This window comes from Cervus canadensis, chromosome 6 (genome assembly GCF_019320065.1).
Source record: "Cervus canadensis isolate Bull #8, Minnesota chromosome 6, ASM1932006v1, whole genome shotgun sequence".
Lineage (NCBI taxonomy): Eukaryota > Metazoa > Chordata > Mammalia > Artiodactyla > Cervidae > Cervus > Cervus canadensis.
In genome coordinates this window covers 20,488,791-20,722,047 of record NC_057391.1, presented here as the reverse complement: position 1 = coordinate 20,722,047, position 233,257 = coordinate 20,488,791, and the positions used below count along the sequence as shown (strand labels likewise).

Here is a 233,257-nt window from a genome sequence, read left to right as displayed (position 1 = left end):
ATTAAAACATGCCTCAAAAGAAACCCAGGGGAGGAGGAGCCAAGATGGCGGAGGAGTAGGACGGGGAGACCACTTTCTCTCCTACAAATTCATCAAAAGAATAACTGAATGCAGAGCAAACCTCACAAAACAACTTCTGATCGCTAGCTGAGGTCATCAGGCGCCCAGAAAAGCAGACCATTGTCTTCGAAAGGAGGTAGGACAAAATATAAAGGATAAAAAGTGAGACAAAAGAGCTAAGGACGGAGACCCGTCCTGGGAAGGGAGTCTTAGGCAGCCTTGCTTGGGCTAGGGTCCGGGCCTGAGTGCCCTGAGGACAATCGGAGGGAGCTTCTGTGAGGTGCCAGCTTGAACTGTGGGAGACCAAGGGGGAGAGAGTTGACCGGCCGGAACACACTGCCGGCCGTTCGCAGAACAAAGGGACGGAGAAAGTCCCAAGAAGAGGTCGCAGGCTGCGGACCCGCCCAGCCCCGCCGGAGGCAGGAGGCAGGGGGGAGGGGAAGGTCGCGGCGAGACACAGGGCGCAGGCACCCGACCGGCGCGGGCGGGGACTGGGGCTGGGGACGCGGAGGGCGGAAGGCGCGCGCACCGACTGGCGCCAGCGGAAACTGAGACTGGGTCCGCGGAAGGGAGTGAGTGCGCCACACCTGGGGATAGTGCGCCCATCAAGCCCCTCGCTGCCTGGACCGCTCTGACGGGGAAGGCACAGAGAGCAGGCGCAGCTTTTCCTTCCGCGCTTTTGTGTAACACCCGAGGGCTGGAACCTAGCGCAGCGCGGGGCGCGCTCCATATAGAACAGCCGGGAGCCTGAGCAGCGGCAGACGGAGAAAGCAGCGTCAGCCCCTCCCGGCAGCGCCAGCCCGCCCCCGCAGGGCCAGCCCCTCCCCGCAGCGTCAGCCCCGCCCCGCAGCGCCAGCCCCTCCCCGCAGCGTCAGCCCCTCCCAGCAGCGCAACGGAACTAGCTGACTGAATAAGAGTCCACCTCCGCCCGCCTGTGTCAGGGCGGAAATGAGGCTCTGAAGAGACCGGCAAACAGAAGCCAAATAAACAAAGGGAACCGCTTCAGAAGGGACTGGTGCAACAGATTAAAATCCCTCTAGAAAACACCGACTTCACTGGAAGGGCCCTGTAGATATCGAGAAGTGTAAGCTGGAACGAGGAGCTATCTGAAACTGAGCCGAACCCACACTGACCGCAGCAGCTCCAGAGAAACTCCTAGATATATTTTTACTTTTTTTTTCTAAGTAAGGAAAAAAAAAAAAATTTTTTTTTTCTTTTTATATTTTTTCTTTTTTATTTTTTCTCTTTTATTTTCCTTTAAAATTCCCTATTACTCCCCCATTACTCCTTAACTTTCATTTACATAGATTTTTACGATTTTTTTAATTAGGGGAAAAAAAAATTTTTTTTTTCTTTCTTTCTTTTTTTTTTTTTTTTTTTTTTTTTTTTTTTTTTTTTTTTTTTTTTTTTTTTTTTCTTTTTTCTTCTTTTTTTTCTTTCCGTTTTCTCTTTTATTTTCTATTTTTCTTTTTCTCTTATTTCTTTTAAAGTCCTCTAGTACTCCTCTACTACTCTTCATTTTCATTTTCACTACACTATAACCTTACCAAAAAAAAAAGAGAAGCCCTATCTTTAAACCGAAGATTATTCTCTCCCAATCTTGACTCTCTGTTTTCTACCTCAGAACACCTCTATTTCCTCCTTTCCCCTTCTCTTCCCAATCCAATTCTGTGAATCCTTGTAGGTGTCTGAGATACGGAGAACACTCTGGGAACAGACAGCTGCGTAGATCTGTCTCTCTCCTCTTGAGTCCCCCTTTTTCTCCTCCTGCTCATCTCTATCTCCCTCCTCCCTTTTCTCCTGTTCATGTAACTCTGTGAACCTCTCTGGGTGTCCCTAACAGGGGAGAATCTTTTCGCCATTAACCTAGAAGTTTTATTATCAGTGCTGTATAGTTGGAGAAGTCCTGAGACTACAGGAAGAATAAAACTGAAATCCAGAGGCAGGAAACTTAAGCCCAAAACCTGAGAACACCAGAAAACTCCTGACTACATGGAACTTTAAGCAATAAGTGACCGTCCAAAAGCCTCCATACCTACACTGAAACCAACCACCACCCAAGAGCCAGTAAGTTTTAGAGCAAGACATACCACGCAAATTCTCCAGCAACACAGGAACATAGCCCCGAATGTCAACATACAGGCTGCCCAAGGTGACACCTAACACATAGACCCATCTCAAAACTCATTACTGGGCACTCCATTGCTCTCCAAAAAGAAGAAATCAAGTTCCACGCACCAGTACACTGACGCAAGCTTCCCTAACCGGGAAACCTTGACAAGCCAATCGTCTAACCCCACCCACTGGGTAAATCCTCCACAATAAAAAGGAACCACAGACCTCCAGAATACAGAAAGTCCACTCCAGACACAGCAATCTAAACAAGATGAAAAGGCAAAGAAATACCCAACAGGTAAAGGAACATGAAAAATGCCCACCAAGTCAAACAAAAGAGGAGGAGATAGGGAATCTACCTGAAAAAGAATTTAGAATAATGATAATAAAAATGATCCAAAATCTTGAAAACAAAATGGAGTTACAGATAAATAGCCTGGAGACAAAGATTGAAAAGATACAAGAATTGTTTAATAAAGACCTAGAAGAAATAAAAAAGAGTCAATTAAAAATGAACAATGCAATGAATGAGATCAAAAACACTTTGGAGGGAACCAAGAGTAGAATAACGGAGGCAGAAGATAGGATAAGTGAGGTAGAAGATAAAATGGTGGAAATAAATGAAGCAGAGAGGAAAAAAGAAAAAAGGATCAAAAGAAATGAGGACAACCTCAGGGACCTCTGGGACACTGTGAAACGCCCCAACATTCGAATCATAGGAGTTCCAGAAGAAGAAGACAAAAAGAAAGGCCATGAGAAAATACTCGAGGAGATAATAGCTGAAAACTTCCCTAAAATGGGGAAGGAAATAGCCACTCAAGTCCAAGAAACCCAGAGAGTCCCAAACAGGATAAACCCAAGGCGAAACACCCCAAGACACATATTAATCAAACTAACAAAGATCAAACACAAAGAACAAATATTAAAAGCAGCAAGGGAAAAACAACAAATAACACACAAAGGGATTCCCATAAGGATAACAGCTGACCTATCAATAGAAACCCTCCAGGCCAGAAGGGAATGGCAGGACGTCCTGAAAGTAATGAAAGAGAATAACCTACAACCTAGATTACTGTATCCAGCAAGGATCTCATTCAGATATGAAGGAGAACTCAAAAGCTTTACAGATAAGCAAAAGCTGAGAGAATTCAGCACCACCAAACCAGCTCTTCAACAAATGCTAAAGGATCTTCTCTAGACAGGAAATGCAGAAAGGTTGTATAAACGTGAACCCAAAACAACAAAGTAAATGGCAACGGGACCACACCTATCAATAATTACCTTAAATGTAAATGGGTTGAATGCCCCAACCAAAAGACAAAGATTGGCTGAATGGATACAAAAACAAGACCCCCATATATGCTGTCTACAAGAGACCCACCTCAAAACAAGAGACACATACAGACTAAAAGTGAAGGGCTGGAAAAAAATATTTCATGCAAATGGAGACCAAAAGAAAGCAGGAGTCGCAATACTCATATCAGATAAAATAGACTTTCAAATAAAAGCTGTGAAAAGAGACAAAGAAGGACACTACATAATGATCAAAGGATCAATCCAAGAAGAAGATATAACAATTATAAATATATATGCACCCAACATAGGAGCACCGCAATATGTACGGCAAACACTAACGAGTATGAAAGAGGAAATTAATAGTAACACAATAATAGTGGGAGACTTTAATACCCCACTCACAACTATGGATAGATCAACTAAACAGAAAATTAACAAGGAAACACAAACCTTAAATGACACAATGGACCAGCTAGACCTAATTGATATCTATAGGACATTTCACCCCAAAACAAGCAACTTCACCTTTTTCTCAAGTGCACACGGAACCTTCTCCAGAATAGATCACATCCTGGGCCATAAATCTGGTCTTGGAAAATTCAAAAAAATTGAAATCATTCCAGTCATCTTTTCTGACCACAGTGCAGTAAGATTAGATCTCAATTACAGGAAAAAAATTGTTAAAAATTCAAACATATGGAGGCTAAATAACACGCTTCTGAATAACCAACAAATCATAGAAGAAATCAAAAAAGAAATCAAAATATGTATAGAAATGAATGAAAATGAAAACACAACAACCCAAAACCTATGGGACACTGTAAAAGCAGTGCTAAGGGGAAGGTTCATAGCATTACAGGCTTACATCAAGAAACAAGAAAAAAGCCAAATAAATAACCTAACTCTACACCTAAAGCAATTAGAGAAGGAAGAAATGAAGAACCCCAGGGTTAGCAGAAGGAAAGAAATCCTAAAAATCAGGGCAGAAATAAATGCAATAGAAACTAAAGAGACCATAGCAAAAATCAACAAAGCTAAAAGCTGGTTTTTTGAAAAAATAAACAAAATTGACAAACCATTAGCAAGACTCATTAAGAAACAAAGAGAGAAGAACCAAATTAACAAAATTAGAAATGAAAATGGAGAGATCACAACAGACAACACTGAAATACAAAGGATCATAAGAGACTACTACCAGCAGCTCTATGCCAATAAAATGGACAACTTGGATGAAATGGACAAATTCTTAGAAAAGTATAACTTTCCAAAACTGAACCAGGAAGAAATAGAAGATCTTAACAGACCCATCACAGGCAAGGAAATCGAAACTGTAATCAAAAATCTTCCAGCAAACAAAAGCCCAGGACCAGATGGCTTCACAGCTGAATTCTACCAAAAATTTAGAGAAGAGCTAACACCTATCTTACTCAAACTCTTCCAGAAAATTGCAGAAGAAGGTAAACTTCCAAACTCATTCTATGAGGCCACCATCACCCTAATTCCAAAACCAGACAAAGATGCCACAAAAAAAGAAAACTACAGGCCAATATCACTGATGAACATAGATGCAAAAATCCTTAACAAAATTCTAGCAAACAGAATCCAACAACATATTAAAAAAATCATACACCACGACCAAGTGGGCTTTATCCCAGGAATGCAAGGATTCTTCAATATCCGCAAATCAATCAATGTAATACACCACATTAACAAATTGAAAGATAAAAACCATATGATTATCTCAATAGATGCAGAGAAAGCCTTTGACAAAATTCAACACTCATTTATGATTAAAACTCTCCAAAAAGCAGGAATAGAAGGAACATACCTCAACATAATAAAAGCTATATATGACAAACCCACAGCAAGCATCACCCTCAATGGTGAAAAATTGAAAGCATTTCCCCTGAAATCAGGAACAAGACAAGGGTGCCCACTCTCACCACTACTGTTCAACATAGTGTTGGAAGTTTTGGCCACAGCAATCAGAGCAGAAAAAGAAGTAAAAGGAATCCAGATAGGAAAAGAAGAAGTGAAACTCTCACTGTTTGCAGATGACATGATCCTCTATATAGAAAACCCTAAAGACTCTACCAGAAAATTACTAGAACTAATCAATGAATATAGTAAAGTTGCAGGATATAAAATTAACACACAGAAATCCCTTGCATTCCTATATACTAACAATGAAAAAACAGAAAGAGAAATTAAGGAAACAATACCATTCACCATTGCAACAAAAAGAATAAAATACTTAGGAGTATATCTACCTAAAGAAACAAAAGACCTATACATAGAAAACTATAAAACACTGATGAAAGAAATCAAAGAGGACACAAACAGATGGAGAAACATACCGTGTTCATGGATTGGAAGAATCAATATTGTCAAAATGGCTATTCTACCCAAAGCAATCTATAGATTCAATGCAATCCCTATCAAGCTACCAACGGTATTTTTCACAGAACTAGACCAAAGAATTTCACAATTTGTATGGAAATACAAAAAACCTCGAATAGCCAAAGTAATCTTGAAAAAGAAGAATGGAACTGGAGGAATCAACCTGCCTGACTTCAGACTCTACTACAAAGCCACAGTCATCAAGACAGTGTGGTACTGGCACAAAGACAGAAATATAGACCAATGGAACAGAATAGAAAGCCCAGAGATAAATCCACGAACCTATGGACACCTTATCTTTGACAAAGGAGGCAAGGATATACAATGGAAAAAAGACAACCTCTTTAACAAGTGGTGCTGGGAAAACTGGTCAACCACTTGTAAAAGAATGAAACTAGAACACTTTCTAACACCATACACAAAAATAAACTCAAAATGGATTAAAGATCTAAATGTAAGACCAGAAACTATAAAACTCCTAGAGGAGAACATAGGCAAAACACTCTCCGACATAAATCACAGCAAGATCCTCTATGACCCACCTCCCAGAATATTGGAAATAAAAGCAAAACTAAACAAATGGGACCTAATGAAACTTAAAAGCTTTTGCACTACAAAGGAAACTATAAGTAAGGTGAAAAGACAGCCCTCAGATTGGGAGAAAATAATAGCAAATGAAGAAACAGACAAAGGATTAATCTCAAAAATATACAAGCAACTCCTGCAGCTCAATTCCAGAAAAATAAATGACCCAATCAAAAAATGGGCCAAAGAACTAAACAGACATTTCTCCAAAGAAGACATACAGATGGCTAACAAACACATGAAAAGATGCTCAACATCACTCATTATCAGAGAAATGCAAATCAAAACCACAATGAGGTACCATTACACGCCAGTCAGGATGGCTGCTATCCAAAAGTCTACAAGCAATAAATGCTGGAGAGGGTGTGGAGAAAAGGGAACCCTCTTACACTGTTGGTGGGAATGCAAACTAGTACAGCCACTATGGAGAACAGTGTGGAGATTCCTTAAAAAACTGGAAATAGAACTGCCATATGACCCAGCAATCCCACTTCTGGGCATACACACTGAGGAAACCAGATCTGAAAGAGACACGTGCACCCCAATGTTCATCGCAGCACTGTTTATAATAGCCAGGACATGGAAGCAACCTAGATGCCCATCAGCAGATGAATGGATAAGGAAGCTGTGGTACATATACACCATGGAATTTTACTCAGCCGTCAAAAAGAATTCATTTGAACCAGTCCTAATGAGATGGATGAAACTGGAGCCCCTTATACAGAGTGAAGTAAGCCAGAAAGATAAAGAACATTACAGCATACTAACACATATATATGGAATTTAGAAAGATGGTAACGATAACCCTATATGCAAAACAGAAAAAGAGACACAGAAATACAGAACAGACTTTTGAACTCTGTGGGAGAAGGTGAGGGTGGGATGTTTCAAAAGAACAGCATGTATACTATCTATGGTGAAACAGATCACCAGCCCAGGTGGGATGCATGAGACAAGTGCTCCGGCCTGGTGCACTGGGAAGACCCAGAGGAATGGGGTGGAGAGGGAGGTGGGAGGGGGGATCGGGATGGGGAATACGTGTAAATCTATGGCTGATTCATATCAATGTATGACAAAACCCACTGAAATGTTGTGAAGTAATTAGCCTCCAACTAATAAAAAAATTAAAAAAAAAAAAAAAGAAGAAGTTGTGGTACATATACATGATGGAATATTACTCAGCCATAAAAAAGGAACACATTTGCATCAGTTCTAATGAGGTGGATGAACGTAGAACCTATTATACAGAATGAAGTCAGAAACAGAAAGATAAATATCATATTCTTACACATATATACGAAATCCAAAAACATGATACTGAAGAACTTATTTACAGGGCAACAATGGAGAAACTGGGATTTTGGAGAAATTGGGATTCATTCCAATCCCACAGAAAGGCAATGCCGAAGAATGCTCAAACTACTGCACAATTGCACTCATCTCACATGCTAGTAGAGTAATGCTCAAAATTCTCAAAGCCAGGATTCAGCAATACGTGAACCATGAACTTCCAGATGTTCAAGCTGGTTTTAGAAAAGGCAGAGGAACCAGAGATCAAATTTCCAACATCTGCTGGATCATCAAAAAAGCAAGAGAGTTCCAGAAAAAAACATCTATTTCTGCTTTACTGACTAGGCCAAAGCCTTTGACTGTGTGGATCACAATAAACTGTGGAAAATTCTAAAAGAGGTGGGAATACCAGACCACCTGACCTGCCTCTTGAGAAACCTGTATGCAGGTCAGGAAGAAACAGTTAGAACTGGACACAGAACAACAGACTGGTTCCAAATAGGAAAAGGAGTATGTCAAGACTGTATATTGTCACCCTGTTTATTTAACTTATATGCAGAGTACATCATGAGAAATGCTGGGCTGGAGGAAGCACAAGCTGGAATCAAGATTGCCAGGAGAAATATCAATAACCTCAGATATGCAGATGACACCACCCTTATGGCAGAGAGTGAAGAGGAACTAAGAAACCTCTTGATGAAAGTGAAAGAGGAGAGTGAAAAAGTCGGCTTAGAGCTCAACATTCAGAAAACTAAGATTGTGGTATCCGGTCCCATCACCTCATGGCAAATAGATGAGGAAACAGTGGAAAGAGTGGCTGACTTTATTTTTTTGGCTCCAAAATCACTGCAGATGGTGATTGAAGCCATGAAATTAAAAGATGCTTCCTCCTTGGATGGAAAGTTATGACCAACCTAGACAGCATATTAAAAAGCAAAGACATTACTTTGCCAACAAAAGTCCATCTGGTCAAGGCTATGGTTTTTCCAGTAGTCATGTATGGATGTGAGAGCTGGACTATAAAGAAAGCTGAGCACCAAAGAATTGGTACTTTTGAACTGTGGTGTTGGAGAAGACTACATTACCATATGTAAAATAGATAGCCAATGGGAATTTGCTGTATGGCTCAGGAAACTCAATCAGGGTCTCTGTATCAACCTAGAGAGGTGGGATGGGGAGGGAGATGGGAGGGAGTTTCAAAAGGGAGGGAATATATGTATACCTATGGCTGATTCATGTTGAGGTTTGACAGAAAACAGCAAAATTCTGTAAAGCAATTATCCTTCAATAAAAAATAAATAAAATTTTTAAAAAATGATAAATTTTATATGATTATGTATTTTACCATAAGAAAAGCACTTATTGCTCCAGATCAAAAGCAAAACTACATTACCTTTGACTCTCTCTCTTTCTTTCATTTCCCAAAGTCAATACATTAGCAAATTCTGTGGATTATACATTCAAAATAGGTATCAAATTTACCACTTCTTACCACCACACTAACATCTTTGTCCATACCACCTTCCCCTTCCTCTAACATATCTATCCACTACATGCCAACTCAATCCCATCCCATATCCCTGGAGGAGGACAAAGTTAGCACACACAGATAAAGGGGAGGTCTGCTTGCATAGTGAACACGGAGGATGCCAAAACCACACACCCTTTCTCTCTGAGGTTCACCTGCCTGAAATAGGCTTCATGTGAAAAAAGGAATATATTTTCACTTTAAGTGACATTCAAAATTTAACAATTATATGGGTTCAGACAATTCAGTAATTCCATTCTTTGAACAAAGGGTAAAAGAAGGACTTCTAAAACTATATGTATGCCCAGAAAATTTCCATAACTGTCCTGAATTCTATCCAAGGTCAAGGAAGAAACAACTACATGAACAAGTTTAAAAGGGCATTCAAGAAGGAGGTAGATGGAAGAATGTAAATACATATAAAAGACTATTTTCTATAATAAACAAAGACTAACAACCCAAGAGATAAATGAGATAAGTATATACATAGACACCTGACAGAAAAGTAAACCCAAAGGGCCCATATACAAGTGAAAAGATGTTCAACTTACTAACGGTCATTGTTGTTTAGTCAGTAACTTGTGTCCAACCCTTTTGTGACCCCCATGGAATGGAGCCTGCCAAACTCCTCTTGTCCATGGGATTTCCCAGGCAAGAATACTAAAGTAGGTTGCCATTTCTTTCTCCAGGGGATCTTCCTAACTCAGGGATCCAACTTATGTCTCTGCATTGCCAGGATGATGCTTTACTATTGAACCACCACGGAAAAGTGAAGTCGCTCAGTTGTGTCCAACTCTTTGAGACCCCATGGACTGTAGCTCACCATGCTCTGCTGTCCATGGAATTTTCTAGGCGAGAGTACTGGAGTGGGTTGCCATTTCCTTCTCTGGGGGATCTTCCTGATTATATTAATGGTCAGGATAACTCAAATTAAAATGAGTTTTATTTTAATTTTTAAATAAAATAAGTTTTATTTTAAAGAAATTCAATCCTTTGATGCTAAAGAATTTAGACATCTAATCCAATCCCAAAGAAGTGCAATGTCAAAGAATGTTCAAACTATAGCATACTATACTCATTTCATATGCTAGCAAGGTAATGTGCAAATCCTACAAGCTAGGCTTCAACAGTACGTGAACCAAGAACTTCCATAAGTACAAGCTGGATTTAGAAAGGGCAGAAGAACCAGAAACCAAATTGCCAACATATGTAGGATCATAGAAAAAGCAAGAGAATTACAGGAAAACATCTATTTCTGCTTCATTGACTACGCTAAAGACTGTTGGATCACAACACTCTGCAGAAAATTCTTAAAGAGATGGGAATACTGGCTCACCTTACCAGCCTCCTGTGAAATCTGTATGGAGGTCAAAAAAAAAAAAAAAAACCAAAAAACAGGACCTAATACAGAGCAATGGACTGGCTTAAAACTGGGAAAGGAGTATGTCAAGGCTATATATTGTCACCCTGCTTGTTTAACTCCTATGCAGAGTACATCATGTGAAATGCTAGTCTGAATAAAGCACAAGCTGTAATCAAGATTGCTAGGAGAAATATCAATAACCTCAGACATGCAGATGACACCACCCTAATCGCAGAAAATGAAGAACTAAAGAGCAGCTTGATGAAGGTGAAAGAGGAGAGTGAGAAAGCTGGCTTAAAACTCAACATTCAAAAAACGAAGATCATGGGATCTGGTCTCATCACATCATGGCAAATACATCGGGGAAAAATGAAAACAATGACAGACTTTATTTTCTTGGGCTCCAAAATCACTGCAAATGGTGACTGCAGCCATGAGATTATAAGATACTTTCTCCTTGGAAGAAAAGCTATGACAAATCTAAACAGCATATTAAAAAGCAGAGACATCACTTTGTGCACAAAAGTCCATATATTCACAGCTATGGTTTTTCCAGTAGTCAAGTATGGATGTGAGATCTGGACCATAAAGAAGACTGAGTGCAGAAGAATTGATGCTTTTGAACTGTGGTGCTAGAGAAGACTCTTGAGAGTACTTGGACAGCAAGGAGATCAAGCCAGCCAATCCTAAAGGAAATAAACCTTGAATATTCAGTGGAAGGACTGATGCTGAAACTGCAGCTCCAATACTCTGGCCACCTGATGCAAAGAGACAATTCATTGGAAGTGACCTGATGCTAGGAAAGATTGAAGACATGGGGAGAAGTGGATGACACAGGATGAGATGGCTGGATGGCATCATCAACTCAATGGATATGAGTATGAACAAACTCCAGGGCAGGGAATCCTGGCATGCTGCAGTCCATGGGGTCACAAGAGTTGGACATCTCTAAGTGACTGAAAAACAACTTTATGTAACTTCATCAGGAATATCTTTCCTCATACCTCAGTCTGGTTCAGGATCTCCGATGTGGTCTTCTTCAGACACTAGTCTCAATAGTGTCTTATTATTTAATGGCTGTCTTCCCCACAAGACATTGCCTATATCTGGCATCTGGAGTCATACTTACCACACAAAAAGCACACCACAAAACTTATTGAATGTTTTAATAACTATGTTTCTTTGTTACAGTTAAAATTCATTAGAGGTTTCTCAGCTTCTTGGTCAAAATAAAGTAAACTTTAATTCCAAAGTTGAAGAAAGTAAGAGGTTAGGGACTTTCTTAGGTCTTATTACCACTGATGGTAATGAATCTCCAGGGAAGCATAGCTCCAACCAGTAAGAGAATAACATGAATCTCTAGATTGATTAAGTTTGAGCTCTGCACCTTCTGTATCTCTGAGTTTCCATGGAGACCAAACAGAACCCCAAGCAGTCCAAGCCTGTTGCCAGCTCCACAGAGGCAAACAGTCTGCCATGACTATTTCACCCAGAACTCTCTATGGAAACCATACTCCTGGAAGGGCCAGAAATCTCTTAAGCCCAACTGAAAAGGAGTTAAACTAATCAGCATCTATTGATGTCTGTCTCTGCCTTACTATATGAGGGATGGAAGAATAATTAAATAGGTCTTCATGTCCTTTTCCCCAGGAAATTGGCCCAGTGGTAACAGTGATGGATCAGGAGAAACTGGTGAAGTTCTGGGGAATGTCCAGAGATTGTTCATTATTGAGGACAACTGATTATATGTGGATGGTGAGAGTCAGAGAATATTTCTTAAGAGAGATTGGTTGTTGGAAAATATGAATACCTGCAGACACTGTGTACAAGAGAACAGGACCTGTCTGTGTCCATGACCTGCAGACCATGTTACAGCTCTGGCACGTCCTTCACTTCACATCTCTGGTAAGCCCCCAAGAAGTGTACTCCTCGGGCAACCCTGCAGAGTTGGGAGTTTCCTGTGAAAACCAGGAGTCTCCCCTCATCAGAACTGCCTTGAAGACAACTGAGCATCTCACCTAGTATCTAGTGAGGTAATCTACGTTGGTGCAATTTTTGGAGTCCGGAAGGGGAACCTGATTCCTCTGGATTCTCTGGCTGGAAGCCTGCATCTGTTTCCAGGTGTCCACTGGCGGGCTGTGGCACAGCTCGCTTCTTTGATTTTTTGCATCATTCTCAGTATCCTGACTGAGGAACAGCTGATGGCTCACAGAATCATTAAGACTTTTTTCACTCTATGCATGGGCAGCCATTTATTTCCCATTTGTCTCAAAATGTTTTACCCAACCATTAGTCCAAATGGGCTCATTGTGCAAGTTTCCTTTGTGACTTTGAATTTAAGTTAGTTTACAATCAATAATAAAATAATAAAGAGACAGAACAAAAATCACCCGCCATCCTCCCATCCTATTGTGGCAATTATGCTCATTTTTCTGTGTTCTCATCCAATTCTCTTCCATATAAATACATATTTTACACAGCTATCCTGCACTGTGTTACCATTTCTCTGAGGCAGGCTTATCACATTAATTCCTGCTCCTGTCTCAGATAGAGTCAACTCTTCTCCACAGAAGCTTGCCTTTACCTGTCATTTCTATAAAGGACAACCGATGGCAAGAATGCCTACTGCTTTATCCAGAACCAGAAAGACACCGTTGAACAATGTAAAAACTAGAAAAAAAAAATCTTTTAGAAAAGACCGAGAAAACAAAGACATATTCTCTAAAATTGAACTAAAAAAATTCTAAATATGAGAATTTATCATTATTGTTAATATTACTTAGGAATGTATCCCAAAGAAATAACCATCATGCCTAATCTACAAATGCATGTTCTCTCCTCCAATACAACAATCTTATAGCACACAAATCCCTCAAATAATATCAGCCAATAATATCTAAGAAAGGATTTGTAATAGTATAACAATAATTCATTGTATTGATATGTGGGAAGCAAGGATGTTGAAAATAATAATCTGTGTGCATGACCATTCAAATCCATACACTGGAAATAATAGAAAAGTACAATAGAAGTAAATCAATATATTAATAGCAGTTGTCTCTGTAGGACTACAGGTGATTCTTTTCATTTTCTGTATATCTTAAAGTGTCCATGATGACCTGATAATATTTTTATATTTTAAAACTTTTTGTTTAAGTACACATTGCTCTAAATCCAGTATGTTTTCTCCAATTTTATTTTTACTTACCCTTAATCATCCTGCAAGAATATCAGTCAGAAAGAGAGAAATAAAAATCACTAGCATTATGTGACTGCATGGTCAGTGGTCAACCTTGCGTGAGGTGTTGAGTATACATTACTAATTTAAATTCTGCAGAACTTTTCCCTTGTGAACTGTTTTATTCCTATTGAAGAAGCAGAGTTTCATGAGGTTAGACAACTGGCCCCAGACCAGTTAGTAAATGTTGAAACTCAGGTGCACACACGGAGTCTCTCTAACTGAAATGTCTGTGTAACAAGTTCTAGAGTAAATTTTCCATCGGTGTTTTTGATAAAGGTCTGTGATCAATGGATACAGGATTTGCAGAGGAAGTATTTTACTTTATTTGAGAGACCCCTTAAAACATTTGGACAAATAAGGGGAAAGACATCATCTGATCAAGAAGAAATAAAAGGACACACACTTCCTAACATAAATAAGAAAAAGAGAAAAAGAATTGGTAAAGGCAAAAATTTGCCCAAAGAATACCAGACAATTAAATCAAAGTATGTAACTTGATGCTAACTCAGTGAGGGATCTGGACAATCAGCCCAAGGAGGGAGGAAAAGGGATTTGCAGGTTGAAGAAATAAAGGATTCCTTCAGCTCAAAACCCCTCTTTCCTTTCAGTTCCAAGTGTCCTCAGAACCCCAGAACATCACGACTCCTGAAGCCGCACACCTCTGAGTGGTCATTCCCAGCAGAGGCCAGAGGAGCCACGGGGAACCACACCGCTGTCACCGAGTTCATCCTGCTGGGGCTCTCAGACGCCTGTGAGCTGCAGATGCTCCTCTTCCTGGGGCTCCTCCTGACCTACCTGCTCACTCTACTGGGGAACCTCCTCATCATGGTCCTCACCCTCACGGACAGGCGCCTCCACACCCCCATGTACTACTTCCTCCGCAACTTTGCTGTCCTAGAGATCTGGTTCACCTCGGTCATCTTCCCCAAGATGCTGACCAACATCCTGACTGGAGACAAAACAATTTCCCTGGCAGGCTGTTTCCTACAAAGTTTTCTCTATTTCTTCCTGGGCACCACTGAGTTCTTCCTACTGGCAGTGATGTCCTTTGACAGGTATGTGGCCATATGTAACCCCCTGCATTATGTCACCATCATGAGCAAAAGGGTCTGTGTCCAGCTAGTTCTTTCTTCATGGATCACAGGGTTCCTTCTCAACATCATTCCAGGTTTCCTCACATTTCAGCAGCCATTCTGTGGTCCCAATATCATTGATCATTTCTTCTGTGACAGCTTTCCACTCCTGGAACTCGTATGTGCAGACACAAGTCTGATCGAGTTTCTGGGTTTTATCCTGGCCAACGTCAGCCTACTGGGCACTCTGTCCGTGACGGCCACCTGCTATGGCCACATCCTCCACACCATCCTTTACATCCCCTCAGCCAAGGAGAGGCAGAAAGCCTTCTCAACCTGCTCCTCCCACATCATCGTCGTCTCTCTCTTCTATGGCAGCTGCATCTTCATGTATGTCCGGTCGGGCAAGGGCGGCCAGGGGGAGGACAGGAACAAGGTGGTGGCCTTGCTCAACACCGTGGTGACCCCAGTGCTCAATCCCTTCATCTACACCCTGAGGAACAAACAGGTGAAGCAGGTGTTTAGGGAGCAAGTGAACAAGCTCTTCTAATAAACCTGTGGATCCAAGAGGTTGCACATAAGATCCCCAGTCAAGCTAAGGGAATGTCACGACTCTGCAACAAATGCAGGCTGTCTCATCTAGAAAAAGCTTGATGACATGTTTCTGGGGTGCCAGTCACTGTGCACCTCAGCATCAACTCATAAACTCTGTGGCCCCTCAAGGCATTTTTAGTAATCATCATATTTGTGTATTTCTCTTCATTCCATCTATATGCTTCACTTCCCAGCAGAATACAAGCTTTTTGATGAGAGGTACTGGCTCTGTAATTCGCCATAAGCCTCAAAAACCAATTGTTATGATAGACCATATAAATACTCAGAAACTGCTTTCAGACTGATTTTGTGTTTCTGTTTCTCCAACAACCTCAAGGGAGAGGAGAACACTGTTAACACTGTCCTCATCTTGTCACAGTAATATATCCCTAAGAATTCAAAAAATAAGGTTAGTTGCTTATTATCCTGCATATAAGCTAATACTAAACTCTTTGTTTAGTATTAAAATTCATAGGTGTTCATCATTCCTATTTAGAAAGACTCTTCCTCCTGGTTGGTTACTTCCCTGAGCCCTAGTTTTCTCATCTGTAAAATGGGGATCCGTTCCAAAGGATTATGATAAAAGTCAAATGAGATACTCTATGCAAGAATCTTAAATAGTGACTGGCACATAATAAGTCTCACTAAATGTTAGTTTCTTTCATTTGTACCTCATCCTGCCTTCCCTCTCTTCCTTTTAAATTTCACACCCGTTGTTAACAAAACTTTTCTGTTTGGAATACTATAAATTTTATATTCAGAATATCCTATTTATCTTATACAAAGTTAAATACAGTATTAAACCTATTGAAATTTGTTACTAAGATGTTCATTATTTTCATGAAAATGAAAATTAGGTCATATTGGTAAACTATCAAATATTAACTAAATAATGAGATCAATTCACATGGTAACTTATTCCAAAATAATTATTACACGAATGCCATGTTCAAGGAAATGCACATTTCAGTGCATAACACTTAATTTATGCCTTCAAAGAATTTGAAATCTAATAAGGAAGATAGAAAGGACACAAATAACAACATTTTAGGGTACAAAATGATCTTTGTAAGAAAATACCACAGGTAGCTCTTCAACAACAAAAAGGAAAACCTGGAGAAAAGTGATGACTCCCTAGAGGGTGAGAATTTTCTGTTCTCTCACTTGTACTTTTCTGAAGAAAATATATGTATTATACAGGTAACAGTTTGAAAATGGAAAGAGATTTACCCCAACACTGATATCAGTGTGGAGATATTTTTTCCTCTAATGTGTCTCAAGAAAGATTTCAAGAAAAGATTATACAGCTACTATAAATTAAAGAGTATGTTTTTAACAACAAAAACAACTCTTCTACAAATGGCTAATAAGTACATGAAAAGTTGGGCAGCATCACCAATCATTAGGGAAATGCAAATTAAAATCAAAAATGAAATATTATTTTATAGCTATAAAGATGGATATTATTTAAAAATTTTTCTTGAACAGATTATACCAAGTGTTGGCAAGAATATGGATAGATTAGAATTCTGGTGCATTGCTGATGAGAGTAAAAAATGATGCAGCCACTGTGGAAAACAGCATGGCAGTTCCTAAATAAAGTAAACAGAGACTTACCATATCATCCAGCAATCTCACTTCTAGACATAAACCCAAAACAATTGAAAGAAAGGACTTGAACAGATATTTTTACATCTGTGTTCACAGCAGCATTATTCACAACAGCCAAAGAGGTAGAAACAACTCAAATGTGCATGGATGAATGAATGGATAAACAAAATGTGGTAGGTACATGCATTGGAATATTATTCAGCCTTAAAAAGAAATGGAATTCTGATAAATTAAATGCTACAACATGGAGGAAACTTGAAGACACTATGCTAAGTGAAATAAGCAAGACATAAAAGGACAAATATAGTCAGATTCCACAATATGAGGTATAGAGTGATCAAAAAAAAATCATAGAGACAGAATGTAGAATGGTGGTTACCAGGAAGTGTGGGTAGGAATGCAGAGCTATTATTTGATGGATATAAAATTTCAGTTTGGGATGATGAAAAAGTTATGGACATGGATAATGGTGATGATCTCACAACAATGTGAATGTACTTGACACCACCAAACAGTACACTTTAACATGGTTAAAATGATCAATTTTATATTATTATGTATTTTACCCAATAAGAAAACTACAGATTCCAGGTCAGAAACAAAACTGCATTACCTTTGACTTCCTTCCTTTCTCTTATTTCTCAGTCAATCCATCAGCAAACTCTGTGGATTATACATTCAAAATATGTACTAAATCTACCATTTCTTACCACCACCACTGCCATCTTTGTTCATATAACCTTCTCCATCCTCTAGGAAATCCATCCCTACTTGCCACACCAATCCCATGCCCATATCTCTGGAGGAGGACAAGGTTAGCAAACTCAGGTGAGGGGGAGGTGGACTTGCATAGTTAACACAGAGGAAGCCGAAACCACACACCATTTCTCTCTGAGATTTCCTGCCTGAAACAGGCCTTATGCATCAATAGAAATACAATTTACTTTAAATGAAGTTCAAACCTTTAACAATTATATAGGACCAGACAATTTAATAATCCCATTCTTTGAACAAATGGTGAATGACGGACTTCTAAAATTATACATATGCCCAGAAAATTTGCATTACTGTCCTGAATTTCATTCAAGGTCAAGGAAGAAATAACTGCATGAAGAGGTTTAAATGAACTTTCAGGAAGGAGGTAGACAGAAGAATGTAAATTACAAATAAACGATTATTTTCTATAATATACAAAGGTAAATAACCCAACAGATAATTGAGATAAGTATATACATAGACACTGACAGTAAAGTAAACTCAAAGGACCAATATAATTGAAAAGATGTTCAACTATATTAATGGTCATTGTTGTTGTTTAGTCCCTAAGTCTTGTCCAGCTGTTTTGTGACCCCAAGTACCCTAGCCCACCAGGCTCCTCCTCTCCATGGGATTTCAAAGTCAAGAATACTGGAGTGGGTTGACATTTTCTTCTCCCAGGAATCTTCCAGATTAAGGGATTGATCTCACATCTCCTGAATTGTCAAGAGGATTTCTTACCCCTGAGCCACCATCTAGTCAAAGCTATGGTTTTTCCAGTGGTCATGTATGGATGTGAGAGTTGGACTATAAAGAAAGCTGAGCGAAGAAGAATTGATGCTTTTGAATTGTGGTATTGGATAAGACTCTTGAGAGTCCCTTGGACTTGCAAGGAGATCCAACCAGTTCATCCTAAAGGAGATCAGTCCTGGGTGTTCATTGGAAGGACTGATGCTGAAGCTGCAACTCCAATACTTTGACCACCTCATGCGAAGAGCTGACTCATTGGAGAAGACCCTGATGCTGGGAGGGACTGGGGGCAGGAGGAGAAGGGGACGACAGAGGATGAGATGGCTGGATGGCATCACAGACTTGATGGATATGAGTGTGAGTAAACTCCGGGAGTTGGTGATGGACAGGGAGGCCTGGCGTGCTGCGATTCATGGGGTTGCAAAGAGTCGGACATGACTGAGTGACTGAACTGAACTGACCTCTGCATATAAACTAAATAAGCATGGTGACAATATACAGCCTTGATGTATTTGACATGGAACAACCAGGGAAGCAAAGTAAGTTGTATTCCTTGGAGAGATTGGTACTGCTATACTTGACATGCATTTGAATCTTATTTGATGATACTTTTTTGGGCTTTCCTGGTGGCTCAGATAGTAAAGAATCTTCCTGCAACACAGGAGATCTGGGTTCAGTTCCTAGGTTGGGAAGATCCCTTGGAGAAGGGAACAGCTGCCCACTCCAGTATTCTGGCCTGGAGAATTCCATGGACTGTAAAGTCCATGAGGTTGCAAATAGTCGGACACAAAGAGCAACTTTCACACCTCATATACAAAGTATCATCCATGCACAGTACATCATGTGAAATGCAAGGCTGGATGAATCAAATTGGAATAAAGATTGCCAGGAGAAATATCAACAACTTCAGATATGCAGATGACACCACCCTTATGGCAGAAAGAAAAGAGGATTTAAAGAATTTCTTGAAGAAGATGAAAGAGAAGAGCAAAAATGTTGGCTTAAAACTCAACATTTGGGCTTCCCTAGTGGCTCAGTGGTAAAGAATCTGCCTGTCAATGCAGGAGACATGGGTTCAATCCCTGGTCCAGGAAGATCCCACATGCTACAGAGCCACTAGGCCCATGTCCCACAGCTACTGAAGCCCAAGAGACCAAGAGTGCATATTCCCCAACAAGAGAAGCCACTGCAGTGAGAAGCCTGTGTACCACAACCCCTGCTTGCTGCAAATAGAAAAAAGCCCAAACAGTAACAAAGACCCAGCACAGCCAAAAATAAATAAATAAATAATTAATTTTAAAAAAAAGACTCAACTATCAAAAAGCAAGATCATGGCATTTGGTCCCATTACTTAATGGCAAATGTATGGGGGAAAACAGAAACAGTGACTGCAGCCATGAAATTAAAAGACACTTACTCCTTGGAAGAAAAGCTATGACAAATCTAAACAACATACTAAAAAGTAGAGACATCACTTTGCCCACAAAGATCCATAGAGTCAAAGCTATGGTTTTTGCAATAGTCACATACAGATGTGAGAGTTGGATCGTAAAGAAGGCTGAGTGCCGAAGAACTGATGCTTTCAAACTGTTGTGCTGGAGAAAACTCTTCAGAGTCTCTTGGACAGCAAGATCAAACCAGTCAATCCTAAAGGAAATCAGTTGTGAATATTCATTGGAAGGACTGATTCTGAAGCTAAAACCAATACTTGGGTCACCTGATGCAAAGAGCTGAGTCATTGGAAAAGACCTTGATGCTAGGAAAGATTGAGGACATGAGGAGAAGTGAACGACAGAGGATGAGATGGTTAGATGGCATCATCAACTCAATGGACATGAGTTTGAGCAAACTCTGGGAGATAATGTGGGACAGGGAAGCCTGGGTGCTGTAGTCCATGGATCACAAAGGGTCAGACACGACTGGCGAATGAACAACAAAAATGCATTGAGCGCTCCATCAGGACACCTACGGAATAAAGACCAGAATCTCAATGAGAACTGTATTAGCCTCTGGCTCCAGATATCTCATAAGGCTGCAACCAAGGTACAGGCTGCAACAGTAGTCATCTCAATGCTTGTCTAAGAGAGGATCTGCTCCCATGCTCACTACGGTGGCTGTTCGTTGTCATTAAGTCCTTGCTGGTGTTGGCTGGAGACATGAGTCCCTTGCCATGTGGGCTTCTCTACTGGACAGCTAATAATATGGCTTCCTTCAGAGCAAGCAAGAGAGCAAAAAGGACATGCAAGATGGAACCACAGTCTCTTTGTAACATTCTCAAAAATGACATCTCATCCCTTTCACTGTATTCCATTCATTAGAAGGCCATCACTAGGCACAGCCACACACAAGGGGAGGGGATAACACGTGGGCATGGATATCAGGAGATGGGTCATCGGGGCCACCTTAGAGGCTATCACAGGCACTATGTCAAATCAACCTGTGACACCAAGCACGTAGGCTGTATCATGTCTAACTGAAAATTATGAAAGTTCTGGTCAACCAGAGGAGGTATACAATTTCTATAACCACATCTCAGCAGATGCAACCAGTGTGTGCCATGTACGCTTCTTAACCTCAGCTATCCAGTCATATGAGCCTACTTCTTATAAGTTATTGATGTAGTCATGACTCTTTACCAGGAATAAGGTGACTATACACGCAGTTTATATGAGATGACCAGGTGTTTAGAAAGTGAGTTGGTAACCTTCTGACTACATTAAGGATAACCAGACTATCAGGAAAGATAACCCCAGTCAGATTAACCCACTAATGCACTTAGAGAACTGAAAGCCCGTCATTCATTTGCCTTTTCAAATGTATCATTGGCTCCTAATCATACCATTTCTGACAGTCACGTTACCTCAGCCAGTTTTCTCCAGTGCACAGAATAGTTTGGTGACCAAAGAAAGTGGGATTACAAAGTACTTATAGCTTGAATGGCCCAAGGACCAAGACGAACACAATTTCAACATCCTTTTACAAAGATTCACATAATAGAGAGGATGCTCAACAGGGACTGGACACCATCTCTGTTTTGTTCACTACTCACAGTCATCTTCAGTACACAGTATAGAGTCTAGCACACAGTAGGTACAGTAGGTACTCAATAAACATTTATTGAATGAATGATTAATTACTTAATTAAAGGTCCTTCACCTCCACACACACTCCAATTTATTCTTCACATCTCAAATTTATAGAGATGGAAATACCAGAATACCTTACATACCTCCTGAGAAACCTGTATGTAAGTCAAGAAGCAACAGTTAGAACTGGACATGGAACAATGGATTGGTTAATAATTGGGAAAGAAGTACATGAAGGCTGTATATTGTCACCCTGCTTATTTAACTTTTATGCACAGCATATCATGAGAAATGCCAGGCTGATGAAGCAAAAGCTAGAATCAAGATTGCCAGGAGAAATATCAACAATCACAGATGTGCAGGTGACACCACCCTTATGGCAGAAAGCGAAGAGGAACTTCAGAGCCTCTTGATGAAGGTAAATAGGAGAGTGAAAAGTCTGGCTTAAAATGCAACATTCAAAAAAACAAAGATGATCGCATCCAGTCTCATCACTTCATGGCAAATAGACGGGGGAACAAAGGAAACAGTGACAGACTATTTTCTTGGGCTAAAAATATCACTGTGGATGGTGAATGCAGCCATGAAATTAAAAGACACTTGCTGCTTAGAAGAAAAGCTATGACAAAACTAGACAACGTATTAAAAAGCAGAGACATCACTTTGCCCACAAAGATTCATAGAGTCAAGGCTATGGTTTTTGCAGTAGTCATGTACAGATGTGAGTTGGATCATAAAGAAGGCTGCGCACCAAAGAATTGATGCTTTCAAACTGTAGTGCTGGAGAAAACTCTTGAGAGTCCCTTGGACAGCAAGGAGATCAAACCAGTCAATCCTAAAGGAAATCAACCCTGAATATTCTTTGGAAGGACTGATGCTGAAGCCGAAGCTCCAATACTTTGGCCACCTGATGCAAAGAGTTGACTCATTGGAAAAGACCTTGGTGCTAGGAAAGACTGAAGGCAGGAGGAGAAGGGGATGACAAAGGATGAAATGGTCGGATGGCATCGTCGACTCAATGGACTTGAGTTTGAGCAAGCTGGGGCAGAGGGGTTGGTGAAGGACAGGGAAGCCTGGGTGCTGCAGTCCATGGATCACAAAGAGTCAGACACAACTGGCAACTGAACAGCAACAACTTTATGTAACTCTACCAGGAATACCTTTCATCATACTTCAGTCTGGTTCAGGATATCCTCTGAGCTCTTCTTCAGACACTAATCACAATAGTCATTAATATTTATCTGATTACTTAATGTCTGTCTTCCCCACAAGATACTGCCTGTCTGTGGCATCTACAGCCATACTTATCACACAAAAGCACATCACAAAACTTTTTGAATGTTTTATTAACTGTGTTTCTTTGTTACAGTTAAAATTCATTAGAGGTTTCTCAGCTTCTCAGTCAAAACAAAGTAAACTTTAAATCCCAAAATTGAAGAAAGTAAGAGGTAAGGGACCTTCTTAGGTCCTATTACCACTGACGATAATGAATCTCCAGGGAAGCATAGCTCCTTCCAGTAAGAGAATATCATGAATCTCTAGATTGGTTAAGTTTGAGCTCTGCACCTTTTGTATCTCTGAGCATCCAAGGAGATCAAAAATTCCAAGCAGTCCAAAACAAAGAGTCTGCCACGATTATTTCACCCCAGAAATCTCTATGGACACCATACTCCTAGAAGGACCAGAAACTTCTTAAGCCCAACTGAAGATGAGTTAAACTAATCAGCATCTATTGATGTCTGTCTCTACCTTACTATACGAGGGATGGAAGAATAATTAAACAGGTTTTCATATCCATTTCCCCACAAAAGTGGTCCATGACATGGTGATGGATCAGAAAAATAGAAGCTTCCTGAGAAACTGCTGAAGTTCTGGGGAATATCCAGAGACTGTTCATTTTTAAGGATATCTGAGGATGTGTGGATGGCAAGAGAGTCAGAGAATATTTCTTAAGAGAGATTGATTGTTGGAAAATATGGATATTTGCAGACACCTGCGTGTACTGTGTACAAGAGAATAGGACCTACTTGCGTCCATGATCTGCAGAACACATTATAGCTCTGGCGCGTCCTTCATTTTGCATCTCTGGTGAGCCCCCAAGAAGCATACTCCTCAGGCAACCCTGCAGAGTTGGGAGTTTCCTGTGAAAACCAGGAGTCTCCCCATCATGAGACAACTGAGTATCTCATCTAGTATCTCGTGAGGTAATCTACGTTGCTGCAATTTTTGGAGTCCGGAAGGGGAACCTGATTCCTCTGGATGCTCTGGCTGGAAGCCTGCCATCTGTTTCCAGGTGCCCACTGGCGGGCTATGGCGCAGCTCGCTTCTTTGATTTTTTGCATCATTCTCAGTGTCCTGACTCAGGAACAGCTGATGGCTCACAGAATCATTATGGCTTTCCTTCCCTCTATTCACGGACAGCCATTTATTTCCCCTTTGTCTCTCTAAATTGTTTTCTCCAACTCTTAGACCAAATGGGCTCATTGTGCTGGCTTCTTTTCTGATTTTGAATTTAAGTTACTTTATAAGCAATAATAAAATAATAAAGAGACAGAAGAAAAATCACCCGCCATCCTCCCATCCTATTATGGCAATTATGCTCATTTTCCTGTGTTTTCATCCAATTCTTCTCCATATAAATACATATTTTACACAGCTATACTGCACTGTGTTACCATTTCTCTGAGGCAGGCTTATCACATTAGTTTCTGCTCCTGTCTCAGAGAGAGTCAGCTCTTCTTCACAGAAGCTTGCCTTTACCTGTTATTTCCATAAAGGACAACAGATGGCAAGAATGCCTACCTCTTTATCCAGATCTCTAAGTGAGTGAAGTCGCTCAGTCATGTCCGACTCTTTGCGACCCCACAGACGGTAGCCTACTAGGTTTCTCTGTCCGCGGGATTTTTGAGGCAAGAATGCTGGAGTGAGTTGTTGTTTCCTTCCCCAGGGGATCTTCCCAACCCAGGGATCGAACCCAGGTCTCCTGTGTTGTAGGCAGACACTTCACCGTCTGAGCCACCAGGGAAGTTGGTAAGACACTGTTAAATAATGTAAGAACTAGAAAAAGATTATTCAAGACAAAGACATATTCTTTAAAATTGAAATTGAACCAATGAACAATTCTAAATATGAGCATTTATCATTATTATTCTTCATTACGATTACTTAGGAATTTATCCCAAAGAAGTAACCATGATGCCTAATCTACAAATACATGTTTTATTCCCACTGAAGAAGCAGAGTTTGGTGAAGTTAGAGAACTGGCCCCAGACAAGTTAGAAAATGATGGAGCTCAGGTACAAACACGAAGTCTCTAACTCAAATGCCTCTGTAACAAGTTCTAGAGTAAATTTTCCACTAGTGTTTTTGATAAAGGCCTGTGACCAATGGATGCAGGATTTGCAGAGGAAATATTTTACTTTATTTGAGAGACCCCTTAAAACATTTGCACAAATATGGGGAAAAAACATCATCTGATCAAGATTTAAAGGGACAAACACTTCCTAACAGAAACAAGAAAAATGGAAAAAGAATTGGTTAAGGCAAAACTTTCCCCAAAGAATACCAGACAATTGAATCAAAGTATGTAACTTGATGCTAACTCAGTGAGGGACCTGGACAACTGGCCTGACAAGGGAGGGAAAGGGATTTGCAGGTTGAAGAAATAAAGGATTCCTTCAGCTCAAAATCCCTCTTTCCTTTCAGATCCAAGTGTCCTCAGATCCCCAGAACATCACGACTCCTGAAGCCGCACACCTCTGAGTGGTCATTCCCAGCAGAGGCCAGAGGAGCCACGGGGAACCACACCGCTGTCACCGAGTTCATCCTGCTGGGGCTCTCAGACGCCTGTGAGCTGCAGATGCTCCTCTTCCTGGGGCTCCTCCTGACCTACCTGCTCACTCTACTGGGGAACCTCCTCATCGTGGTCCTCACCCTCACGGACAGGCGCCTCCACACCCCCATGTACTACTTCCTCCGCAGCTTTGCTGTCCTAGAGATCTGGTTCACCTCGGTCATCTTCCCCAAGACACTGACCAACATCCTGACTGGACACAGGACCATCTCCCTGGCAGGCTGTTTCCTACAAAGTTTTCTCTATTTCTTCCTGGGCACCACTGAGTTCTTCCTACTGGCAGTGATGTCCTTTGACAGGTATGTGGCCATATGTAACCCCTTGCATTATGTCACCATCATGAGCAAAAGAGTCCGTGTCCAGCTAGTTCTTTCTTCTTGGGTCACAGGATTCTTTATCATCATTGTTCCAACTTTCTTCACAATTCAGCAGGCATTCTGTGGTCCCAATATCATTGATCATTTCTTCTGTGACAGCTTTCCACTCCTGGAACTCGTATGTGCAGACACAAGTCTGATCGAGCTTCTGGGTTTTATCCTGGCCAACGTCAGCCTACTGGGCACTCTGTCCGTGACGGCCACCTGCTATGGCCACATCCTCCACACCATCCTTCACATCCCCTCAGCCAAGGAGAGGCGGAAAGCCTTCTCAACCTGCTCCTCCCACATCATTGTCGTCTCTCTCTTCTATGGCAGCTGCATCTTCATGTATGTCCGGTCGGGCAAGGGCGGCCAGGGGGAGGACAGGAACAAGGTGGTGGCCTTGCTCAACACCGTGGTGACCCCAGTGCTCAATCCCTTCATCTACACCCTGAGGAACAAACAGGTGAGGCAGGTGTTTAGGGAGCAGGTGAACAAGCTCATCTAATAAACCTGTAGTTCCAAGGGGCTGCACATAAGATCCCAGTCAAGCTGAACGAACATCAGGCCTCTGTAACAGATGAAGGCTGTCTCATCTAGAAAAAGCTTGATGACATGTTTCTGGGGTGCCAGTCACTGTGCACCTCAGCATCAACTCATAAGCTCTGTGGAGCCTCAAGGCATTTTTAGTAATTATCAGATTTAAATATTTTTCTTCATTCCATCAATGTCTGCTTGGCTTCCCAGAATAATATAAGTTATTTGATGGAAGGTACTAGCTCTATTGGAAAAGGGCATGGCAACCCACTCCAGTATTCCTCCCTGGAGAATCCCATGGACCAAGGAGGCTGGTGGTCTACAGTCCATGGAGTCACAAAGAGTCGGACACGGATGAAGTGACTTAGCATGTACTAGCTCTATAATTCTGGAGAAGGAAATGGCAACCCACTCCAGTATTCTTGCCTGAAGAATCCCATGGATGGAGGAGCCTGGTGGGCTACAGTCCACAGGGTCGCAAAGTGTCGGACACGACTGAGCGACTTAACCAACTAACTAACTAGCTCTATAATTCACCATAAGACTCAACAACAATCCATTATCATAGACCATATAAACAGTCTGTAAGTACTTTCAGTCTGATTGATTGCTTTGTGTCTGTTTCTGCAGCACCCTCAGAGGGGAGGAGTACAGTCCTCTGGTAGCACTGTCCTCATTTCACTCTTACAGCCCTGTCACAAAAAGACATCAGAAAGAACTCAAAAATAAGAAGAGTTACTTAGTATTCTACATAGAAGTTACTTATGCTTCTTTAGCATCAAAACTCATAGAAATTCCTCATTCCTACTGAAAAAGATGCTTCTACCTACTAGCTGGTTACTTCCCTGAGTCCCGGTTTTCTGATCTGTAAAAGAAGATGACAATATCCATTCCAAAGGACTGTGATGAAACATCAGAGATATTCTATGTAAAGTGCCTCTAGTGACTAGAGGATAATAAATCCTCACTAAATGTTAGTTCCTTTCATCTGTTTCTCACTCACCTTCCCTATTTTCCTTTGATTTCCCACCAGTTACTAACAAATGTTTTTTTGTTCAGAATGCCTTAAATGTCTAAAAATGCTACAAATTGTATATTCAAAATGTTATATTAAATCATATATAAAGTTACATATAGTATTTCACTTTGAAATTTGTTACTAAGTTGTTTAATATTTTATGAAGTTGAAATTAAGTCATATTGGTAAATAATCAAAGATTAAATAAAGAAATTAACATATTCGTAACCAAAAATTATTACATGAATAACATGTTCAAGGAAATATTCTATGTCATCTAAGAGATAATAATTTATGCCCTTGAAGAATCTGAAGTCTGATAAGGAAGATAGAAAGTACACAAATAGCTTTAGTCTAGGGTTAAACTGATTTTTTAAAGAAAATACCATATGTAGCTCTTCAATGATAAATTTGAAAAACAAGAGGAAATTAATGATTCCCTAGAGAAAGAGAATTTTCAAAAACCAAAAAAGAAATAGAAAACTTAACTAGGCAAATTACCATAGAAAGATTTCAAAAGGGATTATGTATCTACTATAAACTAAAATACAATGTTCTCAACAACAAAAACAAACAGTTCTACAAATGGCCAATAAGGGCATGAAAAGATGTGCAACATCACTAATCACTTAGGGAAATGCAAATCAAAATCACAATGAGATACTACTTAACACCCATTAAGATGGCTATTATTTTTTTCAATATTTTTATACAGAAAATAGCAAGTATGGGCAAGAATGTGGAGAAACTAGAACTCGTGTGCATTGCTGATGGGACTGTCTAATAATGCAGCCATTGTGGAAAGCAGTATGGCAGTTCCTAAAAAAAAAAGTAAACAGATTTACCATATCATCCAGCAATCTCACTTCTGGGTATATAGCCGAAAGAACAAAAAGAGAGACTCAGAGAGATATCTTTATGTCCGTGGACTCAAAGAGCTATGTTTATATCCTTGTTCATAGCAGCATTATTCATAATAACCAAAAAGGCAGAAACAACACAAATGTCCACAGATAAATGAATGGATAGCCAAAATGTGGTATGTACATTCAATGGAAGATTATTCAGCTTCAAAAAGGAATAGAATTTTGGGGTTTCTCTGGTGGCTCAATGGTAAAGAATCAACCTGCCAATGCAGAAGATGCAGGTTCAGTCCGTGGCCCAAGAAGATCCCACATGCAGCAGAGCAACTAGGCTCATGTACCCCAACTACTGAGCCTGTGCTCTAAAGCCTAGGAACCACAACTACTGAGCTAGCACACCTCAGCTACTGAAACCCATGCACCCTGGAGCCCGTGCTCTGCAACAAGAAAAGTTACCAAAATGAGAAGCCTACACACCACAAGAGAGTAGCCCCTGCTTCCTGCAGCAAGAGAAAAGCCCAGGCAGCAATGAAGACCCAGCACAGTCAAAATAAATAAATGAATGATTTTTTTTAAAAAGGAATGGAATCCTGACAAATCCTACAACTTGGAGGAACCTTGGAGACATTACGCTAACTGAACTAAGTACAACATAAATGGGAATGCGTTGTATGAGTCTACTCACTTGAAGTATGGTGGTGATAGTTTAGTCACTAAGTTATGTCCTACTCTTCCAACCCCATGGACTGTAGCCCACCAGGCTCCTCTGTCCGTGGAATTTGCCAGGCAAGAATACTGGAGTGGGTTGCCATTTCTGTCTCCAGGGGATCTTCCTGACCCAGGGATTGAACCCGTTCTGCACTGTAGGCAGATTCTTTACCCCTGAGCCACCAGGAAAGCCATTATATGAGGTATAGAGTAATCAAAATCATGGAGACAGAAAGTAGAACGGTGGTTACCAGGGGCTGGAGGTGGGGGTAGGAATGGAGAGTTATTATTTAATGGATACGGAATTTCGGTTTGGGACAATGAACAAGCTCAGGAGATGGATGACTGCACAACAATGTGAATAGACTTGATGCCAACAAACTGTACATTTTAAAGTGGTTAAAATGGTAAAGTTTGTGTTATTATGTATTTTACCACAATAAGAAAAGTACAGATTCAGATCAAAAACAAAACTACCTTAACTTTGACTCCTCTTTCTCTTATATTCCACAACCAATCCATCTATTAATTCTGTGGATTATACATCCAAAATATGTATCAAATTCACCACTACTTACCACCACCACTACCATCTTTGTCCATATCATCTTCCCCTTCCTAGAGGATATCCATCCACTTCTTACCACCCCAATCCTATCCCCATATTCCTAGAGGAGGGTAGGGTTAGCAAACTCAGGTAAGGGAGAAGTGGACTTACAGACTTAACAGATGACGCCAACAACACACACCCTTTCTCTTTGAAGATTTTCTGATTGAAACAGGCCTTATATGGAGGAAGAAATACATTTTAACCTTAAATGAAGTTCAAATTTTAACAATTATATGGGATCAGACAATTTGATAATCCCATTCTTTGAACAAATGGTGAATGAAGGACTTCTAAAATTATATGTGTGGCCAGAAAATTTGCATAACTGTCCTGAATTTCATCAAAGGTCAAGGAAGAAATAACTACATGAACAGGTTTAAATGGACTTTCAGGAAGGGGGTAGACAATGCAAACTACAAATAAAGGATTATTTTCCATAATATACAAAGATAAACAACTCAATAGATAAATGAGCTAAAAAAGGATATACATAGATATTTCACAGAGAAACAGACCCAGAGAGCCAATAAATAAATGAAAACATGTTCAGCCATACTAATAATTAGTACAACTCAAAATAACAACCCTTTTTATGATAAAGTATTTTTAATTTTCTAAAGTAATAATGACATTATGTTTTTATTTTAAAGAGTAATAGTGTTTTAATACTGAAATATTTACAGATGAAATGATATAATGTCTTGGATTTATTTTATCATAATATGGAAAGCAGATGGTGGTCTATTGAAATAAGAATAAGAAGCCATGACTTGGTTTTCGTTGAATCTAGGTGATGACTACATGGAAATTCGTTATACAATTTGTCCATTTTTGTATGTGCTTGAAATTTCCATATTAAAAAAGTAACATAAAAAGATAATGGAAAACTTAAAGTAAGAGGTCATGTGTATATGACCTTGGGTAGTATTTATGACATAGCAGCAAGAAAGTATGTAAGATGTTGCACATGCAGAATCTGGTAGGGGTTGGGTACTGAAGAGATAAAATGTTTGGAGAGAAAAAATAAAACATAAACAAAGGAGATCCCCAGGTACTGAATCCAAGTAATTAAAATGATGTTATCACAGAAATAGAACAGTAAGGCAGAAAAGCTGGCTGAGGAGGAAATAATAGTTGGCTTAGACACTTCTATTGTGGGCACTGAAAACCTGAGGCATTGCCTATTGACTGGGAAAAGGAACTCTTCACAACAGTTTCCAATGGCATTGGAATTGTCCAAATATTTGTCTCTCATTCTCATTGTTTAGTTTATAGCAAAGAAAGCTGTCCTGAAATTGGAGTGTCATAAAACCGAGAAGAAAATTGTTAATATTTATAAGCTTGTCACTAACCACTTGTACACTTATGTCTCTATATTCAAACCCAGGCTTCCCTGGTGGCTTAAGAATCCACCTGCAGTGAAGGAGATATGGGTTCGATCCCTGGGTTGAGAAGATCCCCCGGAGAAGCAAATGGCAACCCACTCCAGTAATCTTGCCTGGAGAATTTCATGGGTAGATGAGCCTGGCCAGCTGTAGTCCATGGAGTCGCAAGAGCTGGACATGACTTAGTGACTAAACCACCACCATTCAAACCCAGGAAGTTACAAATACTACTCTCTATACGTTTATATAAGAATCATAAATGACATCAACTAAGTTAAGGGCTTATAGTATAAGAGCATTCAAAACAGTTTTGTCAGCAGAATGTAAAAGACCAAAAGTTATAGGAGGTATGATATCTATAAGCGGTCCATTGTGCATTGAGTTCCCCATCATGACACCTCAAGAATAAAGCCTAAAAAGGCTAGAAGAGAACTATATTAGTTATCTATTGATGAGTAACACATTATCCCAAAATTTAGCTCCATAAAACAACAAGCATTTATTAGTTCACAGTTTCTGAGTTAGGAATCTGAACAAGGATTGACTATGTGCTTCTGGCTCAAGATATCTCCCAAGGCTGTAACCCAGATATAGGCTGGGGCAGCAGTCATCTCAACGCTTTTCTGGAAGAGAATCTGCTCCCACGTTCACTCCTGTGGCTGCTCATTGGCCTCAAGCACTCACTGGTTACTGGCTACAGATAGCAATTTAAAGACACGTGGGCTTCCCCATAGGAGAGCTCACAATACGGCAGTTGGCCTCCCTCAGAGCAAGAGACGCATGTAAGATGGAAACCACCATCTCCTTGTTACATTCTCAAAAATGACACCTCATCCCTTTATTCTATTTATTAGAAGGCAGTCACTAGGTGCAGCAGCACAGAAGGGATTACACAAGGACATGAATACCAGGAGGTGGGGAGGTCATGTCTCTGCTTAAAACCTTCCAATAGCTTCCACTTGCATTTGGAATGAAATCTATCCTCCTTACCAGGTATGGTCTACAAAGCTCTACAAATTTTGAACACAACCAAATCTCAAATCACTGTCACCCTCTTTCTGATTTACTGGCCTTCTCACTTTAACTCAAAAATACCACCTCTTTGCCATAACATGGCCTTAACATACCTTCTCTTTGCCTGGGACTCAACCAACCAGCCATCTGATCAAGCCCTGCTCTGCATTCAAGTCTGAGCTGCAATCACAATTCCTCATGCGTGCCTTTTCTGGCTATCCATCTAAGGCAGAGGCAAGTCTCACTTATTTTCTCTCCTAAACTACCCAGTTCTATGCCTTCATAGCCCTCACAGTGCCTTGTTATTACATATTTGCTCTCATGTGTTTCTCTCTCTGAATTCTAGTATGACAAAAACACTAATTTTTTTCTCTGTTCACAGCTTGAGACCTGCAGGGCTCAGAAAGCAGTGTGCTTTCTCATATGACCAGAGGAAGAATACAATCTCTATAAGCTGATCCCAGGAGATACAACCAGTGTACGCCATGTACACTCCTTAAATTCAGCTGTCCAGTTATCTAGCCTCCTTCTTATAGGTTCGTGGTGTAGCCATGACTCTTACCAGGAGTAAGATGACTACGCGAGCAGTTCATAAGAAGGGATCAGGTGTTTAGGGAGTGGGTTGCTGGCTCTTCACTCTCGGGGAAGAATACTCCCCCAAGTTATTCTTCCCTAGTCAGAATAACTCACTAATCCATTTAAAACAGAAAACTGAAAGCCAGTCATTCATTTGCCTCTTCAAAGACATCACTGGCTCCTAAAATAATACCACTTCCTGCAGTCAAGTTACATCAGCCAGTTTTATCCAGTCTGGGAAATAGTGTGGTGACTAAAGAGAGAAAGTGGGATTCCAAAGTAGTTTTAACTTGAATGGCCCAAGAATGAAGACGAAGACAATTTCGAAACCCTTTTACCAAGATTCCCCCAATGGAGAGTAGACTCGAGGGGGACCTGGGATCATCTGTTTCATTCACCACTCATAGTCATCCTCAGTACATAGTATATAACCTAGCACATAGTAGGTGCTCAATAAACATTTATTGAATGACTGATTAATTAAAGTTCTTCACCCCCCCCCCCTACACTCCAGCTTCTCCTTCAGATTTCAACTTTATATAACTTCATCAGGAATATATTCCCTTATCCTTCAGTCTGATTCAGGATCTCCTATGAGCTGTTCTTCAAAACACTTGTCACAATAATAATTAATACTTGTGTGTTTAATGTCTGTCTTCCCCACAAGACTCTGCCTGTCTCTGGCATTTAAACTAATCATGCAGTAACTCAACTAAAATTCACCGAATGTTTTAATAACTATATTTCTTTGTTACAAATAAACGTCATTAGAAGTTTCTGAGCTTCTCTGTCAGAACAAAGCAAACTTTAAATCCCAAAATTGAAGAAAGTAAGAGGTAAGAGAACTTTCAAGTCCCAGTTAACACTGATGATAATGAATCTCCAGGGAAACACAGCTCCATCCTGCAAAAGAAGCATGTGAACCTCTAGACTGATTAACTTTGAGCTGTGTAACTGCTGTATTTCTGAGTTTCCATGGAAACCAAACAGAACCCCAAGCAGTCAAAGCTTGATGCCAGTTCCACAGAGACAAGAAGTCTGCCATGATTAATTTACCCCAGAATCCTCTATGGACAGTATACTCCTAGAAGGACCAGAAACCTCTTAAGCCCAAATGAAGATGAGTCATACGAGCCTACATCAATTGATGTCTGTTTCTGCCTTAGTATAGGAAGGATGGAAGAACAATTAATTAGGAAGTGTTCTGGCCATGACATGTGAGGAGCACTAGGAGCTTCCTCAGAAACCGGTGATATTCTTGGGACTATCTAGGGATAGTTCGTTTCTGAGGATATCTGAGGATACACTGATGGCAAGAGTCAGAGAATATTTAAGAGAAATTGGTTGCTGGAAAATATGGATATTTGCTGACATTTGCATGTACTGTCTACAAGAAAACAGGACCTGCTTGTTCCATGACCTGCAGACCATGTTACAGCTCTGGGACATCCTTCACTTCGCATCTCTGGTGAGCCCCCAAGAAGCATACGCCTCAGGCAACACTGCAGAGTCAGGAGTTTCCTGTGAAAATCAGGAGTCTCCCTTCATCAGAACTGCCTTGGAGACAACTAAGCACTTCACCTAGTATCTACTGAGGTAATCTTTCATTGGTGCAATATTTGGGGTGGGGGAAGGGGAAGATGATTTCCTCTGGATGCTCTGGCTGGAAGCCTGCCATCTGTTTTCAGGTGTCCACTGGTGGGCTGTGGCACAGTTCACTTTTTTGATTTTTTGCATTATTCTCAGTGTCCTGACTCAGGAATAGCTGATGGCTCACAGAATCATTAAGACCTTTTTTTCACTGTTTTCATGGACAGCTATTTATTCCCCCTTTGTCTCTCTCAAACTCTTCTACCCAACTCTTAGTCTAAATGGGCTCACTGTGCTGGTTTCTTTTATGACTTTGAATTTAGGTTATTTTACAAGCTTTAATAAAAGTAATAAAGAAACAGAAGAAAAATCACCCACCATCCCCCCATCCTATTGTGGCAATTGTGCTCATCTTTCTGCATTCTTATCCAATTCTTTTCCATATAGATACATATGTTACATAGCTACAATGTACTGTGTTACCATTTCTCTGAGTCAGGCTTATCACATTAGTTTCTGCTCTTGCCTCAGATAGGGTCAGCTCTTCTCCACAGAGGCTTGCCTTTACCTGTCATTTCTATAAAGGACAATCGATGGCAAGAAAGCCTAGTTCTTTAACCAGATCTCTAAAGACAGTGTTACTCTCCGACATAAATCACAGCAAGATCCTCTATGACCCACCTCCCAGAATATTGGAAATAAAAGCAAAAATAAACAAATGGGACCTAATGAAACTTAAAAGCTTTTGCACAACAAAGGAAACTCTAAGCAAGATGAAAAGACAGCCTTCAGAATGGGAGAAAATAATAGCAAAAGAAGAAACAGACAAAGGATTAATTTTTTTTATTTTTTTTAATTTTTTTAAAGGATTAATTTTAAAAATATACAAGCAACTCCTGCAGCTCAATTCCAGAAAAATAAATGACCCAATCAAAAAATGGGCCAAAGATCTAAATAGATATTTCTCCAAAGAAGACATACAGATGGCTAACAAACACATGAAAAGATGCTCAACATCACTCATTGTCAGAGAAATGCAAATCAAAACCTCAATGAGGTACCATTACACGCCAGTCAGAATGGCTGTTATCCAAAAGCCTACAAGCAATAAATGCTGGAGAGGGTATGGAGAAAAGGGAACCCTCTTACACTGTTGGTGGGAATGCAAACTAGTACAGCCACAATGGAGAACAGTGTGGAGATTCCTTAAAAAATTGGAAATAGAACTGCCATATGACCCAGCTATCCCACTCCTGGACATACACACCGAGGAAACCAGATCTGAAAGAGATACGTGTACCCCAATGTTCATCGCAGCACTGTTTATAATAGCCAGGACATGGAAGCAACCTAGATGCCCATCAGCAGACGAATGGATAAGAAAGCTGTGATATATATACACAATGAAATATTACTCAGCCATTAAAAAGAATACATTTGAATCAGTTCTAATGAGATGGATAAAACTGGAGCCCATTATACAGAGTGAAGTAAGCCAGAAAGATAAAGACCATTACAGTATACTAACGCATATATATGGAATTTAGAAAGATGGTAACGATAACCCTATATGCAAGACAGAAAAAGAGACACAGATGTATAGAACAGACTTTTGGACTCTATGGGAGAAGGTGAGGGTGGCATGATCTGAGAGAACAGCATCAAAACATGTATATTATCTATAGTGAAACAGATCACCAGTCCAGGTTGGATGCATGAGACAAGTGCTCGGGGCTGGTGCACTGGGATGACCCAGAGGGATGGGGTGGGGAGGGAGGTGGGAGGGGGGTTCAGGATGGGGATCACATGTAAATCCATGGCTGATTCATGTCAATGTATGGCAAAAACCACTATGATATTGTAAAGTAATTAGCCTCCAACTAATAAAAATAAATGGAAAAAATAAATAAATAAAGACAGTGTTAAACAATGCAAAAATTAGAAATAAAAATCCTTTAAAATGAAGACATATTCTCTAAAACTGAAATTGAATCAATGAAGAATTCTGAAAATCAGCATTTATCATTATTATTTAGAATTATTATTTCTTAGGAATTTATCCCAAAGTAATAACCTCAATGACGTCTAGTCTACAAATGCATGTTCCCCCCAACATGTAACAATTTCATAGTACATGGATCTCTCAAAAAATATCAACCAAATAATATAGTAACAAAAATTTGTAATAACATATAACAAAAAATTGTTATAATAATATGTGTGAAGGAAAAAAGTGCAAAATTATCTATGAGCTTGGCTATATAAAGCAATAAACACTGAATAAGAATAGAAAAAATATAAAAGAAATTAATCAAAATATTAATAATAGTTGTCTCTGTGGGGCAACAGACAATTCTTTTTATTTCATTTTTTTTTTATTTCCTAAACTTTCCACAATGAGCTGATACTACTTCTCTATTTTAGCCACAAAGGGAAAAATAAAAATAGCTAACATTATGTGACTGCTTGCTCTATGGCTAACTTTGTGCTAGGTGTTGGATATACATTATTCACTTAAGTTCTGAGAGAACATTTTACATATATATTGTTACTGTTCCCTTTGAAGAAACAGAGTTTTGGTGAGATTAGAGAACTGATCCCAGACAAGTTAGTAAATGATGGAGCTCAGGTGCAACCACAGTTTCTCTAACACAAATGCCTCTGCAACAAGTTCTAGAGTACATATTCCATTAGTGCTTTCAATAAATGGTCATGATCCACAGGATGCAGAATTTGCAGAGGAAAATATTTTAATGTATTGAGAGCCTTTACAATATTTGGACAAATATGGGGAAATATGTCATCTGATCTAAAAAAATAAGAAAGGATTTAATATAGTTTCCTTACAAACAAACAAAAAAAGTGGAAAAGAAATGGCAAAGGCAAAATTTTTCCCAAAAACTACCAGATAAATGGGTCAAAGTATGTGACTTAATGCTAACTCAATGAAGGGTCTGGACAACCAGCCTGAGGAAAGAGAAAAGGGGACCTGTAGGTCAAAGAAATAAAGGATTCCTTCAGCTCAAAATCCCTCTTTCCTTTCAGATCCGAGTGTCCTCAGATCCCCAGAACATCACGACTCCTGAAGCCGCACACCTCTGAGTGGTCATTCCCAGCAGAGGCCAGAGGAGCCACGGGGAACCACACCGCTGTCACCGAGTTCATCCTGCTGGGGCTCTCAGACGCCTGTGAGCTGCAGATGCTCCTCTTCCTGGGGCTCCTCCTGACCTACCTGCTCACTCTACTGGGGAACCTCCTCATCGTGGTCCTCACCCTCATGGACAGGCGCCTCCACACCCCCATGTACTACTTCCTCCGCAGCTTTGCTGTCCTAGAGATCTGGTTCACCTCGGTCATTTTCCCCAAGATGCTGACCAACATCCTGACTGGAGACAAAACAATTTCCCTGGCAGGCTGTTTCCTACAAAGTTTTCTCTATTTCTTCCTGGGCACCACTGAGTTCTTCCTACTGGCAGTGATGTCCTTTGACAGGTATGTGGCCATATGTAATCCCTTGCATTATGTCACCATCATGAGCAAAAGAGTCTGTGTCCAGCTAGTTCTTTCTTCTTGGGTCACAGGATTCTTTATCATCATTGTTCCAACTTTCTTCACAATTCAGCAGCCATTCTGTGGTCCCAATATCATTGATCATTTCTTCTGTGACAGCTTTCCACTCCTGGAACTAGTATGTGCAGACACAAGTCTGATCGAGTTTCTGGGTTTTATCCTGGCCAACATCAGCCTACTGGGCACTCTGTCCGTGACGGCCACCTGCTATGGCCACATCCTCCACACCATCCTGCACCTCCCCTCAGCCAAGGAGAGGCGGAAAGCCTTCTCAACCTGCTCCTCCCACATCATTGTTGTCTCTCTCATCTATGGCAGCTGCATCTTCATGTATGTCCGGTCGGGCAAGGGTGGCCAGGGGGAGGACAGGAACAAGGTGGTGGCCTTGCTCAACACCGTGGTGACCCCAGTGCTCAATCCCTTCATCTACACCCTGAGGAACAAACAGGTGAAGCAGGTGTTTAACAAGCAAATTAGCAAGCTCCTCTCATAAATAGGAGCTGAGCTGAGAGGGTAGAGAAAGTTGGCTCCTTTCCTGAACCTCTCCAAATACTGCTGCTTCCCGATCTCCATGAACTATTTCCTCTCAGACGGTTTCTTAGCAAATGCTATAATCTACAGTGGTTTCTTACATTTATCATTACTGGCTCATGCAATCTTGTCAGAGAGTATAAAAAACTCAGTGTACCACAACTGTGTCTGGTATGCCTTTCTGATCCTAGAATGTATCTGAGTGTTTTTTGGGTTTTTTGTTGTCAGGTTTTTGTTTTGGTTTTGGTTGCACTAGGTCTTTGTTGCGGCACACAGGCTTTCTCTAGTGGCACCGAGCAGGGGGTACTCTAGCTGTGGTGGTCAGACTTATGGTGGTTTCCCTTATTGCAGAGCTCTAAGGTGTCTGGGCAGAGAAGGCAATGGCAACACACTCCAGTTCTCTTGCCTGGAAAATCCCATGGATGGAGGAGCCTGGTAGGCTGCAGTCCATGGGGTCTCGAAGAGTCGGACATGACTGAGTGACTTCACTTTCACTTTTCACTTTCATGCACTGGAGAAGGAAATGGCAACCCACTCCAGTGTTCCTGCCTGGAGAATCCCAGGGACAGCGGAGCCTGGTGGGCTGCCGTCTATGGGGTCGCACAGAGTCGGACACGACTGAAGCGACTTAGCAGCAGCAGCAGCAGCAAGGTGTCTGGGCTCAGTAGTTAAAGTTCACAGGCTTAGTTGCCTGGTGGCATGTGAAATCTTCCCAGATCAGGGATAGAATCCATATTTCCTGCATTGGCAGGCAGATTCTTAACCACTGGACTACAAGGGAAGTCCTGTTGTCATTTTTGTTTGTGTGTTTTGTTTTGTTTGCCACATGGCTTGTGGAACCTTACCTAGCTCCTTGACTACAGATTGAAAGCGGGCCCTCAACAGTGAAAGAGCAGAGTCCTTAACTGGACCACCCTGAGTCTTAATCTGGCCTCATTTTAAATTATAATTTAACATACCTTCTTCACTAAAACCTTTAAAAAGCAATGAAAATATTCTCAATGAGAATATATTTATGATAGACTTCAGAATTATTATGTGTCCAGAAAAATTAATGAGGTGGAATAACCAACAAACATTGAACAAAAAAAGTGTCAGGTATTAAAACACTAACTTAAGAACAAACAAATAGAACAGTGGAATTGGATAGTCTAGAAAAATGATGCAGATTAGACATAAAGATCTAATAGATGATTAGGGTAGACTTTCTAGGAAATTCCCTGGTGGTCCACTGGTTAGGACTCCACGCTTCCATTGCAGAAGGCATGGATTTGATCCCTGGGTAGGAAAGAAAACTAAAATCCAGCAAGCCACATGGTGAGGCCAAGAAAATAATAACAATAAAACAAAGTAGACTTTCTAATCTGTAAAGAAGAGACAGTCCAGTGGATAAATAATGCCAAGACTATTGGCTAACCACAATAGAAGACTGCTGTCTTTAAAAAAAGATTGGGGTCTAGTACATTATTGGGAAAAGGTTAGAGCAGATCAATTTAAAAGTGATACATGGTTTAAATATTTATTTGAAATTAAAAGCTAGAAATATGTATTCACTAACCTATAAATATTCTTTTCTTTGAGTATTAATATGGTGATTGTTGTAGTCTTTCTTGCTTAAATCACATTTGCAATATGAAATTTCAGGATTTGCTTCAGTGGTACAAAAATTGTAAAGATGCCAGAGAAACCATCTATGAACAGAATTCTAGAATTTTCGCATTTTGTCTGTTGCCAGTCTTCACAGTCCTTGCCCACACCTCAATCAATGATTTTTTCTTTTTTTTTTAATTTATTTTTCCCCCTGAATTTATTTTATTATTTTTCCCAATTATTTTTATTAGTTGGAGGCTAATTACTTTATAATATTGTAATGGTTTTTGCCATACATTGCCATGAACCAGCCATGGACTTACATGTGTTCCCCATTCTGAACCCCCCTCCCACCTCCCTCCCCATCCCATCCCTCTGGGTCATCCCAATGCACCAGCCCCAAGCACTTGTCTCATGCATCCAACCTGGACTGGTGATCTGTTTCACACTTGATAATATACATGTTTCAATGCTGTTCTCTCAGATCATGCCACCCTCGCCTTCTCCCATAGAGTCCAAAAGTCTGGACTATATATCTGTGTCTCTTTTTCTGTCTTGCATATAGGGTTATCGTTACCATCTTTCTATGGAATCTATTGCAAGGACTCAATTTTGTTTTCGCAGTAACAGCTTTATTTTTATACTCATATTTCTTTGGTTTATCTTTATTTAGTTAAAAATGTCACTATAGTAACAAGTCCAATTATCAAATCAAGGTTTGGAAACAACTGATACTTGGTACAAGCTAACTGGTGGGAACAAAAATATGCATGCGTACAGCAGACACGTTCTAGCTGCAAAGGCATGCTGTGAACATCAATAACTTGGGGAGGTAATATAGCACAGAGGCTGAGAACAGCTACTAGAAGTCTACCACCTAGGTTTAGATTCCCAGCTATTAGCCATTTGAGCTTAAATAAGCAAGACTTCTTGCATCATATATATTGAAGGCAGAAGGAGAAGAGGGCAACAGAGGATGAGATGGTTGAATGCCATCACGAGTTCAATGGACATGAACTTGGGCAAGCTCTGGGAGATGGTGGGGGATAGGGAGGACTGGCAAGCTGCAGTCCATGGGGTCATGAAGAGTCAGACACAATTTGGCAACTGAACAACAATATATATATATGGAGATAATAATATATCTACCTCACAGAATCCTTATAAATATTATTAATATATGTCAGAATGTTTAGCTCAGGGCCTGATAAAGTTAAGTGCTATGTTAAGTGTTGGGTACTCTATTTTACTGAAGGAATAAGCTGTATAAATGAAGATAAATGAAGAGATTACCTAGAACCTTGGAGAAAAAGTTGTTAGATTCTCATCTCATATCTTAAACTGAAATAAATTCAGGATAATTAAGTAAATAGATATAAACCACAAAAAAGAAAATTTGGATAAAAATTATCTCATTAAAGATACATAGGGGACTTCCCTGGTGGGCCAGTGGTTAAGATACTGTCTGCCCGAATGGATAAGGAAGCTGTGATACATATACACAATGGAATATTACTCAGCCATTAAAAAGAATTCATTTGAATCAGTTCTAATGAGATGGATGAAACTGGAGCCCATTATACAGAGTGAAGTAAGCCAGAAAGATAAAGAACATTACAGCATACTAATACATATATATGGAATTTAGAAAGATGGTAATGATAACCCTATATGCAAAACAGAAAAAGAGACACAGATGTACAGAACAGACTTTTGGACTCCATGGGAGAAGGCGAGGGTGGGATGTTTCGAGAGAACAGCATGTATATTATCTATAGTGAAACAGATCACCAGCCCAGGTTGGATGCATGAGAGAAGTGCTCGGGGCTGGTGCACTGGGAAGACCCAGAGGAATCGGGTGGAGAGGGAGGTGGGAGGGGGGATCGGGATGGGGAATACATGTAAATCCATGGCTGATTCATGTCAATGTATGACAAAACCCACTGCAATATTGTGAAGTAATTAGCCTCCAACTAATAAAAATAAATGAAAAAAAATAAAAATAAAAAAAGATACTGTCTGCCAATGCAGGGAACATGGGTTTGATCCGTGGCCTGGTAAGATGTCACATGCCATAAGGCAACTAGACCCTGCACACCACAACTACTGAGCCCAAGTGGCCTACAGCCTGTGCTTAGCAATAAGAGAAGACACCACAATGAGAAGCCTGGGCACAGCAACAAAGAGAGTAGCCTCTGCTCACCTAAACCAGAGAAAGCCTGCACACAGCAACAAAGACCCAGCACAGCCAAAAATTTTAAAAAAGAGAGGGCCAAAAAATAAATAAATAAATAAAAATAAAAATAAAAAAAGAGAGGGCATACCGCAACTAAAGATCCTGCAAGTTGCAATGAAGATGAAAGATCCCGAGTGCCACAGCTAAGATCCAGCATGCCAAATAAATACATATATTAAAAAAAAAAAAAAGATGTGTAGGGAGTTTTTTCAATATAACTATAAATTTATAAACTTGGCTATATAAATTTTTAGACTTCTTCATGTTAGAGAAAAAAAAAAAAGTAGTCATGCATGGATGTGAGAGTTGGACCATAAAGAAAGCTGAGCACAGAAGAATTGATGCTTTTGAACTGTGGTGTTGGAGAAGACTCTTGAGATATCCCTTGGACAGCAAGGAGATCCAACCAGTCCATCCTAAAGGAAATCAGTCCTGAATGTTCATTGGAAGGACTGAAGTTGAAGCTGAAACTCCAATACTTTGGCCACCTGATGCGAAGAACTGACTCATTGGAAAAGACCCTAATGCTGGGAAGATTGAAGGCAGGAAGAGAAGGGGCTGACAGAGGATGAGATGGTTGGATGGCATCACCGACTCAATGGACATGTGTTTGAGTAGGCTCCAGGTGTTGGTGATGGACAGGGAGGCCTGGTGTGCTGCGGTTCATGGGGTTGCAAAGAGTTGGACATTACTGAGCAACTGAACTGAACTAGACTGAACTATCTGCCTGAAATCCATTTCCCATTCTTAAAGTAGCAGGTCCCTGATCTTAATAAAGCCCCTCTCCCCTCTCAGTTCATGTAACTGACATGGCATGACATCATCCCCAATCAGTTAAAGCATGACCATGGCTATTGGCTCAGGAATGGCCATATCACTAAAATCAGACCAGTGACGTCAAGCAAATCTCAATTCTGAGATACGGGACCTTGTGGAAGAAGAGTCGCTCATCTGGACTTGAGGTTGAGAGGATGTTGGGGGAAAGGACATAAGACACAAATTACCAATAAGGGGAACAAGTAAGTAGACACTACTATGGATTCCTTAGGCATTAAAAAGTAATAATGGAACATGAACAACTTATGGTAATGTTTTTGACAACTTAGATCAAATTGATAAATTTCTCGAAAGACAAACTACCAAAACTTGGGAGCTTCCCTGGTGGTCCAGGGGCAAAAACTTGATTCCAGTAGAGGGGACCCAGGTTCAATCCCTGGTTCACATGCCACAACTAAAGATTCCACATGCCTGATAAGGGGTTAATATTCAAAATATACAAAGAACTCATAAATCAATAGCAAAAAAGATAAACAATCCAGTTTAAATGGGCAAAGGGCCTGAATAGACATTTTTCCAAAGAAGACACACAAATGGCCAACAGGCACATGAAAAGGTGATTCACATTATTAATTATCAAGGAAATGCAAATCAAAACCACAATGAGGTATCACTTCACATTAGAATGCCTCTCACTATAAACAAAAGCGATAACAAATGCTCTCAAAGATGTGAAGAAGAGAGAACTCTTGTGTACTGTTGGTGGAAATGTAAACTGGTACTATCACACAGAAAACAGTACAGTGATTCCTCAAGAAATAGAACTAGTATATGATTCTGCAATCCCACTTCCAGATACACACCAAAGGAAACAAAAGTCATTGTTTCAAAAAGGTATCTGTACTCCCATGCTCACTGCAGCATACTCACAATAGCCAAGGTATGGAAACGACCTAAGTGTCTACTAACAGATGAATGAATAAAGAAAATGTGGTATATATAAACAATAGGCTATTATTTAGCCTTTATCCCGACATTTTTGACAACATGGATGAACCTGGAGGCCATTATGTCAAGTAAAATAAGCCAGAAAAAGACAAACATTACATTGTATCACTTATATGTGGAATCTTTAAAAAAAAAAAAAGGTTGAACTAGTAGATAGTAGAAAAGTGGTTGCCAAGGGCTGAGGTGGAGAAAATAGGGAGAGGTTGCTAAAAGGCTATGAACTTTCAATTATAAGATGAATAAAGTATATATCTAATATAACGGGGTGAATATAATTGATAACACTGTATTGTGTAATTGAAAGTTGCTAAGAGTGTAGAACTTGTATGTTTTCATCAAATAAAAAGGTAAATATTTAAGGTGATGAATATGTTAATTAACTCGGGGGGGGGGGGAAATCCTTTAACAGTATATACATCTATCAAATCATCACCTCTGAACACTTTAAATACCTTGCAATTTTGTCAATTATATCTCAATAAAAAGGGAAAAAACTACACGAGGGAGGGAGAGTTGAGAGAAAGTTAAATGGTCTCTGTTTGCAAATGACATAATCATCTACGTAGAAAATCCTAAGGAATCTACCCAAAAATGTTCCTAGAATTAATGAATCAGTGTGGTAAGGTTGTAGAATACCAGATTCTTGTGGAGAAACATGTGGTCGTGGTGGTTTTGTCACTGAGTCCCATCTGACTCTCAGGACCTCACTGAATCTTCCCCAGTCAGGAATCTAACCCACGTCTCCTGCATTGCAGGCAGATTCTTTACCACTGAGCCACCTGGGAAGCCCTTATAGAGAAGCCTATGATACTACCTTATATGCTAGCAATAAACAATTAGAAATTGAATTAAAAAAAAAACAAGCCATTTACGACAATACCAAAACATATGAAATACTTTAAGGGGTAAATTTAATAAAAGATTTTTAAGACTTGAATATACAAGTCTGAAAATGATAAAACTACTGAGAAAAAATTAAAGGTTTTAATAATAAAAGGAGAAATACACTCATGAATTGCAAAACATATTATTATTATTAAGATGTCACCTCTCATAAATTGCCGTGAGGTTATAAACTGGTACAATTTCAGCCTTGTTGAAGCCAAGACAACAACATGGATCACCAGCACCTCTACTGGAACCATCTGAGAAAATTTGGCCAGGGGTCTCGCTCTTGCCAGGTCTGCTAAAACTGGCACGGTCTGATCCAGAAACAGGCCTCAATATGTGTCCCTAGAGTTTCCGCCAGTAAGCTAAAGACACCAGCTTCATTAAGTTGGACTAACTGAACTTTAAATGGATCATCCAGCACAGCTACCTTATGCAGAAACAATACCAGCGCTTTGTATATAAAATAAAAGTTTTAAAAACTTCAAAAATAAATAAATTGATACAATTTCATATTAGCTAATGAAGTTGAAGATCTGCATAACCCACAACCTACTAAAACCACCAAATCCAGCAGGTACCCTGGAGAAATTCTTACATGTGTGTCCAAGAGACTTGTCCAAAAACACTCACAACCACACTTCTAGAAATTGGGGGGAAGAAACTGAAAACAGTCCAAATGTCTCTCCACAAAGTAAACAATAAAGCAATGTTACATAATAGAACAGTATACAGCCATGAAAATGAATGAATGATAGTCACACGTTTTAACATGGATGACTGTCAGGAATGTAATATTGCAGTCAGAAAAGAATATACACAATTTGATGCCATTTATATAAAGTTCAAAAATGTACAAAGATAAAAATATACTCTTTAGGATCAATACTTCCCACCCCTCTGCCCACTTGGTTCCAGCATTCTCAGCCTCTGGGTTCCTCCCTACCTGTCCCTTTATGATGCCACCACCATCTTTCTTAAAAAGGGAATTTAGTTCTTTTCCAGCTTCTCCAGGCTTTAATTCCCACATGCTGCTCAACAAACATTCTTAGGCTATTCCCTTTTTATAGAGCAATAGGGATTATAAATGGTAAATTAACGTTCCTTCCCACTTTATTATTACACCACACTGCAGACTTCTATCTCAATGCCCAACTCACTTCCTGAAGTGTATATCCTTTAGCTTTCTCTAACATTCCATTAGGTACTTGTAAGTCACACTATTTTAGAAATCTCAGAAACTTCACATTGCTCATGTAAAGGGTTTAAGGCCTTCAGTACTAGAAAGTTAATTACAGACATAAGGTGTATATAGTATCTAGCTTTGGTCACACCACAAATCAACTAACCCAAATTCCCTTGGTATGACATAAATTCATTCATTCATTCAGCCAGTCAATCAGCCATCTATGTATTTGTAACCGATATCAACTGCTCCACCAACCCATGGAGATACGTGGCTACATGTGCTCATATTTTTTTTATTTTTTCAGTTAATTATGTAAGTGTCCATTTTCTGTATTGACATCAGTTCTAGTGTCTGTTATTGGGCCTACCTGTTTCTCCCCTAAAGGGTCCCTGAATTCCAGTCCTTACACAGAAAGAAGGTTGGACAAGAGCCCATTCTCAGACCCTGGATGGGGCCCCCTCCCTACAATAATATTACAGAGTTTTAACAGTTAAGTGAAATCATTATTTGCTTGTTCCTTGGAAAAGAGTTGACTTATCATTATATTTTAGAGAAGGAAATGGCAACCCACTCCAGTATTCTTGCCTGGAGAGTCCCATGGACAGAGGAGCCTGGTGGGTTGTTGTCCATAGGATCACACAGAGTTGGACAAGACTGAAGCGACTTAGCATGCAAGCATGCACTGGAGAAGAAAACGGCAACCCACTCCAGTCTTCTTGCCTGGAGAATCCCAGGGACAGAGGAGCCTGGTGGGCTGCTGTCTATGGGGTTGCGCAGAGTCGGACACGACTGAAGCGACTTAGCAGCAGCAGCAGCAGCATTATATTACACCTCAACAACCTGGAGAGAAAAAACCTGAGCAAAGATCCAGCTAGCTCTTCAGTCTGGAAGGCTCTTTCCCTGTCAGAAGGCTCCTCCTTAAGAGGATGGAGGTCGGAGCTCAAGGAGTGGCTCTCCTTCCTCCCTGTGCTGATCACAGTAGCTGCCTTGGAGTAACCCTGGAGAGAGGGGAAACGAGAATTGGTCATAGAGAAAACACACTAAGACGCTAATTCAAGTTCTCTCCGTAAACACAGTCCTGAATCTCGACTCTGTGGATGATATCTAGGCGAAACCTTCCCTCTGGGTGAAGTGTGCCTCCCTCCAGCGGAAGAAAGGAGCCTCACTTCACTCTGCCATCCTTAGAAATAAGCACTGTGCTCAGTGGCTTTACGTGTAAACAAGACCTTGCAATCATTCATTATTTGTCCCACATTTTTAATGTACTCACTTAATGTAATATAATTCCCAACCTGTGGAGCTGAATACAATTCATAAGCAAGATATATTTTAAAATATTTCCCAATTGTCTGTTTATCCTTCCTAATCCTCCCTATCTTCTCTTTTAGGTCATCTACCCCTTTGCTGTCCAACTCACTGGGAGGAGAGAAAAGGAGTCAGTGCCGGAAGAAGACGTGAGGGTAGGTAGTTTCTAACTAAACTTCTGCAGACAGTACAAACCAGCATTAAAATGGTGATGCTGCCAATGAAGTTATGTAGCATTTCCTAAAAAGGCCTCTTATCAATCAACTAACAATTATTTATCAAGTCCCTGCCATATGCCTCACATTCAATCACTCATTTCTTCAACAGAATTTTGCACTGCCAGGAGCTGTGTTAAGGACTGAAATGCAAAAATGAGTAAGATATGGTATCTACTCTCCAATAGTTCTTTTCTGAAAGAAATAAATAACCATAAGACCACCAATTCATACAACTGAAGGATAATCTGAATTAAATTATGTGCGCTAGAAATGCATGTCCATAGACAGTAGAGCTCAGTGGACTGAAATTGTAAAGATGCAAAAAAAAACAAAAACCTTCTTAAAGGAGGAAGTGCCTGAAAAGAGCTTTGAAAGAGAAGTAAATAATAGATAAGTAAAAGAAAGGAGGGAAGGCACCCCAGGCTGTGGGAACAGCTTTGGCAAAAGCCAGAGGCTGAAATAGGCTTGAGATGCTTTGAGAGCAGCAAGGAAATGGAAAAGACAAAGTAGGCTCTTCATTAGCTCCACAAACCAGTTTAAACCTCTTTCCAAAGGAATGGTGAAATTTTGATAAGATATTGTATGTGGGTTAAGAGTCTTTTAACTGTGGCAGCTTATAATTAAACCATTGTCTCTAGTCATTGTTAGACAGCTACTGAGAAAAGCCAGCTACCCCATGCTAATGTATAACTTCTTTGTTTTATGCAAAATAGTCAGCTCCAGTCTAAAAAAGAGTTGTGTGCTTCTATTCAAGTAGAAATGAATACCTCCTTCTGCTTGGATAATAAAAACCCAGGGCTTTCAAGCTCACAGGGCCTTTCCTGGACACACACAGTCAGAGCATCATGTAATTTTCTCTCTTTTCCTTCTAAACATGTGAAAAAAGAAGCAAAAACGCTCTGCATGCAGGAAAGTCAAGAATAAGCCAACACCTGGCTGTCCCCACGTAAGGAATCATGCAGGCAGATGCAGCCACCCATCCCAAAGGCAAAGAACGATGGCGAGATACACTCCTGAGGAAAAGAAAGGAGAAAAAGGACTTCCAAAAAATCAAAATGAAAGGAAATATAAGGGAAGGGAAATATAAATCACCAGGAAATGTGTCTGTCTATAAAATTAAAGTTCAGAGAGAACATGTAAAGACTGCGTGCTAAGTCACTTCGGTCATGTCCAACTCTTTGCAACCCTATGGACTGTAGCCTGCCAGGCTCCTCTGTCCCTGTTTTCTCCAGGCAAGAGTACTGGAGTGAACTGCCATGCCCTCTTCCAAGGGATCTTCCCCAGATAAAGACTATCCAATCCCAATCCTCTTTATCTCTGACTGTTACTCACACGCCTGAATTTTCTTCAAGAGTGATGAGAAAAACTGAAGAATGAATAGGAGAGGCCCAGAAATGAATTTTGCTTTTTTTAATATCGAAAATAAAAATCCTTGACACTAATAATTAGTTAGCTAGCCAAAGTTTTTAATGTTGGTCACCCTAATGAAGAAAGTGAAAAGGGACTTCCCTGTTGGTCCAGTGGCTAAGACTTTGCACTCCCAATGCAGGGGGCTGGTTCGATCCCACATGCTGCACCTAAGACCTGGTACAGCCAAACGAATATTTTTAAAAAGAGGATAAAGAAAATTCAGGAGTGATGAGTAACAGAGAAAAAGAGGATTGGGATTGGATAGTCTTTATTTCTAAATATGAGAGCTTCTTAATGGTGCCATCCATTATGCTAACCATTACTGTGAGTAACTGAAACACCCTACAAAACCTTTTCTGAGCTTTCACAGTAAAAAGGATCCTCTCAAAAATGACCTATTATGGTAGGAAAAGTAGAGTATATGTATGTGAAGGATCCTTAAAGAGTCTGGAGCTTTTATGTTGCCAGTAGGAATGTTCGACAGTCTTTAATAAAGATAAATATACACTTACCACATTATCTAGCAATCCCACCTTTAGATGTTTACCCAGAGGAAATTAAAAAAGTATGTCTACTCAAAGACTTGTATGCAAGTGTTCATAGAAATTTACTCAAAAATAGCCCTAACGTGGAAACAACCCAAATGTCAACCGCTGAAAAGATAAATAAATCAATGGGATACCCATACCGTCAGGGAAGAACACTGACTGAAACACCCCACCCTGGCCAAGCACCACAGTAACCATTTGCGTGAGTTCTTTTATGACGGGAAACCCTGGTAAGGAAGACAGAACTAACAAGCTACCACTAACCAGAAGTATTCAGGAAAGGTTAAAAGGAGATGCTATGTGTCCTACCAAACAGAATCCTCGCTGGAATCCTTTTTGGTGGAGCAATGCATGCGCCACCAGGAAGGACCTTGAGTCAGTATGACTGGCCAGAGACAACCCAGAAACTAATCCCATTACCATAAAACGCGAGACCGCAAGCCACGTGGCAGAGTCCTCCTGGGTTCCCTCACCCTCCTGCTCTCCCCCCAGGCACCCTTTCCCAGTAAAGTCTCTTGCTTTGTCAGCATGTGTGTCTTCTCAGACAATTCACTTTGAAGGGTTAGAGCCTGGTCTCGGGCCTGGAAGCGGTCTCCCTTCCTCCAACAATCCACGGAACGCTGTGCTGGCATGCACGTTCAGTTGCTTCCGTCGTGTCTGACTCTTTGCAACCTATGAACTGTAGCCACCAGGCTCTTCTGTCCATGGGGTTCTCCATGCAAGAATACTGGAGTGGGTTGCCATGCCCTCCTCCAGGGCGTCATCCGGACCTAGGGATCAAACCCATGTCTGCCTGCGTCTGCCGCAGCGCAGGCGGATTCTTTACCCACTTAACCACCTGGGAAGCCCCATGGAATGCTACTCAGCAATAAAAAGTTACAACTAATGATACAGGAAGAAATATAGACTCATCTCAAAAGCAATTGCTAAGTGGAATAAGCCAGACACTAAACACTATATACTGCATGATTCCATTGATGAGACAGTCTGGAGGAGGCAAACAGTACAGAGATCAGATTGATGGTTACCAGGGGCTGAGGATAGGAAAAGGGAATGGGTTCCAAAGAGGAGGGAAAATTGGGGGGAGTTATGGAACTCTTCTATATCTTAATTTTGTGTGTGTGTTATATTTTGAGAACCTTCCTCTGCCATGTGGAAGGTACACATATTTTGTACATTTGACAGCCAACTGAATAGACCGGGACTCTGAGCAGTCTTTTTTCTGACTGTGCCAGCTCTCAGGGACTTTTTATCATTGCATCAGCTATACAGTGAAATCCTTCCCTTTCTTAGACTATCCTGGGGAATAAATTTTCTGGATCTTGTATCAGTGGCATCCTTTGTGATCTCTTGCGGGGACACCTCTTTTATCTTATTGGTTTGATTCACTGTTAAGATATATTTCATCAATGGCAAGAGGATGGATCATTTAAACTGGAGAAACTTCTAAACTGGTAAATTTTTAAAGAGCTCTCATCATAAACAGCTGTTTTATTGGTGGGAAAAAAACAAGTTAGATAGTGGGAAAATATATATATAGTGGTTAACCTAAGAACTCCTTTAATTTGGAAAAAATGGTTTAAGAATCTTTATTTGTGGTCTGTTCTTCTGCTCAAGGAGTCTTATCAATGCTAATAAAAAAATTAGGATAATTAATATTAACTAGGTTTATTAGCAGGGAAGTAAGAAAAAACTTAAGTCTAGAGACTTTTTCCCAACAAGGTGGAAATTTTAAAAGAACTCATCACAAAAGTATAAAAATTTTTAGATGATAATTAAGAAATGGAATAAGGGGTGCTTCACTGACAGCAATGGCAGCCACGGCATTGGCGGCACGTACCCGGCAAGCCGTCTGGAGCATCTGGACAATGCAAGGCCGAAGCCTCGGAACCAGCAGATAATGTTAGGTCCAGTGCAGGCGCGGTCCGGGACACCAGTGGGGCCTTCGGAAAAAGAGAGCAGGCCGAAGAGGAATGATACTTCAGAGCTCGTGCTAAAGAACAGCTGGCTGCCTTGAAGAAACACCATGAAAATGAGATCTCTCATCATGCAAAGGAGATTGAGCGTCTGCAGAAAGAAAGTGAGCGGCACAAGCAGTCGGTCAAGAAACTAAAACAGAGTGAGGATGATGACTAAGTGCACAAGTTCTCCATAGAATGGCTACCTATTATTGCCCACTTCTATGTAGACATAGTTCTGGTTTAACCAAAATCAACCTGTGTGCTTCCAACAAATTATAATAAATTATCATTAGTGGAAAAAAAAAAAGATGGAATAAGTAAAATAGATGTTAATAGGATTAAAAACAAAAAGTTTTGATATAATGCTACCTAAGTTCGAATGGGTCAAAGGGATCCTCTATTGGTCCTTCACTGTGTGGTCAGTCCATTCAAGATGGCTGTGCCTCCCCTGATTGACCGGTGCCTCCCCTGATTGACCTCCCCTGATTTTGTGCCTCCCCTGATTTTGCTCTCTGTGCCTCCCTTGATTGACCAGTCTGCTTTACCTGTACCCTACTCACACGAACCTCCTTACCCCTTAGACCAGAAAGGCTCCACCTGCTAGGAAGGAAAACATCTGCCTTCCTAATGGTTGTTAACCTGAGGGACTATGAGGGATGTGCCCCATTTGCTGGTTTCCCTGGTAACTGATAAGCCAATCCAATATCAATTCCACCTATAAATGGTAGCCTCCTTCCACCCCCAGTAGCAAAGATTGCTGTTGTGGCCTGCCTGCCACACACAGTGGGATGTCACTTCAGGAACTTATTTCAGGTATGTAAGATCTCCTGTCTATTAAATCATTGATGTCTCTTGTCACTATCTTGAGGCTCTTTCTTCGGTCTCTTGAGGCGGGCAACTACAAGGCTTGCAGGCACATGGAACACAACCCAATGCCAACTTTAAAAGACCCCAAACAAATCTACTCTATTCACCCCAGTTTAAATATATATTTATATTTAAAAGACTGAAAGAAAATTATGAGATACCTGGCCAATAATTTCTTGGGCCAATTAATCAAGTAAAAAAATTAAGAAAAAATTTTTTAAAATTAAGTGGAAAAAATTAACTCTTTGGTTAACCAAAGAGTTGGTTAACCTCTCACTGGGGACCCCAGAGCCTTATTATGCAAAATGGATAAAATGGTCAAGATAAAAAGGATGGTTTCTGGACTCCTTGTAAGAGTAAAACTTGTTGATGGGATCTTAATGGAGAATAAGGTTAAAAGTATAAAAGCTGATAGAATTGAGATAAAAGCTTATGAATATTGGTATATTTAAATGGGCTTTATATAAGATGGTTACATCTCTTTGCCTAATTATATTGTGCAATAGACATTACATCTTATTGGAGAGAGTTTTTCTGCCTCTATAACACAGGGCATATGAATCTGATCCTCAGGAAAATATAATTAAACACACTAAAGGAAATCAATAGGTGGTAGTGGTTTAGTCACTTAAGTCATGTCCAACTCTTTGTGACCCCATGGACACCTAGGCCTGCACAATATAAAGTAAAGACTGGGAGCAATATTCGGGCCAATAAAGATGATCACAGAGATTTGCTCTGGATTTAGCCAGTGAATTCAGAAAGAGGACCTTTGTTAAGTGCCTTATGCAAGCTTTTGAATGCATGATAAATTAAACCCTAAAATTCTAGAACATAGAACTTTGAATTTCAGTTTAGTTGGAAATCCCATTGATACTAAAAAAGCAAATAAAAGAAAATATGGTGGGGCAAATCAATCTTTTAATATCATTTAGGCAGCAAACCAGTTCTTTGGAGAATTAAAATATAACAGATAGGGAGAAAATATTTGCAAATGATGTGACTGACAAGGGCTTAATTTCTAAAACATACAAACAGCTCATATGGCTCAATATCAAAAAACAAATGATCCAATCAAAAAATGGGCAGAAGACTTAAATAGACATTTATCCAAAGATACAGATAATCAATAGGCACATGAAAAGATGTTTAACATCCCTACTAGAGAAATGCAAATCAAAACTACAATGAGGTATCACTTTACACCAGTCAGAATGGCCATCATCAAAAAGTCTATGAATAATAAATGCTGGAGAGAGTGTGGAGAAAAGGGAACCCTCAAAAGCTGTTGGTGGGAATATAAATTGGTGCAGCCACTATGGAGGACAATATGGAGGTTCCTTTAAAAAACTAAAAGTTACCATATGAAGCAGCAATTCCCTCCTGAGCATATATCCAGAGAAAACTCTAATTCAAAAAGATACATGCACCCCAATGTTCCCAGCAGCCGTATTTACAATAGCCAAAACGGGGAAGCAATTTAAATGTCCATTGACAGATGAATGTATAAAGAAGATGTGATATATATATATACAAAGGAATATTAGTCATAAAAAATTAAATACTGCCATTTGCAGCAGCATGGATAGACTTAGAGATTATCATACTAAGAAAGAAAAAGACAAATATTACTTACTTACAGGTATTACTTATATGTGGACTCTAAAATACAAGTGAACTTATTTATAAAATAGAAATAGACTCACAGACATAGAAAAAAAAACTTATGGGGACTTCCCTGGTGATCCAGTGTTGAAGAGACTGCCTGCTGCTGCAGGGGACACAGATTCGATCCCTGGTCTGAGAGAATCCCACACGCCAAGGGGCAGCTGAACCTTTGAACCACAATTACTGGGCCCATGTGCCACTGGGCTCATGGGTGCCCAGAGCCTAGGCTCCACAACAACAGAAGCCATCACAATGGGAAGCCCATGAACCACAATAAAGAGAAGCCCCCGGGAAGTTGCTTTCTGAGAGAGTGTGGAGTAGTGTGGTGCTTGTGAGTGTCCAGCATGGCGTACCGGGGCCAGGGCCAGAAGGTGCAGAAGAATCTCATCTTCAGATACTTGCAAAATAGATCGCGGATTCAGGTGTGGCTTTATGAGCAAGTGAATATGCGGATAGAAGGCTGTATCATTGGTTTCGATGAGTATATGAACCTCGTATTAGATGATGCAGAAGAGATTCATTCTAAAACAAAGTCAAGAAAACAACTGGGTCGGATCATGCTAAAAGGAGATAACATTACTCTGCTCCAAAGTGTCTCCAACTAGAAGTGATAGATGAAGTGAGAAATTGTTTGGCAATACCGTTGGGTTTTTTAGGTGTCTTTTGTTAGAGATGTAGTTCTAAAACTTGTATTCATATTGTTCTGCTCACCCTTATGTTATTACCAGATGACAATAAATGCTGTGGGACTGTTTTTATCAAAAAAAAAAAAAGAGAAGCCCCCACTTGCCACAACTAGAGAAAGCCCACACACAGCAAGGAAGACCCAGCACAGCTATAAATAAATAAGAAAAGCAAACAAACTTATGGTTACCAAAGGGGAAAGAGGAGAGGGGGCTGGGGATTCACATACTTCTATATATGAAATAGACAAACAAGGTCCTATTTCATAACATGTGCTTGTGCGCTCAGTTACCATGGACTGTAGCCTGTAAGGCTTCTCTGTCCATGGAACTTTCCAGGCAAAATACTAAAGCAGGCTGCTATTTCTTCCTCCAAGGGATCTTCCTGACCCAGGGATCAAACCCACATCTCCCGCATTAGCAGGCATATTCTTTACCACTCTGTACCTGGGAAGCCCTACTATATAGCTAGCATAGGGAGCTATATTCAGTATCTTGTATTAACCTGTAGTGGAAAAGAATCTGAAAGAATATATATGCATAACTGAATTACTTTGCTGTATATCAGAAACAATGTGGTAGACCCACTATACTTCCAATTTAATAAAAGCTTCCCTGAAACCCATTGGAGAGTTTGGATCTTTTTAGCCTCCCCATTCTCCTTGCTTGGCCTTGCAATAAACCTTCCTCCACTCCAAATTCTGACAAACTCTTCTCCACTCCAAACTCTTAGTTTGGCCTCTCGGAGAGTCCATAAAACATAATTCTCTGCTCTTAGCTGTGCATCTGTTCATTCAACACACTTTAAGGCAGTTATCCTAAGGATAAAACTATGGTTTTTCCAGTAGTCATGTATGGATGTGAGAGTTGAACTCTAAAAAAGAAAGCTGAGTGCAGAAGAATTGATGCTTTTGAACTGTGGTGTTGGAGAAGACTCTTGAGAGTCCCTTGCACTGTAATGAGATCCAACCAGTATATCCTAAAGGAAACCAGTCCTGAATATTCATTGGAAGGATTAATGCTGAAGCTGAAACTCCAATACTTTGGCCACCTGATGCAAAGAACTGATTCATTTGAAAAGACCTTGATGCTGGGAAAGATTGAAGGCAGGAGGAGAAAGGGCCAACAGAGGATGAGATGGTTGGAGGGCATCACTGACTCGACGGATATGAGTTTGAGTAAGCTCCGGGAGATGACGATGGACAGATAAGCCTGGCGTGCTGCAGTCCACAGGGTCGCAAAGAGTCAGACACGACTGAGCGACTGAACTGAACTGATCCTAAGGACATAATTGAAGACAATGTGTACAGACTTAACTAAAAGGATAACATTTTATACAAAAGTAAAAAACTGGAGTCAGCTAAATGCTAGCAAAAAATGACTGGTTTATACTATAATTTACTTAACAGATAATGGGATGTTATACAGCCATTAATAATCATGCACAGGGGAATAGTTAATGACATGAAAATATGTTCACAATGCCCTAAGTAAAAAAAACCAAGCTTAAAAACAAGCTAAAGTATATAATAAGCCATTTTTTAATTTAGAAATAAATAGACATAGAAAGGGGCTTCCCTGGTAGCTTAGCTGGTAAAAAATCCGCCTGCAATGCAAGAGACCCTAGTTCGATCCCTGGGTCAGGAAGATCCCCTGGAGGAGGGCATGGCAACCCTCTCCAGGATTCTTGCCTGGAGAATCCCCATTGCCGGGAGCCGGCACACAAGATCCCACCCATGACAAGGTCATGAGGAGAAAACCTGACAGACAAGGCGGATCAGGTTTTCAGGGATTCCGAAAAGCTGCCCCCGGCGCTCACCATAAAGATGATATCTGTCTTTCTGATGCTTGCTTCAATAGACTACTCCCTAATTTCTGTGACACAGGCAGAAGGCCTTCCCCGATCTCTTTCCAAATAAGAATCAATTTAGAACTTTAATCAATAAGTTTCCCGGGTGGTGGTATCTTATGAGATTATCCAGGATGAAAGGAGGGTTTTAATTTAAACTCCTTTGCTGGTAGTTTGTTAGCCAAATGCATTTATGCCCTTGGTACTAATATGCATGATTGCTTATATTATTCTAATCATAAAATAGCATAAAGAACCTGATTATATAAAAGCCCTAATAGACATAGAGCCTTTTTGAGGGGTGGAGGAGTCCTATTAGAAAACATAAGAAAAATTATTCTAAAGGTGGTTATTGGGTTGACGTTTGCTTGCTGTGTTTTGCTTGCTGTGTTTTTCTTGCTGTGTTTTTGCTTTTAATGTGCTAAGGTTGTGTTATAGAAACCATTGTTAATATAGTTAAAGATCTAGAGAAATAAGAACTTGGCCCTAGTGTGGTAACAATGAGATGGTTGTTAATTGTCAGCCAGGAGTGCTAGGCAGAAGCTGCCTCACCAAAGTCGCAGAGTCGGTGTGGGGTAAACTTCTTAGATAAATGTAACTGACAACTTCTGCAGAAGGATTAATTTTTGTGTTAACAAGGTTATACTTCTACTCTGTACTGTTGCCCTATGAGACTGCTACCTTTCAGTCACCACAGAAACAGAAAATAGGTTTACATTCACCTGACCTGCATAAAATGTTAATAGGCCCCAAGGCCAGAAGATAATGTACAAGACCCTCATAAACAAAGAAGTATGCAGAAAACACCCTGGTTTCGTGAAGGACAAGCTGACGTAATGTTAAACTATCTTCCCCTTAGAAATGTACTAACTTAGGGTATAAAAGCTATGGTAAAAAATAAAGGATGGCCAGACTCTGCCAGATCCTGCAAACACCCCCATCTGGTCATTTTCTCTCTCTCTCTCTTTCTCTCTCTCTCTCCCTCGCAGACTTGGCCCTATCAAGGCTGGTCTCACGTCTCTCTCTCTCTCGCTGACACCGTTCATCCTGAGGGTATCCCCTGGATCCTGCCGAGGCTGGACCCCGGCACCCCATGGACAGAGAAGCCTGGTGGGTTATAGTCCTTGGGGTCGCAAAGAGTTGGACATGACTGACAGACTCAGCACAGCATAGCACAGGCATAGAAAAGCTCTGAGAGGCCATCATCAAGATGTTAACAAAGATGGCTTTGAGTGATTTCTATTCTTTTCCTCTGTGACCTATATATTTTCATTTTCCATAATAGATATATAGCTTTTCCAAGCAAACTTCCATTTTTATTAATAGTATATACTTTTCTAACACTTTTTAGGAGGCGCTAGTGGTAGAGAACACGCCTGCCAATGCAGGAGACATAAGAAATGAGGGTTTTTGGGTTAGACCTACAGGGGTTCTGGCTGGTGTTAACAGAAGGGAGGGCAGAGCTGGTGCAGCTGGCCATGGAGAAAGCTGACTTGGCTGGTGTGGTACAGAGAAGCCAGCTTGTTTACATGCTTATTCCATGACTGCTTGCCCTAAGCAGAAAGTGCCTTTCAGGATCTATTTTTGGAGGTTTATTACGTATGTCTGGTTCTCAATTCCAACAGTTTAATGAAGATCTAAATAAAATGCTAGGTTCTACCTTAAAAAAAAAAAAAAAAAAGAAATGAGGGTTTGATCCCTGGGTTGGGAAGATCCCCTGGAGAAGGAAATGGAAACCCACTCCAGTATTCTTTTTTTTTTTTTTTTTTTGTGGTTGTCAAGTATCATGACATCTGAATTTTTTTTTTTTTGTGGTTCCAGTATTCTTGCCTAGAGAATTCCATGAAAAGAGGAGCCTGGCAGGCTATAGTCCATAGAGTTGCAAAGAGTCAGACACAACTGAAGCAACTTCACACACACAGTCCACTTTTCTCACAGGGCTGCTGAGGATACAAAAGGATAATGGACCTGAGAAGCACTTTTAGTATTGTAAAGCACTATACAAACTATTGGGCTTCCCAGGTGGCTCAGCAGTAAAGAATCTGCCTGCAATGCAGAAGCCTCAGGAGGAGCAAGTTCAATACCCGGTTCTGGAAGATCCCCTGGAGCAGGGCATGGCAACCCACTCCAGTATTCTTACCTGGAGAATCCCATGTACAGAGGAGCTTGGTGGGCTACAGTCCATGAAGTCACAAAAAGTGGGACACCACTGAAGCAACTTAGCACAGATGCACACAAATATTTTTTTTTCCATTTATTTTTATTAGTTGGAGGCTAATTACTTTACAATATTGTAGTGGTTTTTGCCATACATTGACATGAATCAGCCATGCATTTACATGTATTCCCCATCCCGATCCCCCCTCCCACCTCCCTCTCCACCGATCCCTCTGGGTCTTCCTAGTGCACCAGCCCCGAGCACTTCTCTCATGCATCCAACCTGGGCTGGTGATCTGTTTCACCCTTGATAATATACATGTTTCAATGCTGTTCTCTCAAAACATCCCACCCTCGCCTTCTCCCACAGAGTCCAAAAGTCTGTTCTGTACATCTGTGTCTCTTTTTCTGTTTTGCATATAGGGTTATCGTTACCATCTTTCTAAATTCCATATATATGCGTTAGTATACTGTATTGGTCTTTATCTTTCTGGCTTACTTCACTCTGTATAATGTGCTCCAGTTTCATCCATCTCATTAGAACTGGTTCAAATGAATTCTTTTTAATGGCTGAGTAATATTCCATGGTGTATATGTACCACAGCTTCCTTATCCATTCGTCTGCTGATGGACATCTAGGTTGCTTCCATGTCCTGGCTATCATAAACAGTGCTGCGATGAACATTGGGGTGGGATGCACACAAATATTACACCCTACTCTACCTAAATCAGGGCTTCCCTCATAGCTCAGTTAGTAAAGAATCTGCATGCAGTGCAGGAGGAGACCTGGGTTCGATTCCTGGGTTGGGAAGATCCTCTGGAGAAGGAAATGGCAATCCATTCCAGTATTCTTGCCTGGAAAATCCCATGGACAGAGGAGCCTGGCAGGCTACAGTCCATGGGGTTGCAAAAGTCGGACACGACTTAGTGACTAAACCACCACAACCTAAATCTTTCCCACCATTCACATATAGAATCTGTCTTCCTGTTTGAAATCTCCTTTCTTACATTCTCTAGGTCATCTCCATATCAGCTGACCACCAGACAATTCATTCTTCCCACAGATTCATTTCTTCAGCCATCTTACCTTTGGCCATTTTTTTTTTTTTTTGGCTGTGCAGTTCAGCTTGCAGGATCTTAGTTCTCCAACCAGGGATTGGACCTGGCCGGCTCTCAGCAGTGAAAGCACTGAGTCTGAACCACTGGACCGCCAGGAAATTCCTAGGCCTTTATTCTTTAACAGACTCTCACATAGTTAGCAAACCATGGTGCTTTATCTTTTTTCATATATACTAGATAATTAAAAACCCAATGACATTATTCTAGTGAAGGGTCACATTTCCATTTATCCTTTTCCCAACCCTTTCCATTATTACTCTGCTTTGTCTCTTCATATCCTAGCCTCGCCACCATGTTCACCACCCCCATTCCATTTATAATCTGCCTAAGCCTGTAACTTCTCCTTTTCTTTCATTCATTCCTTCATCTATTCATACAAAAAATATTGATTGGTTACTTGATATGCAACAATCAATTACTAGTTGCTGGGCCATAAAGATGAATAAAATACAAAGGAGGTGGGAAGGAAGACAGCATGGGTAACAGATGAGTAAAGACTCAGAGGTGGAAAAGAGCCTGTCATTCCAGAAACCTAGTTTTATTAGAGAGTGAGCACTGAATGAGGAACTGCCCTTCCCAGAACTGCTGCTTCTAGGAATCTGCTAGAAGCTACTACTCATACAGACCTCACAGCCGAGAATCAGTTGGGGAGCACCACTGCCAGTGTGAAAACTCACGTCCAGGAAGCTCATACATCCACTTACCAATGCTGCCAAAAGAGAAGGGGGTAAATGCCTTGGGCTTCTCTTCTGCTTTCCACTCTTGCCAAGTGCTGTCATTGGCAGAACATAAACTGCAGCTAGAACCATGAGAGCAAGGGCATTTGGTGAATATAGTTCCCGGGTTTCTAGACTTATTGATACAAAAAAAAAAAAAAGGGGGGGGAAGAGTCACTGACTGCCCAGGGCACCCTTCCCTCAAGCCCTTATTTCAGTTTCGTTCTTTCCTCCAGAGTACTTCAGGATGCTGGATTCTGCATGTATTTCATTCAGCCTCCTATCACAGCTGCTTTGTTATTCCAACTAGGTTGTAAGACTATGAGAAGAAAGTCCTCTTGTTTGAATCCTTTCTTTGAATCCCCTCAATGCTTGGCAGGCATATTGCTTCACGTTCAGAAAGACACACAATACATATTTGCAAGTAGCTGCAGAGTTGAAACTTGAATTTTGACCTTCTGGCTCCCAATTCAGAGTTCCACCCAACATCACTCACTCTTTCTTCAATAACAAGAGGATTTTTTTTAATGGGTGTTAAGTACAAGTTTGAAATTGCTTGGTTCAGTTTTGCTTGGCAGAGAAATTCCTCTAGAGTAAAAAGAACTGAATAGACCACAATGATTGAAAAGCTGTCAGCAGACACTGGTTCAGATTAGTGGAACATTGGTACCTATGAAAGCAGCTCCAGCTTCCTGGGGAGGTAATGATGAAAACATAAATGGAACTGAAGAAAACTGCAGCTGAACCCAACCAGCTATTTTTCTAAAATAGACTAACTCAATCTCATCTATTTCAAACTAATGGAGAAGCAAATAGAGGTGATCTCTCTACATTTTTAATAGTAAATAATAAGCTCATGATGTTGATAGGAGAATCAAGACTAATGCTGATTAGATTTGTTATGGAATTTTTTTAGTTAAGAATGAATCTGCAGCTTAAAATGATAATAACAATCACAACTGCAAACTGATCTTTACTGGGTGCTTCTCATATGCAGGAACCAACCTAAGAATTGTGTGTTGAGGACTTTCCTGGGGGTCCAGTGGCTAAGACTCCGTGCTCCCAATGCAGGGGGCCCAGATTCTGTTCCTGGTCAAGGAACTAAATCTGACAAGCTGCACCTAAAGAACCTGCACGCCGTGACGAAGACTGCAGATCCCGTGTGCAGCTACTAAGACCCAGCACAGCCAAATAAATCATTTTTCTTATGAAATAAAATAAAAACCTCATGAGAGCTCCAGGTAGTACGTCTACAGATGAGGGAACTAAAGCACAGAAAAGGTAACTGACATGCCTAAAGACACACATCTAGTAAGCAGTGTTATCAGGATACACACCCAGGCAATTCGAGATGCTTCTCAAGCCTAGCCACTGTTCTACGCAGCCAGAAATGTGGATCCTGGCCAGTTATCTCCCACTGTTAGAAATTCAAACTACATCTTTCAGACTGTCAGTAATGACTATAACAAATAAATCATTGTACTTAACATTGCTCTGATTCATGAACTTGTTAATTACTATCACCTGTTTACACATATGAACCAAAGCATCTCATGTATATAACTTTATAACATTATATAAACGTCACTTAACTTGTCTGAGTTTGATCCCAGGCCATCCAACTCTTATTCTTTCTAGTTTATTAGACAAAAATGTGAAAGAGAGTCTGCCAAGGAGTTCTGTAAGTTTGCTAATAAACAAACGAGGCAATGAAAGTAGTTAGACCAGGTTTAAGTTAAGGAGGATCACACAGTGCTCCTCTGCCCTCCAGAGGCCATTCTGACTCCAGCCTGGCTCAGGGGCCTGGGAATTTCAAGCTGCTTGCAAGTTCTAGCCTGACCACAAGGCATCTGGGAAGACCAAGTTGATTCCAAAATCATCCTAAAATGTGCATTCCACTTCAGGATAGACCTGAAAACCTATCTTCCATCCCCACTCCAACCAAACCCAGCCTTCCTATGACAAGTTCACACTCTGGTTCCTACCAGTGCTCCTGCCCCATTCTCGCTATAAAACTGACTTGAGCTCTAAGGCCCAACAGGAGTGGTGATTGTTTATCCTTCAGCACATTTTCTTCCCTACCTGCTGCTGCTTTCCCCTATTCTCAGCAAACAATGCTTAATCCTGCAACTGTTCAGTTCAGTTCAGCTAGTCACTTTAAATCCTTAAATAACCCAGTACCCTGGGATTCTTAAGGAGCCAAACCCACTGGGTATAAGTTCCTAAAGAAAGTTGAATTCTCATTAAGGAGCCATATCAATAAAATGTTGGCCTAAGAGTTAAAATACAGGATGGCTCTTCCTCTCCCTTCTTCCCTGCCCTCCCTTGTTGATCCTTTCGAAGGTGGCAGTGTAGCTGCCAAAACAGCCACAGGGGAAAGCACAAACCAAAGCAGACGCTGGCCAAGGAGATGGCATCAGGGCTGGGACTGAGAAGCTGGCAGGACCAAGAAGAAGGTCGGCCAAGAAGGCAGTCTTTGTGGTTGGGAGACTGGTTATGAACAATGAGAAATAAGCAAATATATGATGATGAGAGCCCGGTTTACAGAGCCTGAGGAGGAATTTACACATTTGGAATGGAGGAACACTAGAAAAAAACTAGAGGTATTGGACTGGAATTGGAGATGTTGGTGTGAACTCACACTAGATACAATAAATAGATGAAAGAAGACTGGATGGATAGATAGATAGAAATAATCAGTGGATGCTTGTGATACATAGTTATAAGCATACTAAACACCAAGATCTTGGTTTCTAAATACCATTCTCCACTAAAAGAAACCAGGGCAGGGGAGGGATAAATTAAAAGATTGGGGCTGACATGTAAACACTACTAGATGTAAAACAGATATCTAATAAGAACTTACTGTATAACACAGGGAACTCTACTCAGCACTCTGTAATGACCTATATGAGAACAGAATCTAAGAAAGAGTGGAGATATATATATATATATATACATATATATATATATATAAAATGATTCACCTTACAGCATAAACTAACATTGTAAATCAACTACATTCCCAACAAAAATTAATTTTAAAATAATAAAAAATAAATAAAAGGAACCAGGGCTCCTCGAAGAAATAACTGATTTCAGGACTAGGGCATAAATGAGTCTGGAATATTCTATTGTATCAGAAAATAAGGAAGTGCTCAAAGAACACTTTGATATGTGCAAAGGACATGGGAGTCAGCTTGAGTGGGTTCTCACTAGCCAAAACTGGAACAATCTGATCATTATGATAATGACAGTACCAGATCCTAATGCATTGACTAACATAGGACATCCATGATCCATTGATTCACTCCATACTGATATAAATAAATGAATGAATCAATGAGTGAATAAGAAAGACGGGAAAGAGCTTTCTGACAATTGAATGTTCTCTAATCATGTAGAAAGAATGATGGACTTTTAAAAATCAACATGTGGCAACCATGATATTGGTGGCTGATTTAGGCAGGAATCATCAATGGATACTAAGATTGGCAACCATGATATTGGTGGCTGATTTAGGCAAGAATCATCAATGGATACTAAGATTGATGAGGAACAGGATATTGGAATAGTCTTGGGACTCTCTCCCCAGAAAACACTATTAAATTGCAAATAGGAAAATGATGACTTCACACTAGAGAAATTTAATAGTACTGTAGCAACTTAGTCAGGTGATTATGGTTAACCTCATTAGCAATGGGACAGGTTGACATCACATGTTTCCTGATGTGATTCACTGAGATGAGCGCGGCACCAGTTCAGAGGTTCCTCCTGCCAAGAGCGCATGGCGAGTCTAGACATGAGAAGAGTCAGACAAGCCCCAGTCAATAGTGCTAACAGAATGAAACGTGTACAGACTTTAAAACTGTCAAGGTCATAAAAACCAGCGAAACATTAAGGAACTATTCTAGGTTGCAAGAGCCTAAACAGACATGACAAATAAATGCAACATTATACTGGATTGGACTCTAGACCAGAAAAAAAGAGGGAGAGAATGGGATAACCGTCAAAATTTTAACAGGGTCTATGGACCCTGTATCAGTGTTGATTTTCTGACTCTGGTTGGTTATAATTATATCAGAAAGTGCTCTTATTTGCGGGAAATACACTGTGGTATTTAAGGGATGGGTCATTGTTCTCCAACTTGTTCTCAGAAAAAGAATCATCATATACATTAGAGACAGAGAGAAATGTGGTAAAACGTTAAAAATTAGGAACTCTAGGAAAAGAGAAAATGGAAGTTTTATATACTGCTCTTGCACCTTTTCTCTCAATTTGAAATTATCTCAAAATATTTTCAAATGAGATGCCATAATGACTAAATTAAAAAGACTGATAATGCCTAGTGCTGCCGAGACTGTAGAAGAACATATATTATTGATAGAGGTATATACTGAGACAACTGCTGTGGAAAACTATAAGGCAGTATCTACTAAAGTTGTCATAATATACCCTGCGTGTGCATGCTCAGTCGCGTGTGACTCTGATGAGACCCCATGAACTTGCAGCCCGCCAGGCTCCTCTGCTCATGGAATTTTCCAGGTAAGAATACTGGAGTGAGTTGCTGTTTTCTACTCCAGGGGATCTTTCCAACCAAGGGATTGAACCCCATGTCCCCTACATTGGCAGGTGGATTCTACATCACTGAGCCACCTAGGAAGCCCCTCATGACCCAGTAATTCTATTCCTAGATATATTCCCCAAAAGAGATGACCACATAAGTACATTACACATATAAGAAGATTCAGCCAGCACTATTTGTGATAACCAAAAACTAGAAAAAAAAAAATCTCTGTCAAATATCAATTACTGCCCAAAAAAATTACCCCAAAAGTTAGAAGCTAATTAACACAGCAATAATATCTCATTTACCTAACTGTAACCCTTCAGCTACGACAAACCTAGGCAGTGTATTAAAAAGCAGAGTCATTACTTCGCCAACAAAGGTCCATCTAGTCAAAGCTATGGTTTTTCCAGTAGTCATATGCGGATGTGAGAGCTAGGTATTGAAGACGGCTGAGCATCAAAGAACTGATGCTTTTGAATTGTGGTTCTGGAGAAGACTCTTAAGAGTTCCTTTGAGTGCAAGGAGATCAAACCAGTCAATCCTAAAGGAAATCAGTCCTGAATCAGCAACTTATTGGAAAAGACTCGGTACTGGGAAAGATTGAAGGCTAAAGAAGAAGAAAGGGACGGCAGAGGATAAGATGGTTAGATAGTATCACTGACTCAATGGACATGAATTTGAGCAAACTCCAGGAGACAGTGGAGGACAGAGGAGCCTGGCGTGCTGCAGTCCATAGGGTTGCAAAGAGTCAGACTCAGCTTAGCGACTGAACAACATCATAGACATTAATATCTTGCAGATTCCATAACTCAGGAATCCAGTATGGCTTCTTAGCTCAGTCTGTCATGAATTTGCAGTCAATTTGTCAACCAGGGCTGAAGTCATCTCAAGGTCTGCCTGGGGCTGAAGAATCTACTTCCAAACTCACTCATATCTTATCTCTTGGACTTCTGCAAAGAGCTACCTCAAGTCATGGCACTAATTTCCCCCAGGTAAGCAGCCAGACATCCTGGAATGTGAAATCAAGTGGGCCTTAGGAAGCATCACTACAAACAAAGCTAGTGGAGGTGATGGAATTCCAGTTGAGCTATTTCAAATCCTAAAAGATGATGCTGTGAAAGTGCTGCGCTCAATATGCCAGCAAATTTGGAAAACTCAGCAGTGGCCACTGGACTAGAAAAGGTCAGTTTTCATTCCAGTCGCAAAGAAAGGCAACGCCAAAGAATGTTCAAACTACCGCACAATTGCACACATCTCACACACTAGTAAAGTAATGCTCAAAATTCTCCAAGCCAGGCTTCAACAGTACATGAACCATGAACTTCCAAATGTTCAAGCTGGTTTTCAAAAAGGCAGAGGAACCAGAGATCAAATTGCCAACATCTGCTGGATCACCAAAAAAGCAAGAGAATTCCAGAAAAACATCTACTTCTGCTTTATTGCTTATGCCAAAGTCTTTGACTGTGTGGATCACAATAAACTATGGAAAATTCTGAAAGAGATGGGAATACCAGACCACCTGACCTGCCTCTTGAGAAATCTGTATGCAGGTCAAGAAGCAACAGTTAGAACCGGACATGGAACAACAGACGGGTTCCAAATAGGAAAAGGAGTACGTCAAGGCTGTGTATTGTCACCCTGCTCATTTAACTTATATGCAGAGTACATCATGAGAAACGCTGGGCTGGAGGAAGCACAAGCTGGAATCATGATTGCCGGGAGAAATATCAATAACCTCAGATATGCAGATGACACCATCCTGATGGCAGAAAGTGAAGAAGAAATACAGAGCCTCTTGATGAAAGTGAAAGAAGAGAGTGAAAAAGTTGGCTTAAAGCTCAACATTCAGAAAAGTAAGATCATGGCATCCGGTCCCATCACTTCAGGCAAATAGATGGGGAAACAGTGGAAATAGTGGCAGACTTCATTTTTTGGGGGTTCCAAAATCACTGCAGATAGTGACTGCAGCCATGAAATTAAAAGCTGCTTACTCCTTGGAAGGAAAGTTATGACCAACCTAGACAGCATATTAAAAAGCAGAGACATTATTTTGTCAACAAAGGTCCATCTAGTCAAGGCTATGGTTTTTCCAGTAGTCATGTATGGATGTGAGAGTTGGACTATAAAGAAAGCTGAGTGCTGAAGAATTGGTACTTTTGAACTGTGGTGCTGAAGAAGACTCTTGAAAGTCCCTTGAACTGCAAGGAGATCCAACCAGTCCATCCTAAAGGAGATCAGTCCTGAATATTCATTGGAAGGACTGATGCTGAAGCTGAAACTCCAATACTTTGGCCACCTGATGTGAAGAACTGACTCTGGAAAAGACCCTGATGCTGGGAAAGATTGAAGGCAGGAGGAGAAGGGGATGATAGAGGATGAAATGGTTGCATAGCATCACTGACTCAATGGACATGAATTTGAGTAAACTCTAGGAATTGGTGATGGACAGGGAAGCCCGGCGTGCTGCAGTCCATGGGGTAACAAAGAGTCAGACACAACTGAGCGACTGAACTGAACTGAAGCAGACTGAGAGAGAACCCATGATGGAAGCCAAGTCTTTTTACAACTTAATCTTAGAAGTGAAATTTCATCACTTTTTTCCAATTCACTAGAAGCCAGTCACTGGATCTAGCTCACACTCAGGGAGAGAGGATTACACAAGGTGATAAATAAGGAGGTAAAGATTACTAGCAGCCATCTTAGGGATTGCCTACCACACAACTCAAGTGGTAGGTCCAACAGTGGTATAACAGGTAAATAAATTATGGTCTATTGAAATACAGTGAAATATTAAAGAAAACTAATTACAGCTACGTGCATCAAGAAATGACTCACAGACAAAATGTTGGGAAAAAAATAAGCACACACAAAAAATAATCATATGGTGTGATTCTATATACATATAACATGGAAACATATATAACATGTTATATAACATGGAAAAAGAGGCAAAAATAATCTGTGACAATAGAAATTGTATAAAAGTTGCCTTTGCAGAGGAAGGGCTTCCCTGATATCTCATTTGGTAAAGAATCCACCTGCAATGCAGGGGACCCTGGTTTGATTCCTGGGTCAGGAAGATCCCCTGGAGAAGGGAAAGGCTACCCACTCCAGTATTCTTGGGCTTCCCTTATGGCTCAGCTGGTAAAGAATCCGCCTGCAATGTGAGACACCTGGGTTTGATCCCTGGGTTGGGAAGATACCCTGGAGAAGGGAAAGACTACCTACTCCGGTTTTATGACTGGGAGAATTCCATGGATTGTATAGTCCACAGGGTCACAAAGAGTCGGACACAACTGAGCGACTTTCACTCACTCATTCACTTGCAGAGGAAGGATGGCCTAATGACTAGAAGAGTTGCTTCTAGAATGTCAGTAGTTTTAGATCCTGACCTGGATCATGACTACATGGGTGGGAGGGTTTCACTTCATAAAACTGAAGAATCTGCCTATATATTTTTGGTGTCTGCACTCTTCTGTATGATTACTATACTTCATTTAAAGGTTTTACTTTAAAAAATTAACCCCTCAAAATTCAGAATTGTATTTATTTGGTAACTTTTTATTTTGATATAATTTTAAGTTTGCAGGAAATTTGCAAGACTCATACAAAGCACTCCAATATTCACCAAGATCCACCAAGTGTTTACATTTTGCCCCATTTGCTTTATTATTCTTTCTTTTAAATATTTACTCTCCATTACATACATGTAGGGGACTTCCCGGTGGTAAGACATGGTAAAGAGTTATGGTGGTTCAATGATAAAGAATCCATCTACAATGCAGGAAATGCAGGAGACTCAGTTTTGATCTCTAGGTCGAAAAGATCCACTGGAGGCGGGCATGGCAACCCACACCAGTATTCTTGCTGGGAAAATCCTTACTTTTATATATTTATTCATTAACTTGTATACATCAGTATGCATCCACAGATTCTTATTCTAGTTAGTGGATTATTGTGTTACTATCATTAATTCTGACATTCTAATTGTTCTCCATTTGGCTATTCAGAGATCTAAGCTAAATTCTTGACCTGATTTACTTATTACCAGCCAAGTGACCTTATATTCTGAAATTCCCTCATAATGTAATAAAAGTAGATTGTGAGTTTGGACTTCACAATGTGCCCAAGTACAACAAATGTATAGGGGAAAGGCAGTACAAAATAAGAAAAGAAAGAGGGAAAATTAGAGAAAGGCTATGAACCATAAGTTGAGAAATCTCCCTAGTTTTTAGTCTTTAAGTTTCAGTAATAAATGGTTAACTCAAAGTAAACGACAATAACAGGGATGGATTTTTAAGGCTCTGTTAAAATATGCCATTTTTTAAATCAGGAATAAACAGTAGTTAAAGTTCACAGAGAATAACTTCAGGCTTCTCTTTTCTTTGTTGTAAAAGCTCCCTTTTCCATTTTCATTTGTTGGACACAACTGAGTGACTAACACACAAGGCTTCATGATAAGTATCAACTAACAATAGTAAGAACTAGAAGTTCACCTATAATTCAGCACAATACAAAAAGAAATTGTTTATAAGACCAGGTTGTTTTTTCTCAGTAGGATGTTTTTAAGTAATCGCTCTTTATTTATGGAGAGACAATTCTTCTCAGACAATGAGCTCTATTTTCTGCCTCTTGAACAACAAACAAAATCTCTAAGAAGCATTTTACCTTTCAAAATCTAGATTATGTTAAATAACTCCTACATTTACAGATAAAAGCCTGTCAAAGAAAGTGGGGCTTTTTTCTCACATTGAACATTGGGAGTTGGCAGCAAACACCTCCAGCACTCTAAAAACCCAACAGGTAAAATCAACACACACCATTAGGAAATGAAAAGCAAAAATCAGAAGAGAGAGTTTGACCATTGCCCCAGCAATGGAATTAATCTATCAGAGAGATTAGAAATTGAAGGACTGCAACAGAGAATTATAGAATTGGAAAGGTAAGCTCTGTTTAGGGAAAACACTACATAGGGAGCATTAATCTCTTATAGGATTGGTTACTTTAACCAGCCTTGGCACAATCAAATACCTATACTCCCAAATGAGGAAGCTTTGACATCGCTGCACATCATCCTACAAAGCCTAATGAACCGCAACTGGCTTCTGGTAACACCCACAACCACTTCATGACCCCTTCAAACTGCAAAATGGAAATGGAAATTAGGCTCAACGACATTTAGTCATCCAAACTGTTTTGAAAAGTTTAGAGCAAAAAGATGAGAAGAAAATCATATGTTGTGCTATGAAAATCAAGAGAAGAGAGTTTTAGAAAAAAGGGAGATCAACAGTGTCAAATACCACAGAGAAGCTAAAACAGGGAGGACTGGAAAAAAACACTTTTGCCTTGTGATTAAGAAGCCAGGACTGCTATTCAATGAGCAATTTGAATCACAGGGACAGAAGCTGAAGGAGCAGGAGGAGTCAAGAGAGCAGAACTAGGAGCAACTGTGCATTTAGAAAATGGAGTTTCATTCTTAAACGAGCAACAATAAAAGGATTAGAAAAGAGGTGAAGAGTTCCATCAAAGTCAAACAAAGTTTTTTGGTGTGTGTGTGTGTATGTTCCAATACAGGGAAGAAAGATTATGTATACAAGCAGAGGAGAGAAGAGGAAATTAAAAGTTCTCAAGTTAGGACTTCCCTGGTGGTCCAGTGGTTAAGAATCCTCCTGCCGATACAGGGGGTATAGTTTCAATCCCGGGTCCAGGAAGATTCCACATACCTTGGGGCAACCAAGTCCATGCCACAACTACTGAAGCCTTAGTGCAGAGCATGTGCTCCCAAACAAGAGAAGCCATCAGTGAGAAGCCCTCAAACCACAGTGAAGAGAAAGCCCATAAGCAGCAACAAAGAACCAGCACCGCCAAAAAATAAATTAATAAACAATACAGAGAATTATTTTTAGTAAATAAACGAGATGAAAGGCAACTTTAAAATTTTTTAAAAGCAGGCGCAAAAGGCTTTTTCACAAAGGGTGTGCCACCAGGAACATGTGTCATAAAAACCATCCCTAAATCTAAGCCAAAATGGGAAAGGAAAAGACTCATATCCACATTGCTGTCATTGGACAGGTAGATTCAGGCAAGTCTACCACTACTGGCCATCTGATCTACAAATGTGGTGGAATTGACAAAGAACCATCAAAAAGTTTGAGAGAGAGGCTGCTGAGATGGGAGAGGTCTCCTTCAAGTATGTCTGGGTCTTGGATAAACTGAAAGCTGAATGTGAGATATCACCATTAACATCTCCCCAAGGAAATTCGAAGCCAGCACGTGCTATGTGACCAACATTGATGCCCCAAAACACAAAGACTTATCAACACCATGATTGCAGACATATCTCAGTCTGACTGTGCTGTCCCAATTGTTGTTGCTGGTGTTGATGAATTTGAAGCAGTCATTTCCAAGAATGGGCAGACCTGTGAGCATGCCCTTCTGGCCTATATTCTGAATGTTAAACAACTAATCATTAGTGTTAACAAAATGGATTCTACTGAGCCACCCTAGAGCCAGAAGAGATACTACAAGGAAACCATTAAGGAAGCCAGCACCTACATTAAGAAAATTGGCTACGACCCTGACATAGTAGCATTTGTGCCAATTTCTGGTTGGAATGGTGACAACATGCTGGAGCCAAGTGCTAACACACCTTGGTTCAAGAACTGGAAATTCACCTGTAAAGATGGCAAAGACAGTGGAACCATGCTGCTTGAAGCTCTGGACTGCCTCCTGCCACCAATTTTTCCAACTGACCAGCCCTTGCATCTGCTCCTCTAAGACATCTATAAGATTGGTGGCACTGGTACTGTCCCTATATGTCCAATGCAGACTGGTGCTCTCCAGTTAATGTTACAACTGAAGTAAAGTCTATTGAAATGCATCATGAACCTCTGAGTGACTCCCTTCCTGGGGACAAGGTGGATTTTGATGTCAAAATATTCATTGTGGCAATGCAGCTGGGGACAGCAAAAATGACCCACCAATGGGAGTAGCTGGCTTCACAGCTCAAGGTGATTATCTTGAACCAATCGGGCTGAATCAGTGCTGGATACACACCTGTGCTGGACTGTCACACAGCTCACACCACTTGCAAGTTTACTAAGCTGAAGATTGATGGTCATTCTGAGGAAAAGCTGGAAGTGGCCCCTAATTCTTGAAGCAGGTGATGCTGCCATCATTGATATGGTTTCTGGTAAGCCCATGTGTGTTGAGAGCTTCTCTGATTATCCTCCTCTGGGTCATTTTTTACTGTTCATGATATGAGATAGATGGTTGTGAGTGTCATCAAAACAGTGGACAAGAACACAGCTGGAGCTGGCAAGATCACCAAGTCTTCCCAGAAAGCTCAGAAGACTAAATGAATATTATCCCCAATACCTGCCACCCCAGTCTTAATGAGTGGTGGAAGAATAGTCTCAGAACTGTTTGTCTCAATTGGCCATTTACATTCAATAATAAAAGATAGATAAAGATAAATAGAGATAAATAAAAGATAGATTCAATAATAATAAAAGGTTAATGATAAAACTGCATCACAAAACCTTCAAAAGGAAAGGAGAATGTTTTGTGGACCATTTGTTTTGTATGGGCAGTTTTAAAGCTATTAGTTTTTAAAATCAGCAATTTTTTATTTGAACATTTTTAAATTTTTATTTTATATTTGAGTATAGTTGATTAACAATGCTGTGTTAGTTTCAGGTGTATAGCAAAGTGATTCAGTTATTCTTACACACGTATCTATTCTTTTTCAAATTCCTTTTCCCATTTAGATAACTACAGAATATTGAGCAGCATTCCCTGTGCTATACAGTAGGTGCTTGTTGTTTATCTATTTAAATATAGCAGCATGTATGAAAATCAGCACTTTTTAATGGAAACAACTTGACCAAAAGTCTGTCACAGAATTTTGAGTTCCATTAAAACAAACCTTTTATTTAATTTTGGTCATGCTAGGTCTTCATTGCAGCTCAAGGAAGAGTTTTCTCTAGTCAAATGGGCTTCTCTAGTTTCAGAGAATGGGTTCTAGAAGATGCGGACTCTAGTTGTAGTGTATAGGCTTTGCACATGGAATCTCAGTTCCCCGATCAGGGATTGAACCTGAGTCCCCTGCATTGGAAGGCAGATTCTTAGCCACTGGACCACCAGAGAAGTCCTAAAACAAAGCTTGATGAGAGGGAAAAAGTGCAAAAGATAGGAGGCTTGCTCCCTGCCTCTAGAATTGTATAATCTAGAGGGGGGGAAACAGGGCTAATTTTCATGAAAAGGCAATAAAAGCACACAGAAAAAAAGTCAGAAATAAGTGCAAACTAATATAAGCAGACCTCAGTTAGCTTTAGTGGTAATGAAATGTTTTCTCAAGTACAAAAACCTATTCACATAACATTTTAATTCATTTCAGTTATCTACTGCCACACAACAAAGTACTCTAAAACTTAGTGGCTAAAATGACAATCATTGTATTTGCTTGTATTCTGCAACTTGGGTAGAGCTGGACAGCCTATCTCTGCCCCACATAGAGTCATCCAAAGTATCAACAGCTACAGTAGAGGCTGAAGAAGCCACTTCCAAAATTACCTTCTTCACATGGCTGGAGAGTTGGTTGTGACTGTTGGCTGGGAGCTCAGTGGGTGCTGTTAGCCAAGCCCTCAGCCAGCATTCCTCCATGTGGTTAGGTTGGGCTTTACACTTTACATAGCATGGAAGTCCAATGCCACCTCCCCCTGAATGCAAAAGTAGAAGCTATTACGTTTTCTTAAGGCATACGGTTGGTAAAGAATCTGACTGCAATACGGGAGACCCAAGTTTGATCCCTGGGTGGAGACGGTCCCTGGAGAAGGGAATGGCAACCCACTCCAGTATTCTTGCCTGGAGAATTCCATGGACAGAGGAGCCTAGCCAACCACAGTCCATGGGGTCACAAAGAGTAAGACACGACAGAGCGACACACACACACACACACACACACACACACACAAACAGCATAGGCCTAGGATGAATTCTAAGGACCAAACCAAGTGGTAGGCCAGCTCAGATTCAAGAGAAGGGAACTATCAATGGTGCAAAATTGAGAGGCAAGATTCATTTGGGGCTACCAAAATGCATCACTAAAAACAAAGCTAGTGGGGGTGATGGAATTCCAGTTGAGCTATTTCAAATCCTAAAAGATGATGCTGTGAAAGTGCTGTGCTCAATATGCCAGCAAATTGGGAAAAACTCAGCAGTGGCCATAGGACTGGAAAAGGTCAGTTTTCATTCCAATCGCAAAGAAAGGCAACGCCAAAGAATGTTCAAACTACCGCACAATTGTACTCATCTCACACGTTAGTAAAGTAATGCTCAAAATTCTCCAGTCAGGCTTCAACAATATGTGAACGATGAACTTCCAAATGTTCAAGCCGATTTTAGAAAAGGCAGAGGAACCAGAGATCAAATTGCCAACATCTGCTGGATCACTGAAAAAGCAAGAGAGTTACAGAAAAACATCTATTTCGGCTTTACTGACTATGCCAAAGCTTTTGACTGTGTGGATCACAATAAATTATGGAAAATTCTTAAACAGATGGGAATACCAGACCATCTGACCTGCCTCTTGAGAAATCTGTATGCAGGTCAAGAAGCAACATTTAACTGGACATGGAACAACAGACTGGTTCCAAATAGGAAAAGGAGAACGTCAAGGCTGTATATTGTCACCCTGCTTATTTAACTTACATACAGAGTACATCATGAGAAACGCTGGGCTGGATGAAGCCCAAGCTGGAGAAATACCAATAACCTCAGATATGCAGATGACACCACCCTGATGGCAGAAAGTGAAGAAGAACTAAAGAACCTCTTGATGAAGTGAAAAAGGAGAGCGAAAAAGTTGGCTTAAAGCTCAACATTCAGAAAACTAAGATCATGGCATCTGGTCCCATTACTTCAGGCAAACAGATGGGGAAACAGTGGAAATAGTGGCAGATTTTACTTTTTTGGGCTCCAAAATCACTGCAGATGGTAACTGCAGCCATGAAATTAAAAGATGCTTGCTCCCTGGAAGGAAAGTTATGACCAACCTAGACAGCATATTAAAAAGCAGAGACACAATGTTGTGAAGTAATTAGCCTCCAACTAATAAAAATAAATGGAAAAAAAAAAATAAGACATCAAAAAAATAAATAAATAAATAAAAAGCAGAGACATTACTTTGCCAACAAAGGTCCATCTCATCAAGTCTATGGTTTTTCCAGTAGTCATGTATGGATGTGAGAGTTGGACTATAAAGAAAGCTGAGCACCAAAGAATTGATGCTTTTGAACTGTGGTGGTGGAGAATCTTCAGAGTCCCTTGGACTGCAAGGAGATCCAGTCCATCCTAAAGGAAATCAGTCCTGAATATTCATTGGAAGGACTGACGCTGAAGCTGAAACTCCAATACCTTAGCCACCTGATGCGAAGAACTGACTCATTGGAAAAGACCCTGATGCTGGAAAAGATTGAAGGCAGGAGGAGAAGGGGAAGACAGAGAATGAGATGGTTGGATAGCATCACTGACTGGATGGACATGAGTTTGAGTAAGCTCCCAGAGTTGATGATGGACAGGGAGGTCTGGGGTGCTGCAGTCCATGGGGTCGCAAAGAGTCAGACATGACTGAGCGACTGAACTGACTGACCAAAGTAACAGTCTACCACAGGTGGTTTGTTTTGTGGTTTTCTGGTTTTTTATTTTTTGCCAAGTGTTCTATAGCTGTATATTTGTCATTACCTCTGTATTAATTTTTCAAAGCAACTTTTAAAAGCTTGTTTACGATGACATCCAACATATGTCATTAATGTCATAAAGGTTTCAATAATAAAGACCATTAGTTATCTTACCCAACAAAATCTAGAGACAGGTGGATCTAACTCTGCTGCAGTAACAGCTCAATGACATCATCAAGTATTCAGGAGATTTTCCAGGGGATTTTCTATCTTTCCATACAACCATCTTCAGCATGTTCACTTCTCATCTTTAAAGATTTGTCCCCTAGGGGACTTCGCTGGTGGTCCAATGGCTAAGACTCCTTGCTCCCAAGACAGAAGGCCAAGGTTCATCCCTGATCAGGGAGCTAGATCCCACATGTCCTGACTAAGAGTTCACATGCTGCAACTAAACAAATATTTTTTAAAAAGATTTGTCCCCTCAATGTCACAAGAGGCTCCTCAATCAATCCCCAAGGACAGCGCAAGATAGAGCCTCCTCTTGAAGCTTTCTCTGGAAGGAAAGTATTTCCTAGAAGCTGCCTTCCTTCAATTTCTAATTCCAGACCATTCTCAAATTTCACTGGATCAGTTATTACAGGGGCTTCCTAGCTGGCGCCAGTGGTAAAGAACTTGCCTGCCAATGCAGGAGACACAAGAGACGCCGGTTCGATCCCTGAATTGGGAAGATGCCCTGGAGGAGGAAATAACAACCCACACCAATATTCTCGCCTGAAGAATCCCATGGAGAGAGTAACCAGGTGGGCTACAGTCCATGGGGTCGCAAAGAGTCGGACACGATTAAAGTAACTTAGCACGCACTGTAATTACAATATTTGTTGTAGTTCGGTTGCGTCCGACTCTGCGACCCCACGGACTGCCTGCAGCACGCCAGCCTTCCCTGTATATTACAACATTACCTAGCAACAAAAGTCAAACATCACTGGGTACAGAAAACCCACACCGAGGAGAGCCAAGACCCCCTAGAGAGTATTTTTTAGAGAACAGCGGGTTTAAAGGATAGAGGAAAAACTACTCAAGATTTACAGCCACAAACAAAAGCCGGTTATAAGGCTCTGAGCTTCCATCTCCTGAAAACAGTATCAGCGCGATATCGTTAATTTCCCTTTGCGGCTTCTTACCCACTTCAAATATGGCCGCCAAGCTCCAGTCTCCATTACCTCCTGAGCGTGGTAAAACTCTGACTTCACGCCCATTTCCAAAAGGGCTTCCTCCCGCGAGGCTGCGGTTCTCAGTGCGCAGACGCGAACGTACGTCCTCTTCCCGGCAAGATGGCGCTGGCGTTGGTGTGCGGACGCCGGGAGCTTCTGCGCTTACTGCGGCCCCAGCGTCAGGTAAGGATACCCCGGGGCCGAGCGCCAGGATGCCTCACTGTCCCTGTGAGCCGAGCCGGGAGTGGCTTGTGCAGACGGGCAAGAGCAGACGCTGACCTGCTCACCCGGACCGCCCTCTCGTGGCCTCGGGTCATAGGAGGACGCGGGAGGGTTACGTCCCAGACACCGCCGGGTCAGCAGCCTCGTATTTTAGTCTGTTCCTGGGACAAGCGTCGCCTCTTCTAGAGAAACCTCAGCCCCAGCTTCTGGACCCCGGGCTGGGTTTGCGGCTGCTGAGATGCAGGGCTCAGAGCTGGCATGCTTTCAGGCTCGCAGTCTGAGCGCGGGGAGTAGAAAAGTCCTCACCTGTGGAAATTGGCTGCCTCTCTCTTGAGGGGAGGGGTGAGCATAATAAGCGATTTTATCTGATAAAAGGACTCCATCTCCCTTTTACCCACTCAGTTCCACAGCGTCGCAGGGCCTTGCCAGTGGCCCCGGAAACCGCTGACAGCTGGGCTCGGGTTCCCAGCCGACCGGTGTCGCGGGCACCCGCGCTATGTCCTGCTCATGGCCCCAGGCCCCCGCGGCCTCAGTACCTCTGTCGTCTCTTTTGCAGAAGCCCAGGTAAGAGACATTTCGTCCCTGAAATGTTAGGAATGGTGCTTCTTGCAGATTTTATTTTTATTTTGCTTTGACTGGAAGCAGGGAAATATGGAGCTGTGTTCTTATCCACACACCACCCAACTCCCCAAATGATAGTATCTCTGCTTGGGATATATTTTCACATCAGTGGTAAAATTATTGAGAGCACAGGAGGAAAAGTTTATGTTGTAAACAAGGTGGTGTTTGCCAGAATGGTGGCAAGCCACTGATGGTGAAATAAGATGCAATTCTGTTTGTATATTGGAAAAAATTATAATTTGCATGTCAATGTGGATAAAGAATGTCACCTGCCATATCAGTAAACAAAAGTTCTTGAGGCCAGCAGTCCCAGTGGCCACCCCCAACAGGTGCACCCTGAGGGAATTGAGGATGGAGAAACAGAATACTAACTGTAGCCAGGTAGGGTACATATCAAAGGAATGATTTCAATAAGCCCAAACTCGCATCTTTCCATACGTAGGAAAACACTAAATTCATTAACTTAAGACTTCTGGGTGTTATTAGCAGTAATTTTTTTGGTGTTGTAATTAACCTGGTTGGGCTGGGGTTGGGGGGTGTTGTTTGGAAAAACTCCTGTATATCCTGGCTCCTCCCTTACCTCTTCTGAACAGTCCCTCAGAGCTGAGAGACTGTGTCCTAGGCTTAAGACCTGAATAATAATAATAAGTGTTAGTCACTCAGTTATGTCCAACTTTTTGCAACTCCATGAACTGTAGCCCTCCAGACTCCTCTGTGCATGGAATTCTCCAAGCAAGAATACCGGAGTGGGTAGCCATTCCTTTCTCCAGGGGATCTTCCCCACCCAAGGATAAAACCCTGGTCTCCTGCATTGCAGGGTGATTCTTTACCATCTGAGCCACCAGGGAAGCCCCTCAGTAATACCCCCAAATAAAACACAATTCTCAACTTTTAGGTCTTGTTTTTTTTTTTCCAGTGGGCAGTTTGGGCTACCAGCCAAGGGGCCCAGAGTAGTTTTCCCCTTCCCCTGAACTGGATCCTTGGTACAAGCAGGAACCTCTTGTGCCTATCTGCCTCCTCAGAGAGTCCAGACAAATGTGGGTGAGTCTCTCCTGGTTCTCGGATCTCCCAATTATTGGTTGATAATCCTTGTATTTGGCAATGTCCAACAGGTACCTGGCTCCCCATTTGAAATATACTAGGATTTGCTCAGTTGAGAGACTCTGAGCCATCTGGACTGGGTGATTAGATGAAAAGCTGGTCTAACATTTTTTCAAGAAGCCAGCTGGATTTCTATACTTACACTTACAAGTATGTACTTAATTGGAAATTGAAGGAAATCTTGCCCTGAAAATGGCCAGTATGGGGTTTTTTATTTTGTATGCAGTAAGAGAAAGCCAGCTTGATAAAACATCTTTTCAGAATTGTAACCTTACAAAGAAGCAAAACCCCTTCTAGAGGGAACTTGCATTTTCTGTGTCTTTGAGATGTAAATGTCCTACCTGATCTTAGGCGCCTCGATGTGTGTGTGTTTTGAGAAGTTGGTTTCTGCTATCCAGAAAGTACATGTATGGTGTACATTTGGCAGCCAATCAAATAGACTGAGATTCTGGGCAGTCTTTTGTCTCACCATGCCAATTATCAGGGACTTCAGTCATCTTAATCTTAGTTGCATCAGCCTATACGACAACGACCTTTACTTTCTTATACTGTTTTAAGGAGTAAACTTTATAGATCTTCTGAAGGCTACATCCTTTGCATTTTCTTGTAGGGGTATCTCTCTTGTCTTACTGATTTGAGTTATAATTAAAATACCATTATAATTAAATAACCATTGATCTTTTAAATTGGGAAAATGTCTTAATAGATACATTTTTACAGAGCTCTCATTATATACAGCTGTTTTATTGGTACCTATGGGAAAAGAAAACCAGAAGGTGACTACACACACACTCACAGTAGTTAACCTAAGAATTCTTTTAGGTTGGTTTTTTTTTTTTAAAGGTTTGGGAAACCTTATTTGTGGTTTCTGTTTCCCTTCAGTGAGTGGGTCTTACAGATGCTAATAAAAACATGAAGATAATTAATGTTGATTAGGCTGATTACGGAGGTTTAAGAAATAAAGAGAAAGTCTAGAAACTTCTTCCCACTGAAGTGAAAATGTTAAAGGAACTCGTGTCCTAGATGGATAAAGAAATCTTCAAGTGGTTATATTAAGAAATAAGATACATAAAACAGATGCTAATAGGATTAAAACAAAAGGTTTCAACACATTACCTTAGGTTGGATGGACCAGCATTACTGGTCCCCAGTATTAGATTTTCTGCCCCCTAAAGGCTAGAAGAAACTTACACAGAAATATCTGACTAACAATTGCTTGGGACAATAGTTAGGCCAATTGATTAAGTTAAAAAATTGACAGAAGAGCCTGAGTCCCTTGGCTCAGCCTCTCACTGGGAACCCAGAGCCTTTTATACAAAAATAGAGCAAATGATTCAATTAAAAAGGAAGTTTCTGGACTCCTTCTGAGACCAAGACTTGATGTGATCTTGAGGGAGACTAAAGTTAAAGTTATAAAAGTTGATAGAAATGAGATAAAAATTTATCAAAACTGTATATTTAAAGGGGCTTTATTTAAGATGATTATATCTCTTTTGCCTTATTGTAGGATAGACATCATGTCTTACTCCCCTGCCTGTTGTTGTTATAAGACAGGGCATATAAATCTGCCCCTCAGAAGCATACTAAAGGAAACCAGTACGTTACTAGAGCACACACAACATAAAGTAAAAACTGGGAGCTGATGTTCCAGGGCTAACAAAAATAGCAATAGAGATTTGCTCTGGTCTAACTGGTGCACTCAGAAAGAGGGCCTTTGTTGAATGCCTTATAAAAACTTTTGAAGACATAGTAAATTGAACCCTAAAGTTCTATAATGTAGAACTCTTGATTTTCAGTTTAGTTGGAAGTCAGTGATTAAAAAAAAACAAAGAAAATTTAGTTGGGCAAATCAATCTTTTAGTATCATTTAGGCAATTGACCAGCTCTTTGGGAAATTAAAAGCAACTATTTTTGTCTTGAAAATCTCTACAAATCAGAAATGTAAATATAGCCCCTAAATTAGTAAGTTTATTAATACTTGATTCATAACTTAAGTTTGGTTTTTTTTTTTTGGTTGCTAAGTTGTGTCCAACTCTCTGTGACCCCATGGACTGTAGTCCCCCCAGGCTTCTCTGTCCATTGAATTTCTCAGGCAAGAATACTGGAGTGGGTTGCCATTTCCTTCTCCACATAACTCTTTTAATGAAACTATGAGATCTCTAGTTTTGTCTGTTTGTATGTCTGTATATACATTACACATACAAGATGTCACTACCTCTGGGTATACTTTCAAAATTAAATTTATAAAATGCCTCTATTTAATTTACTTTAAAGTAAGTGCTTAACAAATTAACTATTTCTAAATATAAAGGAAACTGGCCAGAATGAATTTCAGGTTCATGTGATCTAGGAAATATAAATTAATACCTGGTGTTAAAGCTAGCTTAAGCATGCTGGCTTAATCAGTTAGACATATCCTTTATTCTACCTAGGTTTAGTAAAAGTCAGTAAGTTCATATTCTTTGGCAGAGTTTTCAGCAAGAAAAAATAATAACTTGGTGATGTTTTCATAAGTTATAAAATCCACAAGGCACATGGTACAGTGGAAAAAAATAAAGGTAAATGACATGAGTTGTCAACTGGGGGGAAAAAAAGCACATTAAGGTTGAGAGTTTTGTCTTATTTGGGGCATTCTGTTGAGTTCAGTCGCTCAGTCGTGTATGACTCTTTGCAACCCCAATGGACTGCAGCACGCCAGGCTTCCCTGTCCATCATCAACTCTGGGAGCTTACTCAAACTCATATCCATCGAGTCAGTGATGCTATCCAACCATCTCATCCACAGTCGGCCCCTTCTCCTCCTGCCTTCAATCTTTCCCAGCATCAGGGTCTTTTCCAATGAGTCAGTTCTTCAAATAGGTGGCCAAAGTATTGGAGTTTCAGCTTCAGCATCAGTCCTTCCAGTGAATATTCAGGACTGATTTCTTTTAGGATGGACTGATTGGATCTCCTTGCAGTCCAAGGGACTCTGAAGAGTCTTCTGCAACACCACAGTTCAAAAGCATCAATTCTTTGGCGCTCAGCTTTCTTTATAGTCCAACTCTCACATCCATATGTGACTACTGGAAAAATCATAGCTTTGACTAGACAGACCTGTGTTTGCAAAGTAACATCTCTGCTTTTTAATATGCTGTCTAGGTTGGAGCATTTCTTCCAGGGAGCAAGCATCTTTTAATTTCATGGCTGTAGTCACCATCTGCAGTGATTTCACAGCCCCAAAAAATAAAGTCTCTCACTGTTTCCATTGTTTCCCATATATTTGCCTGAAGTGATGGGACCGGATGCCATGATCTTAGTTTTCTGAATGTTGAGCTTTAAGCCAACTTTTTCACTCTCCTCTTTCATTTTCATCAAGAGGTTCCTTAGTTCTTCTTTGCTTTCTGCCATAAGGTTGGTGTCATCTGCATATCTGAGGGTATTGATATTTCTCCTGGCAATCTTGATTCCAGTTTGTGCTTCATCCAGCCCAGCATTTTGCATGATGTCCTCTGCATATGAGTTAAATAAGCAGGGTGACAATATACCGCCTTGACATACTCCTTTCCCAATTTGGAACCAGTCTGTTGTTCCATGTCCAATTCTAACTGTTGTTTCTTGACCTGCATACAGATTTCTCATTAGGCAGATAAGGGTGTCTGGTATTCCCATCTCTAAGAATTTTCCAGTTTATTGTGATCCACACAGTCAAAGACTTGGTGTAGTCAATAAAGCAGAAGTAGATGTTTTTCTGGAACTCTCTTGCTTTTTCGATGACCCAGTGGAAATTGGCAATTTGATCTCTGGTTCCTCTGCCTTTTCTAAATCCAGCTTGAACATCTGGAAGTTCATCATTCACATATTGTTGAAGCCTGGCTTGGAGAATTTGGGGCATTACTGAGGATTTAACTAGGATGCAGGCTCTTAGTTCTGAGGGATTGTTCCAAAGAGGTGAGGGAGGAGCCAAGGTATAAAGGAGTTTTGCAAAACAAACAAACAAAAAAGTAGTTGAAACATCAAAGGATTACTGTTAAAGAAAAACCAAGTGTCTCAGGTTAATGAGTTTAGCACTTTTCTGTGTAGGGAAAGATACAGGAGTCTTTTGTTCAGTTGCTCAGTGGTGTCCGCCTCTTTGTGACCCCATGAACTGCACCACGCCAGGCTTCCCTGTCCTTCACCATCTCCTGGAGTTTGCTCAAACTCATATCCATTGAGTCGATGATGCCATCCAACCATCTGATCATTTGTCACCCCCTTTTCCTCTTGCCCTCAGTCTTTCCCAGCATCAGGGTCTTTTCCAGTGAGTTGACTCTTCACATCAGGTGGCCAAAGTATCGAAACTTCAGCATCAATGCTTCCAATGAATATTCAGTGTTGATGTCCTTTAGGATTGATTACTTTGATCTCCTTGCTGTCCAAGGGACTTTCAGCGTCTTCTCTAGCACCATAGTTCAAAAGCATCAATTCTTCGGCATTCAGCCTTCTTTATGATCCAGCTCTCACATCTGTACATGACTACTGCAAAAACCGTAGCTTTGGCTATATGGACCTTTGTGGGCAAAGTGATGTCTCTGCTTTTTAATACATTGTCTAGATTTGTCATAGTTTTTCTTCCAAGGAGGAAGCATCTTTTAATTTAATGGCTGCCACCACTGTCCACAGTGATTTTGGAGCCCAAGAAAATAAAGTCTGTCACTGTTTCCATTGTTTCCCCATCTGTTTGCTATGAAGTAATGGAACCGGATGCCATGATCTTAGTTTTTTTGATGTTGTTTTGAGCCAGCTTTTTCACTCTCCTCTTTGACCTGCATCAAGAGCCTCTTTAGTTCCTCTTCACTTTCTGCCATTAGGGTGGAGTCATCTGCATATCTGAGGTTATTGAGATTTCTCCCTGCAGTCTTGATTCCAGCTTGAGCTTCATCCAGTTTGGCATTCCACATGATGTACTCTGCATAGAAGTTAAATAAGCAGGGTGACAATATCCAGCCTTGACGTACTCCTTTACCAGTTTTTAACCAGTCTGTTGTTCCATGTCCCATTCTAACTATTGCTTCTTGACTTGCATACAGGTTTCTCAGGAGGCAGGTAAGATGTTCTGGTATTCCTATCTCTTTAAGAATTTTCTGCAGTTTATTGTGACCCACGTAGTCAAAGGCTTTAACGTAGTCAATGAAGCAGAAGTAGATGTTTCTCTGGAATTCCCTTGCTTTTTCTGTGATTCAGCATATGTTGGCAATCTGACCTCTGGTTTCTCTGCCTTTTCTAAATCCAGCTTGTACAACTGGAAGTTCTCAGTTCATGTACTGTTGAAGCCTCGCTTGGAGGATGTTGAACATTGCCTTGCTAGCATGTGAAATATGTGCAGTTGTACAGTTTGAACATTCTTTGGCATTGCCCTTCTTTGGGATTGGAATAAAAACTGACCTTTTCCAGTCCTGTGGCCACTGCTGAGTTTTTCCAAATTTGCTGCCATGTTGAGTGCAGCACTTTCATAGCATCATCTTTTAGGATTTGAAATAACTCAAATGGAATTCCATCACTTCCACTAGCTTTGTTTGTAGTAACGCTTCTTAAGGCCCACTTGACTTCACACTGCAGGATGCCTGGCTCTACATGAGTGATCACACCATTGTGGTTATCCAAGTTGGTCAAACTTAACTGCAAATGCAGTAAAAGAGCCCCGTATTGGCCATTTGCAGGGCAAGATTTCCTTTAATTCCCAATTAAGTGAGCACTTGTAAGTATAAGTTTTGCACATACATAGATTTGGCTACAGTGTTAGTTGGAGGCAAAGATGTTAGGCCACCCTCTCATCTAATACCCAGTTTAGACTGCTCAGTGTCTCTACTTAGCAACTGCCTATCTTTCATCTGGGCTCCCCTAGTATCTTTCAGCTGGGGAGCCAGGTACCAGTTCAGTCAGTTCAGTTCAGTCGCTCAGTCTTGTCTGACTCTTTGCAACCCCATGAATCGCAGCACACCAGGCCTCCCAGTCCATCACCAACTCCCAGAGTTTACTCAAACTCATGCCCATCGAGTTGGTGATGCCATCCAGCCATCTCATCCTCTGTCGTCCCCTTCTCCTCCTGCCCCCAATCCCTCCCAACATCAGGGTCTTTTCCAATGAGTCAGCTCTTTGCATGAGGTGGCCAAAGTATTGGAGTTTCAGCTTCAGCATCAGTCCTTCTAATGAACACCCAGGACTGATCTCCTTTAGGATGGACTGGTTGGATTTCCTTGCAGTCCAAGGGACTCTCAAGAGTCTTCTCCAACACCACAATTCAAAAGCATCAATTTTTCGGCGCTCAGCTTTCCTCGCAGTCCAACTCTCACATCCATACATGACCACTGGAAAAACCATAGCCTTGACCAGACAAACCTTTGTTGGCAAAGTAATGTCTTTCCTTTTTAATATGCTGTCTAGGTTGGTCACAACTTTCCTTCCAAGGAGTAAGTGTCTTTTAATTTCATGGCTGCAGTCACCATCTGCAGTGATTTTGGACCACAAAAAAATAAAGTCTGACACTGTTTCCAGTGTCTCCCCATCTATTTCCCATGAAGTGATGGGACCAGATGCCATGATCTTAGTTTTCTGAATGTTGAGCTTTAAGCCAACTTTTTCAGTCTCCTCTTTCACTTTCATCAAGAGGCTTTTTAGTTCATCTTCACTTTCTGCCATAAGGGTGGTGTCATCTGCCAAATAAAACTCAGAATCATCAGCCAATAGTCAGGAGATCCAAGAATCCTCCTAATTGTCTGGACTCTCCAAGGAGGCAGACAGTCCCAAGAGGCCTCTGCTAGTATGAGGCCCTAGGTCCTCATAGAGTTCAGGTGAAGGAGAGGGGTATATTCTGGATCCTTTTGTAGTCACCAAAATTGTTAACTGTAAAAAAATGTACAACCTAAAAGTTGAAGATTATGTTTTATTCAGTGAACTTGCTAAGGACTTAAGCCTGGAAGACTGCCTCTCAGATAACCTCTGAGGGACTGTTCTGAAGAGGTAAAGGAGGAGCCAGGATGTATGGAAGTTTGGGGAGGTGGCGGAGGACAGGTAGTCAGAACATCGAAAGATTAAAAAAAAAAAAAAAGATTAGTATTAAAGAAAAACTCAATATCGCAAGTTGCTAAGTTTAGCACTTTTCTGTGTATAGACTGATATAAGAGTCTGGGCTTGTTGAAATCATCCCTTTGATAAGCACCTTAACTATATAGCACCAATATTCTGTTTTTCTCCATCCTGAATCCCGTCAGGGTATACAGTTGAGGGTGGCTGATGACTGCTGCATCCTTTGTTTACTTATATGGCAGGCAACATTTTTCTTCCACATAGCGGTCTTCCACAGGCAGTCTAGAGAATTTTAGATTATCAACAGGGCCTGATCCAAAACTAGCACTTTGAGTGGCCTATCAGCAGAATCTTTGCCAGATCTACACATCAGCCTTCCTAGTGCCATGGGACAAAACTAGTCATAATGCCTCCCGACTTCTGGTCAAATTTATGACCTGAAAAGAGAAAAAAACTGTGACCTGACAAAGAATGTCACCTTCCACGTCAGCAAACAAAGTATATTGGGGCCATCAGCCACTGCAGCCACCCCTGTAGTGCATCCTGAGGGGATTCAGGATGGAAAAGGAGAATACTGGCCCTAGAAAGTTAAGGTATATATCAAAGGAATGATTTCAATAAGCCCAGATTCTTGTAGCTTTCCATACATAGAAAAGCACTAAATTCATTACTTGAGACACCTGGTTTTTCTTTAATTAGCAGTAATCTTTTGGTGTTTGACTACCTGGTTTTTTGGGGTTGTTTGTTTTGCAGAAACTCTTGCATATCCCGGCTCCTTCTCAGAGCTGAGAGGCTGTGTCTTGGGCTTAAGTCCTCAGTAATGTCCCAAATAAAATACAATTCTCAACTTTGAGGTTGTACATTTTTTCAATTTACACAATTACAACTTGCGTGTCCCTGCTTTCATTGACATTAATATTTCTCAACACCAAGTAGATATCATCTTAAAAACTGAGTTGTTTAAACAAAAATTATAATAGTTTCAGTGTACGCAAAATCGTGTCAGTGATACTCATGCAACTGAAGTTTGGAAAATACTAATATAAGAAATAACTTCCTCACATGAAGGAGAGTGATTAAGTCTTATTCTGAGTAACTTATCTTCCTGCTTAGAGGGGAAAATAAAATATCCTTTTTTAAAAATCATGAACAGGAATATGTATTTAAAATAAGTAACCTTTACAAAGTAATATTTTTTGAAAAACTGACAAATACCATAAGCATCATAAAACCCAGAAAAATAATAAACTTTTTAATTGACTTCCTGACATTAAATGTCCTTTTTAAGCTTTGGATTCTTTGGAGAGTATAGGCTACCATGGGAGAACAAGAAATAGGGAGTCCAGAGAGTACCCCAATGTTGGTTATTGTAAGAGGGACCTCGTTTTCTATGTGTCTGCCCTCTGCTGAATATAATGTGCTTAGTAGCTTAGCCATATCCAACTCTGTGTGACCCTTTGGACAGTAGCCTGCCAGGCTCCTCTGTCCATGGGACTTTTCAGACAAGAATACTAGTGTGGTTTGCCATTTCCTCCTCTAGGGACGGAATATAATACATGACTTTCTCCCCCCACAGGTTCCAGCCCCTCCAGTCATTCCTGCAACTCCCCCACCCACAGCAGTACCTGAAGTGGCTTCTGGAGAGGCCGCAGATGTCATCCAAGCTGTTGCAGAGCAGAGCTTTGCTGAACTTGGGCTGGGGTCCTACACCCCAGTGGGACTGATCCAGAACTTGCTTGAATTTATGCATGTTAACCTAGGCCTACCATGGTGGGGAGCCATTGCTACATGTAAGGGGAACATATCTGTACACGGGTAGAGGAAATGGGGTTTGGGGGTATAACTTTAAAGATAGCAGCTCTATGTGTGAATAGAGGAAATAGTTGCAGAAGTTTATAGCTGAGAAAAGCCGATGATGCAAATGAGTGATAGAGATTCATAACACTTAGATGCACTCCACTGTATTTCTTGAGGGGCATTTTAAAACCACTAGATCATCTAGGGTATAAGAAGTGTAAGTTTTTGAATGTGGAGGTAGGGTTTAAGTATGGGGACCTCCGCAACAGTGATGAAGCCTGATTCAAGAGAGCAGAAGTTCAGGTCAGATGGGAAGACACTCACATCGCTCCTCTTATAAGGTTAAAACTGCTTTAAATTATGTTTCTCCCCATACGTTGCTCCAGTGATCCTCCTCCTCTGTCCCATGTCTTCAGCTTCTCCATCTTTATTGCCTACTCTGAACATATAGGCGTGTGCAAGCATGCCGTGTGTTTCTTGGTAAATTCCTTCCCCTCATCATTAATTCACTTTTAACTACTACCCTTTCTCCTTCTCTTCATAGCTATCATTTAAAAGAGTATTCTGCCCCCAGTAGGCTTTTCTCTCTGTTCTGTGACCCTCAGCCGGCTGACTTACACCACCTCATTCTAACTGCCAGTGATATCATTTCTTAGTCCACTTTTCATACTTGCCCTTTCTACATTAGACACGGTAGAGTGAGGAATCTGCCCCTTGGCTTTTGCAACTTTCTGTCCATATCCTCCCTCTCCATTGCTCAGTACTCTACCTGCCCCTAGTGCTAGTATTCCCGATTCTGTCCTTAACTCCCTTCTCTGTCCACTTCACACCATTTATCATTATGGTGATAAAGCCTAAATGTGTATCTCCCCGTCTCTTCTCAGCCCAGGCCACTTGCTTATCACAGATACCATCAACTAAATAAATACTTGTTGAAATGATCAAGAAATGTGAAATGTAAAAAAAAGAAATAGGAAAGAGTTAAAGCAGTAGGCCACCTGATTACGTCCTATTCCAGACATTTCTAGGACAGCATTTTTCAGACTTCATTCCTGGGAGCCCCCGAGTTCTGTGAAAGTGCTTCTGAGCAAAGCAAATTCCAGAGATTGAACAATCTTAACAGTCAGACAGCCTCCTCACCCTGGGCAGCTTGAATTTATTTGTTATGTATATTGTGGTTACACTTAGAATTGAGGACAAAAGGAGTCCATTAATCATAGAAAAGTTTGGAAACCATTGACCTATAAAAGTAGCTTCTGTCACCTTTTTGAGGAAATAAGATTCCTGGTCATTTGTTTGGAGAAGTTAATGCCAGACTTTTGATGTCAAAGCAGAGGACCGAGCCTCGAAGGAACTAAGTCACACCATGCCCTTTGTTTTGGGGCCCTGTGGGCGTGAGTCGCAGAGTGGGAAAGTCTGGGTAAGAGACCCTCTCAGGCAGGACGTAGAAACTCTTAGCCATCTAGCTACAGAATGGCTTGATGGAGAATGCAGAATGTCACTCCACTCCTAGTTTGTTTCCAGGCACAGTCCTTGCCCGCTGCCTGGTGTTTCCTCTCATCGTGAAGGGCCAACGAGAGGCAGCCAAGATTCACAATCACTTGCCAGAGATTCAGAAGTTTTCCGCTCGAATCAGAGAGGCCAAGTTGACAGGAAACCACACAGAATGTGAGTCAGTTGCAGAATAAGCATGGGAGAGGACCTGTTTTCCCTACATAGAACTGGGGGCAGGGAGGGGGCAGTGGGTGGGTGGGGAACAACTCAAAATGGGAGTTACTACAGTTGGGCAGGTTCTAAGATATACCTGCTTCTTGGGCCTAATGCTTCCAGTGCCTGGCCAGGGTCAGTTAGATCTGACTCCTGGGCCAGGTTATGAGGATGGTCACCTCTACCAACCATTAACTTCCACTCCCTTCCCAGTTTACAGGGCCTCCTCGGAGATGACTTTCTACCAGAAAAAGCATGATATTAAACTCTTTAGACCTCTCATTCTACCACTGACTCAGGTGAGCAAAAAACATTTCCCCTCTAACTTCAGAAACAGATTAAGAGAAACAACAACAACAAAAATAAAAAATCAGATTACCTCCTCTGTGTTTCCCATGCCCTAGACCCTAAAAGCAGGTTGGTGGTGATATTATGCTATATAAACCCATTATGGGTTTCAGTAATAGAGTAAATAAAATGTCCCCTCTGCTAAAGAGTCCTGACACTGTTTATCCTGTGTCACAGGCCCCGATCTTCATCTCCTTCTTCATTGCCTTGAGAGAAATGGCCAACCTTCCCGTGCCCAGCCTGCAGACAGGTGGTCTCTGGTGGTTCCAGGATCTCACACTATCCGACCCCATCTACGTATTACCTCTGGTGGTCACAGCTACAATGTGGGCTGTCCTTGAGGTAAGCCCAGGTTCACCAAGTGCCTGTCCTGTAGAGTGGGGAGTGAAAGGAAAGCAGTTGTATAGAATGGTCATTCTTCACTCCCTGGAGAGAGAGAACTGATGGGTAAGAGATCTGAGCCAGGATCAATGAAAACTGACATACATTTGCTTGTCAAATGCATGTTCTCCCCTTGCTTTTTCTTTTTTTTCCCAGTTAGGTGCTGAAACTGGCATGCAAAGTTCTGACATTCAGTGGATGAGAAATTTTATCAGACTAATGCCCCTGGCAGTCTTGCCCATAACTGTCCATTTCCCCACGGTAGGTGATGGCTTAGGGGCTGGCTTCAGAAAGCTGCCCAGAGACGCAGCTTCTGAGTGCCTTCTCTTCTCATCCAGGCAGTGTTCATGTACTGGCTCTCCTCCAACATGTTTTCCCTGGGCCAGGTGGCCTGTCTCCGTATTCCTGCTGTTCGCACTGTGCTGAAAATTCCCCAACGTGTTGTGCACGACCCAGACAAGTTACCTCCACGGGAAGGCTTCATAAAGAGCTTCAGACAAGGTAAGGGCCCACCCTCTGTGACAAGGACGGGGGACCGTGGTCTCGAAATGGGTGCAGGACCATTGTTCTTCCTCCCCTTTACACAGGCTGGAAGAATGCCGAAATGGCCCATCAGCTACAGGAGCGGGAACGACGCATGCAGAACCACTTGGAGCTCGCTGCCAGGGGTAAATAACCCTTCCAGGCTAAATTCTGTCATTTGTTTCTTCCTTTTCTTTGTTTATCAGGATTTGTTTTCTCCTCTTCCCCAGGCCCGTTACGACAGACGTTTGCCCACAACCCTCTGCTGCCGCACGGAAAGAATGGCCCTCCCAACGCCCCCAGCAGCAGCAGCAGCAGCAAAGCAAAGTCCAAGCAGCCCTGGCGTGACACGCTTGGCTGACCTCTGCTGCCTGCTCACACTGGCAGGAACTCTGTCTCTTCAGAGACTCAGCCTTTGAATGCAGTTTCATGCTGGGTCTTTGCGCCAGACCTAGAAACTGTGGGACATGTTGATGTTGATTTTAAAATTGGATTCCACTACACTCTTCCACCTAAGTGTGAAAGAACCCTGGGGGCCAGGTGATTCCCATCCGCAGAGTTAGTAAACCTCTGTGCTACACACTGCTTCCTAACACTTATTAAACGGGGAAACAGATTGCGTGCTTCAGAAAGAATAGCTCGGGTGATGATTGCTCTTGCTGGCCCACGATCTTAGGAGGCATCTCGGTGTTGTAACCTGGCCTTAAGGGCTAGATGTGTTGTCATGCCCATATTTGCCTTGTAGTCAGAGTTGTATGCCTGATAAGTGGAGAATGTATATGGAGGAACCACATTCACTTATCCCAAGATTACCTATAAAATATCCTTCAAGAAGTAGATATGCTCAAGTTCTTAGTGATAAGAGGAACAGAAGTTGATACAGCTTTTATCAAATAACCTAGCATTTTGCTGCAGCAGCATAGGTGTTCTCTTGTGTAGAGGCTGGTTGCATCAGCCTTCAGCAACTGGCTTAAGGGGGAAGAAATACTCAGATTCTTTCTAACATAAGATTGTTTTTAGTCTTCCTGCCTGGCTCATGGAAACTATCCCTAAGACACTATTAAAACGATGAAGCTGCTCAGAGTTTAGAAGCATACCCTTTTATTGTCTAGCACCTGTGACCGTTTCATGTCTCTAAAGGAGACAGGCAGTTAAAGCACTGTTGGATTTTCCAGTGGAAGAGGAGTAGTGGGCAGGCAAGTGGACGTGAGTGGATATCTTCACACATGGGAGCGCGCCACTGGAACATCCCAGCTCACACCTAGCATGCTTCCCATCACAGTCTGTTTTATGTCCCTTTAAAGAAACCTGGAATAATGTGTAGCAAAACAAATAAATTACTCTCCATCTCTCAGAAAGCAAGTTCAGAGGTTGCTGAAGCTGCCTAAGAGGCTTCTGGATAGGTGTCTCCAAATAAGTGAGCTTTCCTTTTCAACTTCCTTGCCTCTAGCCAGCAGGAGATAAAAGCCCCTGCTTTCCACATCTCGAGATTTCTTGTGGTTATTCAGACTTGGGATCCTGTTGCTTGGACTGCTCTCCTCCATCTTCCAAATCCATCTCTGCAGCAACTGACATACAGAGGACCTGGACATACCACGTGACAGAGGCTGCAAAGAGAGGTAGAGTCAGAACTGAAGACGGCAAGTCAGCGGGACTGAGTCCAGGCGGCACTGAATGGGGGCTGGGCCCAAGGGGACAATTGCAGTTAAACCTCAACAACAGGTAGGGGCTGTGGCAAAGGCGGCTTGGGAGAGTAAGAGCTGCAGAAGAAAAAAGCAAAAAAAAACAACCCTAAGCTGTACAGTAGCTGAGCTGACCTGAGGATCCAAGGCTTACCCACAATCCTGCGGAGGCAAAGAGGTCGTTTGTGTTCTGGCACTCTGATGATGAAGAAGTAAAAGGGCAGGCCTGAGAGAGCAATGCCAATGCCGATGAGAGAATTGATGGTATCACTGTAGAGCGGGACAGCCACCAGGAAGACGGTGCAGAGGCAGAAGACAATGGGGAAGAACAGGCTGAGCTAAGGGCACAAGAAACAACTGGAGGTTAAACAGGTCAGGGTCGACAGCCACGATAACCCCCCGACTCCTGTAGAGCACAGTACTGAGCCGTCCTGTCATCCCCTTCATTTATTTCAATGAGTACCACCCACAGTTCTGGGCAGAGGTTTCTGAGTAGGTGTCAGAATCCCTGGAGCAGGTGCAGCAAAGGTGGGATGGAGAGGAGCTACCTTGAGAGGACGAGGCCTGTTGGGCTCCTTCCAGCGCAGATAAAGCTGACCCACAATAGAGAGCCCCACGAAGAACCAGTAGCTGAAGCTGTAGTAGTTAATGAGCTGAAAGATGTCCTCCACACACAAGTAGATCAACGCCATGAGACCCTGTGGGCACAAGCCCATGTCAGCTCCTGTCAGCCTCTGTCACGCAAAGCAGTTTCCAGTCTCCTTTATCCCACAGATCACCCCCTTGTTGAGTCCTCAGTTTCTCCAACTGTCCTTTTCTGTTCCCACCCCATTTGCCACCTTAACTTCATTCATTGCCTATCAAGTCAGTAGCCTTTTTCAGCCCGTTCTTCAAATCCTTGCCAGCTTAATCCTCTATACAGCACAGCTCGAAACAGTTCCTCAAATAGCTTTTGTCCCAGAACCTCTCCAGAATGGCTCCAACCTACACTTCCAGCTTTTACCTTCTACTACCTAACTCGACATCTCCAGATTGCTGATGCCATTTGTCTAACCTAAAGCCCATTGATGTTTGCAACCCTAAACTTGAAGATCCATTTCAAATTCTCCAAAGTCTTTGTTCTTTCACTTCTACCCCTACAGAAATGACCATTTCTCCCCATAAACACTACATCATTATCTGCCACCACAGTCATTACAATGTATTCCATGACCATTATGCCTCACCCTAGACGAGGCCACCGTTCCTTAGGGAAGATGGATTCTCTTCAGAACCACTGCAGCAGTTAGCACAGTGCCTTGCCTTGCCCATGGTGAATGGTCCACTAATAGTTTTTCTATTAGAATATTTAGAGCTTCTTGGAAACTAGAACAGTTGTATCTACTGTTACTAAAGTTTCCCCATTACCTGGCTTTCAGCCCAGTCTTGAGATCACTTACATTGAAGAGAAGAGCTGGCACCGGTGTGAACCGCTCCACATGAATCATGCAGATGGTATCAGGGAGATGGCCTTCTCTCGAGCCCACAAAGAAAAGCCTATTTTGGGTAAGATAGGAGAGGCTGAAAAACCTGGGGTACATGGGTGTGGCCGGGTTCATATGCCACAAGTCCTTCCCTCCATCAAAAGGGTTTGATTAATTTGGAAAGAAGTTGAATACCAAGATGTGTGAGCACTGGAGGCTGCTGATGGGAATGAGGCCAAGGGGTTGACTGTCATTTGGGGAGCACGGTGGCTCAAGTGGGTCCTGTAAGTCTGGCCCTGCCACAGCTCTTCACAATACTCCTCAGTAAAAGAAGACACTCATACCTAGACGCAGCCACGATGGAGGCATTGAGGCCACCAAAGCAGGATAATGCAACCGCAAACGGAATGGTCCAATTGAATATTCCAAAAATCTGGTCTGCAAAAGTCTAAGGGGAAGGAATGGAGAGGAGTCGTTAGCAGGGCCCAACAGAGATGGAAGGCAAGGACAAGCATGTCCCCCTGCTGGCAACCCAACCCTTCTTACACAGTATGGCTAACTGGACCTTACAAGCCCAGTGCCCTAAGCATACTCCAAGGACTACCAGATTTCTGGGACTCTGAGGAGGAACATGATACCCCAAGGCCCACAGACACACCCTCACCCTCTGCTAGTGAAAATCCTTTACCACAGCAACAGCATCGCTTGCCAGGATGTCCCTCATTTCGAGCACAGTGTAATAGGCCACATTGGTCAAGATGTAGATGATGGTGACAATGGGCATGGAAATGCCAATGGAGAGGGGCAGGTTCCTGCAGCCAAACAGAACAGTGGATCCATCAGTCCCACAGTCTCATCCCCATTGTCCTTTGATTCTTAGACTGCCCGCACCAATCCAGAGCTGGGGCCTCCTAGGCATTCCCCCAGTGCTTTTGCCTTTAAGTAGGAGAGTAGCTTAAACTCAAGCACTAAAGAGTGTCAGGTGGAAGAAATATAACATTCAGAGAAAGGCCTACACGAAAAAAAAGGGGAAAGGATTAACAACCATGTCACAGTGTGATAACAGCAAAGGAAGGTTTGGTTTGGTTTTACTCTAGAGGTTTCTTAGTATCAGGCTTCCTTCTCCAAGATTATCAACACTGGAAAATTTGTCTTAAGGTTAAATAGAAAAGAAATTATGGAGGGAAATGGTGAAATCTTACCTCTCTAAAGAGTAAGACAGGCCCTCAGTAAGAACACTATGTGTACCTGAACAAGCAATTAGAAATATGTCCGCCCCACTCCCTTGGTCAGTTTGAGAACCTTGAGTGCTACCCTAACCCTTGGCCAAGAGAAAGACTTAAAGACAGCTCATAGTCCCTCTGGCCCAGAATAAGCCATGATCTTTATAAATGTCCTTTGCAGTGAGACTTGGAGGGGGGCAGGGTGTAGAGGGGCAAATATTCAAATCATTCAGCTTCTGTCCAGTAGGTGGAAGCACCACCCAGGCCTTCATCAGCTATTATCTGCTCCCAGGGTTGCAACACTAGATGTATATCAAGAATACCCTTGTTTCTCAAAGCCAAAAGGAGTTTATTATTATTTTAACTTAAAAATTTCAGAAACCTCATTTCCTGGCAAATCTTAGTTCCTAGAGCCACTAAATTTTAGAGCCAGGAAAGGCTCTGAAAGTCATATAGTTCAACCCCCTCAATTATAGATAGGGAGCAGGCAGAGATGGCAGGGAATTCCCTCAAGGTCACCCAACAAATCAGTGGAAAGACAAATTCAGGCCCTCTGACTTCCTGCCCAGTGTTCTTTTCACTCTCCGTGACTACAGGACAATTCAGTGACGTCCTGAAACAAACAATACCACTAAGTCACGAATTTGAGAAACATGGGATCAGAAGGAAAAGGTTTCTGCTGGTCTGTGACCCTAAAGTTACAGGAATAAGGGTGTGTGACAATCTATCAAGAAAAGTCTTTTTTTAATTAAAAAAACACAAGCACATGATACAACCTACTTTGATTTAATGCTGAAATGCATGAACAAATGTGAAAAGCCCTGTAAAAATTTTTTTTTAGTACAAGAAAGTTCACCTCTTAGCACTGTTACTGTGCTCATGGGCCAGTTACTTGTCCAGCCTGAGGCCTGTCAAAATGATGCTGACAAAAGTGACCAGGTGCAGTATGCCATCAGCACACAGTAGGAGTTCAGTAAATGACGGCTGTCCTCGCTGTGGAGAGCTGATGGTGAAGTACCTACCTCTCAGGGTTCTGGATCTCTTCAGTGACATAGTTGAGGGTGTCCCAGCCAGAGTAGGAGAACAGAGCCGAGTACAGTGCCAGAGCAATGTCACCCACTGAAAATGATGAACCCTCAAAGGAATTTTCAAAGTGAGTCGAGGCTCCTGGAACCCAGAGAACACAGAAAGGCAGAAGGATTAGTGGCCTATGCCCCAACTACAAGGTGATTCAGTAAGGGAGAGGAAGAATATGACAATAACAGTGGTTTAGAACACCGTAGCAGTAAGGTATCAGTGAAGGAATGGGGAGCAGAAGAGAGACACCTACAGAAATGGGCCAGAGTGCAGGGATCAGCAGCCGGATCTTAACAGGAAGGACCCTGGTGAATTTCTAGGGTAAGGAACAACAGCACAAGGGCTAGAGAACAGGGGTGATGCAGTTCTGCCTGCTCCCCTCCTAACCGCACAGCGGACACGGAGTGGAGGAAGGCAGGGCTCAGTGAGCCCAGTCAACAGGGCAGTTACAGAACAGGTGTTGACACCTGGAAACGGAGAGGCGTGAGCACCGCGGGCCCGTCTCTGCCCACGCCCACTCCCAGGGGCAGAACCGTCACTGCCACGGCTCTGGGCTCGACAAGCTGCAAAAGCCGGCTCAAGATCAGCCTCCCCCGGGAGGCAGCATGCACAGACACGACGGGACAGGCTTTGGGGTCAGTCTGCCTGGTACCAATTTCAGCTCCACTATTTAAGCCGGGGCTTCCCTGGTAGCTCAGATAGTAAAGAATCCACCTGCAGTACAAGCGACCCAGGTTTGATCCCTGGGTCAGGAAGATCCCTTAGAGAAAGAAATGGCAACCCACTCTAGTATTCTTGCCTGGAGAATCCCATGGACAGAGGAACCCGGCAGGCTACAATCCATAGGGTCACAAAGAGTTAGACATGACTGAGCACCCATGCATGCGCTTAAGCTAGGGACTTTAGAGAATTTCTTGGCAGTCCAGGTGTTGGGGCCCTGAGCTTCCATTGCAGAGGGCACAGGTTCAATCCCTGGTGGAGGAACTAAGATCCCTCAAGTTGTGGGATGGCCTAAATAAAAGGGAATAATAACAGTACCTATTAAATGAAATCATACACAAAGGCTACTTAGAAGGGTACAGCTCATGGAAAATGCTTAACAAACGTTGAGTTGCAGTTACTATTATTTCTTACCCTGGCCAAGTCTAACGATGCCTGCGATGATGATGGCGATCAGTGCCAATACTTTAGCGTAGGTGAAAACATCTTGTACCAGGGTTCCCCACTTGACATAGGCACAGTTAATGAAGGTTAAGAGACCTGAAAGAAAAATAATGCTGATTGGTGATTGACCCTACCATCCAGAGGGCCTTAGACCCCCCAAGCAATTTTTCTAGTACCCATCACCAAAATAGACCCTTTGGTCAAAGAGGTGTCTGGGCTCTGACCTGCTCTGTACTGGAAATCTCTGCCCAAAATTTCCTCACCATTATCATTCAAAGGCACTTGCTGAGCACCTGGGTGCACAGCAATACACACACACACACACACACACACACACACACACACACACACACACACACACTCAAAGTGACTGGATCTGCTTACACACAAATGTACTCACAGCAATAGGAGGCAACTCGTGGCAGAAGAGGGTTAGTGATGTGTTCTGGCTGTTGGCTCTGAAAAGTCACAGTCTCTCCCCATCTCCGCCCCGTAGCCCCTTATGTGGGCCTAGGAATAAACACTCTGATGCTGTGGATCACTGTTAACCTTGATGAGCCCTGCTGTAACTTATCTAGTGTCTGGGCCAGCAGGTCAGGATGTGTGACCAGGATTAGGCTGGAGGCCAGACTTCCTGCCTCTGCCGGCCTGTTCAGCTGCTTGTTTTCACGCTTGGAAAGATTCTCGAAACAGGTTCCTATACAAAGGGAACGGGGCATTTTTCCTGACTGGACAATGCAAAAGTCAGAGCCATGGACATTCCTCAAGTCCTTCCACCCTGGGGTAGAGGCAAACTCTTTACCTGAAAGAGCTCCGGCAAAGTTCATGAATTGCCCTTAGAGCCAGGGTTCTTAACCTAGGGCTTCCACAAGGCCTGGAATTCTCTGTAAAGTGTTATGTTCATATGTCCAAAGTATATGCATTTCTCTAAGAAAAAGGGTCCATAACTTCCATCAGAATATCAGAGAAATCCACTATCCCCCTCCCACAAAAACACCTATAATCTGCTACTTCAGAAGAAGAAATTCTAGAGCGGAAACCCACACAGGCTGTGAGGTCAACCAGTAGCCCCAGGATGTGGTGGGGGGTGGGGAGGGGGGGCATGGGGAAAATCAAAAGAAACAATTCTGAAATTCAGCAGAATGTCCCTCAGCCGCTCCCCCCACAACCTCTTAAACAAGCAGGTAGGAGCACACCCCGCAGCTTTCCTGCTGCGGTACAGCGGATCCCGGATCCGGCATTGCTCCCTCCCTCCCAGCTCAGCAACTGGGGCAGCAGGAGGAGGGCTGCCTTCCCAGAGAGAAAGCGCTGGGCTTGCCTGCTTCTGGCCCCCAGCTCAGCCCCACGGACTCCCTGTCTCCATCCTGGCGGTGGTGTGGCCCTTAGGGTCCCCAGCCATCCTTGTTTTTTGTGTCCTGGTCTCAACACACTCTGGCCCAGGACTACTTCCTCCTGACGGGCAGGAAAAAGCAACCAAGACGTCTCACCTTCTGTCTCCCCCTCCCTCACTGCCCAAGTCTCTTTCTGTTCTTCCAGAAAGGGGGCTTTCCTGTCCCTAATAAACAAGACAATGAACAACCAAACCTTATCACAGGGCTGGGCAAAAATGCACCCATAACTCCAGGCCAATGCAGTGTTAAGTTAATAATTAAAGGCACGAGTGTGCAGTTGCCACAAGCACCCCCACAGAATGGCCAAACCTTTCAGATCTGCTGATCCCCCTCAGCCAGTCACTCATCCTTCACTCCCCACTGGCTTCTGCCTCCAGCCACTCAGCAGCCCTCATCCCACTTCTCTACATCCTGTAACCTCCACCCCTTACCCTCAAGCTCTGCTGCTGACACATAAATATAACTTAAGCCAGGCTGGATTAGAAACACCCGGGACACCTGGAGCTGCCACATTCACAAAGGAACAGGATCCCATAATTAAAATTCACAGTTAGGGACTTCCCCGGCGGTCCAGCGGTAAAGAATCTGCCTCCCAATGCAGGGGATGTGGGTTTGATCCCTCGTCGGGGAACTAAGATCCCACATGCCTCAGGGCAGTACGTCCGAGCACCATAACTAGAAGAGAAGCCCCCACACACCGCAACTAGAGGAAGCCCGCACACAGCAACGAAGACCCAATGCAGACAACATTTTTTTAATGAGAAAAAAATATTCACGGTTAGCCCTCAGCATCACCAGGGGGCCAACACCAAACTGGGATGGGCAGGAGGCTTAAGGGACTGGCTCTAGCTCTGAGTCAGTCTGTAGCCCCATGCCACCAGGTTCTGTTCTCAGCTCTGTCCAGGGAGCTAGACAGGGAAAAGCCGACCCATCACCCTTTACTACAGCAAATTCTGAAAAGAAAATTTTCAGGGATCGCTTACATTTTAATCCCTATAGCTTCTCTAGTCTACTTCCACATCCATCCATTCGTAGCCTTCCTTTGACAACCAGTGTTTCCTCCTCCCCGACTCCTGAGCCTTTGTTCTCAGCCACGGACCCACCATCACCCCCTGATCTGCTCTCTGCATCAAGCATGGGAGGCTCCGTTTGAATGAAGGAGGGAATCCTCTGGCAAGAGTGCCAGCCCTCATCTTCCCCAGCGCTCAGCTGCCTGCAGGGCCTCTTGGCCGTGAGAGCAGGAAACGGCCCGAAGGCAGCAGTGCTGACTGAGCTCTTTGTCCCCACCCGCGGCGGATACAGCTGACCGGTGGCCCCGGAGCGCAGCCAAGTGCACTGTTCTTGAAGTGGAGCCCGACCTCCTGCTTCAGAGGCAGGGAAGTGGGTGGGGTGGGGCCTGGGGTTAGGATAATGTAAGGACAAGGACATTTAACCTCAAGGATCAGGGATGCCCTACCCTCCTACCTCTAGGTACAACTCAGTCTCCACCCAATGCTGGGCCAAGTCCACAGGAAGATGGCCTGAAAATCACCTCGGACCCTTGACTCGGGTGCACCTCCATTCCTGCTTTGACCCCTGCTTTGGAGGAAGAAGCAACTGCGAAGAAGTCACTCCTATAATTATCTAAAGAGATGCTCCTCAGTGGTCATGAAACCTAGTCTCCATGGACACCTAGAGAAGGAGGCTAGTTCCAGCAATAAGGCCCAGCATCAACTCTAGAACTAAAATGAAGGTGAGTACCTGCATGGGCTAATCCAGAACAGAACAACTCAAATGCCATCAAGAGTAGAATAGTTAAATGAAAACAATGGAATACTACACAGCAATAAAAATGAATCATCTACAACCACAGACAAAGCCAGGAATACACTTCACGAACATTAAGTGAACAAGCCAGACACAAGAGGACATACCCTCTGTGTCCATTTACATAAAAACATAAATTAATCTATGCTACTAGAAATCAGAACAGAGATTTCCCTTAAAGAGTGCATGGTGGGCATGGGGTGAGTGACTTGAACACAAGAAAGGTTCAGGGGGCTGCTTTCTACAATCTGAGCACACATCAAGCTGTACGCTTATAAAATGTGCACTGTTTCCAAAAAAATGTGCACTGTTTCTTCTATTTATATACATTTGAATAAAAAATTAAAATTGAGGTTAGCTTGCTTTTAGCAAATCCATCCAGGTTATTAAAGATCCTCCTTTCTTCCCTTCATATTTTGCTAACCAGTTTTAACAGATGAGCCTAGAATTTGGGCAAGAATCAAGCTCAGATTACCAGCGCATAATGCTCAGAATCCACCTCTTTCTCTTTTTTGAAAAGCCAGGTTATCACTTGTGGTGGGCATAGTAGTGACCCGGAGAAGCAGAAGAGTCAGCAAAAGACTTCTGATGTGAGAAAGACTTGACTAGCTACCGCTGGCTTTGAGGATGGAAGGGGGTCAAGAACTTAGGAATCCGGGCAGCCCCTAGAAGCTAGAAAAGGTGAGAAAATGGAATCTCCCCTAGAGCCTCTAGAAAGGAACACGGCAACACTGACACCTTGACATTAGCCCAGTGGGACCCATTTCAGAGTTCTGACCTACTGAACTGTGAAATAATAAATTTGTGTTGTTTTAAACCACTACATTGGTGGCAATTTGTTACAACTGCAATAGGAAACTAATACATCACTCAGTAGCTTCCTTTTTACACCCTTCCTATTCTCCAAGATCCAGGAGATGCCTAGTGGTCACTGTCATCACAACTAATTATAAATCCTTTCCATTTGCTTGAAGGGGGTAGGTCACCAAGTCGTGTCCGACTCTTCACGACCCCATGGACAGAAGCACGTCAGGCTTCCCTGTCCCTCACCATCTCCCAGAGTTTGCCCGAGTTCATGTCCACTGTAAGTGGGTAATTAAAAACATTTAAAGCAACGACATGCTTTATTACTATCTCCTCAACTCTCTTGGTCTTGTTTCTTTGCTGGCCTAGATCTATTGGCTTGTTGGGTTTTTACTGAACCCTTTCCTAGGTGAGCAATTCTTCTGCAGGTAAAGTTAGAGAAAAAGTGGGACTGTGGCGTCTCCTTTCTCTCTACCATCTACTATTAGGGATCTAAGTGACCCTAGGGCATCCAGCCTTTCTCCTGCTCTTCTGACTCTGCACATTGCTCTCAGAACCTTTTGTTGACCTAAGTCACTTTTTCAGGTCTTAGTTTATTAACCTCCAGGACACTCTCCTCACAGGTCTGGGCCACTCCTATATTTATTTAGTCTTGATTATGTCATCTCTCATTATCTCTTGTATATCTTGTTTCTAAAAATCTAAGGTCATCAAAAATCAGTAAGTTCAACCACATCATCTTCGGACGATTCTCCTATTCTTCCTAAAAAAGATAATGTCACTATTTTATCAGAATTTCATTTTGAAGACACTCCTGGTCTTTGTTGTTTTTAAATCCCTGGCTATAAAATTATAATTCCTTGCCCTGAATTTTCCTGCAATCTCTTTGCCTAACATTTAGAGTACATTTTGGAGGAAATTTAGCAGTTTTTTTTTTTCTGGGAAGTACCAACTCTGAGAAGGCATAGTCACTTCCTCACAAGGATTCCACATTTCCCCTGGTTATATAAAATAATAATAATTAATCTTTACCTTTATATATTCACATTGAAGTCTTTATGGATTACATACCTTGATGTCTTGGATTTGATTTAAATAATCTAGTGTGGGTGATGAAAGACTGGGTGGAGCATAGACACTGATAAAACAGTAGAGACAGTCATTGATCTGGTGCTTGAACCCTGAGAGTTCATTGTATAATTTGCTCTACTTTTGTATATGTGAAAATTTCCACAATAAGTCATTTTTTTAATGTAGAGAAGTACTGCTTCTGATAGAAGGCAACTGATTTTAGCCAAAGCAGCTCAGGGAATTGAAGTTTCCATTGCTACCATATTTCCCTTTTGTACAAATTTTATGATCTGTACTTAAGAGGAAAGCAAAATACTTATTCTTCTCATCTGATGCTGTGCAGTATACGCCCACAATTACATCATTCCCACTTCTTTTTGCTTTTGTCCTCTTCTCTTTACCACGCTTCTTCCTTTAGGGTGAGGGGTTTATTTCCATGCTCTTTACTAAGGGAAACCTTCAGCAGAAATCCCTAGGTAAACCCAAGAGCCCTCTGATAGCACCATGTAGTAATCCCTCCCATGGTAAGCAGATGGGATTAACAGAGGCCAGGGCCTTGGCACCCTTTCTAAGAGATGGGCCACATATCTGTAATGATGAAAGAGACTTCTCCTGCTTACTTGTGAGAAGCAGCCCTCCTCTAGGGAGAGAACTGGAAGCAGTAGCAGACAGCATTGTCCATTACATCTGTGGGGGAAGTGAAAAAGGAGAAGTAAAATCCTCTCCACAGGTTTCTATATCTTGGTCCTGAAATTTCCCTCTCACTGCAATCAATCCCAGAGGGAGCAGGCATCCCTCATTACAGCAGATCCTCATACAAGTACCTCTCTTTGATATACTACAGCAATCTCAGCTCTTTCACAGGTCCATCACTTCTGAACAAGGTATGCATCCCAGGTGGTTCAGTGGTAAAGAACCTCCTGCCAATACAGGAGATGTGGGCTTGATCCCTGGGTCGGGAAGACCCCCTGGAGGAGGAAGTGGCAACCCAAGTATTCTTGCTTGAAAAACCCTATGGACAGAGGAGTCTGGTGGGCTACAGTCCATTGAGTCTCAAAGAGTCAGATACAACTGAGCATACACACGTGCTCTTTCACTGTCATATTCTACTCAAATATGGAATTGCTTCTTCCCACAGTAAAAGTAAAAAGCAAATGTATTTATTAGCCTCACTGAATGCTGATGAGTCCAAAAGCATCACTCCCGGTCTTCTAGCTTCTACAAATGCATTACTAAGCAACTTTTCACCTTTATTCTTCTTTCCCTGTAATATCTCATAGCCTCCAAAATACCCAGATGAATACTTTTATCTGTGTATTTTTCTCCTTTCCTCTAAAATTTCAGTCTAAAGTTTTATCAAATGCACCTCTCCCAATCTCTATGAAATCTGCTCCTCACCAGAGTGTATATTTCTGGGTGTCTTAGCATTTACATTTCAGCACTCAGCTCTGTTCTTTTTCTTCCACATTGACAGCCTTCAGATGACAGAGAGGAAGATTCCCCCTGCCACTCAGTTTGCTGTCTCAAACTTCAAAGTCAGTGGTCACGCCTCTCACATGTCTTCTGACTGGTGACATCATTCATTCCTCAGCAGTCAACGACAGGATAGCAGTCCCTGGGCTTAACTGGGGTGAGCAAGCTCTTTGTCACATGGTACCCAAGAAAAACCACCCGTCTCTGCATTAGGCCAGGCTCTGTGTGAAGTGAAGTGAAGTCGCTCAGCCGTGTCCAACTCTTTGCAACCCCATGGACTGTAGCCTACCAGGATCCTCAGTCCATGGGATTTTCCAGGCAAGAATACTGGAGTGGGTTGCCATTTCCTTCTCCAGGGGATCTTCCCGACCCAGGGATCGAGCCCGGGTCTCCGCATTGTAAGCACACGCTTTACCATCTGAGCTACCAGGGAAGCCCATGGCTGTGTGTAGTCAGAGTCAAGTGCTACGGAGCAGCCTAGCCCCTTAGATGGAACATTCAGACCTGCAAACACCAGACATCTCCAGGGTCCTCTACCACAGTGTTTCCTCAGAAGGACCAGATGTAAGCTCTCCAAAAAAACCTCAGATCTGCTGCCTTAAGCCAAGAATTTCAAGTGTTTCCCTCTTTTCTCTACCACTGATTGTTTTTTCTTTTGTTTTCTGGTTGTGCCACATGACTGGCGGGATTCTTAGTTTCCCAACCAGGGATTAAACCCAGGGCCATGGCAGTGGAAGGACCAAGTCCCAACCCCCGGACCACCAGGGAAGTCCCACCACTGCTTGTTTTGCTTTTTGTCGTCTGATGGTGGTTTAGGGCTCTCTCTGCATCTCAAAAATCCCTTTTTCTTCTTAGCTTCCTTGATGGCTTATTTCTTCCTTCCGAGGAGCCGCTGTATTTCCCAGATAACAGATGACCCTCAGACTCTTTTACAGGCTACAGAAATTTTGCTTACAGCAGCATCATGTATGACAGCAGCTGGCAGGAAGACACACACAGCATAAACCCTGTGGGTCACCGAATCACATCCCTCCCACTCTGCCTAGTGGACTCAGCACTTCAGTCGCCGTGGCTCTGCACCGCCCAGATGGAGCAAGCAAACCGGCAGGCCCGCCTATTAAACCACTCCATCAGCTCCCATCTTGAAGCCAGCGAGTCCTGGTTAACTGGATTCTTACTGGTTTGCTCAGCTAGGTCCAGTTCAGGTTCTAAGAAACGGGACACCAAGCCCGAGTGAGCATCAGAATGGCCCAAGGAATGTGAACCTACAGCTCTGGGTCTCCACCTCTGAAATTCTGATTCAGAAGGGCTGAGATGGGGCTCCCCTGGGGGAGTCTGGTTATCTGCTTGCTTCAGGCTACCTTAGTTCATCACAAAACAAAATCATCACATACAGAACTACCTGGATCAAGGCAAGCCGAAACCCTCACTTAGCTCAGCTCTCCTGGCTCCACAAAGGCATCACTTGACAAGCTTTAACAAAGTCCAGTGCTCGGCCCCACCCAGGCCAAAGAAGCCAGGCTCTGGGGTGGAGCCCAGGCATCGGCATGTTTTTAAAGCTCCCCAGGTGATTCTAAAGCTGCCCATTGATAACCTCTCTTCCCAAGGCCCCAGTTAGTTGTCCTCAGCAGCAGCTTTCTGCTTCCTCAAGTCTTGTCCTCCAAGTCTATTCCCATTCTTCTACCCAGTGGTTCAGAGTTATTTGATTGATGAAGAAGAGAGGGAGAGGAAGGGGCCATGAATGTTTTTTAAACCCCCTTGGTGACTCCAATGTTCAGCTGAGATTGGGGCCCAAGCTCCTTTACCAGCCTCCTCTAGGCCATTCCCTTAACCTCTTCTGAGACAGAGAGAAAGAGAACAGGAAAAGAGATTAAGGTGAACCCCTGAAAAGCCTTGGGGATCAGGCCAGCACAGAGCCCCACTGCCCTCCCTGCTGGTGATGGGTCTGTTCCAAGGTCCATGGTGACCCCCTCCCAGAACGACTCTAGTCCCTGCGTTGCTGTCAATGTGGAACATGAAATGTAAGCTTCCTCGCCCCTAATGTACAATGGAAAACCCCTCTGGGAGAGGAAACCAGCTTCCAAGTAGAAAGTTCAAAGGGCAACAGGCAGTTGGGGGCCCAGCGTCTGGCTGTTCCACCTCATTAGCCGCAAGAACATGAAGTCAGTAGTTCTGGTACTAGGAGAAGCTGCCCGAGGGCAGGGGCCAAAACTTTCAGAGATCTGAGGTCCTTGGGAGTTCATGAGCAGCTTAAGCAGTTGCCCTCCCCTCAGCCCACAGCAGCCATCTACCCCACCAGCACCCTGAGAGCCAAGGGCAGGCAATGCCCTTCTCTGCTAAGATGAACATGGAGCCGGACCTTCTGTTCATTCCTCCAGCCAACATTCACTGAAAAGCACCTGCTGCTGCTAAGTGGCTTCAGTCGTGTCCAACTCTTTGGGACTCCAAGAACTGCAGGCTCATCTGTCCATGGGATTCTCCAGGCAAGAATACGCGAATGGGTTGCCATGCCCTCCTCCAGGGGATTTTCCCAACCCAGGGATCGAACCCACATCTCTTACGTCTCCTGCATTTACCACTAGCACTACCTGGGAATCAGCTATATGCACACATATAACCCTTTCCTCTTGAGAAAAGCACTTACTACACACAAATCAAAGGGTCAAGCATCAGGGACAGCAAGACTATGGACACTAAAGAGCAGCCTGTTCACAGCTCCCCCTCCAGCCCCACGTGTGTGCTGCTAGCTGACTGCTACAGAACACACAGGAGATAAACCAGCCCATTAACCAAAGGCAAAGATCTAGACCAACAAAACTAGGTCACAGGGAGGGTGAGTGTAGGCAAGACAGGAGCAGAAACATCCAGGGCTGCTAACAGTGGGCCAAAGCAGGGAGCTCCCTGGGGGTCTAGTGGTTAGGACTCAGCGCTTTCACTGCCCTGACCCGGGTTCAATCCCTGGTTGGGAAACTCCCAAAAGCCAGAAGTCTAAATAAATAAATAAATAAACAAACAATGGACCAAAGCACATTGGCTCCAAAGAAAGGGCAGTCAGTCGGCCGTGTGGAGCTGCGTTTCTGGACACGGAGTCCTAACAACGCCACCTCCGCCTCCCCCGCAAAGAGGAAGAGGAGTCTCAGCCATCCCTGTTGATCTCTAAGCTACTTAAAATTAACACAGCTTTTAATCATCTAAAGACAGAATCAGAAAGTCAAGGTTTTAGAAATTAATAAAATGTATATGACTATGGATATAACTTGCAGCAATAGATACCATTTTTTGACTGACAATTATGTGTTGGGTCACTCACATTCTTACATGTGTGCATGTATGTGTGTTGATCAGTCGTGTCCAACTCTTTGAGACCCCATGGACTGTAGCTCACCAGGCTCCCGTGTCCATGGGATTTCCCAGGCAAGAATACTGGAGTGGGCTGCCATTCGCTTCTCCAGGGGATCTTCCTGACCCAAGGATCAAACCCAGGTTTCCTGTATCGCAGGCAGATTCTTTAATGTCTGAGACACCAAGAAATCCCAACATTGTTACATACATTATCTAATTTAATCAAACAGAGTAGGTTTACTATCTTCATCTTACAATTGAGGGAACTGAGGCTACTCACTGGCCAGCTCCAAGGCTTGGACACGTTCCACTATACCATATGCTCTATTCGCATGCAAGGATGTGGGCCAGGGAGTGGGACTATTGCCCTCTGGGGTATCGGGGCTTCTGGCTGCAAAGAACTGGAGCAATCCTCAAAGAGCTCCTAGAAGCCAGAGTAATTAGTTTCAGGAGGGGCCGAATGCACACCCCTCTGGTTGGAAAAAGTAACCATTTATAGCACCCTGGACAGGACAGCAAGGTTCCTTCAGAACTCAAAATTCATCCACTCATCCATTCACTCCCCCATGGATCCACCCAAGCATGTCTTGAGCCTGAACTCACTATATTCCAGACCCTGTGCAGATTCTGTTAAGACCCAGTGCCCTGGGACTTCCCTGGTGGTCCAGTGGCTAGGACTCCATGCTCCCAATGCAGGGGGCCTGGGTTCGATCCCTGGTTGGGGAACTAGATCCCACATGCCATAACTAAGAGTTTGCATGCTGCAACTAAAGGTCCCACATGCCACAGCGAAGACTGAAGATTTCACATGGTGCAACTAAGACCTGGTGCAGCCAAGTAAATAAGTTTTAAAAATATTAAAAATAAAAACAGTCTCCAGCCTTCCCAGAGAAGTGAACATGGACAATTACAAGAATCAGGTGCTATGAAAGTCACTGAGAGGCAACCCATCCATTCTGGGGCAGCAAAGTGGGCTTAGGGAGACATCAGGACCATTGCTATCTGGACTGAGTGAAGAGGTTCATGCTGGGGTTGGTGGAAGGGAGGTGGAATTCCTGGCAGAGGAAACACCATGTAATTACCCTAACAATGAAATCAGCAATGAGTGGAGTCACCCATGCATACAAACAACTTATTTATGCAATAATCAGTCAGTCATTTCAAGATCTATTAGCAATACTAGCTTATCTAGGGCTGTAGTTAGTTCATCAGCAGCTTTAAAGGAAGATTATGCCTGTAAAGGAAATACATGCCACCCCAAAAGAAGTAGAATCTTTATTTGCTCTCTCGAAATTGTCACTGATGAAAAGGATGAAAGTACGGTAGAAATATAGATCAAGCTTCTAGAAGTAGAATCCCATTCTACAGATGAGGAAACCAAGGCTAATAAATTCAACCTGCCTGATTTCATGCTCTTAACCACCATGCACCACCACCTCTTAAAGGGGTGAGGGTATGCTCTGCACCATTCAAGGGAGAGAGATGCTGACTCTGGGCACCCAAGCATTCCAATGAAGAAGACCTCATTGTAGGCTAAGAATACTTCATCCAAGTTGATAAATACACCCCCAAACCAACATAAGGCAGGCTTAAGTTTTTCCCATAAACTCCTCCCTCAGCCTGAGTCCCTTCCTCTAACAACTGCCCTTCTTGCCTGCAGAGTCCATCTTTTAGAAAGCACACCTATATTCCCTCCTCACCTGTCCTTGTCTCCACAATGCAGCTCCAGGACTCCAGTGAAAAAATTGCCAAAGTCCTCCTTGACTTCCTTCTTCTCAAGTCTAATGCTGTTCTGTTCCTTATCTTACTTAAAAGTTCCTCCAAAAAAGACTAACTTTGAGTGCAAACCAACCTCTCTTGGGAGCGCTGCCTTTCCTCTGAACACTTTACATATCTGTCTCTCCCGTCAACTGTGAGCTCTGTGAGGGTAGACACTGGGTCACACTTATCCTCGTATTCCCAGGCCCTAACCTAGAACTAGGCATAGAGTAGATACTCAATAAATCTTGCAGGATGAATAAACCATCTCTCTGAAATCTAACTCTACCCTCATTGCCCTTGCAAGTTCCCTCTCCAAAGTCACCAGTGATCTTCATGTTGATAAATTCAACTCCACCTGGTCCTATCTAGCTTGACCTCTTAGCAGATTGAACACTGTTGACCACTGACTCCTCAAATTGCTCTCCTCTTCTAAGAATTCTAAGAGTATATCCTAAGCCCTTTTCTCTTCCCTTTCTTATGCTCTCCTAGGATGATCTCATCTCCTACTGTGATTTCAAATATACACTGATGATTCCCAAAAGTATATCACCAGCCTAACTGTCATGATTCCAGATACATATGAATATCCAACCACCTACTCAGCATCACCAGGCACAAACTGATCCCAACCATTTCCAGCAAACCTACTGCTCCTCCAGTGCACCCCCATAAGTAAATGGCAACACCATTCACCCAGCTGCCCAAGCCAGATGCCAAATCTAAGTATCTTATCATCAACAACCTCTACCTGTATCTAATCGGTATCCAAGTCTTAATCAGTCTCTTCATCCCTAAAACATGACTCCAGTCCAAGCCACCATCATTTCTCACCTCATCTCATCATCTCTCATCTCTCTCAAGATCATGGCAACAGCTTCCTAAATGGTCTCCCTGCTTTCCATCCTGCAAAGTCAGGATAATCTTTCTAAAAATCACAAGTTCTAAAATGTAAATCACAAATATTCCCCTGCTTTGAAAACCCAAAGAGGTTTTCATTGCCTTAGAAGAAGCCCACCAAGGGACTTTGCCAGTGGTCCAGTGGTTAAGACTCTGCTTTCCGATGTAAGGGGCACAGGTTCAATCCCAGGGTGGGGAACTAAGGTCCAGGAAAAAAAATGTAATTTCTCCCTAAATTTTAGGACTTTCCTGGTGATATAGTGGTTAAGACTTCACTTTCTAATGCAGGCGGTGTGGGTTCAGTCTCTGGTTGGGGAGCTAAGATCCCTCATAGCCTCATGGTCAAAAAACCAAAACATAAAACAGAAGCAACTTTGTAACAAATTCAATAAAGACTTTAAAAAATGGCCCACATCAAAAAAAAAAAAAAAAGGCCCACATCAAAAGAAAAAAATAACTTTAAAAAGAAAGAGGCTAAAAAAAAAAAAAAAGAAAGAGGCAACTCACCAAACTCCTTAATATAGGGTGTGCTATAGATTGTGTTTTCCAAAGATATCTAGGCAGTATCTCCCATCCAATGTGTGCTTTTCATACACTGTGATTTTAACACTCTGCCCATCAAGACAGAGGGTCTGTGCCTCTTCTTTGAAAACTGGATGGTATTCTGTGAGTGTTTCTACTCATATAGTACTGCAGGAGGGATACCATGCAACTTCAGAGGCTAGGTCATAAAAGGCAAGGCAACTTCCACTTTGCTTGCTGGGATACTCATTCTTAAAGCCTTCGGTCACAATTAGAACAGTCTGATTGTGCTGAGGCTGTCATTATGGGAGGAAGCTCATCACAGTCCATAAGGAGAGACCACAGGGAAAAGCCCCAACCCAACTTGAGAAAAAAATGCCCATCTAGTCCCTGTCTGCTTCAGCATTCCTCTGTTTTACAGCTCCTGCCACCATCTAACTACAATCACATAAGAGCCTGAGCCAGAACTGCCCCCACTTAGCTCTTTCCAAATGCCTAAGAAGAACCATGAAAGAATAAAATGACTGTTTGAAGTCACTTAGTTTTGTGTGATTTGTTACACAGTGATAAAAACAGGAACAGTTTATAAAGACCTGAACAACTTATCTGAAAGACCTCCATCTACCTCTACGAGCCAACTCTCAACATTTCCTACCTTAAACTCAATATCTGAACCCCTGAGACTCCCCTGGTGGTGCAGCGGTTAAGAATCTGCCTGCCAATGCAGGGGACATGGGTTCAGTCCCGGGTCTGGGAAGATCCCACATGCCTCGGGGCAACTAAGCCCACGCACCAGGGCAACTGAAGCCCTCACACCTACAGCCTGTGCTCCACAAGCAGAGAAACCACCGCGATGAGGAGCCTGCCCACCGCAATGAAGAACAGTCCCCGCCTACAGAAACTAGAGAAAGCCTGGGCGCAGCCACGAAGACCCAGTGCAGCCAAAAATAAACAATAAATAAAAACCTTTTAAAAGTAAAAAAAATAAAGTTTTTTATTTAAAAAAAAAAAAAAAAGACTCCAAGCTTCTACTGCAGGGGGTGACCAGGTTTGAGCCCTGGTCAGGGAACTGAGCTCCCACATGCCAAGCAGCCAAAACAAAAACAAAAACACTTGAACCTGAACTCCTTTGAGTGTCTCAAAGATGTCCTTTCTTGTCCTCAGGTTTTCATACATCCGTTCTTGCTGCTTGAGATGCTCCTCTTCCCTCCCTACTCTCAGTTAATTCTTCTTCATTTAGATGCCAGTTTAAATTTCCTTTGAGAGAGTTTTCAAACCCCTAGGCTAGTTCAGTTTTCCTCCTATAGCTCCCTGTGCCTTGAAAATCACAATGCTTAGCATGATCCATTGTGATGGTGAGTTACCCACCCTGTACACACACAAGCGCAACACAGAGACCTTCATAAAGACGATGACCAGCGCTGGGAAAACGGCAAGTGTTTCGTGAATATCTGCTGAATGTTCAGCCTCAGCCCCATCTCTACCCTGAGCTCCCAAAGGGCACATCCACCCACCATCCTACAAGTAAATTTCAACTTCAACATGATTCTCTCCTCCCCTTCCCCGCAAGTGATGCCACTACCTACCAGCTGCCCAAACCAGAAACCTCGTCTCGTCATTGAAAGATGTATCCGGCTCCTCTCTGTTTTTCTGTTGGGTGTCCAGTGGATCATAAGACAGGCTCAGCCCCTGCGGCAGAGACTCACAGGCTTGTGGATGTTTTCCTCATCACCCGCCTCTCTTATGTCAGACATTCCAGTAGGAGCTATTGGTTGCACCAGTTATAACTTCTTCATACTCTCCTATCTATCCTGTCCACCTCACCTACCACTGCCCTAGTTCAGGCTTTTCTGGTTTTGCCTAGATCTCTAAGAGAGCTTCCTAACCCGTGTCTCTGCCTCCAGCCTTGCTCTTATGTCCCACCCCAACTGCATCCCTTCCTCCTTCAAATCCTGCAACAGCTCCTTGTATGCTTCGGAAGAAAATCTAAACCCACGAGGAAGGTTTGGCCTTGTGCGCTAACTAACCCCTTGCACCCCCGGGGTCCCCACATCCCACAGCCCCCTACATACCCCACACCCCCACACTTTTTCCCACCTTGTGCCTTTACATTGCCCTTCCCTGTGCCTAGAATTCCTTGCCCCTTCTCCACTTAACAGATAATTACTAAGTACCTAACAGCATGATGAAGGTGCCAGAGACTCAGTAGTGAGCAAAACCAAGACCTTACTCTCATGATGTTTATACTCTAGAGGGAGAGAGACAATAAGCAAGTACATAATCAGTGTCAGGTGGTAAGGAGTCTATAGACAAGAGACTTCCCTGGCAGTCCAGTGGTTAAGACTCTGCACTTCCACTGCAGGGGGCATGGGTTCCATCCTTGTTTGAGGGAACTAAGATCTTGCATACCTCACTGCACGACCAAAAAAAAAAAAACTCTACAGAGAAAAATAAACCAGCTAGAAGACTGAGAGTAACCATTTTAGACAAGGCAAGCCTTCAGCAAGGTAATATTTGTGCAAAGACATGAGTGGAGTGAGGGAATAAATTCTAAGGGTATCTGGGGGAAAAGTCTTCCAGGAAGAAGGAAAAATAAGTACAAGTCCTTGAAGCAGGAACATTCCAGGCAAATTGCAAGAAAAGCAAGAAGGTCAGAAGCTGGAGCAGAGAGTGGGGACAGAGGGCTGAGGCAAGTTATTGTCAGATGGCACTGGCCTTGTGGGCTGTGGTGAGTGGGTGTTTCATGGGCCGCTTGACTTCTTTCCATCCTTCAGTGTTGAGAGTGGATCTCATCTCCCACTCCCAGCACTCATTAGCCCACTCCACCCACTCCCAGCACTCATCACATACAACTGACTACTTTTGCTCTTCCAGTCCACTGACGGCAGGAAGGGCTCTTACCTTTCAGCTCCGTATTCTATAGAACCCACCACATTCAGTAAATTTTCCTCAAATAGTCAAAACTTTCTTTGTTCTGGTTACATGCCCTGCAAACAATTCCCGGATTACTATTAATAGATGGGCTCCCCAGTGACTACAGTATTAGGAAAGGGGTGTCTTGATCATGAACCATACAGGTATGCTCACCGTGTACACTAATAGGCTGACATCATCATGGACACATCAGCTTCTTTTTAGGTAAGTGTGGCGGTGATGGCGGTGTAGCCGCTAAGTCACGTCTGACTCTTTGCGACCCCGTGGACTATAGCCCAACAGGCTCCTTTGTCCGTGGGATTTTCCAGGCAAGAATACAAGAGCAGGTTGACATTTCCTTTTCCAGGGGATCTTCCCAACCCAGAGATCAAACCTGCATCTCCTGCACTGGCAGGTGGATTCTTTACCACTGAGCCACCAGGAAAGCCCAGGTAAGTGTGACTTGGTGGGAAAACGACAACTCTGCGTCACAACAAAGGCATGGCTCCTGAAAGGGCATACGAACAGCCCAGCAGAAGCCCCAGACGCCCCCCTTCAACCTCATCAGTCATGACTGACTGCCCACCTTCCTATTTCAGAAGGTAACCCCATCAACCTTCCATCTGTCCAAGCCTGAATCCTTAGCATCATCTCTGAGAGCTCCTACATCCTCCACAACCAGAATCAGAAATTCCACCTTCTGACTATTTCTTTATCTATTCCTTCATCTCCCTGACAGTGCAGGCCATCACCACCCTTCAGGTTTCAGCTCCCTAACCTGGTCTCCCTATCTTCTATCTCTCACTTTTTTCCAAAAACGTTCTCCACAGAGTTCCTCTTCAAAGCAAATCTGATTTCAAATCTCCACTTAAAGTCAAAAGTTTCTGCCTCCTCCCAAGATAAGATCTAACCTGTTTAGGCACCACAAACCACCCCCGCTGAGCTGGCCCTGAGGCTACATTCCCAGTCTCTCCCTTCTCACCCCTCTCCTACCCACATTCCAGCCACATCAACCACCTGGAATTCTTGAACCTGGACTGGTTCTGTGCCTTTTTGCACCCAGTACCTTCACATGCAGTTCTCTCTGTGAGAAGTGTCTGAGGACACAGCTATGTATGTATTCAAAATTCAGTGCACACATCACAGTCCCTGTGCTATCTTCCTAAGCGCTCCTCCCCACAAGAAGAAAGCCATCTTGTCTGCTCCTAGGGTGTCTCTTTCCTGGCTGCTTGTAAACCTTTTCCTCTCCTTACTTCTTGGTTTTCTCTTGAAGGATTGTTGTCGTTTAGTCACTAAGTCGTATCTGACTCTTTTGTGACCCCACAGACTGTAGCCCACCAGGCTTCTCTGTCCATGGAGTTTCCCAGGCAAGAATACTGGAGTGGGTTGCCAATCCCTTCTCCAGGGAATCGTCCCGATCCAGGGATCAAACTCGGGCCTCCTGCACTTCAGGCAGATTCTTTACCTACGGAGCCACCAGGGAAGCCCTCCTGAAGGGTTATGGTTAGATAAATGAGATGTTACTGCCTAGGTGCTACCTGGACAGAATGTCTTAGCATCTGACTTGTACTGTGTGTGTTCAGCTGCTCAGTCGTGTCCAGCTCTTTGTGGCCCCAGGTACTGTAGCCTGACAGGGTTCTCCATCCAGGAGATTCTCCAGGCAATAATACTGGAGTGGGTTGCCATTTCCTACTCCACTGACTTGTACTGGGTGCTCATTAAACAAGAGCTGAAGGAAAAAGCTCATGAATCATATGCCCCTAAATTCTTACTTACAATCTCAGTTGCCCTTCTGAACCTTCTTCCAGATCTCTATGTATCGCTGAAGATTATTAGAGATAGAACACAGAGATAGAACAAAGTCCTACAAGCAACAGGGAGAGGGCAATTTTAAACATCACAATCATTAAAATGGTATACTTGAGTCATGATTTATGATTTTCCCTGAATCTCATGTCATGCTCCTAGAACCTTGGAAGTAACAAGGTTACTACACACAGTTATTGACCCAGCCTCAAACACAAGTCTGGTATGCTTTCCACTCTATCGGGCTTATCTCAAATATATGCCATAAATCCAGTCACAAAACTCTGTCTTTTATTAACCAGGGAGCTGTCCAGACTAATCATAACTGTGGCTACTTAACATGTATTCTGAGGAGGACGCACATGTGTGCATATGTGTACTTAGTGCACAAGAGTTTGAGTACCTCCCTACTCCCAAATTAGAAGCAGCAAATTAAAAAGACTACCGAAGGCAGGCCCAATGTCAGAATCAAGGAAAAATAGCTGTCAGAGAAGACACAGATCAAAATCATGAAAGGAGAAAACCTGAGGGCCTGAAGTCAAGCCAGTCCTCTGAGGCCACGGAAGAAGCAAATAAATATTCATCCCCACCCCAGGGGCCTGGAAAGGCCTCAGTCATATAAGCTTTGACATGTACAGTGGGGTGACCTCAAGTCACACACACGAAAGAGTCACATTATGAAGGCAAGAAGACATAGCGCTGGTTTTAAAGAGATTTCAATCAAGACGGCTAAAGTAGAATTCCGGTGCTTAAAGGAATGCAGCCGTCTTGGAAATTTTACTTAGGTGGAATAATCCTTACTCTACACAACATATGTAACTATATGCCCACGTTTGAGAGCACTCCAAGACCAACAGATTCTAAAATTAGTTTCATTAGTAAGTCATCCTACCAAATCATCTGTAAATGATGCCAGAGAAACTACAGATCGCATTTAAGACCTCAAGGGAAAACTCCCTTCCTACAACACAGGGCAACGGCGTTGCCCCTCCCTAAGCGCTGCCAGCATGACACACAGCCCGGCACACAGCCCGAGCCCACGCGCGGGCACACACGGCGCAGGAGGCACCCGCAGGGCACAGCGGCTCTCTGCACAACCGGCAAAGGAGGGAGGCTGGGGAGGAAGCTGAGAGTAAAATGGGGCGGTGGAAAAACTGAACGGGAACGGCACACGAGGGTGACTGAGGCCTGATCCACCGGTCAAGCCGACGCCCACCAGGCACACGCTCGGCTGGACCTGACACAAACGCCTGTGCCCCACGGCTACCCCAGATCGACAGCGGCCCCACAGCAGGGCAGGGAGGGACCTCCAAGGTCCTAGGGCCTCCCACGCTGGGAGGGCACTTTTCCAGAGCAGAGGCAGCTGAGGGATGGGGCTGCAGAGGATCAGCCCCTGGGCACCTCCACGTGGCTTTGCTAAATGTACAAATTTAAATAATATTTATGAGATAGAGAAAAGGCCAGGGTAGGTTGAAATGATAGTTTTAAGAATCTAAGGAAAAAAAAAAAAGAATCTAAGGACTTTCCTGGTTGTCCAGTGGCTAAGACTCCGTGCCTCTAACGCTGGGGGCCAGGGTTCAATTCCTGATCAGGGAACTAGATCCCACATGCTGCAATTAAGACCTGGCTCAGCCAAATAAATAAATATTTTTTAAAAAGAAGAAGAAGAAGACTCTAGCCCACAAAGAATGTAAACTGGTACAGCCACTGTGGAGAACAGTACAGAGGTTCTTCAAAAAAAAAACTAAAAACAGAGTTGCCATATAATCCAGCAATCCCACTCCTGGCAGATACCTGGACAAAACTGTAATTCAAAATGATACGCAAAGCCCTGTGTTCATAGCAGCACTATTCACAATTGCCAAGACATGAAAACAACCTAAATGTCCATTGACTGATGAATGGATGTGGTATATACACACAATGGAATGTTAGTCAGCCATAAAAAAGAATGAAAGAATGCCATTTGCCACAACATGGATGGACCTGGAGATTATCATACACAGTGAAGTCAAACAAAGACAAATAACATATGAATCACTTATACATGAAACCCAAAACATGACACAAATGAACAGACTCAAAGAGAAGACCTGTGTTTGCCAAGAGGGAGAGGGGAGAGGAGGGAAGGACTAAGAGCTTGGGATTAGCAGACATCAATTATACATGGGCTCCCAGGTGGCATTAGTGGGAAAGAACCCACCTGCCAATGCAGGAGATGTAAGACATATGGTTTCAATCCCCTGGGTTGGGAAGAATCCCTGGAGGAGGGCATGGCATCCCACTCCAGTATTCTTGCTTGGAGAATCCCATGGACAGAGAAGCCTAGTGGGCTATAGTCCATGGAGTCGCAAAGAGTTGGACACGACTGAAGCAATTTAGCGCCCACACAACTATCATATATAGAATGGATAAGCAACAAGGTCCTACTGTATAGTACAGGGAACTATATTCAATATCCTGTGATATTCCATAATGGGAATGAATATAAAAAAGAACGTTAAAAAAAAAAAGAATGTATATGTATGTATAACTGAATCACTTCGTTGTACAGCAGAAATTAACACAGCCCTGTAAATCAACTACACTTCAATAAAGTAAGTTTAAAAAAAGAAAAGAATCTAGCCCACAAAAAACTCATGCAAACACAATAGGATATTCATGGGCGTGTTATTTTTAAAAACTGGAATCAACTGAAATGGCCATTAACAGAGGCCTGATTAGTTAAATAAACAATGTAGCCTTAAAATTAACATGCAATAACATGGAAGCTTTTTTTTTTTAAGTAGATCTGTATGTCGAAAAGAACACTACTGATAAATTCTGGGAAAAAAATAACTGTAGAAATATATGTGTACTAGAACCCCATTTTTGTAAAACAGAACAAAACTACATCTCTTGAAGGTAAAGGTCAGCAAGGGCAGAGACTGTTAAAGATGTTTACAGTGAGAAGTTGGAAGAAAGGATTTTTTTTTTTTTTGGACACTGAAGCCCTTGAATTTTCACACTTAGCGCACACAGTAACAACAAAAGTGTTTGCCTGAGGCATTCCTTTCTAGTTCCATATCAGCTAAGCTGACTCACACCCCAGCCTCTGCCCCTGGCTCCACCCCATACCTCCTGCCCCAGCCCCACTTACAGATGCAGGCAGCAGCCAGCAGGCGGGCAGCAGCATAGGGGGCTAAGCAGTTTGGGAAGATGGGCTGCACCAGGTAGTTGGCAAAGGTGATGGCGATGACGGCCTGGCTAGTGGGCTCGATGATGAGGAGCGAGGTCCAGAGACGGATGAAGGCAAGGAGTCCCCCAAAGGCCTCAAGGATGTAGGCGTAGCTGGCCCCAGATTTCTTAATGGTGGTGCCCAGTTCTGCATAACAAAGTGCCCCGAAGACAGAGAAGACGCCCCCGACTGCCCAGATGACCAGGGAGAGGCCAAAGGAGGCACTGTAGATGAGCACGCCTTTGGGGGAGACAAAGATGCCAGAACCAATCATGTTCCCCACAATCAGGCACACGCCATTCAGCAGCGAGATCTCCTTCTTCAGCTGCACCTGCTCTGGCTTGGGGCTGGCATCATCGGCCAAGGGGGTGGCGTCCCTCTCCTGCTGGGAGGCCACTTCATATTTAACGCCGTCAACCATGGTGGAGGAGAAGAAAGCCTTCACCAGCTTCCTGGCATTGCCCTCTAAGGAAGAAAGATGAAGATATATATCAGGTTGGCAATTACAGAGAACTCTGCGCCCCAGAAACAGCATAGGCAATCCACCCACGCCCACCATTTTGGAGACCCTTTGCCTCTGAATGGAATCTCTTCTCCATCTGGCTCATCAAAATGTCCCCAACTTGAATCTTAAAAGAAAGGCACTCATTTCTCAGAGAGAAAACATGTTTCTCATCATTAGGCCAGCACTTCCCACCTGATTTACAAAATAGAAAACTAAATTCTGGTTCTATCTGAGCTCACTGGAGACAGGAAGACAAGCAGTTTGGCAGTTCCCAGGTGTCACTATCAGGACGTCAGCCTGTGTTTCAGCCTTACCCCCTAAAAGTCTGTCTTCCCTCCAATTTCAGCCTCATCTGTCACGTGATGAGATGCAACCTTGGAAACCAAACTTGCAAGCAGCTAACCTGTGGGTTCTCAACACAACATCGCCCTTTTCACCCAAGGACCTGGCTCTGGCAAACCTAAAAGCTTCAGCGATCCCTTTCTCTGGAAACTCACAGCCATGCCCCTGCTCAGGGAGCATCCCATAACAACAGCTGAACTCTTCAGCCCCAGCCAAGGCCAAGCAGCCCAGCCCCATCCAGAAAGAAGACAGGCCCTTCTCTTTTCCATGCTTTTCCTTTCCCAGATACCACAGCCCCTAGTACTGCAGGCCTCTAGCCATCAAATCCCTGCATAGTTGCATCACCCAAAAAAGGTACGGATGAGAGATGGGTGCTCCAAATGTACAGCCCAACTAGAGATGACTGGAGGCGGCTGATGACCACCCCCCACCCAGGTGTTGCCACTGCAGAGACAGCACCAAAGCCGAGGCAAGGAAACAGCTGAAGGGGTAGCAAATGCCGGGCATCGCAGAGCAGGAAAAGCTAGAAGGAAGACAGGCCAGGCTGGCCAAGCAAGTGGACAGATCCTAGGGCTAGAGGCACTCAGGAAAGGAAGCGACTGGACACTGCAGAGCAGTAAAGGCAGACTGGGCAAGATGAGCAGGGCTGAGGGGAAGCGGGGAAGCACACTCACTCCCCAGCCCTGAAGGAAGCAGGGCGCCGGCAGCAGCCAGCCACACAGAGACCAGCCTCTGAGAGCTGTGGTCTGATCCCTCCTGAGTTTCAGTAAAAGGAAAGGCTAGGCAAATGCTTGTGGATTTATGTCAAATCAAGAAGTCAAGAAGGGAGGGGGGAGGAAGAGGGAGGGGTGTTAAGCAACTGTCTGGGTCCAAGGTTCACTGGCCTTTCACTTCTACAAGAGGAAGGCTAGGAGCTCTTGGCTCAGCAGTTTCTGCGATAAGAAGGCGCTCTCAGGAATCTCCTTTGTCAGCTCTGCTCCAGGACTGGGGGCCCAGAAGAAAGGACCCATGGTCAGCTGAGTGCAGTTTCTGCAACCCCAGGGAAGTTCCCCACCCCCCACCCCCGCCCAACCCCGAGCAAATCAGCTGAGGACAGGGCTGCAGCCGAGAAGGAAGGCACAGCCCTCTCTCCCAGTCCTCCAGGCCCCACCTTAGCCCCCCTTCTCTCACCCCACCACTAGAAAGGCAGGAACGCGGCACGTTGTAACAGACGTTTGTTCACATGCAGATTAGAGGAAGTGTAAGTACAGTCCCACTCGTGACCAAGTGTCCTAAGAGAACTCTGCACACTTCCCCACATACAGTGACGGTGGCTGCCCGAAATTTGTGCCATGACCCGAGGGCTGAGCCCAGGCTGCTTCCAAGATCAAAATATGAGACTCAAACCTCTGGCTGCATCTGTGCCCCACTCACATATCCTTTCATCCTTGAGAAAACATACCAGGATCTCTGCATAAATTCCTACAAACACCTTCCCCAAATACAAGTTTACTCCAATTTCCTAAAAATATGGGGAAATAATTTTATTTCCAGAATTTTATTCTGGAAAGAACCTCTCCAGAGCTATACTGGAGAGGTCCAAAACAGAGGAAGTTGAGCATTTTGGGGAAAGCAAAAATTCTGTTTTTAGAGGCTACTTAAATTTGGTATTCCTGATTTCTTTTACCAACAGAAATGTGTTCATTTTGAAATGCAACTGCCTTTCTATCCCTTCTCAAGCCCTTTCCCACCCCCTTTCCTTATTCAATTATCAGAGAACTAAGATCGAAAAAGCCCCAGGGGGCCTTATCTCCACCCTACAACCTCCCAATCTAGTCCCTTAAACTTTTTTTTAACCCCAAGGAAGCTGATTCTGCTGTTAGCCTCCCCAGAGATCACATGTCTCCCAAGCCACCCTCACAAAAACATCTTGAAATCCATCCAGAAGACTGTCCTTTTCTCCCAGCTCCCCGCGAAATGCTTCTGTAACAGTAACTGTCATTTATCGAGCACTTACCTAAGCCAGACACACTGCTGAACATCTACATGCCTTATCTCATTTAATTCTGCCAGCAGCCCCACAAGGCAGACACTAAGTCACCTCCCAGGATGCCAAAGTAGCAAGGTAGGCGGGCAGGCTAGCCAACACAGCCCAAGCTCTGTCTCTTCAGCCTCCCCAGCCACTCTGACCTGCCCAGTCTCTAGCCCTCCTCTTAGGCAAGAAAGCACTTTAGATGGCTCCCTAATGAATTATCTAGAGGAGGATGTGATTAGATTAAAAGAAAGTCTCCGCCATCCTTCAGCCTGAAGTCCAGGCTAAAGACTCCAACAAAGCCTGTCCATCTCCTCCCTGATTGCTTCTGCCCTTTCTCATCCCTTAGCAGGGATGAGAGGTGATTACAAGTCCTCCTGGCAGTGCTGCTATTTCTAGGGAGCCCACTTCTAACGCAAACAAAGCACATGGAAACACATCATCATGCCAGGCTTTTTAAGATCAAATTCCCTGGCACCAAGGATGGGTATGTGTCCTAATGGGACATAGTGGAAAGGGATGAAGGGGACGAGAGAAGAGGAAACCGTGACAGTGAGTGGGGAGTGACGTGTGCAGGGTTTAGTTCCTGGTTGGTGGTATCTGCTAAGTACCAAAATCCTCATCACCCACTGGGGGTGAAACTCACACTCCAGCAAACAGCACACCCTAGTGGTCTCACCAGGAAATGCTTTATCTATAAGAATAGAATCCTCTTCCTAGCCTACTCTTCAATAAACCTACTCAAACTGGACAGAGGAGGCTGACTTGAGAGAAAAGATGCCCCATCTTTTCTCAACTACTGCCCAGCACCAGCTCTGTGGGAAGGAAGGCACCATCCTTGGTGGTTCACATTCCTTCCTAAGACCCCAGCTCTCAGGGTAATGCTTCCAACCATTCAGGCAGCCTGGGACCAGCATGACCTGCCCTGAAATGTTCTCTTACCCCAGGCTTTACAAGAGAATCTTGCAGAGTCTAGAACCTCAGGAGATAACCAGCGTTCCTGAGGTGCATACATCTCTGAGGACCTAGTGGAGATTACAGGACAACACACTCATCCAATAGAAGAAGTTTCAGATTCAGGGGTTCAGGGAACACAAGAAGCAGGGCTCTCAGCAGGCAGCGCCAGGCACAGCAGCCAGTGAAGCCCCTGCCCTGACTCCTCCCATGAATGGCAAAACCCAAACACACCTCCTCCAGGAACCAGCGTACAGTTCCTCAGTCAAGCTCAGGTGGCTGAGGTGGGAAGGCACTTTCTCCCCCAGATACCAGGTACTGCCATCCTAGCTCCAACTGGACTGTGCTGGCTCCCCAAACGACAGAAACAGAAAACAGACACTCTCTGCTACAGCTGAATTCCCTCCATCTCCCCAAGCTGGAAGCTCAGCTCCTCCCTCCCCAGTTCTCCATTTGTTTTTCTGTATTCCACTACCACAGTCTCTTAAAAAAAAAAAAAAGTGCAACAAGCAAGCAAGAAAGGATTTACTTCAATGACCATGGCTTCCACTAACATAGGGCTGAAGTCTCATGGCAGAGGGCTGAGACTGGGGAGGGCTGAGGCTAGGAAACAAACAATTTTCAGGACTCGCTCCATTCTCCTCCCGCAAGCACTTTCCCTCTTGCCCATTGTCCCGCCCATCCCATCACTTACCTGTCTGAGACCTTTGGACAGGTGCAAGGAGGAGCTTCCAGCTCTCTGGAAGAGGGGCCGGCGCTGGGAAAGGGAACAAGGGGTAAGGCTCAAGCTCCAGTAACTGTTGACTCTGAGGAGCAGAAAAGGCAGAGGGTGACTCCGGGGACCGAAACGGAAAACAGGAAAACACATGTGTGACTCTGGCCGGCAGTGGGGAGGGGCCAGGGAACGAGTTGGAGCTGGGACTGCTTGTTCAGACCCTGAGGACCTCAACGGCTGCCTGCCTCCAGGCACCTTCTCAACCCGGAGCCTCGGTTCCTCCCCCACCCGCCTCAGTCCCTGAACTACCTGGCTGTCCTACCTTTACTCAGTTCTTAAGTTCTCCCAGTGACCTGGGGTACTCTCTTGATGCCCTTTGCATGCGTGCATGCTCAGTGGCTTCAGACTCTTTGTGACCCCATGGACTGTAGTCCACCAGGCTCCTCTGTCTATTGGATTCTCCAGGCAAGAATACTGGAGAGGGTTGCCATGCCCTCCTCCAGGGGATTTTCCCAACCCAGGAATCAAACCCATGTCTCCTGTGTCTCCTGCTTTGCAGGATTCTTTATCACTGAGCCACCAGGAAAGCCCCTTGATGCCCTTTACAACTCCCCTGGCCCCTCATTCCATTCCCTGCTCAACTCCCACTCACATACTATCTTTGGTCCTGTGGAGGGCACAAGATCCATGGTTAGGGCATTAGAACTCTGTGCTCTCATCGTAAAAGCCTCAGCCACTTCAATCCCTATGTAGGGCAACACATGCCGAGGAAGGCCAGTTGTGGGGGGCACAGCCATGCACACACCCAAACACTAAGCAAACCTGCTCACACCTCAGGTCCCCAACTGGTTCAGGTGACACGTGGCAACCCAGGTAAGAGCCAGGCAAGTGGACCAGAGCAAGCCCTGGCACCCTGGGCAATTTAATGAGTTGGCACCCCCTTAAACCAAGATTATTTAAATATCTGTTGAATGTTTACTTAGCAGAAGTGGGGGAATACCGATTCTCTCAGAATAAAAATTGGAAGCCTCATTCTTTCTATTCAAGAGTAGAGTTTAAGGCATGAATTCATTACATGCAGTTTTCTGAAGCAGACAGTTTCTTGGTAGGCATATCAAACGATTTTGAATGTAGACAATAGCACAAGTCTCAGGGAGTGGCACTTCACAGCGAGGTGCAGCATTTTCCGAATTCCAGCTGTGACCACTGCCTTTAGGCAACTTGTATTAATACCTGTACCTGCAAGTTGCACAATTATTCTAGAGACAGGTGGTCTAGGTAAACAGTCATCAAGGATTCTGTCAGTGGAAGGGAGCCAACTTACAGTTCACCAAGAGAAAGAAAGCAGAGCTCATCGGCTCCAAAAGTCTGAATTACTCCAGGATAATTCAGTGCCCCTTTAGACCCAGGCTGGCCTGCCCCTTAATCCCACCCTGGACTCAGGGCCAAGTTGTTAATGAGGGAAATCCTAGGAAGACAGTCCTAAGGCTGCCCCTGTTGGAACTGGCCCCTACCCACCTCCCCTCACTCCAGCCACGCTGGCCCCCTTGCTGTTGCCACAGAAGCCCTGACATCTCAAGGCATCTGCATTTGCTGTTCCCTTGGCCTGGAACATTCTTCCCCATGATATTGCTCCTTGTCTCACTCATTCCATTCAGGTCTGTGCTTAAACACCACTCTCAAGAGACCTTCCCTGAGGAGTCTCTGAAGGAGTAACTTCTTCCTTCAGCCAATCTCCATCCCCTTCACCATGCCTGACTTTTCTTCAAAGGCATTAGCTATCACCTGGAGTGAGTTTGTTGTCACTTCCCCCACTAGAACATAGCCCCACGGGAGCTTCTTCATTCACCGGTATCTCCAGCGCAGGGTCCGTGTAGACAGTCAAAAAAAGGTTTGCTGGAAGAATAACTGAATGAATAATGCCTTTCTTCCTAGACTGGTTTCCAAGTTGCGCTCCGGGAATGTCTTGCACTTGCTCTTCAGGCCCTCCTATGCTGCTGCTGGCCTGGCTCCCATGAAACTTTGAAAGGTATCAACCCTTTTTGATAGTAATGGGTCGAAGGGAAGGAAAAAGTATAGTTTTCTCAGTTTTACTGGGAGGCCTAGAATGGTTTGAAAGGGACTTTCTGTTTCATCAATGGGAAAACAAAAACAAAAAGCACCTCATTAACGCGCCTTCCGCGATCGATCGGAAGCTCTGTGCTGCTGTCCCACACCCAGGCTCAGGTGGCCGGTCTGGGCGCGGCGAGAACAGGGCGCGACGTCGGCGAAGCGGTGAAAGGACAGAGGGGACGAAGGCGGAGTGAGGCGAGTGCTCAGGTTCACGCAGATGCAGGTGGGCTCGAGCAGAGCGGACCCTGCAGGAGCTCCTTCAGCGGGAACTCTTTTCCCAGCCCCGCCCCGCAGCGCCCCTCGCCCCCCGCCCCTCCCCCCGCCCACGCCGGGCCGGCGCGCCGCGCTCACCTTTGCCCCGGTCTCCCACTCTGCCCCCCAGCCTGGCTCTCCGCCCCGCCCCTTGACGTCGTCCCCGTCGTTTCCCGTTACTTCCCGCTTTCGGCCCTCTTTCCGTGTCTGCAGCCCCAAGGTCTCGCCTTCCCAACCCCGACCCAGCCACTGCCCGTCCCCAAAGCCCTCTGGAGAGCTCGGTTAGCCCCCGATGTCCAGATCTGGCTGCGGAGGCCGAGGCGGGCTCTGCGCTGGGGCACCAGGACCTCACCTCACCTGCACCCCTTCGTTCCCTCCACTTGGCCAAGCGGCCCCCGCCCCTCCCCGGGCTGCAGGAGGCGCTAGAAGCGGGGAGATTGTGGTGGGTGTAATCGAAGATCGCAAAGGTTCGAGAACCGAGAGGCCCCGCAACCCGCTCCCCTGCCCTGTCCTCGCTCAGCCAGAGCTGCGCTGCCCTTGGGCAATGAAAATGACCGCGGATACCCTTAGAGGCGTCCTCCGCCCCACGAGCGCTCAGCTTCCTCTTCCCTCCCCCCACAATCCAGCTCGAGCTCGCGGGCCCGAGGGTCTCTGGGCGAGGGCCCCAAACCCTGGCAACCCTGCCTCCAGCCCCGAGACGTTCTCGGCTGAAACTCCGGAGGGACTCTGGACCGCAAAGCCCCTTGGGGGAGGGGAGGGAGACGTTCCCGCTAGGAGCCAGGGGAGGGGTCTCCCGGAAGGGCGACTCAACTCTCCGCCCCCTCGGGGAAGCTGTTGCGTCAGCTTCGAGATCCCAAATTAAAGCAAGTGGTCTCCACCCGGCTGGAAGGTGTCAGGCCGTAGAGCCGCCGCCAGGAGGCAGCACGTAACCAAAGATGTCAGAGCTGAGGGTACCCCAGAGGCTGGAGTCCCCACCGTACCTTTCCTGAACCCAATAAAAGGGAGTTGCTGGGCTAATTCAAGGAAAGGAATCTGGAAATGTTTCACCACGTTTTAAAACTAAAAGATGACTTGTAAATAATACAATTTCCTTTTGTATACTTTATGGACAGTCCAGCTTTGGCATCTTTTGAAGCCAAAGATTCACTGCAGAGATTCATAACGAACCACCCACCTTCAAGACCTGTCTGGTGGAAAGGCACACAGCTTAAGAGACTTCCCAGGGACAAGGCAAGAAAAAAAAATTGTAGCCCTGAGGTTATAATTTACCCATGTTGAAGCTGGGGCATTTAACACACAATTTAGCCTATACTGAATGAGCAAGGATTTGACAGCCATGGGAATAGAAAAGGAATATGTTACAATAAATTACATAAGCAATAAGGAAATAATATGCAAAGCTATGTATTGTGTGAGTGGGTGGTTTATAGCTGTCAGTTCCCACAGTTCTTGCGTAGAGTGACAAGTGATTTAGATCTTTGTTGAGCTGTCCTAAGAAGGAATGTGAAACAAGACACTTCCCAAATAGTTCCGCTCTTCTTCAAATTTAGAATTTAGTCACCCAATGCTGAAAGGGGAAGAGGTTGCAAAATGAGGTAGAATTAGCCACCCAGAGTCAGCCTTACTTATGTTTTTTCTCCAAAGTCATCATTACTCATCACAACAGTTTGAAAAGAACCAAAATTCTCAGTGCACTTGTACAGAAATTACTCTATACAGACCTGACAGAACGATATTTGAGTAAACGTGTTGGACAAAAACATCAGTGGTTAAACAAAATGTTAACGCCAAATACAGGTCATGGTGTGAAGCCCTTGAGAGGCAAAGGACTTTAAGGGGGGAAAGACATGGAGCTCAGATTCCTGATATTTCTCACCATTGTTACCTCCAGCCTTTGCCAGATGAAGTCCAGAGGTTGAAAGACATTGAGTTAGGGGATGATGAAGCCACTTTCCTGTGGCTTAGAGTCTGGTGAAGTCACTGCGGAGTGCTGTCCAAGTGCCAAAACCCTCCCCCTGCAACAGTGTTCCATAAGGTCCCTGAGAATGCCGATGATGTTAGCTGTCAGCACCTAGAGTTCTCTTTTTCTGTCCCTCTCAAAATCCTAACACCTATTTCCTGCTATTTACAACCCACAGATTGTCCCCCTGCCACATCACTCCAACCACGTCAAAGGCTGAACTTATCTTCCTTCCAAAGAACTTTCCCTTCCCGCATTCCCCAGTTTTTCAGATTTAGCTTCCCATCCTGCCCTGAAATCCTCCAGCCCTGGCTCCTTGACTCCCACAGCTATTAAACTAGTACATGTGTTCACTTTTGCATGTGGAGTTCATACTGTCTACATTATTTTTTGCTAACATTTATTTATCTTTGGTGATTTCTTTACAATATTGATTTATGTCATACATCAACATGAATTAACCACAGGTTTACATATGCCCCCTCCCTCTTGAATCTCTCTCCCACCTCCTGCCCATTCCCACCCCTCTAGGTTGTTACAGAGCCCCAGTTTGAGTTCCCTGAGTCATACAACAAATTTCCATTGACTTTCTATTTACATCTGTTAGTGTATATTCTTCCATACTACACTATTCATCTCACCCTCTTCCTCTTTCCCCCCACCCTTGTCCATAAGTCTGTTCTCTATGTCTGTGTCTCCATTGCTGCTCTAAGAAGTTTCATCAGTACCATCCATCTAGAATTCATATATATGTATTAATATATGATATTTGTTTTTCTCTTTCTGACCTACTTCACTCTGTATAATAGGTTCTAGGTTCATCCACCTCATTAGAACTGACTCAAATGTGTTCCTTTTAATGGCTAAGTAATATTCCATTGTGTATATGTACCACAACTTCTTTATCCATTCATCTGTCGATGGACATCTAGGTTGTTTCTATGTCTTAACTACTGTAAATAGTGCTGCAATGAACATTGGGGTACATGTGTCTTTTCCAGTTTTGGTTTCTTCAGGGTACATGCCTAGAAGTGGCATTGCTGGGTCATATGGTGGTTTTATTCCTAGTTTTTTAAGGAATCTCCATACTGTCTTCCATAGTGACTGTATCAATTTATATTCCCATCAGCAGTGCAGGAGGGTTCCCTTTTCTTCACACATTCTCCAGGACTTATTGTTTGTGGATTTTTTGATTATGGCAATTCTGTCTAGTGTGAGATGATTTATCATTGTAGTTTTGATTTGCATTTCTCTAATGAGTGATGGTGAGCATCTCTTCATGTGTGTATTAGCTATCTGTATGTCTTTGGAGAAATTATCATCTACATTATCAGTTCACCTTAATGCATGTGGTCTTTTCTATGATTTTGTACCCATAGTGTACGAGTTACTAGAAGACAGGAGTATTGCTGGTTTAACTTCTTTATATAGTGTTGATGGTAGTGCCAGCCTGCTTTCCTGTGAATCTTGAATGTTAACACCGACTTTATTTTTCCAGTCCTTGGTTTCTATTACTTGATTGTCCAACTGTAAATTATGTGATGGGATTTCAGTGCTGTCTGCCTCAGCTGCCTCTCAGAACCAGCCAATGACACATGTAGGCTGGCTTGGGAAAGGTGTTACTCAGTCATTGTTGCAACTGTAAAATAAATCCACAGCCACATTTTGCTTCAATTTCCTGATCTCTGAAAATTACAAGCAATCTCCATAGTGACTGCTTCCTGCTCTGTCTTATCTACTTTATAGGTTTATTGTGAAAATTTCAATAGAAGTGTTTATATCATTTATACAGAAGTGTTTTGATAACTGAAAATTAAGTGTACGAATGTAAAATGGTAACGGTACTCTACTGTCTTACTTCCCTTGCTAAGTTTTTGGGTCCATCCATTGGCTTATAGCCAAGGTTGTTTCATTCTCATCTTTTTTTCTAGTTCAGCCCTCCCCTATACCATTCTTATTGTTATCCAAACAGCCGCCTTTTACTCCTTAAACCAGGATCCACCCTTCCCCTCTTTCAAAGTGCAGTTCAGAGCCACCTCCTGTGGAAAAACTTCCCAGTCTTGCAGAAGGAAATGATAAACTTCCAGATAGACCATTACACCACTCCCTCAGGTTTCCCTAGTCAGCATGTATTTAACTGTCTAGCCTAGCACAAGAGTAATGGACACTTCTGTAAAAGCTTCACCATTTTTATAGCACTTTCACTTACGTTATCATTTTTAAAATGTTTTATAATGTGATATATTCAGCTTTTTTGTCAATGAAGTTAAAGATAAATGACTTCCCCAGGGTAAGTACAGGCATACCTCAAGATAGTTCAGGTTCAGTTTCAGACCACCATAATAAAAGAAATATCACAATAAAGACAATCACATGAATTTTTTAGTCTCCCAGTACATGTAACATTACGTTTACACTACATTATGGTCTATTAAGTGTGACTAGCATTTGTTATTTTTCAGTCATGTCTGACTCTTTGCAACTCCATGAACTACAGCACTCCAGGCTTCTCTGTCCATCACTCTCTCCCTATGTTTTTTTAAAAAAAAAAACAAACTTTAATTGAAAAAGTGCTAAAAAATGTCAAAACAATTACAAGAGTAACATCAAAGATCACTGATCACAGTTCACCTTAACAGTAATGCCAAAGCCTGAACTATCTCAAGAATTACCAAAATATGACACAGAGGCACGAAGTGAATAAATGCTCTTTAAAAATCTGGCACTGATAAGACGTTCTATGCAACGTTGCTACAAACCTTCAATTCGTAAAAAATGCAGTACTTAAAAAAAAAAAAATGCAGTACTTGCAAAGCACAATTAAAGTATGTCTGTAAATGATTTAAGATAAAAAAAAAAAAGAGGGAGGAAGCCACAGGATCTGGGTTTGCTACTTACTAGTACCTGCCTCACAAGGCTTTCCCATGGATAGTACACAATGTGCGGTGGTAGCTTTATAAAATGGAATCAGGGCTTAGCTCCAATTCGGCTTCCTCAAGAAAGCCTTCTTTTACACTATACTCCAGGTCAAGTTTTCATGATATGCTTACAAGCAACACCTACTTCCCTTCCCAGTATTCATCTCAGCTATAATATTACTGTAATGTGTATGATTACTGTCCTCTTTCTCTAGACTGGGAGCTGTATCCGAATAGGGACCTTTGCTTTGCTCTCCACACTGACTACAGTGCTCCTCACATGTAAGCTCTTCAACTTTGATAAATGAGTGAGAACTGAAACCCTAATTTTGATTCACTGTAGATTTCACTCCGGCTGAGGAAAACATGTTACAGTGATGCTAGAAGACAGAATGAGGTCACGTGTATGTTACTCAACTGAGATAAATTTCAAAGAACTAGTGACCGCGGCTAGGAGATAGAAGGCTGTGGGGAGACAGTTCAGAACGGTTTCGTCTGAGAGGACGCGACTTCCACAAAGTTGCACCCAACACTAAGAACACATACTCAGAACAACCGCCCTCCCCCAAAACACCCTGGAAGCAGTTTTGCCCCTCTTTTCCGTACGATGAGCCAAGATGGCGGGGCCCGTGTTTGAAAACCAGATTCAAGATGGCGACTTCCTGCTTCCCGCGCAGCGTCGCGCGTGGCCAGCGAGGCCACACCTACTTCCGGCTCCTGCGCCTCAGCATGGCTGCTTTGGGTATACTGCTCTCTAGTAAGTGGGTGTGAGTTCGGTGGGCTCCGGAGTTTGTCGGGGTGGGCCCCGGATCCCTGGGCTGGCTGTGCGGCCTCTCTCCCAGCTCTGCCCCGTTTTCCCAGCAGGTGTCCGGAGACTGCATTGCGGCGCCGCGGCTCGGGCAGGCAGCCAGTGGCGACTCCGGTGAGTGCCCATCGGGAAGAAACTGGGGGGCCAGAAGTTGGCCTGAGTCCTCACCGAACTGTTTTTCTCCATCCAGGCAGGGCCTTGCTGCCAACCCCTCCGGCTACGGGCCCCTTACGGAGCTCCCAGACTGGTCGTACGCGGGTGAGCGCTGATCTGACCGTTAACTCCACTTCGGAGATTGTCACCCTGAGGGAACGCCCCTGGACGTAGCGGAGAGGGGAGTGGGGGGAAGGAGTGTCAAAGTGGAGGTGTGTCTGAGCGGACAACTCACTGAACTTTATATTTGTAGTTGGGAGGGAAGAAACCCTGTTGTTTACTTTGTGAATTAAACTACACCTGTGGAAAGTAAAGCTGGACGGAATCTCTTGGCTTGTGGGGATAAGCAGAAAATAATTCTGATTTAGGGGGTCACCGGGGAGACACAAGACTTTGTGTTGTCAAAGAGGGACGTGATTTTCTCAAAGTTAGGAAGGGGACTTCACTGTTGGTTCAGTGGCTAGGACTCCGTGCTCCCAATGCAGGGAGCCTGGGTTCGATCTGATCAGGGAACTAGATCGCACGTGCCACAACTGAGAATTTGCTTGCAGCAGCTAAAGATGCCGCAGGCCACCCACAACTAAGACCTGGTACAGTCAACTAAATAATAAACATTTTTTAAAAGTTACAAAGAACTGCCCTTCTGTGTGGGGAGTACATTGTTGAGTTTGTTACCAAATGCAGGGAGAGCTTTTTGAAAGGCTGCCTAAATGATCCTCTGAGAGAGGCTTAGAAGAGTGAGGACAGAGGTGGTGGGTTCCCTTTGAAAAAAGTTTCTTTCTTTTAAAAAAAAAAAAGGCCTTAAAAAGAAGGACTTTAGAAAAGCTGAAGCCACTCCCCACTCCATTGGAACTCCAGTTCAGAAGTGGGAAAATTGAGGCCTAAAGAAGTAAATTGTCTGGGAGCACACAGCTAGGTAATAGCAAAGCCAAGACTAGCACTGGGCAGAGATCAGGCCCCCTTCAACAGCACAGAGTATAGTTTGTAGGAGTATGAGAAAAAATAGTGAAAGTCAGTCGCACAGTCGTGTCTCACTCTGCAATCCCATGGACTCTAGTCCGCCAGGCTCCTGTCCTTGGAATTCTCCAGGCAAGAGTCCTGGAGAGGGTTGCCATTTATAGGGGTATAAACCTGGTTAATCAGATATGTGGTGGCTGAAGAGGATGGGGAAGATTTTTTTCTACTTGTTATTTACTGTAGGAAGTCTAGGCTTTCTTGAAATATTGGAAGGACTCTGGAGTTAATTTTTTAAAATTTTTTTTTTTTTTAATGAGAACCATTTTTAAAGTCTTTATTGAGTTTGTTACAGTATTGTTTCTGTTTGTTTATGTCTTGCCGGGTTTTTTTGTTTTTGTTTTTTGGCCTCAAGACATGTGGGATCTTAGCTCCTTTTGTGGCACAGCACAGGCTTAGTTGCCCCACAGCGTGTCCCCTGCATTGGAAATTGGATTCTTAACCACTGGACCACCAGGAAAGTCCTAGAATTTATTCTTAATCCAGACTTCCTTCTCTACTTGCTAACTTTATGGTCTTGGACAAGTTAATTATATCTCTCAGTTTCCACTTCTGTAAAAGGATATGTATCTCAGATGGTTCTTGTAAGGAGAAAATGAAACATCCAATGTAAAACACCTGATGTACATAGTATTGGTTCCCTTTCTTGATGAATAATATCTCTTATTTGTCTTGCCTTCAAACTTTGGCAGAGTTTTCATTCTCTTTGTAGAAGGATCCTTTTAATCTCCATTATAAACTACTTGAGATCAAGATACTGCATTTTTCTTTTTTCCAGCAGGTCAGCAGATGGTTATGAGATTTTTATTATGTGCCTACACTATATATATTACAGTAAAAGTAAGGGATATAGTCCTTGATCCCAAGGAACTTAAAGTCTTAGCTGGAAAAACAAAGCATGACATTTTAAAGATTAATTAATATTTCAATGTTCTGTCTCTTTCCAGAAGAATTTGAGATAGCTAAATAAGACTAAAAATAATCAGTAGTACAGTAAATGTCCCCAGGTAGTAGGTTCCTTTGTCCATGGAATTCTCCAGGCAGGGATACTGGAGTGGATTGCCATTTCCTTCTCCAGGGGATCTTCCTGAGCCAGGGATCAAACCCAGGTCTCTTGCATTGCAGGCAGATTCTTTACTGTCTGAGCTACAGGGAAGCCCTTAAATGTCCCGAAATAGATAAATATTAAATGATGGAGATGCATTTCTTTCAGAAGAGAGTAACAAAGTTGAAGAGGTTAGAGAAGGGTTTCTGGGACAAGTAGGGCTGGAGGTAGGCCTAAGAATGAGAATTTGGCTGGAAGGAAAGGAAAAGAGGATATTTCATTATAGAGTGAGATAGAATTCAGCAAGGACTCAGTGGTGAGTAGAACAGTAATCAGATTGCTTGAGTGGAGGGTTTCTGAAGATAAAACAGGAGATTCAGCATCACGAGATTCAGCATCACAAAGAACCTTGAATTCTAGGCTAAGGAGGGGTGAGTAGAGTAGGAACATGACTAGGAGCTTATTCTTGGCGGTTCTGGCATACTTCACCATTGAAGATGAAGGAAGTGTTCTAGGGGAATGAAGCTACAGTGGGTACGAAATAGAAGAGAGGAGCTTGAGATTGGTTCTCCCCTCTTTGCTGTCACAGCCACTTGGCCAGGGTATTGTAGACTCTATAACACTTGCCTCTCCTTTCACTTCTATCTGCAGATGGCCGCCCTGCTCCTCCAATGAAAGGCCAGCTTCGAAGAAAAGCCCAAAGGGAAAAGTTTGCGGTAAGTGGCTAGCTCTCCAGCCAGAACAAACTGTAACTGGCGGGAGAACATTTAAATTGTAATTTGTCCTGAGTTGGCACCTAAGCTGACATGTACCCCTCACTTGTAGGTTTTAGCCACTGAAGGTTTTAACAGTACTGTGAGAAGGGAGAATAGACTGGGGCACTCCTAGGGCAGAAACCAATGGTAGACACCCATTTTGCTTCCTTCCTCCTGCTTGCCAGCCCAGGACCTGGTTCCACCCCTTCCCCAGGCAGTGGTGTCACTTTCCAGCTGAAACCTGACTTTGATCTGTGAATGAAAGGATATATGGTGCAGAGCTCAAGCCCCAGATGTTATCCACACTGTTTTCCTGTCTGTTTCAGAGACGAGTTGTACTGCTGTCACAGGAAATGGATGCTGGATTACAGGCATGGCAGCTCAGACAGCAGGAGAAGTTGCAGGAAGAAAAAAGGAAGCAGCAGAATGCTCTTAAACCCAAAGGGGCTCTACTACAAAACCCACGACCAAGTCAATAAAAAAGCAACTCCTGTCTCCCTTCCCAAGCCTGTCTCTGGCTTTCTTTTCTATTACCTGGATGTGTCATCCCTTCCAGAAGAAAGCCTTATGTTCCCCATCAGGGCAAAAGGATGGACACCAAGAAGAACGGGCTGTAAAACCACTGCCTGGAAGGGTTGACTCAGTCCCCTCACCCCCAGCTCCATCCCAATTCAGCAGAATCTTACTCTGGAGTATTTACTCCCTCTTTTACAAGCCGTAGGACTGGCCCAACTATGAGCAGTAGTAGCTGCTCTGCAAACATGAAAAAGGGGGTAACAGTTTTCCTGGTTTTAGCCCGGCACTCAAGCCTTTAACAGCCCATACACAGTTGAGGCCACATGCAGTTACGCATTTCATAAATATTTTGATGAAAAAGGCTTTCTAGCTGAGATCTACTTTTTGGCAAGAAAACAGTATCAGTTTTCCTACACTTCAGATAGATGGCCCTAGAGGATACTCCCACTGAGAAGGCGGACATGAGAGCCAACGCGGGTGTTGCATGTTCTGCTGAAGAGTTGGATTCTGAGATTTCTGTGGTTCTGACTGAATTCCAGAGGTTGGTTGGAGAGAGGTCCAGATTTCCCGACTTCCATTTGTGTAGGGGAGCCCTGAGGTGCTCAGCCCCCAAACAGTCACTGTTGTAATGGGCACCTAGTAATCACCATTTACTTCCATAAGTCCCTTAGCTGCACAGGCCTCGGGAAACATTTCCTTTTATTGGTCATGGCTCCTCCCATGGATTCTGAGAGGAAAAGGACCTGTTACAGTACAGAGTACTGGACTTTTCCATTTTCCTGCTGCAAAATGTAGTTCCTGGATCTCTAGGATTTATGGAACTTTCTACCTGAAATAATTTCTGTCCAGCCTCCTTTATTCCTTCCCTTGTTTTCCCTCCCCTCTTCACCCCCACCCCCCACTACCTCCTTCCTCTCTGGCTGACCAGTGCAATTCTTGGATCTTAAATTTTGCTGATGGTTGACTTTTCTGTCTCCCACACTTTTCCTGCTTCTGTTGTGTTGCTTTTCCAGATCTAGGCCTCAACCTCTTATCTGTCTCCCTTTCCCACTGCCTGCCCTGGCCGGCCCTCCCCCTTCTCTGCATACCTCCATCTTTTGTTCTCAGAGTCTAGGCTGCCCTAGAAGGAGGAGGGTATGTTCTCTAAGGGTCTGTCTCCTTTTCCAGTGTACAGGTGGAACCCCCATAGTCCTGACTCCTAGCCCCTCTTTTCTGCAATCTTACCAAACTTCATTTGTCTTCCCCCAGATGCCATGGCCTTGCACTCCTTTCCCGCTGTAGTTTAAGGGGCAGTAGATAGCAAAAGACAATAATAAAGGGAGCACATGTGTCCTTCTACAAAGACAGGAGCCCCAGATCTAATGTTGTGGGATTTGTCAGTGGGTAGTTGCATTTTGTTATTGTTGCATTCACCACCACTCCACCCCCCTGCAGGGGAGGGACAGGTGGTTGTCAAGAATAAAGGGGCAAAAAATTCGATATGGTCAAGCCACAGGTCCCAGCAGACAAGCCCCCAAACCTCTTGAACATGGAAGACCCCACCACCACCATCCCAGACTGAGCTCCTTGTTTGCCCCACCACTGAGCCTAGCACTTCCCACGGAAGTGAAACAAATGCTGAAAGCAGAGGAATCAAGCCACCCAAAATATGCTTAGAAGGAAAAAGTGTCCCACATCCCGTCCCCTGAGTCCCCCCAAGCCCCCCGCTCTTGGCCTCAACCCCTGCAGATGGCAGCCTCCACCACAGAAAGGCAACTTAGGAGTTTTTTTTTTTTTTTTTTTTTTTAACCCGACTTTTGGCTGTAATTGGATTCAGGCTGAAACAACCACGTCCGCACAGGGAAAGGAGGGCAGAGGGGCGGGGGCGGAGGGAGGCTGTGGGAGAAGGGAGGGACCAGAGAAGAGAGCAAGAGAGGGCTCGCAATCCAGTTCGCCGACTAAGCAGAAGAAAGATCAAAAAACGGGAAAGAGGGGACGAGCAAAAAGGCGCCTTCAAGACCGATCCCCTCATCTCCACGTGGACAGCGCTCTGGGAATCCAAATTCAGTGCCTACGGAAGACAAAGGCACCCCGAGGGAGTGGCGGCGCGACCCCAGGGCTTGGGCCCGGCCGCGGAGCCCGCTTGGCCCGGCTGCCCGGACAGTCGCGGACCATGTCTCCCGCCCCACGACCCGCCTGCAGTCTGCTGCTCCCGGTGCTCACGCTCGCCTCCGCGCTCGCCTCCCTCAGCTCTGCCCAGAGCAGCTTCAGCCCCGAAGTAAGTGAGCTCCTCCGGCCCTGTCCGGAGTCGCGCCCGGGGAGGCGAGCCCGGGGGTCTCCGAGAGAACAGTCCCGGATCGGAGGGGCGAGCGCTCGGGATGCCGGCTCCTCCGGCCTGCAGGTTCCCCCTTCCTTTCCACTTCCTCTCCTTTCCGTCCTCATCTCCAAACTTTCAAGTCCATCGACTTTGCCTCCTCCAACCACCCCCCACCCCACTGCGCGCTGCCGACTTTCTGTCCCGTTCCTTTCCTTGGAAGAGCTTTCCAGCTGAAGCCCACTCCGCACCCCTCCCCAGCTCCCCTGGGCTCTAAGCTCAGTTCTGGAACGGGTCGGGAGCCTGATAAATATCTGGACTCCGCTCAGAGCCCGCGCTGTCCTGGTTTCTTGTCCAGTGCTAGTTTGTTGTTCCTTCAGCTTTCCAGCTCGCAGGCGCTCGGCCGGCCGCGAGGCTCGGGGGATCGCGGCCCGGGCCCCCCACGCTGCGCCCTCCGCCGCCGCCTCCCGGGCGGTCCCGACCCTCTTCGGACACATCGGCTGCCAGGTGCGGTCGGGGGTGGACGGCGGAGCGGCCCCGGCCCCCATCCCACCCCCGCCTCCCCGAGAGGACCCTCTGCGTCCCGGCCCGCAGCCCTGGCGTCGAGGGTCACGGCGCTGGCGCCCTGGCCCGCGTTTCCGGACAAAGCTCTCCTTGTGAGCTGGGGGCTCGACCGGGCCGCCGCCTCCTCGCCCTGCTCCCGCTTCGGCGCCTTTAGTCTTTTTTGGTTAATTGCTTTTTGTGTTAATTGCACGGAGACTTGGGGGCTTTGTACGGGGAGAGGGGTGAGGGCCTGGCCCAGGGCGCCCGCACAGGTCGCTGACTCGGTTGCTCCCCGCTTCTCCTCCCCGAAGCTGGCCCACCGGGCCCGGGAGGAAGCCGCGTGGGAGTTGTCTGAGAAAGTTTTTCCTCTCTCTCTCTTTTATTTTGGGGTGAAGGTGGGAGACGGATTTGATCAGTTTCTTATTTTGGGCCATCCCAACCCACTCAGCTCGGCCAAGGCCTGGGTGCGGTCGGGAGGGGCAGGGAAGGGCCCCTGAGCAGGGGGAGGGGATCTGGACTTGGCTTCCTCCCTCCTGGTCCCGGCGCTGGTCCCACCCCCGGAGGAAACCTCTCCAGAAAGAACACACTCTCTCTGTCCTGAAGGGATCTGAAGCTGACAGAAGTGTGGCCCTCGGAAGGGGGGCGACCAGGGAGAGCGAAAATCTGCCCGGGCTAAGCCTGACTCGGTCCAGGAGGAGGCACCCTGTTTCCAGGCCTGGAGTCTTCATCAGAGGCCTAAAGGGGAGAGCTCCTAACAAAAGGAGCCTGGGCATCTGGGGGGCTTCCCGCTGCCAACTTCGCCAGCCCTGCCTTCCTTCCCTCCCCTGCCCCACTAGGTCCCCTAGAGGAGGGGCCGCAGACTTGGCTGTGTTTTAAGTGGGTCATGGGCAGTCACAGTGCCAGAACCACCGTTTGCTTCTGAGCCATGGAGGGGTGGGAGGCAGAAGGAGGGAGGAGCAGGCCCAGAGGCTGGAATCCAGGGCCTGCAGAAGAGCCAGAGATCCCTCCAGCTCCTCTCCAGGATGCTTAGGCCAGAGAAGTGGGCCCAGGAGTGGAAAGGGGTTCCCTGTCCTTGACTTCCCCCAGGGGAATACCTTGCACCTCTCGATTTTCAAGACAAAGCCAGCCAACTGAGTTCTCTGACCCTACCGAGTTGCTCCCTCTCCGGGCCTGTCGGGAGGGAGGGAGAGAGAGCTGGGGTGGCCCAGGCCTCAGGCGGCCGGCTCCCTTCTAGCACCTCCGGAGTCCTGCACCAGCTCCGGACGGACAGCACTCCTCCCCTTGGCCAGTCTGGCACTTGGCCCTTCCCCCACTCGGCCGCAGACACAAGAGTCCTCTCTTCTGTGGTTCAGACCTCATAGTCTCCTCTGTGGTTCTTGCTTTGCTCAGAGCCTAGGCCTGGGAGGAGGAGAGGAATGGGGGGCACTTCCTTTCCAGGACTTGCGGCTCTCTTGACTCCAGAAAGTCCCTTTCTTGACTAAGTCCCCACCTTTCTCTACTGGATTTGGATAGGGTGGGGGTGGGTGGGTGTGAATATTCAGACCTGTCTGCCTGCTTGAAAGAGGCTTCGCCATGAGGGATTTATCCCAAATCCCAGAGCTCCTGGATGTGGGTTTCCCCCACCTCTCTGCTGCCCTCCCTTCTGTCATCCTGCCCTAGGAGCTTTGCCCCGCTGAGGGTTCGGGGCCTGACCTCCATCTTCCTGCCAGCTCCAACAGCAGTGGGCCATTCCCATCTTTTCTCAAAGTTGAAGCAGCTGCTCCCCTAACAGAGGGCATAAGCCCAGGGGTGTGTCTACCCTACAGGTGAGGCCAGGGGCAGAGGGAGTTTCCTGCATACTTGGGCACAGGGCCACAGCAGGTCTCCTGCAGGCACTAGCTGTGGCATCAGTCAGCACAGGTCAGGGCAGGTTTAGAGCTCCCCAGAGAGCAGCCCGGGATAGGAGCCTTCTGCTCTGCTCCCCAGAGGTTAAACTTTGCTCCCCCTCCCCCACCCCGAGGAGGGGCTCTCAGAGCGGGTGGTGCTGGGGTTGTTCTGGCCAGGCCTGTTGGCTGAGGAAAAGCTGGGTTGTTTACATCTCAATCCCTAACTCCCGTCATCAGCCTTGGGGGATCACTTCCCAGAACCATGTTGCAATTCTTGCCCCTGTGGGCTCAGGTCCCCAGTCAGCTGCTCCTGAATCACCCCCAGCCCCAATGCAAGCGCACTGCTCCATCTCCAAGGCCTGGCCCTCAAGGGGAAGGGCCACTTGCAGAGCCATCCTAATGACCTGGAGTAGGGGATGCACCTCTGCTCCAAGTTCCTATCCCAGGAACCTGCAGCCCCCAACCCTGGACTCTTTTAAGAAGGCAAAGCTGGAGCAGGGACTAGAGTTAGGGTTAGAAGGATCTCCCCATCGAGGCTCTAAGCATGTTAATGTTCCATGTATAACTTGACTCATTTAGTTTTTTCAACCTTAAGAAAACACTCTATTGGTCTTACAATAAACTGACTTTTTCCTCAACAGGGTTTTGCAGTGTGTGTACCTTTCAATCAAACACCGAAAATGTAACGTTATGTTAAGGCAATATGCCACCCTTTATATTATGAACAATTCAAATCATACCTGAAATAAACAACAGTCACCAAAGTACTAAATAAAATATTAACCGTAATGCTAACCACCACCTCAATCTCCCACTCTCTCTTTTGAGAACCTTAAATGGGATGTTAGGTCCCAAGTCCTCGATCTCATTCTGCCTGGGTAGAGACAGTGGCAGGATCCTGGCTCTTTGTCTAGTCACATCCCCACCACCTCCAAAGACCCCAGCTTCCTCTTATCAACAGTCAGCCTGAGCCCTAGTTTCTTTTCTGCCCTCCTTCCAAAAAGATCTCAGAGCTGTGTATATCCTGGAGGCATGCCTGTCCCAGGAGAACCTCGTGCCAGGCCTCAAAGTGGAGCCCCCTCAGCCTCTCCCTTCTCCATCTACTATGGGACATACCCCAGCCTCAGCTGTATTTACAAGAACACTGACACAGAGGAGGAAAGAGCTGGAAGGGATCTCGACTCTTAGAAGACATCCTAGAACTCAATTAAACCACCAGGGCTCCCATCAGAAGAGTTACAGCCAAAGCGCAGAGCTGTGGCTCCCCTCCCCTCCAAGAGGATCAGCCATACTAGGACCTGGGCCAGAGTTTGGGTCCAGCCTGGGAGTTCTTCCAGACCCACTGCCAGAGCCAGGCTGGGAGCTCACGGCCCTTTCCACGCCAAGCCAAGCGTGTGTTCCAGGTGCCGTGAGGAGGCAGGGGCTCCCTTGGGCCAGGTGGGGATGCTCCAGGCCACACCCCTTTCCCCACAGGCCTGGCTGCAGCAGTATGGCTACCTGCCCCCTGGAGACCTGCGGACCCACACACAGCGCTCACCCCAGTCCCTCTCAGCTGCCATCGCTGCCATGCAGAGGTTCTACGGTCTGCGAGTGACAGGCAAGGCTGATGCAGACACCATGAAGTAAGTGCTAGAACCCAGCAGGAATTCTGCCCAGTTCCCACCCACATGACCCAACACCAGAGAGGCTGCCACGTGAATGCCTGATCCTACCCCCGTACCTCATCCCCACAAGATGATCCTGACCCTCTCCTGTTCACCCGGACCTCAGGATCTTGACTCTTCCCCACACTGACCCTGGGGCCAGACACTGCCCCTCTCCTCTGAAGACCGACATTGTTCTGTCATGTACTCTCCTGACCACAATCCCCACACCCCAACCCACCCCAGGGCCATGAGGCGCCCCCGCTGTGGTGTTCCAGACAAGTTTGGGGCTGAAATCAAGGCCAATGTTCGAAGGAAGCGCTATGCCATCCAGGGACTCAAATGGCAGCATAACGAGATCACTTTCTGGTGAGTCCAACAGGCGAGCGGCCTTTCTCACACGTTACCCTTCCCTACCAGGGATGCTTAGAGACTCAGAGGCCCCCTCCCCTACTCACCCCTGTTCCTGCAAAGCAAACTGGGGAGTAGGGAGGAAAATGGCTCCCATCCTGGAGAGAGGTGCAGTCCCTGGCGGGTATATTCCAGGGCCAGAAGGCCCTCAGTTCTTGGGGCAGAGGCATCGTCAGACAGCAGGATGCGCCGGGTCAGACAAAGATGGCTGGGCGGCTCAGTCAGACCTGGGAGAGTATAGGGAAGGAGAGTTTTGCCCCTAACACGCTCCCATCCTCTCCCCACGTGGCTGGACCTCAGCATCCAGAACTACACCCCCAAGGTGGGCGAGTATGCCACATTCGAGGCCATCCGCAAGGCATTCCGAGTGTGGGAGAGTGCCACGCCTCTGCGCTTCCGAGAGGTACCCTATGCCTACATCCGTGAGGGCCACGAGAAGCAGGCCGACATCATGATCTTCTTTGCTGAGGGCTTCCATGGTGACAGCACGCCTTTCGATGGCGAGGGCGGCTTCCTGGCCCATGCCTACTTCCCAGGCCCCAACATTGGAGGGGACACCCACTTTGACTCTGCCGAGCCCTGGACTGTCCGGAATGAGGATCTGAATGGTGAGCGAGGTAGCCCTGGATCTCTTATCCCTCAGAGAGTCAAGAGTCGTTTGCATGCGGGTTCTCTGGCCTCCTCCCCGTTTTAAACCTCAGACCCCCCCGCAAATCACAGGGCTTGTTGGGAACCACAAAGATCTCCTGGTCTGACTTCCAAGGAAAGCAGGAATCCTGTTTTGACCTATTTACATCTGGTCCCTTCTCTCGCCCAATAATTAACTTCCCAGTCAAAGACTTTGAAGCATCTGCATCAGCCACTTTTCCAGGCAAATGTCACGTCTGGCTCCCGGGAGAAACTGAGGCCCAGATAGGACCTCAGCTTCCCTTAACACAACCCTCGCGGGGACTGGGATCTGGCCAGTCTCTCCTCTATCCAGAAGAGTTGCTGACTGGCTTCGTGCCTCATCTGCCAAATATGAGGCTGGAACTCAGGGTTTGCTCACTTCGGGTGGAAAATTTGGCAGGCAGGCTTCACTGTGAAACTTCTGATGGGGAAGCAGTGAGTCAGGGGAGGGACCCAGGCTGCCATCATAACCAGCCCCGTCCTTCCAGGGAATGACATCTTTCTGGTGGCTGTGCATGAGCTGGGCCATGCCCTGGGCCTTGAGCATTCCAACGATCCCTCGGCCATCATGGCACCCTTTTACCAGTGGATGGACACAGAGAACTTCGTGCTGCCCGATGACGACCGCCGGGGCATCCAGCAACTTTATGGTGACTAATCTATGCCCACATCTGCTCCTTTCTTTCTGCTCCTTGTCTCCTCCAGCTCTCTCTGGCCTGGGCATGTTCCCCTCCCTCATGCCCTACAGTCTTCCCGTCCCCCACCCCCCAACCCCCGCCCCATGACTCCACCTCCATCGCCCCCACTTTTGACCCCCCACTTTCTGTCCTTTCCCAGCTGATTGCTTCAGTCTCCCCCCTCAAGGTGCTTTCTGCCCATGTGTCTGTCCTTTCCTCCTACTCTGCCAAAGTCTGAAGTACCCCTCGTGTTCCAGGGAGTAAGTCAGGATTCCCCACCAAGATGCCCCCTCAACCCAGGACCACCTCCAGGCCTTCCGTCCCTGATAAGCCCAAAAATCCCACCTACGGGCCCAACATCTGTGACGGGAACTTTGACACCGTGGCCATGCTTCGAGGGGAGATGTTTGTCTTCAAGGTAAGAGGAAGATGTGGGCTGGTGTGGGGGACAAAAGGGCTCTATAACCGGGTGGCAGGGTGGGCACAGAAGCAGGAGGACAAACACTGTGAAAGTGAAGTCGCTCAGTCGTGTCCGACTCTTTGCGACCCGACCCCATGAACTGCAGCCTACCAGGCTCCTCCATCCTTGGGGTTTTCCAGGCAAGAATACTGGAGTGGGTTGCCATTTCCTTCTCCAGGAGATCTTCCCAACCCAGGGATTGAACCTGGGTTTCCCGCATTGTAGGCAGACGCTTTACCGTCTGAGCCACCAGGGAAATCAAAATAAAACTGAGGCAGTGGGGGAGCTTTGGGGCCTGAGCTGGAGGACAAAGCTAAAGACTGAATGAACTGCCTCCCAGGAGCGTTGGTTCTGGCGCGTGAGGAAAAACCAGGTGATGGATGGATACCCCATGCCCATCGGCCAATTCTGGCGGGGCCTACCTGCATCCATCAACACTGCCTATGAGAGGAAGGATGGCAAGTTTGTCTTCTTCAAAGGTAACCAGACATTCTGCCATAGTCTTGGGGTGCGGGGCAGGTCTCCCTGGAGGAGCATGTTCCACTTGACTCCTCCAAAGACCCCAGGTGGAATGAGATCCTGCCCTCCCCACCCCACCCCAGGAGATAAGCACTGGGTGTTTGACGAAGCTTCCCTGGAGCCTGGCTACCCCAAGCACATTAAGGAGCTGGGCCGAGGACTGCCTACTGACAGGATTGATGCTGCTCTCTTCTGGATGCCCAACGGAAAGACCTATTTCTTCCGAGGAAACAAGTAAGACCTCAGCCCCTTGACCGCAGGCCTTCCTCGTCACACACCACCACCAGATTCCCTCAGTTCTAGTGGAAGACCTACTTGCCCCCCGAGATGTCTCCCTGAAGAAGGCACTGGCTGAACCTCCGCTGTTGCCTAGCAAGAGGCAGCCTCCACTGGGTGCTGACTGAGTGGGATATGACCCGGTCACCATCATTTTAGACCTGGTCATTTGACGCCTCCTGCCCCCAGCACCATGCCTCCGCCCCAGCTGCCAGGCACTGTCATTAAGGGCTGCTGGTGGCTCCTTGCAGCCTGGGCCCTCCCTTCCACCCCCAGCTTCCGCTGCCTTCAGCTGCAGGCCCTCATTAGTCAAAACCCCTGTCCCCCCACCCTTTGCTCACTGGTGAATTCAGTCCCAGGTCACTCCCCTCGGAGGATGTGCCCAGCGTCAAACCGCTTCCTTTCCCCACCTCTCCCCTAGGTACTACCGTTTCAACGAGGAGCTCAGGATAGTGGAAAGCGAGTACCCCAAAAACATCAAGGTCTGGGAAGGAATCCCTGAGTCTCCCAGAGGGTCGTTCATGGGCAGCGACGAAGGTGAGAGGGGCACGGGAGGTGTGGGTGAAGGGAGGACAGGAACGGGGAGTTAAGGACGAGCAGGACGAAAGACCGAGGGTGTTGGGTGTTAGAAAATGGATGATGCTGAGAACCGGGGAGCCCTTGCCACGTGCTGGGCCCTAGGTGCTTCCTGCGCTTCAGACCCTTCTATCTGCCCCACTCTCAGCCTGGTGCTATAGTCACCTGGCTTCAGAGCTGAGGAGACGGGTGCTCAGAAGGGTCAGGAGAGGAACTCAGCGGGCTCACACACTTAACAGTTTTCTTCCACTCTGCTGCTTCTCTTTGGCTCTTCTCCGGACACCACGTCCACCTCGCGGCTTCCACGCCACCCTCTTGCTGACCCTGCAGTCTTCACTTACTTCTACAAGGGGAACAAATACTGGAAATTCAACAACCAGAAGCTGAAGGTTGAGCCGGGCTACCCCAAGTCAGCCCTGCGGGACTGGATGGGCTGCCCGTCGTCGGGGGGCCAGCCGGACGAGGGGACTGAGGAGGAGACGGAGGTGATCATCATCGAGGTGGACGAGGAAGGCGGCGGGGCGGTGAGCGCGGCCGCGGTGGTGCTCCCCGTGCTGCTGCTGCTGCTGGTGCTGGCCGTGGGCCTCGCCGTCTTCTTCTTCAGACGTCACGGGACCCCCAAGCGACTGCTCTATTGCCAGCGCTCCCTGCTGGACAAGGTCTGACCCCCACGGCCGCCCGCCCACTCCTACCACGAGGACTTTGCCTCTGAAGGCCAGTGGCAGCAGATGGTGGTGGGTGGGCTGCTCCCACCCGTCCCGAGCCCCATCCCCAGCACTCCCCGCCTCCCTTCTTCTCTGTCCCATGACTGGCCTCTCCCACCCTCCACGCTGGCATTGCTTCTTCCCTAGATGGGTCCCCCCCCCCCCCAGGGGACTGAGCAGGGGCCGCCCTCCCAGCCCCTGCCCCTCAGGGGCCCCCATGGCTTGGTGTGTGTTCAGCCCCATCTGAATGTCTGGGCTCTGCACTTGAAGGCAGGACCCTCAGACCTCGCTGGTAAAGGTCACATGGGGTCATCTGCCCCTTTTCCATTCCCTGACATACCTTTAACCTCTGAACTCTGACCTCAGGAGGCTCTGGGCACTTCAGCCCCCAGGTGGACCCAATTGGCAGCCTCCCACCACTCCCTCTGGCTAAAAGAAATCTAATCCTGTTGTGGTGGGAGGAGACCCTGAGTGAGAGCGTGGGTTGCACAGCCACCCTAAGACCTTGGGAGGAAAACTCAGCGAGGGCCAGTCCTTTCCACAAACATCTGCCTCTGCCCCACCGGCCCCTGAGAACTTCCACAGAAGGAGCCTGAGCCATTAGGACTAAACAGGGGCTGCAGAAACCCTCGACAGCCCTACCCTCCCCAACGTTAGCTTTGGATGGGGAAGTCAAGGTTGGAAGAGCTGAGACCAGGGGTGCAGCCACCAGGGTGGGGGCCCAGGAGCCCCGGGCGTGAGCCTGGAGGCCACAGAGAAAGAACCTCGCTTATAATGCAGGCAGCTGGGGTAGGGGCGCAGGGGCAGGGGACGGGGCAGGAGCAAAAGGCGAACCAGGGAGGCGCAGCAGGAGTCGATGGCTGAGCGCCAGGCAGGGACGCCACAGGGTGGGCTGTGGTACCCGGGGGAGGGCACTTTTCATTGGCGCTCTCAGGAAGGGCTTGAGAAAGTCACACCTGCTCCTGTTTGGGTGCCCTGGCTTCAATCAGACAGCATGGAGGGCAAGGCAGGGAGCAGAGAGGGGGCCCGTCGGGGATCGGTGACTCGGGACTTTTATGAGAGCAGCCACCTAGTTACGGCGCTGAGGATCAGCCTGCCTCAGCCATCTTCTGCAAAGGGGCACCGGCCTGGGCGTTTCTGTCAGGTTAGCCCCTCACTTCCCGATGCCCCCCGCCACTCAGCCCTTGCTACAGGTGTCCTGCCCCCACTCCCACCCAGCCCACCCATCTGAAGTCTCCTTCGGCCACCGAGGGTGGTCATGGTACCAGAGACTTGGGAGAGTGAGAGGCCCTGTGGGGGCAGGGAGAGGAAAGGGATGTCAGGGGTTGGGGGGCAGGGGGGTGGGAGAAGTGGGGTGAACGGTGCTGGCAGTTCGGCTAAAGTTGTCTTGTTTGGGGTTTTTGTTTTGTTTAATGTATATTTTTATTATAATTATTATATATGAATTCCCTTCAAATCGTTCCTTTTTGTTAACAAGGGGCATGGGGTGGGGTGGGGGTGGGGGGCAGAGGCATCGGACCCCAGGAACCTGCAGGGCGGGGCTGGGTCATTGCCCTCTAAGGACATTTTTGACCTTGTTCAACCTTTCCACAAAGAATAAACAGTGTTTCACATTCTTTGTGTGGCTGCAGTTTGTGTGCCTGGGATGCGGCTGCAGGGGAATGGAAAGCAGGGGGGCCCTGCAGTGTTTTCCGTGAGGCGGGGTTTTGGTATTTTTCATAAAGGAATATGTTTATTCTCAGTGGACGAAAGGGATGCAGGCGCCATAGCTGGGGGGAGGCGGGCATGCTTTTGGGGGGCAGGGGAGCGGTCCACAGAGGCCAGCTAAAGCTACTGTATCCCAACCTGGCCTCTGAGGCCCAGGACTACAAAGGCAAGAGGAAGTGGCCAAGCTGAGGCTACTCGGAAAATCTTCCTAAATTGCGTTACCCTGTCGTGTGACCCAGCCACAGACCCTCTTTCCTCAGGCCTCGTGCTGGTTGCTGGGGGATCCCCGTGTCACAGTCAGCCTAAGGCTCAGGGGCAGGCCCTTCTCCCCAGCCCTCAGGACCTCAGCCTCTGCCAGGCCCAGGGCTCCCCTGCAGGGGCAGAAGAAAAAGACAGGAAGGGAGAAGGTTGCCCCACAGCCTCACCCCAGTTGCCCAGGAGAGGCAGGATGGTCAGGTAGGAAGGGCAGAACAACGGCAAGGCTTTGTTTCCTCTTTCCCTAGAAACTGATGCCCCAAACGGGGTTCCCAGGCTGTCGACCCACCCTTCCACCAATGCAGCCTGGAGGGAAGAATCAGCTGCTGAGTCAGCTCAGCTGAAAGGGAGCAGTGCTCATTCTTCCCTCCTTCCCTTCCTGCCTCAGCCCGGCCCTCCCCGGGCTCCAGCCCAGGCCCCCTCCACGGCCTGCCTCCAAGAGCCCTGGCCCCACCTAGGCCAGGCGTTCTATCCAGCTGCTATTCAGGGCTGGCGGGTGTGATTGCTTTGGCAGAAGGGGTACCCCACCTTCCTGCCAGCCAGGAACCCTGACCCTACGCCTGGCCTCCTGCGCCTCTCCTGCCAACAGCTGTTTGGCACGGCCTGTGCGTCTCCGTGGAGTTGGATACCACCTCCCTGCCACCCTCACCGGAGGGGATGGGGACCCTGAGAAGTCAGGGGCGTCTGGGGGCAGTGGGGCCCATGCGTGTGGCAAGGAGCTCAAAGATGAGCTCATGGCCCCTTTGTGTTTTTGTGGCTCACATCTGGAGGCAATTACAGATGTTATCCAGAGGGAGTTCTGCAAAACACAGCTGGAGCCAGCGGAGGCGCACGGGGAGGGGGACTGCCAGAGGGAAGAGCGGGGGGAGCCTGGGGCTCCCGTGGCTGGACTGTGGTTTCCCCATCACGAGGAAATTGTTTGGCCCTGATTCTGGAATCACAAGATGCTCTCTGAAGCCAAGGGGATGGAATGGAGGACCAGAGACAAAGGGGGAAGAGGGGGAAGAGGCTTCGCAAGCAGGGAGAATTGCAGGGTGGAGGCCGCAAGTCCCGTGCTTCTGACGTGCCTTGGGTCTGAGGGATCCAGCCCAGTGAGGTGGCTGGGGACCCCACCCGGCCCCAGCTGAGGGAACCATCAGGTCAGGCTTGGTGAGGGGAGACCAGAGGCCCCGTGGCTCCCGAGAGACCTGCAGACACTGCCTTCACTGGCCCTACCCTGCTTTGTCCATTGGGCCTGACCCAGTTTCTATGGTTCCAAGTTCCTTTATTCGAAAGCAGCGCATGTGAGTGAGAGCAGCCAGGAGGGAGCCAAGGGGAATCTGCAAGGAGGTTTGGGCAAAACCCAGGGAAGCGGGCTCTCGGGAGACTGGACTGGGGGCAAACACAGAATGCAGGCTACACTCTGCCCACCACAGCATCCCACATGTTTCCAGGGGGAGCCACGGACACCCTTGGCATCGCCTCCCTCCTGGGGGTTCCTGCCACCATCTGGGCCTATGCCTCCAAGGCTGCCAGCCAGGCGCTGGGTCCCCGGTATGGAATAGAGACGGGAAGCCCTAAGAGGAGCTGAGCTCTCTAGAGGAGCGGGGACTGAGCAGAGTGACCCCCACACACAATCTGGCAGCTGTGTTGCTCCTCCCCCCCACCAGCCCCCATCTCCCCACAATCTGACGGACTTCCCAGTCCTCTCTTTACTCTGTATCCCCACTTCCTCTTCCAGCTAAAGGGAGGTGGTGGGAAACTAATGCCTGCTGAGGTCCTCGCAACGCTCAAGGACACAGGCACTGACATTGCCCCCATTTTACAGATGTGGAAACTGAGGCCCAGATAAGATGTGCTCAAGCTCCCAGCTTGGTAGTCCAAAACCAGGGCCTGTCTGACATTTTTTTCCTATACAAGCAGATTCTAACCATGTCTGTTTGGTGACCCTTCCAGTGTGAACCCCCACGTAGCCGGGCACGGGCATGGCAGATTCTGTCAGCATGGAATCTGTCAGCATATGTGTGCTTGTGTGCTGTGCTATGTCACAGGGGCACAGGGGAGAAGGGCTGTTCCTCAGGAATCTGCTTGGCCAGGAGTCACCTTCCTCCTTAGGGGCAAGAACAGATATTCTGATGGAATGGAAGAGGCATAGCGCTGAGAAGCCAGAGGAACTGAAAGGGGCAAAGGCAGCAGCTAGGGGAGGGACGTGTGTGTGCTAAGTCACTTCAGTCGTGTCTGACTCACTGTGACCCCATGAACTTCAGCCCCCTTCAGTCCACGGGATTCTCTATGTAAGAATACTGGAGCAGGTTGCCATTTCCTGCTCCAGGGGCTCTTTCTGACCCAGAGATAGATCAAACCCACACTTCCCCAAGCTCCTGTGCTGCAGGTGTGGGAGGGATGAGGGTGGTCAAAGTCTGAGGCAGGGGCCTCGGGGGAGGAGGGGGAGGAGGAGGCCTTCAGGGTGGTTCCCATACCCTGAGGCTCCAGGGAAACCCCAGGGGAGGTTGCTCCATTGTTCTGTGCTCCCCATAGCCCCACCAAACCCACCCCCCAAATCTCTGCCTGCCTCCCTCAGACAGTCTTGGGAGACCAGGGAGACCCAGAGGCAGCCTTCTTCGAGGGGGCTGAGCAGCCAGGGCTTGGAAAGGAGGCAGGCCTGACTGGCCAGAAGCCACCTTCCAAATGAGCTCACACACATATTTTCCACCCTGGCCCAGGGCCGTGGCTGGGTGCCTTCCAGGCCAGCCTTCCCCAGCCAGGCCCAGCCCCCTCTGTCCTCCCCGATCCCTCACCAGACCTGGACCCTGCGGTTCCACAACAGGACTGGGCACCCCAGGCCCGGGGCTGTCACCACACCCCAAGGGAGCAGATTTTCTGCCTCCAGACTAAGGCCAGGTCTCCCCAGGTTCCCTCACTCCAATGGGACTTTGTGGCTTAGGCAGGAAAAGACCAGTTTCCTGCTCCCAAAGACTCACACCTGGATAGGGAGGGGCCAGAGGGGAAAGAAGAGGTGACCACACTGTAGTGACTTGAAGGAAGCACTTCCTTAGCCTGATGCAGCTCATTGACTCAGGGACCCGGCCAGGTCTGGAAGCTGCCTCACCATGGATCACTTCCTGCACCCTCACTTGATTTCCCGCTAGGGCCACTTCCCTGCTCTGGGGCAGGATGGGGTCTGGGCAGGGCAAGGCCAGGCTGACCACAAAGCAGGGGAAAGACGGGGGCCTCGGAAGGGCCCAGCAGATTCACACACACGCGGCAGGCTCCAGCTCATTTTGATCCAGCCTGTGGTCAAAGACGTCACCCTGAGCCCAGCTTCCAGAGACATGTAGCACCAGGCCAGCGAGCAAGATCAATGCCTCAAAACACTCTCCTTGGCCACTCTGTGCCTGGCTCTGTGCTGGGAGCGTGGCTGCCCTGACCCAATACCCTGGGTCCCACAGTATCTTCCTGAGGTTCCATGAGTTTGTATATTCAGACACAGACAATTCATCCCATTTTGGATTCCAAGAATACGGGCACTGCGGGTAGATCATACAGCCAGCCATTCCCTTCTCTGTGGAGGAATAACTAAGATTCGTAACACCACTGATCCCATCACAGCCACCAAACAAACATTCTGTTCTCACTTCCTTAGAAAAGAGTAGGATGGTGCTGGGTACACAAGAGCCCCTCTTAATAAAAGTTTGCTGACTTGAATTACCAGTGAGAGCTCTGATGTACATACATAAACAGCTGTAGATACGGACTTCCCTGGTGGTCCCAGGGCTAAGACTACATGCTCCCAGTACAGGGGGCCAAGGTTTGATCCCTGGTCAGTGAACTATATCCTGCATGCCACAACTAAAGACCCCGTGTGCTGAAACGAAGACCCAGCACAGACAAATAAATAAATACTGTATATGTATGGCTGAGTCCCTTTGCCGTGCACTTGAAACTATTACAACATTGTTAACTGGCTATACCCCGATATAAAATGGTGTCCCGGTGCAAACAATCTGCCTGCAATGCAGGAGACCCAGATTTGATCCACGAGTCAGGAAGATCCTCTGGAGAAGGGAATGGCAACCCACTTCAGCATTCTTGCCTGGAGAATTCTATGGACAGAGGAGCCTGATGGGCTATATAGTCCATGGGGTCTCGAAGAGTCGGACAAGACTGAGTAACTAACATGCACATGCAATACAAAATAAGTTTTCAATAAATATATATTTTTTAGAAAACAGCTGTAGTTGTGAATACATAAGTATTCTATACATGTGCAAAAAGTATGTGACACAGTAAATATATAGGTTAAAAAACCATTGAGCTATATACACTTAAGTTTATTACATTTTTAAAAATTTTACTGTATATTTCACTTCAATCTTTATTTTATTTTTTTTTAATTTTTTTTATATTCACCTCAATCTTTAAAAGGTTCAAAAAAGAAAGAAACTGTATTGAGGGAAGAGATTCATAACTCCAGAACAGCTGCTCTGTCCCTATAGACCTCCTCATGTGCCAACCCTACCCACTGCTGGGCTTAGTCACTCAGTCATGTCCGACTCTTTGCAACCCATAGACTGTAGCCCGCCAGGCTCTTCTGTCCAGGTGGATTCTCCAGGCAAGAATACTGGAGTGGGTTGCCATGCCCTCCTCCAGGGGATCTTCCCAGTCCAGGGATTGAACCCAGGTCCTCCTGCATTGCAGGCAGATTTTTTACTATCTGAGCCACCAGGGAAGCCCTAACCCCACAGAGTGCCCTTAATCGGAGGATGATTGGTATTGGGTTGTGTCAGCCCAGCTCTTCTGGAAATACCAATCCTCTAGGCTGCACACTCAGGACAGCCAGCACCAGGACCCTGGAGCACCAGCAGGAAGGTCTCTCTTTCTTTCATCCCTCTAATCTTCATCCCAGGTGTCCTCAGAGTCTCTTCTCCACTCTACTGGCCTGTGCTCCAGAGGTCCTCCCAACTACCTCACGCCTGCACAAAACTGCCCATAAATTCTGGAGGGAGGAAAGCTGGAGAAGGGGACCAGAGGAACGCCCACCCCATCCTCTCAGGCTGGGAGCAGCTCAAACTGCTGGAGACCGGCTGGGCAGGGTTTGCAGGGTGGTAGCGCCCCCTCGTGCTAGGTGTTGGCACTGCAAACCAAGCCCGGAGAACTGAGAGGCGGAGGCAAAGCCTGCCACACTCAGGGCCAAGGATACCGCCGGCCTGTCCCTTCTCCCTTTGCACTTTCCACACTTCCACCCAGGACACCTGTACTTAAACGGGTGGGACTGTGGGCGCAACAGGATGACAAGCCTTAGTCTTCCAGCTGCAGAGAGGGAAAAGTCAAGAGTTTCCGTCGTCTGCCCCTTTATGGGGGTTGGTGAAACAGCCCTGGAATAACTCCAGGAAGGAAGAGGGGAGGGGAGGGGTTGCAGGAGAGGGTGCCTGATAGAGGAAGTGAAAGGGGCACTGGGGTCCTGGCCTCCGAGTTGCCACACTGCCCTCCTGTGGACGCCTCAGGCACTGACCCCTCCAGGATGCCTGGACCCTGGGCTCTTCAGGTCAGCGGCAGGTGGAGCTACACTCCTGGATTTCAGGATGCTAGGACAGAACCACCTCTGGCCAAGGCAAGCGGGCCTCTGCGACTCCTGTATCTTAGAGTGGGACATTTCTGTGCCACTTGTCTGAGGCTTTCAGAGGTCATGCCCAAGCCTTCTAGGGGGGTTCCTGACCTGCACCCATCCTTCCAAAGTCATCCACACTCTGGGACCAGGAGACTCCTTTACTCCCGGTCTTACAATGACAAAAGTCTTAAATTTTGTAGTTCAAAAATGCCTGGAGGTATATTGCGAATATCACTCTATTATTGTCTGTTTATGCTAAAAAATTTTCATTTGTTAAATATAAGCATTTAAAATACACCAAACATTTTCAAAACAATCTTAGTTTTTAAACTTTTTAATATGCCAGAGGCCCTCTAAATGGACATGATTGAGGTTTCTCTCAAACCTCCAAGGGGTGTCCCCAAGCCTGCATCTCATTTTTTCCAAAGCACAAGGAAACTTGCTCCTGACACCATATGGTAGAGTCTTTAACATAGAGGTTTCCCCATCTTGAAAAGCTCTCCTGGATTCTGCCGCGGTCTTGAATGATTTTTCTCATTTTCCCCTTTTCTCTCAAGCCAAAGTTTTCCAAAAGCTGTCTGCATTCTTTCCCCAGTCATTTCTTTCTTTCTTTCTTTAATTTTTTGGCTGTGTGGCATGTGACATCTTAGTGGCTCATGAGATCTTAGTCCCCCGAACCGGGATCTAACCCACACCCCTTGCATTGGAAGCATTGAGTCTTAACCACTGGACCACCAGGGAAGTCCCCCTTGTCCTTGCTTTTTAACCCAACCTCTGCGTCTGCATCCCAACCAGGAATATACTGAAACTTCTCCCTAAAAGGCCCTCATGATGACCCCTTTCTTCTAACCCCAGGCCTATTCTCTGCTTTCCCTTTCTTTGGCCTTGTATCAACATTTAACATGGCTTACTTCAAGAAGCTCCTACGCCCCTGTCTTCTGAGAAGTTCTGCCACCCTACAGTTCATGAAGCACACTGTTGCCAAGGAGTCCTGAAAGCCCAGGACTTGTGTCCCTCTGCCTCAACCCTCCCTGTGCCCTCAGCTTCTGTACCTTGATCAGGGACTGTCTTTATTTGTTCTGTTAATTCCAGTTTCTGCCCTTCAGACTGTACAGAATAAACAAATTCTTGTTCCACACTACAGCTCTTCAAATATTTGTGTGTAGTTTTCATATATACAAACGCTCACTGAAGTTAAGCTTTTATAGGTGAAAAGCCTTCCTCGTCCCATAAACAGCTTTCACACGAAGTGGCTTAGAGACCCCCCCTCACCATTCCTATCACCAATCAGTCTTTAAAAGCATGGCTTCATAGAGAAGTGGTACCACACAGCAGTTAGGACAAGGACTCTGGAGTGACATAATCCTGGTTAGGATCCAACCTTTATGACTTACTGGTCAGGTGACCCTCAGCACGTTATATATCTTCCCTGAGCATCAATTTCCTCATCTTTAAAATGGGGTTAATAACTCAAAGGGTAGTTGAGTGGATTAAAAGACATAACCTATGTGATGCCTACGATTGGCAGTCACGACTCACTCATTTATTCATTCAACAAACATTTATTGAGTATTTGTTTTATGCCAGACATTGCTTTTGGCACTGGGGATTCACCAGTAAATGAATAGGCCCTTACCCCCTGTGGAACTTACTTTTTTTTTTTTTTAAGAATTCTTTCTTTTTAAAACATATTTATTTGGTTGTGTCCAGGATCTTTGTGGTGTCATGAAGGATCTTCCATTTTGGCACATGGAGGATTCTATAGTTGTGGCACGGGCTTAATTGCTTTGTGGCACATGGGATCTTAGCTCCCTGACCAAGGATCAAACCCGTGTCCCCTGCATTGCAAAGCAGATTCTTAACCACTGGACCACCAGGGAAGTCTCCTCTATGGATCTTATATTCTTGTGAGTGAGCAGGGAACAAACATGATAAATGAGTAAAATATACTATGTTAGATAATGATAAGAATTTTCCAAATTTTTAAGTTCTGAATCCTATTTGATAAACAACTGCACCTTTAAATCATTTTTATCTTTTACTATAAGCATCCAAGAGAAACCAGGATGCTTCTTCAACACTTTGCTTAGAAATTTCTTCAGCCAAATATCTAATTTCATTCCTCACAAGTTCTATTAATACCTTTCACCAAACACTAGGACACAGCACAATTCAACCAAGCTCTTTGCCTGTTTATAAAAGATCGTCTTTCCTCCGGTTTCCAACATGTGTTCCTCATCTCCATCTGAGACCCATCAGAACAACCTTTAACATCCATATTTCCACCAACATTCTGTTCACTTAGGTATGCTCTGAGGGATTGAGGCTCTCTCAATAGCTTTTCTTTTCTGAGCTCTCATAATAATCACCTTTAACAGTCCATTTATGGCAATATAGGCTTTCTCTAGCATGCACCTACAGTCTCCCATTCTCTGCCCATCACACAGTTCTAAAGCTGCTTCCACATTCTTATGAACTTGTCACAGCAGCATCCCAGCTTTGTAGTACCAAGTTTTGGTCTTAGGCCACTATAACAAAATACAACCAACGAAGTAGCTTATAAATAACCGAAATTTATTGCTCACAGTTCTGGAGATTGAGAAGACCAAGATCAAGGTGCCAGCATAGTCACCTTCTGGTGAGGGCTGTCTTCCTGGTTCACAGCCAGTGCTTTCTGGACATTCTGTCACAGCCAGGACTTCATCACATGATGGAAAGGGCTAATGATCTCTCTAGAGCCTTTCTTACTAGTTCCACTCTGAGGGCTCCACCTTAGGAACAAAGCATCCCCCAAAGCCCCACCCCTAATACTATCATCTTTCAGTTCAGTTCAGTTCAGTTCAGTCACTCAGTCGTGTCTGACTCTTTGCGACCCCATGGACTGCAGCATGCCAGGCTTCCCTGTCTATCACCAACTTCCGGGCTTTGCTCAAACTCATGTCTATCGAGTTGGTGATGTCATCCAACCATATCATCCTTTGTCATCCCCTTCTCCTCCTTCTTCAATCTTTCCCAGCATCAAGGTCTTTTCCAATGAGTCAATTCTTTGCATCAGGTGGCCAAAGTACTGGAGCTTCAGCTTCAGCATCAGTTCTTCCAATGAATATTTAGGACTGGTTTCCTTTAGGATTGACTGGTTTGATCTCCAAGATGTCCACTATCATCATCGGAGGGTAGGATATCAACATATGAATGGGGAGGGGGAGGGGCACAAACATTCAGACCTGAGCATCTTGGCTGCTGCACATGCTAGTAGTTTGATCTTCAGCAAGTTATCTAATGACTTGCTTAGTTTATGACTATATGTGACTCAGTTTCCTCAATTGAGGAAATGAGGACAAAATGAGGACAAAAATAACACCTACTTCCTGGAGATGTAGTGAAGATTAAATGAGGTGATATATGCGCAGTGATGAGAACAGTGCCAAGCATATGGTGAGTACTCTTTCAAAGTTAGATACTGTCATCTTGAAAACCAGAAATCTGCCCATTTTTCAGTACTTCCACTATTTTTCACAATTTCTCAAAGTATTCCAAGAACATCTTCAAAGACCCATTTCTTTTTTTGTAATTTTTTCTTATTTTCTTATTTCTTTTTATTTTTATTTTTTCTCTTATTTCTTAAATTAATTAATTTATTTTAATTGGAGGCTAATTACTTTACAATATTGTAGTGGTTTTTACCATACATTGACATGAATCAGCAATGGGTATACATGTGTTCCTCCATCCTGAACCCCCCTCCCATCTCCCTCCCCACAAAGATCCATTTCTAAATGTACTTGATGATCTATGGGGATTTATACGGGCCTGAACACTTCAGCTCACTAAACAAATTAAAGCTTAAACTCATTATAAGCACCTAGGTTCTCTTTAATTTCTTCTCATCTTCTTTTGGCTCAAATTCACTCTTAAACATTAATCCTCGTGGCTAGCACAGGGCCTTGCACTTGGAAGACACTCTAATAAATATTTATACAGAGTGAAAGTTTGTTCTAATTGGTGCCATTTCTTTCTTTATGATGATGACTGCTTCCAACAGCCTAGATCTTGATTTTTTTTTTCAACTCTTAGTTTATTCAGTATCGCAGACCAGTGGTCTCTCTTCCTCCTCCTCCTCTTGCCCCTTAAAACTCTACCCATCTCACCATCACTTTTCCTGTTTCACTTCTAAATTAACTTCTAAACTCCCCACAAGTCCACCTCCATGGGTACTTACCATGGCTGTCTGACTTTAAATTTATGTGTCTGACCTTTCTTTTCAACTAGACTGTAAGCTCCTTGATGTTAAAGTGAAGTCTTACAAGTTCCAGGCATCTGCCAAGTACCCAACATAGAGAACACAGCCAGCATTGAACTAAAACTTCCATGATCACTTTCACAACTTAAATATTTTTAATTTCCCCAGCCTCTTTGCCCTGCTTCTGGCTCTTCAATACCATCCTCCCACATTTAGGGTTCAATTTCACCTATCATAATCCCAAGGGTTGCAGTAGGGAGCATAGAGAGATCAAGGAGCCAAGTTCCTTGGCATGGGACCAAGATCCAAGTGGAAGAAGGGCCTTTTTATGGCCACCTTTACGGCTTCAGGCCCTGCTGAGGCCTCAGTTTTGAATACATCAAAACTGATGTCAACTACAAATGTCACAAACAGAAAACTGTTTGTACCATTTGTAGAGAGGTTCTGAATGTACACTAGGTTCAAACCCTTGTTTCAGCATTTACTAGATCCACGGTCTTGGGCAATATTAAACCTGTCTGTGCCAGAGTTTCCTTACTTGTAACATGGGAGTAACAATAATAAGTACCTCACAAGACTATGTGTATGTTCTAAGTTGTTTCAGTCGTGTAGGACTCTGTGCGACTCTATGAACCGTAGCCCACCCGGCTCCTCTGTCCAAACGGATTCTCCAGGAAAGAATACTGGAGTGGGTTGTCATGCCCTCCTCCAGGGGATCTTCCCAACCTAGGGATCGAATCCACATTTCTTATGGCTCCTGAACTGGCAGGAGGGTTTTTTACCACTATGGCCACCTGGATTAAAAGAGGAAATACTTGAAAAGTGCTTAGATCTGTGCTGAAATGTACAAAAAAGCTCAAAAACTATCTATTACCTGTAAGTGCCACAGGAAATCAGCAACCCCAAGCTCACATAAATTAGAAATATCTCTTGTGACTAATAATAATTGCTAGCAGGTATGAAGCACTTCCTAGATGTTCAAGTTGCATTACCCCTAAATGTTGACAATAACCTTAAGAGGGAATTGTACATTATTAACCCCATTTTGAGAAGCACAGAGAAGTTAAACAATTTTCTCAAGGCCACAGAGACAGCAAGTAGAGAAGGCACCATTTATTCGTTTGTTGAATTACTGTGTCTCAGCAGGCGAGAAGCATTGTGGGTACAAAGGTAAACAGTCTAGGCCCCAACCTACAGGAAGTTTCGGTTTCCACAGAAGGGGCGGGGCGGGGGCGGGGTCAGGAAAGAGTAAACAAATAGTTATAACACGGTGTGGTAATTGTTGTAATAGAGGCTCACGAAAAAAAGTACTACCGGATCCCAGACATTGGGACGAGAGAAGTACTGAGAGCTTAAGGATCCAAAGGAAAGACATGACAGTTACAGAATAAGCAGTAGTCCTCTGACAAACGTGTCCTGTAACTAACGTTACACGGAAAGGACTAAACAAAGCAGAGCTAAAAGTAAGGGTGAGCACCTTAAAAGCCAGCGTGCCACGACTCGGCAGAACCGGAAAGGGGTTAAGACGGGCGGGTGGGCGGGGCGCGCGTTGATTGGCAGGGGTGTGGCCAGGCTCGTCACCCGCCCCCTCCTCCGCCCGGGCTTCTCCAACCCTAGGGCCGGCGGGGGTACCGTCTGGGCAAGGGACTGGGAGCTGGATCGAGTCGCCTGACCCCTCCCCCACTCCTCTGCCGCGTTCCGCGGGCTGGACGCGCTGGAGAAGTTGAACAGCGCCCGGCCCGGCCCTGGGGGCTGACACTCGGTAAAGTTTGGCCCGAAGAGGAAGTGGCCTCAAGCCCCGGCAGGTGGCGGCCAGGCCTGGACCTGGGCGCTCGCGGCCTGCGGGCGGGCTCTAAGCGAGGGCGCGCTCCAGCGCCAGACTTCGAGCCGATTTCCGGGGCTTCGGGGACTGGCCTCGGAGAAAGCGCGGCGGTGGCCGGGGAAAACAACTCAGAAGTTGGTTAGAGGCACCGCCCCTGCACCCGGGCCGCTGCCGCCCCCCACCCGTCCCCAGCCCTGGCATCTAGAGCATCGGTCGGGGAGCCTGGGGCATGGAGCCCCCTGGGGGAGGCGGCTCTGGGGAGCCAGGACGCCCGGAGCGGCGCCGCCTCCCCACTGAGTAAACGACGGAAGCTCCGGGACTCTTCCTGCACCTCCGGACGGCTCACGATGCTGCCGGCCATCCTTCTCCTCTTCCTGGGTAAGAAATCGAAATGAGACTATCGCCCGGCACCCCGCTCCCAGGGCTGTCACCGGGCCCAGAGGACTCTCGCTCCCTTCCTGCTACGCAGCTCCTCACCTTAACCTGCCCGCTCGTGGCCTCCACCCGCTGCCGCCGCCCCGGCACTGCCTGCCCCAGCCCCCGGAAATCTCCAGCCGTTCCCTCAGTCTTCCTCTGACTTCCGTAAATCACTGTACCCATCCCATAGGCCGTGCTGCCAGACCTTCCTTCGAGGTCACACACCGCTGTCTTCCTCTGCTCCACCACCCCTTCCCGTAAACTACCCAGAAGCCGCAAATGGCTCTCGTTCCTCCTTCAGTTGCTCAGGTGAAGGAAACTCGGAAGCATGACTCTTGCCCTTTCTCGCTCTTCCTCTAGGAGGCACTGTGGCCCACCCAGATAGGCTCATTTTCCCGAATCCTGGTGAGTAGAGGATGCCCCAGGGGTCCCATGGGCTTGGTAGGTAATGAGAACTCAAGACTTTCTCTTCCTTGCTTTCCTCTAGCACCTACCATAGTTTTAGAGTGGACGTCACCCACCCTTTTTTTACAGATAGGGAAACTGAGACCCAGAGTAAGCCCTCAGCTGGTAGTTATGTACTTTTTTCTTTTCCCCCAAATATCCATCCTTGATCTGCCTAGCCAAAATGTACTCTCCCTGAGGATAGAAACAGTATTTCCTGTTCCTTCTGGCCCAGTGGCTGGCACAGAGCAGACCTCATGTTGTTTGTGGTGTTGATACTTAAAGTGGAATTATGATGAGGGAGGAGAGGAGGAGGCTGGCTGAAGACTATGCCTGTAGTGTGTGTGTGGCGGGGGTGGGGGGAGTGTCTGTGCTCCTTCCGAAGAGCCCAGGCCCTCAGAGACCTCAAGCCTGGGCAGGGGTGTGATGGTAAGGGGCTCTCGACTGATGTCCCTACATTCCTCTCTTTCTCTAGCCTGTGAGGACCCACCAGCGGTGCTCTTGGAAGTGCAAGGCACCTTACAGAGGCCTGTGGGCCGGGACAGCCGCAGCTCCCCTGCCAACTGTACCTGGCTCATCCTGGGCAGCAAAGAGCAGACGGTAACGGTCAGGTGAGTGCAGGCACAACCCTATACCTTTCCCCCACCCCCACTCCTCTACCAGGGAGAAGCCTGCGGGGATCACTTCTCCATTGAGCTTCCATCCTGTCAACAGGGGAAAGAGGAGAGTTAGATTTGGCGTCATTGCCCTAAAAGCCTGGCTTGTTTGGGGCCAGACACAATGAATTGCAGGTGGGCTGGAGTGGACATCTAGCTTGGGTCCTGTCATCTCTGAAGGACAACAGTCACTCCAGAACCTTCCTCAGCCTCCTCAGATCTTTTAAACAATCCGGGTCTCCCTCGGCTCCTCCAGCCTTGGGCCATGGGGTCGGGGCCAGTACCTGGCTGTTTGCTTCACACAGTTCACTTCCCATAAATTTACCCAGAAAAGGACAGGTGAAAAGAGAGGCCATCCGGGGAGAGCTTGTTGGAGCAGAGCGATCAGAATGCTATGGTGATCTCAGGTCTCACCACTGGGCGCTGGGAGGGGATGGTGAGTTCTGGTTAATTAAGCTTATGGTAGTTGCCGGCACCATACTCGGGTGACAGTGCTGCAACAACAACAGGAAAGCAATGAATCGAACTCAGTCCAGAACACACGCCAGTTTTTCCAAGAGGCTCTAAGATGTATCATGGTCTCAGGTACCGTAGGCCTCTGTTAGGGCTGTTGCCTTGATTACAAACGAATTTGGCTAACTCCATTTTCTTTTTTTTTTTTTTTGGCTAACTCCATTTTCATCTGACCGTTTGGATTGTGGATAAGCAGGTGTTTGTGCTGCTTGGGGTAGAAGAGGCTTGACAACTGTCAGGGGAGGAAGAAGCCAGCAGCGGTCAGGAATATCTTACGTCCTGCTCTCCTTCACCCCTGTAGGTTCCAAAAACTGCATCTGGCCTGTGGCTCAGAGCGCTTAACCCTGCGCTCCCCCATCCAGCCGCAGCTCTCCCTGTGCGAGGCACCTGCCAGCCCTCTGCAGCTGCCTGGAGGCAACGTCACCATCACCTACAGCTATGTCGGGGCCAGAGCGCCCATGGGCCAGGGCTTCCTGCTCTCTTATAGCCAAGGTGGGCTGGACAGGGCTGTTGTGGCGCTTAGAACAGGCAATGGAAGCCCCAGGGAGGAGGGGAGGATCCTGCCCGCCCCAGTGCTTCACAGCCCCTCCCCGTGGTGCCTCTGCAGATTGGCTGATGTGCCTGCAGGAGGAGTTCCAGTGCCTGAACCACCGCTGCGTGCCCCTGTTCCAGCGCTGTGACGGGGTCGACGCCTGTGGCGACGGCTCTGACGAGGCAGGTTGCAGCTCAGACCCCTTCCCTGACTTGGCCCTAGCCCCTGTCCTCACCCCACCCTGCAATCACACCTTAGAAGACTTCTATGGGGTCTTCTCCTCCCTCGGATACTCACACCTGGCCTCAGTCTCCCACCCCCAGTCTTGCCGCTGGCTGCTGGACCCACGCGATGGCCGGCGCCTGGCCGTGCGCTTCACGGCCCTGGATCTAGGCTATGGGGATGTAGTGCGTGTGTATGATGGCGCGGGGCCCCTCGAGACTCTCCGGCTACTGCGCAGCCTCACCCACTTCAGTAATGGCAAGGCTGTCACCGTGGAGACGCTGTCTGGCCAGGCCACAGTGGACTACCACACAGTCCCTTGGAGCACTGGTCGGGGCTTCAATGCCACCTACCACGTGCGGGGCTACTGCTTGCCTTGGGACCGACCGTGCGGTTTAGGCTCTGGCTTGGGGGCTAGCGAAGGCCTCAGCGAGCGCTGCTACAGCGAGGCGCAGCGCTGCGACGGCTCATGGGACTGTGCAGACGGCACGGACGAGGAGAACTGCCCCAGCTGCCCAGCTGGACACTACCCCTGTGGGGCCGCCGGCACCCCTGGGGCCACAGCCTGCTACCTGCCCGCTGACCGCTGTAACTACCAGACCTTCTGTGCTGATGGAGCGGACGAGAGACGCTGTCGGCACTGCCAGCCGGGCAACTTCCGGTGCCGGGATGAGAAGTGCGTGTATGAGACGTGGGTGTGTGACGGGCAGCCGGACTGTGCTGATGGCAGTGACGAGTGGGACTGCTCCTACGCCCTGCCCCGAAAGGTCATTACCGCCGCCGTCATCGGCAGCCTCGTGTGCGGCCTGCTGCTGGTCATCGCCCTGGGCTGCACCTGCAAGCTCTATGCCATTCGCACCCAGGAGTACAGGTCAGTGGGAGTGCAGCTGGCGATAGAGGAGTGGGCGCTGGGGGCGGGACAGGGCCCCTGTGGCCACGGGAGACCTGAGGGTGCCCATGTGGGGGACAGGTTCTGGTGACCAGCTGCTGGGTTGGCTCCTGGGGCTGTCTCACTTGGGGGCAGGTGTGCTCCGCTGAGGGAGGGAAAGATCTAGATCTCGAAAGCCACCTCAAGGAAGGACAGAGACCTCAGATGACTTTGGAGAGCCAGGGCATAAATGCTGGGTGTCCTGGCCTGGATGTGGAGTAGAGAGGCCTGTCTGGGCTGGGACAGGCAGCTCTGGTCACCGGCGCCTGTGACTGAGCAGCCCTCATGCCTTCCAGCATCTTCGCCCCCCTCTCCCGGATGGAGGCTGAGATTGTGCAGCAGCAGGCGCCTCCCTCCTACGGGCAGCTCATTGCCCAGGGCGCCATCCCCCCTGTAGAGGACTTCCCTACAGAGAACCCTAATGATGTAAGTCACCCTCCCCAACCAGACCACCTGCCTCTCCAGCCCCCCTGTGGCTGTCCCCACCCCTTCCGACTGATGTCTTCCTCCTCTCCTTGCAGAACTCTGTTCTGGGCAACCTGCGTTCTCTGCTACACATCCTGCGCCAGGACATGACTCCAGGGAGCACCTCAGGTGCCCGCCGCCGCCAGCGAGGCCGCTCTATGCGCCGCCTGGTGCGCCGTCTTCGCCGTTGGGGCTTGCTTCCCCGAACCAACCCCCCAGTCCGGACCCCTGAAACCAGATCCCAGGTCACACCATCCTCTGCTCCTCCTGAGACCTTAGATGGCAGCACAGGTCCAGCCCATGAGGGCGGGGCGGTGGGCGGGCAGGAGGGGGAACAGGCACCCCCGCTGCCTGTCAAAGCCCCACTGCCACCTGCCAGCACATCCCCAGCCTTCCCTACTGTCCCTGAAGCCCCAGGGCCGCTGACTGCGGTGCCCCTGGAGCCATCACTGCTGTCTGGAGTGGTACAGGCCCTACGAGGCCGCCTCCTGCCCAGCCTGCGGCCCCCTGGACCAACCCGGGCGCCACCTGGACCCCACACAACAGTCCTGTCCCCAGAGGATGAGGACGATGTGCTGCTGGTGCCACTGGCTGAACCCGGGGTCTGGGTGGTCGAAGCGGAGGATGAGCCACTGCTGGCCTGAGGTGACCTGGCTCCCTTGGGCACTCTGTTCACAGAGACAGCAATCCTATAGAGGGCAGCTCAGCTTCCCATCCACTACTCCCCTCCCTGTCCCTCAGTCTGAGGGGACTTGATGGGCCTCCCGTTGATCCCATGTAGCTGCTGTCAAGTTAGGTGTCCCTCAGACGGGGAGAGGGCCCTCACAGAGCCCCCTCTGCACATGGCCAGAAACCACAGTCCACCACCACCCTCTCCCCACACTGCCACCGGTTGTGGCTGTTTTGAAAAAGTAAAGTTCTTAAAGGGTCATGGGCCTGGACACTCCATCCTTGCCAAACCCACCCAAAAGTGGCCTTAAGCACCAGAATGCCAACTGGCTGGAGACTTCAGCTCCCAAGGGAGGATTTGAGCAGGGCCTGAGGTTTTGCCAACAGTGATCCCTCCTACAAGGCCCAGCTCATAAAAAAGAGCACAACAAATGCTTCTGTCCCATAGCTAGGTTGTTGCCCAGGAAGCCAAGGTTGAAAATAAAGGAATCAGAAATTTCAGACTGTAAGTGAGCTGTGCTCCTGGGCCCTGCCTCTCTACCTACCTCAGCTTATGCTCCCCTTACCTTGCTCCTCACTATGAAGGCCTTTCTCTGCCTCACCCCCTGCCCTTTTCCGGTTTATCTTCAAATCACCCATCCTTGGTTTTTATACCACTCAGAGGGTAAGAAAATTCTAGGAACCCCAAGAGTAAGGCTCTCCATCTCCACTTACTGCCAGGGGCCCATCTCTATAGTGACTGACACCAGCAGTGAGCACCAAGCCTCCTTACTGCCAGGCCAGAAGTCGTGAGCCAGCCGGGCTCTGCAGCTGGGAAACTTCCCATTTATGGAGAACTCTCAGAGTACTTATCACAGAGGCAGACTGTCCCCTGGTGGAACACTCCTGCCCTCCATCCTCCACCCCACCAAGCATTTTCAGTCTGTCCTAGGCAAGACAGATGAACTCTCTTCCAGCATGCCTCAAAGCAGACAAAGATGCATCCAGAGAAAAATCATAATCACTCAGGGTATGAGGATGCTAGCATCACCTTGGCCAAATCCAAGAGGTCTTCCTGGAAGAGGGTCCAAGCTAGATCCTAAAGAATGCTGTCAGTAGTTGGAATAGAGTTGTGAATTTTAGGCAAGGTGAGAGGCCACAGGATAAGCAAACTAAGCAGACAGTGAGGGCTAGGGCTGTAGGAGAGACCCAAAGAGCTGGAGAGGGTAATGGAGGGAATGATCAGTGAGAAATGCTGGGACATATGCTTGCTTACCAGTCTGTGGTAAGCAAGGTGATAAAGCTGTCCCAGAGTTTAAAAGGAAAATTAATGGGCACAAAGGATTTAGAAAGAGCCTATGAAAGTGAGTGTGATGCCTACAGAAGCAAAGCTGAGGCATTCCCTAACAGAATCAGCCCCCAGAGAAACGGGCTCCCCCTTAGGTTCATTTTCCCCTTCCTGCCTGGCCTGGCCTATCCCCACCCGTCTGCTGGAGGAGCCCTGTTGCTTACACCCTGTCATTGTCCTCACACCCAGCACTAATTGTTCAGCATTTCCTCTCCCAGCAAGTAGGAGCCTAGGGAAGCCCCAGTGGCAGGGAGAGGGGGTTGACCTTGTACTGGCATAATGGGAAATGAAGACAGAGGATCCTATCCAGGTAAGGGTGGGACACTGGGGGGCTGTCACCCAAGTTTATTTTCACCATGGCCCAAGGAAAAAGAAATTAGGTGACTTCAAATCCTGTCAAGATAGACACCCAGTACCAGGGCATGGGACTTAAGCAAAGGTCCTTGGTGGGAGGGAGGGAGGTGATCTCAGTTATGAGATGGGAATCAGCCTGAGAATTAGACAATCTGAGCAGATACCAGAATTTGGTTCTTGAGCAGAATTGGCCTAAAGCAAGCTCCAGGTCGTGCTGGGAGGGGAGAGGAATACCCAGCCTGAGGCTGTGGAGCACCAAATGGCAGGGGAACCTGCTGCATATCAGACCCTTTATCACGTGTAGCTAACCCTCACAACAAAGCTGTGCCATGGATACCACAGCCCCAATTCACGAGCTCAGCAGCTTCAGGAGAATTACAAGACTGGTCCAGTCTCTATTGAGAGGCAGAGATAAACCTGGATAGGCTCAATTTCAAATCTCAGTCTGTCCTATTATTATACAGAACCTCCAATTCCTGAGGGAGCCTCAAGCTGGGCAAGTGCACAGCCACTTACCAGTGGGATGAGAGAGATGATGGTTCAAGATGAAACCCAGCCTGCATCTGTGGCCTGAGGCTAGATTGAGAGCCAGCAGAAGTCATGGTCAAGAGTCCTCGCTGGGCTCTGCAGATGCTGACACTCTTATCTAGTATCATAGAAATGAATTCTACCATCTAAATGAACTTTCCAGATATATAAAGTTCACCCCTTTATAATTTAAAACTTTTAAAAAACTCATTTTGGAAGGAAGTCATTCTAAAACATTACACTCATCTTCAGCACATCTGCAATATAACATAAATCCTCTAGATAGCTGAGGATCACTCAGAAACCAAACAACTCTGCAGCAATGTCTTCAGAAGCTGTGAACAGTGTCAGAAAAGCTATTCGCCTTAATGCCAGATGACCTTGGAGCACTTTTTAAATGTTAGGACTGCTTTAAAAGTTTTCTGTAATGTTGTTTCTCTTGCTATTAGCTACTGTAGGGGTCACTAGCTGCTATAGATATACTTCTAATCTTCAAGTACAGAACACAGGTGGAACATTAAAATTGTGAATAAAGTTAAGGACAAGTAGGCTGTGACCAAGGACTGTACAGTCTATCCAGTGAAGTACACAAGGACTGTAGCTGCTTAGTTCTGCTCCCGCTAGACCCTACGCTGTTGCCCTGTTATTAACCTCCATCCACATACTGCACTAGCAATCCCCAGATCACTATTTGCTTCAATTGGAAAAATCCACTGAAGATGGCAATATAGATTGTTCCCAATAATAGGAGACAGCTGGAATATTTAAGACAAAGAAGGCAGCATAGCATAGAGATGAAAGGTAGTCTCTGGCACTGGAAGGATCTGGGTGGGAATCATGGTGTCCCCATTTTCCAGCTGCATGATTGATTTGGAGGACAGGTCACTCACCTATCACTCTGAGCCTCAGGGTCATGAGGATGAAAGGAGATAATTCAGGAAGGTGCTTAGCACAGCATCTGACAAAAATGGGGTGAGAAGGGGCCAGTAAATCGAAATGCGTGTTTGGGTCCTTGATGTCAGGAAGACAAGAGTGGGAGCCTAAAGTGAAAGGGACCTGGCAGAAAAGGCGCAGTAGAGCAGTGCCTCTATCTTGGCTTCCCCCAGAGAGGTTGGTGTCACTGCGTGTCTGCCCGGTGTAGCCCAGAAGGCCTGGGGCTGCTCCAGAGAGCACTGAGGGGGCTTGCCCGCCTCGGGACTGGGAACTTACAGATGGCTAGCTGCCCCTCCCCTTTTTCCTGCTCTGATTAACACGAGGTTGGTGGACCTGGCACGGAGGGACAGGTGGGAAGTCTCCACAGTGGTTTGTACCCACCGGAACCAAGTGAAAAAACGAAGCTGCCCAAACAAAGCACCATGTCTCCCTCCTCAAAGCCCCCATCTGCCTAGAGGCCAGGCTGGGAAATGGGTACTTTTGTGGGTCTTAGCCCAGAAGGGGTGACAGGCAGAAGGAGGGGGCGACAGGAAAACCTGGTGGCAGGGTGGCTGTTCTGTCCCTGCGTCTTTTTTGGTTTCTTCCTTTAGCCCCTCCATCTAGCTACTGGGCACCCACTCTGGGCTGAACGTTGGGCTAAGGGGTTGGGATACGCAGACAAATGACATACAGTCCTAGCTCCTGGAAAAAGACCACCCAGGTCCTGGATCCTTGCTTCCTCCCATCTTCAGCTCCCTTACCCATGACCCCTCACCCCACTTCTCTGAACCCGTCTCTTCTGCCCCTCTGACTTTGTTCTGTTCACATCTTAACCAGACTCCGCTGTGGGTGTGCTCCCAGAGGGAAGAGACACAAAGGAAGGGGGGGCAGAAAGGAGGGAATCCCGCTGACATCACGGCTCATTAGCATGTGTGACCTCATCAGGGGGCGGAGCTATCTCCCCAGGTGTCGGGGGGGGGGGTAGAGTATGGCGGGGTGGTATTTAAAGGGAAAAGCTGACAGTGCTGCTGAGTGAGCGAGCGGGTGCTGCAAGCTACCGGGCTGCACACACACAACGATGCATTCGGACCTCGACACCGACATGGACACCGACACGGAAACCACAGCACTCTGCCCCTCCAGCAGCCACCGGGCCTCTCCTCCAGAGACACCCACACCAGGTGAGAGCTAAGCTGGCAGGTTCTGGCTGAAACCATGCTGGTGGGAGCTGAAGCTTTGGTGGGGAGGTCAGAACTAGGGGTTGAAGGAGCTTGAACCCAACAAGAGGGGAAGAGCCACTGGAGAAATGAGGGAGCCACCTGCCCACGCTAGGGCTGGGCTAGGTAGAGGGGTAGAGGGGGGCTGCCTAAATGTCCCCTCACCCATCACCCAGGGCTTTGCTGGAGAAACCGGTACTTAGCCCCTAGGTCTGCCTCATTCCTGAGAGGTTGGGATGGGCAGGAGGGAAAGGGTAAAGACAAGGGGCAGCCCACAAGCCTGGGAATCACGGGCAGGGGGCTACCCTGGGGACCTGTTGTAAGGGTTCCTCTGGCTCCTGGAGGCCCTGGCTGCCAGTCAAGTATTGATCCTGGGCTATTTCCAGCCTCTCTGCATCCCCCTTTGTTGTTGTCTCCTTCCTCCTCCAGTTACCCGGACCCGTGCACTGTCACTCTCCCTGCTCCCGCTCTCTCGCTATTTCTCTCTCCCTCCCTCCCTCCCTCCACCTAGCCCTGAAGAGAATATGAACAGAATATTGTCTGGGACTCACAGGGACAGCCAGGGGTGCAGCAGGACTCGCACACAGCCATGCACTGGGGGGACGTCCCTACAGGGCCATGCAAAGAGGCAGCCCCTCCCACACACCCATGGAGACCCAACACACACATCTGAGAGAAAAGGCCCTTCGCCGGGAAGCGGCTCCCCACAAAGTTTTTGACTCTGTCAGTACCCACCCCCAGAACCAAGGCAGTAGCTCCAGTTTCCCATCCCCTGGGCACCTCCCCAGCATAAGGATCACCCGGTGCAGGAAGCAGGAGAGGGCAGGGCCTTCAGTGGAGGGAGTGGCAGCCCCCCTCCCCAACCCGGCCAGAGGCCTAGTCTGGGGGTGTGACTGTGTCAGTGTGAGGTGTGAGTGGGTGCACGAGCCTGCGCACAGGTGCCTCCCCCGCATGAGGCATGTTTTGAACAGGTTGTGGCTGGAACCACGCTGGGCAAGCCTTTAGGTCAGCTCCTGGGAGCCCCACCAGTTCAGGCTTCTGGTGTTCTGGCCTACCGACTCATAGCTTCCTTCTCTTTGCCCCCCCCCCCCCTGCCAGAAGCAGATGCCACACTGCTGAAGAAGCCAGAGAAACTGTTGGCAGGGTTGGACTGGGGCAGGCCACCCCCTGCCCCAGGGGCTCCCAGACGAAGAGGCAGTATGCCTGTCCCCTACAAGCACCAGCTGCGGCGGGCCCAAGCTGTAGATGAACTTGACTGGCCACCTCAAGCCTCATCCTCTGGCTCCTCTGACTCCCTGGGCTCAGGGGAAGCAGCCCCCACCCAAAAGGATGGCATCTTCAAGGTCATGCTGGTGGGGGAGAGCGGCGTGGGCAAGAGCACCCTAGCAGGCACTTTTGGTGGTCTCCAGGGAGACAGTGCTCACGAGCTGGAGAACCCAGGTATTTGGGGGAGCCCTGCAAGGGTTGAGGGCACCTCTGGAGCCCTAGTCAGGGATCAAGAGCTCGAGGCATGTGCAGTCCCGGAGGCCAGAACTTAGAAACTGTTCCAGTGCTTTCTGTGGCAACCTCTCTGGAGGGAGTCCCTGTTTACCAGGTCTTACAGGTGTTGGGGAGCCTCCTAACGGGCTCTCTTCCTTGTCTCTATTTCCCAACAGAGGACACCTATAAGAGACGCATCATGGTGGATAAGGAGGAAGTGACTCTAGTTGTTTATGACATCTGGGAACAGGTAAGAACTAAGATGTAGCTGCAAGCAGATAATGAAACCTGGAAGAACTGAGGAGGGGCAAAGTCTTGGCTGAAGGCTGAAGGCTGGTACCCTCGTTTTAACAGTAATGGAACCTGACTCTTCATATGTATGGTCTCATATGGTCTCATAGAGCAAAGGCTGACACCCATGTACACACCATAGCATTGAGAACTGCTGTTTGGTTTCCAGGATCTTCTGACCCAGAGGAATGTTAGGATCTGAATTTGACAAATCCTGCAGCTGGAAGCCAGGCGGAAACCCTGAAATACATTTTTTAGCCTAGAAGAAACTGATCTGACAGGACAGGAGCTCAGGGCTTTGTAATGTCAGGGAAGGAAAAAAAAGTGAGGCCCTGTGAAAATATGGACATAAATGATTACTATGCAGAAATGAGAGGCCAGATTGAATACACTTGAATAGCATTCATTTCTGAAGAGCTTAGGCATAAGAAAGTAGGGTGGACTACCTAGTCCAGGATCCTATGTCACCCATTTGCCCATGTGGGGCTCATATTACAAACTTCTCCCCCCTCCACAAACACACTCTGAGTATTGGATGTGTTTGGCAGAACGCGCTGTGTCCTAAGCAGGTGGCTTTGCCCTCACACCCTGGTGCCTCATCCCTGAGGTGCAGGGGCTGGGCAGGTTCTTCCGTGCCCCCAGCCCTGACATCCCACAACTCTCTGCCCATCTGCAGGGGGATGCAGGGGGGTGGCTGCGGGACCACTGCCTTCAGACGGGGGATGCCTTTCTCATCGTCTTCTCAGTCACCGACCGACGAAGCTTCTCCAAAGTTCCAGAGACCCTACTTCGGCTCAGGGCTGGAAGGCCCCACCACGACCTGCCTGTCATCCTTGTTGGAAACAAGAGTGACCTGGCCCGCTCCCGGGAGGTCTCACTGGAGGGTGAGTACCCTGAACCTCATCCATATTTGCAATCTCAGAGGATTCTCTCCTTTCTAGTCCTCTCTTCTCCATAAGGCCCTTTTACCCTTCCAGGTGCACAAAACTGCAATTGGCCCCAGGTTAAGGGCAGACTTTCAATGCCCACACCTAGGGCTTGAGACCCTCTCTTCACTCCCCCTCACCTCTTCTGAAGGCCCTTTTCTCCCTCCCCTTCCGCATCACCAGCGCCATCCAACTGATCCTTGCTTGTTCCCTCTATGCAAGAGATTGACTTGCCCCAATCCCTTTTCACTGCACGCCCTGGAGCCCCCAGGTCCAGCCTCGCCCCATCCCGGGCCCAGCGCAGCCCAGTGGGCGGGCGGGCGCCTGAAGAGGTCCCTTCCTGCAGAGGGCCGCCATCTGGCAGGGACACTGAGCTGCAAGCACATCGAGACGTCGGCCGCGCTGCACCACAACACGAGGGAGCTCTTCGAAGGAGCGGTGCGCCAGATCCGGCTGCGGCGAGGCCGGGATGGCGCCGGGGGCCCGCGGCCCGAGTGGGGCAGCCCCGAGGGCCCTGCTCCGCCCGCGCGTCGCGAAAGCCTCACCAAGAAGGCCAAGCGCTTCCTTGCCAACCTGGTGCCGCGCAACGCCAAGTTCTTTAAGCAGCGCTCCAGATCGTGCCACGACCTCTCAGTGCTCTGAGCCGTGGTCGCCATGGTCACCGCGCTCTCTGCCCGCCCCTAGCCCCGCCCCGCCCTCGTTCGGCTTCCTCCGTGAAGACCGTCTAGGAAACCAAAAACTCCCGGGACACCTTGCTGTGACCGCGGGAGGCGGGCCCCCCGCCCCCAGGCCCCGGAGGGCGTCGCCCCACCCGCTCCATGCGCTCTCCGTTTACCTCCCGGCCTCTGGGCTCCTGGAAAGAGGAAGCGGACCCGCCGAGGGCGAGCCGCGACCGGTGGGCGGGGCAGCTTCCGGCGGGCGGGGAGAAAAGTAGTTCTGCAAGGGATTTTCTTTTTTATTAATTTACGCTTGACCACCTCTCCTGTAAAGAGATGCTAAAAGCAAGAATTGGAAGAGACCTTTGTAGACTTCTTTACAGTTTCCCACCTTTGTACTCAGCGCGAACATGCCTCATCATAAGAGATTCTTAAAGTCACAGAGCCGCTTCCTTGAGACTTTCCTACAGCGTCCTGGCTCTGATCTAATGCACTTGTCCACTTTGCCCTTAAGAAGTTCTTAAAGGCAAGGGCCTGGAAGCGCTGTTCTTCAAATTCTGTGACTTACCGTGGCACCACGGCACTTCCCCTTTAAGGTTATTAAAGGTAAGGCGTGCAGAGACTTTTGCCTGAAGATTTGAGGGGTCGCAACCTGCCTTTTGCCAGGACCCAGGAGGCACCACCAAGGGGACCACCTTTCTCTTTTCAATAAAGAATTTTTCTACTGCACTTGCTCACTTTGACTCTGTTCTCAAAGTTCCCAAGAAAGGGATGGATGGATTTAGGTTCCTTGCTCCCATGAGCCTGAGTTCTTGTGGAACAGTTCTAGGGAGGCTCCGGAACTTAGTCTGAGTAGTCCATGACAAGGCGAAAAAGGTCCCTAGAGAACAGAGTCCAATTTGTCCCTTTGCCAGTGAGAAAAACAGGCCTGGAAAGGAGTAGGGACCTGCTAGAATAATTCGGTAACTCAGTGATCAAGTCCCCATCTCCTTACCCCTTAATCCTGCAAGGAGCAGGCTGAAGGCTACGTTTTGTGCCCAGAACTACTCTCAGCTGTGACCTGGGATGGTTCAAGGTGGGGCCCACCTCCAACAGGGAGGCCCATCAGCTGGGGTTTAATGGGGTTGTCCTGCACCTCCCCTGGCAGGGCCCCACCACCCCAGCTGTCACCTGCAAGGCCCGTGTGAGTACTGAAGCTGTCAGTGCCTCCCCTGGGGACGCCCACGCCTGCTGCTGCCTGAGCCACGAGTTTGAACAAAGAGCAGAGGCAGCAACTCCCCTCACCCCTAGATAGAGGATACAGCTACCTGAGCACCTGGGGGCCAGGCCTCCACTCCACCCTACCCAGGTTCCCAGAGCTAGATGGAAAGAAGGATGTCTCCTGAGTCCTTGCAGCTGAGGAGGAGCCAAGGGAAACCAGCTCAGCACTGGTGGTGAGATAAGAATAGTAACACTGTCCTTAGGACTTTATTCACTTTATCTCAATTCTTTAATGACTATAAGGTGTTACTACCGCTTTTACTTGCCTGAGGTTAATAAGCAATAGAACTGGGGTTCCACTCATGTCTGCTTGATATTTAATGGTGATTGTATCTAACTTTGCACCTGAGGTTCCACTTCCAGTGATGATGAGGGGAAGAGGGAGAGGAACAGTAGAAGAAATGCAGGGGACACTATGGGCAGAGCCATGGGCAGTAGCTGTGGTAAAAGGGCCAGAGAAATTACATGGCTATAGTGGAGTAAACCAGCTCTAAACTCGGGACCAGGAACAGAGGCAGTTCTAATTGTAAAATGCAGGAAAACACACTGGGCCCACTAAGGGACCAGATGGTTCTACAGTTGGGTTGAAACCTCAGGGACATGAAGAGGAGGGGTAAGAGATGAGCACTGAAAAGAGAAGGTTGGGAGCTCTATTGCAAAGGACCTTAAATGCCAAGCAAAGGAGTTTGTGCCCAACTTGGTAGGCAGTGAGAGTCACTGAAGGGCTCTGAGTTTGTAAGTGACATGATGGGGCTGGTCCTTTGGGAAGAGGAGGCGGGGACAGGTGTTCATGGACTGGAGCAGCTGAGGCAAGGCCTGGGGAGCTGAGTTTAGGGGACAATCATAGCAATACACACGGAGAGTAATGAAGAAGCATCCTGAGGGAGATGGCAATGGGAAAGGAGAGGCAGCATGGAATTCAGAGGCAGGATCTGTGGGACCTGGCAACTGAGTGGCTGGGTACAAAGCAAGTGAGGAGTTGCAGGTGATGGGAGGATGGTGAGGAACTGGCAGTTAGGGGACAGAGGAGGTAGCCAGTAAATGGCTCAATTTTGGAGACCCTAGAGTTTGAGATACTCAGAAATACATCCATATGGAGAGTTTCAGCTGCTCCCCAGATAGCTGAGTCAAATTCAGAACAAGTCAGGGCAAGAGACAGATATGAGAATAACTGCCCTAACGACAGCAGTAGAAAAGCCAGAGGAAAGGAGGCGTCGCAGGGCAATCACACAGGCCCTACGCTCAGCTTAATGCTCCGCTGTCCCTGAACAAGGCTCCTTGAAGAAGGAACCCTGCATCTTCATCTTGCACCAAGGACCCACTAACAGAGATACCAAGAGAGAAGGTACAATACAGGCTGGGATCCTTAGCCTCAAACCACACATGGGCTTTAGGGGTCTGTGATCTTGTGAAATGGTGCAATCTGATGTGTTTGTGCAGTCACACATTCGTCTGAGAACAGGTTCATGAATTTCATCAGATTTCCAAAGGGGTCTGTGACAGAACAAATCACCAGCCAGGATGGTACTGATTACTACCGAGAAGGGGAACTGGGTGTGGGAGGACAGGTTCAGAGGTTTACTTTTCATTGTAAGCTCTTTTCTCTACCTTTTGTGTTTTTACCTATGGCTAAATAAACTAATTTTAAACAAAACAAAGTTTCGTTGTTCCAAAAAAGAGGGACCAAAGAGAGTGTCCTGGGGACAGGCTGATGAAGCACAGTGGGGATGTAGCTGCCAAAGAAGTGGTGGCCACTGCCCAGGGAGGAGGGTTTCCTAGAGGAAGAGGATCACCAATGGTCAAATGTCACTGGAGAAGAGGGTGAGGAACTGGAAGGCCCAGTGTCTTTCATGTGGCAGAATTCTAAAGATGATGATGGCAGGACCGCCCCCATGAGGGGAGCCACACACTCTACAAGCTTCCCTCCCCCCAACTCAGCCAGTTCCATCAGCCCAACCCATCTGTGTGTTCCCTCCAAACGCCTACAGGAAGAGCTCAGAACAGACGGAAACTGCAGCCCCGCTCCTGCCAGACTTCGGAGCAATGGGGTCTTCTCTGAGAGCCTGGCCAGCTCTTCATCCTCTCTCTGATCAAGGCGAAGTAAGAGCAGGCTGCGGACCTGGGCTGCCGTGAGAGACCAGCAGAGGGGCCTGGAGCTGAGCTGCCTGAGTCAGGTAAGTTCCTCTCTGCCCTCATAGCCTCTTAGCCACTGTGATTTTATCTTGGGGTCTTTGCTCCCTTAGCCCAGCCCCTGCCCAACCTCTATGAACCCCATCCCCCCTGGCCCACAAGGCCTCCTCATTGGTCAAGAGCACTCTGCTCTAGGCCTGTGCTTACAGTTCTGTCCTGCTACATCTAACCTTCCTCTAGAGACTGGAGAAAGGGCTCTCATCTACTGAAAGGCCACCAGGGCCCTGGAAGGACACTCCACAAGTCTTCTGGGTTAAATCCTCACTCCCAGAAAGTCCACCCATACATACATCTTTTAATTTATCTAATATTACTCCAATCCACATCAGTCTAAGTAAAATTTTCCTGAACTTTTTAATCTTTCATCTACAAATGCTTGTTTCACTCAAGTACTGTATATGCAAGTCACTGCTGGGCCCTATGGAGAAAACAAGCCACTGTCCCTGCCCGCAGGTAGCTTACAATCGTGCTGGAGAGCAGGGACCAGGTGGAGGAAGCACTGACATGGCCGGAGCAGCAGCAAACTGCACCACACTAACTGCAAGCTGAAACAAGTGCTCTAAGAAGTCTGGATGAAAGAAACAGAACATTTGGAAGACACATATTAGGAACTGGGCCTTGAAGGTTATACATAGGCTGTAGATAGAAGGCGGAAAGAAGGAAAAGAAATGCCTTGTGGCAAAACCACATGAGAAAATGTACAAAAGAAACGGTGGGCAACCTGCCACATGATGAGGTAAAGACCCTCACTGTATAGAACAGAGCACCATTTGGGGGGATGGTGCGTCCAAGTTGTAAAAGGCCCCCAAAGTCAGATTAAGAGCATCCTGCTTCTTAGCCCTCTATCATCCAGGGGCTCTCAGATGGATATACTCAAGGAATTTGAATCTTGATGTCATGCCTTTACAACCTGGAGACCATGTAAACTCAAGGTGTGAATACAAATTCAATGGGGCTATGCAAGCCTTTTTAGTTGGCACTCAGGATAGAAGTCTATGGAGAAAGTCACTATTAACCTATTTTGTCTTTCTGAACCTCAGCTCTCCCAATTTAAAATGAGGATAAGGGTGGTTCAGTGGTTAAAACTCCACACTCCCACTGCAGGGTGTATGTGTTCAATCCCTGGCCAGGGAACTAAGATCCCACATCCTACAAGATGTGAAGAGGACTAGATAAAATGCAAGTATCTTCGTAATTATACAAATGAGCAGTGGAAGTTATGTTTTTAAAAAAAAAAAATTCATTATTTAAAATTTTTTATTGGATTATAGGGAAGTAATGTTTTTTGACAACCTGTGTCCAGGCCCTTATTCAAGCACCATGTAATGTTTGAATCTCTCAAAGCATAGCCCTGCTCTGGGAATACACATTTAAGCTGTGGTCCACAGAGTCCAACAAACCTCCCCCAGGACTCAGGAGACCCATTATCGGATTTCTTGCTTGGGGAGTACTGGGGGAAGATTGGCAACTGAAGCCTAAGGATGGTATTATACTACAGTTTCCCACTTTTCTGTTCAAATTATAACCTTAGGCAGAGGACCAATGCCGGTTTAAAATACTGACTCTGAAAGGAAGTTGCCAGAGTAGGTAGAGTTAGGCTCTGGAAACCAAGACAGACAGGTGCTATAGGAATGCTTGGGGGAGATTAGGAGGGCAGTTTGCAACGGACGGTAACAGAGAATGCTTTGGGATTTTCCCGAGCCAGACCAAGCAGAGGGCGCTAGGTATCCTGAAGGTCCCTCAGGGGCTTACCTTGATTTTCCAAAGCCATCTGGTTGTAACCCCATTAGAGTTTCAAGTATAAAAGGAGATTGGACCAGTGGGATGACTAGTTTTCCTAAAAGCTAGCCTGACTGTGGGTGACGTAGAGCCTTGTGAGCCTCGTACTTAAGCCCAGGAACAATTCAGGTTTATTTTCATCACTGCCCTGTCATCGGTAGGGCCCTATCATCCCCCTGTAAATCTCGAGTATTCTCTGAAGCTGGGAAGAATTAGGTCAGGTAGAAAGTCAAGTGTGTAGGCATTCTGAGGAATGGGAATGAGGACAAAGCAACCAGTTCCAAGCCCTCTCCGTGTATCATTTCATTGAATTCTCAGGACATGCCTGAGACAGGAACTTTTTTAATCATTTCCTTTCTACAGGTGAGGAGTCTGAGTTGAAGTGAAGTAACACCCAAGCTTACTCAGCTGGTTTGTGGAGAAGAGAGATCTGAACCACATGGTGTTGTTCCACAATATGATCTTTCTGCTGCAGGGTGGAGGTCCCCTGTCTTGGTCAGGCCTAGGAGGTGGGAGGAGGAGGCTGATTCTCAGCACCACTCATTTTAAACAAGCAGGTTTCAAGATGCTTGAAAGCTGATTGACGTTCCCATCCTTTCTGGAATACTGGAAATCTGACAAGTTCTCTGATTTCCAAGGTCATTGTTTCCCCCTTTTTGCAATCCAGCACTGACTGGCTCTTTTACAATCTTGATACACCTCATCCACCCACTGCCCTCACAAATAACTGCTTAATGGGTCTCCAGTAACTCCAGCCAATTCCTTAAGGGCTCTTGAGAGATGATCATCTGGGAAAGCCAAGAAAACTCATCCAACTTTTAAAAGTGATCTTTGATCAGATCTTTTCTTGCCTCCATCTCCCCACGTGACCTGAGTTAACTGGTCTGCTTCACCTCACAGAGCTCTTTCAATCAAGAACACATCTTGAGAGCAATTAGTTCTGGATATAGAGTATAAAAGTTGGGAGGGAAAAGGGGATAACTGAAGCCAGAAATTTCAGATACACAGCTTCTCAGACCAGAGTTCCTTTCCTGCATTCAGCTCATGCCTACTGACTTCACCTGGTTGCCATGGAAACATCAGTCTCTGATGGTGGCAGCAGCACTTTGGACAGAAAGCATCACAGGCTACCATGGTAACCCCGAAAAGAGTAAAGCTGCCTTCTCTTTTGGAAGGGTGAGGAAGAAATGGAAGAGGCTGCTGAACTAAGCAGGCTACAGGGGATAGCTTCTGGAAAGCCTGGGTCTGATTTGAACTGAGAGGGGATTAATTTAACTCAACAGATACGAAAAATGTGCAAAGACAACAATAATGAAAATGACACGTCTATGATTGACTTCATCAAGATATAACCACCAAGTAACAGAGTTTACAAAGAACTGTAAATAAAGTCGGAATAAGAACCAATAGGACCAAAAAAAAAAAAAAAAACCAATAGGACCAAGAATACTGAAAGGAAAATAAACTTCAACTAGGAGAGCATCAGAGTCTTAAAGAACAGGATTTCTGACCAGCAGAAAGAACAAGACAGTACAAGACAAGAAAGAACAAGACAGTAGACATGGAAGTGGAAAAATTCAAGATATACTGAGAAGTATGGATATAGGACAGAAAAAGTGACACTTCCCCATGACTCCAAGGCTTTAGCTTTCACAGTGATGCTGAGAAGCAGGTTAAGATCAAGGGATCTGAAGCTAGACTGTCTGGGATCCCAAACTTGTTAATTACATAATTGAGGGACAAGTTAGTTAACCTTTTGGGTGTCAGTTTCCTCAGTGACAAAGTGAAGATGAAAAAAGAATCTACTTCAGAGAGTCATTGTGAGGATTAAATGACAATACACATAAAATGATTAGAGCAATGCCTAACCCACAATAAATGCTACATAAATATAAATTCTCATTATTGTTAACCACCTCCCACCACTCACTTTTCAGAGTCAGGATAGCCTCTTCTCACTGTCCAAGTAACACTTTCTGATTCACACCAAACTTTAAGAGAAAAGAGGAGCTATGACAGAGTATCTTCCTTTAAGTTTTTAGTTCCTTTCCCTTTTCCCTAAGTGCAAAACACGAAGACTAAAGGTTCATAAGTCACAGCCCTGCTTCCATGGTAGCTCACATCTGGGGGTGGTTAGAGTCTAAGGAGAAAACAGGATGAATCCCAATGTCAAGAATACAGCAGTTTAAAAAACAGGGCTGCTTCAGAGAAGACAAAAGTGGAAGCTGTAAGCCAAAAGTCAGATGAAAATCCCCTTTAGAGTTGAGGATTGGTGGGGAAATTGTAACTGCACTGGGAATGGATTTGAACAACAGTCTCATCTCTACTCCCACCTTAGCCACCATGCTCAGGCAGAAGGTTGAGGGAGGCTTCTTTACATTAGGCTGAGCCAAGGGGTTATCTACTGCCCCCTTCGCTACACTCCAACCACCCCCTATACAGTTATGAGTAATAAGAAGGCCTTGAGTCACAGGCAGTGACACTGTCACCCATTAGATGCTGTTACCTTATATGGGTTAACATTAGAACAGAAGTTGTCTTAGACATCCCTTTACTTCCACCCTTGTCTTTCTCCCGCACAGTTATGTGAGGATCTGAGAGCAAGGAAGAACTGAGGTGGAAGGACCCACAGTGCAGGAAGGCAAAGCAGCCAGGGATGGAAATATAAGGAAAATGAGTAGTGATGGGGCCCACCTGAGGCAGGAGGCAAGGCCTGTGGGTACTTAATAGTGTGAAGGCATTCAAGACTGCCATGAGGAGGCCTGGTCCACAGCCTTAGGATGATGTATACAAATAAGTCTGTACTGAGCTCAGGATGCATTAACATCCCAATCAATAACTACATGGGGACTGGGCCACAGCCAGCTGCTCCTACCTAAAAATAATGCAGCCTCCTTCCCTTCTTCAGGTCCAGAGAGCAAACAAGGATAAGGAAGGGGTAGGGGTGACAGTGGGTGAGGTTGCAGCAGCCTAGAAAGCCCTCCGAGTCCCAGCGGCATTCTGTGCCACAAGTAGGTTTCATGTACTTAACACTTCAGTGTCAACAGCAACCTCAGAAGCTCACCACCAAAAAACCAGCACTCTGCTTAGAAGCCTTAACTGACAAATTAAAAAACCTAGCAGCAATTATCCATATTTTTAGCATGACAATAAAGCCTTAACATTGTTGCCATAGAGACCAGTAAAGAATGGAGGAGGCCCACAGGAGGGAGACAGGTCTGAGGTTCAGCCCTGTCCCTGGAACCTCAGACCTTCTTGGTTGGTCCGCAGTTGGTGAGCCAGGCTCTGGTCTGGCCCCGTGTCCTAAGCCTTACAAAGCAGGCAGAGGAAGGTGTGCCTCACCTTTGGCAAGGACATGCCTAGAATACTCAGCTCCCTGGAATGCATGGATCAGCCCAGGCCTGTGTTGTCCCAGGCAGAGCCATATGGGAAGCAAGAGTTGAGGGGGCTGAAAGGATGAACAATTACAGACCTAAGGCCTAGGGGAGCCCTGATGTATAATGCCCAAACCCCTCTGGATACTAGACTGGATTTCTACAGAGGTCCAAAGGCAGGCCACAGAGATCAACAGGTTAAGAATGGTGAGCTGAGGAGGCTTCTTTAGTACTTAAGCTCCTCAGGATCACAAAACCCTCCGCCCCCAGAAGGTGCAGAATGTGCTACTGTCACACTGCCATCTGGTGGAAAGACAAGATCTATCCCCAGGAGAGCCGGAGCTGGAGTCTGTCCAATGGGCAGGCATGTTGAGAGAAAACTAAGATAAAGACAGGGGCATGAAGACCACGGGCGTTTAAGCAGACATGGACAGGGTGTGTGCCTTGCCTGATTTTCTTCTAAAAGATCATATTTTTTAAAAATTAAAGGAAAGAAAACACGATGGCATTACAAATATTTTATATCCCGAGATCCATTTGTGGTGCTGGCTCAGAAGTTAACATCAGACAGACACACTATGGACTGAGACCACACATATATGGGCAGCAGCCACCACAACAATGGGGCATGCCTTTTGTACAAAGTTTATATATATATATATTTATATTTATGTACACAGACACAGGGTATAAAATCCAGTGAGAAGGGCTCATGGGTGTCCAGCAAGGGGACAAGAGTGGCTCTAACAGCTGGGCTTGAGCCCAGTCTCCGGAGGCACAGCGAAGTGGTGGAGAGCAGTCATCTCCCCTCCACACTCCCACCCTGGGCCAAAGGAAAAGACAACTACACAAAGCTGGATGGTACCAGAAAGGTACCCTACCTTTCATTAAACTCCTGAATGCCCCAAAGACATCCAAAATGGCTGGCAGACTATTCCCGCACCTCCCAGCAAGACCCTGAGCCCACAGAAGCAGTTTTGGCCCCAAGCTGAGGTCTAAGGCAGGCTTCCCAACGCACACGTCCGCACTACCTTCCAGGGCCCTGTAGCAGCAAGGTTCAACCCCTCACACTCTAAAGTCCTCACAGACCAGAGGTTTCCGGGTTTTCTGTGACAGACTGCAGGATAAAGGTAAAGGAGGAGAGCAGTTAGTTCCTTCAGTTAATGCCCTATGGCCTTTCCAAAGGGGTAGGAAACAAAGAATCAGTAAGAGGTGGTTGGGAAGGACAATGAAGGTCATCCCAGGAGATGATAAACACAGACAAACAGATGTTCAACGCAAGTGTAGATGCTGTTCTCTTCGACCAGCAGCTTTGATCAGCAGAGTCCATTCCCACTGGGGCTGCGGTGGGTAGGAGCCCTTCTTGGTGTCTAAGGGGGGCCCCAGTTCCCCCACCATCAGTGTTCATGCCCTCAGGATGGCTTGGTCCACAAAACGGAGAGAAGGGGCCGTGGAAGGGTAGACGTGGAACAGGGAGTGGCAGGACCCAGAGGCACAGGGAGGCAGTGGACCAAGCCACTAATTTACCTGTGGCAAGGAGAAGATGTAAATAGGAAGCTGAAGGAAAGAAAATAACTATGAATACTGATGCGAGCTGGGCCTTGTGACTCACATGGTTTGGGGGGTAAAGAGGCTGGAAAGCTGGAAGCACTGGGAGGCGATTGCCTGGGAGGCGAGGTTCAGGGCTGGACTCAGAGCTGGAACAAAGAGAGGCACAGAGAGTTAGCACAGAGTATTCCTGCCTTCCAGGCCTAACCCTTCTCTCCCTTCCCCAAGTTCAAGTCTACCAGTCAGAGCCGCTGGGTTCAGGGCCCCCAGGGGAACTGCTCCATTCAATTGCAGGGCAGCAGCTTGAGCAGCAGCAGCTTGGGCCACAGCAGTGGCAGCAGCAGTGGTGGTTGGCAGCTGGATTCCAGAGCCTCAGAGGGAAAGAAGAGATGAGGTTAAGTCCTAACCCTCAATGTAAATTTCAACCCCACATTCTTCACGCCACAAAGAAACCTACCTTCTGCCAATTTGGCCATGAGCTGCAAACGTCCACCCACTGATCCCAGGTCTAGCTCCTGGTCTCCATCAGGAAAAGTGATGTCTGTGCCACCATCCGGTCGCTCGGTCACGTGGCCAATCCTCATAGGTCGACCAGCAAGCTCAAAGCCATTCAACTGTTCCAAGGCCCGCCGGGCACACTCTGAGTCAGAGAACTACAAGAAATCCAGGCCATATCAGGTACCTCCCGGCCACAGACCCGCTCTCAAAGCCCCAGGAACACTCCCTAGTCCTACGGTCCCAGGAAAATGGCATGCTCACTGTGGCTCAAACTTTTCTTTCCCAAGGAATGTCACCTAGGATCCCATCCTCCCAAATGGTTCTCTGAAAAGAACCCTTTCCAGCTGACTCAAGGGCAATCACTTTTCAATCTTCCAGCTCCACTAAGAACCTAACAGTGTGTTATCTGTAGGGAGCCTCGCCTGACTGGCTGTTTCACAAATGGGTGTATCAGATGAAAGTAATACAGGCTGAGATCCAAGGCTCCTGAGTTTCATTTCAGCCCTCAGGACTAGTAAGTTTCAGTCTTTAGTCAAGAACTAGGAAAGGCACAGCCTCAGGAGGGCACACAGCCTGGTACTGAAAGCAACACTGCACCCCCACTCCACCCCACCTCTCTGGCCTACTGGCCACAGGGCCTCTACTTTATAGTCCCTTTCAGCAGCAGCCTGACAACGAGGATTCCTAGTCTGCTGTTTATGTGTCAAGGGTGTTGATCTAAAAGGCAGTAACACAAGGGCAGAAAGACGCCAGAGGAGCCTTTCTGAATCTGAGTCACATGGGGAGCTAAAAAAGCCACCATGAACCCCACAGCTGGCTTTGTTTACTCCGGTATTACCTGCTCTAAGGCCTGGCACGTGGTAATGACAGTTCCTAGGCAGGTGGTGTATGTAGGTGGCTTGCTTTTACTGGATACTTCTGTGATGAGCAATTCCCACGGTAGAATTTAACCTACCTCCCCTTTGCCCTGCAGGCAACTGTGGGGGTGTAGGCTGCCTGGATTGAGCCCAGAAAATAGCAGCTTCTATCAGACTTTGTGGCTGGCAACCAGTCCTCAGCCTGGAGTCACATGGAAGAACCAGTTATGGGAGACAATTTTGTTGGAGTGTCAGGAAAAGGTGAGACTTGCCCACTATTAGGTGGCCTCACTATTTTCCCTACGATGGTATTTAAATATGAAAGTATTTCTCAGTGGAGAAACTGCTTCAAACAGAGTAACAACAGAGGGAAGTATATAACTTCTTATTCCCACCCCATCATAAAAATATACCAAATCTATAACACACATCTACAATAAAGCCCACACCTGACCTCCCTCATCCCCCCAACCTCAGCTACAGCCTGCAATTATTACTATTACCCAAAGAGCAAGTTGTAGCACCTGGTTGCTAGTTGAACAGGCTGGTTCAACCTGGCTGGTTGAACTCCTGGACACCCCATACCAGTGCCACTGACAGAGTGTGGGAGCAAAGCCAAGGTCTCAAGCAATGCGTTCATCTCAAGGGGCAGAAGGCTAGTCCAAACTTCAGGCAACAGAGTTTATGGGTCATTAAGACCATTCCTATGGGAGGAGGAGGAAGCTGAGCTACAAAACCAGACAAGTAGACAAACCTAAACTAAAATTAAAAGTTAAAGACTAGAGACTCACCGTAATAAAACCATAACCTTTGGAGCGACCTGTTTCTGAGTCCTTCATCAAGACAATATTATCAATCTGCAAAATAAAGAGAAATAACAATCTTCTGGCTAAGCCACACCTTCGATCTTTCCTACCCAGACTGTTTTTTTCAGCTGTGCTATGCACAGCATGTGGCACGGAGGACGTTCGTTCCTCCACCAGGGATGGAATCTGTGACCTGTGCCCCGTGCAATGGAAGCGCAGAGTCTTAACAACTGAGCCACCAGGAAAGTCTCCTACTTAGATTGTTCTAAATACCTCTATCTTTCTAACCAATCTATTACATCTCTCCAAATCATTTTAAAGAGAGAGACAAAATTCATTTCTTTCCAAAACACTTTTGCTAACTCATCTTACTTAACCTGGACCTCACTATTTGATTTCAAAGTGCCTAATTTATCTCCTGAGCAGTAAGAATACAGAGATGGAGCCAACATTCCCAGGAGGGACCCACATAGCCCTTATGAAACATGCAGTGGGTTAACCATGATCAGACAGATGAGGAGGTACACTCACCCTCCCCACTTTTCCCAACTCCCTTCAGATGTTCCCCTCTTTCCACTCACTTTGCCAAAGGGCTCAAAGATGCCCCGGAGCATGTCCTCGGTGATATTGAAGTGTAGGGAGCCCACATAAAGGCGCATTGGTCCACCACTGCCCTTCTGCAGGTTATTGGCCATGGCTGCCAGGCGGTTTTTCTCAGCCTGCCAAAGGAGGAAATGATGGGTTACGCTACACACCTACCACATTCAACTCCATCTTCTCAAGTCCGTTTCTCAAGCTGCTCACCTGTGACGCCTGTACAATGATAGGCACTCCTAGCAGCCGCTGCCCAGTCAGCCCAATGGCCAGCGGCACAGACTGGATCTCACAGAATTCTACATAGGCAATGCCTTTAGACCGACGTGAGTTTCGATCTGAGATGATACGGACGTCTCGAACCTATCCAGGGCAGAAGGGAAATCCTGAGTTGGGCATAAAGGGGGATGGATAGAAGACAGGCTACCCCAAGCTAACCAAGAAGGAGAAGAGGGTTACCTTGCCAACAGCAGAGAAAAAGTCCTCCAGGTCTCGAGGCCGAATGCGGGCAGCTAACTGCATGCAGAACACTGTGCGGGCATCCCGCTCCTCTGGACTCAGGTTATCAACTGGCTCCCTAAAGAGTACAACTGTTGAGACCTTCCCTCCCAATACTTGGTCATCATTCTTTAGCTGCCCTCAAGAACTACACATTTCTGTGGTTTGGCTCAAACCACTTTTTATTCATAATTCACAGTCCCTGAAAGAGTGTGCATTATCAACTCACCTGACTGGGCTCTTCTCTCTGAAATGAGGACTCTTACTGTGTCCATACCTACGCCTACAGAACAGAGAACAACAAAATTGAAAACCACGTCTATTCACATTGGCCCAGTGCTGAGTCTTCCACCATGAGAAAACCAGATTACAGCACCTCATCACACATGCAAATTCTGAGTATCACCCCTCCAGTAACTGGGTCTCCTGCCCATCCCAACAACAGGATACAGGCACCCTTGGGCAGGGACCATCGTGCACTTGGTTTTACCCAGAATACAAAGGTGATCTTATTAGCAAAAGGTGATACCCAGTGGCAAGCGGTGGACTCCTGTAGTGTACACGATCCTCACGACGCCAGTCTCGACTTCGTGACTCACTACTATGTCGACGATCCCAGCTACGGCTTCGGTGGCGACGCTGCCGATCTCGACTTCGGCTCCGACTATTTTTCCGCTTGTGACGATCCCGGTCTCGACTACGACTATGGACAAAAATGACTATTAAGTTCCTTCAAAAACAAACCAACCTCCTCTTTAATGTATAGCTTTCCCTGGTATCTTTCTATTTATAATTCTCAAAACCCAAGTGTCCCCAGAACGACTGACCTGCGTTTTCTCTCCCTGCTTTTACTATGGCTCCGGCTCCTCTTCTTCCTGTGGGAGAGTATCAACTCTCATTACAGAGGTTTCATTATCTCTCCCAAGGAAACCAAATGACAGTGACGCTAGGATGAAACAAAAACCAGCAAAAGACCAAAGCCTAGAAGACAGTATGGCAGGAATTCATGACAGTGGTATGACATCAGTTTACACACAGCCCTGAACACTGTCAGGTATATGAAATGGCCATTTCCCCTCCATGGAACAGGACAGTATCTGATGTTTTCAAATCAGAGATCCTCTTGTTATTTTATTCAAATGAAATACATCAAAACTAGGACTGATCCACAAGTCTACACTGGAAGATCATTACACCAAATCACCATTATTCCCATGACCCAGTGGAGCTATTACTAAAGTAGGAAGTCTTATGAACAACCACTTCTCTGTTCCAGCTGTTTCTATAAGGCACAAAGCTGTCTTCCTTCCCCAAGCGGCCAACCCACTTTCCTCACGCCACACTCACTTGCGTGCCTCCCCACTCGTGCCATTCCCATTGGTGGCACTGGTCCCGTCAGTGACGCTGCTCCCATCGGTACCACAGCCACTGGTGCCAATGTTGCTGGTGCTGTTGGTCATGTTGCTGGGACTGTCCTTTTTAACCTCCTTCCTTTGCTGCTCATCCTAAAGGGTTCACCAGGAAAATGACACAAGGCATCAGGTGGCAGACACACAGATTCCATTGGGCAAGGAAAGAACAAAAGTGGACAAGGAAGAAAGCTCATAAAATCAAAACTCTCAATTATCTTAACAGTTTCTGAGCACCTAGATCTCCTAACAAAGAGGGTAAGAGAAGAAGTATGGAAACTACCCAAAAAGAAGAAATGAGATGTTAATGTCAAACTTTAGCTATCCGATATTTGTTTGTTCCACTAACACCTATTTCCCAGGAGAGTGAGAAATGAGTTACGTCTGAGATATAGCAACTTTCTTCTGTGTCACTGAGAGCTGTGAGCAAAGCGCTCCCATCCCAACTTTATGTTGCCCCCTCATCCCCAGTTTTCAGGGCCCTTTCTGCAAGCATGGCCTTTGAGTACTAATCTCCAGCAGTGACTGCTAAAAGATTATACCTTTCGTGAACAGCCACTGTACATAATAAATGAACAGGGAAAGAAAATTCCTAAAACACTGAAACTGATTAGCCACAACTGCTTTTTCTTACTAACCCATTTCCAAGAGTGAGATGGGGAATATTACCTCCTCTTTTTTATAGGGAGCCTCCAGCATGGCCTCAATCACTATATCAAAGTCATCGGATGCCATTGTAGCAGATCTGAGGAAAAGATATCAATACATAAGAACCTCATTTATATTTTTCCTCCCCTTCCGGCACCCCACATTCCCTCCCCCTTTGAAGAAACAGACATCAAAATATACAGTTCTGTTACCTGAACTCCGAAGGTATCTTATCAGCTGTTGCTTACCCTCCATTTATTTTTGCACCTTATAGATCTGAACTAGTTCTGCTTTGTGGCTTAGAAAAGGTCAGGGTCTAGAAGAAAATTAGATGTCTAGGCACAGACAAAATATAATACAGACCTTTTCCTGTTAAAATGCAGGTACTCAAACTTACTATTTATATTGGGCACTTGGCCTCTATTCTACTATTCAAAATTCTGAATAATTGCTTTAAACTTAAATTGGCACATATTTCCATTAAAAAGGTAAGACTACAAGAATAAAAATTAAAAGCAAGGCAAAGTAATACCAGAATAATGCAGATTTGTCCTAAGCTTTTCTTCACATCCCTAACTCAAACACACAAAAATGAGGGGATTCATCATTAAGCATTTTTTGTACAACACCAACTAGAGTTGGGGTAATTCAGAAAGACTGTGATTAAAATGGCTTAACCAGTCCCACTCTGAAGCATTTCTGTCTAGGCACATACAGTAGGACTTCTCGCCTACCCCAAGCTTTCATATTTAGCAATGGTCTTTCTCAAGTCTGTTCGTCACAGGTCTGTCAAATAATAAAAACAGAAGACACCAAACAAAATCAACAGGATAAATTATTCAAAGATTACTGCTCCAAAATTATAAAAATATGTAACACAGATAAATCTCAATCATTACATTGAAAGAGGTTACCAAAAAAAAAGTACATACTGTATGATGTACATTTACATAAAATTTTAGAAAATGCAAACTAACCTGTAGTGACAGAAAGCAGTTCAGGGGTTACCTAGGGACAGGAACAGGAGGGGAAGGGCCAGGATGAAAAGATAATAAAAGAACATTTTGGAATTTTGGGGGGGGTGATGGTTTCATGGGTGTTAGCACATAACAAAACCTACCAAACTGTACATCTTAACATGTATAGTTTTATTTTATGTCACTGATATCCTAATAAAACTGAAAAAAACTAATCTGAAGAATTTCTACGCAGAGAGGCTAAGTGTGATTAAGACTTTCCATATACACAAGAATTTTGTCCTCTTTAAAGTAGCTAATGCGTCATCCAATCATGCTGTCTTGACTGGAGACAGAGTCCACAGCCTATTTTGATGACTTATAAAAGTAATCATATTTATCATTTGTAGTACCTGACATTGCTGGGCACTATGCTAAACATGTTACAAAGATAAGATTCTTGGAAGCAGCCAACAGTAAAACTTAGTTGGACCCAAGTTTAAGGCTTAAAATGGAAACCAAACCAAAATCAAATAGGTGTCTAAAAACTAGTGAACTCAATCTCTTATCTTACATTTATTTAGTAATCAACGGTAACATATGCTACAGGCAATACTGAATCTAATACACAGAAGAAAAAACTGAGGTTCTGTGAACAGCCCAAAGTCACAAAGCTCAAACGGAGGAGCTGATCCTTGATCAGAAGCCTTCTGACTCTAATGTTCAGGTTACCACTCTCTCATGTGGTTTGTCGGAGAAGGCAATGGCACCCCATGCCAGTACTCTTGCCTAGAAAATCCCATGGACAAAGGAGCCTGGAAGGCTGCAGTCCATGGGGGCTCTAGGAGTTGGACACAACTGAGCGACTTCACTTTCACGCATTGGAGAAGGAAGTGGCAACCCACTCCAGTGTTCTTGCCTGGAGAATCCCAGGGACGGCAGAGCCTGGTGGGCTGCCGTCTATGGGGTCACACAGAGTTGAACACAACTGAAGCAACTTAGCAGCAGCAGCAGCAGCGGCGTGTGGTTTGTAACTTAAAGGAAATTTTTTTTTTTTTACATTTGAATAGAAATTTTATTATTTTCATTTTCCAAGTGTTTTCTTTTTCTATCAGGGGGAAAAAAAAAATCTTAAGGACAGTTGTCATTTGCTGCCAAATTGAGAGTAGTCTTTCTCCGGTGGTTTAGTCGCTAAGTCATGTCTGACTCTTGCGACCCCATGGACTGTAGCCTGCCAGGTTCCTCTGTCCATGGGATTCTCCAGGCAAGAATGCTGGAGTGGGTTGCCATTTCCTTCTCCAAGGAAATTTCTTAAAAAAGAAAAGTACACAGCATACCAAGATGTCTATTTTTAAATATACACTGATCTGGAGAATTAATGTTCTCATAGGTATATGAAAAGAATCAGTCTCATTAGTCACACCTTATTGTGTGGCTTATAATCAGTTCGTAATAGTATATGCTTCAAAAAAAACCAGTATATGCTTCAAAATATTAGGAACCAGGCTGATTTTAATATATGCTATCTGACCTATTGTGGGGGGAAAAATGGTTCTATAAGTAAGTTTTTGATCTACAAACTCTGTTCTTTTCAGTCATCTGACTGCCAAGTCTATACAAATTTTTTAAGTGTCATAACACTCCTCTTCATTTTTTATAGCCTGCCTTTAATTCTCCAAATGAAATGCTTCTAATTTCAAGAACCGCTCTTTGGTGTACAGTGCAGGGATAACTTAGGATATGCAACAACTTTCACAGAAGTTGACAAAGGAACCCCCACCTGTGAAATAAAGTTTTCAGACCTAAGAAACAAATGAATGGATCTATTTAGAAACACATATAAAACAATAGCACACTTTGAAACTTGTAATCTTGCTGGGTTTAGTCTATCTTTCTAGATGTCCTAAAAAGCAGAAAAGTCCCAAACCCTTACGCGCTTTCAGGTCAGGAGTTTTCGAACTCTTTAAGTCCTAACTTACAGGTCAAAGTTCATTCAATACCATACAATAAAACATTATACTGCTTTCTTCCAACCCTGCTCCAAAAAGTGAATTAGGGACCCACAATCATGGTATCGCGTGGACCTTGTCATAGCACAGACTAGACCCAAGCCGGCACGTAGGCCCCACTGCAGCCGGGCCACAGGAAAGCGAAAAACCACAGTCAGCCCCAATCAGGCAGAATTCATTCACCAAACGCTGAAGTCTCAGGGGTGATGGGCAGCGCCACCTCCTGGGTCTGGTCATTGAGCTGGGCACAAACATCTCCAAACTGAAGACAGCTTAATTAAGAACAATGAGAAAGACAAAAACATTCCCATGTGTAACAAACTAACAAACCAAGACCACGCTTCAAAAAACGGCCCTACAAATAACTTACTGGCAGCATCTCTGTGAGGGCCAGTGTCCCGATGCTAAAACCTCCTATGTGGCCCCACTATGCTCCTCTACCGCCACGGAGTATGTGGGCAGACCCGCCAACACAGTGAACATGAGTCTAACACATACGGAAGACTGAGGAAGAAACCTCAATTCCCTCATCTCTCTCTGGCGCCACTAGGGGTTGAAAATGGATTCCACGAGTCCTCTGAGACCGCGGTAGGTCGATGCTCCCTCCACAGTGTGGGACACCCTGAACGTCAGGGCTACGGGGACCAAGAGACCAGTCATTCGGATCCTTGAAAACATCTTCATCGCTTAAGGATACAGCCACGAGGGTGCCGATTCCTAAAATCGTGCCAGGGATTAGGTAGGCAGCGAACACTTCCAGGTCAAAATAAACAAAAACATTTTGTTGTTGTTGTTTTAATTTCAAAAGTTTGCCGGACTCGACTCTCGACTCCATTTTCTGCCTGTGACGTCAGGGGGAGGGGCCGTGCGGCAACGTCACGCACAGGTGACGTTGCGGGGGGAACCCGGTTTCGGGGTTTCTTACCAGTTCCGGGTCCCCGCAGCGGGGGTCCCGGTTCCCCCTGTTCCTTTGGGTGTGTCGGGGGACACGAAGCACCGCTATCTTCCAGAGACTCAGCAGTAAAAGCAGCACTAGAGCCGGAGCTGCTCCTCTTCCCGCAAAATGGCGGCAGCCCCACTGTCTTCCAGAACCTTCCCCAATCTGCGCAGGCGCCGAAACTTTCAGCCGCTGGAATTTATCTCACTGGTTTCGCGGCAATAGTCCAAAGTACAGATTTTCATTGGCTAAAATCCTAAATATGGGTGGAGCCAAACTCAAAGGTCTCTTAGCAACAGTCAAGTTCCCATTGATTGGTTAACCTTGCCGGGACTCAAGGAAAGCAGAAGCGTCCTTAGGTAGCCGCCTATCGCTCTCATTGGTTAAACGATTTGCGGAAGGCGGGGAAAGCGATCAGAGAACTGAGAGAGAACCCTGCTGGCCAGCTCCCGGCACAGTGGTAGTCTGGGCCAACAGCGCGAGGTAATGAATGAGGTGCAGTTGAGGTCCTTGGCCATTCTTAGTGATTTGCCACGGAGCTCGAGTCGGGCTTATCCAGAACAGCATTCTGGAGAGCAACCGCATTTGCTTCCCTAGGGGAGGTGTGTTGAGCTCCACATCCCCATTCTGTCTGTACAACCTTCCCAACCGCTGCCTCATGCCCTCAGCTCTTGGACCTCACAAGTCTGTGACAAGTTTATTTTCTTCCACATCTCACATACTTTTCAGTTCAAATTAGTGCCCCCCACAGCTCCCACTGCAAGGGTAAACTGGCAGTTTCTCAGATGATTGGGTGCAGCTGTACTCAGCCGTCTATCTTACGTCCACCCTCACATTCCAGGAGCTTCCAGAACTCCCAGAGACTTCAACTGCCTAATATAGCTGCCAAAAACGTAGCTGGTTAAAACATAGGAGACGGTCATGAACTCACAGGAACTGTTTGAGTACTGATTTGAATATTAACTTTTTATCATTATACAAATTCCTTTTCTGTAAAAATGTAGACTTGAACTAGATTACCTCTTAGGACTTCAAACTCTAATCCTGTGATTTTATCCAAACAAAATAAATGGCTTCTTGCTGGAGAAGTGTGGATGACTTCCAGTTAACGCTCCCAAAGGTAACAGAGGAGCTGGTAGTGCAGCAGCTCAGGAAGGTGGAAGGGAAGCTGGCTTCACTCACTACCCCATCTCTCACTGTGACAGCAAACTCCATGCCTCCTCCCCGGAAAAGAACCTAATCAGGTCCTAAAGGACAAGACCTCTCTGTAGCTGGTCAGAAAGGTTTGTACCTGGGAGTCCAAGAGTCACCACTAAGCTTCTTAAATAGTAAATAAACCTAGGCCCCTTCAAGTATTGGGTAAGAGCACAGATCTGAATATGTTTAAGTAATAGCTGGAGAAGCAAAGGCAGGGGGCAGCAGAGTTGGAGCAGGAAAGGCCATAACCTCATTTTATTTGTATTTCCTCCTTACACAAAACCATCAAAATAGGAACAAAGATGGATAGGGAAGAGGGCTGAAAATTTGTTCAATTCACATGTTCTCAGAGCTATCCCAGGGAGCCCTTGAGGCTGAGTGCCTGTTGGAGTAGCCACAGATCCAACATGAATTCCTCATGCTCAGGCCTGAAGTCTTCACAGATTGGTGGCATAAGCCCCACAATTCTCCTCCTTTGTCCATCTTGACGTAAGGTAGGAAAGCAGACTGAAATGTTCCTCTCTGATGGGCACGGCGAATCAGAGCCCATGCTGTACTGCACCGTCTGTGCTATAGGAGCAGAACCTGCAGCTGCTTTCAAGGCTCCAGACACTTGCAGGCAGGGCTAGAGGCCGATGGTGTAAGAGCGGCCTGTGGGGTTGTGAATAGCAGAGCAGACCGGTGCCGTCACAGCCCACTCATACCACACCTTCTTAGAATTGCTGCATCTCCAGAAACGCACACAGATGGTCTGGCCTTCACGCACAGTAATGGGCTGCTATAAGAAGAAAGAAAGGGAGGTTCAGGGTGGGGCTGATGAATTTTATGTGGCAAGGTACTAAGCTAAGTGTGGAGATCATGATTAAACATAACATTCCAACCCTCATGAGGTTTGAAGTCTATCAGAACAAATAATCAGAACTGAACAATCTGACACTGAACAAATAATCAAAAGTGGGATGAATGCTGTAAACTGGGACAGTACCTATGAAAAGTAATGCTAACCTAGTCTACAAGGTCAGGGAAAATTATCTGACAATAAGAATGTCTAAAAAGACCTGGAAGATAAAGTCACCTGGGTCAGAAAATGAGCCAAGAACTTTATAGGCAGAGGACAAAGGCATGAAACCCTGAGGCAGGAAAGAACATGGGGTATTAGAGGAACCAAAAGGAGGTCCAAGGACTGAAGCAATGTAAACAAAGGACAGCAGCTGAAAAGGCAGGTGAAAACTAGATCACACCAAGTCTAACAAAGATTTAAGACTTTATCCTGGGACTTCTCTGGTGGTCCAGTGGTTAAGACTCTGTACTTCCACTGTGTGGAGCGTGGGTTCAATCCCTGGTCAGGGAACTAAGATTCCACATGCCATGTGCCAAGGCCTAAAACAAAACAGACTTTATCCTAAGGGAACTGGAAAGATATTGAAGGGTTTTAAAAGCAGGAGAGAGAGAGAGGATCAGATTTGTGTCTTTAAAAGATGACTCTTGCTCCAGGTATAGAATGGACAGAAGAATAGCCTAAGTAGATGTGGGAAGCCAGGTGGAAGGCCACTGCAAATATCCCAACATCTACAACTGCACGTGAGAGCAGCAGAACAAGGGTCACAGCCAAGTTTTAACCTGGGAGAAGGGAAGGGGCAGAACATCAGTGCCATAAGTTACTTTTTAACCCAAGGTGCCTTAAGGTGATACCTACCTTAATGGGGAAGAGGATGGGAAACCATGAAAACATCCCAGGAGAGTGAGTCTCTGGACGGATACCTAAGTGGACAAATGATAAAAATGGAGAATAACTGAGTGCTGTACACCTGAAACTAACACAACATTGTATCAACTATATTCCAATAAAAATTAACAACAACAAAATGAGGTCTCCGTGACTCTGTTTTTTGCCTAGGTTGAGGATAGTCTCTTCTGTTAACACAGAAACAAGTCATCAAAGATCCCCATTCACTGATTGCTCGGTTCCTTGTGACTCTAAATGCAACATGTATTAAATACACAAGCTGCCCAGGTAGCATACTCTTAAACCCCCATCCACTGCCCCAGACACTCACTCAGAGTGATGTCCTGATAAAGCACAGTCTCAAAATAGCCTGCAAAACCATGCAGCACTGTGTTCACCTCCACAGGAAACTCCAAGGTACAGTAGCGATTGTTGTCAATCATAGGATCTGTCAGGGAAGAGCTGTGTGGGTGATGAGGAACCAGAAACCCTAGACAACTTGGTAAAACCTAAGCAGGAACCAGGAAAGGAAGCCTAGATAAGAGGCCAGATAGAGCCAGGACAGCAAGGGAAGAAACCAGGGAGGTGAGCTCCCCATTTAGTCAGAGGACAGCCATGCAGGAACCCACCTTTGTTAGGATGGCTGAAGGTAAAACAGGGCTGGGGCGCAGACAGCTGGTGGAAATTGTGCAGTCGTACCACATAAGGCATCTCAAACTGGGCCTGTCCCAAGAGAGAGAAAATGATATCTGAAGAAGACAGGCGAGAGCTACCTAATTCCTCAGGGAATGCAGCTCAAGCTCTAAGGACACAGACAAAGATAAAATGTAGTTTCACTTCAGTTACTTTCCCACATCCCCAACTCCTTCACCTCTTCATCTCCTCCAGTGGAAGAAAACAGTTATGCTGACAGAGAAAAAGAAAGGCACTAAAGAGAGAAGAGACCAGCTCTTTACCTCAGGATCACGGTCCTTTTCCCGACAGGCTCGGACCTCATTGTATAGCTTGGAGGAGGAGATGGGAGCTAGAAAGGAGGTGTACTCCCCAGGGATGCTCACACCATCATCTGCAGAACAGAAGAGGCACATTACTTCCCAGGGGATGGAATGGTGCATCTGTACTGAAGGCCCAGACCTCCCACATCAAAAGAGAGCCAGGCAGCTCCATGTTGCCACATTCCCAGGCCAACCTGCCCCCAGCTCATGCCTGAAGGCATTCTACTTGCAGGTTAATTTAGAGTCAGGTAAGAGTAAAACTAGAAGGAACCAGAAGTATTCTAACCTAATGGTCCTTAACTTTCTTCCTTTGAGCTAGTGATGAAAGCTAAGCCCAAGGTACATATCATAGCAGTTCAGGGAGTCCATAGATCTCAGACTAAGAATCTCTGCTCTGGGGGCTTTCCTGGTGGCTCAGTGGTAAAGAGTCCATCTGCCAATGCAGAAGACATGGGTTTGATCCCTGGTTTGGAACGATCCCACCTGCAGAGGAGTAACTGAGCCCATGCACCACAACTACTACGCCCACACGCCCCAGAGCTTGCGCCCTGCAACAGGAGAAGCCACTGCAGTGAGAAGCCCATGCACTGCAACTGGAGAGCAGCCCCCACTCTCCCCAACTAGAGAAAAGTCCATGCAGCAACAAAGACCCAGCACAGCCATAAATGACTAAATAAATATTTTTTAAAAGTTTCTGCTCTGGTCCACTCCCCTCATTTTACAGATGTGAACACCCACACCGGAGGTTTAGGGAGACTGTGTCACTTGCTAAGGGCACTGACCCAAGTCTGCCCTGCCTCCCCTAAACTCTGTAACCTCTTCTAAGCTGCTGCCACACCCACCCCTCCCCAGCCCCACTGAGCCTTCCCTGTTGATAATCCAATCCCCTTATTCAGTACACCCCAGCCTGGATGCACCTTTGAGGAAGTGCTGGGCTCCATCCAGGCACTCAGGTGACAGTTCATTGTCAGCAAAGGACCCCAGAAGCTCACTGACGATGATATCTGCTTTCTCTGGAGCCACCCACTCCCGCATGTCCGATGAGACTACTGTCACCTGGCTTCCCCATTCTTCAAACTGCCAGTTCTCCAGCCTAAAACAGATGAAACAAGTCAGGAGAAGAAAGAAAAACTGGCACTGGGGACAAACTTCCCAGCAACAAGGTTGCTACTCACGTCACCACAGCATTTGGGTTCTTCTCCACAGCATACAGCTTTATCCGCCGGTCAGCTTGCTTGGCGGCCCGCAGGGACGCATTCACCAGGGGCCCCCGGCCTGCTCCCAGCACCATCAGCACTCTAAGAAACAGAGGGAGCAGTCAAGCTGACTCTACATGTAGAGGCAGGCATGCACATCTCTGGGAATCAGGCAGAAAGCACTCACTGGATGTTGGTGTCCTTCTCTTCCTCTGGCACTCGATCTAACAGACATTTATAGATGGCCTGGGGGGAAGGAGGGAAGACCTTGTGGCTATAATGCCATCTTCACCCAGGTCATCCCAGCCCTTTGCCTGACACTGAGACCCACACTGTACCTGCTGGTACTGAGAGTATTTGATGGGGTCCTTTTCGAACACTTCGTATGTCTGAGATTCCAGGTTATCCATCAGTGGCTGAAGAATGAGAGGAAAAAGACAGAGTAAGTTAGCCACTTTCTGGCAAAGACAATGGTATTCTGCACAATGCAGAATACCAAAACCTTCCCACTGTCTCCTGAGCTCTGGTGAGATTTTATGGTACCTGCTCTCAAGATACATTTCCTCCCCCCACCTCCATCCTCTTAGTGCACTCCAGACCCACCTGGAGTGGGGACTGCAGGTAATCTTCATAGCCCTTGGCAAAGAGTTCGTAGGCATTGGGTGGAGGTCGGTTCTGGCTCAGGTATTCCAAGTATTGGAGGTAGGAGCAGAACTCCTTCTCTGAGTGGTGGTTGGTGCCTGTGATGATGAACTGTACCTCCAACTGTGAGAATAAGTAAGGCCATCAGACACAGTCCTTGAACCAAGAGGATATTATTGAAGTTTTTGGCCAAAGAGCTCCAGCATAAAATAAGGCGCAGATTACCAAATACCTCTCAATACCAACAAAAGCACAAAGAGCCCGCCTATACCACATAAGCATCACCCTGGCACAAGGGACCCCATGGATCACTGCCTTAACTTCTTACATCAAACTTTCTGCAAAATTCTCATGAGACCCGATTCCTTTTGAAATGTTTCTGGGGCTTCTACTGCTATTTGTCCTTTTGCTCTCAAGGCCCCCAACTTTGCTGAAATTGCTCTCCAGAAATTAGAGAGGAAGAGTCAGCCCCCCCCCCCACACACACACAAATTCCCATTACATATATGTGATTAAAACAAGAAGATTAGCTGGAACACCTTTAGAATCCTTCCACTACACACCTTGAGAAGTCGGAAGATCAGCCTCTGGTGCATCTTAGAAAGAACAGGAAATCCCTTCTTATTCGTCAGGAAAATGCTGGTGGGGAGAATGGCTGCTTTGATGGGCTCCCCAAGCCAACGATCAATGACATGATTAGATGGGAGGTCAGCACCAATTTCAAGAGCTACAAAAGGGAAAACAAAGACCTGTCAATCACATAAGCCAGAATCTTTGCGTGCTCTTTTGTGCAAGACCTGTCTCCTCCTTAAGAGCAAGGCAGACTAAAGCATGGAGAAAGTATGCCCCAGCAGCCAAGCACACATGAGACTCCTGATTTTAAGTCACAGGACTTCAGAGAAGGATAACCTATCCCAGGATCTTTGTGGACTTACCCACTGCAATCCTCTTGCTATAATCACACAAGGTCCGGAAGTTGTGCCACCTGCGCAGAGTCAAAATACAGAAGTTAGTTGCTCAGTCGTGTCCAACTCTTTGTGACCCCACGGACGGTAGCCCTCCAGGCTCCTCTGTCCACGGAATTTTCCAGGCAAGAACACTAGAGTGGGTTGCCAGTTCCTTCTCCAGGGGATCTTCCTGACCTAGGGATTGAACCCAGGTCTCCAGCATTGCAGGCAGCATTGTCTGAGCCACCAGGGAAGCTCCACCAAAGACATATGGCCCACCAATCACCACACCTCAGGGAGACCTTCCTACAGGTTCCACTCTGTTTCCCTCCACCCCAAGCACAGCAGCAAAAGGAAACATACCACATCCATGTCTTCTCCTCTCCACTGTACTCCGCTGTGTGTGAAGTTGGTGCGTTCTCAATTATATCATCTCTCAGGTCCTCTGGTGCCACCAATGGCACCCGCATCCAGAACTGCACATGAACAATAAATAGGTTCAACACCCTATTTAGAACTCTATTGTGAACCCATTGAGTCCAGAAAGCTTCCTTCAATTAAAAAGATCTTGATCCAGATTTCAAGCTAATCCCCTTATATCCTTTCCCCAATTTGTGATTACATGTTGTCTTTTATCTCTGGAAGTTGCGGGAAGTAACTGATATTCTATACGTTTTATAATACTTTGCTTACCACTCTTAGTTGTGGGTAGGCAGTATTGACATTTCAATTCTCCCAAATGCACCCTTTACTGAATGGCTAGGAACAAGAAGATACTCAGCACAGCCTATCACAACATGCAGCAAGAAAGGAGGCCCTTGCCATACCATGGAGGAGTGGTGGCCAGTGTGGATGTGATTGGTCAAAACTCTCGCCAAGTTTGTGTTATCTTCCTGATTTAGGGGCAGCAAGAAAGCTGGAAGACCCAAATATGCCCCAAAATTCAGCTCCTGTAACATAGCCTGGAATAGAGATTAAAAGGATAAAGTTAACAGCTAGCAGTTCAAATAGCTTTAATTGCATTATATCAAATTTACTAAGTTACAGAGTGGGGAAAAAGTGCTCTCCCCCGCCAGCTTGTTTACAGATATTTAGAGTCAGTGAAGAGATCAGTCTTACCGCCTCAGAGTTCCTGCGTATCTTCTCCACTTTTGAGTCTGGACGAATCCATGGAGAAAGCTTTCCCACAATTAGTGTATTCCAGTCTGCACTCCCCCACCCAAGAAAGACAAAGACTAAATAAGGTTCAGCACTTTACTCATTCAATTTCTAGTTCTTAACAGGGAATAGAGTTAGAGATGAAAGACAAAGACTTTTTCTATCACAGATACAGGAGAGCCTGACAGAATAGGGAACTAAGGCTTTTCATAGGTAGGTAATGAGAGAACAAGAGTTATCTATATCCGTGGGGCGAACCAATATATCCAGGTCAAGAAAGGAAGAGGAGGAAGGCACTGATAAAGCATATGTTGTTACTGCCTCTAATAATTAAGGGGCATGTGGGATGCTCCCTACCCCTTCCTGACAGCAGTAGGTCTGATCGTGTCTGGGGGCCCGGCCGACTCTTAGCAGGTTCCTGAGTGAATTCCCTCTTGAAACGCGGGTGGAACACAGGCATGCAGAGGAAATCAAACCTACAACCGCGACAGACCCAGAATCGTCATGTAAAGACAGCAGCAGTGCCCAGAGATCCAAGTAATTGGACTGGCTCTCTTGATTCTGCACAACCCTTTCAGCTGCCACCAGTCAGCGACCCGACTAGACTGCTGAATTCAGCCAACCTTGGGGCATATCACTTCCGCTGCACTGTGCCTCAATTGCTCGCCAGGACACAGCCATGGAAAAGATGAGTTAAGAGAACAGATGAATATCCACACCACGTGGACTTTCTACTCTGCTGTCACTCGTTTTCCGAGACTGTCACATCCAGAGCGGCAGCAGTACTGCCCAAGTATCCCCCCTCAAGGTTTAGCTCTCCTCTCCCTAACCTCCTAACTCTCTCCCAATCTCATACGGTAATCTCGCTCTCCAGGGCCCTGGAGGTCTCTACGCCCCCTTTTTGAGTTTACCTGATAACTCCTCCGACTTTGGGGTTCAGTGACCACACGCCCCCAGTAAGTTTCCCGCCCTCCTCTCACGCTCCAGGGCCCGAGGCTTCTCCCCCCGAAGGACTAAATGGTTTCTCCCGCCCTGGTCTCATCCACTCCGACCCCCTCACCCCTGCCTCTCAGGGATGACTGGTCTGCCCCTTTCGGTCCCCGAGTTCGGACCCCGCATTCAGCTCGCGGAGGTCCAAGCCCTCACCCCTGCTTGGCCACAGCCCCCAGTGTGTCAGCTATTTCGGGGACGCAATTCAGGTCCCTCCCGCTGGACACGCGGCTTCCACCGGCACCACCGACCGCCATCGCCGCCATCTTTTCCCTCGCGCAGTCCACGCCGAGATTCCCTGAAGCTAGCAGCCAATCACAAAGCCGGAAAAAAGCCCCCAGAAGGCGGGACGTTTCACCTTAACAACCAGAGCGTCTCCCACGGCTCTGGAGCTGGAGGAGGAGGGATGGGGAGTGGCTCTTCTCGCCAATCCGCGGGAGTGGCTCTTCTCAGCACGGTGACGTACGGCGAAGCTTCGGAAGAGTCACCAATCTCAGAGTTTGGTTCTTGACGAACTTAATCTCCCATAATGCTTCGTGTACTCGTAGAACTCCGTGCGGAGACTACACGTCCCAGAAGCCCTGAAGTGTAAGCTTGAAGTGTCATCATTGAGGCCGACATAGCCGTCTCGGGGCCAGTGGCGCAATGGATAACGCGTCTGACTACGGATCAGAAGATTCCAGGTTCGACTCCTGGCTGGCTCGGTGGGACGGGTGCATTTTTATTCCATCCCATGCAATACTGCCGTAAGCAGTATTATGAAAGTCTCCCTTTCTTCCCTTTCTAAATTTCCTTATGATCTCCTCTTACCCTCATTTTGAACTCGTAATTTTACTGCGTTCTGCAGCCATTTTATGTCAGCTTTTTCCATTGCCTAATTCAAAGATCGTTCTTGTGTCTCTACTTAGGTCTATCAAAATCCTGAGAAAATTGAGGTAATGACTAACTTGGGCTTTCTATGGGCCTTAGTATATTTTTAAATAGATTGTGGCAATTTAGCCACCAATTCCTTTCGAGTCTATATCTCAAACAAACAAAAAGTAAATAAACATCTAAACACACACACACACACACACACACACACACACACTGAAGATAGGAAGAAAAAAACAAACAAACTCATGGTGAGGAATTACAGTGGAGAGGAGTTATGAACAGCCAGTGGAGACCTGAGAGAATCTCTACATTTTCCTTTGTGAATACCTGCTAGAGGGATGGAAAAGAAGGAAAAGAATGAAGCAAAGAAAGATATAGGGAGGAGAAAGAGAACCTGAAGGGGCCCAGAGATGTTGAGGGCCTGGCAGCGAGGATGGAAAGAGGACTTAATACGAAAGCCCCGAGGCAAGAGGCATTGACAGAACTTAGTGACCGACTGACAGGAAACCTGATAAGCAAAGTCTGCGGGTGAAGCCCAAGATTTTGGCCTGTTTGAGTGCTACAGGAGGGAGAATCAAGGTTTGGGTTTGGAAGTGCTGAATTGGACGTCTAGGGGGCGCTGTGTAATAGAGAGTTGGATGAATAGTGATCTGAACCAGACAAGATTTGGAAATCGCCAGAAGAGAGGTAGTGACTTTAGCCTTGAGACTGGATGAGTTGACCGTAGCCCGTGGGGGATCAGAGTTCTGAGAAATACGGAATGGCTGTGAATAGGATAAGCTATAAGGAGCCCTGGGTGCAATGTATTTAGTGCGTACCCCCAAAAGGTAAAGGTTAGAAAACTAAAGAAATAAGAAAGTGCCTATGAAGCCTAAGAGTTGGAGGTTCTTTTATCCTATCTTCTTCTTATTATTACTAGACTTTATTTCTTAAAAGTTTTAGAATTATAGAAATCTTGAGCAGGTAGTACAGTACAGCCAGCTCTCTCGTGTCTTCTTACAGCTTTCTCTATTATTAACATCTTAACATTAGTATGATACATTTATTACTATTGGTGGACCAGAATTGATGTATTATTATTATTAACTAAAGTCCATAGTTTATTTAGATTTTCTTAGTTTTTATCTAATGACTTCTTTTTGTTCCACCATCCCATCCAGAATACCATATTACATATAGTTGTCATATCTGCTTAGGCTCCTCTTGGCTGTGACAGTTTCTCAGGTGCTCCTTATTTTTGATGACCTTGATAGTTTTGAGGAATACTGGTTAGGTATACTGAAGGACATCTCTCCATTGGAATTTGTCTGATGGGGCTTTTCATTAGACTGGGGTTATGGGTTTGGGGGAGGAAGATCCCAGAGGTAAAGTGGCCATTTTCATCACATCATATCAAGAGTACATACCATCAACATAATTTTTGACTGTTGATATTGACCTTTATGTCCCGGTAGAACTAGTGTTTATCAGGTTTCTCCACTGAAAAATTACAGTCCTCCCCCCACCCCTTCCATCCTGTACTCTTCAGAAGGAAGTCACTATGTGCATTCCACACTTAAGGGAAAGGGAGTTATTCTTCCCCTCCTTTAAGGTGAAGTGTCTACAGTATTTGTTTGAATTCTTCCCTGAAGATCTTATGAGTAGGGAGTTGACCGGAAGTGGGTGATTCTCTGCCGACATTATAAGAAGAAGAGTTGTTGGGAAGGCCTGCTTGTTGTTCTCTGCCCCAGCTGTGCTCAACCAAACTCTATATTCACAGAAGACTTATGAGATATTTCATCTTCAGAAAAAGCTAATTATCTGGGCTGTGGACCATCTGTGTTCCTGGCATCTTCCTCCTGACGTCAAGCTGGCTGGTGGCTGCTCTGCTGATTGTCAACTAACTCATCCATGGGTGAAAGGGAGAGAGGAAAATCTATGAAATCGTAATGTCAGTTTTGTCATCAGTGAAAATAATTTTCAAAAGGTTTTGTGTTAAAAAGAGCCTAGAATTTCTGACTGACTGTAAAGTAAGTTTAGATTGGCTGAACTTCATTCATCTGAGATGTCTTTGTTTTTTCATTCAAGATGGCCTCTACTGTGTGGCAAGCATGATGCTGAACGGTTCCAGGTAATTCCACACCACATTGCTCTCCACCTCTTCTACAACACTTTGCTTTGTGTTAAAGAACAGCACAGGCTATGGGTCTGTCTATATGAGCTACAGAGAAGCAAAAGGGAATGAATGAAAAGTAAATAGAGAACCTTTTAAAGGGCTTAGCCCTAGGCGTAAAGTCAGAGTTAATCAGTTCTGTCTTATCCTTTGCTTCCCTCTCCTCTGCTCTCCTTGCTGAACTTTTGTGCTCAGAAGTATGTCAGTCACTGTTAACAATATTGCATGTAGGCCTTTGCTGGAATGAAGATAGGGATTTGTTGGTTGAGAAATAATGTTGCTTTCTCCAGGAGCCAGTGACTAACAGGTCAGAGCTCTGGAAACGTTTCTGGAAGGAAAGGAGTACCCACTTCCAGATAACCCTCCAGCATTCCTCATCTTCAGGCCCAGTCCTTCTACCTTCTCTTGTTTTTCTGTCCTTGTTTAAACACTGCCAGTGAATTGTAAACTCTCCTTTCACTTTCTCTTGAGCTCTCCTCCTCCCTCAACACTGGTCTCCCTCCCCAGGCCCACCTTCACTCACCTCTGTGCCTGCCCAGCCAGCCGCACTCTTCAACACCAAAATAATGGCCCATTTGACCCTCCTACTGCTCCAAATTGCTTCTTCACAATCAAGGCTGTCCTCCAGCTATGAAAGTGGCGGAGTTACTGAGGCAAAATAATCTGTGCCAATTTGCATTCTCTTCTTTGTCATCTCTATTATACAGTATTTATCTGTCAAAATAAATAGAAAGTAGAAACTGTTCTGGAACATAGAAAAAGATGGAAAACTACCCAATTGTTTATGAGGCCAGAATATACCTAATATCAAAACCTGTCAGAAGGAGGACCCTTCCAAAAGACCAAACCTATAGACTTACATAACTTAGGAATATAAATGTAAAAATCCTATAATATTTGAGATTAACAATAAATGTCAACAGTATATTAACATAATAATAATATATCAGAAACAGCATTTATCCCAGGAATTAGCACAGGTTAGGTATTAGGAGATTTATTTATATGATAGGTCAAAAGTAAAGCAAACAAGAAAAACATTTGACCATTTGTAATAGTCATCAAAGAGAACATGGTAAGTAAATTCCATTTTCTAAAACATTCTTTTTTAAAAAATTATTTTTATTGATTTATGTATTTGGATGGGCCGGGTCTTGGTTGCCACATGACGGGATCTAGTTCTCTGACTAGGGATTGAACCCCAGGCCTCCTGCATTGGGAATGTGGAGTCTCAGCCACTAGACCACCAGGGAAGTCCCTCTAAAACATTCTTAATATTCTTTATATGTAAACACATATATACCTGTATGAAGTCAACAATTCATGTAAATATAAAATAATACAAGAATGTCTTATCTCATCACTGTGTTATTTAATATTATTCTAAAAAAATCCAATACAATAAGCCTGGAAATTTTTAAAAAGGAGTTATAACTTTTAGAAAGAGAGAGGCCAATTTATCATTGTTTGCTGATGATATGATTGTGTATATAGAAAATCCATGAGAACCAATTCTAAAATGATAAGAATTAATAGTAGCATTCAGAGACACCACTTGATATAAGACAAATATAAAACATGTCCTTAGCCTTCCTATAAACTAAGAATAACCAGTTAAAAGACATAACTAATAAAAATGTCTCAATAACCTGGTAGTTAAGGTCATAGACGGTAGAGCCAGGTGGCAAGAGGTTAAAGCCCTATTTATCCATTTACTAACCATGTGAACTAACCCCTCTGGCCTCAGTTTCTTCATCCACAAAATGAAAATGTGAATTATAGTTATCTCATAAAGCTACGATGAACGTTAAATTAACTAATATTGTAAAGCATTTAAAACCTTTCTGCACATAGGAAGCTTTCAATATACATTAGCTATTGTGATTAGTTTCTTACCCATTCACAGAGGTAACCATAATATCACCATAAACTACTTAGCTATAACCTTAGTGGAAAATATGAAGAAACTATATATGGAAAACCTAAAATTTTACTGAGAGATATAAAGACTGAAAAAATGGAAAGACAAGCCATGTTCTTAGAAAAAAATGAATCTTATAAAGATGTCAATTCTTAATAAATTAGTTTCTCACTTTTTCTACATTTAATCACAATTCTAATGGAATCTTTTGTTACTTTATTAAATGATTCTACCATTCACTGGTGAGTTTCACAGGTGGCGCTAGTGATAAAGAACCTGCCTGCTAATGCAGTAGATATGAGATGCAGGTTCAATCCTTGGTTTGGGAAGATCCCCTGGAGGAAGAAATAGCAACCTACTCCAGTATTCTTGCCTGGAGAATTCCATGGACAGAGGAGGCTGGTAGGCTATAGTCCATGGGGTTGCAAAGAGTTGAAACACGACTGAAGTGACTTAGCGACATACACACACTGTTCATTTGTGTTTTGTTTTTTTTTAAAGCAGACAAGAAAGCAAAGAAAAATTTTTAAAAAGAGGAGGAAGGAGAGGGAATTTGCTCTACATTTTTAGTCCATTACTTCAAACCCTTTATGAAATAAGCAATGTATAAATAAATAAAAGGCCACAATGTGCAGTGGGTACAAGAAGAGACAGAGTAAAAAGGCTAAACTAATAGCATAGAAACAGACCAGTTGCTTGTGTATATATGTGTGATAAATATATGAATTCAGTTTATGATAATAATAACAGATAACATTTTTTGAGCCCTTATTTTGTGTCAGGTTCTATGAAAAGCCCTTTACATTCACAAGAACCTGGTGATGTAGGAAATGTTAATCTATGGGTAAGGGAACTAAGTATTAGAGAAGTTAAGTGACTTGCCCCTCTAAGAAGGGGTTTAGATGGGGTACAAGCCTAGGTCAACCGACTCCAGAGCCTTTGATCTTAACCTTAAGATATACCATCTCAGGGAGGCAGGAGAGGGGATCGGGATGGGGAACACATGTAAATCCATGGCTGATTCATGTCAATGTATGGCAAAAACCACTACTATATTGTAAAGTAATTAGCCTCCAACTAATAAAAATAAATGGAAAAAAAATAAAAAAACAAAAACAAAAGACATACCAACTCTAATTTTCCTTCTAGAAAGCTATCCTAGACAATATTCACAAACTAGGACAAAGAGTCATTAAGAGAAATGCTTAGTGTGACATTTTTTTGTGATTACAAAAAATGTAAAACAAGTTGGATATCCTTTAGGGGTATGGTCAAATAAATCATCCATGCAATGAAATCTTAAGCAGCCATTAAAATCAATGTTGTCAGAGAAAATTTAATAATATGGAGAAATGTTCATGATATATACAGAATAACTTCAGTATGTGCAGAGAAAATGTATTTTCCAAGTTTTCTATAGTAAGCATGTTTTTACTATATGGGAAACATTTTTTTTTTCAATATGTATAAAATCTGTGACCTTTCCTTGGTCTTTCTGCTTGTTTCTTTTTTTTTTTTTTTTTCTGCTTTTTTCTAGTCTTTCTTTTGAAGACCTGTCGAAAGTCTCTCTCCTCTGTAGGACCTTCTAGCTGTCCGATCTTCAGCAGTCACTCTCACTCATAGCAATACCTTAACAGTCCTTCTCCACAAACTAATATTTTTGGATTTGTTGTTTGTTTTTCATTTTTTTTCCAGTTTTATTGAGAAATAATTGACATACCTCACTGTATAAGTTTAAGGCATACAGCATGACAGTTTGATTTACATACATTGTGAAATGATTATCACAGCAGGTTGGGCTAGCATCACCTTATACAGATACAGTAAAAAGAAACAAGAAAGGAAAAAATGTTTCTCCTTCAGATGAGAGCTCATAGGATTTACTCTCTTAACAACATTCCTATACATCATACAGCAATGTTAACTATAGTCAACAGGGGGTACATTACATCCTCAGTAATGACTTATGTTATAACTGGAAGTTAGTACCTCTTTTTAAAAATATAATCATATTTAGTTATTTTTGGGTGTGCTGGGTCTTCGTGACTGCGAAGGCTTTTTTCTAGTTGTGACGAGCAGGGGCTACTCTCTAGTTGTGGTGTGCAGGCTTCTCACTGGGGCGCTTCTCTCCTTGCAGACCATGGGCTCTACGGTGCCCAGTCTCAATAGTTGTTGCACACAGGCTTAGTTGCTCCGAGGCATGTGGGATTTTCCTGGATTAGGGGCTGAATTCCTGTCTCTTGCATTGACAGCTGGATTCTTTACCACTGAGCCACCAGGGAAGCCCCTAGAATTTTGTACCTCTTGATCATCTTCCTCCAACTCAGCCTTCTCCCGTTCTCCACCTCTGGTAACCGCAAGTCTGATCTCTTTTCCTATGAGTTTGCTTTTTAGATTTCACCTATAAGTGAGATTATACAGTATTTGTCTTTCTCTGGACAGACTAATGTTTATTAAGCTCTACCACATGCAGGGTACTTTACATATTAATATATTATCTTACCTAATGCTCAGGACATACTCTTGTGGGGTAGAACTTACTAATATGCCTATTTTGTAGATAGAAAACTGAGGTTAAGTGTTTTGAACAAAGTTATGCTTCAGCCGTATAGGAAGAGCCAGAATAAGACTCCATTTCTTCTGATTCTCAACCCATTGCCTTTTCTTTTACAATATAGTGTTTCCCCAAATGTGGTGTAAGGACCCTGGGGGCTCTCTTAGACTCTTTTAGGAAGTGTATGAGGATCTCCTCCATGTCTGTGTGAGATCAGATTTGACTTACTTTATTCAGTCAGAGTCACTTATTGTAAAATAATGCAGATATGAGAATCCAGCTGTCTTCTATTAAGTCAGATACCAAGGAGATTTGCAAAAATATAAAACAATATCACTTTTCTCATACATTCTTTTTGATTTGGAAAATACAGTTTTTTAATTAAAATGTATTATTTGATGTTAACACACGATGGACTTTCTTTTTTTTCATTTATTTTTATTAGTTGGAGGCTAATTACTTTACAATATTGTAGTGGTTTTTGCCATACATTGACATGAATCAGCCATGGATTTACATGTGTTCCCCATCCTGAACCCCCCTCCCACCTCTCTCCCCATCCCATCCCTCTGGGTCATCCCAGTGCACCATCCCTGAGCACTTGTCTCATGCATCCAACCTGGGCTGGCAATCTGTTTCACACATAATAGTATACATGTTTCAGTGCTATTCTATCAGATCATCCCACCCTCGCCTTCTCCCACAGAGTCCAAAAGTCTGTTCTATACATTTGTGTCTCTTTTTCTATCTTGCATATAGGGTTATTGTTACCATCTTTCTAAATCCCATATATATGTGTTAGTATACTGTATTGGTGTTTTTCTTTCTGGCTTACTTCACTCTGTATAATGGGCTCCAGTTTCATCCACCTCATTAGAACTGATTCAAATGTATTCTTTTTAATGGCCGAGTAATACTCCACTGTGTATATGTACCACAGCTTTCTTATCCATTCATCAGCTGATGGGCATCTAGGTTGCTTCTGTGTCCTGGCAAGTATAAACAGTGCTGCAATGAACATTGAGGTACACGTGTCTCTTTAAGTTCTGGTTTCCTCGGTGTGTATGCCCAGAAGTGGGATTGCTGGGTCATATGGCAGTTCTATTTCCAGTTTTTTAAGGAATCTCCACACTGTTCTCCATAGTGGCTGTACTAGTTTGCATTCCCACCAACAGTGTAAGAGGGTTCCCTTTTCTCCACACCCTCTCCAGCATTTATTGCTTATAGACTTTTGGATAGCAGCCATTCTGACTGGTGTGTAATGGTACCTCATTGTAGTTTTGATTTGCATTTCTCTGATAATGAGTGATGTTGAGCACCTTTTCAAGTGTTTGTTAGCCATCTGTATGTCTTCTTTGGAGAAATGTCTGTGTAGTTCCTTGGCCCATTTTTTTATTGGGTCATTTGTTTTTCTGGAATTGAGCTGTAAGAGCTGCTTGTATATTTTTGAGATTAATCCTTTGTCTGTTGCTTTGTTTGCTATTTTTCTCCCATTCTGAAGGCTGTCTTTTCACCTTGCTTATAGTTTCCTTTGTTGTGCAAAAGCTTTTAAGTTTCATTAGGTCCCATTTGTTTATTTTTGCTTTTATTTCCAATATTCTGGGAGGTGGGTCATAGAGGATCCTGCTGTGATTTATGTTGGAGAGTGTTTTGCCTATGTTCTCCTCTAGGGGTTTTATAGTTTCTGGTCTTACATTTAGATCTTTAATCCATTTTGAGTTTATTTTTGTGTATGGTGTCAGAAAGTGTTCTAGTTTCATTCTTTTACAAGTGGTTGACCAGTTTTCCCAGCACCACTTGTTAAAGAGGTTGTCTTTTTTCCATTGTATATTCTTGCCTCCTTTGTCGAAGATAAGGTGTCCATAGATACATGGATTTATCTCTGGGCTTTCTATTTTGTTCCATTGATCTATATTTCTGTCTTTGTGCCAGTACCATACTGTCTTGATGACTGGCTTTGTAATAGAGCCTGAAGTCAGGCAGGTTGATTCCTCCAGTTCCATTCTTCTTTCTCAAGATTGCTTTAGCTATTCGAGGTTTTTTGTATTTCCATACAAATTGTGAAATTATTTGTTCTAGTTCTGTGAAAAATACCGTTGGGAGCTTGATAGGGATTGCATTGAATCTATAGATTGCTTTGGGTAGTATACTCATTTTCACAATATTGATTCTTCCAATCCATGAACACGGTATACTTCTCCACCTATTTGTGTCCTCTTTGATTTCTATTTTTTTTCCTTGTTGATTTCTTTCATCAGTGTTTTATAGTTTTATATATATAGGTCTTTTGTTTCTTTAAGTAGTTATATTCCTAAGTATTTTATTCTTTTCATTGCAATGGTGAATGGTATTGTCTCCTTAATTTCTCTTTCTGTTTTCTCATTGTTAGTGTATAGGAATGCAAGGGATTTCTGTGTGTTAATTTTATATCCTGCAACTTTACTATATTCATTGATTAGCTCTAGTAATCTTCTGGTAGAGTCTTTAGGGTTTTCTATGTAGAGGATCATGTCATCTGCAAACAGTGAGAGTTTTACTTCTTCTTTCCTACCTGATTTCTTTTATTTCTTTTTTCTGCTCTGATTGCTGTGGCCAAAACTTCCAAAACTATGTTGAATAGTAGTGGTGAGAGTGGGCACCCTTGTCTTGTTCCTGATTTTAGGGGAAATGCTTTCAATTTTTCACCATTGAGGATAATGTTTGCTGTGGGTTTGTCATATTATTTTTATATTTTTATAAAATATTATTAAATTTTAAATAAATTATTAAAATTTATTATTTTGAAGTATGTTCCTTCTATTCCTGCTTTCTGGAGAGTTTTTATCATAAATGGATGTTGAATTTTGTCAAAGGTTTTTTCTGCATCTATTGAGATAATCATATGGTTTTTATCTTTCAATTTATTAATGTGTATTACATTGATTGATTTGTGGATATTAAAGAATCCTTGCATTCCTGGGATAAAGCCCACTTGGTCATGATGTATGATCTTTTTAATATGTTGTTGGATTCTGTTTGCTAGAATTTTGTTAAGGATTTTTGCATCTATGTTCATCAGTGAAATTGGCCTGTAGTTTTCTTTTTTTGTGACATCTTTGTCTGGTTTTGGTATTAGGGTGATGGTGGCCTCATAGAATGAGTTTGGAAGTTTACCTTCTTCTGCAATTTTCTGGAAGAGTTTGAGTAAGATAGGTGTTAGCTCTTCTCTAAATTTTTGGTAGAACTCAGCTGTGAAGCCATCTGGTCCTGGGCTTTTGTTTGCTGGAAGATTTTGATTTTTTTTTTTTCGATTTCCTTGCCTTGTGAGGGTCTGTTAAGATCTTCTATTTCTTCTGGTTCAGTTTTGGAAAGTTATACTTTTCTAAGAATTTGTCCATTTCTTCCAAGTTGTCCATTTTATTGGCATAGAGCTGCTGGTAGTAGTCTCTTATGATCCTTTGTATTTCAGTGTTGTCTGTTGTGATCTCTCCATTTTCATTTTTAATTTTGTTGATTTGGTTCTTCTCCCTTTGTTTATTGATGAGTCTGGCTAATGGTTTGTCAATTTTATTTACCTTTTCAAAGAACCAGCTTTTAGTTTTGTTGATTTTTGCTATGGTCTCTTTTGTTTCTTTTGCATTTATTTCTGCCCTAATTTTACGATTTCCTTCCTTCTACTAACCCTGGGGTTCTTCATTTCTTCCTTTTCTAGTTGCTTTAGGTGTAGAGTTAGGTTTTTTATTTGACTTTTTTCTTGTTTCTTGAGGTAAGCCTGTATTGCTATGAACCTTCCCTTTAGCACTGCTTTTACAGTGTCCCATAGGTTTTGGGTTGTTGTGTTTACATTTTCATTCGTTTCTATACATATTTTGATTTCTTTTTTTATTTCTTCTATGATTTGTTGGTTATTCAGAAGCGTGTTATTTAGCCTCCATATGTTGGAATTTTAAATAGTTTTTTTCCTGTAATTGAGATCTAATCTTACTGCATAGTGGTCAGAAAAGATGACTGGAATGATTTCAATTTTTTTGAATTTACCAAGGCTATATTTATGGCCCAGAATGTGATCTATTCTGGAGAAGGTTCTGTGTGCACTTGAGAAAAAGGTGAAATTGATTGTTTTGGGGTGAAATGTCCTATAGATATCAATTAGGTCTAGCTGGTCCATTGTGTCATTTAAAGTTTGTGTTTCCTTGTTAATTTTCTGTTTAGTTGATCTATCCATAGGTGTGAGTGGGGTATTAAAGTCTCCCACTATTATTGTGTTATTGTTAATTTCCCCTTTCATACTTGTTAGCATTTGCCTTACATATTGCGGTGCTCCTATGTTGGGTGCATATATATTTATAATTGTTATATCTTCTTCTAGGATTGATCCTTTGATCATTATGTAGTGTCCTTCTCTGTCTCTTTTCACAGCCTTTATTTTAAAGTCTATTTTATCTAATATGAGTATTGCGACTCCTGCTTTCTTTTGGTCTCCATTTGCGTGAAATATTTTTTTCCAGCCCTTCACTTTCAGTTTGTATGTGTCCCTTGTTTTGAGGTGGGTCTCTTGTAGACAGCATATATAGGGGTCTTGCTTTTGTGTCCATTCAGCCAGTCTTTGTCTTTTGGTTGGGGCATTCAACCCATTAACATTTAAGGTAATTATTGAGAAGTATGGTCCTGTTGCCATTTGCTTTGTTGTTTTGGGTTCGTGTTTATACAGCCTTTCTGTGTTTCCTGTCTAGAGAGGATCCTTTAGCATTTGTTGAAGAGCTGGTTTGGTGGTGCTGAATTCTCTCAACTTTTGCTTGTCTGTAAAGCTTTTGAGTTCTCCTTCATATCTGAATGAGATCCTTGCTGGGTGCAGTAATCTGGGTTGTAGGTTATTCTCTTTCATTACTTTAAGTATGTCCTGCCGTTCCCTTCTGGCCTGAAGAGTTTCTATTGAAAGGTCAACTGTTATCCTTATGGGAATCCCTTTGTGTGTTATTTGTTGTTTCTCCCTTGCTGCTTTTAATATTTGTTCTTTGTGTTTGATCTTTGTTAATTTGATTAATATGTGTCTTGGGGTGTTTCACCTTGGGTTTATCCTGTTTGGGACTCTCTGGGTTTCTTGGACTTGTGTGACTATTTCCTTCCCCATTTTAGGGACGTTTTCAGCTATTATCTCCTCGAGTATTTTCTCATGGCCTTTCTTCTTGTCTTCTTCTTCTGGGACTCCTATGATTCGAATGTTGGGGCATTTCACATTGTCCCAGAGGTCCCTGAGGTTGTCCTCATTTCTTTTGATTCTTTTTTCTTTTTTCCTCTCTGCTTCATTTATTTCCACCATTTTATCTTCTACCTCACTTATCCTATCTTCTGCCTCCATTATTCTACTGTTGGTTCCCTCCAGAGTGTTTTTTATCTCATTTATTGCATTATTCATTTTTAATTGGCTCTGGACTTATTTTTTAAATGAATTAATAAATTTAAAAAAATTTTTTCATTTTTATTTACTTATTTTTAATTTTTTAAAAAACTTTTTATTTGTACTGAGGTATAGCCAATTAACAATGTTGTGATACTTTCAAGTGAACAGTGAAGAGACTCAGCCATATATACATGTATCCACTCTCCCCTGAATTCCCGTCCCATCCAGGCTGCCACATAACAATGAGCAGAGTTCCATGTGCTATACAGTAGGTCCTTGTTGGTCATCCATTTTAAATATAGCAGTGTGTACATGTTCATCCCAAACTCCCTAACTATACCTGCCCCTTATCCTCTCCACCCCCACCCCTGCAACCATAAGCTCCTTCTGGAAGTCTGTTTCTGTTTTGTAAGCAAGTTCATTTGTATAATTTCTTTTTAGATTCCACATGTAAGGGATGTCATAGGATAGTCTTCTTCTCTCTCTGGCTTACTTCATTCATTATGATGCTCTCTAGGTCCACCCAAGTTGCTGCAAATGGCATTATTTCATTCTTTTTAATGGCTAAGTAATAGTTTCATTTATTTCATTCTTCTTAATGGCTGAGTAATATTTCCATTTAATATTACTGGATACTGGAAAGTACCACATCTTCTTTATCCATTACTCTGTTGATGGGCATTTAGGTTGCTTCCATGTCTTGCCTATCGTAAACAGTACTGTAATGAACATTGGGGTGCATGTTTTCTTGGTTTTTTAAACCTTTTTTGATCGGGAAAATATTCAGCTTCTTAAATATTGTGAATGTCTGGACTGTCAGACACATCATCTCAGCATGTAAATGTCAAACCACATTTCAAAGCCAAATGTAATTTACTTGGATTTTTTCTTTGCTTTTCTCTAACAAGGACAACTGAAACCACTCTATGTTGTATTAGTTTCTTCAGTTTTTAAAATAATATTCAAGTAAACTTCCAGCAATTATCTTCAACTTTTTCTGAATAAAAAGTTCCCATTCTTAAGGCTTGGGCCTCCCTGGTGGTCCAGTGGCTAAGACTCACACTCTCAATGCAGTGGACCAGGGTTTGATCTCTAGTCAGGGAGCTAGATCGCACATGCCACAACTAAGACCCAGTGCAGCCAAATAAATATATATTTTTTAAAAAGACAGGCTTTAAAAAAAAAAAGACAAGCTTTTAATTCATTTACTTAATATTACTCAGTGGCATTTTATCTGTAGTAGGAAGAGGAAAATAAAATTTCAAGGAATGTTAGAAAACCATTTAAGCCTTCCTCTGCTGCCTCCTTACATGTGACATGTTCATAAAGCTCTTTTAAAAGACAAATATCATATGATATCATTTTTTATGGAATCTAAAAAAACATATAGATGAACTTACTTACAAAACAGAAATAGACCTCCAGACATGAAAATAAACTTATGGTGGGGAAGAGGGGAGGGGATAAATTAGGACTTTGGGATTAACATATATACACTACCATATATAAAACAGATAACCAACAAGAACCTACTGTATAGTACAGAGAACTATTTTGTAATATTACAAAATATTAGTATTTTGTAATAATCTATAAGGAAAAAGACTCTGAAAAAGAATGTATATCACTGTGGTGTATCCCTGAAATTAATACAACATATACTTCAAGAAAAAAAAATTTTTATAGAGCACTTTCAGTTCTATGTTTGCCACTAGGGATTGAGTTCTGCTTTTATAAAACTGAGATCTAATCAAGATCATATTTAAATATCAAAGCAGTTGTGACTAACTAGAGCTCAGATACTGCCTAACTCCATCTCGGCAAAGAATTATATTGAAAAAACCTCCGTATTTAAGTAAAACCGAATAATTTATTTTTCCTGATATCCTTCAGGAAAAGACTGATGATAGTGTCTCAGTTTTAATTTTTAATATCAGAAATATCTATACATAAAGCTTAACATAAATAAAATCTCTTTTGGTGTCCTTAAAAATCATAGAGTAAAGGAGTCCACAGACTGAGAACACATGCTTTACAACCAGCGGCCCTCTGATGTTGTAGATAAGATTTAAACATGCTGCCCAATGGGGTGATGAAATTCAAGGCCTGGACGACAGGCACCTTAAAGAAGTGAATGTAAAATGACACAGAGACCTTTTCTAGTTGGAATGATAATGGGGAAACAGAACTAGAGGTGGGCCTCCAAAATGATAGGATTTTTCCAGCAGAAGATAGAACCAGCCAGGTAGATAGAACCATAGCAAGCACAGAAAAGCATGGAAGGGTGAGTAAGCCCACTGGGGAGGCGGCTTAGGGTGAGTAGAAAATGTGTGTGGTGGGAAAAGTCTGGAAAGTCGAGCTGCACCGTGAGGGTTTTTTTTTTTTTTTTTGCGGGTTCTTTTTTTTTTTTCTTTTTTTTTTTTGCTGGTTCTTATCTTTTTTTTTTCCCCATGCTTTTTCTTTTTTACCGTGAGGGCTTGAATCCCCAGCTCAGCCACGTGTGCTATGTTTGGTACACAGTAGGGTGAACTGATATAGTTTCAACAGAGAAATGACAACATGATGCGAAAATCACAAACTATCTGTGAACAGCAAATCAGAATCATAAAAATTAGCCTGGCAGTGTTGTATGAGAGGAGGAAGAGTTGGGACAATTTGCAGGGACACAGAATGAGGACCTGAGTTGGGGTGGGGGTGGGGGCAGGGGAAGGGTGCCTGTCAGGCATGCTGACAGGTCTCACAAAGTGGCAGGATTCTGGGGAGATCTTCTGGTTCAGGGCCTGGCTCCTGCTGGGTGGTCTGGAATCTCTGGAGAGCCCTGGTCTTGTTCTTTGGATAACTCTCTTCTAAACTCTGGGTTAATCATTTATGATCACTTTATATTCTTTCTTCAGCAGGCATAGTACATTTAGGTCTTTCTACATTCCACTTGTACTTTTCTGAGACCAGGCCTTAGCCACTTTGTGGCTGGACCTCGGCCACTTTGAATAGAAAAGATTTTTTAGGGTAAATTCTTTCTACAGGTTGGCAACCTCATTCATGATAAGTTGACTCCTATAGTTTCACTTTCTCAAGATATAAGGAGACCTGCCAGTTCCTTTAACAAAACCTAGCCCAGTTCCTTTAAAATGAGTATTATGCATAGAGTTTATGGGGTGCAGGGCCCCCCTTGGGGACACCAGGTTCCCCTTTGTGTGGGGCTGAGGGAGAATGGAGACAAGGTCACTCCCTTGAGACCTGGATATTCACCCTTCCTTGAGGACCTTGAGAGGACAGACTTTGCTTGTCCAAGAACCTCTTAGTTTCCTTCCAGAGAGCAAGCCTATGTTCTGGAGGTGACTTACTTTGCCTCTCATTATGGAGGAAGAATCAACAAGTCTTGGTTCTTTTGTTTTTGGCCAGGCTTCGGGGCTTGCAGGGATCTGGAACCTGGGCCCGGCAGTGAAAGTGGCAAGTCCCAACCACTGGACCCCCAGGGAATTCCCAGCATGACTTGGTTCTTGATCAGATGTGGTAAAAGGCAAGTCAAGAGAGACAGAGGTGTGGGAGAATGAAGGAGAGACTGTAAAGGCAAATCTTTTCCAAAAAGTGTGAGGGGGAGAGGTTCAAAGCAGGTCCAAGATGCTAACCCTCAGCTCTCACTCAGCTCCTCCACTTGCCCTCCCCTTTCACCTCCACAATAGAGAAGTTTCTGCCTACTAACCTTCAGTCACTGTGAAGAAGGAAAGGGCCAAGACCAACCGCATAGTGCTCCCTCCAGGTGCACTGAACACTCTTCATGCCCCTTTCCCACTTTGTGTCCCTCAAACCGTGGAACTGTTTTGAAAAACTTTTTCTACCAAATTACATTCATAAGCTCAGAAATTAATTCATTTTTTCATGAAATAGCTAGAATGAATATACTGATTTACTATAATACCAAAAAACGCAAAGGCGCTTGAGCTAGATACATATGCAATGATATCCAGTGAAACATTTTTGTAATAGAGCAAATTGGGAACAATCTAAATATCCATCATGAAGGGAAGTTAAATTATGATACAGCCATACTTTAACAATAATATGAGCTGATGAGTCTGTACGCTTGTTTGCATATTTTTAGAAAAAAGTCTGGTGCTATATGCACCAAATTGGTTGCTCTGAGGAGGTGAATAGGAGTAATGGGGGGGGGGGTGTTAGAGGGTGTGGGGTTCAGTCTTTTACACTGTGCACTTCTTTTATTTATTTATTTGGCTGTGTCAGGTCTTAGTTGCAGCACGTGAGATCCTTGAGGCCTCAGTAGTTATAGTGCACAGGTTTAGCTAAACCTGCTCTGGGGCATGTGGGAATCTTGATTTCCAGACCAGGAATCAAACCCACGCCCCTCTGCTGCAAGGCAGATTCTGAACCACTGGACCACCAGGGAAGTCCCTGTGTACTTTTGTTTTTAATTTTTAAAAAATTTTTTTCAAAGCACAGAATTTCTTTTTCAGCCTATGAAGATTTTTTTTAAGTAGCTTATGCAGCACTGTGGCAGGCAAATGTTCAGTTTTCATTAGGCTTTTAGAAACAGAAGAAACACCTAACTGTCCATCCCCATGCCATTTAGGGAGCTTAGGCTGGGAACGACTGCCTTAGAAGCCATTTTGCTTTCTCATGCGGTTGGGTTTCTAAACATTTCTCCAACACCAGCTTTCCAGAATTTTGATTGAAGCCATGGGACATGTTTCTGGAATTTTATTCACTTAAGATGACAAAGAAGGCTTTCTTTGGTACGTGATTTGCTCTTTCCTAACTCCATGCCTTCACATACTACTCCTTCCCTTGTCTCCATCTTTGTCAGTTTTTCCAGAATTCTGTCCCAAACTTGCCTGTACAAATCTGAATCAAATCTGCCTTTCCTTACCACGGCTCTACCTTATGATTCCTGATTCAATTCTCTTGGTTTCTAGTGACAAATTTATTTGCACTTTCTGTTACTTGATATCCTTAGGTGTTTTTTGTGTGTCTATAATTGTCTATAGGTTATGAATATTGAGGACAGGGTCCATTTCTTTTTTCATTATTATCCTTATTATTTCAAATACCTAAATCTAGGATGGTTCAAGATGAACACCTAATTAAATGAGGAAATATTGAATGCCATAGTAAATTATCAGGAAGAACTGTTTTGAGATTATTGATATTCATTTCCAGATGCTAGCTACAAAAGGAAAATGTGCTTTTATCTATGAGATTCAGCAGTTGCCACCTTAACCAAGAATCAAACTCAGCATAAGTAATAGTGAGATATTCTGACCTGATATGGCTCTAGGGTGATGTAATGTGAAGTACGTAATATCATCTCTTAAGTATTCTTTGCAAGAATGCTTAAAGTGAATCTAATAAAGCCTGAAGACCTACTTCCAGTTTACAGGAAATGTAGGCTTATAGCACTATGTCCAACAGAATTTTCTGCAATGATGTAAATGTTATCTGTCTGCACTAATACAGTAATCACCAACCTACTGAAAGTTTCATTTTATTTCATTTTAATTAAATTTAAATAGCTACTTATGGCTAGTGGCTACTATATTGGACAGGAAAGGAACAACTTCACAACACAGGAAATATACAATGGGACATTCCAAAAGGTAGCTGGAGATGGGAATACCAGACCACCTGACCTGCCTCTTGAGAAACCTGTATGCAGGTCAGGAAGAAACAGTTAGAACTGGACATGGAACAACAGACTGGTTCCAAATAGGAAAAGGAGTATGTCAAGGCTGTATATTGTCACCTGCTTATTTAACTTATATGCAGAGTACATCATGAGAAACGCTGGGCTGGAAGAAGCACAGCTGGAGTCAAGATTGCCGGGAGAAATATCAATAACCTCAGATATGCAGATGACACCACCCTTACGGCAGAAAGTGAAGAAGAACTAAAGAGCTTCTTGATGAAAGTGAAAGAGGAGAATGAGAAAGTTGGCTTAAAGCTCAACATTCAGAAAACTAAGATCATGGCATCTGGTCCCATCACTTTATGGCAAATAGATTGGGAAACAGTGGAAACAGTGGCTGACCTTATCTTTTGAGGCTCCAAAATCACTGCAGATGGTGACTGCAGCCATGAAATTAAAAGATGCTTAATCCTTGGAAGGAAAGTTGTGACCAACCTAGACAGCATATTAAAAAGGAGAGACATTACTTTGCCAACAAAGGTCCATCTAGTCAAGGCTATGGTTTTTCCAGTAGTCATGTATGGATGTGAGAGTTGGACTATAAAGAAAGCTGAGTGCTGAAGAATTGGTGCTTTCGAACTGTGGTATTGGAGAAGACTCTTCAGAGTCCCTTGGACTGCAAGGAGAACCAACCAGTCCATCCTAAAGGAGATCAGGCCTGGGTGTTCATTGGAAGGACTGATGCTGAAGCTGAAACTCCAACACTTTGGCCACCTGATGCGAAGAGCTGACTCATTTGAAAAGACCCTGATGCTGGGAAAGATTGAGGGCAGGAGGAGAAGGGGATGACAGAGGATGAGATGGTTGGATGGCATCACCGACGCAACGGACATGAGTTTGGGTAGGCTCCGGGAGTTGGTGATGGACAGGGCGGCCTGGCGTGCTGCAGTTCATGGGGTTGCAAAGAGCTGGACACAACCGAGCGACTGAACTGAACTGAATATTCAAATGTTATGTATTAATCTTTCTTAGAACCTAGACCAAGAAAAAAAAACTAGAGAAATCTGAATATGACCTGAATAATAACTATTATGAAATTATTGATTTTTCCCTAGTTTTTGGCTGCAGTGCTCAAGATCTTAATTCCCAAACTAGGGATGGAACCCAAGCCCCCTATAGTGGAAGTGCAGCATTTTAACCACTGGACCACTATTTTATTAGTTATACAGGGAGTGCCCTTATGTTTAGGAGTTGCTTGCTTAAGTGTTTACAGAATGAAATGTCAGAATGTCTGCAACTATTAGAAAATGACTCAGGAAAAAAAAAAGTCTACATAACTCTATCTATAAAGAGAGAGTGGGCTTCCCTGGTAGCTCAGTTGATAAAGAATCCTGCCTGAAATGCAGTTGACCCCGGTTCAATCCCTGGGTGGGGAAGATCCCCTGGAGAAGGAACCACAACCTACTCCAGTACTCTTGCCTTGAGAATCCCATGGACAGAGGAGCCTGGTGGGCTACAGTCCATGGGGTTGCAAAAAGTCAGACACAACTTAGCAACTAAACCGCTGTAAAAAGAGAGGAGGGAGGAGATGAAAGAGAGAAAGAAAAGCAAAATGTTATTCATTGTTGAATATAGGTTAAGAGTATCCTGGTACCATGAAAAGATGCTCAATATTGCTAATTATTAGTGAAATACAAATCAAAACTACAGTGAAGTATAATCTCACATGGTCAGAATGGCCATCATCAAAAAATCTACAAACAGTAAATGCTGGAGAGGATGTGGAGAAAAGGGAAACTTCTTGTGCTATTGGTAGGAATGTAGATTGATACCAGCCACTGTGGAGAAGAGTATGGAAATTCCTTTAAAAACTAAGAATAGAGTTACCATATGATCCATCAATCCCATTCCTATGCATATATCTGGAAAAGATGAAAACTCTAATTAAAAAAGATACACTTGGGACTTCCCTGGTGGTCCAGTAGCTAAGACTCCACAGTCCCAATGCAGGGGGCCTGGGTTCGATCCCTGGTCAGGGAACTAGATCCCATGTGCCGCAACTAAGAATTCGAGGGCCGCAACTAAGGTTCAGTGCAGTCAAATAAATTTAAAAAAAAAAAGAAAAGATACATGTACCCCAATGTTCATAGGAGCTCTATTCACAATAGCCAACATGTAGAAGCAACATAAATGTCTATCAACAGATGAATGAATAAAGATGTGACACATATATGTATACATATATTACTCAGCCATAAAAAAATGAACGAAAAATGACATTTGTAGCAACATGGATGGACCTAGAGATTATTATGCTAAGTGAAGTAAATTGGAAAGAGAAAGACAAATATCATGATATCACTTATTTGTGAAATCTAAAACAGTGATCCAAATGAATTTATTTACAAAACAGAGACAGACTCAAAGATATAGAAAACAGTCATATGGTTATCAAAGGGAAAGGGGGGGGAGATAGGAGTTTGGGATTAACAGATACACACTACTATATGTGTAAAATAGATAAAAAAAACAAGGACCAACTGTATGAACAGGAAGGCTGAATCACTTTTTGCTGCACACTTGAAACTAACACAACATTGTAAATCAACTATAACTTAAAGATTGAAGAAAGAAACTTCCTTGGTGGTCCAGGTAAGACCCTGCGTTTCCAATGGAGGGGGCACAGGTTCAAACTAAGATCCCACATGCCACGTGGAGCAACCCAAAAATAAAAACATTTTAAAAGTTTAAAAATAAAAATTGAAGAATAAAGAGTATCCTGGTGCTTATCATACTATTCTTTCAACTTTTCTGTAGGTTTGAAAACATTTCCCTGAAACAGGCTAAAATTTATACATATAACTAAGCAATATGGACTGTTTTAGTTTTTTTTTTTTTTTAAATATACATTTATTTATTTATTTATTTGACTGCATGAGGTCTTAGTTACAGCACATGGGATCTTATTCCCTGACCAGGGTTTGAACCCGGGCCCCCTGCATTGGGAGCACAGAGTCCTAGCCACTGAACCACCAGGGAAGTCCCCCTGTTTTAGTTTTTACATTAATCTATATTGGGCTGACCCCACAAGCCTGCAAACCTCATAGTAACCCAGCCTTGAAACCAAAGAAAGAGCCCAGAGACAGTGACAGAGACATCAGTGACTTCTTGGACAGGGAATTTTATACATCCACAGCCAAGGGTGCTAGAGAGACAGCCGCCACCCCTGCAATGGCAGAGGGCAGGCCGGACATGGCAGCAGTCCTCACTACTTGGGGGAGGAGGAGATTACCATTTATAGGGGGAATTAAGTCAGGCTGGCTCATCAGTTACCAGGGAAACCAGTAGCTGGGCCACATCCCTCCCAGCCCCTCAGGTTAACAACCTTAGAAAGACAGATGTTTTTCTTAAATAAGCTAGCAGGCGGAGCCCTTCTGATCTACGGGGTGAGCAGGTTCATGTGAGTCAGATGCAGGTGCAGGAGGCACTGGTCAAGCAGGGGAGGTTCAGAAAGCAAGAGAACAGCTATCTTGAATGGCCTGACCATACAATCTAATTGCTTGTTCATTTTGTGTGGGCCAGCATTTATAGATAAATGGAAGTAAGCACAATTTACAGAAAAACTTAAAGCTGAGTCAGTGACCTTAATTTTACCTATGATCAATCCAAAACCATCATTATATGATCTTAGCAAAAGACTGTCTTGAGACAGTCTCCCCGGAAAGTGGTTTGAGAAGCTGAGTAGGGCCTTCTAAATGAGGGTGGTCTTGGGCTTCTGCTTGTAGTAACCCCCAACCTCGTCATGTTTTTTAAAGCTGACATCTTTATTTCCTGTTCAGATTTTTTTTTGAAGTGGGTTCCCCCACCAGGGATTGAACCCACCCCCTCTTAGAGTGGAAGCATGGAGTCTTAACCACTGGACCACCAGGGAGGTCCCCTGTAGTCCCCACCAGTCAGGACCCTGCCTTTTTCTAAGCTAAACAGACCAGGGAACTTGGTTCCTCAGGGTAATCTCCCACCCTCTGCTCTCAGAGAAAGAAGTGACCCTCAAACCACATCAGAGGGAAGCGAGAACACAAATGCCTTGTCCCTTCCTGTAACCTAGCTGGGTGCCCAGCAGCTTTATCATACCTGCCCCACTTAGAGCCACAGTGACAGAATAGTTCCCTATCCATTTGAGCGTCTAGTACTAGTCTGGAGACTAATTCTTCAAGAGCAAGCCCAGTTTTAGTCCACTTCTGCTGTCTAAGGATGAAGCCTCTAAAACCCCACATGCCAGGCTGGCCCTTTTAGCCCTCACCCTTCCAGTAAGCATTATGGAGCCATCTCTGCATGCACTCAACTCTCCCTCCTTATCCATATAGACTTTGATGTTCTTATTCCATCTTTGTCCAAACGAAAATGATTAAAGGCCTAAGGTATAACATCATCACTTTATTTAGGAGATAATCAAATAGGATACAGGGCTGACACAAATCACTGTACATAAAGTGATACAAATCGGTTACATTTTCTAGAAGAGACTCAGTCATAGTAAACAAGAAAAACCAGAAGAGTGCCTAAAGGACTATAGTGTTTTGGACAAGTGTCCCCACACGCCCTTGAGTGAAGGTGGCCTCTGGTGGAGGTGGTCCTTTCAGCAGGAAGACAAGGAGACGGTTCCTCTGCAGAGGCCAAGCCTCCCGGCCCCACCCACGCTCAGCGGTAGGCCTTGTTGAACTCCTGGAGGGTCCAGCGCCTGTTCTCAGTTGCCTGCTTGAGTTGGGTGTACTCTTTCACCAGCTTGTCAAACTCCTCCCCGAGGACCTCATAGGTGTTCAGGACCTGTCTGGACTTCTCCATATCCTGCTCTTGTAGGCGAATGGCCCCCTCCAAACGGTCCCTAAGAACCCAGGCACAGGAGATACAACATAAGGATCTGGCTCCTCAGAAAAGTACCCAAAAATGGTACGGCACAAAAATGAATGAGTCTGGAGGGTGTGGGGTGTGTGGAAGAGCTGTATCAGGCTTTTGGGAGTTCTCACCTAATGAGACGATGAACTTCCACTTTTTCAGTGGTGTAAGTGTCAGACAAAATCTTTAGCTCTTCCATCCTGACCAGGGGAGGAAAGAAATGTCAAGCTGAGGATCCTGGACAGCAGCAGACTTAGGAATGGGACATAGGACCTGCCCGTGGTCAACGTATGGGTTGAGCAGTGACAAGATAGGCAAAGTCATTCCAAATTCCTGAGCAATTTAGCTCACAGTAAAGCACCTATTTCAGAAGGCTTTAAAATGAAAGACCCAAGAATGTTGGCAGCTTTAGAGTAATCCAGAGGCTAACAGTGCGATGTGACATTTACTGTACCCCCACAGGGTGTCAGGCAGAGAGGAAACTGCTGAGGGAGAGGGTTGGAGGGGTGGGGTGTGAGATGGAGTCTCTCAGAGCCACAGGGGTCACAGCTCACCGCAGCTTAAGGATCATGGCGCTGCACTTGATCTCCAGGTACTGGGCATTGATGCGGTCCAGCTCGGACTGAGTCTTCAGCCGGTGCTCCTGAAGAAGCCTCTGCAGCAAGGCCAGGCAGCGCAGTAGCACCTGAGCCCCCAGGAGGCAGGAGGAAGAGGGCAGCCACAAAAGACAGCAGAAAAGAAGGCAGATCAGAAATCCCTGACTTAGGAATTCCCTAACAGTCCAGTGGTTAAGACTCTGTGCTCCCACTGCAGGGGGCACGGGTTCGATGCCTGGTCGAGGAAGATCCATATGCCACTCGGCATGACCAAAAAAAATCCCTGGCTTCCCTCGAGGGGCCCCTGGGGTCAGGGTAAAAGAGTAGGAAGGCCACCCCACTGCCCTGACAGACCTGGGAGTAGGTGGCACTCTTCTTCTCCAGCAGCACCATCTGCTCCTTCTGCTGGCTCTTGGCAGCCTGGCACTGCTGCTTCTCACCTGCCAGAACCTCGGCGAGGTTCCACACCTTTGCTGCTTTCAGGGTTTCACTGTCCAAATCTGGGCAAAGAAACAGCATGCTGGATGGGAAAACCCTAACTGCTCCTGTCTTTTAAAAGCCATGTCTCAGTACCCCTCTCCTACATCCAGCCCTACAGATTCTGTCTTCCTTACAGGTTTTCTTCTGATGGCCTGATAAAAACAACCCAGTTCTCATAATTGTTCTCTCCATCTGCCTGCAATCCTTGGGTCAGGAAGATCCCCTGGAGAAGGGTATTCTTGCCTGAAGAATTCCATGGACAGAGGAGCCTGGCGGTCACAAACAGCCCCACACAACTGAGTGACTTCACTTTCATTCTTACTCTGAATTTCAGATATGGCCCTTGATTCTTAAACCACAGAAATAAAACAAGAGGCTTCCCTGGTGGCTCAGTGGTAAAGAATCTGCCTGCCAATGCAGGAGATGTGGGTTCCATCCCTGGGTGGGTAAGGTCCCCTGGAGAAGGAAATGGCAACCCACTCCAGTATCCTTGCCTGGGAAGTGGACAGAGAAGCCTGGTGGGCAACAGTCCTTGGGGTTGCAAAGAGTTGGACACGACTTAGCAACTAAACAACAAAGGCAAGGTGGACACCTATTAGCCTGAACTTTCCTCCCTATTTCATTGCGATTCTCTTGAGAAGAACTCATCCTTCCCTGTAGCAAGAGGACACTGCCACTCCGCACCTGGCCGAACGAAGGGAATCCACACAAAATTCCTCACTCTTATTCTACCAGGAAGGGAGCAAAAAAGTAAGCATTTCCAATGCTTCCCAGCTTCTTTCCCAAATCTAAAATTCAACATTGTTCTCAAAAGAGCAGACCAGGAACCCTGAAGGCCAGCCATGAACAGGACACAGCCGGCATGCACCTGAACTGGGATTGTGGTAGCAGAGCACAGTGAAGCATTTCTTCTTGAGCTGCTCCTCCACTTCCAGTGGGAGCCGGGCTCTCATCCACACAAAATCCTGCAGCCACAGAAGAGAAGAGGGAGATGCAGACAGACAGCTGGAACCCAGAAGACCCAGTCAATGAATACGTGATGATAACAATCTCAATGATAACCAAAAAAACATGCATCGAGAGTCATCAGGGAGATTTAATTTTAAGTCACCAGGGAGATTAATGTTAGCAAAGGCCACAATGGCTGTCAAGATCCCATGCTGATGAAAATGTGGGGACCTAGGACACAGGAAGCGCCTCTCTGCAGTTTGGCAGTATGTACCAGTGTGTTCTGTGTGTGTGGCCTGTGACCTGGTGATCCCACTTTAAGCACTAACACTTGGGAAATAATCATACAAAGACACATATGAACTAGTATGTTCCTATCATTGTGGTTTCTACCAGCAAAAATGTGGAGACAACCTTAAATTAATATCCATCAATAAGGGCAAGCAAATTATGCTACATCTATACAATGAAATCCATCTGTGATTAAAACTGGTGATATATAATAAGGACACTGAGCACTAACTCTATGCCTGGATACTGTGCAGAGAGTGCTTTAGGAAGGGGAGAGGAATAAATTAGGATCTTGGGATTATCATATACATACTACTATATATAAAATACATTACTAACAAGGACCTACTTATGGCCCAGGGAACTCCAGTATTTTATAATAACCCTTAAGGGAAAAGACTGAGAAAGAATTGATATAAGGCTTAACTGAATCACTTTTCTACATATCTGAAACTAACACAACATTATAAATCAACTATACTTCAATTACAAAAAAAGAAGAGTGCCTTAGAAGGTATCATCTTGTTTACAGTAATTTGAAAATAATCATATACTTGAAAAAAAAAGTCCAAAATATATTTCAAAAGTAATTTCAAAAGTAATTTGAAAATAATCATATACTTGAAAAAAAGTCCAAAACATATTGAGTGAAAATAGATTACATTCTATATATGCACAGGATGTGTAATACCATTTATTGGGTTAGCCATAAAGTTTGTTCAGGCTTTTCCACAACATCTCACGGAAAAACCCAAATGAGCTTTTTGGCCAACCCAGTATGTCAAGTTGTATATAATAATACTGCATTTATTTCTAGATTTAGTATTTCAGCTCTTACTTTCTTCCTTGTAATGTTTTTCTTTCTTATTTACTTAAATTCTACCACCACGAACAAGTGTCATTCTCACAGAAAGTTTACCCATGAGATGTTTCAATACATGGGAGAATTTAAGCCATTTCCCTTCTTTGGTCCCAATATCTGTACCCCCCCCCCACCCCTAACCTCTGAGGGTGGCATGAGCTCCAAAAGGTCCGCCTTCTCCAGCCCTAGCAGTGGAGGCACCTCCCTCTCCTGGCTGGGACCTAAGAGCCGTGTCAGCTCGGTCACGAGTAACCGCTGTTCAAGGGTCTCATGAAACTGGGAGAGAGAATAAAAAGCAAAAAGAAGTTACTATAAAACTTTTCCCATTCCACCTCCTCCATCCTCATGAGCAGTTCTTCACATATCTTCAAAGACCCCAAACATGTCATCCCCTTTAGATAACTTTCTAGCTGCCAGTGCTTTCTCCTGTCAATCTTTCTTTTCAAAACCCTGACAACACACTCACCTCTTTCCCCATAACTACAGTCCCTGTCTTTCTTGATACCCATGACTCAAAACTCCTATTTCCCCCATACCATAGAATCAAAGGAAGCCATAGCTGTCCTCGTCATTCCTACAGCTGGTACCAGCGCTTACTTCATGTTTCCTGCCTCACCTTTCTGTCCTCAGAAGTTAAATCCGTATCTTGTGCCTTCACATAGTAGTCCACAAGTAGCTCCTGAATGACTCTCTGTAAAATCTCAGACCTTAACCATGTTGTCTTATGCAGTCGAACGTCCTTCCACGCCTAGAAAAACGAAAAAATCCCAGGTGGGAGCCCCTCTCTCTCAGAAGATTTTTTCCTTCCTCCCAGTCAGCCCTCCTCCCAGGCCCCTTACCCGGGCCTGCTCCTTCGCCAGCGTGAGGCTTAAACCACTCTCGTCCACGTGTTGTGAGAGACTCAGCAGCAGTTGGCTGAAGTGTGGGTTCTGTAATAGGTCCTCTTCACTCAGGTTACAAGGAGGAAGCTGTTTGCTGCACACTTAATGAGACGTCCCCCGTAGGGATCAAAAAACAAAGATAATAGTATGGATTCAATTTATATAATTGAGCATAAGATATGGGAAGGTAAGGGTCAGTAGCTCAGTCATGTCCATGTTCAGTGGACATACTCAGGCTCAGTCATGAGGATTCTTTGCAACCTCATGGACTATAACCCACCAGGCTCCTGTCCATGGAATTTCCCAAGCAAGAATACTGGAATGGGTTGCCATTGCCTATTCCAGGGGATTCTCCCAAACCCGAGTTCAAAGCAGCATCTCCCGAGGCTTCTGCATTGGCAGGCAGATTCTTTACCACTGAGCCACCTGGGAAGTCCCCATAATTGAGCATAACTCTCAGCTTAATACTCACTTCCAAAAAAACCCTTAGGTTTTTGGTAGGGAAGTTTTCTAAATCAAATGAAATTTTTTAAAAAATAGGGAATTCACTGGTGGTCCAATGGTTAGAACTTCATAGTTTCACTGCCAACGGCCTGGGGTTCAATCCCTGGTCAAGGAACTAAGATCCCTCAAGCCTTGTGGCACAAGTAAAGAATTTAAAAATCCACAAATAAACTAAAGGCAGTTCTCAAAGTAACAAGCACTTTATATTATATACAAGGATGTTAATCAAGAATTAGAGAATGAGCCTTAAAAAAATCTAAGATCCTAGAAAATGGAAATACAGTTGGAAAATATTAGGCAAAAAGAATCAAGAATAAGAGACTCTTTGGTAGGATTCACCACAGTACCTAAAATGCCTCATTCACACATAATAACTAGAGTTTTTGGGGATGGAAAAAAAACAACACATGTACAGTTCCAACTTTGGATGTGATCTCTGGTCGCATAAGCAAGACTGAGAGAGGGTATATTCTTAAGAGTAAATAAAAAATTTAACTAACCAAATTCTCCTTATTGTAAATAGACTGAGTACCCCAGGTGGATGCAGAACAGTACATGCATGAGAAAAAGTGCAAGCCAGGTTATTGTTCAATTGCTAAGTCATGTCTCTTTATGACTCCATGGACTGCAGCACGCCAGGCTCTTCTGTCCTCCACTATCTCCCAGAGTTTGCTCAAATTCATGTCCATTGAATCAGTGATGCTATCTAACCATCTCATTCTCTGCCACCTCATGATCCTTTTGCCTTCAATCTTTCCCAGCATCAGGGCCTTTTCCTTTGAGTCAGCTCTTCACATCAGGTGGCCAAAGTATTGGAGCTTTAGCAACAGTCCTTCCGGTGAATATTCAGGGTTGATTTCCTTTAGGATTGATTGGTTTGATCTCCATGCAGTCCAAGGGATTCTCAAGAGTCTTCTCTAGCCCCACCAGTGAAAGCATCAGTTCGTTGGCTCTCAGCCTTCTTTATGGTCCAACTCTCACATCTATACATGACTGGACAAACCATAGCTTTGACTAGATGGACCTTTGTCAGCAAAGTGATGTCTTTACTTTTTAATATATTGTCTAAGTTTATCATAGCCAGATTCCATATGTTCAAGGGGCTTTTTTTTTCCATGTTTTCCCACATGCTTTCTACTGGGGTCTTCTATTTTACTTTCACATACCAAACATATGTTAATTCTTTGGACCATCATACCAAAGTCCTTTTATAAAATTAAAAGTTTCTTTTTTTTCTCCCAAAGCATTAAAAAATCAATATGGAAATTATCAAAATATAGAAGATTTCCATTTTCAAAGGACTCAAGATAGAGAAAACATCTGAAATAGGCAAAGAATTCAAATATGGAAGGATTCTGAGATTTTAGAGGATAAGATATAAGAAAATTAAAGACACAGCTTTCGGGAGCAGTGTCTCAGAGCCATCTGAGATACTGCCTCCCAGGCTGCAGTCCTCATTTTGCCCCAAATAAAACCTAACTCACAACTCAAAAATAAATAAATAAATAAATAAAGACACAGCTTTCAAAAGTTCACTGGCCAACCTTGTCATCAGGATATGCTTGCTAACACAGCATGGGAACATCTTGAAATTTTCGTCTATTGCACTAGTAGGTACTGAACAGGCATTTGTATAATCTGTCTTTCAATAAGAGAATGTTTAAGAATCTTCAAGGATTCTAGTTTCCCTAGAAACTTAGGCTTCTGTGAGAGAAACCATACTGGTGAACATTATAAATCCTTTTTATTTTTTGGCCGCACCTTGAGACATCTTAGTTCCCCAACCAGGGGTTGAACACGGGCCACAGCAGTGAAAGTGCCAAGTCCTAACCACTGAACCACCAAGGAATCTTCCCTTTTTATTATAGAAGACAATACCCTAGAAAACACCATTTGGGGACTTCCCTGGTGGTCCAATGGTTAAGAATTTGCCTGCCAATGCAGTGGCCATGGGTTCAATCCCTGGTCTGGGAAGATTCCACATGCCGCAGGGCAGCTAAGCCATGTGCCACAACTACTGAAGCCTGCATGCCCTAGAGCCTGTGTTCTGCAACAAGAGAAGCCACCGCAATGAGAAGTCCTTGCACCCCAACTAGGGAAAGACCACATGCAGCAATGAAGCCCCAGCACAGCCAAAATTAAATAATTACTTACTTTAAAAAAAAAAAAAAAAAAAGACCACTCTGGATAATAATTCTCCAAACCTCTTGCAAACGGCTGCCTTTACCTTGTTGTAGTACTTCCATCCCTTCTCCAGGTGAGCAGAAATCCCCGGATGCCATCTACTTTTCTGGTGATTCTTATCTGTCCAACTGAGTAAAAGAAAGCAAAAAGATAAATAAACTGGCTTGGCTGCCCCAGAGAGACAACTACATTTGGTTCAAATTTCTGTTGTCTACAAGCTGGGGAGGAGGAACACCTCTTACAGGGAGAGACTATATCACACATCCTGGGTCCTCTCTGAAGAGAAAGGACCTTGGGAAATAAAACTTTCCAATTCACTAAACAGAAGGATGCCCCCCTGCCCCCCTACCATTATGTCTAAGGTTAAAACTTGAGCCGCTGCTTTCTAGTTATGAGTGAACTGGGGAAGGGGAGAGGGGAGAAATCAGTGTTTTTTTTTCCTCCAAATAACTCAGCTATCAAATTCCACAAGAGTTACTTGTGCTTCTTTAACTTGTCCTTTCATCTGAGATCTGTTGGTAGTTTTTGATCATTAACTCTAGAAACATCCTTCAGGAGTGACACATCATTCCACACTTGAACGAAAACAACTGGTTTTCACATAACAGCATTAGGAAAGAGCACCTGGAGCAAAGAGCATGACAGGAAGACTGACAGGGAGGTCAGTGCCAGGAGAGGAACGCAAAGGTGTGTTCATGTGGCTGAGGCCTGGACACGTGAGGCCGCAGTGGTTTGTCAGAACACCGAGTGTGCTGAAAACAGTGCCAGCAACACAAAGAGGAGGTAAAGATGGACACAGTTTGGACTCTGCAGACAAAACTTTCCCCTTGACATTATTCCCCTCTTTTTTTTGCTCCAACCCTCCTCTCTGTAAGGTATCAAACTCTTAAAGAACAGACATAGGTTATTATGATTTAACACTTCATGTTCACAGAACATTTGGTTTACTTCCTGGTTTTATGAGGAACATCAAAGTAACTACTCATTTGTTTTGTAACATGGTCTAGAGGGGGACGCAGCTGAGGAGTCAGAATACTTAAGACTTAATTTGCAGCTTAGCCCAGTAGCTTCTGTGTGAATTTAAGGGAAATGCTTTTTTGTGCCCAACTTTTTCCCACCTTCAAAACTGAGATAACGACTCCTGCCTTGGATGAGACATTAAGAATTAATAACACAATCAACTTGTCAACAAAAGCCACTACTTAGTTAAGCTCAGTGTTTTAGCGATTCTGTTTATCAAGGATCTAAGCCTGTAAATAAATTCTGCAGGCGCAACCTTCGCTCACGGAAATGAGGACCAACCCAAATTTCAAAAAAGTCAGCTGTTCTTCCCTCCCTAGAGGAACTGCCCACTTGGGGTTTTTAGGGTGCTTTTCTTGACCCTTTTAAAGTGTTACAGGGCGTGAACGGTGGCGGCAATCAGGCTCGATTCTCCACCCTTTGCACTCAGACGTGTTAAAGCGCTGCTACAAGGACCCAAGCATTTAAATGTTCTGACTCAGGCGTCTTTTAAATTCTTAGAGCTGTCTTTACACGCTGCACTGAACGTTAAATTGATTTTACAGGTATTTTCACAAGATGTGACCCTTACAGGGCCCGAGATGAATCAAAATGCGGAGCGGGCTCTCCGGCGCCTACTTTCCTTCCGTCTGGGTAGCCAAGGATTCCCAAGGGCGAGGGCGGTCTCGGCGGTCGGAGACCGGGGACTGGCCGGCTTGACTCTCCCAGCGCTCCTCCTCCCCGCAGCGCCGCCCGCCGACCCTCCGGGGCAAACCTGCAGAGCAAGGGGCAGCTGAAGCTCCCGAGGCAGTGCCGAGGGGGCTGAGGCGGGCAGGTGGGCCGGCGGTGGCCGCAACCCTGGACCGCCGCCCGCGCCCGGGCTCCGAAACCTCTCGATCCTGCCCGGCGCTGGGGCTGCGGGAAGCTAGGCCTGGGCAGACAGCGCGGGAGGTCGGGGGAGGGGAACCGGCCCCAAACGCCCAGGAGGCCGCGTGGGAGGGAGGGGCGGCGCCACGCTCGAGGCGGGAACGGCAGGCTCCGCCTCCAGCTGGGCGCGCGCCCTTCGTCCTCCAACAGCCAGAGGACTGGGTGTGTGGAGTCCGGACTGGGAAAGGGAGTCATCGTAGGCCGACTTCTTTGCCCTTTCTCCTAGGCACCTCCCCCACGTTGAGGGAAAATGTTGAGAAGATGGTAATAATTGCCAGCTTTTACTGAGGGCCCACAATGAGTCAGACTACGCTAAATGTTTTACTTGCCTTGCCCTGCCCCGTTTAGTTCTTGTGTCCTACGAGGAAGTCACTATCATACCCATTTTACAGAGGGGGAAAACTGAGGCGCAAAGAGGCTAACTGGCTTATTCAAGGTCGCTGATTGCAGTGTAAGCCTGAGCTCGGGGACCTCTGAACTGTCCCAGACATGCCGCCCATCTGCAAGTCTCCTTGCTCAGGCGCTGCCAGCCCTGTCTCTTGAGTGGGCTTCTCCAGTTTTCCTCCCCCAGTTTCCTCCTCTGCTCTCTTCTTGACTTCTCATCCTTCATCAAAACCTCTGTCTTCTTTTTTTAAACTACACAGACATTGTTTGCTTAACCAGAAATCTGGAGCTGGGGGGTCCTAAGACTTCTTAGGCTTCCCTGGTGCCTCAGTTGGCAGAGAATCTACCTGCAATGCAGAAGACCTGGGTTTGATCCCTGGAGAAGGGAATGGCAACCCACTCCTACTTGCCTAGGAAACCCCCTTAAAAGAGGAGTCTGGCAGGCTACAGTCAGTCCATGGGGTCACAAAGAGTCCATCACAACCGAGTGACTAACACGTTCACTTTTCAAGACTTTTTAGTAGCTCCCTGATCTCAAGATTGTTTGCAGTTCTCTTTGCAATCCCCTAATGGTCCAAAGGTGGCTTCAGAAGTTCAAGAAGTACATCCCATTCTCTCAACAGCATCCTGAGCAGGAAGGAAGGGGAAGAGCCTTCTTCCTGTAACAGTCTGAGATGAAAATATTTTCCAGAAACATCCACAAGACTTTCCCGAATGTCTCATTGTCTCATTTTTGGGTCACTTGCCCACCCTTATCCCAGTGAGCTGGATGTCTTCCATTTGCCCCTCAGATCCACTTTCAGCTCTTCAACACCCTATGTAGAAGGTAAGGACTACTCAGTATCCGTATTCCCTGACTGGTTTCAGTCAATGGGGGATCCCAGTAGGAGGTGGTAGGGAGAGAAATGATGGGAAGAGGAGGATGATTCCCCTGCCATCCTCTCTGGGTTTGACCTCAGGCTGGCTAATTCCCTCCCCCCCCACCCCCATATCTCTGTTTTAACCACCCTCCACCCTTTTTCAAAGTCAACTGGAATCTAGTCATTAGGTGAATTATTTTAAAAATATTTATTGCTAAGTAGATTGCACCAACATTATGAAATTTCTTGCATCAGAGAAGCAGGTGGGGAGATGGGAAAGGACTCTCAGGGCTTGGTGTGCTGGGTGGCACAAGGTTTAACCTTTTTTTTTAGTACCAACTAGAGAATTCTGCTAGCAGCAAAACATAGAGAAATAGTGTGATCCAGTGCAAAAATTTTATGTCCCTGGTCATCTTGTCAACTGCCACCTTTCGTGCTTAATGTTAAAGTGCTGTCATTTTCTAAGGCTTTTAAAAATCATTTCTGCTTCCTCAGTTCTGTAGTG

At 44.9% G+C, this 233,257-nt stretch overlaps 13 protein-coding genes, 1 long non-coding RNA gene, 2 other non-coding genes and 2 pseudogenes across 40 annotated transcripts in view; 13 read left to right on the top strand and 5 right to left on the bottom strand.

Moving 5' to 3' along the window:
- Positions 1 to 15,684, top strand: part of LOC122444173 (olfactory receptor 49-like) — a 28,127-nt gene extending 12,443 nt beyond the window's left edge. The window contains exon 2 of the mRNA XM_043472968.1: positions 14,487 to 15,684. Coding sequence (XP_043328903.1) covers positions 14,487 to 15,501 — 1,015 coding nt within the window. The 3' untranslated portion in view covers positions 15,502 to 15,684. The remainder of the gene's footprint in view (positions 1 to 14,486) is intronic.
- Positions 15,685 to 21,032: 5,348 nt separating this feature from the next.
- Positions 21,033 to 26,470, top strand: LOC122444172 (olfactory receptor 49-like). Its single transcript, XM_043472967.1, has 2 exons — positions 21,033 to 21,115; positions 25,454 to 26,470. Exons 1-2 carry the CDS (start codon positions 21,033 to 21,035, stop codon positions 26,466 to 26,468), a joined length of 1,098 nt encoding a protein of 365 aa, XP_043328902.1. The 3' UTR covers positions 26,469 to 26,470.
- Positions 26,471 to 34,100: 7,630 nt separating this feature from the next.
- Positions 34,101 to 38,324, top strand: LOC122444171 (olfactory receptor 49-like). Its single transcript, XM_043472966.1, has 2 exons — positions 34,101 to 34,180; positions 37,307 to 38,324. The coding sequence occupies exons 1-2, from the start codon at positions 34,101 to 34,103 to the stop codon at positions 38,322 to 38,324; spliced, it is 1,098 nt and encodes a 365-aa protein (XP_043328901.1).
- Positions 38,325 to 45,079: 6,755 nt separating this feature from the next.
- LOC122443226 lies at positions 45,080 to 45,258 on the top strand (annotated as a pseudogene).
- A 6,084-nt stretch (positions 45,259 to 51,342) lies between these two features.
- Positions 51,343 to 51,746, top strand: LOC122443224 (annotated as a pseudogene).
- A 2,598-nt stretch (positions 51,747 to 54,344) lies between these two features.
- Positions 54,345 to 54,800, top strand: LOC122443225 (small nuclear ribonucleoprotein E-like). Its single transcript, XM_043471229.1, has one exon. The coding sequence runs from the start codon at positions 54,372 to 54,374 to the stop codon at positions 54,630 to 54,632; it is 261 nt and encodes an 86-aa protein (XP_043327164.1). The 5' UTR covers positions 54,345 to 54,371; the 3' UTR covers positions 54,633 to 54,800.
- A 22,237-nt stretch (positions 54,801 to 77,037) lies between these two features.
- On the top strand, positions 77,038 to 91,330 carry OXA1L (OXA1L mitochondrial inner membrane protein). Of its 2 annotated transcripts, XM_043471221.1 has the most exons (10): positions 77,038 to 77,194; positions 77,636 to 77,797; positions 87,572 to 87,785; positions 89,317 to 89,460; positions 89,713 to 89,798; positions 90,025 to 90,189; positions 90,385 to 90,489; positions 90,567 to 90,729; positions 90,816 to 90,896; positions 90,981 to 91,330. In XM_043471221.1, exons 1-10 carry the CDS (start codon positions 77,132 to 77,134, stop codon positions 91,109 to 91,111), a joined length of 1,314 nt encoding a protein of 437 aa, XP_043327156.1. In that variant the 5' UTR covers positions 77,038 to 77,131; the 3' UTR covers positions 91,112 to 91,330. The 2 variants fall into 2 exon arrangements, with proteins under 2 accessions (XP_043327156.1, XP_043327157.1); XM_043471222.1 differs by lacking the exons at positions 77,038 to 77,194; positions 77,636 to 77,797 and adding an exon at positions 78,781 to 78,895.
- A 498-nt stretch (positions 91,331 to 91,828) lies between these two features.
- On the bottom strand, positions 91,829 to 126,028 carry SLC7A7 (solute carrier family 7 member 7). Of its 7 annotated transcripts, none has more exons than XM_043471217.1 (12): positions 125,611 to 126,028; positions 125,052 to 125,124; positions 122,869 to 122,980; positions 118,285 to 118,827; positions 97,330 to 97,455; positions 96,141 to 96,285; positions 94,584 to 94,707; positions 94,240 to 94,343; positions 93,872 to 93,968; positions 92,981 to 93,130; positions 92,587 to 92,770; positions 91,829 to 92,357 (listed from the first exon to the last, which is right to left on the bottom strand). In XM_043471217.1, the coding sequence occupies exons 4-12, from the start codon at positions 118,781 to 118,783 to the stop codon at positions 92,251 to 92,253; spliced, it is 1,536 nt and encodes a 511-aa protein (XP_043327152.1). In that variant the 5' UTR covers positions 118,784 to 118,827; positions 122,869 to 122,980; positions 125,052 to 125,124; positions 125,611 to 126,028; the 3' UTR covers positions 91,829 to 92,250. The 7 variants fall into 7 exon arrangements, with proteins under 7 accessions (XP_043327152.1, XP_043327154.1, XP_043327151.1 ...); XM_043471219.1 differs by having other exon boundaries at positions 122,869 to 122,931; XM_043471216.1 differs by having other exon boundaries at positions 125,818 to 126,028.
- Positions 126,029 to 130,755: 4,727 nt separating this feature from the next.
- On the top strand, positions 130,756 to 134,412 carry MRPL52 (mitochondrial ribosomal protein L52). Of its 5 annotated transcripts, none has more exons than XM_043471224.1 (5): positions 130,783 to 130,888; positions 130,993 to 131,053; positions 131,130 to 131,197; positions 133,803 to 133,867; positions 134,233 to 134,412. In XM_043471224.1, the coding sequence occupies exons 1-5, from the start codon at positions 130,783 to 130,785 to the stop codon at positions 134,383 to 134,385; spliced, it is 453 nt and encodes a 150-aa protein (XP_043327159.1). In that variant the 3' UTR covers positions 134,386 to 134,412. The 5 variants fall into 5 exon arrangements, with proteins under 5 accessions (XP_043327163.1, XP_043327159.1, XP_043327162.1 ...); XM_043471227.1 differs by having other exon boundaries at positions 130,800 to 130,888; positions 130,996 to 131,053; positions 133,803 to 133,874; XM_043471225.1 differs by having other exon boundaries at positions 130,807 to 130,888; positions 130,996 to 131,053.
- A 1,896-nt stretch (positions 134,413 to 136,308) lies between these two features.
- Positions 136,309 to 146,674, top strand: MMP14 (matrix metallopeptidase 14). The gene is made up of 10 exons (XM_043471212.1): positions 136,309 to 136,679; positions 140,597 to 140,745; positions 141,013 to 141,135; positions 141,478 to 141,785; positions 142,335 to 142,496; positions 142,781 to 142,941; positions 143,324 to 143,462; positions 143,586 to 143,736; positions 144,200 to 144,315; positions 144,685 to 146,674. The coding sequence occupies exons 1-10, from the start codon at positions 136,575 to 136,577 to the stop codon at positions 145,017 to 145,019; spliced, it is 1,749 nt and encodes a 582-aa protein (XP_043327147.1). The 5' UTR covers positions 136,309 to 136,574; the 3' UTR covers positions 145,020 to 146,674.
- Positions 146,675 to 158,426: 11,752 nt separating this feature from the next.
- LRP10 (LDL receptor related protein 10) lies at positions 158,427 to 164,016 on the top strand. The gene is made up of 7 exons (XM_043471199.1): positions 158,427 to 159,047; positions 159,447 to 159,491; positions 160,006 to 160,141; positions 161,001 to 161,191; positions 161,307 to 162,324; positions 162,678 to 162,807; positions 162,903 to 164,016. The coding sequence occupies exons 1-7, from the start codon at positions 159,017 to 159,019 to the stop codon at positions 163,488 to 163,490; spliced, it is 2,139 nt and encodes a 712-aa protein (XP_043327134.1). The 5' UTR covers positions 158,427 to 159,016; the 3' UTR covers positions 163,491 to 164,016.
- Positions 164,017 to 167,055: 3,039 nt separating this feature from the next.
- REM2 (RRAD and GEM like GTPase 2) lies at positions 167,056 to 171,934 on the top strand. Of its 3 annotated transcripts, none has more exons than XM_043471211.1 (5): positions 167,056 to 167,817; positions 168,958 to 169,293; positions 169,509 to 169,582; positions 170,300 to 170,507; positions 170,896 to 171,934. In XM_043471211.1, exons 1-5 carry the CDS (start codon positions 167,715 to 167,717, stop codon positions 171,189 to 171,191), a joined length of 1,017 nt encoding a protein of 338 aa, XP_043327146.1. In that variant the 5' UTR covers positions 167,056 to 167,714; the 3' UTR covers positions 171,192 to 171,934. The 3 variants fall into 3 exon arrangements, with proteins under 3 accessions (XP_043327146.1, XP_043327145.1, XP_043327144.1); XM_043471210.1 differs by having other exon boundaries at positions 168,955 to 169,293; XM_043471209.1 differs by having other exon boundaries at positions 168,952 to 169,293.
- An 8,312-nt stretch (positions 171,935 to 180,246) lies between these two features.
- On the bottom strand, positions 180,247 to 190,755 carry RBM23 (RNA binding motif protein 23). 7 transcript variants are annotated; one of them, XM_043471203.1, is made up of 15 exons: positions 190,557 to 190,753; positions 190,002 to 190,348; positions 186,688 to 186,763; positions 185,957 to 186,114; positions 185,437 to 185,484; positions 185,139 to 185,312; positions 184,839 to 184,892; positions 184,571 to 184,688; positions 184,322 to 184,474; positions 184,099 to 184,236; positions 183,503 to 183,568; positions 181,814 to 182,009; positions 181,596 to 181,727; positions 181,421 to 181,505; positions 180,247 to 181,335 (listed from the first exon to the last, which is right to left on the bottom strand). In XM_043471203.1, the coding sequence occupies exons 3-15, from the start codon at positions 186,751 to 186,753 to the stop codon at positions 181,332 to 181,334; spliced, it is 1,392 nt and encodes a 463-aa protein (XP_043327138.1). In that variant the 5' UTR covers positions 186,754 to 186,763; positions 190,002 to 190,348; positions 190,557 to 190,753; the 3' UTR covers positions 180,247 to 181,331. The 7 variants fall into 7 exon arrangements, with proteins under 7 accessions (XP_043327138.1, XP_043327141.1, XP_043327136.1 ...); XM_043471206.1 differs by lacking the exon at positions 190,002 to 190,348 and adding an exon at positions 189,815 to 189,903; XM_043471201.1 differs by lacking the exon at positions 190,002 to 190,348 and adding an exon at positions 187,644 to 187,674.
- A 1,237-nt stretch (positions 190,756 to 191,992) lies between these two features.
- On the bottom strand, positions 191,993 to 199,890 carry PRMT5 (protein arginine methyltransferase 5). 3 transcript variants are annotated; one of them, XM_043471190.1, is made up of 17 exons: positions 199,778 to 199,890; positions 198,787 to 198,905; positions 198,391 to 198,476; positions 198,099 to 198,233; positions 197,635 to 197,747; positions 197,260 to 197,309; positions 196,888 to 197,051; positions 196,286 to 196,447; positions 196,021 to 196,098; positions 195,870 to 195,928; positions 195,662 to 195,784; positions 195,404 to 195,579; positions 194,448 to 194,557; positions 194,121 to 194,214; positions 193,823 to 193,939; positions 193,462 to 193,526; positions 191,993 to 192,543 (listed from the first exon to the last, which is right to left on the bottom strand). In XM_043471190.1, the coding sequence occupies exons 2-17, from the start codon at positions 198,887 to 198,889 to the stop codon at positions 192,391 to 192,393; spliced, it is 1,788 nt and encodes a 595-aa protein (XP_043327125.1). In that variant the 5' UTR covers positions 198,890 to 198,905; positions 199,778 to 199,890; the 3' UTR covers positions 191,993 to 192,390. The 3 variants fall into 3 exon arrangements, with proteins under 3 accessions (XP_043327125.1, XP_043327124.1, XP_043327126.1); XM_043471189.1 differs by lacking the exon at positions 199,778 to 199,890 and adding an exon at positions 199,576 to 199,766; XM_043471191.1 differs by lacking the exons at positions 198,787 to 198,905; positions 199,778 to 199,890 and adding an exon at positions 199,576 to 199,703.
- Positions 199,891 to 199,902: 12 nt separating this feature from the next.
- Positions 199,903 to 224,227, top strand: LOC122443214. The gene is made up of 3 exons (XR_006269950.1): positions 199,903 to 200,102; positions 202,363 to 202,405; positions 224,049 to 224,227. It is a non-coding gene; the product is annotated as an uncharacterized LOC122443214 (long non-coding RNA).
- TRNAR-ACG lies at positions 200,051 to 200,123 on the top strand. The gene has a single exon. It is a non-coding gene; the product is annotated as a tRNA-Arg (tRNA).
- TRNAG-CCC lies at positions 220,910 to 220,982 on the bottom strand. Its single transcript has one exon. It is a non-coding gene; the product is annotated as a tRNA-Gly (tRNA).
- HAUS4 (HAUS augmin like complex subunit 4) lies at positions 222,358 to 231,566 on the bottom strand. 4 transcript variants are annotated; one of them, XM_043471196.1, is made up of 10 exons: positions 231,174 to 231,566; positions 229,626 to 229,710; positions 226,853 to 226,995; positions 226,630 to 226,761; positions 226,155 to 226,289; positions 224,781 to 224,877; positions 223,787 to 223,932; positions 223,391 to 223,521; positions 222,968 to 223,036; positions 222,358 to 222,825 (listed from the first exon to the last, which is right to left on the bottom strand). In XM_043471196.1, the coding sequence occupies exons 2-10, from the start codon at positions 229,678 to 229,680 to the stop codon at positions 222,642 to 222,644; spliced, it is 1,092 nt and encodes a 363-aa protein (XP_043327131.1). In that variant the 5' UTR covers positions 229,681 to 229,710; positions 231,174 to 231,566; the 3' UTR covers positions 222,358 to 222,641. The 4 variants fall into 4 exon arrangements, with proteins under 4 accessions (XP_043327131.1, XP_043327129.1, XP_043327132.1 ...); XM_043471194.1 differs by having other exon boundaries at positions 231,357 to 231,495; XM_043471197.1 differs by having other exon boundaries at positions 231,221 to 231,355.
- Positions 231,567 to 233,257: the final 1,691 nt, after the last annotated feature.

Excerpts from the sequence above, each read along its gene's own strand:
- LOC122444172 (XM_043472967.1), top strand. The coding sequence starts at position 21,033 with ATGGATATCAGGAGATGGGTCATCGGGGCCACCTTAGAGGCTATCACA. Across the intron at positions 21,116-25,453 it reads CAACCTGTGACACCAAGCAC|ATCCAAGTGTCCTCAGATCC; the intron begins GTAGGCTGTATC and ends CTTTCCTTTCAG.
- LOC122444171 (XM_043472966.1), top strand. The coding sequence starts at position 34,101 with ATGTTACAGCTCTGGGACATCCTTCACTTCGCATCTCTGGTGAGCCCC. Across the intron at positions 34,181-37,306 it reads GCCTCAGGCAACACTGCAGA|ATCCGAGTGTCCTCAGATCC; the intron begins GTCAGGAGTTTC and ends CTTTCCTTTCAG.
- LOC122443225 (XM_043471229.1), top strand. The coding sequence starts at position 54,372 with ATGGCGTACCGGGGCCAGGGCCAGAAGGTGCAGAAGAATCTCATCTTC.
- OXA1L (XM_043471221.1), top strand. The coding sequence starts at position 77,132 with ATGGCGCTGGCGTTGGTGTGCGGACGCCGGGAGCTTCTGCGCTTACTG. Across the intron at positions 89,799-90,024 it reads TCATTCTACCACTGACTCAG|GCCCCGATCTTCATCTCCTT; the intron begins GTGAGCAAAAAA and ends CCTGTGTCACAG. Across the intron at positions 90,897-90,980 it reads CTTGGAGCTCGCTGCCAGGG|GCCCGTTACGACAGACGTTT; the intron begins GTAAATAACCCT and ends CCTCTTCCCCAG.
- SLC7A7 (XM_043471217.1), bottom strand. The coding sequence starts at position 118,783 with ATGGTTGACGGCGTTAAATATGAAGTGGCCTCCCAGCAGGAGAGGGAC. Across the intron at positions 93,131-93,871 it reads TGCCAGCTCTTCTCTTCAAT|GGTCTCATGGCGTTGATCTA; the intron begins GTAAGTGATCTC and ends TTGTGCCCACAG. Across the intron at positions 92,358-92,586 it reads TTGCCTCCGCAGGATTGTGG|CCTCTGTCACGTGGTATGTC; the intron begins GTAAGCCTTGGA and ends CTCTCTTTGCAG.
- MRPL52 (XM_043471224.1), top strand. The coding sequence starts at position 130,783 with ATGGCGACTTCCTGCTTCCCGCGCAGCGTCGCGCGTGGCCAGCGAGGC. Across the intron at positions 130,889-130,992 it reads TTTGGGTATACTGCTCTCTA|CAGGTGTCCGGAGACTGCAT; the intron begins GTAAGTGGGTGT and ends CCGTTTTCCCAG. Across the intron at positions 131,054-131,129 it reads GGCAGCCAGTGGCGACTCCG|GCAGGGCCTTGCTGCCAACC; the intron begins GTGAGTGCCCAT and ends TTCTCCATCCAG.
- MMP14 (XM_043471212.1), top strand. The coding sequence starts at position 136,575 with ATGTCTCCCGCCCCACGACCCGCCTGCAGTCTGCTGCTCCCGGTGCTC. Across the intron at positions 141,786-142,334 it reads CCGGAATGAGGATCTGAATG|GGAATGACATCTTTCTGGTG; the intron begins GTGAGCGAGGTA and ends CCGTCCTTCCAG. Across the intron at positions 143,737-144,199 it reads TATTTCTTCCGAGGAAACAA|GTACTACCGTTTCAACGAGG; the intron begins GTAAGACCTCAG and ends CCTCTCCCCTAG.
- LRP10 (XM_043471199.1), top strand. The coding sequence starts at position 159,017 with ATGCTGCCGGCCATCCTTCTCCTCTTCCTGG. Across the intron at positions 159,492-160,005 it reads GCTCATTTTCCCGAATCCTG|CCTGTGAGGACCCACCAGCG; the intron begins GTGAGTAGAGGA and ends CTCTTTCTCTAG. Across the intron at positions 161,192-161,306 it reads CCTGCTCTCTTATAGCCAAG|ATTGGCTGATGTGCCTGCAG; the intron begins GTGGGCTGGACA and ends GTGCCTCTGCAG.
- REM2 (XM_043471209.1), top strand. The coding sequence starts at position 167,715 with ATGCATTCGGACCTCGACACCGACATGGACACCGACACGGAAACCACA. Across the intron at positions 167,818-168,951 it reads TCCAGAGACACCCACACCAG|AAGCAGATGCCACACTGCTG; the intron begins GTGAGAGCTAAG and ends CCCCCCTGCCAG. Across the intron at positions 170,508-170,895 it reads CCGGGAGGTCTCACTGGAGG|AGGGCCGCCATCTGGCAGGG; the intron begins GTGAGTACCCTG and ends CCCTTCCTGCAG.
- RBM23 (XM_043471203.1), bottom strand. The coding sequence starts at position 186,753 with ATGGCATCCGATGACTTTGATATAGTGATTGAGGCCATGCTGGAGGCT. Across the intron at positions 184,893-185,138 it reads AGTCCACCGCTTGCCACTGG|GCGTAGGTATGGACACAGTA; the intron begins GTATCACCTTTT and ends TCTGTTCTGTAG. Across the intron at positions 181,506-181,595 it reads GAACCCAGCGGCTCTGACTG|CTCTGAGTCCAGCCCTGAAC; the intron begins GTAGACTTGAAC and ends TCTTTGTTCCAG.
- PRMT5 (XM_043471189.1), bottom strand. The coding sequence starts at position 199,685 with ATGGCGGCGATGGCGGTCGGTGGTGCCGGTGGAAGCCGCGTGTCCAGC. Across the intron at positions 195,785-195,869 it reads GAGAAGGACACCAACATCCA|AGTGCTGATGGTGCTGGGAG; the intron begins GTGAGTGCTTTC and ends TCTGTTTCTTAG. Across the intron at positions 195,580-195,661 it reads AACCCAAATGCTGTGGTGAC|GCTGGAGAACTGGCAGTTTG; the intron begins GTGAGTAGCAAC and ends CATCTGTTTTAG.
- HAUS4 (XM_043471196.1), bottom strand. The coding sequence starts at position 229,680 with ATGGCATCCGGGGATTTCTGCTCACCTGGAGAAGGGATGGAAGTACTA. Across the intron at positions 223,522-223,786 it reads AGAGTGCCACCTACTCCCAG|GTGCTACTGCGCTGCCTGGC; the intron begins GTCTGTCAGGGC and ends CTGGGGGCTCAG. Across the intron at positions 222,826-222,967 it reads GAAGTTCATCGTCTCATTAG|GGACCGTTTGGAGGGGGCCA; the intron begins GTGAGAACTCCC and ends CTGGGTTCTTAG.